The 288,358-nt window shown below is 43.3% G+C and overlaps 6 protein-coding genes across 13 annotated transcripts in view; 3 read left to right on the top strand and 3 right to left on the bottom strand.

The window, feature by feature from the left end:
• The window catches only part of E4F1 (E4F transcription factor 1), an 83,565-nt gene extending 71,876 nt beyond the window's left edge, over positions 1-11,689 (bottom strand). Inside the window, exons 1-2 of the mRNA XM_078779030.1 lie at positions 11,557-11,689; positions 4,945-5,057 (exon numbers count right to left, since the gene is read on the bottom strand). Of these exons, the coding sequence (XP_078635156.1) occupies positions 4,945-5,057; positions 11,557-11,602 (159 nt within the window). The 5' untranslated portion in view covers positions 11,603-11,689. The remainder of the gene's footprint in view (positions 1-4,944; positions 5,058-11,556) is intronic.
• A 751-nt stretch (positions 11,690-12,440) lies between these two features.
• Positions 12,441-38,875, top strand: SCYL1 (SCY1 like pseudokinase 1). Its single transcript, XM_068115627.2, has 18 exons — positions 12,441-12,648; positions 19,049-19,189; positions 20,386-20,532; positions 20,700-20,926; positions 25,488-25,578; positions 26,188-26,343; positions 32,619-32,777; positions 32,890-32,997; positions 33,296-33,409; positions 33,562-33,717; positions 33,836-34,024; positions 34,578-34,653; positions 34,888-35,097; positions 35,393-35,508; positions 36,632-36,712; positions 36,881-37,144; positions 37,286-37,352; positions 37,468-38,875. Exons 1-18 carry the CDS (start codon positions 12,538-12,540, stop codon positions 37,590-37,592), a joined length of 2,538 nt encoding a protein of 845 aa, XP_067971728.2. The 5' UTR covers positions 12,441-12,537; the 3' UTR covers positions 37,593-38,875.
• Positions 38,876-41,181: 2,306 nt separating this feature from the next.
• Positions 41,182-90,193, bottom strand: TEX2 (testis expressed 2). Of its 4 annotated transcripts, none has more exons than XM_068115628.2 (12): positions 90,077-90,193; positions 63,374-65,185; positions 62,983-63,180; positions 57,011-57,353; positions 56,680-56,918; positions 56,375-56,518; positions 47,663-47,762; positions 45,267-45,378; positions 44,277-44,426; positions 43,921-44,133; positions 43,696-43,816; positions 41,182-43,590 (listed from the first exon to the last, which is right to left on the bottom strand). In XM_068115628.2, the coding sequence occupies exons 2-12, from the start codon at positions 65,123-65,125 to the stop codon at positions 43,459-43,461; spliced, it is 3,504 nt and encodes a 1,167-aa protein (XP_067971729.2). In that variant the 5' UTR covers positions 65,126-65,185; positions 90,077-90,193; the 3' UTR covers positions 41,182-43,458. The 4 variants fall into 4 exon arrangements, with proteins under 4 accessions (XP_067971729.2, XP_067971730.2, XP_067971731.2 ...); XM_068115629.2 differs by having other exon boundaries at positions 89,852-90,087; XM_068115630.2 differs by having other exon boundaries at positions 89,949-90,087.
• Positions 90,194-94,053: 3,860 nt separating this feature from the next.
• Positions 94,054-197,021, top strand: LOC137426769 (serine/threonine-protein kinase/endoribonuclease IRE1). Of its 2 annotated transcripts, none has more exons than XM_068115634.2 (22): positions 94,054-94,253; positions 106,374-106,515; positions 111,925-111,958; positions 119,178-119,250; positions 121,671-121,743; positions 126,186-126,308; positions 126,987-127,088; positions 128,947-129,208; positions 129,438-129,516; positions 144,850-144,994; positions 146,572-146,687; positions 148,009-148,227; positions 148,447-148,690; positions 170,354-170,444; positions 171,657-171,846; positions 172,549-172,648; positions 174,081-174,274; positions 174,613-174,760; positions 174,997-175,124; positions 181,182-181,305; positions 181,817-181,884; positions 196,404-197,021. In XM_068115634.2, exons 1-22 carry the CDS (start codon positions 94,203-94,205, stop codon positions 196,875-196,877), a joined length of 3,180 nt encoding a protein of 1,059 aa, XP_067971735.2. In that variant the 5' UTR covers positions 94,054-94,202; the 3' UTR covers positions 196,878-197,021. The 2 variants fall into 2 exon arrangements, with proteins under 2 accessions (XP_067971735.2, XP_067971736.2); XM_068115635.2 differs by lacking the exon at positions 196,404-197,021 and adding an exon at positions 190,295-191,271.
• PLK1 (polo like kinase 1) lies at positions 191,257-225,198 on the bottom strand. Of its 3 annotated transcripts, none has more exons than XM_068115636.2 (11): positions 224,721-225,198; positions 211,510-211,678; positions 209,877-210,021; positions 206,360-206,453; positions 205,824-206,028; positions 205,570-205,630; positions 205,076-205,176; positions 193,068-193,145; positions 192,778-192,932; positions 192,242-192,424; positions 191,257-192,111 (listed from the first exon to the last, which is right to left on the bottom strand). In XM_068115636.2, the coding sequence occupies exons 1-11, from the start codon at positions 225,045-225,047 to the stop codon at positions 191,905-191,907; spliced, it is 1,725 nt and encodes a 574-aa protein (XP_067971737.2). In that variant the 5' UTR covers positions 225,048-225,198; the 3' UTR covers positions 191,257-191,904. The 3 variants fall into 3 exon arrangements, with proteins under 3 accessions (XP_067971737.2, XP_067971738.2, XP_078635155.1); XM_068115637.2 differs by lacking the exon at positions 224,721-225,198 and adding an exon at positions 222,106-222,168; XM_078779029.1 differs by lacking the exon at positions 224,721-225,198 and adding an exon at positions 212,929-213,048.
• Positions 225,199-228,717: 3,519 nt separating this feature from the next.
• On the top strand, positions 228,718-259,486 carry MIF4GD (MIF4G domain containing). Of its 2 annotated transcripts, XM_068115639.2 has the most exons (7): positions 228,718-228,896; positions 229,556-229,690; positions 229,780-229,869; positions 229,970-230,079; positions 230,376-230,528; positions 255,631-255,723; positions 255,850-259,480. In XM_068115639.2, the coding sequence occupies exons 3-7, from the start codon at positions 229,794-229,796 to the stop codon at positions 256,072-256,074; spliced, it is 657 nt and encodes a 218-aa protein (XP_067971740.2). In that variant the 5' UTR covers positions 228,718-228,896; positions 229,556-229,690; positions 229,780-229,793; the 3' UTR covers positions 256,075-259,480. The 2 variants fall into 2 exon arrangements, with proteins under 2 accessions (XP_067971740.2, XP_067971739.2); XM_068115638.2 differs by lacking the exon at positions 229,556-229,690 and having other exon boundaries at positions 255,850-259,486.
• Positions 259,487-288,358: the final 28,872 nt, after the last annotated feature.

Below are 288,358 nucleotides of genomic sequence, written 5' to 3'. Positions count from 1 at the left end.
CCGAATCAGCCATCTTCATGTAGCCCCATTCATACTATTACGGTTGTGGGGGTAAACAAAGAAATACCTTAGGAAAGTTAGAAATGTGTAGATTATAATGCTCCGTATGCCGCGAAGATGCCATCTCGATGTACGTAAGTAGGCCGTCTGTCCGGGTAAGAGCATTTGCCTGTCACCATAAGGGGCGTGGCTTTGTGATAATTAATTCTTGGGCTTAAAGATGAATTCCCCAGTGTGTAATTTGCCTCCTGTGGTCTTCCCTTCGGTTTTATTACATTCGGCCAGCCAGGAAATTGAGGGCTCAGTAACACCACGGTAGTGTTGTAATGGGGCTCATGCGCTCACAATGCTATCAGGGCCGACAGAAACAGAATTTGCCGATTGGCAAGGAAACCCCGACGTCATCCATACATTCCCGAACAGAGATTAGATTCCACCCCCCGACGACTCGTAACGAGATGGCCACGCCCGGGCCTCCATGATTGGTGGAGGCAGAATGGGATGATTGAGTAGGGCTCGGTGATTGGACAGAGTGTGATGTCAGCGGTCGAACATTCGAGAGCTGAAAGGAAAAAGACGCCGTCTCGCCATTTTAGTCTCTTTTTGTCCTGGTGTTTGTTGGAGGCGGTCACATTCTCTCTTTGTTCTGGCGTTCATTTAAGGCGGTCGCATTCTGTCCTGGTCATGGCTTCGGGTGAGGGAACGGCTGCAGTTTCATGCCCGTGTGCACTAGTGGGGTGATTTCGGAGCCTTTGTAAGCTGTTGGAACTATCCAGGAGGAGATTGGCACGGCCGTCGAAGAGGAATAATAAAGCAACGGTTCGGGGAGTTCGTGGCGTCGAGGGCGGAGTGAAAAGTGAAAGGAGACCGTCTGCACGGATTGCTCCATGTTCATTCCACAGCGAAGGAGCGACATGGCGCCCTCTTGATCCCGTCGACGCTCGGGACATTTTCCGACCTACGGGACCCGCTCAACAACCACCAGGCACTCAAACGTCCTCGTATGAACTCAAAGCTGAGTGCCGGCCGATTATAAGTGGATTTTATTTACTATCATTCCCTTGTCTGTATATGAGTCGGATGGAGGTTCCTCAACCTAGGAATTTTAGTATACCTCACCTTTCATTGTCTTTTACATTACTGTAAATAAATTTATATTTGTTGAATTTTACTTTTCTTGTCTTGTTTCGTTTCGTTTCTTTGTTTGTGGGTTCGGATTAACCCAGTGTCGGTCGTCCGATCAGGTAAGCCTTCGGGCTTTCCGACAATCCCGCCAAGGTTCGAAGTATGCCCTGGAGTTAAAGCTCATTTCGGCTATTCGTCCGAGGCCGGTCTTAATCGGCCGCAGACAGGACAATACGTTTTCTGGGTAAATGGAACCCAAATCCATCGTCAGCAGGAAAGAAATACGTCGAGTATGTCACTTTTTGCGGCCCATTCGGCATCAGTGGGCCAAACGACATATAGTAAAGCTACTTATTTTGTTAAATTTCAGTGTTTTGTGATTACGTAACATATTCGACCAATAGCAAGCTTTCGCACCCTTTAGAGCAAAAGCTTCAAACTCACACATCAATACCGCCTTGGGGTGCATAAGCTGTCTGCCAAATCTCATTGCAATCGGTTTAGTAGTTATGGAGAAGAAAATTGTTTTATGTTTGGGTAAAAATCTATGATAGCCACCAATAGAGGGTAAAATTTAAAGGTTTTGAGTAGTGTTTTAAAGGCCAATATTTTAACACTTTGCACCTCTATATGTTGGAAAAAAAATTGCACCTCTATATCTCGGAAAGCGCTGAACAGAAAAAAAAATGAGACATGGTTCATTGTAAACAACTCTCCATGGTGAATAAAATATGTTAATGATGATGTCATAGGTGCCTCCATTATGACGTCATAATTCGACAAGTACAAAACTTCATCCGATCAAGATTAAATTTCTTGAGCGTCATCTAGGGATAAATTGGTGGAGGAAAAAAATAATGATGATGACGTCATCGGTCACATGGTTTGGCTGCCATATTTGTTTTAAACACAAAAGCCTTAAAAACCACTGAAAACACATCCTGGCAAGGATCTGCAATCTCAGATTGCTCTTTCTTGTTACCCTCGCATTTGAGTCCGTTTGTCTGTTTGTTTGTCTGTTTATGTGTCCTGTTACGGATTCGTCACTTCCGGTGTTGTGGTTTTCATCCACTTGAAACATTTCTGGTTCTATGTATTATTATTATTATTGTTTGAGGGAAATAGCCATTATTATTGTCAAAAGGTAAAAAGGTTAATGTTAAATGAAACAGGAAACCGGATCGGGAACCGGAAGACGGAGAAGAAGAGGAGGTGAGAGAAAAGAAGGCGGGGAAAAAGTCGGACAAGAAGCTGGTCGCTTCAAGCTCCGGAGCGAGCGTTGTCGAACGAAAGTCACGAGTGAACTTTGAGTTTCCTTGAAAGGAATTCCTGCGATAGGTGTTATCGCTGGGATTGATAAACCTGCGTGGTCAGGTTTGGCGTTGGGATTCTGAAGAATCATCGCCGGGTCTTTGCGACTCAAGTACGAGCCGTCAGCCATTTTGACACTCGCGCTTTGCTCATCGCAAAAGGTCTTTGCTTCACGTCAGTTTTTTTCCCCCATTCAGACGTCTATCTGGGATGTGTGTGTGCAACACGGAGTTTGAAGATTAATTTGCGGTTCGCCGACGGTGAACCGTGAACGTTCATACCTGGAGGGCGCCTTTGGATTTCCCATTCCTCCGTGCGTTTGCCTTATGCGGTTTTGGACCACGTGACTCTTTACGCCGCTTCGGCCGCCTACGCCTTTGTGCTGTTTTGGCGGAGTGACTGGGCCCGTCATCTGAACAGGGTTCGGGTTTCGATTCGATATCGCTCTGACGCTCGCTGGAGGGGATCACCTTTGAGCCATAGAGACATTGGGGAATGTTATTTTTTCACTCAATTGGAGCACAGTGAGATATCTTATCCTAGCTGATGGTACCATCATAAGATGTGTTGATTGTACTTTTGATTAAAATGAATGAATGATCGTTTTAAGGCCATTTTCCCCGCTAGAGCAGGGGTTAGCCTTGCGGGCCCCATGACAATCATGGTTCCCTGTTTGAGGCAATGTTTTTATGGCCGGATGCCCTTCCTGGCGCCAACCCTTAGTCGCCTCTTACGATGCGCAGAGATTTGCTATTATTATTGTACCGTTATTCTTGCGTGATTTTTAATATAATATTTGTTTGTTGATAACCAGTGGTGTGGTTTCCCTATTGATTTCTGACACAGAATAACATATTTTTCTGCCGTGGCTCCTCTCGGGGCTCGGAGGTACACCATGACCAGGGGGTCGGGGAGGAGCAAGTAACAGTCCGCACAGAATAAATATGATTTTCTCTGCAACCGTTGGTCCGATTGACAGGAAATTTTCACCATAGGTGCAACTCCACCTGTCGAATTTTTAATAATAATGACGTCATAGGTCACGTGGTTCGGCCGCCATCTTGGAAAAACCAAAAAACTTTGCACCTCTATATCTCCGAAAGCGCTGAATAGAAAACATCGAGACATGGCTCATTGTAAAGAACTCTCAATGGGGAATAAAATATGTTAATAATGATGTCATAGCTGCCTGCATTATGACGTCATAATTCAACAAGTACAAAACTTCATCCGATCAAGATGAAATTTCTTGAGCATAATCTAGGAATAAATTAGGTTAGAAAAAAATAATGACGTCATCGGTCACGTGGTTCGGCCGCCATATTTGTTTCAACACAAAAGCCTTAAAAACCACAGAAAATACATCCTGGCGAGGGTTTGCAATCTCTGATTGCTCTTTCTTGTTGGTACTGTATTTGTTTTTGGCTTTTGCTATTTGATAAACTGCCATGTTGGTGTGGGTATTAGCAGTCAATGGTGAAGAATCACTTAAAAAAAATTATTGGATCCAGATTCTGATCTTTACCAAAATCAAATCAATTCTTCCTTGTGGTTCTTCTTCAATTCTTCACCTTCACCTTCACCATTCTTCACCTTCACCATTCTTCACCTTCAATTGTCCTCACATCAATTCTTCACCCAGCCTATCATCCAAGTTTGGTCTGATTCCGTCCACAACGTTTTGATATATCGTGCCACATATAGTTTTTGGCCCAATCTCTCAATTATGAAGAATCACTTAAATTCTAGTATCCGGATCTGCATTTTCCCCAAAATACATAATATATTTCATAACATTTTGTCCAAGTACTGCTAAACTGAGGGTTTTGGGAAGTGCCAACAAGGCGGTTTGTGTTATACAGTGTTCAAGTATATAATAAAATTGAAATAAAATCGAGGTTTTAAAGGTTGTAGGGAAAAAGAAAACTCCCCCCACCCCCCAAGTTTACCGCCGTTGATACACCGTATTTTACACCACTCTTTTTAACACCTTGCATTAATTATTCATGTTTGTTGTTTGTGTCTTTCATGACGTCCATAAAAAACGTTTTGTTTGGAATGATTTTCTACTTTGTTTGACTACCAGACAGACAAAAATAATGACCTTACTCCTCTCTACGCATGCGCACTCGGGACGAGATTCTGTACATTTTGGCAAACGTACAGAGCCAATGTTACTGGTAAATTGCTGGTTCGTGCTCTGATGTGTTCTACTGTGTTCAAAATATATTAATTAATTTGACACCGAGTAGTTTCTCGTTTATAGACTGACATCTATACTCTGTAGACAGACAGACAGACAGAGAGTCAACCACCTGCTTAACTCCACTCTATGCTTCGCACACGTGGGGTAATTATTGTAGACGAGGTTTCCATAAGCTCATTGTAATCCCATCGTCAATTTACAGGAAGAGGAATGTGAAGGCCTTGTCGAAGGAAAATTGTCATGACCAACTTTTCGACGTTCGGCCTTACCTCACAATGTCAGATTCTTCCACGAAAACTCACCTGAGACACTTCATCACTCTCACGCTGGCAAAGATTATGCACGCGATGCTGGATGAAGGCTTCAAGGCTGGACAATTCTGTTTGGCACCGGCCACATTTGTGAATGTCATTATCTGCACGCGAGTTGACACAAAATTCCAATTACAAATACTGGATGACAGTCCATACATAAACCACGAAGAGTTCATAGAACACGTTACCCCACACAGTGTTTAAGTCTACACTTCAATCTAAATAAAATAATAATTTTAAAGATCTTTTTTTTAAATCCGGAAGTTTAGCGCTCTTGAAGTAGTCTTAAACAACACCCGTGTACACCACATTGTTAACATGTTCATGTTAACATGTTACCGCTAAAGCCTAAATGGAAGGGTTTTGAAAGTGCAAAGAAGGCAACTTGCGTTCTACAGGGTTCAATTATATAATTGAATTATTAGAGCTCGAGGAAGAACTTGAAGGAGTAGGACTTAGTGAAGTGAGAAGGCAGGGAGAGATGAGCTGAATAATTTAGCTGAGCTAAAGAGTGGACATCATGTTTACCACATAGGTATGGAAAACAGAAGCTTGGTGGGAGTAGGATTTGTCATCCACAAGAAATAGACAAGCGTTACGCCTAGGTCCCCCGTTGGTGAAGTGATGTGAGTTGACAAAGTGGAAGATGCAAGGCGGCCATCTTGGATTTGGACGTGGCGACCCAATTTTCAATAGCGTTCTTCCTTATGTGTAGATACACCCACACACCAGATTAGAAGTTAGTAGTTCGTTTATTTTTCAAGATATTTCGCTCACAAGTTTCAGACATATCTATGATAGCGGCCATCTTGGATTTTGACGTGGCGACCCGATTTTCAATAGCGTTCTTCCTTATGCCTAGATACACCCACACACCAGATTAGAAGTTGGTACTTCGCTTATTTTTCAAGATATTCCACTCACAAGGTTCAGACATACATGGCGGTGGCCATCTTGGATTTTGACGTGGGTTGCACCCACACACCATATTTGAATTTGGTCCTTCGCTTATGCACACACGCACGCATGTACGCACGCACGCACGGACGGAGGGGAAAACCATAGTCCCCCTTTCGCTCCGCGATGCGACAGGGGACAATAAAGTACATTCTTGGGTAAAATGCCAGAGGCATAGAAAAGGCCCCTTTATATAAGGGTATGTGCCATGTGGAAAAGTAGAGAAAAGAAGGGACATTCCATAATTTATAGAAAATGTCGAACAACAGAAAGGAAGGGACATTCAAAAAATCTCGTATGCATGCTGTACTACCCTTGTGTTCTTAGGAGGAACCAAGTAATGCTCCAGAAAAGTTCATATAAAGGGGTGCCACTTTTATTCACACACCTGCATGAATAAGTAAATGTATTTTATTTGCCAGATGTGGGGCACCTCTTTATATGAACTTTTCTAGAGCATTACGTGGTTCCTCCTAAGAACACAAGGGTGGTACAGCATGCACACAATTTTTTTTGAATGTCCCTTCTTTTCGATTGCTCGACATTTTCTATAAGTGATGGAATGTCCCTTCTTTTCTATACTTTGCTACATGGCACACACCCTTATATAAAGGGGCCTTTTCTATGCCCATGGCATTTTTCATGAGATACATTTTAAATACGAACAAAATGCATTTGTTCATCATACAAGACTTTATTCAAGACGATATAAAATACTTCAAAAAGTAAGAAGAAAACAAATTATTCAACCCAGGTGGGACTCGAACCTACAATCCCCAGCTCGGGAGTCTGATGCCTTATCCATTAGGCGATTAAGCAAGCACATTAGATTTGGGTAATAACATTTTGAAGAGTTATAAAGTATTTATTTATGTATATATATATTTATATATTTAAATTTTATTTTTATATATTTGTTTATGTATATATGTTTATATATATTTAATTTTAAAGCAAAAACTATAGTACTTAGGTGGAATTTGTTTCATAAGCCATTAACTAGACCGATTAGCCGATGTATATTCCAAGTTTCAGCTAGTTTCAATGTATAGCCCTTGAGATATGAGCGCCAACACATTTTGGGCGGAGGGACGGACACTAACGTGATTTTGAGGGCTTTATAAATATAACTCAAGAATGCGGAAACCGATGTTGCTGAAATTCGGAACATATTACCTCAACGTACAAAGCATTTACTTCTGAAAATTGCAGCCGATTTCGTCCAGTAGAATCCGAGAAACGTATTTTCAGTCCCCATGTTAAAGCTGCATACAGAGAAACGATCCCTTATATGAAGGGAGGGGTACTTTGCACCTCCCTTTGATAACTGAAGTCGAAGGTATGAATGAGAGACTGGCACAGATTACACTGAAACTAAATAAGAAATAGTACAGCAGCATCAAAATTATCCAGGTGTACGCTGCTACATTAGCACATGAAGACGAAGAGGTAGACAATGTATGAACGGATAATAGGAATGTTGAAAACATCAAAAGCACATTACAACTTGATAATAGGTAATTTCGACACGAAATTGGGACTTTAGAAAGGTGAAGAAGGCATAATGGGAAACCTTGGATCAGAAATGATAGAAAAGCCATCACATCGAGTTTGCAATCAGAAACAAACTAGAAACCATCGCATAAGCTCCCCTGAACTTCGTTCCAGGTGAGCTAATCATGAATAGATTTTAATGAAATAAACTGTAAATGAAAGAGTGTGTGTGTGTGTGTGTGTGTGTGTGTGTGTGTGTGTGTGTGTGTGTATGAATGTGTGTGTATGTGTGTGTATGTGTGTGTATGTGTGTGTGGGTGTGTGTATGAATGTGTGTGTATGTGTGTATGTATGTGTGTGTGTGTGTGTGTGTGTGTGTGTGTGTGTATCCACAACTCCAAAACCATGAAATCTATCAGCCCCAAACTTTGCCTGCATAGTTATCAAATCCCAAGAAATGCATGAATGAAAACAGGGTGGTTGGGTGTGTTTGAAGACCCCTTTTGAAGATGATTAACGGGGTGCTCATAACAAAAAAAGAAAAAAAAGAAGCCTGACCAAAATGGCGGTGCACAATCTTGGTCAGCCCTCTGTCACATCGCTGGGTTCTTAAGCCGCCGTTTTGTTTCAACCTATTAAAATGTGCTTTGCCTTGCAACCACGATGACGTCTCATGGACTAATAAAAGCATATAATCAAAATCTGGATTCGGATTTTAGGATTGGATCTTGTAGACTAAATAAGTGCCAAAATCTGGAGGGGTCTGAAAAATGTAAGAATTTTTTTTTAAACTGTTCTTAAAACTAAGTGTATTTCTTTAAGCAAGGCTGTTATCCCTCCTTCTGCTCTGTTAGGGTTAGTTTTTTTTTAAATATAACTTAATCTCTCCATGGGATAGTGTGTCACTACTGTACTGGGACCTGCGGTACTTGTGGGAAACCCCAAGACTTGAACCATCTGTTTTAAAAATTCCCTCTATATGACTGACCCAGATTGCGTCTACTTCAAAGTATTAAAGAATTAGGGATTGGTGGGTCAGATCTGCCAAAACAATTTTTGAGCCAGGAAGGGGTGTAATTGACTTTTTTTTGTCGTTTTTGAAAATAAAATTACAAATCAACATTCAAGACAATGTTAAGGTGATAAATTAAACGTGCATTCCATTGTCTTAGTTAAATCTGACAAAAGTCTAAAATGTAACCTTCACCTCGAGAGGCCGATTTTCACAACAGGTACACGTTGTGGTGGAAGCTGCATGCCGAGTCGCATCCCTCAAGGGAAGCCTATGTTATATAATCCTTACTATAATACACGGACCGGTGTTTATGTGTTTGTCGTGCTACTCCTCCTACAATCATGGCCCAATTAAATCCAGACTTGCATAGGATCAGCATGACGCCACTTAGTGTATAGTGGTGTTTTTTATCTTTGCCGGTGGTCTTTTGGTGGGTGTACATTCTCTATGTAAATGTGTACCATGTAGCGCTGCCTCCAGGTGGGAGAGGGTATTTCAAGTCCCAACCTTTACAGTATAGTATTTTTAGTTCACCTGGAACGAAGTTCCGGGGAGTTTATGCGATGGCGCATTGTCCGTCCGTCAGTCAGTCCGTAAACACTTGCAACTTCTTCTCCGAAACAGCTGAAGGGATTGTGACCAAACTTGGCACAAATTATAGAGAGCTTCATAAGCAAACCTCTATGGCAATTGCATGTATATGTAAATCCATTCAAAATTTCACAAAAAAAAAAATTTCAAATTTTTCCCCATTCCCTTGGGAACAAAATTTCACGTTGTCATTTCAAATGTCCCTTCCATGATTCGCCATCTTGTCCCTTCCATGATCCGCCATCTTGCTCACGTGATCTTGCTTTGGTCTGGCACAACCGATAAATTATTTTCACCTGGTGATTAAAATCAATAAATTACAATACAGTACTGTACAGAATGGATTTTGAATTCGAAACCGCTCATCATCTACGCCAGCTACACCAACTTCATTTAAGCCAGGTACACCAATTTCAGTACGTACCTGCCAGTCGGACCTACGTACCTGGTCCAGTCGACTAGAAGTCTAGACTGTATAGCCTACAGTAGGTAAGTCCTGCATTCTATCCCAATCTATCCATTCAATAAAATTAATTTGAATTTTAATTCTAAGCCCAAGATCAAACAACCTAGCCTAGCTATGCCTAGGCCTACAGATGTTTGCGAGGGCTGCGTACTCGATCGACTGACCATTGTCGACGAAGCTCTCACGCTACGCAATGCGTATTCATATTATTTGTTGTGTTGGGACAAAAGTTTGCTCACGGCATTAAAAAAACAAAAATCGGGGTCTAAGGGTTTTTACCGGGGGTCAAAGTGGATCCAGGTTTGACCCCCCCCCCCCCACCCCCAAATAGGATTTTGCTTTTTTATCAGAAACTACACACAATTTCGATGAAACTTGACCACAACCTTCATCACCCGTGATTTACCAAAGTTTGTTCACGTCATTAAAAAAAAAATCTACCCCTTTGGAGGTCTACGGGGGGGGGGGGGGGGTGTGCCCCCCCCAAAATAGGTATTTTTTTGTGTGTTTAAAGTGTTATGATTATGTTAGTATGATTCTACATGCTGTGCTGTCTTCTAGCAATCATTGAAATTGGTGTAAAATACCTGGAGTCAGCGTAGTATACCGTTTATTCTACCAGGTGAGCGCCAGGGGTATTGCCCCTATAAAAAAAAAAAAACCCACCTTTAGAGGCCATTTTTCCCCGCAAGCGGGGGTTGGCCTTTTTCGGGAACTGTGGTTGTTGTTGTTTTTCGGTCCCCTTTTTGAAGCAATGTTTTACGGCCGGATGCCCTTCCTCACGCCAACCCTTTTTGCCGCCTTTAACGACAAGCAGGGAATTACCAGTGAACTGGTACTCAAATTGTATTGCCCCTATGTTAATTGGTATTCTTAATAGTTTGTAATACTGTGTCACGTCACAAATTTCTGTTTTTAGCTCACCTGGAACGAAGTTTAGGGGAGCTTATGTGATGGCACGTCGTCCATCCGTTCATCCGCAAACACTTGAAACTTCTTCTCTGAAACCGCTGATGAGATTGTTACCAAATTTGGCACAAATGATATTTGTTGTGTTGTGACTAAAATTGTTCACAGCATTAAAAAAAAAAATCGGGCCGTGAGGGATCTACTGGGGGGTTGCCCCCCAAAATAGGTATTTGCTCTTTTCTGTGAAACTACATACACGATTTCAATGAAACTTCACCACAACCTTCATCACCCTTTATGTTCCAATGTTTGTTCAAGGCATTAGAAAAATTGGGTTCTGAGGATGTATATGGGGTGGGAGAGTGGAGTAGGGTAGGGGTTGCCCCACAAAATAGGTATTTTTGTTTGGTTGCCCCCCAAAATAGGTATTTTTGTTTGAAGTCTCATGATTATGTTAGTATGATTGTACATGCTGCCCTGTCTACTAGCAACCATTGAAATTGGTTTAAAATACCTTTAGCCAGTGCAGTATACTATTTAATCTACCAGGTGAGCTCCAGGGGGGTATTGCCCCTATGTTTGTATAAGCAGTCAGCATGAGCATGTTTTTGCTTTATGCACGTAACCCGGGAGCGATTGCGGGAGCTGTCTACATAAAGGTCTGTGTCAGAAGAACGTGTTGCATGCTTCGAACAAGGTCGCCCATATGTCGAGTACTCTGCTAGTAATAGTATATGGTAAAATGGTACATGGTGTTTGAAAAAGACGGGTAGTTTGCTTTCCTGTTTGAACGGGATGTCCGGAGATTCTTCACAATTGAGAGATCTTCACTGAAAAAGTTGTGGACGGGTTATGACAAAACCAAGTAGATGAGTTGTGGTCTTTCACGAACAGGGTGGCCAGGCGCGACGTTTGCCAGTGTAGTTTGGGCTGGGATTAAGAATTTGTTCAGAGTGCCGACAAACCGGCGATAACTCGCCTACTCTTCATCAAGAACACCGTGGGATGTTTGACGTCCACCAATCGATAATACCGGCAGACGGGACGCACAGTTTAACGTCCACCAGAGGAACGGCACAAACATCGATGAAACACCGGGATGACGGTTTATAGCTGGGTCGGGATTCGAACTATGGTCGGTGTGGGATGAAGTGCAGGACGAGCTCACCTTCTTCGATCAGTGCAGTGCGGTCCGACCCAAAACAAAAATTCATGACCACTTTACGACCTGCCGCCGAGCGGCCTCACCATGGTCCACGACAAAAAAGCGGTGTTCTTCTTCTTCAACGCAAGTTCCTTCCTTCAGGGCAAAGCAACATAAAATAAGGATCATTATATTTTTGAACCACAAGCCTCATTAATGTGATTCTTATTTTGCTTTTATATACATGTTTATGTTATAGCTGTAGAACGTGAAAAAGTGATTTTAAGACAGGCTCACTAACTTTAATGACAATACACCGCACAACTTATTTTTCGAAAACGCACTGTTTTTCTATCATTAGAAACTAGTACACACATAAATAATAGTTTCCCTCTTGGAGACAGAGAATCCGTATCCAACATTGTACAATTTTTGGTTTTTTTTGCAGCAAATTAATTTTTACGACAACGTCGTAAAGGCGCCCTTGGTTTTGAGTTAGTGCCGTAAATGCCTTTCCGGTTTTGCGACCGTGCGGTATATGGCCTTTTGAAGTTGCAATGTCGTAAAAATACCGTTTTGTTTTGCGCCAGCCCCATAAATATGGCTTTTCATTGTGTGAGAATGACAATACAGTACGTAGCATCCTTTTGGATCACAGATCTCTATAATAACTGTGAAGTGAAGCCGAGCGACGGCCATCTTGCTACTCCCTTGAAACAAGCGCCCTGAAAGCCGTTATTAAGTTACACGAAAGCTACTACTTTTTATCTGTAGTTTACTCTCTCAATCTTGTAATTTTTTGCGGGATCTTAAATATAACTGTGATAAGTCAAATGCTTTCTTGCGTAGCATACAGTTGCTTATTAAAGCGCGATGAGTGATCGACGTACGTCGTAAACGGCATTTGGATTTGCGACGTTGGCGTAAAGTACGGCGATGATGCTGTGAATCCGTCCCGGTTTTACGTTACCGTCGTAAGTGTGACCGTGTGTACGCGTGAGAGTGATGTGGTTTTTCTCACGGGATCCGTGTCGAGATCTTGCTTGGGAGCTCGGGACTCGGACTTGTGGCCTGGACGGCTACTCGATATGGAGCCTTCATCACGGGCGGCGCAAGGTGCTCATTTTACGACTGTTGGACACCTTAATGACGTGGAAATTGCTCGCTTATGATTTGTTTACCTTTGCAATATATATACAATGTAAAGCACGTCTAGTGACGTGGTGCGTTCTCCTTTTTTGTAGACTCGTTTATGAGAGAGACTTACAATTTGGGGTTAATTTAAAAGTAAAAGGGCTGACAGGATGCTCAAGAATCTAGATCTAAGCTGTCTAGCCTGGGTTCGAATCCCGACCCAGATATAAACTATCAACCTGGTGTTTCACAGGCAGGGTAATTCATCATTCATCAAGGTGTGTGACGTCACTCAGACTGACGTTAAAACGAGCGTCCCGTCTGTCGGTATTAGCAGGTGGACGTTAAAGATCCCACGGTGTCCTTCACCAAGAGTAGGCGAGCTATCGCCGGCACCCTGAACAAATTACAAATTTCTGCCTTAACCTCAGCCGAACGTCAGGCCTGGTCAGCCGGTTCGTGAAAGACTTGGGGGGGGGGGGCAAGCTTACCCCGGCCAACCCCACAAAAACGTGGAATAAGTGTGACCGTTAAAACAATAAGTTGATTCAAACGTAAAGTTTAAAAAAAATGAATGGGCCACAACATTGATGGACAAAGAAGAGATGTCAAAGCAAATGCCTCTGCAGAGATCTAACATGGACAAATACTGTACTACAGTCTGTCTTTCAAACCATTCCAGTCTTCTATGCTCTCCAAATTCTTAACAATGAAGGGCGGTGCTACGCGCGCGACTTGCTACCAAGGAGGAAGCGGACAACGCGGTTAAAACAAAAGTGTCGTTATTGACAAGAGGTCACTGTAGCACTGGCGCGCTCCGGGCTATATCCTGAGGCCACGCCTACCCCTCGGGCGTGGCCGCCGCCCACTTGGTGCGCGGAATGATGTCACCACGCCAGTGGGCTTTGGTGTCCGCCACACGAGCCCCCCCAGAATTCCCGCGCACCTGGAGGGCCAGTTTGCGGGGCAAATGGATGACCCGGCCGAAGCGCCCTCTGGCGTCCGGGGTGCAGGGATACCAGCTGGTATGCCCCCGGCTGTACCCGGGATGGGTGCCGGACCGGGGGGTGGCGTGCCGGCGGTGCTGGGCGGTGCCGGGGGTCCGCCCGCCGGGGGGCGGCCCCGACGCGGGGGCCGAGCCACCGGCGGTGGGTGGTCCACGTCGAGGTGGGCCGGCTTGAGTCGATCCACCGAGACGCGGTCGGGAGTACCGCCGATGTCCAAGGTGAAGTATTTCACCCCGGTCTCCAGCACGCGGAAACGCCCGTCGTACGGGGGCCGCAGTGGTGTCCGGTGGGCGTCGTGCCGGACGAAGACATACTCCGCGGTGCGAAGCTCCGGGGCGACGTGCGTGGGTGGGTGCCCGTGGTGCGCCGTCGGCACCGGGGCGAACCTCCGGGCGGTCTCCTGCAGCGCGGAGCACTCCTGCGCCGCGGACCAAGGTGCCGTGGGGTCGGGGAGGAACTCGCCCGGCACCCGCAGCGGTTGTCCAAAGACCAACTCCGCCACGGATGCGCGCAGGTCGTCCTTGGGCACCGTCCGGAGGCCCAGCAGGACCCAGGGGAGCCTGTCGACCCAGCCGCCGTCGCGGAGGGTGGCCCGGAGCGTGGCCTTCAACGAGCGGTGGAACCGCTCGCACAGGCCGTTAGCCTGGGGGTGGTAGGCCGTGGTGCGGTGCAGCTGGACCCCGAGCCCCCGCACGACCGCCCCCCAGAGCTCCGAGGTGAACTGGGGGCCGCAGTCGGACGAGATGTCCGAGGGGGCGCCGAGCAGGGCGACCCAGGTGGCGATGAACGCCTGCGCGACGTCCGCCGCCATCGTTGACGCCAAAGGCACGGCCTCCGCCCACCGGGTGGTGCGGTCCATCATGGTCAGGACGTGGGTGAAACCCCGCGAGGGGGGCAGAGGTCCCACCAGGTCCACGTGAACGTGGTCAAACCGACGTTCCGGCACCGCAAACGGGGCCAATGGGGCCTGGGTGTGTCTGTGCACCTTCGCGCGCTGGCATGTGAGGCACGTCCTGGCCCAGCCGCGGACGGCCTTCCGGAGGCCATGCCAGACAAACTTGTCGGCGATCAACCTCTGGGAGGCCCTCGTGCCCGGGTGGGACAGGCCGTGGATGGAGTCGAAAATCTGGCGCTGCCAGCCCGCGGGCACGATGGGGCGAGGCCGCCCGAGGGAGACGTCGCACCAGAGGGCCGTGCCCGCGCCGTTGAACGGCACCTCGGTGACGCGGAGGCCCGTAACGGCGGTCCGCAAGGCCTGGACGTCGGGGTCGGGGGCCTGGTCCGCCGCCATCCGGGCATAGTCGATGCCGAGGTGGACCGCATGGGCAACGGACCGGGAAAGGCAATCCGCCACCGGGTTGTCCTTCCCCGCGACGTGCCGGATGTCCGTCGTGTATTCGGACACGGCCAAGAGGTGACGCTGCTGCCGGGCCGACCACGGCTCGGCGACCTTGCCCATCGCGAACACCAGTGGCTTGTGGTCGACGAAGGCCGTGAACGCACGGCCCTCGAGCAGATGGCGGAAGTGCCTGACCGCCAGGTGGAGCCCGAGCAACTCGCGGTCGAAGGTACTGTACCGGCGTTCGGGCGGGCGAAGCTGCCGGCTGAAGAACGCCAGCGGTTGCCAAGCTCCACGCACCCATTGCTCGTGCACCGCGCCCACCACGTAGTCCGAGGCGTCGGTGGTGAGGGCGATCGGTGCATCGGGCGCCGGGTGCGCAAACATGGTGGCGTTAGCCAAGGCGAGCTTCGCGCCCACGAACGCCGCGTCCATCTGCTCGGTCCAGGTGACGTCACCTTTGCCCGGCTTCCCTCGGAGGGCCTCGTGCAAGGGGCGCAGGAGCTGGGCGATGCGGGGCAGGAAACGGTGGTAAAAGTTTACCATGCCCAGGAACTCCTGGAGCCCCCTGATCGTGCGGGGCCGCGGAAACCCCTTCACCGCCTCCACCTTGGCCGGTAGGGGGACGGCCCCGTGCCTGGTGACGCGGTGCCCCAAAAAGTCGATTTCGGCGACACCGAACCGGCACTTGGCGGGGTTCACGATCAGGCCGTGCTGGCCCAGACGTTCGAAGAGCGTGCGGAGATGGTGTAGGTGCTCTTCGCGGGACGCGCGAGGACGAGGATGTCATCCAGATAGATGTAGACGAAATCCAAGTCGCGCAAGATGCTGTCCATGAGGCGCTGGAACGCCTGAGCCGCATTCTTCAAACCCAAGGGCATCCGAAGAAATTCGAAAAGACCGAACGGCGTGATGACAGCCATCTTCGGGATGTCCTCCGGCCGACCTGGTGGTAACCGCGTATGAGGTCCACCTTCGAGAAGAAGGACATATTCGCCAAGCGGGCGGAAAAGTCCTGAATATGGGGGACGGGGTAGCGGTCGGGGGTGGTAGCGTCGTTGAGACGGCGGTAGTCCCCGCACGGTCGCCATCCCCCGCCGGGCTTGGGCACGATGTGGAGCGGCGACGCCCAAGCGCTCTCGGAGCGCCGCACGATGCCGAGCCGCTCCAGCGTAGTGAACTCCGCTTTAGCTACGGCGAGCTTCGTCGGCTCGAGGCGGCGTGTCCGGGCGTAGACCGGTGGCCCGGTGGTGGGGATGTGATGTTCCACCCCATGCTTGATGGTCCCCGCCGAGAAGGTGGGCCTCGTGAGGGCCGGGAAACGGGCGAGGAGGCGGGTGAATTCGTCCGCTGCCGGAAGCGTGCAGATGAACCTGGCCGGAACCGAACCGCTCAGCAAGCCGCTCGATGAGCCGCTCCGTGAGCTGCTCAACGAGGCGGGCAGCGCACAAGCGAGCGAGCTGAACGTCTCAGCCTGGACAAGCCTGCTGTGCTTGACGTCGACCAACAGGCCATTGGCACAAAGGAAGTCCGCGCCGAGCAGTGCCATAGGCACGTCGGCAGTGACGAACGACCATCGGAAAACCTGCCCTCCGAACCGCAGAGAAAGGCAGCGTTTTCCGTACGTGCGAATGGGCGTACCGTTGGCAGCAAGCAGCGCGGGGCCCCGGCCCGCGGTCTGCTTGTCGGACGTACTGGCGGGAACGACACTCACCTGCGCTCCCGTGTCGCACAGGTAACGGCGCCCGGATAAGGTGTCCGTTATGTACAGGAGGCTGTTTAATTGTCCGGCGCTCAGTGCCACGACCGAGGGCCGGCCCGGGCGTTTCCCGACCTGCCGAATGAGCACGGCGGGCGACATTGCCGAGCCTCGTGGCCGAACCTAGCGTGGAAATGGCACCAGATTTGCGGCGAAGCCGGAGGCCGTGGTTTCCGCGGTGGTGGTGGGCGGGGCGTGGCGGCCGCCACGAGGCGCCCCTTGGAGCAGGGGTGGGCACCCGCAGGAGGTTCAGCGGCTAGGCGGTGCGTCGCGTAGTAGGGGTGGGCACCCGCAGCAGTTTCGGGCTCGGGAGCCGCTACGGTCGCACCGAAACTCGCCCGCGTGTCCAAAGCTGCTTAGAACTTGTCGGCCTCGGCCGCGAGCGCGCGGGGTTCCGTTGTCGCGGAACCGGCCAACGCGAGGCGGACTCGTGCCGGCAGCTGGCGTCAAAACAACGCCCAGAATAGAGCGTTCGGGGTTTCGTCGCCCATGAGCGACATCATATGGTCCATTCGGACCGACGGTCACGTGTCACCGAGCTCGGGGAGGTCCAAGAGGCGATCGGCCCGTGCGTCCACCGTGAGGCCGAACGTGGCGAGGAGGAGACGCTTGATCGCCTCGTACCTGTCGTCGGCCGGTGGGTTCCTCAGGACCGACACGACGTGGGCGGCCGCGCCAGCCCCGAGGGAGGCGACCACGTGGCAGTAGCGTGTCTCGTCCGCCGTGATGCGGCGAAGCCTGAACTGGGCTTCGGCCTGCAGGAACCAGATCTCCGCCTGAGCTTCCCAGAACTCGGGGAGCTTTATCGCTACCGCGTTGGTTGCCATGGCTGTGGCGGGTTCGGGTGGTCAGTGACATCCTGAGGCCACGCCTACCCCTCGGGCATGGCCGCCGCCCACTTCGTGCGCGGAATGATGACACCACGCCAGTGGGCTTTCGTGTCCGCCACAACAAACTCTTTTCAAGTCAAATACTTGGACTCCGTTGAACGGTTACGAAGGTAAGGATAATAAACCTTTGGTTCCAGGTAAGGATAAATGAGTCTTCTCCAGCAATGTCTAAAGCTGGTAAAGTAATCTTTTTATGCCTCCGCCCCTGAAGGTGACCGGAGACATCATGTTTTCGGGTTGTCCGTCCGTCCGTCCCTCCGTCCGTACAGGTTAAACCTCGTTTTTCTCAGCAACCATATGTTCGATTGAGACAAAACTTGCAGTGTAGGATTGACACCCATGCAGAATTTTTTATGTTAATTGTGACGTTATCGGTCACGTGGTATGGCAGCCATCTTGGATTTAACCTAAAACCTTAAAAAAAGACTATCCCCCGAATCGATCGACTCAAAACCTTACGTGTGTCATTGACTAGGCTTTGCAATTAAAAGTTGATCACAAAAACGTCACACACACACACACACACACACACACACACACACACACACACACACACACACACACACACACACACACACACACACTCACACACCTGGGAGGGCTCTGTTCCACCTTATTAGACCCCGTAAATGGAGACAACAACCAACAAGATGTATTAACCGATTTTGTTCATACTTGCCAGAAAGACAACACCTGATGGTATACATATGTACATCGTTTTGTTTCTCGATGTTATCAAAGATGGCTGACTGGCGGTCATTTTAGTTGTAAAAAAAACCCAATGTTGAACACGTCCTCAACCATTTCTTGGACATGCATTTACCGATCTTGTTCAAACTTCGCACACGGATAATGAATGATGGCTTACATATGCACGTCATTTAATTTCAAGATCAGATCCAAGATGGCCGACTTGCGGCCATTTTTTTACTTAAACATGTCCCCACTCATTTCTCGACATGCATGGACCGATTTTGTTCAAACTTGGCACAAAGACAATACATGAGAGTAAACATATGCAGAAGATTTTGTTTTGTAATTTGACCAAATATGGCCGACTGATGGCCTTTAATTCCGTTCAGCAAAATTACTAAAACCACGGCGCTATGACATTTTATGGCTTTTTTCTTCTCATTAGATTTTCATTTGCTGAATGGGATTATAATAGGGTTTATTTGTTAGTTTCTGGCTTAACACTGAAATAAGAAACTGAAATGGTGATAGTTTGGTAAAATTATTTGCAAAAAGATGATCGGAAAATGCATTTTGTTCATGAATGTCAATCATTTACCTTTCAAGTAAGGCTGTAGATTTGGTACTGTTAAATAGACAAAAACAGGAAAAGGAAAAAGAAATTCACAAATCTATTTGACTTTTCACACCCCAGGCCACTGGAGACCCAGTCTCTGTGTTTGTCTTCGAGGCAAAGGACACTGCGGACACACGGTTAGACTCGGCCCGAGCAGCTTTCAAAAGGCTCAAGGGACTGCGGCACCCCAGCGTGCTCACTTTCATAGATGGACTTGAGGTGGGTTTCGTTGCATTTTCTTTTCCTTTACTATTCCCCATATCTACCAGTTAGTTGGTTGAAATAGGACTTGGGTGGGAACTATGAGCGATACTAATTTGCATTGGCCTGTTTGGCATTCCCATTGAGTGCCGTAAGCATGCCCTAAAAAGTGATTCAACGAGCAGCTCTGTGCGGCGTTTGTGAGAATAAGAAAATTGATCAATCTCAGACTTTTTACAAATCTACAACCCCGATGGCCTGTTTGTGCTACCATCTGAGCACAGCGCTCCGAATGCTAGGTTCCCAGGTTCAAATTCTACACATTGCATTAATTTGACAGTTGCCCACTCATCTTGTAATTTGTGTAAAAGTACAGTGAAGTCTCTTGATCTCCTTGTCCTGTATGTAGCATATGCATGAGCTCTCCCAAGAACCTCTCTTTCTCTTTGATGTACCATACTCTTCACTGAGAGTCGGTGCTGCCGAAGCAGCTTCCTGAGCAACAGTTATCCTGGGTGGTTTGCCATTGCCTTTGCAGCAGTAGTTCGGGCAGGAATTAGTACTTTGTTCAGGGTGCTGGCGATAACCCGCCTACTCTTCACGAAGGACACCGTGAGGTCTCTAACACCCACCAACTAATACCGGCAGACAGGACGCCCATTTAACGTCCATCTGAGGGGTGGCGCACACATTCATGAATCGTCATGCTTGTGAAACACAAGGATGACAGTTTATAGTTGGGTCGACATTCAAACCAATTAACCACTTTTGTGGATGACCTATATTGATCAGCGACACATCAGCTACAGATGAGCTGTGAATGCTGAATGGTTGGTGGAGGGTTTGTGGGGGGGATGGAGGGGCGTTGAGCATTTTCTCCTTCCCTCCTCCCCCCCTCCCAGCCCAGATAGGGTTAATGGTGAGTGTACCTACCTTTAGGCCATCCTTCCACTCCCCAAGAACCCCAGATCACTGAAAATGTATTTTTAATAATCCTGAACTACTTTGCTCTACTGCCATTGTATTTAAAATGATTTGTTAAACTCCTGTCGCTTCAATCTTCCTCGAGCCTTGATCGCCTCACTACTGGCAACAGGATATGGTCCACAATTATTTTCTGTTGTTGAATAATGAATGACATATAGAGGTTCATAAAGTTTGTCAGCTTTGAATCTATGCTGTGCAGTTGAAGTCCAGGAGTATTTTGTTTGCAGACGGACAGGATGGTGCATGTGGTTACTGAACCTGTGGTACCCCTTGGAGTTGCTCTTTTGGGTTCAAGAGGGACAGAAGGGGAGGTTGTGACAGCAGGAGAGCCACCTGGCGAGCTTGCCATCTCATGGGGCATTCACCAGATCTTGGTAAGTATCCTGCTCACTGATAGTCCACATTGGAAACTCGAATCATGAAGTAGCTGGAGAAAGTGGAAGAACAGAGAAAATGCCAATTATCGTGTCGCCTTGATTTCATTAATGCTGTGCCTTAGCATATCTTTTACCCGCTTTCTTGGTTCAACTCCTCCCGACAGAAGGCACTGTGCTTCCTTATTGAGGACTGTGGCCTGGTTCATCATAACATGAGCATGGGTTCTGTGTTTGTGGACCATGCGGGGGACTGGAAGCTGAGCGGCCTGGAATATGCCTTTCCTTTAGTGGGCAATGAACTCCCACCGTCACGTGGTTTGCCTGCGCTCGACAAATACAATCCTCCCGAGGAATTGGATATCTCCCGTGGACGCTTCCTCGGAGAGAAATGGTAAGGGGACAAAGAAATGGTAAGGGGTGTGTAATATGGTTCAATTTTTATTTTGAGACGTCAGCGGGAAAGTGAAGCAATAGTGTGAGATGGTGCTTTAGGTTTATTATACCTCATCGATTGAGATGTGAGAAGCTAAGCAGAGGTGAACCCAGACAGCACTTGGATGGACAACCTCCCTTTAAGGCCAGATGGAAGCATAGCTCATTTGGGCGAGCCCTCACCTTTGAGCTCTCTGCACCTCGATTTGTTTTCCTGTGGAGTTTAATTAAACTGAAATTGAAGGATTGAATCTTTCTTAACGACATGTAATATGAGCGGTGTTCAAAATTTTATAGGAATGACACACTCACAATAAATCAAGACACACCTATGCGTTTTGAAATTTTCAATGCAGTTATCTCATTGTAGAGCTTGCAAGATGGCCTAGAAGTATGCACACATGCCTCTAAGCTGTCGAGCCTGGATTTGCATCTCGGCCAAGCTATAAACTGTCATCCCGGTGTTTCTCAGGCAGGGTGATTCATCAATGTGTGTGCCATAACTGTCCATAACTGTCCGTCCCTCGGATGGATGTTAAACTGGGTGCCCTATCTGTCGCCGTTAGTTGGTGGATGTTAAAGGACCCACGTTGCCCTTCACGAAGAGTAGGCGAGCTAATGTCGTCACCCTGAACAAATTCCAAATTCCTGCCATTACGACATAATCAAGCGTCAGGCATTTCCAGCCGGTTCGTGAAAGACTTGGACCAAAACCCTCCCCCTTGCTAACCCCACAATAATGTGGGAATAATTTTGGCCATTAAACAACAAGAAGAGGTTATCTAGTTCAGTCAAGTCGTGGCCGATTTGTGGTAACATTCATGATCAGATTTCTCCAAACATTCCTATCCTGCACTGCTTCCCAAAGCTCTGGCAGAGACAGTTTGGTTGCATCCTTTACCCCATCCATCCAGCACTTACAAGGTTTGCCTCTTCCTCTTCTTCACTCAACCCCAACCGAGCGGTTGACTTCACCAGACTTTAGTTGTCTCCATGCATGATGTGTCCAAAGTATGAGTTTCTGTTTTATCATCAGCGCGCCTAATTTATTCAAGCACCAATTTGTTTGTTCTTGTTCCAGGCCGTGGAAATTTTAACATTCTTCTTTTAACATTCTTCTCCGACACCACATTTCAAAACTGTTAATCTACTTCCTCTCTTTCTTTTTCACTGTCCATAACTCACATCCATACATTGCAACTGGAAATACCAGAACATTCACGAACCACCTCTTGGTTGCATTGTCACACTTAAAAGACGTACTCACATTCTAGTTGTACATATCTTATAGATGTACTCACATTCTAATTGTAATACTTTATAGACGTACTCACATTCAAATTGTACATACTTTATAGACGTACTTGCATTCTAATTGTACACACTTTATAGACGTACTCGCATTCTGATTGTACATATTTTATAGACATACTCACATTCTAATAGTACATATTTTATAGACGTACTTGCATTCTAATTGTACATACTTTATAGACGTACTCACATTCTAATTGTACATACTTTATAGACGTACTCACATTCCAATTGTACATATTTTATAGACGTACTCACATTCTAATTGTAATACTTTATAGACGTACTCACATTCTAATTGTAATACTTTATAGACGTACTCACATTCTAATTGTACATTATTTGTAGATGTACTCTCATTCTAATTGTAATACTTTGTAGATGTACTCGCATTCTAATTGTAATACTTTATATACGTACTCACATTCTAATTGTAATACTTTATAGATGTACTCACATTCAAATTGTACATACTTTGAAGATGGACTCGCATTCTAATTGTAATACTTTATAGACGTACTCGCATTCTAATTGTAATACTTTATAGACGTACTCACATTCTAATTGTACATTATTTGTAGATGTACTCTCATTCTAATTGTAATACTTTGTAGATGTACTCGCATTCTAATTGTAATACTTTATATACGTACTCACATTCTAATTGTAATACTTTATAGATGTACTCACATTCAAATTGTACATATTTTATCGATGTACTCACATTCTAATTGTAATACTTTAAAGACGTACTCACATTCTAATTGTACATACTTTATAGATGTACTCACATTCTAATTGTAATACTTTATAGACGTACTCACATTCTAATTGTAATACTTTATAGATGTACTCACATTCTAATTGTACATACTTTATAGACGTACTCACATTCTAATCGTAATACTTTATAGATGTACTCACATTCTAATTGTACATACTTTATAGACGTACTCACATTCTAATTGTAATACTTTATAGACGTACTCACATTCTAATTGTAATACTTTATAGATGTACTCACATTCTAATTGTACATACTTTATAGATGTATTCACATTCTAATTGTAATACTTTATAGACGTACTCACATTCTAATTGTAATACTTTATAGACGTACTCACATTCTAATTGTACATACTTTATAGACGTACTCACATTCTAATTGTACATACTTTATAGACATACTCACATTCTAATTGTAATACTTTATAGATGTACTCACATTCTAATTGTACATACTTTATAGATGTATTCACATTCTAATTGTAATACTTTATAGACGTACTCACATTCTAATTGTACATACTTTATAGATGTACTCACATTCTAATTGCACATACTTTATAGATGTACTCACATTCTAATTGTACATACTTTATAGATGTATTCACATTCTAATTGTAATACTTTATAGACGTACTCACATTCTAATTGTAATACTTTATAGATGTACTCGCATTCTAATTGTACATACTTTATAGACGTACTCGCATTCTAATTATAGATATACTAGAACGGCACTCAGTAGAGAGTATACCTCCACCAGGTGAACAGTTTACGTTTTGTATCTTGGAGTAGACCAGAAAATCACAATACAGAATCACTTTTCATCAAAATCATCAGTCCATAACTTTTTGAGATATCCTGCTATGTATCCTGCTATGATATGAGATATCCTGCTATGTTGTTGGTGTTGTTGTTGTTGTTGTTGTATCGTTTTTAGCCCTATCTCCCAATGGTGAAGAATCACTTTAAAAATTATATGAGCCGGATCCGGATCTTCATCAAAATTGAATCGTTTCTTCCTTGTCGCACACACAACCTGTCCACCAGGTTTCGTCCAAATCCTTCCATAACTTTTTGAGATATCCTGCTATATGTTGGTTTTAGCCCTACCTCTCAATGGTGAAGAATCACTTAAAAATTAAATAATTATCATATCCGAATCTATATTCAGATCTTCACCAAAATCGAATCGATTCTTCCTTGTCCACAAATACACACAACCTGTCCACTAAGTTTCTTCCAAATCCACCATAATTTTTTGAGATATCATGCTATGTATCGTCTTTGGCCCATACTTTGTAGATATACTCACATTCTAATAGTACATACTTTATAGAGGTACTCGGTTGAAAAACAAAACAAAAAAGACACTCTTAGACGTGACTACGTCGACTGATATGCCTCCGCCCACATTGTTGCATCATTACAATACTTGTACCAAGTTTGATTTAATTTCATTCAGCTGTTCTCAGGTTATCACATTTGTACCTGACATGACCGTTGGCCTTTGACCTCGGGGCTCCAAAATCTAATCAGTTAATCTTTACATCATTATACATACCTGTACCAAGTTTGAATTAGATCACTTCAGCCGTTCTCAAGTTATAGACCATAACAGACTTTGACCTTTGACCTTTGCCCCCAAAATCGAATCAGTTAATCTTTGCCCCCAAAGGTCAAGAGACTTTGACCTTTGACCTTTGCCCCCAAAATCGAATCAGTTAATCTTTACGTCATTATACATAATTGTACCAAATTTGGTCAGAATCCTATCATTGGTTCACAAGTTATCGCGGTAACAGGATTTTTACCTAACATGACCTCTGACCGTTGGCCTTTGACCTCGTGACACCAAAATCGAATCAGTTCATCTTTACCTCAATATACATAGCTGCACTATGTTTGACTAAGATCACTAAGATTGACTAAGATTGCAACTGGAAATACCAGAGCATTCACGAACCACCTCTTGGTTGCATTGTCACACTTTATAGCCATTTTCAAGTTATCGCGGTAACAAAAACCTATCATGGACGGACGGACAGCCGGATGGACAACCTGTAAACATAATGCCTCCAGCGACTTCGTCAACGGAGGCATAAAAAAAGAACGTGTACAACTGGCTACCACTAGGTGGCATTTGTGGCCTACATTAGCACATTCTGTGGACAAACAGACAAACAAATGGGCCCAAATGCAATAACCTCTCCTTTGGCGAGGGTAATAACATAGTTGTATGCAGCTCTACTTACATTGCTTGACTCATTGTGGAACAGCATTCAACAAAAGGTCATATCCTAGCTGTCTGTCAAGCATAATATTTAAAATGATGTAATTCTTGATCCTTGATCCCATATCTATCCCTTTCATCATGCCATCAATTCACAATTTGCGGGACATGTGTTGTGTATATGTAGGGCAGGTGATATGTGGAGTCTTGGCTGCCTAATTTGGGAGGTGTTCAATGGACCACTTTCTCGTTCTTCGTCTCTCAAAACCACCGGAAAGGTAAGGGTATGTTCAGGTTGAGAGATACCCACTGCATTTCCTCACGACAAGCTTTCATCAAATGTATTGGATCTGTTGGACGTACAACGGAAATGTAACAAGGAGCCGATACGCTAGGTCCTTTGTCTCTTGGATGGTATGAGGAATAGTTGTGTGAAAGACGAAGGCTAAATCTTGACCAGTTTTTGAAATATCACATGCACAAGCCCAGTTACCAAGATGGTTGCCATGGCAACATAATTCAGCTAATCACAGCCGTGATGTAATCATGTTGAGATAATGTCATGAGAAATAGATATCTGCAATATGAAAGCTAAATGATCGGTCGGACAGAGCTCATTTTAATGTCCCCTGTCTCCGACCTTTTCAGAGGGTTGGGGAACAAAAATACCGAATTCTTCAGCCGCTAGAGAACACGGGTATTGCTGTATCCAAATTTTGTATCCATGTTGCTGCTCTTTACATTTTGGCTAAAAGTTTTGTTTTCATCCTTGTAATGTCCAAATATACTTGGATTCTTTTTTCTGTACCACTTTTGTTCAATGATGCCTTTATCCCGCAATGCGCTGCCACCATTTCCCTTCTGTTGTAATGCTTTTCTAATTTTAGATCCCAGTGAAATTAGTTACACATTACCGTGAGTTGGTTGGTGCGAATCCACGAGCACGCCATAGCCCAGCGCACCTCCTTCAGATTCTGCGCCTTCCAGGTGGATTCTTGGATAACAGCTTTGTGTCTACAAACCTTTTTCTGGAGGAGATTCAGGTGTGGAGTTTGTGGGAAGGGAGAGGGGGAGTGGGCAAGCAGGATTGATATTATTAAAATATGAGTGTAAACCCAGGTGATCCTTGTAGCAATAAGTTCATCAACACATCTGGGGTATAAAATGGGAACTGCTTGAGCTTGAACTGCTACCAACTGACTGACTAGTGTAGCGTTGCCCGTTAGGGTGCCTTCACATACACGGATTATTCTTACGAGTCCTTACGGATCGCCAACTCGTAGTCAATCGCAAGCATCCGTAAATAACGGAAGATGATTTTTGACATGTCAAAAGTTGTTACGAGTTGTGACGAGTTATCTACGGATACCAGCGAGTTATTTACGGATGCTTGTGATTGACTACGAGTTGGCGATCCGTAAGGACTCGTAAGAATAATCCGTGTATGTGAAGGTTGCATTAATCAAGTTCAACAGCGACGGATAGCCGAACCAGCTTTAACTCCGAGACGACTCCCAAAAATGGCGGTTATTTTTGGCGCGCGCGGAAATGAAGGGATGCGAGAGATTAACTGAATGGAACACACGGGTTTATGCCGAAACCATGAACAAACAAGTGAATCCTCTTGGATTGCGCTGAGGTTCGGGCATGGAATTTCGAGCCTCGATCATGGTTCGAGCCTCGATCTTGTATACAAAAATAATAATAATAATAATAATAATAAGAACCTTGGGCCGAATCTCGCGCTTCACCAGTGCGCGTGCGCGAATTTACGTCACGTCGGCAGCGAGAAGGGGTTCCCCAACACGAACCAATCAGGAACTGCCACGTCACACTTATATGATCTCAGAATTCCTGTGACAGGAATTCGCGTTACACTGGCTGGAAGTCATTCGCTAGAGGCGCTTCCTCAGCGCTAATAAACACGACAATAAAATGTACACAATGGAGTAATGAAAATAAATCGCGGACAGAAATAAAGGGTGATTAAAACCAATTCCTACTTCGCGGTACCTCACGCACTGACTCGAACACGCACACAGGGAAGAGATAATACAAATCAAATGTCTCTTTAGCCGGCACTTACCTTGTCCCAATGGGTTTTTTGAGAGAGAGTGGTGGTAATGGCCAAGTCCAGGCCTCCCGCGTCGGAGCGCAAAAGATGGCTACGGCCGATGAAAAACCCGGGGGGCGAAGGCAAGTGGTGAAGACGGCCTCCTCCGCCTTGCTTGTGGCCTCCTCCACCTACGAAGAGCACCACAGCCAAAACCTCCCTCAAAATACTGCCAACACAGCAAAGGCTCCACCAACCCTCCAAAAGCATGCACCTTTTTCCAGTACCAAAATGGCTAGCATCTTGTCCAAGCCACGGCAAAAAAAGCGCACTCTCCTTCTTCTCTCCGCGAGAGCCAATCGCATACCTCCGGGCATGGCCTGCCAGCCTTTTCTCTCTGTCCTCTGATTCTCCACCTCTCATGGGCGGGGCCTTTTCCTTCTTAGGTCCATTGGGGCGGGGTTTAGTCCGACCGGCTCGTTCTTGGCTTTTGTCAGTGGTTATTGTAATTTAAAGGTGTTACACAAAAACGCCAGAGAAAAAAAACAGAGGGAAGGCATGCCCTGGGGAAAACTAGCCTTAAACCCTATAGCTAATAAGCACTGGACCATCCCTCGCATGATGCACAATTAAACAACCTTAAGCTACAGACTCCCTACTTAATACATCAAAATGCTCATGTTACATGGTCCATGCTACTTCCTATACAGTTCTACCTCTCCTATGGTACTCTTTTATCTACCCCCCATAAACTAACAATATTTTAGGTAGCATTTGTATGGTTTGTATGCCATGAAGAAAAGGAGGGAAGTTAAGAGCAGGGGTTGGAAGATGACAAGGTGGGGGAAGTGCAGGAACAACGTTGCCGTGCAGTACAAGGAGAGGATGAGGGCCAGGTATGAGGAACTTGGTGACGAAGCCGAACGTTTGGAGTGGAAGAAGTACAGAGAGGTGTTTCGGGGAATTGCAGAAGTTTTGTGTGGAAAGCATCAGGCAAGGGTGCATAATGTGGGAATATAAACCAGTATGGTGATTGAGGAAGTGGCGAAGGTAGGTGGTGAAAAGGAAGAGGTTGGAGAGGATCAAGCATGCTGCGGGACATCCGGACGCAGTGTTGCTCCACCTATATGGGCAAAATAAGAGAAGCAGCAAGGAGAGCTGTGGACAAGGCGAAGAATGATATGGAAGCAGATGTGTACATCAAGTTGAAATGGAATGGTGAGAAGAAGATGATGTATAAATTGGCTTGTGACAGGGACATGAAGGTGGTGATGGTGATTAAGGATGGTAATAGGAGGGGAGCCATAGTGAAGGTATGGGAAGGCTTTTTCAAGTAGCTGTTGAACTTGTGAGGAAGTAATGGCGATCTGGACCTTCCATGTTATGTAGCGAGGAAAGTGGAATTAGCGGATATTACAGAGGAGGAGGTGCATTAATGTGGATGAAGAAGGGAAGCACCAGGCATTGACGAGTTGTGTACAGAGATGCTAATTGCAACGGGAGTCAGTTGGATGAAGAGGCTCATGTATGTATGTATGAGAGAGGGTGCAATTCCGGAGGATTGGAGGACAGGGCTAATTGTGCCAATATGGAAGAGGAAGGGTGATGTTCAAGATCTGGGGAAGTACAGAGCCATTGTATTCCAAAGTCGTATCATAAAGGTACTGGAGTGGATTATGAATGGGAGGATAAGGAAGCCTGTGGACTGTGGAGATGGAGATCAGTGAAGAGCAACAGGGGTTTATAAAGGGTAGGGCGACGACGGATGGGATGTTCATGCTGAGATAGATGGTGGAGAAGTGGTTGGAGGTGCAAGGTAAAATGGCATTAGGATTTATGGATCTAGAGAATGCCTACCTACGACACTGTCCCGAGAGATATGGTGATGGTGACACAGATGGATGGAACTGCCAGAAGCAGATATGTTAGGTTGTTGGAAGTGATGTACAAAGCAATGAAAGGAAGAGCTTAGGTTGGTCCTGGGATGTCAGAGGAGTTCAGCGTGAACATCTGTTTGATACAGGGAAGCTCTCTCTGCCCACTCATGTTTATCATGGTGTTGTAGCTGTTAAGCGAGAGGGTAAACATGAAAGGTATTCTGGGGAGGATGTCTGCGGGCAATCTGGATGTTGTGGAGGAGAGTAGGAGGGAGATCAGAAGGTACGGGGGGGAGGCATTCTAGAAACATGGATTGAAGATGAGTATGGAGAAGACTGAGGTGAGGTGGGTCTTGCAGCCATGCAGCCTACCTTTATGGTCTGGAGACGGTAGGACTGACATAGACAACAGAGAAGACTGAGGTGATGTGGGCCAATCAGCAGACAGTAAATGAATATCTGGTTAGAGGGGAAAGAGATCAGACAGCCAAAGTTGGCTGAGGACAGAGGGAAGTGGAGGGGTATTGTGGTCAAGGCAGGGCAGAAGTCTCGAGGTTTGCAATGTGGTTTTATTTGGGTACAAAACCATGTTACAGGAATCCTTCCATCTTCCTTTAAAGTCAAATTTTTTTAACAATTGTTGCACATGTGGAGATGATTGCCAAATTTATTGTGACGGACATGTTTGCAAGCCACATGCAGAGAGAACTAGAAAGGCACTCGGTAGAGCGCATACCTCCACCAGGCTAAACTTTTTTTTTTCTATGCCAACTTATAGGCCGGGTCTGTATCAGGACCTGAACCAAAATACCTGAAGCCTATCAGATGGGATGTTCAGCTGGGGACCTGTCTGTGAGCATTTTCTGGTGGACATTCTCACTGGCATCTTGATAAAATTCCAAATTCCTCCTCCAACCAGGCTCCAGTCGAACGTCAGATCTGGCCATTCGGTTTGTGAAAGATTCGGGCGGAGGATGCATGCTATATGAGCAGCCAACCACATTAAAATGGAACATGCTATATAATGATAATCATGATGGTAAAAGATGGAAAAATAATTTTCTTGCTGAGTGATGTAGTATACATCAAACAAGTGAATCCTCTTGGATTGCGCTGAGGTTCGGGCATGGAATTTCGAGCCTCGATCATGGTTCGAGCCTCGATCTTGTATACAATAATAATAATAATAATAATAATAAGAACCTTGGGCCGAATCTCGCGCTTCACCAGTGCGCGTGCGCGAATTTACGTCACGTCGGCAGCGAGAAGGGGTTCCCCAACACGAACCAATCAGGAACTGCCACGTCACACTTATATGATCTCAGAATTCCTGTGACAGGAATTCGCGTTACACTGGCTGGAAGTCATTCGCTAGAGGCGCTTCCTCAGCGCTAATAATACTTCTTCAGTGGAATGCTGACTGTGAACTCGTGTTACACCAGGACTTGCTGTATGAATCCTGACCAATAGGGGGCGACTGCCACACAACGACCCTCATCAATCATCCATTACACAGTTTAAGAGGATTTTGAATTGTAGCTAAGAAATAAGAGATTACAGTTAAAATGGAACGCCTGGCTTTGGTTGCAGTCTGTGAAAGAACTGCCCCTGCTACCCGCAGTATTAGTCAGCTTATATCGACTTTGTGAGTCGCATCGGTTCAGGGTCACCATTCCAGTGGAGAGGTGCTATTTGATATATACTGTGCCTTCAGAAAGTATTCACACCCCTTGACTTTTTCACATTTTCTTGTTACAGCCTGAATTTAAAATGGTCTAAATTGAGATTTATTTTTGTCACTTATCTACACATAATACATCATGATGTTAGTGGAATTTTTAAAGAGAAATTTTAACAAAATAATAAAAATGAAAAGTTGAAATATCTTTAGTCAATAAATATTCAATCCCCTTGCTTTTAACACTCCAAATTGAGTTCAGGTGCATACAATTTCCTTTGATCGTCCTCGAGATGACTCTACAACTTGATTGGAGTCCACGAGTGGCCAATTCAATTGATTGGACATGATTTAGAAAGAAACTCACCTTTCTATATAAGGTCCCACAGTGGACAGTGCATGTCAGAGCAGAAACTCTACCATGACGTCCAAGGAACCGTCCTTAGAACTCCGAGATAGAATTGTGAGGAGGCATAGATCTGGGGAATAGTATAAAACAATTTCTAGAGTGTTGAAAGTTCCCAAGAGCACAATGAGCTCCATCACTAAGAAATTGAAAGAATCTGGAACTACCTAGACTCTTCCTAGAGCTGGCTGTCTGAAGAAACTGAGCAACCGGACAGGAAGGACCTTGGTCAGGGAGGTGACCAAGAGCCCAATGACCACTCAGACAGAACTATGGAACTTCCTTGGCTGAGATGGGAGAACCTGCCGGAAGGACAACAGTCTTTGTATCCCTTCACAAATTTAGGCTTTATGGGAAAGTAGCCAGATGGAAGCCACTCTTGAGAAAAAGGCACGCGACAGCATGCCTGGAGTTTGCCAAAAGGCACGAAAAAGACAGAGCATGAGGCAAAATATTCTGTGGTCTAATTGAGACGAAAGTTGAACTCTTTGGCCTCAATTCAAAGTGCTACGTTTGGTGGAAACTGAGCATAGCTCATCACCCATCTAAACAACATCCCTACTATGAAGCATGGTGGTGGCAGAATCATGCTATGGGGATGCTTTTCAGTGGCAGGGACTGGGGCACTTGTAAGGATAGAGGGAACAATGAATGGAGTGAAATACAGGCAAATCTTTGATAAGAATCTGCTTCAGAGTGCCAAAAGACCTTGGACTGCAGCAAGTATTTACATTCCAACAGGACAATGACCTCAATCATACAGCCAAAGCAACACTGGAATGGCTTCAGAACAAGAACATGAAAGTCCTTGAGTGGCCCAACCAAAGCCCAGGCTTGAATCCCATTTGTGAATCTGTGGAAAGACTTGAAGATTTCTGTTCACTGACCCTCCCCATCCAACTTCACAGAGCTTGAGCAAATCTGCAAGAAAGAATGGGAGAAACTTTCGAAATCCAGTTGTTCAAAGCTGATGCAGACATACTCAAGAAGACTCGAAGCAGTAATCGCTGCCAAAGGCGCTTCTACGAAGTATTGACTCGGAGGGTTGAATACTCATGTAAATTAGATTTATTTATTTATTTTCTTTTTTTTTTAAGTTACACTTTGATAATGTGTAGATCAGTGACAAAAAATTAAAATGAATCCATTTATGTGAAGGCTGTAACACAATAAAAGGTGAAGGGGTGTGAATACTTTCTGAATCTGAAAGCACTGTGCATGTTTTTCCTTTTAATGAAATTGTTCCAATATGATTGTGTACCCATTATGCTTTGCCATAATGCTGTATATACATCTTCCTGCAGATCAAGGACCCGGGTGAAAAGCAAATATTCTTTAAGCAGCTGAGTCAGAATCTCGACTCTTTCCCTGAGCAGCACTGCCGCAGCAAAGTCTTACCTTTACTGTTGCATGCATTCGAGTTTGGCAGTGCGGGCGCCGTTGTCCTCGCTCCGCTTTTTAAGGTCAGCCTGAGTGCCTCACGTGCAGTGAACCTTCCTGTGGCCTCTGATCATTTATTTCGTTTGTGGTTTTGTGTACATTTCTAACTTCTCGTTTCCCCCACGTCATGCACAGCTTGGGAAGCTGCTTTCTGCAGAAGAATACCAGAAGAAAATAATTCCAGTTATTGTCAAGATGTTTTCTTCGACTGACCGAGCGACACGAATCAGCCTCCTACAGCAGGTTTGGAATGAGGAGGAGACCAGGGCTTTGAAGGAGGAGAAGATAATTGTTGGGGAGCTAGGGGGGTGAGGGGTTGGGTGGGTGGTGGTGGATACATGAGGGTATGGAAAGTATGCCATCCTTTGTCCTATTGGACTCCACCAGGAGTGGAATTCAGGGCCAGGTATCTCTACATTGAGCGTCCTACCAAGTGACCTCTTTTCCTCAACTCCTGCAATTTACAGCATTTTTGTCATAATATTGTGTTTCGCCTTTGCTACTTTTACATGGTGTTCATGAAGTCTGCCCAATTCTCCAGATGGAGTTGTTTGTGCCATACCTTACTGAGCAGACGGTCAACAGCCAGATTTTCCCACACGTTGCAGTCGGTTTCTTGGACAGCAATCCCGCAGTTCGTGAACAGACGATTAAGGTGGTTTAGACCGTTTGTCTTTAAACGCAATAATTATATTCTCCCTTTCTTCTTCCCCTTCTGCGTTGCTGCCTGCCTTGATATCTACTGTATCTAGCATGGCAACATTGTTTTCGTGGAAAATGCAATGACAATACATTCCCTGTTGGCAGTCTATGCTGCTTCTAGCTCCTAAACTGAGCGAGACCAACCTGAATATTGAGCTTATGAAGCACTTTGCACGCCTTCAATCGCGTGACGATCAAGGTCCCATTCGCTGCAACACAACCGTTTGCCTTGGAAAGATTGCGTCTTTCCTTTCACCAGCGGTGAGTGCCCTCTGCCTGATTACACAGCAGTCTGTTTTGAATCGCCGCCCCCCCCCCCCCCATATCCGGTGAAATGATGGACGCCGCCGGTTGACCGATCCTCATTTCTGCAATGCAGACCCGACAGAAGGTGCTGATTTCTGCGTTCTCTCGAGCGATCAAGGACCCGTTCCCACCTTCCCGAGCCGCAGGCGTGCTGGGTTTGGCTTCCACTCATTCATTCTACACGATGCAGGACTGTGCACACAGGGTGCTGCCCGTACTATGTGGACTTGCGCTCGACCCTGAACGCTCTGTCAGGGACCAGGTAATGTGTGATGTTCTCTGTACTCTTCCTTCTTCCTGCCCATCCAATCCCTCCCCTTTCCCCATTCATTCAACTTTTGTCCTTATTTATTCCCTCTGCCCTATCTCTTCCCACACACGATCTTTGATGAAACCTACTCTACAATACAGATCTCGGAGCTACCCGGATGTGACGTCCATTACACTGGTGTATTTTGGGAGCCAGAACAGTCACAATATGTTTTCAGATATAAATAAAGACATTTTAATAATCATTTACATGTTTGGCGAAGTCTTCTTGTTAATAATAGTATTTTTGTTTAAAACATTTTTATTTGATGGAGATTTTTATGAATCAAACTTTATATTTAATTAGGACCTTTAATATGAAATCAAACTTGTCTTAAAGTTTTTTGTTTTTGTACTTCAATTCTAATTGGTCTCAGTAGTTTGAGCAATCGCATTTTGTTTTTCGGGGTTCTACGCTCTCGATCAGCTTTCCACCAGAACAACTGATGGTCGAAATGCAACTTTGGTAATACCCACAATCTCGGTCACTTCCCGTTCTTCCCTAGGTATTCAAGTCTATCAAGTGCTTTCTCGGAAAGTTGGAGACGCTTTCTGAAGATCCAAGCAAAGCGAGTGAATTGGGTGAGTTTGAAGATCAATGGTGAATTTTGTGGTCGTGTTTGGTGATGCAGGCTGATTGGATAGCTCTATCTACCCTCATCACTCACTCAATGTAGTCCAATCATTGCAAGTTACCTATTGGTCCTTTATTAACATTGCATAAGCAATAATTGGAAGTTGAGGAAGATGTAGTTTAAGCTTCAACTTGAGCTGTGGTCTGCAAGATTATTCCGTTTTCTCTTCTTTTCTGTGCAGAGAAAGACGTGCTCGAGACCTCCCGTCACACAGGAGTGGCTGGTGGATGGGCGGGATGGGCAGTGACGGGCGTTGCGTCCATCACATCGAAGTTCATTCGACCTGGGGCGACCACAGCACCAACAGCACCAAAGGCCTCGTGCTCGGAACCCTCTCCCAAAGAAGGACCAGCAGATGACAACTCTACTACAACAGCTCACGATGTTCTGGGTCAGAGCGTTTGCTTCATCTGTCGAGCCGTAATTACACTGTCAGCACGGAAGGTGTAAGATCAAAAATGTTAGCATGAAAGATGGCCCTTTGCCTTCTTGGCTTCAATCTTCCTGTACATGGCCATGATGGTTCTTGTATAACTGCATCTCTTTTTGGAAGAGACATTGAAATATGATGTAAATGTATTTGATTTCTGTACATGACCAACTCTTTGTTTATACATTTATTCCGAAAATACCAGTCATGTCATGTTTGGTTAATAACATGTGCCTTGGCCTTTTGTTTTCCCCAGCACCACAGTCATCAAAACCTTCGGCTGATGTTTGTGAGACCGAAACCTTACAGGAGACTGCAGACACTGAGGGAGATGGAGAGGGCTGGGATGATGGCGATTGGGGAAGTCTCGAGGTAGGTTTTGTTGACTTAGGGACTTTGTACCCAGCTTGTGGACCCCAAGAGAGCCTGGCGACTCGGTGTAGTTATTGTAGCTACATTTTCAGATTATTCTAATTTATTCTCTGGTTCTATGTTCTGTATACTTGGTGGTGGTTTAACGTTTAAGGCGGTCATGCTGTGTCTTGTTAATTGCAAAATCTAAGATTTTTCAAGTATATTGGTTCGTCTTATGTGTTAGTCTGTCTGTCAATCACTTACAGGTCACAATTTTAAACCGATCTTCACAAAACCGGATGGTAGAGTTGATCATAAGGAAGAAGCCTATTGATTTTGAGGTCGGAGGTCATCTTGAGTTCATAATTTCTAAAAGTCATTTTTTCATCTGATTGACTTGAAAATCGAACAGCTCTTGCATATTGAGCAACTAAATTGGGAAACCAACTATTTGAGGTCAAAGGTCAAACTTCCAAAATCAATTTTTATCTGATTGACTTGAAAATTAAACAGCAATTGCATCGTGCCTCACTAAATTGGGAAACCAACTATTTTGAGGTTTAAAGGTCAAAGGTCAACTCGAGGTCAAACGTCTCATATCAATTTTCATCTGAAAAATTATCAATTTTATTCCAATTGACCAGAGCTTTGATTAAGATAGTCACTTTTAATCATAATGAAATAGATAATTTGATGTATCCAATGCAACCTTTTTTGGGAGTGGTGGATCGGTGGATCTTCAAGTATCGTGCTCTGCATGGCACGTTCGTTTGTCGTTGTGGGATTGTAACCCTTAATTTTTGATGTCACAATAAAGAGATTGCCATGATTTTATTTATTTATTCTATGAAGACACAAATTAAAAGCCTCGGTCCAAATCTTTTCGACCCTGATTTTCGACCTAGCTCATAAATCCTTTTTTGTCCACTCTGCATCCTAAGATATATGTGGGATTGCCTGTACACCCATACTCACTCACCTCTGCCCCATGCAGAGCTAATGTAAATGCCACTCATCCTATCAAATAAGCCCATGTTGAGGTGTATGCCTCTCACCCCATTCTCCTCCCCCTCCCTTGAGAGTTGGTTTAGGTTAGAGAATTGGATCGGAAGTGGAAACTCACTTGTTATTCTCCAAACAGGAAACGTCGGCGTTGACAAACATCACTGGGGGATCGCAATGGCAGCAACAGTCGAGTCACATGACTTCTGGCTTTGGTCAGGTTAGTGATCACACAAGCATTTGAATTATGGCTTTGTGTTAACCAGCAGATTAACCTTGGCCCCATTTGTGTGGCGTTCCTTATTGTCTGCAAAGCAGTTTGAACATACTTGCTTTACCGTCGATATAATGATGCACGATCCATCAATCGGATGTGCTGTGTCATCAGGTGAGGGAGAACAAGGTGGGGTTGAGTGCAAGTTTTGATGTTGATGATGATGACTGGAACAAAAGCTGGGCAGATGCAGGATGGGGAGAGGAGAAGGAAGAGGTCGCCGGAAACACATGGGGGTGGGGAGAGAAAATCGTGCAGAAAGAAGATAAATCGTTGGAAAGGTCACCAAAAGTGACGGGAGATGGTGGCAAAGCACAAGTGGGGATGAAACTTGCCAGCGAGTACAACTGGGACACCATGTGCACAACCACAAAAAAGGTAAGTCTAACCTGCCGGTTGTCTCAATCGGAGACCATTTGGTTGCTTTGACCTTTTGAAGTAGTGAGTTCAATTGCTTTATTTATATATTTATTTTTGAAAATTTGGAGTGGAGAAGCCTGATTGTGTAAACGCCAGCAGGGCAAGGATGCACTGAACCTATGCAGTGGATGGGATGCAGAGAATTGGGAGCCGATAGAAGATGCGGGTGAGTTGGGGCTTTTTTTGCCTTGCCGGACGGTCCGAGAATCTTTCACATTGGGCATCACACACCCGTACAGTAGCAATGTGGTGTAATGGGGATTTGCCTGTGATGAAAACAGGTGTGAACCGTGCAGAGGAAGCACGCAAGAGACGCGAGGAGCGGAATCGGCAGCGTCAGCACGAAAGGGATGCACGACGTGGAAACAAGGGACCATCACATCTGGGCGCTCAAAAGCTACGGTAGTTGTATGTGCCGTGACTAGAAAATGGTCACAATGCTGCGCGACATTGGAATCGACATTGGCAGTTTGGAACGGTACCTTTGCGTACTGGGACTCAGATCTTTCGACTCGCTTTGAAATTGTCCTCCTTCCTGTTCTTTCCGGAAGATATGCTTCCCGTCTGGTTCAGTTGCCGCACTGCCCGCCTCGACCAGCTCTGCATCGAGCCAACCCCCATAAGGCCGGAGTCCATGCCCAGGTGCAATTATTTACAAATGCTGTTCAGAAGCCTCAAGTAACATTAATGGACAGAAAATTTCGGCTAAAACTATGGAAACAATTTCTCCTGCCGAAACTTACTGAAGCTATTTGTGGCTTCGTTGCCTTTTCTTCTTCTTCGTTGCTCTTCGCCATCTTGTACCATCAACACACATTCTGAATTTTACTTCCAGATTTTTAAGAGTTGATCTATTCGCTAAATTATTGAAATGCACCCACCTTTATCTCAATGCTCACAGGTGTTTCTTGCCCCCCTTGTGCTTTAAAATATTTTGTTTCCTGATTAGTGTGTGACAATTCCCTTACATCTCCCCCTCCCCCTCACCACCCAATAGCTGTCCTGCAAAGGGTTGCTTATAACGAGTTCCCAAAACAATCTTGCAAAGTGTATTAATATTTGACTCCAATTTAAAGGAAGTGACCGTAAAGCATAATCAATCACTTCAGATTCAGGAAACGTAGTTCTTGATAACAAAAATTAACTTTCACCTCAGTTTAATGAAAGGAACGCTGTATTGCCACTTTTGCAAACCCAATTGGGTTTCCGTTATTGGTCCCAGTTGTTGGTGTGCTCAAAAACCATGCGATGCTTTCCCACCGTCCCTTGGTTGCTAATTGAATTGCCATGGGGTAGGTTGTGGTCCCTTTTCAAATGTGATGTTGCTGCAATCCATCAGCAGTGGAAGGGGATCAGTACCAGGCCATGTATTTTTCCCTGTCCACTGCCAGTCTTTTATTGCTTCACAGCTCGAGACCGACAGACTTGACAGCACAAGAGCCTAACATGCGATCTCCAAAAAATTCAATTAAAAAAAATAGCATTTATTTTAACCCGTAATACAATCCCAGTAATACAAGAAAGTTCCTGCTGTAGGAATAGTTAATTTTTTTGCATTTCCTCCATTACCTTTTTGTTCATCTGTTGGAGTATGGGTAATGTGCATTTGCTTTTCATAATCGTTAAGTGACCATGAAACAGCTCCATTATGTAGGGTTGATGTTGTGCAAATACACCATGACCATTGTATATCTCCTGGAAGTGTTGGAAGGCTGAGGTGCAATTAGCCTTTTGTTTTATCACTTATTTGCATAAATAATTGTATAAGGCATTATTTTAACATTTGTTTCAGCCCCTCATTTAATGCACTGTAGATAAATAATCCAGGAGTGGCAGGATTTATTTTTTTTGAGGCTTGTACAAGAGCTAACACATAGAACAATTCAAAGGGCACGCGAGACAAGAGGGGGTAGTACAACAACAATAGAGACCAGGGACATCAGGATATCTGTGGAAGGGAGAGAGCTGGGTGGAGTACAAGGGATAAACAAGATGGACACTAGGAGGACTTTCAGAAAAGAAAACGGAATTTGAAAGAGGTGGATTGGAAGAGATCAAGGTTTTGGATGGGGAAAGACAAGAGATGGTGGTGAACAGCTGTTTTAAAGACCTGGAAGGAGGAGTGGGATTGAAGAGAGTAAGGGAGTTTGTTCCAGAGGCAGGAGAAAAGAGGAGTGAAGGTGAGCAGAGTCTTGATTTTGGCAGTTTTTTTTTGTATACAAGATCGAGGCTCATGTAAGAGCTAACATTAATGACAACAAAAAAAAACGGACACATAAAACATATAATAAAGGGAGCGGGGGACAAGATGGGGAGAGATGGAAGCACACAAGTTCAACAGAAAAGAACAGGGACATCGGGAGATCTGTGGAAGGGAGAGGGTTTGGGGGGAGGGAGTGGGGGGGGGGGGGAGGGGGGGGGAAGAGGGGGGGAGGTTAAAAAAAACAAAAAAACAAGGACACTGCAAGGACTTCCAGGAAAGAAGTCGGTATTTCAGAAAAGTGGATCTGGGGTGAAATTAACAGGGTTAGAAAAGATTAAGGTTTTGAATGGTGGAAGATAAGAGATGGTGGTGAACAGCTGCTTTAAAGGCCTGGAGGGAGGAGTGGGATTGAAGAGAGTGAGGGAGTTTGTTCCTGAGGCGGGAGTAAAGAGGAGTGAAGGTGAGCAGAGAGTCTTGATTTTGTCAGTTTAACCAGAAGAGGATTGCTGGCAGATCTTGTGTGACCTGTAGAAGTATTTGGCAGACAGAGCACAGACAGGGCTGAGGGGTGGGGGGGAGGCAGAGAGGAGTCGGTGGAAGACAGAGACCACCTACCTGCCTGCGTCGAGAGTGAAAGACCCTCAGAATCGGCTTCATCGTGGGAGATTTCAATGATTCTGAAAGCTTTGGTTTCCACAGCGTGAAGCCGAGCTGGGTGTGAGACAGGAGCATCAGCCCAGAGGGGAGAGCAGTATTCCATTGAGCTGCGGATGAAAGCTTTTTATGTGCCGAGAAGCTCAGGTGTGCCAAGGAAGGACTTACCACGACAGATGATGCTCAGTCGGTGACTGGCTTTGGAGGCCAGCTTAGAAATGTGGTTTTCCCGAGAAAGATCATGGCAGATAGCGAGACCCAAAAGCTTGAGTGACAGAACTTCAAGAGGATTGTTGAGAAAGTAGATGGGAGGGTTTTCCAGTCGGTCTTTTCAGAGAGACAGAGTAAAAGTGTGAGATTTCTCAGGATTGAAAGACATGTTCCACTTGTTTTACCAGTCTGATTTTGTCCAGGTCTGCAGAGCGAGGAGGCTGCAGACTGCCGATAAGGGATGAGGAATGGAGCAGCAAAGAGTGGAGTCATCAACAGAGATAGAGGATTTTCCAGAGGGTTGGAGAGATCATTAATAAAGACCAGAAAAAACACAACAGGGCCCAGAACACCACCGTGGGGAACTCCAGCCTGGACAGGAAGAGGAGATGAGAGAATTCCATGAGAGCCTCCTGCTAACTATGACATGAGAGGAAGTCCATGAGACATGAATGGAAATTGCCATGGATACCATTATGATACAGGATGGCCTGAAAGTACACACACTTGCCCTTAAGCTGTCTAGCCTGGCTTTGAATGCTGACGCAGCTATAAATGATCATCCCGGTGTTTGAAGCAGGGTGAATCAATGTGTGCCATCCCTCAGGTGGACGTTAAACTGGGCGTCCCCTCTATCAGAATTAGCTGAACTTTAAAAAGTTGTATGATGCCTTTCGTGAAGAGTAGGTGAGCTATCGCCAGCGTCATGAACAAATTACAAATTGCTGCCCCAAAGACACAACAGGCATTTTAAGGGCATTTTCCCTGCAAGAGCAGGGGTTAGCCTTAGTCGAAAGTCCTGCCCCAACTACTTAGTCGAAAGTCTGGTCGAACAAAATGGGGGTTTGTTTTCCGAACAAAACAGCTCGAGCTTGGACAAGAGAACCAATAATCAAATTATCAGCACAAAATTCCTTGTACGCACATCGAGATGAGGGTTAAAACCCAATAACTAAACATACTTTATTTTTGTATTCAGATTACAAGATGTCCAGGACAAAATCAACACTGACACAAAGCAACATGGCCTTTAATTTAGAATTGAGCCAACGAAAAACGATTGCACCGAAGTACGCAGCAGCAGCATGGCCTCGAATACACATTTTACATTAAACAAAAGAAACAAAATGTTTTAACCCATACAAATTTGTGCAATATAGCTTCACTGATGACTATTGAAGTTTAAAATACCATTTTAGAGAAATCAACATTTCCTCTCGAGATTTGAAAAAAAGAAAAGAAGCATCTTCTTTCTATTCAAGGTGTAAACGATTTACAAAAGGGTACCGACACGTTATGCCATACAGGTGACCTCAAGATCAGAATTACCTACAGCCAGTCTCTGATTAATCTGGGGGACGTCTTCCCTGAAACAGTATTGGAGTTAGCAGAGGGAAGAATGTTATTTTTTTTTTTTAATTTGTTCACTTGGTGATGTGAAAATGTTACAGCTCGGCTACACCTTGCAGTATTACACCTCAATTGTGGATTTATATTTAGATAAGGTATACATGGATAGGATAAGCAGCAATTTGTCAAAGCTTAACCTTGAATCCACTAAGAAATCCAGGCTTAATGACCGGGCTGGTTTTCGACACATTCACGGCGCAACGCCCTGTATACAGCTAAACTATCAGTCCCTTGTGAAGAACAACTCCTGAGCTCTAAACAGGGAAGTCATTTGAGAGGACTTCCCGCCGTCTCGCTTACACGTCAAAATGTCAAACGCAATTCTGAATGACGGGAGAGGCGTGGAAAACTGATAACTTTTTAAAGGTTAAACAAAGCATGAGCACGAACACAAATCATAAGGTGGCTCAAAAAAGAAAACGCACCCCCAATCATTAGGATGATCCGATCGTAACCGTGAGGTGCTGGCACACAGGAGAATGAGGCCTTTCCAAAATCAAATCATAAATACCAAGCTTACAAACACTGCAGAGGACAAACATGTCAGAAACCCTGTTACAGCAAGTCCTTGTTCCAACAACAAAACGTCCAGCTTGGTTGGCAAAAGTTTAGCATTGTGAACTTGGCTTATCACTAAACACAATACTTCAGTGAAAAAGTTTTACCTTCATTACAACATATTACCATCGATTTTCACAAAAAAGGCAACTGGCACAATTTCCAGCTTTTCAGGACTATACAAGAAACTATTTACAGCAACAAACCTTCCATTTGGCGGAGTTTAAATCGATGCAAAAAAAGCTCTGCAACAAAAGTAAGGAACAAGACGTGTCACTTGTGCCTATGGCTACTTATCCTGAAGGTGAACTTGCATTTAAAGTGGAATGCCGAACAGCATTGGGCACATTTAATGGAAGTTCATCTGGATTAACAGTTCAGTATGCGCACACGAAAGCCTCAAGATGCACGTTGGCAGACTCAGCCTGCACAGCTAAAGCAGTTAACTTCTTATTTGGTCCACTGTGGCTTCACTTAAAGGATGGTGGATAAGTGCGTGAGCAACAAAATGAGAGGAATAGGAAGTGAGAGGGAGGAGCAAGAAAAAGGAGAGAGAGTAACAGAGGAAGAGTGGGGATGAAGAGCAACTACAGGAAGAGAGAGGGGAAGGAGAGCTCACCTCTCCCTCCCAAAGGACATTATCATTGCAGATTATTAATGTATGACACTTAAGAGATTTTGCCACAATGACTCCCAAAAAAAAAAAAATCTAAAACAAAACTTCCAAAAAATTATGGAAAAAGCAAAGTCGAATAAAAAGCACCAACAGCCAAAGGCTTCATCCTTTGACAATAACGAAACTACAAAGCAGATGCGAGGAGTCAAAAGCCTCATTTCTGCAGCCATTAAACCCCAAGTGCAGAAAAGTCATCGACTCTGTCCATCCTTTAACCTGCAGGTATTCATCTGGACAACACCGTGCAAACCTGACAATGAAGAGGATTATCATGGAATCACATTGGCTGGTCAAGGAGTGTCAAAAAGAATGCTGACTTTCAAATCCTTAGTGTCAGAATGGGGCAGATTGCTCATTCAAAAGGGCAGGATATTAAATAAATAAAACGATTCGTCTGGGAGCGAGATCGTCACAGATCAGAAATGCTGCAGAAAGGGGGGGGGGGTGGGGGGAAGAGGGGGGGGGGTTAAATTTAGTTTTTAAAGTCACCACAGCAGTTCCCAAAGCACTTCAAACACTCGACCTCCTCGTAACATGAACTTCATTCGATTTTCTTCCTCGTCACTGGTCCGTAGCCGGCTCAGACAGCGGCTTCTGAGTCTTTTTGCAGTTTGCAGGTTGCAGTTGGGTCTCAGGGGCCGGATGCATGATGGGAAGGTACAGGTCATCCATGTTTGGCATCACAAGGATTTTCTGCGAGAATAAAACGAACGTTCGCCCGATTGATGAAAATTCTGTTGGTCATGTGCACATAAATATTCAACCATCAACCACCACACTTCAAACAAATCTGCGTACCTGAAACTCTTGCTCAAGTTTGCTTTCGATCCACTCCTGTACGTGAGTGAAGGTAACCTGCCGCTCGCCGAGCTTTGGACGAGCCTTAAGCTCCAGGTGTGGGGGTCTCCGGAAGCCATACCTGTTGAAACACGCATCGAGAGGAGGGGGAGGGAGGGCGGGGACCGATGAACAGGGTGGAAAAACAAAATGGGAAGATGCACAAAAACCCAAGTCGAGTCGTACCATATACGGTCTGTGGGTGGAGAAGGGATGTTGATCGCCAAGTCTCCCCTGCATTCTTGTACGGCAACGGTCAGCAGGAGTGGTGTGTTGGAGACTTCCTCCATCTTTTTCTTGATGTACTCATTCTCTGTGGCTTTTTGAAAGTAGCGAGATTTGGCGATTTTGTCCATGAAGCGGAGTATTTTGCGACTTGTCCGGCCTCCGCCTCCAAATCTAAGTGGGAGGTAATTGTTAATCAAGTAAAGATTTTTCAAAAGAACCCAAAGCGTTTCAAGATCAATTCAATTTCTTATAAGATTAATTAATAAGATCAATTCAGTTTTAAGATGAATAAGATAGTTGACAGTGTTCCATACCCTTCAGTTCCAAGTGCAACAGGTTTGTCACAAATCGGACCTGTTGCCACATCTGCTAGAGGGAGGGGGCGATCTTCCTCCTCGTCTGAAGAACCTGCGCTGGACGATTCTTCATCGCTGTCGGCCAAGGACGAAGACTTGAGCCTGAGCCTAGTAAGGACAGTTTGGTTGGAAGGCCTGGTGGTCAAGTTAAACACCCACAAAACGGCCACATACAAATAATTTGACAAAGTAACTCCATCAATCGATTTAAAGTACTTTGCAAAAGGGGACCTGCAGGTAAAATGCAAGAAAATTTCAATACCAAATACTGACACGGCACACGCTTCCTCTTCGCACAACAATGGAATTTACTTTTTTTTTTAAATCACATCTGCATCGAACACAAGTAAACACCATGAAAATGCACTTCAAAACTCACCAGAAAACGAGACGGCAAATCCACAGCAAGAGTCGGCAGAGACAAATAAATAAATAAAATCAGCAGCACTTTGGTGGACTTGGTTTTAAAAAATCCACAAGAATCCACAAGAAGCACATTATCAACAACAACAACAGACATTTTAAGGCCATTTTCCCTGCCAGAGTGGGGGTTATTAGCCTTGTGGGCCCCACAACAATCTTCTCCATTTTGCCCTATTTTCTGCATCTCTCCTTGTTAACCCCCTTGCCCGCATTTCTTCTTCGACCATCTTTAGCCAAGTCTTTCTCGGTCTTCCCCATCCTCTACTTCCTTCTACATTCATTTCCTCTTAACCAGTAAATCCAAGCACATCCACAAGAAGACAAATAAATAAAATCAGCAGCACATCGGTGGACTTTGTTTAAAAAATAAAAAAAAAGTATTTTACTAGGACTGGAGACTGTCGCATCAAGATAGCAAATGTTTTACCTTTTCAAAACGCATCCCAAACACAGCACATTCAACTCAAACCGAAGCAGGTACAGAACACGCAGCACGTCGTGCTGTTATTGTTCACAATTGCGTACCCTTCCTCTTTGGTAGAATCGGACTCCTTTCCAAGGCGAGTCAAATTCATCTTGGTCTCTAGTGTCATTTGGAAAGAGCCTTTATAAGACACTTCCAAATCTATCCAAAGACCTTGGGAGGATTTCCAACAAAGGAGAGAGAAAAATAAAACAGGAGGACTCCAGAATGTTCACGTGTGCATTTACACAAGTAATTGATACAGCAAACTAATGGTAATTTGTCCGAGATATAGCTGACAATTTATAAAAGAAAAATGTAGGCCGTGTGAGCACAAAAGTTTTACAGCATTTACCACAACTAGCACCAATAATTAATACGCCGTCGTTTGTTGTTTGAAGTTTGACGCTGCTACTACAATTCCAGACTGGGCAGTCTATGAGAAGTCTGTCATTGGCAAATGATGCAACAACCTGTGTTCCAATTCCATGTATTGCAATTTGTGCATCTCGTATCGTTCTCGTCAGAAATGCAACATTGTACGCATGTCATGCAATTTTAGTGTTGCATGCAAATCTAGACACGGTCTTCCACGAGCACGATTAAACATTGAGGTTCGTCGTGCAAGCACCAGGTTTCTCAAAGGCCCTTGTCCTTCATAATGTACGAATCGACAGTAATGTGGGGATTTAAACATTGGACCTCCCAGCATTGAACAAATCCTTTGAAGGAAATATCAATAATTGTAGATCAATGGAAGCTGCGTGAAGCTGAGTCTATGGGCCTATCATTTTCCTATTGCAGACAGATCAGTGGTCACTGTGTGTTGTGTTTTCTCTTCCTTCTGCCTCCTTCCTCCTTCTCGCAAGGCTCACACGGTCCAATGGTCCAATGGTCCAATCAACCACCTTCTGGTGAAACTCTCAAAATTCAGGATCGTGGCGCACCTCCACTTATTTGTTCCCTTTTTCACACCTTGTCCTTCCAACCTGTGGAATCAACTTCCAGTCTCTTCAATCTTATTCTCCCCTCCAGGTCAAGACAGCTGTTCACTACCATCTCTGATCCCCATCCAAAACCATGATCTTTTCTGCCCTCGTTAACCCTCTTCCTCTCCCCAATCAAGCCTTCCAAATTTCCAGTATCGATTGTCCACCCCTTTCCTGTTCCCCATTCCTCCCCACATCCATTGTTTGACCATGTCTCCCTCAATCTTGTCCTCCACTGTTGGTGTCCCACCTCTGTTTCTTTTGTCCTGATCCGTTTAGTGCGCCAACTCTTCCATGAACCTAGACTCTGTATACAAAAAAACAAACAAATGATGAAGCAGAAAAAAAAGGCCAGTCACAAATTACTCGCCCCAAACAAATACAAGGCGAGTATAAGGTGCAAGCAAGCGATCACTCGCTATTCATGACAAGCTTTGCTGTTCCTTTTATCCTGATCTGTTCAGCGTTGTAGCTCTTCTACAAACCAAGAGTCTGTATACCAAAGAAAAAAGGGTACGAGTACTGTCCTTCGCTATGGGCTGCTGCTCCAGCACAAAATCTGTCTCCTGAATTCTGTGGAATCTAAATCTCTCAAAATTAATGGAATCTTCCATGATGTCGAAGCACAAGGTTTTGTCCTCACACAGCAGGAAGGTCGGTGGTCTCTTTTCTACTGAACCTTCACCTACATTGCTCGCACCACTCTCCAAGTCTGCCGACCCTCCCCAGCAACTCCACAATGCACATGCTCTTCCAGTAACCCCCTCCTCATTAAACTTCCAAAATGGATACCTCAACTCCTTTGTTCCATGCTTCTCCCATCTATGGAACCACCTTCCAGAAGCTGTTCTATCCCACTCTTCCCTCCAGGGATTCAAAAGCAGGCAGTGCACCACGGATTACACCATTTAGTCAACGTATGATACGATGCACAAATCCAGTTTGTGCTCATTATTGACATAGATGCCATTATCAATGTTTCAGATAAGAGATAGCACAGGACCAAGAGGGCAAACGAGTCTCAAAATAGGTGACAGTGCTTGGATAGATAATGACATCACAAAAATTGTTCAGTTTCCATGGAACACCATTTTGGCAAATTGTGAGCAGGCTCAACAACCGAAAGCATCTTAAAGTTCAACATATCCACCAAATACGCACAATGACACCGATCCAGGAAAACGGTGCAAACCACCTGAATTCTCAACTATCAATGGCCAAGACAGCTGTAATATTCTTCCATAAAATCAAACCCCCAATTGGAACACATCAGATCACGTTCACTTGCACAGATATTTCGATCTCTCAATCCTTTGGAAATGTCACTGCACGATCCAATGGAATATCCGATGGTCTACCCATTTGCGACAAAATATGAGCAACAGTTCAACAAATCGAGGCAAACTTCATTTACCATCAACACTCTACTTCTACCAAGGCTTCCATTTGCGACTCGAAGTTCGTGTTACCTTGATAATCCATGGAGAGTTTGTTGGCGTGGACGATGTGTGGTAGCGAAGTTCCCATGTCCAACTCGGTCAATCTCAGCTCATTCATGAAGTATGGTAACTGATGCAAACGGGAACAATACCACCAGCACCATCCATGAAATGATGGGTTCAGAGGTTTGCCCCAATACAAGTCGTGGATTTACAAAAATAAAAATCAATAGATCCCAAAAGCAGGTGTTTATTGGCAAATCAGCTAACGATTTACAACCCTCAACGTCATTTTGAATATAGCACACAATTGCTGGATCCGTGGCTGTGCCAATGATGCAATGTCCCCTGTAGGTTAGAGCAGGAATTTTTAATTTGGCACAGTGGTGTCTAATCCTAGGAAATGGGTCGCCCAGTTTAACATCCATCTGAGGGACAGCACACACATCGACGAATCACTGGGATGACCATTTATAGCTGAGCTTTCAAACCCAGGCTAGACATCTTTTAGAGAAGAGTGCGTGTCCTTATAGAATATAGGCGATTATTTATGACCTAAAAACATTGCCTCAAACAGGGAACCATGAGCTCATGGGGCCCGCAAGGCTAACCCCCGCTCTAGCGGGGAAAAATGGCCTTAAAACGATCATTCATTCATTCATTCATTCATTATATTTATGACCTAAAACTACAACACGAATTTGCCTACGGAAAACATATCGGCAAGTTTCCAGAGGCAGAATGATCGTAGACAAAAAAAGAAAAATTTACCCAACATGAGATCCATCCTTCATGTAGCTTCTCAATTTCCATTTTCATTACATTTTGGTGGCCAAAGAAAGACAAGATCACGTGGCTTGATTATGCAATTACGAAATTGAAAAACCTCTCCAATTAATCAAACTTGCTTAGATTCAAAGTTATCGCGGTAGATCGAATAACACGTCTGATGCACAAGTCTATGCAGGGCTTACAAAGCGTTTCAATGTTTAGCACCAACATGCAGCCATTTTGGATCCACAAACACTCCTTTCTCAGCCTTGAAAATGCAAATGCATTTACTTGCGAAAATCGAAGATTTTTCATGTACGGTATATTGGTTGGTCTTATGCGTTATTCTGTCTGTCTGTATGTCAATCACCTATAGGTCACAATTTTCAACCGATCTTCACGAACCTTCACCAAATGGTAGTTGGTCATAAGCAAAGAAGCCTATTGTTTTTGGGGTCAATAGGGCAACATAGGCTAAAGGTCACCAACTTTGTCAAATTTCTAAAATCCTCAATTTTCATCTGATTGACTAGAAATTAAGAGGATGTGCATATATAGTCACTAAATTCAACCACCAAGTATTTTTGAGGTCAACACAGGCCAAAAGGTCACTATAGGTCGGATTTCTAAAAACCTCAATTTTCATCTGATTAACTTGAATTTTAAGAGGATTTGCATATCTGGTCACTGAATTCAACCACCAATTATTATTTTTGAGGTCATCATAGGCCAACAACTTATTTTAGGGATTTCACAAGTATCGTGCTGTGCACGACATATTTCTTGTTTATTTATTGATAGTTTTTCTTTGACACCGCAGAACTGATGTATTAACACTGTGGGGGAAAATTAATTAATTGCGTACTTAAGCTTCATAAATAAATATATTGGTCAGCGATTTGTCTGAGCTTTGGACAAATGTGAAATCAGTGCAAATGACAATTCTTGCATGGCAGGCCAGTGTGAAAATGGTAGCTAGGGACAACCAAGCTGCACGTCTCCACTCCCTCTTAAAATCAAATCAACACGTCTGAATGAAAAGGAATAAGCTTCTTCCAATTATAACAAACTAGGGCATGCCCGTACTATATATATGCCCGTACTATATATCTATCTAAAATTATATCCCCCCCCTCTATTTACATGAAATGGTTTGGTCCATTCGCAACGCCAAAGCGAACGGCGAACGGCTTGCGAGTACAGTGACAATCCCCCCCCCCCCCCCTCTATTTACATGAAATGGTTTCGTCCATTCGCAACGACCACAGAACCCCCCCCTCTATTTACATGGAATGGTTTGGTCCATTCGCAACGCCGGCACACGCGATCGTTCGCTGCTCTCTGATTGGTTGAATCGTTTTTTGGACATAGCTCGGTAAGTAATTGTCCGATTAATATGAAACCTTGAAAAGGCACATCCTCGGGTCCCCAGCAATATACCTGGCAAGTTAAAAGTATATCGGACCCGTGGTTGTCGAGAAACAGCGGTCACAGACAGACAAACGTACAAACGTACAGACAGAGATTACTGGAATTATAGATAGATAAATGTACTCTATATAAAAATACATATATATATTTAATCTTTGTATTCAACAAATAAGCTGTGTATTCAGATTTCAACACATGTATAAGTTTGGGAAAAGTTGCCCGCAGTTGTAACTGTTGTAAAACTATTTTTTAATTAGTGTTGAGCTCCCTGCAAGGTCACCCAAAGCACATCCCACGAAAAGATTAGATTGTGACTTAGCAACTTGGCTGGAGAAATACCGTTCTCTAGGGAATCCATGAAATCACACACTTTCTTGTAGGCATGCTCTATTAATTCGACGCAAGTTACAAAATGGGAAATGTATTATATTATAACTGTATGCTTCACAATAACTGAATTGTATTTTCTGTAACCCAAAACCTCTCCCAAGATGAAACGAATGGAAAAACCAGTTTGCCTTCAACTTTTCTTATCTCATTCCCCCCTTCCTCTCTCTCTTCCCCTCAGCCCAGCCCCATTCTCTTTTCCTTCACAAGTACAAGAAAGGATGTACTGCAGAAAGGATTCAGGATTTTGCTTAGAAATTATTGTGTGTGTGCGTGTGTGTGTGTTGATTTCCATCTGAGTGATGGAAATGAAGGTAAAAGGAAGTAGAGGACGGGGAAGACCGAGAAAGACTTGGCTAAAGATGGTGGAAGAAGAAATGCGGGCAAGGGGGTTAACAAGGAGAGATGCAGAAAATAGGGCAAAATGGAGAAGATCGTCATGGGGACCGCAAGGCTAAACCCCGCTCTAGCAGGGAAAATGGCCTTAAAATGCATGTTGTTGTGTGTGTTCTTTTTTGGACTTGGATTCTTACCAAGTGGTTTTTGAAGTCCTTTGATGTATATAATTTTGTAACCGAAGCAAAGTCCTCCATGTTTCATTAAAAATCAGCAATTGTCTTAAACAGTTTGTGGACATTAATCATTGAGTCTTCTGTCTATCAATCAAGGCTAGATTAATTAGTTCCACAACACCAATTTGAGAATACCGTGCAGACTAGTGTTCTTCTCTAATGCAATCGACTATATAAGAGAGCCGTTGGTCTGTTTGTGTGTCTGTGTGTGTGTGTCTGTGTGTCACCGTTTTTCTCAGAGATGGCTGAACGGATCTTCATCAAACTTTCAGAGGTTCATCAGCGAGTGCCCAGGAATGCTTTAGGCAAAAAAGGTTTGTTTTTTTTAGGATAAAAAAGAAAAAAGAAAAGCTCTATGGTGCCGAAGCCTTTTTACCCATCGGGCAGAGCCGTCTGGAGCTGTGTTTGTCCGTCCGTATGTATGTATGTATGTATGTATGTATGTATGTATGTCCCCTCAAAAGTGTATTAATCAGAGCTAAGAATCTGGTCACATGACAGGGTGATGCGATTACGTCTGATGTCATTACGATGGTGCTGCGGCTGATTCTCACCATCCGCCATTTTGATTTATATGCCGTTCAGGTCAAACATGTCGTCGAACCTGTCATATATCACAATCGCCATGCTCAACAACAACAACAACAACAACAACAACAACCAGGCATTTTAAGGCCATTTTCCCTGCTAGAGCAGGGGTTAGCCTTGCGGTCCCCATGACAATCTTCTCCATTTTGCCCTATTTTCTGCATCTCTCCTTGTTAACCCCCTTGCCCGCATTTCTTCTTCCACCATCTTTAGCCAAGTCTTTAGCCATGTCTCCGCTTCAGACAAATTAAGCCCAGATTTATTAATACAGTAGTATATTGTTTCAGTAGTATAATTTTCGTAATAATAATAATATTATAGTAAATATAACCATAACACTTTAATCCCAATGTCGTGAATGGAAAGTTGATGGATTGAAGCGGTGTATGGTTCATGATCAGTGATAAGTGGTGTTCGGCATTAATATTAATAATCACGGAAGTAGGGAATGAGCCTCGGTTTAAAAAAAAAATTTTTTTTTCCTAATAATAACGTAACGTAATCATTATAGTAAATCTAATAGTAACACTAATCCCTTTGCAGTGACTGCAACATTGCTGGAGGTTAAATATCTATCTTGTATACATTAAAGCAGCGGCAGTTTTGTGTCCAGCCGTCATACTAAGTCATTACGTATATGATGTTATTACGGCGTAAACACCCGCTCACTTCGAGAGCAGCAGGAAAGGTAATTCCTCTTTGGGGTATATAGATTACAGTCGATATATGGTGGGGTCTCAAGAACTTTGGGTGTGGATGCGATTGCTTTTCCATTATATTTGCCCTCATTTCAAATACAGACTTGGCATTTAATATGGAATATTATTTTTTTCTTGACTTGGGTTTACTTTCTGAACTCGGTATATCAATCTGGTGAGTTTCTTTTACGCTTCGGTGATTTCTTTGTTAAAAGAACCATGTCACTGATTGTCTGTCGCAGCAAGAAGTCAATAACAGGATTATATCACAGGTGGCGTGACAAAATGTACGGACAGGTACATTTGACGATTGGCTTCACAATTGGGTATATAAGGGTTCTTGCGTTCTGTATTAGTGGAAAACAACTGCTGCACGTCTTCAAAAGTTATTGCCGCTTCCCCTGGAGATGGTCCGTCAACTCGACAATGCTGTTTGCCATTTAGTGGTGGCTTTACGAAATTCCGGCATGAAACAGCGTGCTATTGCTCAGCAGTATGGCATCACTCAAGGTCAGGTGTCAAAGATCCTGTAACGAAATGCTCAGAGGGGTGTCCCTACTCCAATACCGAGGTCAGGACGTCCCCGCAGAACCACAAGGAAGGATGATCGCCAGCTGCACCGGTTAGTCCGCAATGGCCGTACCAAGTCAGCTAATCGGCTTAGGGCTGAGTGGCAGCAACTGACAAATGTGCCTGTATCCAGAAGGCGAGTCAACCAACGACTGGTTCAAGCAGGCTATCGTGCCAGGGGTCCCCTGAGAAAGCCACGTCTGACCAGACAACACCGCCAGCACCGATTGCAGTGGGCCAGAGAGCACCGTCAATGGCAGCCAGGACACTGGAATCACGTGATCTTCAGTGACAAGTCTAGATTTCTGGTCTATCGTCAATATGGCCGCGTCCGAGTGCGCAGACAAGTGCATGAAGCCTACAACGAAGATTGTATAGTGCCAAGAGTCCAAGCTGGAGGTAGTGGGGTGACCGTTTGGGCTGCTTTTCATGCAGGGGGCAAAACTGACTTGGTTGTTCTGAATGGAAACCTGAACCAGTTCAAGCACAGGGCCATTCTGGAAGAAACATTGCTTCCATTTGTTCGTGCAGCCTTTCGAGGAAACTTCGTCTTCCAAGATGACGATGCACGGCCTCATCGTGCTTGCATGATCCAACACTATCTTGCTGACCGTGGTGTAGAGCATATGGAGTGGCCTGCCATGTCCCCGGATATGAATCCGATAGAGAACTTGTGGGCAGAATTAACGCGTCAAATCGACAACTTGGACCAGTAGCCTGCCTCTGTGCGTGAATTGCAGCAGGCTATTGTAACTGCATGGCAAGCGATTCCTGTCCAAACCTTGGCAAATCTCGTGTACAGCATGCCTCAACGTGTACGTGCTCTCGGGGGTTACACGAAGTATTGAACTGTAATTGTACTGTCCGTAATCCCAGTCGTAATTTAACTTTTGTTTTTGTTAAAAAAAATTTTTGGCTAATGTGCAAAATAAAGAGATACTTCTGGAAAACGCACAGAAGTTTAACACAGTACTGTCCGTGAATTGAGTTCGATATCAGTTTCCATCACTTTCAAGGATCAATGTATTTGCTTCGAAATGTCAAATGTGGTTTTTGTTTCTTTTAAATGTCACATTAACAAAATCTAGAATAATTTCAACATAATTCCAATGAACTTTTGGTTCTAAGTCATCTTGAAAAGTAAGTTCACCCCCACAAAAAAAATATTCCATATTAAATGCCAAGTCTGTATATTAATGTTTCTTTTTCGCTTGAGCAACACCGGTTACTCCAGCTATAAACGCTTCTACATTACAATACTCAGGGAACAAATACAAACCCAACTTTGTGTGGGGGTAACATAGTCCATGTGGCCGCGGCCTCATTCAGGAGTGTGGGGGGCCGGGGGAGGGGCGTAAATTCTCTATGTAAATGTGTACTGTGTAACGCCACCTGGTGATTGTGGCAGAGGGGAGAGGGTATTACAATTCCCCTCCCCACCCCCCCCCCCCCCCACAACCGAGGGGCCTGTCAAGGCCACCCCACCGCCCAAAATATGTAAATCTAGTACATCTTTCCCCTCCCCCTCCCCCTTCCCCTTCCATTCTCCTCCCCTCCCTCCCTCCCTCCCTCCCATTTTTTTGTCTCGAGGGTCTCAGTGGACTTACAGGGTCTTCAAAGGTCTAAGGGGTCTCAGCAGTCTAAACTCTAAAGGGTTGAAATGTTGCCTTGTCCCCTTAATGACATCCATTGTTGAATTGTCCCCTTAACGACTGCATCCATTGTGGCCTTGTCCCCTTGATGACTACATCCATTGTTGCCTTGTCCCCTTAAGGACTACATCCATTGTTGAGTTGTCCCCTTAATAACTACATCCATTGTTGAGTTGTCCCCTTAACGACTACCTCCATTGAACAGTACGTTATTAATAGATATATAGGCACACAGCTTCACGGACCACGTTTTTCGGTTTATATGTTTGAAGAAGAAGACGTTTTGGTCACAAATATAAATACATACATTTGCTCCATTATAATAATACAAGATATATACACACACACCGTGTGTGTGTGTGTGTATGTGTGTGTGCGTGTGTGCGTGTGTGCGTGTGTGCGTGTGTGCGTGTGTGTGTGTGTGTGTGTGTGTGTGTGTGTGTGTGTGTGTGTATATATGTGTATAAGATGTAAGGGTAAGATGTGAATGTTGGAATAATGCGAGTAAAGTTGGAATAAGTGATGTTGCATTGATGGGTTGACTGACTGCCTGGACGCAACTGAGGTTGTGGATCTACTGATGTACCATCTATTGATGTGGATCCATGATCGAGGTTGTGGATCCGCCGTTTGGAGAGGTCCTGGGCTGAAAGGATCGAAACCTCGAGGAAGAACGGTGCCCAGCTGATGATCCATGCAGTCGGGAAACGAGTCAATTGCTTATGGGTTAACGTTCTTGCTTTAGGTGGAGAAACTGTTTGAGGTTTGCAATTTAAATAAAGTTGAATATGGGATGTTGTGAAATTAACATCATTTACAACAATCCTTTAAATTATTTATATTTAAGTTTAGGAACAACTGATACTGTACAATTAATTGTGTGTGTGTGTGTGTGTGTGTTGTCAAAAGGTGAAGGTGCTGTCGATGTTTGTTCAATCCTCAATATACCACCCTCATTTTGGCTGAACCAAAAGACAAATAAATAAAAAGAAGCTTAAAATTTTTTAAATGAGAAACTTCATGTCACCCTGGTGGCGTCTTTGTGCCGACTGCACTGTTATCCTCCTCTTCTCCCCCTCCAAGAGTCGATAAGCTCGTACATTGGATCAAGGATTGATCTAGCATCGGCATGAAAGGCCAAATGGAGATGAGCCAAAGGTTCCCACTATTGTCAAGTGCATTCACGCATGCCAAGAGCCATGATCAGCCTACGCTGGGGCACGCCTCTCGACTTTTCACACACTTGTGCTCCAGCTGGATATACACTACTAATCTAGTGCAGTGGAATGCACACGTGCTGGTACCCTTCTTGGGGCCCGAGAATTAACACAAACTCATGAGCAAAGCATCCTCATGGGCCTCTGGTTCAGGCCGAGGTACACTGCGAGAACTGCCTGTCCACGAAAGGGTTGGCATCCAATGCGACTGAGCAGCATTAAAGCCCATTGGTAGAGTGCTCTTCTGCCAAGCCCAGCCATGGTGGTGGCCAGTCCGAAAGGCTGGCCACGGCGCCTCCCACACAGGAGAATGGCCAGGCAGTAGAGCACTCCTCTCAGAAGCTGGCCAAGGCAAAGTGCATCCCAGACCCATACCTCAAAACTCGCATTAAAGTTCCTTGTATACAAACGACAACCAACACCAGATCTTTTCTCCTCCAATTAAGCACCCCCCATTCAAGTCCCCCTCTTTCTAAATTTCCAATCTTTCCTTCCTGAGAGTTTACTTCTGGCTCCATGTTGTCCAGCACGTGTCTTCCACTACCCCTCATTCCTCCCCGCATCTCTTATTTGTCTAAGTTTCCCTCTATTTTGTCCCTCAACCCTTCTGTTAGTGTGCCAGTGTGCCCCTCTCACTCACTCTCTCTCACTCTCACCCATTACTGTACATGTTCTAACTCCTCCACGAGCCTCAACTTCATATACAAAATATAAAATCACAGAAATGCATGGACAAAGACCCCTAATCTAACAGAAGTGTGTACCATCACCTGAAAAGAAAATGCATAGTGGAAAGTGTTTGAAACAAGGTGTCAAACGAAAAAGAAAGCAAATAAATACACAATGGTTGACGCACTTTTATCTTGCCGAGTTTCTTCTGTATCTTGAATGACACCCAGTCTATCCAGTCCTTCTCATTGAGAAAATCCCAAAAGATTCTGCTGAGTAAGGCATTCAGCCAGGCATACTGCATGTCCTTAGTCCCAAAATGGTCAGCATCCTGTTAATGTCAACAAGGGCAACACATGGGGTCATGAAGAGGAAGAGGAGAAAGCAAGCTGCAAGGTTTACACAAGGGCCTTGAGGCATTCAATAATTAATTATGGAATGTACATAGATATTCTTTATGACAGCAATATTGTCTATCGCTATTGATCCAACCTTATAGATATGAGTTGGGCTGCTGTCGGCATGTCGAGCCAAGGTACCATGATGGTGAACCGCATTTGGGAAGAACTTTGAAAGGAAAAATACATAGTCTCTTTGTGAGCGAACCATCGGCTCACAGGGAGGTCCCAGCAGCGAGACAGAAGACTCTTCAGCATCAGTTTGGCTGCAGTCATGACTGTGTGCTGGTCTCCTGCACTCGCTATCGTTTCGGGTTGGTGCAAAAGCAGAACCTGAGAGAAATGTCAAAATCAGGGCATCAAGGTTTGTTTAGCAACCCATTAAATTTGTAATATCGAAGAAGGCCTAAAAAGCAACAACTCACCTACTGTGCTTTTCTCATGAGACATGCACGACACTCTCAGAAATCTCCTAAACCACTCTTCTTTTTCACGTCCTGTACGACCAAACAAGTAGAGAACAATATCTCCCGGCAGATCTCGCTTTGCTTCATGCTCTACCACCTCGGAGTACTGTTTGATCTCGTCATCCTCTTCATCCTTCTCCTCCTCCTCTGCTTGCTCAAGATCCTTTATTAATTCTTCCTTTTCTACTTCTTGTTGATCCTTCACTCTGCTTTCCGGTGACTGGCTGGCTAAGACGATACAAATGGGATACTTTTGGTTCCATATCCTCTTGTTGGCAAGTCCCGAGGGTACCAGGAAGACCTTTGAAAGAAAGGCACAATAAAAGATCAAGCAATTGCCAAATATATATACATATGTGTGTATATACAGTCACGTGAAAAAGTAAGTACACCCCATGTAAAGTTTTGACTTTTGCAACATATTTCAACATACAGCTATTTGATCTTCATTTCAACAATATTGATAAACAAAGGTGATATAATACAACAAATATCATGAAACATTTACATTTTGTACTCCATTGTATAATTTAAATAAACATAAATGCAAATTTCGCATGTGGAAAAAGAAAGTACACCCCTACATTTATCACTACTTCAAATACCTAAAATTAGAATCAGGTGCACCAGCTCAGGTGCAAATGATGAGGATCTTGGAGGAACCTGTCTTATTTAAACCTCAGACATTTAGTTTGGTTTGTTCTTTGTTGTTGAAGTGTGCGGCGTCACCATGCCGAGATCAAAAGAGCTCTCTGAGACCTTCAGAAAGAAGGTTATAGATGCTTACGAGTCTGGGAAGGGATTTAAAATCACTTAAATTAAAATTTTTAATCCCACTCCACCCTCCAGGTCTTTAAAACAGCTGTTCACCACCATCTCTTATCTTCCCCCATCCAAAACCTTGATCTTTTCTACCCCCGCTAATTTCACCCCAATTCCACTTTTTTGAAATACCAACTTCTGTCCTGGAAGTCCTTGGTGTCCTTGTGTTTTATACTTCTCCCTCCCCCCTTCCCACGCCTCCTCCCCCCAAGCCCTCTCCCTTCCACACATCTCCCTGCTCTCAAATGTTGTGTTTGTGTGCTTCCCCTTCTCTCCCCATCTTGTCTTCCGCTCCCTCTTTTTATATATTTTGTTTGTCTGGTTGATTTGTTTGTGAAGTAAATGTTAGCTCTTTCACAAGCCTCGATTCAGTATACAAAAAAAGAAAAAAAGAAGAAGATCTCCAAACAATTTGAAATCAATCATTTGACTGTCTGGAAGATCATCTACAAGTGGAGAAGATTCCAAACAACTGCCAACTTGTTCAGGCCAGGCCGCCCCAGCAAGTTCAGCCTGAGAGCAGACCGCAAGATGCTGAAAGAAGTCTCAAAGAACCCCAGAATGTCATCACGGGACCTACAGGTAGCTCTTGCCACTGTTGATGTCAAAGTGCACGAGTCTACCATAAGAAAGAGGCTGCACAAATTTGATCTACATGGGAGATGTGCCAGGAGGAAACCTTTGCTGTCCAGAATGAACATCAGGGCAAGACTAAAGTTTGCCAATGAACACCTAGGCAAAGACCAGCACTTCTGGAAAAATGTGCTCTGGACAGATGAGTCAAAGGTAGAGCTATTTGGCGACAGTACCAGAAGACATGTTTGGTGAAAACCAAAGACAGCATTTGACCACAAGAACCTGATACCAACTGTAAAGCATGGCGGTGGAAATATTATGGTTTGGGGCAGCTTTGCTGCATCAGGGCCTGGGCAGCTCACCATGATAGTATCCACTATGAATTCTTCATTGTACCAGAGGGTGCTTGAGGATAATGTGAGGCCCTCTGTCGGAAAGTTGAAGCTCAACCGAAGGTGGACCTTGCAACATGACAATGACCCTAAACATACCAGTAAATCCACCAAGAAATGGCTGAAAAGAAAGAAATGGAGGGTTCTGGAATGGCTAAGTCAAAGCCCGGATCTAAATCCCATCGAGATGTTGTGGGGGGATTTGAAACGAGCTTTGCATGCAAGAAACCCCTCAAACATCGCACAGCTGAAATAATTCTGCATGGAGGAGTGGGCAAAAAATTCTCCCAGTCGATGTCAGAGACTGGTAGAGTTATAAGAAACGTCTACTTGAAGTTGTTTCTGCCAAAGGGGGCAATACCACCTATTAGAGCTGAGGGTGTACTTCTTCCACAGAAGGAAATGGCATCTGTTAATTTTTTTGTTGAATAAATTATTGCAGTCAATTTTTCATTGTTTTTTGTTCAATTAGATCACCTTTATCTATAGATACTGTTTAAATGAAGATCAAATATTCATATGTCCACATGTGTTAAAAAGATTTTAAAAAACATTTCATGGGGTGTACTTACTTTTTCCACATGCGAAATTTGCATTTATGTTTATTTAAATTATACAATGGACTACAAAATGTAAATGTTTCATGATATTTGTTATATTATATCACCTTTATCTATCAATATTGTTGAAATGAAGATCAAATAGCTGTATGTTGAAATATGTTGAAAAAGTCAAAACTTTACATGGGGTGTACTTACTTTTCACGTGACTGTATATTGTCAAGTCCGTGGCCGATGAAAACCAGCCTTGGACGGATAGCTGGTCAGTCTTACTCCGAGGCGATCGAGCCGAAACTTGGCGGTATTTTTTATGGCACGCGCGGGACTAAAGGAACCAAAGTGCTTACCTGCACTAAGCTCATGGGGTTTTATCCAAAACCCACGAAACACAGAAATACAACAAATGAAATGCCACAATCATAAATTTAATGAAATTATGGCACGGAATGAAAACGAACGGTGAGATAAATCTGTAATCCTAATCGAGGTACCTCCACATGCAGACTCAAAAACAGACAGGGGAATGATAAAAGAAAATAAATTGTTCAAAGCCGGCCGGCACTCAGCTTTGCGCCGAGATCACCGAATGCAGTTGACAGCTCAAGGTAGCCCTAGCCGCTCACGTGGGAAACACACAGCTGGCGCGAAGTTCCTATCCTCGTTGCCATGAACGTAAGGTGGTTCAGGCGGCCGGTCCTCTTTTGCTCATGTCTCACTCCGAAACGGGACACGGCTCCAGCTCCCCCGAAAAACAACCGTCAAACAACACCCCTGGCTCCAACATTGCAAAACGTTCTCTGAGCTCCCAACAATTCTCTGCACGAGAAAAAGTGACCGCCCGCCATGAAGCCAGCACGACAGAGCGATTCTTCCTCTTCCTAGATCAAACATTCTCGCTCGGACGTCACCCTGACAAATCGCCGAGTTCCACTGAATCGCCCCATGGTCAGGCTCGACCAATGACGAACTTCGGGGCGTGGCCTTTTTCCTTGCTCGATTGGTGGGCGGGGTTAATTTATATCGAGAACATTCGGCTCTGCTCAGGAATGTTCGGGTTTCTGACGGCAGTTATGTCAGTTGTTGTAGTTGTTGTTGTTGTTGTTGTTGGTGGTTAAAGACGGGTTTTTATGGCCGGCTTGATATAATTGTAAAAAACACAAAGGGAAAAATCACAGGAGGCAATCACATACCGGGGAAACTAATCTTACCCTTATCTATATAACACAAGCTCCACCTCCCATGTGAAGACATAGAAACAATCTTAAGCTCACCGTTTCCCAACTTAAATACATCGATATTGGCTTCCTACTCACATGCGGTCCATGCTACCCTACACCATTCTATCTTCACGATGGTATTTCATGACCTACCCCCACAAATGTAAATATATACAGTGCATTCAGAAAGTATTCAGACCTTCACTTTTTTCACATTTTGTTATGTTGCAGCCTTATGCTGAAATCGTTTAAATTCATTTTTCCCCTCATCAATCTACACTCAATACCCCACAATGACAAAGAGAAAACAGGATTTTAGAAAGTTTTGCAAATTTATTAAAAAGAAAAAACTGAAATATCACATTGACATCAATATTCTTTCCCTTTGCTATGACACTTGAAATTTAGCTCAGGTGCCTCCTATTTCTCTTGATCTTAGATGTTTCTACACCTTGATGGGAGTCCACCTGTGGTAAATTCAATTGATTGGACATGATTTGGAAGGCACACACCTGTCTATATAAGGTCTCACAGCTGACAATGCATATCAGAGCAAAAACCAAGCTATGAGGTCGAAGGAACTGCCTGCAGAGCTCAGAGACAGGATTGTGTCAAGGCACAGATCTGGGGAAGCCTATAAAAAAATTTCTGCTGCATTGAAGGTTCCCAAGAGTGCAGTGGCCTCCATAATTCTTAAATGGAAGAAGTTTGAAACAACCAGGACTCTTCCTGGAGCTGGCCGCCCGGCCAAACTGAGCAATCGAGGGAGAAGGGCCTTGGTAACAGAGGTGAACAAAAAGAACCCGATGGTCACTCTGGCAGAGCTCAAGAGATCCTGTGTGCAGATGGGAGAAACTTCCAGGACAACCATCACTGCAACACTCCACCGATCTAGGCTTTATGGCAGAGTGGCCAGACGGAAGCCAAACAGTTCAATCTTTGTTTCATCAGACCACAGAATCTTGTTTCTCACAGTCCGAGTCCTTTAGGTGCTTTTTTGCAAACTCCAAGCGGGCTTTCATGTGTCTTTCACTGAGAGGCTTCCGTTGTTGATCTGTTGATGTATATATATATATATATATATATATATATATATATATATATATATATATATATATATATATATATATATATATATATATATATAGAGTTTCATATCAATCTGTTAAGCAGTTTCGGGGAAGATTTTTATAAAACGATGTTTTTTCAGTGTAATATGGCTGCCCGACCACATCATCCATGTGGTTATAAATTTAAAAACCAGACTCAAGCTGAGTAGTCGATCACATGTATAAAAATTTCCCATTGATTGGATAAGGTTTGTTTTTCTATCCAAAATGGCTGCCACACCACATAACCGATGATTTTGTTAGCATACCATATGTGGCAGGTTTAGTCGATGGGATCTAAAGTTTCGCATCATCAATTGGTTAACCGGTTTTAGAGGGAGTTTTTAAAAGATTTTCTCTCATTCCACTATTGTTGCCAGACCACGTGACCGACGACGTTTTAGTGATCAATCTTATATCCCCAAAGGTAATCGATGATACCTGTAAAGTTTCTCCCCGATATGTTCAGCCATTTTAAAGATTTTATGAGGGGGTTTTTCCCAAAAAAATATGGCTGCCAAACCATGTCACCAATGATGTCATCAATTAAATTCATTGGTCACATTTCCTTGTAAATCACTGACAAAGTTTCATATTGATCGGATAAAGCATTCGAAACATCCAATTATGACATCATCGTTATCAAATGTTATTCCCCAAAGAGCGTTACTGACCTGTGCTGTTTCAATTTTTTTTTCCACTAGCTGTTCCAGAAATGTCCAAAGTTTTACATTTTGTCCAAAATAGCCACCATACCACATGACCTATGATGTCATAATTAAAAATCTCCATGGATAGGTGCTCCTATGTTGAAAGTTTTGCATCGCTCGCTCTATCAGTTGCAAAGAAAACAAATTTAAAAGTGAATAAATCTCAAAAATGTGGCAGAAGGAAAAATAATAATAAACAGAAAAAAAGCAATAGGGCTCCTTCGGTACTAAAAATCAAAAGCACAAACAAATTTGCCCAAATGACCAAAATTGAATAATGCCAATGAGTCTGCACACGTCACCAGTGCAAAGACGATGGCAGCCTAAACTGCAGCAAAGGATGCAATATGAAACAGCACAACAAACATGAGCACTTAGAATCTTAGATTAAGGCGAAGGTGCAGGAGGAAAATAAATAAATATAACCACCCAAAGAAAGACAAGGATATCAATGTATTCCCAAATATCCATTCCAACTGTTATAAATACACAGTCAAGTGATGCAGCAATAAATTGCATCTAGCCGAAAAAAAAAAATTAATACCTGGCAGTCAGCCAAATCGTAGTGATTCTGGCTGACAAAATTTTCTTTCCGGCGTTCACCGTACACAGCCCGGCGTGGAATGCTGCACTGTGGCCTCGACAGGCGCAACATTGTGCCTTCCAAGCGCACAAAGACAGAGCGTGAGAGTGCCATGTGATGAGTCTCCGGATCGTAACTGCTTACATCGTTCATCCATCCCTGCACGCGCCACACGTGTAGCAGAACTTGTTCCGTTACCGAATCAGTCGACTTCACAAAATAAAACGCAGTCATTTACTTACTGTATAAAAGCTTACTGAACATGCAGAAAAACTCGCATTACTTCCCATCACCAAAAGTTAATAGAAAGAAAAAAACAAACCAAAAACCAATAAAGGTGCATTCGGCTTACCCGATAAATTTTAGGTTCTCCAATCTCAAGGACCTTTGCTATGAAAGGAGGACCAAGTCGCACTTTTTGTCTTGCAGTTTTTCCACGTGCAGAATCTTGAACAGCAAAACCAGAGGTCCACCACATGGAGAAAACAGCTAGGATAAACCCCAGCAAAAGACCAACACAAAGTCCATCGACATACTCTGGGAGGGGTAACACCAGGTAGGTGTAGACTGCAAACACAATTAGCAGTATAGTTTTAATAGGTACTGGACTTGCAGCTGCATGCTCTTCAAAATCATCCTCCTCTTCAGTTTCATTTTCATCTTCTCTTCGAGTCATTTGGTCATCCTCTTTCTCGCTGATGTCATCAGACAAAACAGCAGGCTCTGGGCTTGTTCGCGAGAGATCGACATCGGGAAGGAAGTTGTCAAAATCTTCCACGAAGAGATGCTCAAATTCATCGTCATTCCGACTGACCAATTCCGAAAGAGAGACATTATCGGACACTGCTGCCATATGCCGTGGCTGTGGAAAAGGAGGACTGTCAACTCCTACCAAAGTGGCACAAACATCAGCCTCTTTGTCCAAAGTGTTAGGATCGACTCTGCCTTTTGGATCGCAGCCATCACCAAGCGTCAAACCACAACTTGCCGGCGCACCAGAGGAACCATTCAATGAAACCAGGTCTGTGGTAGCAACTGGAAGACCTACTTCAATAGCCTTGAACCGACCTGTCATATCCTCACCCATTAACTTGCTCAATAACTGCCGGGGGTCTTGAATGACCTCAGACAAGCGTCGCTTTGTGTCCTCGATGCGTGCCTCGACCTCGGTCACGCGGAAGAATGAAGAACGACCATCTGATGGAGAGGTAAGCGGCGATGTTGGAGCAGTTTTTGAGTCACTCCCAATTGAATTCTTGCCACCACTATTGCTTCCTGTTGTACCTTTTGCCAGCACAGCTCCAGGAAGCCGTGGTTGAGCGAATTGACGCCAGAGTTGCATGTTGAGGAGCGATTCGCTACCAATTTTAGTGTTACTGTTAGTTTGTTGATTTGTTGACAAAGGAGCAGTACCCAAATCGGGACCACAAATGGTGTTGTCGGTCCTGCTGCTGCTGCCTCCCTGACCATCTCCAGCAAAAGCTTTAACCTCCTGCTCCAAAGAACCAGAATCAGATGAAAGAGACTTCACAATATTAATAAGACTTTTTGGCTTCAAAGTGGTTTCTTTCAATTCTGGTGTTTCCATTGCCAGAGATCTAACAAAACTCAATGGTTTTGTGGCAGTGATAGAAGTAGCTGCCACAGAAGCAGCACTACATACTTTAGTAAACAATTTCCCACACTCTCCTTCAGTACCTTTAAATGAAGTCGGCTTTGTTTCTTGATAATGCCGAATTGAAACTCTTGAAACTAATGGCAAAGACCTTGAACATTGAGATCCTGGCCCGTCAAGTGCCACAGGCGATTCGGTCACCAAAACAGGTGGCTCTCCAGAAACTACAGGGAGTCTTGAATCTGCCAAAGTTGAGAGCACCCTGGCATTTGGGGCTCCTGAAGTATTTCCTGCAGGTTCATGCCAACTAACATTTGTAAGCACAAGATTTTCATCGTCGTCGTCACTGCAGTCCTCCTCACGAATGGCTGCTGCAGCGAAATGGACCGCAAGATGCTGACGCGAGTCTGACCGTTGGACCAGCAACTTGGCCTTGGATGGTGAGCGGTCGGGAGTAAAAGCAGCAGGGCTGTGTCCCGTGCTGCTCATGGCAGGGCAGGATCGAATGAGCCACACGAATAGGGCTCCTACTTCTCACCCAGGTAAACTCTACACACACAATGCACAAAATATGCACAGCAATATGTTGGATAAAATCAAAATTCTAGGCCACAAGTCAAAATGGCAGCATCCTTGGCAGCCACAACTACTCGATCAGTTCCCTTTCCCTCGCCAGCATCTCCTTACTCTTCAATTGTGCTTAGCCTAATACAATACCTATTATTAAACAGATAAAGTTTGAGATAGATGAGGTTAAAGTACCTTAAGCATGTACATTAATTGGAATGGTGATACAATACAGGCATGAGAGGCACGATGACCTCTTGCTATGTGTATGTATTGCCACAGACACTGGAGAGAACAAAATTACAGTGGCAGGCAGGTGAATGAAAGCTGCAGAAGGAAATCCTACAACACAGCCATATTCAAGAAGATGATTAGATTCATTTTTTAATGCCTCCGTTGATGAAGTCGCCGGGGGCATTACGTCTTCAGGTTGTCCGTCCGTCCGTCCATCCGTCCATCCATCCATCCATGATAGCTTTTTGTTACAGAGATAACTTGAGAACGGCTGAAGGGACCTTAGTCAAACTTGGTGCAGGTATGTATAATGAGGTAAAGATGAAATGATTAGATTTCTGGGTCACGAGGTCAAAGGCCAAACGTGAGAGGTCATGTTAGATAAAAATCCTGTTACCACGATAACTTGTGAACCAGTGATGGGATTCTGACCAAATTTGATTCAGCTATGTAGAATAATGTAGAGATCAACTGATTAGATTTTGGGGTCAAGATGTCAAAGATCAAAGTCTGTAATTAGTCTACAACTTGAGAAAGGCTGAAGTAATCCAATTCAAACTTGGTAGAGGTATGTATAATGATGTATAGATTAACAGATTACATTTTGGGGGCAAAGGTCAAAGTCCTAATAGGTCTATAACTTGAGTGGCTGAAGTGATTCAATTCAAACTTGGTACAGATATGTATAATAATGTAAATATTAACAGATTCGATTTTGGGGTCCCGAGGTCAAAGGTCAGAGGTCAGAGGTCATGTCAGGTAAAAATGTGATACCTTGAGAACAGCTGAATGGATTTAAAGCAAACTTGGTACAAGTATTATAATGATGTAATAATGTGGGCGGAAGCATATCGGTCGAAGAGTGTCGTTCTAGTTGGCTTTGAAGCAATCGACACCTTATAGTTGAAACGAGTTGCAATGCAGTTTCTTACTTTGCTGCAAAGATCACAATATTGGCAACATAAGTTGTACATTTATTTCACACTCTCAACCAAGCACAAAGCTCTATGTAAAAAAAATTAATTTTTAAACAACAAATTATATTTTGAGCTTAAGGTTCAGATAGCAATACCAAGCAGGCCAACTGCAAATACTTTGTCAAGTGGTATCTTTAGTATGAAAGACAAAATTATCAAAATACAAAATAAATTAAAATTGCAGATGTTTGAAACAGAATGCAATGCCACCTCTTCCCCACCATCCATGCATCCATGCATCCATCCATCCATGCATCCATCCATCCATCCATCCATCCATCCACTCCTGTAAAATCTAAAAGACAACAGACCCATGTCTACCTGCTTCGGTAGGTGTCGTGTTTAGGCATTTTGCTAAATTAAAGGAGCACAAAAGGAAAGACCTTAACTTTGCAACCAATTTTGACCTTTGACACTGAAATATCCAGAAAACAACTTTAATCAGATGTTTTTACACATCCCGATCATGGTCTAATTAGAAGAATCACCTTTGTGTCAAAGGTCTTCTCTGCAAAGAAAAAAAAAAAAGAAAAGAAAAAGAAAAAGCGTTTCACCTTTGCCCCTTTAAATTAGGACAAGCCCAAATTGAAGGGAAAAAAAATCTGGGTCTTGTGGACCAAGGCAAATACATTCCAAAATTTGAAGATTATCGATTCTGAAATGAAGTAATGGTGAAAGATTGCAATTTTTGGAAGAAAGGAACGAAGAACAACAAGCCTCCCATTTGTGTCAGAGGTGTAGGATGGGAGATCATGAAATTTCTTGAAGGTTCCAATTCCTTATACAAATGGTCTTTTTTTTTTGTGCTTCTCCAGAACTTTGGTCTTGGGCCAGTGTCATGGTTACATTTGAACTGCACATAGTTTTGAACCACACACACACACACACACACACACACACACACACACACACACACACACACACACACACACACACACACACACACGAAATCTAGAGTGAAATTGGAAAATAATTCGGAAAAAAACAATTTTTTAAAACCTGGTATATAATTAAATAATACGCTCCACGGTACGTGAGGTAAAATTGGTAAAGTATGGGAGGTGTGTATTTGTGTGGGTATGTCCACCGTCTCCGCAGTTAGACCACCCTGTCAGCTCTTCACATGCCATGCTTCCAGTATCAATGTGTTGTTTGTTGGATGTCACGTCTCAGACATGGGTCATTAATCAAAGTCCAATTTGTGGCCAGATTGCAGGCAATGACGTGCTATGGCTGACTGTCAGAGCAGTTAGGCTGGGAAACAAAAATTGCTTGATGTTCAACATTTAAAAAGGATAGAGCATGTGTAAACAACCAAAGGTTGGTAACAGCACGGCCATTGATGGGCCAAAGGACCTCCACTTGCAATGAAGTTCCTCGAAAGGGACCTCATTATTACCTCCACCACTGAAGGTGGATGGAGGTTATGTTTTCAACCTTGTCTTTTTGTCTGGCTGTCTATGAACAGGATATATCAAAAAAAGTTGTGGGCAGATTCAGATGAAGTTTGGTGGAGAGGTTGGGTATGTGGACAAAATGATTAGATTTTGGTGAAAATCCAGATCTGGAACTGAGGATTTTAAAAGTGATTCTTCACCATTGAGAGATACAACAAAAAACGATATACACGTGTATATATATATATATATATATATATACTGTATAGCATGATATCTCAAAGGTGTGGACAGATTCATACGAAAATTGGTCGACAGGTTGGGCGTGTGACAAGGATGAATAGATTCGATTTTGGTGAAGATCCGAATCCAGATTCCAGATTCAGATCAAGAGAATTTTTTTAAGTGATTCTTCACCATAGAATGATCGGGCCAAAAACGATAAATAACATATTTCAAACCGTTGTGGACAACTTAGGACAAAACTTTGTGGATGAGTTGGGTAGGTGACAAGAACAAGCCAATTAGATGTTGGTTCAGGTCAGAATCCAGATCCGGCCCATCAGTGGAATACAAAACAAACTTCAGCATGGCAGAGGTGTATCCTCTACCGAATGCCGTTCTAATTTATTATTATTATTTTTTACTATGGTCTCGCAATCTAGATACTTTTATATTGCAAGAGAGACCAAAGCAGTTACTTAGACAAAGAATGACAAAATATGACAGTGACCCTTGCATTTAAGCAATGAGCGACACAGGTGATCACTTGAATCAGTATCCATATATCTGTTTGAGTTTGTTGAATATAAAAAGTACTACCATTTGGGATCACAAAAGACAAGTTAAGATGTCACTATAGGGTAAGGCCTAGACACCAATTTGTCAAACAGAATCCAATGACTCAGAGACAAAGCTATTCCCAGAGACATCCAGCAGATACACAGGTCTTTCAAGCTTCCCAAGTGTCCATGACTTGTTCACATACATAATTCAAAATGGCTCAAGTTTGCACCTTGGGCCTCAATAGGGGAGGGGGAGGAAGGAAAAATAAAATACGAGAACTGCCACTTTAAAACTGCTGGCAGTGATGACTGGTTTACTCACACCCCACTTTTGATACAACCCCACTTTCATTGGACATGCTTTGACACAACCCCCTTGAATACAACCCCGATACAAACACACACAAAACTAGAACGGGCACTCGGTAGAGCGCATACCTTCGCCGCAGCTACTTTTGTTGCCAAAATAAAAGACTACAAGATCTGTGTAGCAAAGCATTTTGGCATTAGTTTCATACAAATTGGACACAAATTGACCGCGCTATGGTAAAAAGACGATTTTGACCTTTTCATGACCTTGACCTTGACCTTTGACCCGATCGATTCCAAAATCTAATCAAATGGTTCCCGGATAATAACCTATCATCCCACCAAATTTCATGCGAATCGGTTGAATACTTTTTGAGTTATGCGAATAACATACACACACACATACAAATAAATACACAGCGATCAAAACATAACCTTCCGCTTTTGCGAAGGTAAAACACACACACACACACACACACACACACACACACACACACACACACACACACACACACACACACACACACACACACACACACACACACACACACACACACACACACACACACACACACACACACACACACACACACACACAACCCCCCACCCCCTCCTCCACACGCACACCCCAACCCCACACACACAGACATCCACACACACGCACATCCACAAACACATCCTATGGCACACCTGTGGTGAAAATTTCACGTCAATCCATGCAATGCTTGCAGAAAAAGCGATTTTAAAAATAAAATAAACGTGAAATTGCAGAGCCAGAATTATTTATTTTATCTGAGAAGCCAAATGAGGTTTCTTCTTCTTGAGCATCTCACAACTCTGTCAAATGCGATCGAGTTTTAAAAAGTCAGAATTTGACCAAATCTGTTTGATTCGTTTGTTAATATACCTCAGCTGTTGACAAATCTTCAATTATAATTTTATTTGAGGTTAAAATGACCGCGAGAGGTCGTGTGATCGTGATCACGTCCTGGAGGGACAAAATGGTGCGTTTCTTCTTCTTTCAACAAGAAAGACATAGCTTCGAGACCGTACATCCAATCATTTTGCACACTTGTTCCGCTTGATGAGAGCTACATTGCATTAAAAATTCAAGTCGATCAATGCAGTGGTTCGAGTTTTTTTTTTTTTTTTTTTTTTTTTTTTTTTTGTATACAAGATCGAGGCTCGTGAAAGAGCGAACATTAATCACACAGAAAGACAAACAGACACATAAAACAAATAACATCGGGAGTGGTAGACAAGATGGGGAGAGAGGGGGAAGGACACAAACACAACATTTGAGAGCAGGGACCGAGAGACATGGAGACATCGAGAGATCTGTGGGAGGGAGAGGGCTTTGGGGGGGGAGGCATGTGAAGGGGGAGAGGCATGTGAAGGGGGGGGGGGGGTGGGAGAGGTATAAACATATGGACACTGCCAGGATTTCCAGGAAATAAGTTGGAATTTCAAACAAGGTGGATCTGGGGTGAATTAGTGGGGGTAGAAAAGATCAAGGTTATGGATGGGGGAAGATAAGAGATGGTGGTGAACAGCTGTTTTAAAGACCTGGAGGGAGGAGAGGGATTGAAGGGAGTGTGGGAGTTTGTTCCACAGGCGGGAGAAAAGAGGAATGAAAGAGTGAAGGTGAGCAGAGATCCGAGATTTCGGCAGTTTAACCATCAGAGGGTTGCTGGCAGATCTTGTGCGACCTGTAGGAATATTTGGGGGACAGAGCACAGAGAGAGCTGGGGGAGCAAGGCCGGAGAGGAGTCGGTAGAAGACAGAAAGACCACCTACCTGCCTGCGGTGAGTGAGTGAAAGGCCCTCAGAGATAGCTTCATCGCGGGAGATTCCAATGATTTTGAAAGCTTTGGATTCAACAGCGTGAAGCCGAGCCAGGTGTGAGGCAGGAGCACCAGCCCATAGGGGAGAACAGTATTCCATTGAGCTGCGGATGAAAGCCTTGTAAGTGGTGAGGAGCTCAGGTGTGCCGAGGAAGGACTTCGCACGACGGAGGATGCCCAGTCGGCGACTGGCTTTGGAGGCCAGCTTGGAAATGTGGTTTTCCCAAGAAAGATCATGGCAGATAGTGAGACCCAAAAGCTTGAGTGACAGAACTTCTTGGAGAGGATTGTTGAGAAAGTAGATGGGAGGGTTGTCCAGTCGATCTTTTCGGAGAGACATAGTAAGAGAGTGAGATTTGGCAGGATTGAAAGACATGTTCCACTTGTTTGACCAGTCTGTGATTTTGTCCAGGTCTTCAGAGAGTGAGGAGGCTGCAGACTGCCGATCTGAGGGAAGAGGAATGGAGCGGCAGAGAGTGGAGTCATCAGCAAAGAGATAGAGGATTTTCCAGAGAGTCAGAGAGATCATTGATAAAGACCAGAAAAAGCACAGGGCCCAGCACACTTCCTTGGGGAACTCCAGCCTGAACAGGAAGGGGAGATGAGAGAAATCCATTCAGGGCCACACGTTGACTACGACCAGAGAGGAAGTCCGCAAGCCATGCATGGAGATTTCCATGGATACCATAGGAGGAGAGTTTGGTGAGCAGAGCTGGGTGCCAGACCGTATCAAAGGCCCTTGATATGTCAAGGGAGACAGCTCTGATTTCCTGTTTGGCATTGAGGACCTCCATCCATTGTTGAGACAGCAGAAGCAGCATGTCCAGAGTAGAGTGACCTGGTCTGAAACCAAATTGATGATCAGAGATCAAGCCATTGGAGAAGAGGAAAGATTTCATATCCGAAGCAATGATGGATTCCATGACTTTGCTGATAATTGGGAGCAGGCTGATTTGTCTGTAGTTGCAAGGATCTGTTTTTGCACCTTTTTTGTGTAAAGCGGTAATGTTAGCTGATTTCCAGGATGCTGGCAGATGACCTTGAGCAAAAGATAGGGTGAAAAGAACAGAGAGAGGGTGAGATAGAGCGGCAGAGCAGGATTTTAAGACCCATGGGCTGATGCCGTCTGGTCCAGTTGCAGAATCAGAGTCGAGGTTTGACAAAAACTCCTCCACCTTGTCAGGAGAGAAGGACACAGAGTCCAGGAGCAGTTGGGTTCGACTGGGAAAGGTGGGAACAGAGAGAGATGGGTTTGGGACTAAGGATTTCGAGGCGAACACAGAGTTGAGGCATTCGGCTTTGTCACGTGCGATGTCAACTGTGTGGCCATTTGAGGTAAGGGAGGGGATGGAGGGGGAACAAACACCAGAAACGGATTTGACCAGACGCCACCAGGATTTGGAGGAAGGAGACAGGTTTGAGAGTTCATTCTTGAGTGAGGCGAGATAGTGCTTCCTGGCACTCCTGAGGGTAGACACACACTTGTTCCGAGCTTGGTGGAAGGAACTGAGATTTCCTTCAGTTGGATTAGCCTTCCAAGAGGCAAAGGCAAGTTGTTTCAGGGCAACTGCCTCACCACAAGATTCAGTGTACCATGGATGGGAGGAAGGGTAAGACAATTGAAGGCGAGATGGGATAAATCTGTGCATGAGAGAGATCAGTTTGCTTTGGAAGAATTCCCAGGAAGAATTGATGTCAGAGGCAGTGGAGATGGGAGACCAATCCAGACGATTGATGGCTGCTTGAAGACCGTCCCAGTCGGCCTGAGTGAAATGCCAGACTCGCCGACGCTGAGGAGGCTCTCTGAGAATGGCCAGAGAGATGTCCACTTTGACAAGCACATGATCAGAAGAACCGATTGGAGCAGAAGAAGAGCAGCAGACATTAGCAGGGAAGTTTGTCATAACCAAGTCTAGAAGAGAAGATACTCCATTGGCTGAGATCCGGGTCGGGAAATTGACAGATTGTGTCAATCCCAGTGAGTCACAGAAGTCCTTTGCTGAGGTGCCATGACTAGTGAGAGAGGAACCCACACCCAACCAGGTGGCATGATGACAGTTGAAGTCACCACATATGAGGAAGAGAGAGTTGGGATGAGTGGATAGAAGTTGGTCCATGTTGTCAGACATTGAAATGTAGATGGAGTCATCACTGTTTGGGGGACGGTACAGAACACATATGAACAAAAGGTGGGAGCGGAGAGGAAGCCGTAACCAGAGGTACTCCTGCGGGTGAGGAGGAAAGAGAGCAGTGCAGGGAGAGTGAGGAAGAGAGTTTTTGACAAAGATAGCCACCCCACCACCAGGCCGAGGCTCAGGTCTATCATACCGGAGGAGGGAGTAACCAGGAAGAGATATTAAGGAATCAGAGACATCTTGAAGGAGGAAAGTCTCTGTTAAGCAGATCAAGTCTGGATTGTCAGAAGCAACCTGTATGGAGAGATCAGTCAGGTTTGAGCGAAGGCCCCGGATGTTTGAGGTCCATACCGTTAATGAAGAGAGAGGGGGAGCATCGGGTACAGGACAGGGGAGGGGAGGAGTAGGGTAAGATGAAGGATGAGAGGGGGAGGTAGGGAGAGCAGTTGATAGTGTTTCAGATGTTGCAGAAGAGTTCCAAGAAAGGGAAGGATGAGGAGGATGAAAGGTTTGCTGGTGAAGGGATGCGGCACAGTGAGGGGTTGTTTGAGGGGGGGCAGAGGAAAGTAGAAGGTTTGGGGGGGTGGAGGTATGAGATAGAAGGGAGACGAAGTGGGGAGGAGGCAGCTTGGAGGAGGAGGGGGGAGGAGAGAGAATTGGAGAGGAATGGTATGGGGGGAGAATTGAATGGGAGGGATTGGGGGGGAGTTTTGAAGGGGAGGAGTGAGGGGGGAGTTTAGGAGGGGAGGGGCAAGGGGGGAGTTTTGGAGGGAAGGGGAAAGGGGGGGAGATCAGGAGTGGAGGGGCAAGGGGGGGGATTAGGAGGGGAGGGGCAAAGGGGAAGTTTAGGAGGGGAAGGGCAAGGGGGGAGTTCAGGAGTGGAGGGGCAAGGGGGGAGTTTAAGAGTGGAGGGGCAAGGGGGAAGTTTCAGAGTGTAGGTGCAAGGGGGGGGATTTGGATGGGAGGGGCAAGAGGGGAGTTAAACTTTTTTTTAAAATTCCTTCCATTATTTATTGCGGCCAAACCATGTGACTTATCAAAACGTCTCAAGTAACGTTGAAACATCCCCCCATGAGGAACATTTGTGTAAAGTTTCCACTCGATATCTTCACAAATTATGGAGGCGATACCATTTCTAGTTTGTGCTTAAAAACGTCATAACTCTGAAACCATGTGTCGGATGACGTCGTGCTCGGAGGCTTTTTTGTTCGTCATGGGTATGTGAATATGCATGCCAAGTTTGGGCTCGATCCGTTCAGCCGTTGGAGAAAAAGGGGTTTTCGTGGTTTTTCACGAAAAAGAAGATGGCGGCCGAACCATGTGACGTATGACTTCGAAAAAAAAATTCATTCTGAGTTTTTTTTTTTAACTCAGCATCTGGGGGAAAAAAAATCTCATTTTCAGGGGAGAAAAATTGTGTTTGACGAAATCTAACCTCAACGTTAGCATTTTTAATATACTCAATAAACGTTTTTGTTGCCATTGCAGAGTTCTTTAAAATGAGCCATTCCTCTAATTTTTCCATTGAGCCATTTGAGATAGAGGGGCAAAGTTGAAGGTGTTTTACAAGATGGCGCCCATACCACGTGACCTATGACGTCATAATTAGCATTAATAAATTTTCCATTAAAAAATGGAAAATCCATTTCATGGAGAGTAAACCTAATAAAAAATAAAAGTGAGATCATGATGCAAATGCTGCTCGCTATTTACTGTGGGTGGAGGTGGGGGGGGGGGGGGGGGTGGAAAGGGGTGGAAGATTCAAATGAAAGATTTAGCAGCAGTGGAGGGTGGCCCAAGAAAGAGGCCCAGTTGCATAAAGCATCCTTAAGGAAATAGTTGACGATTTCCTAAACTTTTCCTTCTTTTTTTTTTTTTTTTGTATCAAGATCGAGGCTCGTGTAAGAGCTAACATTGATCACAAAAAGACAAACAGACACATAAAACATATGATAAAGGGAGGGGGGGAGATAAGATTGAGAGCAGGGACATCGGGAGATCTGTGGGAGGGAGAGGGCTTGGGGGGAGGAGGCATGGGAAGGGGGGAGGAGGCATGGGAAGGGGGGAGGAGGCATGGGAAGGGGGGGAGGAGGCATGGGAAGGGGGGAGGAGGCATGGGAAGGGGGGGGGGGGAGGTATAAAACACGTGGACACTGCTAGGACTTCCAGGAAAGAAGTCGGTATTTAAAAAAAAAAGTGGATCTGGGGTGAATTAACGGGAGTAGAAAAGATCAAGGTTTTGGATGAGGGAAGATATGAGATGGTGGTGAACAGCTGTTTTAAAGACCTGGAGGGAGGAGTGGGATTGAAGAGAGTGAGGGAGTTTGTTCCAGAGGCGGGAGTAAAGAGGAATGAAGGAGTGAAGGTGAGCAGTGTCTTGATTTTGGCAGTTTAACCATAAGAGGGTTGCTGGCAGATCTTGTGCGACCTGTAGGAATATTTGGGGGACAGAGCCCAGACAGAGCTGGGGGAGCAAGGCCAAAGAGGGGTCGGTAGAACACAGAAAGACCACCAACCTGCCTGCGGTGAGTGAGTGAGTGAGTGAGTGAGTGAGTGAGTGAAAGGCCCTCGGAGTTAGCTTCATCGCAGGAGATTAACGATTCTGAAAGCTTTGGTTTCAACAGCGTGAAGCCGAGCTAGGTGTGAGGCAGGAGCACCGGCCCAGAGGGGAGAGCTGCGGATGAAAGCCTTGTATGTGGTGAGGAGCTCAGGTGTGCCAAGGAAGGACTTCGCACAGCGGAGGATGCCCAGTCGGCGACTGGCATTGAAGGCCAGCTTGGAAATGTGGTTTTCCCAGGAAAGATCATGATGGATAGTGAGACCCAAAAGCTTGAGTGACAGAACTTCTTGGAGAAGATTGTTCAGAAAGTAGATGGGAGGGTTGGCCAGTCGGTCTTTTCGGAGAGACATAGTGAGAGTGTGAGATTTGTCAGGATTGAAACACGTTCCACTTGTTTGACCAGTCTGATTTTGAAGGACAGTTTTTGAAGGACAGTCCCTAAATGACATCCTCAAGTTGAAGATGTTTGCTTCTATGAATATCTATGTTTTTCCTTAAATCTTCTGTTAAAGTTAAGGGAGCCTCCCCCCACTTGTCATCCGCTTTTCTCCACCAATTAGAAGCAAGCTTTTCACAAGTTATCCCCGGGTATTATACATTGCAAATAAGGTCATGATTCGTTCTTTTGGTTGACTTCTTTAAAATCATTTGCATACACTCAGCACGATTGTGATTCCACGCGTTTTATGAGTCAAGGAAAGATTTCCTCAAATGCTGTTGCATAAACATCCATTAGGGGAATCCTTAGCTAAGGATTTCCTTAAGAGTCGTTGCTATGCCAGGCAAGCAATCGAATTAGAGATAGGAAGCTCGTCCAAAAGCAAGAATACGTAATTTTAAATAACGATTGTTATATTACTGTATGGGGAACACATGCTTATGGATGAACGAGGAATAAAATTATTCTTGCATAAAATTCATTAGATTCAGTTCTCATTGTGCATTTTATGATAAACTAGGGCATTGCCCGTACTATATCTATATCTAAAATTATATCCCCCCCCTCTATTTACATGAAATGGTTTGGTCCAAAGCGAACGGCTTGCGAGTACGGTGACACTGACAATCCCCCCCCTCTATTTACATGCAATGGTTTGGTCCAAAGCGAACGGCTTCCGGAGTTTGGTAAAGAAATCGCCATCGCGTGCACAAACGCGCAGGAAAGCGAATGAATCGCAAATTCGGTTTTATTAGTTTTAAAACATAGTTTAACGCCAACATAGTTTGCAAACGTGAAATAAATGAATACGCTCTCAAATGTGCCATCCGAGGCAGAGTGTGTCCTCCACGTTCGGCACACGCGATCGTTCGCTGCTCTCTGATTGGTTGAATCGTTTTTTGGACATAGCTCGGTAAGTAATTGTCCGATTAATATGAAACCTTGAAAAGGCACATCCTCGGGTCCCCAGCAATATACCTGGCAAGTTAAAAGTATATCGGACCCGTGGTTGTCGAGAAACAGCGGTCACAGACAAACAGACGTACAGACGTACAAACGTACAGACAGAGATTACTGGAATTATAGATAGATGTGTTCATGTGCATAGTAAATGTTTGGAAACTTTCCGAGAATGGTGAAAGTGTGAAAATACAAAAGTGAAATACGAGTGCGAAACTACAAGCAGAATACTGTGGATGTCATAAAAGAGTGAAAATATTATCCAAGTCACTGTACCAGCGCTGAAAGCGTGTTTCACAAAGCACAACATAACTCAATTGTGGAAGTATTGTTCTATCAGCCTCTGGCGTCACGCTGCGACAACTGTCCTCTTCTTGACCAATTTCCATGAAGAGTGCCGTTTGGAAACTTAAAGGTTTGTGTTAAAGGATGGGGGATAGTGAGTTAAGGCTCCCTTAACTTTAAGGAAATATTTAAGGGGAAAAAACAAAAACAAAAAAAAAAGCGGGGGGGGGGAACAACAACAAAAAAATGTAATGATGTTTTCTGCAACAGCGCCATCAACTCCACCCACCTTTGGTGCAGGATAATACAATGGTGAATGAGAATCGAATAATTTTACACAAGAATAATTTTATTCCTCCTTCATCCAGAAGCACATGTTCCCCATGCAACATATAACAGGTGTCATTTGAAATAACGTGTTCATTGCATGTTCTTGCTTTCAGACATCTCTTCCAATCTCCAATCTGAATGGTTGCTTCGCATCGCAACCGCTCTTTAGGAAATCCTTATCCTCAAGGGTTTTTTTTTTTTATGCAACAGCACTTGAGGAAATACAATGCACTTTAAGGGAAATCTTTCCTTATGATTAAGGGAGTTTTATGCAACCGGACCAGATTCCTTCAGGAAAAAAGTTGACCTAGAAAGAGAAATCAGACATTGCAAACGCTTGCCAGGACATGTTTAGCGTGATGTGTGGCGTAATGCATTCCAATACATAATTAGTACGTAATTAATAGATGTACTCATGTTCCAATTGCACATAATTAATAGGACTCCCATTTCAATAGTATGCAATTAAAAGACAATCACATTCTGTGCAGACAGGCAGACAGACCAAAATGCAATAGACTTCTATGCTGGCAAGGCAGTGAAAGGCAAATCCACAACACAACGTCATTCATAGATTTCCCATCTTGGAAATCAAAGTAAAAGCAGACTTATTTGTGTTCTTGTGAAACGTGGCAGTTTTATTGTTTTGTTATGTTTTCAGCAACAATTATAAACAATACAGCACCAATTAAACAACAACAACAACAACAACATGCATTTTAAGGCCATTTTCCCTGCTAGAGCAGGGGTTAGCCTTGCGGTCCCCATGACAATCTTCTCCATTTTGCCATATTTTCTGCATCTCTCCTTGTTAACCCCCTTGCCCGCATTTCTTCTTCCACCATCTTCAGCCAAGTCTTTATCTGTCTTCCCCATCCTCTACTTCCTTCAACATTCATTTCCATCACTCTTCTCAACCAGTCACTTTCATCCTTCCTCAACACATGACCAGACCATCTCAACCTGTTCCTCGTCACAGCATCAATCACAGGCTCGATTCCCATCATCTTTCGCAATTCATCATGTCTTCCTCTCTCAACGATATTCCACACATCCACCGAACCATTCGCATTTCCACCCTTTCCAGCCTTTCCAGCCTTCATTGCTGCTCTACGTTCATTACCCATGTCTCGCTCCCATAAATCATAACACTTCTCACACATGCAGCATACACCTTTCCCTTCAGCTTCTACGACACTCCCATCCTCATCAGCATGCCACTCAGTTTTTTTTTTGTTTTTTTTTGTATACAAGATCGAGGCTCGTGAAAGAGCGAAAATTAATCACACAGAAAGACAAACAGACACATAAAACAAATAACATCGGGAGCAGTAGACAAGATGGGGAGAGAGGGGGAAGGACACAAACACAACATTTGAGAGCAGGGACCGAGAGACATGGAGACATCGAGAGATCTGTGGGAGGGAGAGGGCTTTGGGGGGGAGGCATGTGAAGGGGGGAGGCATGTGAAGGGGGGGAGGCATGTGAAGGGGGGGGGGGTGGGAGAGGTATAAACATATGGACACTGCCAGGATTTCCAGGAAATAAGTTGGAATTTCAAACAAGGTGGATCTGGGGTGAATTAGTGGGGGTAGAAAAGATCAAGGTTATGGATGGGGGAAGATAAGAGATGGTGGTGAACAGCTGTTTTAAAGACCTGGATGGAGGAGAGGGATTGAAGGGAGTGTGGGAGTTTGTTCCACAGGCGGGAGAAAAGAGGAATGAAAGAGTGAAGGTGAGCAGAGAGCCGAGATTTCGGCAGTTTAACCATCAGAGGGTTGCTGGCAGATCTTGTGCGACCTGTAGGAATATTTGGGGGACAGAGCACGGAGAGAGCTGGGGGAGCAAGGCCGGAGAGGAGTCGGTAGAAGACAGAAAGACCACCTACCTGCCTGCGGTGAGTGAGTGAAAGGCCCTCAGAGATAGCTTCATCGCGGGAGATTCCAATGATTTTGAAAGCTTTGGATTCAACAGCGTGAAGCCGAGCCAGGTGTGAGGCAGGAGCACCAGCCCATAGGGGAGAACAGTATTCCATTGAGCTGCGGATGAAAGCCTTGTATGTGGTGAGGAGCTCAGGTGTGCCGAGGAAGGACTTCGCACGACGGAGGATGCCCAGTCGGCGACTGGCTTTGGAGGCCAGCTTGGAAATGTGGTTTTCCCAAGAAAGATCATGGCAGATAGTGAGACCCAAAAGCTTGAGTGACAGAACTTCTTGGAGAGGATTGTTGAGAAAGTAGATGGGAGGGTTGTCCAGTCGATCTTTTCGGAGAGAAGTTCGGAGTTTCGGAGAAGTTTCGGAGAGTTCCGGAGAGTTCCGGAGAGTTTCGGAGAGTTTCGGAGAGTTTCGGAGAAGTTTCGGAGAGAGTTCCTGAAACTTCTTCCATGCACATCTCACTCTAGCAACCGTTGCCGAGTCTGATCCACCTTCTCCATTCAGCATGTCTCCGAGGCAGCAAAATGTTTTCACACCTTCCAGGTTCACGCCGTCTCCAAGATCCAACTCAACATTTCCTCCATCTGCAGCTCCCTCTGTGCACACCTTACATTTGAATGTAGCTGCCACACTGGTTAATGACCCTCTCAGACCACTGCATTTTTGATGAACCCACTCGGAGCACATTGTACATTGAATGGAGTTCACTCTTGCCACCCTTCCTGCACACAGCACATGGCCACTTCCCAGTTCTTTCCACCTCACCACATGCTTTACCACTTGCCATCACCTTCGTCTTTCCGATATTCACCTTCAGACCTTTTGTCTCCATACATTCCTTCCACTTGTTCATCTTTTCCTTCAGTCCATCCATACTTTCCGCAATCAACACCAGATCATCTGCATACAACAACTCCCACGGTAAACCCTCCTTTACGTTCTGAGCCAGCACCTCCATCACAGCTACAAATAGTAGCAGACTAAGTACCGACCCCTGATGCACTCCCACCTTCACCTCAAACTCACCACTGTTCCCGTCCTTCGTCCTTACAGCTGTGCGTGCTCTTTTGTACATTGCCATCACTACTCTGATCAACCATTCCTCCACTCCTAACTTCCTCAATGCCCATGTCAATACTTCGCGTGGAACCCTATCGAATGCTTTCTCCAGATCAACAAACCCAAGAAACAACTTCTTCCTCTTCTCCATGTACTTCTCCTGCAACTGCCTCATAACAAAGAGCATGTCTGTCGTTCCTCTTCCTGGCATAAATCCAAACTGCATTTCGTCGATCTTCACCTTCTTCCTTATCCTCCTCTCCAACACCCTTTCCAATACCTTCATTCCATGCTCCAATAACTTTATCGCTCGTTACAAGCCACACTCCAGAGGGTCACCTTTCCCCTTGTATAGAGGGACGAGGGTACTCAGTTCCCAATCCACTGGAATGCGGCCTTCTTTCACCACCAGATTACAGATCTCTGTCATTCTCTTCACACCCCAACTTCCTGCTGGCTTCAACATATCTCCCACAACTCCCGTCGGCCCTCCCACTTTTCCACTCTTCATTGCTTTTATCGCTTCCTCAACTTCCTTCTCAGTTATCTTCTCTGCCGGTCCTAAAACTGGTTTACTCTCTATGTTGCCATCCCATTCATTCTCTGTATTCAACAGCATTTCCATCTATCTTTTCCATCTTCCTTTAATTCCATCTGGGTCCACAACGATTTGTCCCACTTCATCCTTCAAGCAACTCACCCGCATCACATCACACCTCTTTCACTATCTGCGTTGCAATCCTGAATACCGCTCTCTGACCCTCTTCCGAATCAAAGCGTTCTCCCAACATTTTCCTACATGCCTCCTGCGCCTGTGCTACCTCTTTCTTTGCAGCCTTATAACTTTCATGCTCTGCTTTTTCTGCTCCCATACCCTTCGCCTTCTGCCACTCCAAGAACGTCTTCCTCTTCTCGCCAATCCTCTTTCCAACTTCATCATCCCACCACCGAGTTTCCGAGTGCCTCGGTGGTCCTTTTGTCCATCCACATACCTCACCAACGGCTCCCAACAGACTATCTTTCATTGACATCCAACCACTTTCAATTCAAGCACAACCACATCATCCTCTACCCTACTCGGCCTCTTTTTTAATGCCTCCCTTACTGTCACCTCTTTCAACCTCCACACCTTCATTCTCGGTTGGTACTTCACCCGCCGAGCTCTCCTCGCACCTTTCACCCTTATGTCGCAGACAACCAAGTGGTGCTGTGAAACAGCCTCCTCCCCCGGGATCACCTTTGTGTCCCGGAGGTGCCCCCTATCTCGCCTACGCACCATCAGGTAGTCAACGGTTGTCGTCGACACACATGACGTGTATGTAACAAGCTTATTATCCTCTTTCTGGAACTGAGTATTACAAATCAACAAATCAGCTCCATCAGCTCCATCGTCCATACTCCTTCCCACATGTCCATTTAGGTCTCCTCCTAACACAACAACTTCCTAATCTTTCACGTTTTCCATCAGCTTCTCTATCGCACACCAGAACTTGTCCTTCTCTTCATCGCTCCGACCAACCTGCGGAGCATATCCCGAGATGACGTTCACCAAGAGCTTTCCAATCATTTTCAACATCATCAACCTATCACTCACTCTAGTCACACTCAACACTGTCTAGAAACTCCTCAGAAAACAGGACACCAACACCATTCACGCCCTCCGGGCACCCTTGCCACACAAACTTGTATTTCTGTCCCTGCCTACTCTTCACCATTCTCACACCACTTCCCTTCCATCTCGTCTCTTGCACACAACATATGCCCACTCTTCTTCTGATCAATACTTCCACCACTTCTCCTGATCTCCCTGTCATTGTCCCTACATTCCATGTCCCAAACCTCAGAAACCGATCTCCACTTTGGGCTGTACCCTGCCCATATGTAGTTGTAATTGTCATGGTTCTCTTTTTGAGGCAATGTTTTTATGGCCGGATGCCCTTCCTGACGCCAACCCTCTTAGTCACCTCTGACGACACGCAGGGTTACGGTGTACCTATTCTAAACCAGGGTACACACCGGGAAACTAACTCAACAACGATGGCACTTATTTTTATGGAGCCCTTGTCGAATTATGACGTCAAAATGGAGGCACCTATGACATCTGAATTAACATATTTTAATTCCCCATGGAGAGTTCTTTTCAATGAGCCATGTCTCAATTTTTTCTATTCAGCACTTTCGGAGATAGAGGTGCAAAGTTTTTCGGTTTTTCCAAGATGGCGGACAAACAACGTGACCCACGACGTCATAATTATCATTAAAAATGGTGCAATTGATAATTAATTATCAAAAAAAATGGTGGAGGTGCACCGATGGTGAAAATTTCCTGTCAATCGGACCAACGGTTGCAGAGAAAATCATATTTATTTTGTGCGGACAAACAAACAGACACACAAACAAATGAAAAATCACTCATAGTGACACTTGGCAAAACAGAACAAAGTAGCATGGCACTCAGTAAAGCATCCTTTTGACCTCAAAAATAATTTGTGGTTGAATTCAGTGACCTGATATGCAGATCGTCTTCAAAGTTTAAGTTATGCTAATGAAAATTGACAATTTTAGAAATTTGGCTGATGTTGATCTTTTGGCCTATATTGACCTCAAACAGTTGGATGGTTTCAATAAGCTGATATGGAAATCCTATTCAGATTTCATGTCAATCGGATGGAAATTGAGGATTTTAGTTATTTTTAAAGATTGGTTGACCTTTGGCCTATGTTGACCTTTTGGCCTATGCTGAGATCAAAAATAGATGGTGGTTGAATTCAGTTAGCCAATATGAAAATCACATTCAATTTTCAAGTCAATCAGATGAAAATTGAGAATTTTAGAAATTCAAAATTGTTGTTGAGCTTTGGCCTATGTTGACTTTTGGCCTATACTTATCTCAAAAATAGTTGGTGGTTGAATTCAGGTAGCGGAAATGAAAATCCGATTCAAATTTCAAGTCAATTGGATTAAAATTGAGGATTTTAGAATTTTTTTTAAAAAGTGATTGACCTTTGGGCTTATGTTGACCTTTTGGCCTATGCTGATCTCAAAACGAGATGGTGGTTGAATTCAGTTAGCCGATATGAAAATCACATTCAAATTCCGAGTCAACTGGATGAAAATTGAGGATTTTTAAAATTCGAAATTGTTGACCTTTGGCCTATGCTGATCTCAAAAATAGTTGGTGATTGAAAAATAGTTGGTGAGCCGATATGTAAATCTTTTCAAATTTCAAGTCAATTGGATGAAAATTGAGGATTTTGGTTATTTAAAAAAAAGTGGTTGACCCTTTGGCCTATGTTGACCTTATGACCTATGTTGATCTCAAAAATAGTTGGTGGTTGAATTCAGTTCGCTGATATAATTCAACTAAATTCAGTTAGCTTTTTCAAATTTCAAGTCAATTGGATGAAAATTGAGGATTTTAGAAATTTGAAATTGTTGTTGACCTTTGGCCTATGTTGACCTCAAAAATAGTTGGTGGTTGAATTCAGTTAGCTGAAATGAAAATCCGATTAAAATTTCAAGTCAATCGGATTAAAATTGAGGACTTTAGAAATTTGAAAAAAAAGTGGTCGACTTTTGGCCTATGCTGATCTCAAAAATTGTTGGTGGTTGAATTCAGTTAGCCGATATGAAAAATCACATTTAAATTCCAAGTCAATTGGATGAAAATTGAGGATTTAAAAATTTTGAAATTGTTGTTGACCTCTGGCCTATGCTGATCTCAAAAATAGTTGGTGGTTGAAAAATAGTTGGTGAGCCGATATGTAAACCTTTTCAAATTTCAAGCCAATCAGATGAAAATTGAGGATTTTAGGAATTTTAAAAAAGTGGTCGACCTTTGGCGTGTGTTGACCTTTTCGCCTATGCTGATCTCAAAATAGTTGGTGGTTGAATTCAGTTAGCTGATGTGTAAATCCTCTTCAAATTTCAAGTCTATTGGATGAAAATTGAGGATTTTAGAAATTCTTTAAAAAGTTGTTGACCTTTGGCCTATGTTGACCTTTTGGCCTATGCTGATCTCAAAAATAGTTTGTGGTTGAATTCAGTGAGCTATGTAAATCCTATTCAAATTTCAAGTCAATTGGATCAAAATCAAGGATTTTAGAAATTCAAAAAAATGGTTGACCTTTGGCCTAAGCCGATCTCAAAAATAGTTGGTGGTTGAATTCAGTGAGCTATGTAAATCCTATTCAAATTTCAAGTCAATTGGATCAAAATCAAGGATTTTAGAAATTCAAAAAAATGGTTGACCTTTGGCCTAAGCCGATCTCAAAAATAGTTGGTGGTTGAATTCAGTAAGCTGATTATGTAAACCCTATTCAAATTTTAAGTCAATTGGAATTAAAATTGAGGATTTTAGAAATTTGAAAAAAGTGGTTGACCTTTGACCTCAAAAATATGTAGGATTTTGTCGGACCATGAACCCTACCATTTGGTGGTTTCGTGAAGATCGGTTAAAAATTGTGACCTGTAGGCAAGTACAAGTGAGCGGACAGACAAACAAACACACAAACAGTGATCAACATACTTGCAAAAAAAAAAAATTTGCCAAGTAACAAACGGACTCAAATGCAATACCCTCTCCTCTGGCGAGGGTTCAAAATGGGGAATCCACTCACAAATAATGGTCATGCATGACCCACATCAGATAAATCGTAGCACCAACATGACCGCAATAGCAAAACAAGATAGCGTTTAAACAAGGCAAAGCCATGTCAGGGTATACAGATTACAGTGGATTGAGAACTAGTGCACACTCACTCAATAGCTTATAGTGTTCCTTCGGGAACAAACAAGGCAAACAAGTCACCCAATAAATTCCCACATCCACATACACCTCTAAAAATATGTCAGGACGAAATACGTTTGTAGTAAAGGTTCATCTGTCTATCATTGAACTAGCAGCATACTCCTAAAGGAGACTTGTCTGTGCATGACGGGGCATAGAGATAAGAAAAGTACGACCGTTGATAACACGTAGACATGCAGGGTCAAGGGACAGGCACAAACCAGTCTCAAAATCCCAATATTCAAATCCCTCGAGCTAGCGTTCCCTTGGCTCAAAATGGTCGGATTGCAAATTTCATTTTAAATATTAGCCTAATCAAAGATGAAAACTGAATTAATCAGTCTGCCATTTTTGTAAACATTTTGGAGCTACAAACTTGCCAACACGTAACCCACGAAGAGAAAAAAGCTATTGTTCAGTACTAAAAGTGGGCAGAAAGGATGGCCTACAAGTATGCACACCCACATTCAAGCGATCCAGCCTGGGTTTGAATCCCGTGTGCCGGGCATTGGTTGGTGGATGTTAAGGATTTTTCTATTTTTTTTGTATACAAGGTCGAGGCTCGTGTAAGAGCTAACATTGATCACAAAAAGACAAACTGACACATAAAACACAGGAAAGAAGTCGGTATTTCAAAAAGTGGATCTGGGGTGAATTAGCGGGGGTAGAAAAGATCAAGTTTGTGGATGGGAGAAGATAAGAGATGGTGGTGAACAGCTGTTTTAAAGACCTGGAGGGAAGAGTGGGATTGAAGAGAGCGAGGGAGTTTGTTCCAGAGGCGGGAGAAAAGAGGAATGAAAGAGTGAAGGTGAAGGATTCCTCAGTGTCCTTCGCGTGGAGTAGGTCAGCTATCGCCAGCACCATAAACAAATTACAAATCTTAGACCTAACCTACAGCAGGCATTGCATCAGCGGCACAGCCGCACCCTCGGCCGATGATGCAACCCCACAGCCTTGTGCTGCATACGAACAAAGTAGTAATAAAAGTACATTTATGAAACACCGAACATCTCTGAGCGATGCTTTTTCCAAACCAAAGGACGACAAACATGACTAAGTGGAAATGGAACCAATTAATACAGACGGCTGAATAAGGATGCGAAAAGTGACGTTCAACTCATTCTGCGATGTCTGATACATCTACCTGCTCAAAACAAACATTACCTGCTGGGATTGAGCAAGCCATTGATGGTGCTAATGAAAGCCTTCTATTTAAATAATAATAAGTTCTCATGGAGATTCAAACATTGCAAAGTAACCAAACAAAACAAAAGCAATCACCAACTCCAACGGCACTCGGAAGAGGAAATACCTCCGCCAGGCTGAACAGTTTACCTTTTGCATCCCACCGTTTGGCCGGATCTGCATCTGCACCGGAATAAAAATGCAATAATTTCATCCTCGTCACCCACCCAACCGATACACCTAATTTTGGCTGAATCCATCCATAACTTTGAGATATCTTACTCAGACATACAGCGGTAAAAAACAACCTCCGTCCACCTTTGGTGGCAAAGGGAGAAATGTTGAATGCATCCTTGGTGGTAAGAGGAAAGGTGACACGAATGCCAGTCGGATGTACGGACGGACAGCTAAGCACATATGGAGAAACTATTCGTCATGAGAAAAATGTAAAAACGTAAAAATCCATTCCATTTGTAAGAATGGAACGATGTAAGCTATTTCTCCTCATGAAGAAACCAGACGACAATGGGCAGCAGGTTGCACAGAACAGAAGGTGTGGACATACACAAGCAGGAAAAGGAAGTAACAATGGAACAGAATGGTAAATAATCAGCAAGTGGAGAAGAGATCATGGATGTAAACGGATGAAAGCAAGAGGTAGTGAAGGACTGGAGTGAGGAGGATGAGACAACGGACACAGGTAGACTATGGAGATGAATGAATGCAGGTGGGCAACAGTCTGGACTTTGGAAGGGAGAGCGATTGAGGGTTTGAGTAATGCATGAGACTTGGGGAGGACAGAGGTAGGAGAGGGACAGGAATAGAGAGCTCACCAACTTGGTCAGTTGGAGAGAGATAGACCATGGGAATCTGCCTATTGGCTTGACATTTCAACAAAAGTATGGAAGGGCTTGTTATCGATTGCCTCAAAAGTAGCAAGGTGAGAAGTAGGAGCACCAGCTCATAGTGGGGAGTCATACTCCATACAAAACCGTATACAGTGTGATAAGCACAGTCAGGCTCAAGAACGCCTTAGCTATATGGCGAACACCCAGACGGCGACTGGCTTTTGATGCCAGTTTAGTATATGATTTTTCTAACGAAAAGCGATGGCAGATAATGAGGCCAATGAGTTTCAGGGACTGCACCTATTCCAGTGGCTGTCCATTGGATACATGGATCATCAATCCATATGGAGAGACCAGGTGTGACTTGATGGTGTTGAACATCATGTTCAAAGTAGCTAACCAATGGCTTATCTTGTCCAGGTCTGACAAAAGATATTCAGGAGCGGCTGGCCTAGGTGGAGTCATTGACAAAATGGTAAAGTTGGTCTTGAGGAGCATCACATATAGATCAAGAATAATGTAGGTCCTAAAACATTGCCTTATAGAACCCCCCAAAATAAAGGAAAGGGCTCTATCAAGGGCCACCAGATGTTTGCTCTCAGAGGATAGAATAGAAATTAAACAGGGGGCTCGAAATACCAAAGAAAGACAACATGGACCTTAAGTGCAGATGCCAGACAATGTCAAAGGCTTGAGACAAAACTCTTGCTCATGGTTCTGGGCATCCATCCACTGCTGTGTCAAAAGGACAAATATCCAAGGTGGAATGGGCCAGGTTGGAAACCAAACTGGTCGTCAAAGATTATGGAGTTGGCGAAGAGACAGTTACCCAAGGTTGGCAGCAGAGGTAGACTCCATTATTTTGAATGGGGATAGAATTACACATGATGAATATTCAGTAATGAGGGGGTGTGAGGATACAAGGAGGTACAAATTTGGGACCTTGGTCCTTTTGGATAAAGACAGTTAACGTGTTTAAAAAATAAATAAATAAAAAGACAACCACAAACAATATATTGTGGTGAAGCACACACAAAGCCAAATATCCACTACACAAGAGAGACGTTGGTCTGTCACAATTTTTCTCATAGAGATGGCCGAACAGATCTTCGTCAAACTTTCAGAGGTTCATCAGTGAATGCCTGGGAGTGTTTTAGGCAAAAAAAAAAAAAAAGCATTGCTCTAAATTGTGCCGAAGCCTTTTTGATTCATGACAGTTATATACTAGTATACATTCGCATAAATAAATACAAAACAATCACCAGACATTTGAACACAAATAACAAAACAATTCCATGGCAAATGGCGAACAATGAGTGGTCAAAGTTGGTGGTAAGGCTTCTTCTTCTGGCTGAACGTAATCACACTTAACTCAAACGTGATGAACGGCACATTCACCAGCATATATTCTACAAAAAGGTAAAATTATGATTTGACATTTGTGATCCGAGTCCGATTTGGATGCAATTGCTTTTCCAATGTACATATTTGCGCTCATTTCAAATGTTAATGTTTCTTTTTCACTTGAGCAATGCCCGGTACTCCAGCTATAAACACATATACTTTACTCGGGGTACAAATACAAATACAACTTTGTCTGGGGGTAACATAGGCTATGTGGCTGCAGCCTCATTCGGGGGGAGGCCGGGAGAGGGGCGTAAATTCTCTTTGTAAATGTGTACCGTGTAGCACCACCTGGTGATGGTGGCAGAGGGTATTACAATTTATTTTTTTTACCTGTGCAACACTAAGGTTATGAAGCACTCTTTGCACAGGTACATTTTCTTCCTTCCTTCCCCTCCTCCCCCAAAACGGAGGGGCCTGTCAAAGTTCGAACTCTGGCCGAAACATACCAAGGACTATAAAAATGAATAGTCCTTCCTACTTCCTTGCTTTACACTCAACATTTTAGGAACATAAAGCACAGAAAACCACCACAAGTTGATAATAGGCTTTAGATCTACTGCTGCGGGGTCACGACCCATTCAAGATGTGACCCCCGAGCCGAAGGAAAGTTGCCTCGGCATCCCTACCCATCTGAAGATTCGAAAGGTGTGCTTATTCTTCTTTTGATGGGCCGAATGACCTCCTGCATTGAAGTTCCTCGTAAGGGAGATTAGTATCATCATTGACATGCAACAAGTATACCGAGGTCACAGCACATAATTGTCCTGCACTCAAACAACGTACAAAACCTTCATCAAGCTATTCCAACTCCTAAAGATATGAGCCACCTGCACAAACTTTTAACATCACAGATTAAAACTTTCAAAACAAATTAAAACTCACACTTGCTTCAACTGAAAGCAAAGAAAACAAACAACAACATTTACTATTTAGCCAAGCTCCACTGCTTTCATCCAAATAGAACATCCATAGGTTTTATATATATTATATATTACTATATATATATAAATATATATATATAGAAAAAAAGAAAGAAAGAAAGAAAGAAATAATTAATAATAATAATAATAATAATAATAAAAATCAAAATCACAAATACCTCCCCCCTCACCTAAACCATCATAATAAACGTTCCTCAAGTCCAGCAATGAACAAACTACCACCACATGCACCTCAATCACCACCCATCCCGCCTCCCAAGACGAATCTCTACTACCAGCACCAACACGGAGAAGCTCAAGTTCATAATCATCGGAAACACCGTCACACCAAGAGGAAGAGCTTTGAGATCATCGCATGTCCATCCCGTGGCGAGGCAGTCGCCAGGAACCGCCACTCAGGAGCGAGCTAACCACAAAAACACCGCACCAGCACGAGCGCCAATCCTAACCACTTACGTCACACATCTGAAGCTGAAGGACAGCCTGAAGTGAAGACGCCAAACACCAAAACCGCGTTCCACACGCCCCCTTATCACTTCATCTCATCATATCCATCGTTTAATGGACACTCCAAAACCGGATAAGCAATAATTACACACGCGAAATTCTTATATCTTCGCGGTGTCAAAATGTAATTCGTCTTCGCGATTTATATGAAAGGAAAAAACAAATTTCGTACCGAACAGCTCCTCGAACATCATTCACCGCATTATACATGAAATAAAATACTTAACCCAGTAGCTCTTTATTATCTATAGTAAATATCATAACATTGAAAATACATTTGAAAGCAAATTAAATATAATGAAATAAGAAAAAGAAAATCAGTTCTGCTTTAATTATATTACGGGCGGTGTATATTAATGTTATTTCCACCAGAGCTTGGCATTTGGCAACCTTCACTACCGTGTCAACTTAAATTTTGTAACCAGAATAATAATTAAAATCAGCTACGATTTGGATGTATATACCAAAGATAGTAAAGTGCCGCTGAGCGGCGCAAGATAACCCACTCAGGGGTGAACGGTATGTATCCAAATAATCAAATGTGAGTGCTCGCCCGCCATTTTAGTAAGCAACGTTGACATTTTGAAGAAATCATTGGGTTTTTTTTGTATTTTTTGTGGGTGTCTAAAACACTTCCCTACACCCACTAAAAATCATTTTATTTTGCCTAAAACACTCCCCAGCACCCACTGATGAACCTCTGACACTGACGGAGATCCATTCAGCCATCCCTGAGAAAAATGGCGACACGCAGACAGACAGACAGACAGACAGACAGACAAACGGCTCTCTTATTGTTATAGTACAGTTATAGACAATAGAAGTCAATGCTACTTTATGGAGAAACAAAAATATGAGAACTATGACGTCATAATTATCATTAAAATATTCCATGGTGGCAATTAATGAGTTTTCAACACTGAAACAGTAGCATGTATCCTATTGGTCCCCGACACGGTCCGTCCGTCCGTCTCAGCAACCGTTGGTCCGATTGACACGAAATTTTACCACAGGAGCGCCTCCCCCTGTATAATTTTTTTATTCATAATATGACGTCGTAGGTCACGTGGTACGGACGCCATATTGGAAAAACGTTACACCTCTATATCTCCCAAACTGCTCAATGGAAAAAGTTGAAACAGGCTCATTTTCAAGTACTCCCCATGTGGAATAAGAAATGATGATGATGACTCAAGCACCCTTCATTATGACGTCATAATTCGACAAGTATAACACTTGATCTGATCAGTATGAAAAATAAAAATTCCTCTGCAACTGTTAGTCCGATGGGCACGAAATTTGTACCATAGGAGCGCCTCCTCCTGCGGAATATTTTAATGATAATTATGACGTCATAGTTCACGTGGTACAGGCTCAATCTTGGGGAAAAAAAACAAAAAACGTTGCACCTCTATATCTCTGAAACCACTCCATGGAAAACATTGAAACATGGCTCATTGTAAATAACTCCCCATGGGAAATAAGATATGTTAATTATGATGTCATAATTACCTTATTATGACATCATAATAAAAACGTTGCACCTCTATATCTCTGAAACCACTCCATGGAAAACATTGAAACATAGCTCATTGTAAAGAACTCCCCAGGGGGAATAAGATATGTTAATTATGATGTCATAATTACCTTATTTATGACGTCATACTTCGACAAGTACAATACTTGATTCGATCAGTGTGAATTGTTGTTTCTCTGCAATTCTTGGTCTGATTGACACAACATTTTCACCATAGGAGCACCTCCTCCTGTAGAATATTTTAATGATAATAATGACGTCATTGGTCACGTGGTACAGGCGCCATCTTGGAAAAACTTCATACCTCTATATCTCTGAAACCGCTCAATGGAAAAAATTGAAACATGGCTCATTGTCAAATATTCCCCATGGGGAATAAGATTTGTTAGTGTTGATGTCATCAGTGCCTTCGTTATGGCGTCATAATTCGACAAGTATAACGCTTCATCTGATCAGTATAATTTTTTTTCCCTACAGCTGTTGGTCTGATGTACACGAAATTGTTACCAAAGAAGCGTCTCCTGTAGAATATTTTAATGATAATTATTATGTAATAAGTTACTGGTACAGGCGTCATCTTGGAAAACTGAAAAACGTTACACCTCTATATCTCCAAAACCACTCCATGGAAAAAATTGAAACGTGGCTCATTGTAAAGAACTCCACATTGGGAATAGGTGTTGTTAATGACGTCATTGGTGTCGTAATTATGACGTCATAATTTGACATGGACCGCTTAGTCTGATCAGTTTGAAATTTATTGAGTGTGATTTATGCAACAATTATATTAGAGAATATAAATTTATCATGTAATCGCTCACGTGGTCTGGTAGCCATATTGGATTAAAGAAAAAAAACGTTCAAAAACAGAAGAGTTGGCTCGCACCAAGTTGACTGGGCAGGGTAAATATTCTATGAATACCATCTCGTCATGATAGTATTTTAAAATGACAATAGATGTAGTAAGTCAACATTTAAAGTGAATGATGGTGATGTGCATTGTGGCATCTTTGACATGTAAGACTGAAGAAATAAAACCATGCTAAGATTGTGTGAGTAAGGAATGAGAGAGAAGATTGATGTGGATGTAACCTCAATTATGTGAATGAACTGTAGAGACTGGAAGTTTTGATGGTATTGTGCACATATTCCTTGGTAGTAATGTGTGTGTGTTTTTTTGGGGGTGTGTGTGTGTTTTTTTTTTGGGGTGGGGGGGTGGGGGGGGGGGGGAGATGGTGGACGGTAATAGGAAGACGGCAACTCTGAATACGAATACTCATGAAAGGGGATTATGGACCGGTGCCATATATTTTAACTTCCTATCCATCCCTCCCCCTCTAAAAGGATTATTAGAAGAAAAAATAATAATTAAGTAAATATAAAAAATAAACATCACCAAGGTGACAATTTAACACTATTCCACTGGAATGGCTTCAAAACAAGAACATGAAGGTCCTTGAGTGGCCCAGCCAAAGGCGAGACTTGAATCCCATTGATAATTATCTGTGGAAAGACTTGAAGATTGCTGTTCACCGACGCTCCACATCCAACTTGACAGAGCTTGAGCAAATCTGCAAGAAAGAATGGAAGAAACTCCCCAAATCTAGATGTGCAAAACTGATGCAGACATACCCAAGAAGACTCGAAACTGTAATTTCTGCTAAAGGCGCTTCTACAAAGTGTTGACCCAGGGGTTGAATACTTATGTAATTTAGATATTTCTATTTCATTTTTGTAATGTTTTGCAAAAAAAAATGAAAAAATTTCCACTTTGACATGTGTGGATCAGTGATTTAAAAAAAAAAAAATCTCAATTGAATCCATTTTAAATTCAGGCTGTAACTCAACAAAATGTGAAAATTGAAGGGGTGTGAATACTTTCTGAAGGCACTATATATACGTCCGCCAGGTTGACCAGTTTACGTTTTGTATCCCACTGATTGGGCGGATCTGAACCAAAATCTAATCGGTTTGCCTTGTTGTCTAACCAACTCATCCACCTAGTTTTATCATAATCTGTCCACAACTTTTTGAAACATCATGCTACATATCGTTTTTGGCCCTATCACTCAATGGTGAAGAATCACTTAGAAATTTAAAAAATTCTCATATCCGGAGCCGGATTCGGATCTTCACTAAAATTGAATCAACTCTTCGTTGTCAAACACCCAATGTCTCCATCAAATTTCGTCCGATCCGTTTGCAACTTTTTGAGATATCCTCTTAACAAACAGACAGACAAACAGAGACGGGGTGAAAACATATAACCTCCATGCATGTTCGGCGTCAGAGGTAATACACAATTTCAGGCATTTGTGTACGTAATATATAGATGACGTGCCAGAAAGGATCCACCAGGCGGAGTTTTCCCGAATTGCGTAACACGCGTGACGTCAGATCACTGACAGCCAATGAGAGTGAGCAACGCGGAGTTTCCTGTTGTTACCATGTACATTTAATCAAACCGAAGCAGCTGCCAGAGATTCAATTGTGTTCGGACGTTTTGAGAAAGCGGAAGAGAAAACTGGTGTGACCGGCATGCGCGTATGGACAGCGTTCGTGCTGTTGGTGGCCATGGCTGTGATGGTGGTGAGGTTCTTTCTCGTTCCCTACATAGTACATTACGTGTGAGGCCTCCATCCTCGTGCCAGGGTCGCACGACGAGATGAGCAAGGCTCGGTCTGACGTCAGACCTTCCTCGTGTGACGTCAATCTGGCTGCACGTGCGATCTGTAGAGCACGTTTTACGTATATTGTATACGTTGCACTTTTGCTAAGGATGTGGACCACGTGTGTTCAAATCAGGAGTAAAAGTCACGAATGGACTGATCAGGACTCGGGGGTCGTAGGTCGTTCAGACTCGGTGGCTCATACATGGTTAGAGCGTCTGCTTTGAGTCGGCGGGGTCTCTGTCTCGAACCCTGGCTGGCTCATGCCACAGACTTTGAAAAATGGTATGTGCTCATCCTTGGTTGAGACTCGACATTTCTAAAGAATAGAGCACTGACAAACAACCATATGTTGGCAACCATTACACAATGCACATGCTTCATGGCCTCCTCCTGTGTTGGATTTCAGGAAACTAGTGTTTTTGTGAAGTGCAAAGATCGGTGTGACTGTGTGTGTGAAGAAGTTGAACGATGAGGGATGGGTGGATGGGAGATAGGCCTTTCATTCCTCACATGACTATACAATGTTGAATTGGCGTTTCACATGTAGGGCATCATTTAATGGCAGAATGTTCATCGAGGTATGGTAACTGATGTGGGAAGCAAGGGGAACTAATGCTTCAGCGTTAACCCTTCTTCATCGCAAAAGAGGACTATGTTAGCCTTCAAAGAGAAGCAAGACTAGTTCTTCATTGTCCTTCCTAAAAGTTTTTGGAGTGCCTTCTCAACTCCGTCTCTGCTGTATCTTCACTCTCCGTCATCATCTCAGACAGCCTCACCTCAGACTCCGCTCGAGACAGGGAAAAATGTTTTGGCTCATATTTGCTCTCAAATGTTGCGTACTCAACCCAACCCACTTTGTCGCCACCTTACCTCCTTGTACCCACAGCTTTCTCAATTGTTTTTCGCATCTGAGTAGGTGGAGTAAGTTCTGTCCGTCTTCGACTCCTCATCAGCAACAGGCCTGGATGGCATCGGTTCCCATGTCCTCAACTCCTGCTCTGTTGTTCTTGCTTTTCCTGCTCTCTTCAACTTGTCCTTCTTTACCACCTTTACCCACAACTCTGGAATTGCTGCTCCTCCTCCCTTAGCAATCTCAAAGAAGAGGTCAGGACCATCTTCCTGGACATATATTGGGCATGAGGTAGAGTTTGGCATCCTGCACTGCTTGTCAGGTTCTTTTGCCTGCGGCATACAAGGCCACCTTCATATCTGGCTTTCTGAGTTCCTCCACTCCTACAGTCAACCGTGGTTGTTCCTCATCTGCAGAAGTGACCTCTCTGATGCTTTGAAAAGCATTCCCTTCCTTTTTTGCAGATGATTCCACATTGCGTTGTAGAGTACCCCCATCCCACTCCCAGGAAGATACCAGCTGCATCACCCTCTGCTGTTGTGGAATTAATTGGATGCTGATCTGATAAATGGAAAACATTTTTCAATCCTGACAAATCTCACAATCTCACTCTGTCACTCCAGAAGGATCGTCAAATGAATCAACTTAGCTATTTCCGTGGTTGGCCACTGGAAGAGTTTGAGTCTCTTGAACTTCTCGGACTCACCACCCCCTTTGCTGGGCCAACCACATTGCAAAGCTGGGCTCCAAAGCCAGCTGCAGACCGGACATCCTCCATCATTCCAAGCCATTCCTTGGGAAATCAGAAATTATAAGGCCTTTGTCTGTCTATAGCTTGTATTTTCAAAAATAACATGGAAATAAATTGGTGTATTAAAGCAAAATTATGAATTAAAATTCCCTTTAAGTATGGTAACTTGAGACTTTGCTTTATGGTAACTTTTATGGTAACTAAAACATTGCTTCAAAAAGGGGACCAACAAAAACAACAACAACCACGGTGCCCGAAAAAGGCCAACCCCCGCTTTGCGGGAAAAAATGGCCTCTAAAGGTGTTTTTTTTGTTTGTTTTTGTTTTTTTTGTTATGGTAACTTGAGACTGTTTTCACCTGTGCATTTATTACAACTACTAGTATAAAAGCCCATCAAAATGACGGGTTGGAGCTGTTTATTTGACGGTACAGCCTCGTGAGCGTGCCAAAGTCTGAAGCCTCAGAGTTGTGTCAGGTGTGCTTATATCTTCTTTATTTATTAGACATCATGCAAGCATAAATTAACACTCGTTTTACTCTGCGCGTGCTGTACATCACGTGCAGTGAATTTTACCTCCCTGCGCCCTGTATTTGTTGTTATTTAATAAAAACGCTGTTGTACACCGCCCTTGAGGTTCGGTTTGCAAGCCACCGTCTACAATTCCAATGTAAGAGACGTAATTACTCTTTTATGGGAAATGTTTTTCGAATTTGTTTTATCCTCAAAAATAGACTGTGGTGAACACACATTCATGTTAAAAGATGGGCCTTTAAAACCTACACTTATGAAGGGGGACAGACATCTGTACAAACACACAACCTGACTGTGTTTTATATGGTAGATAATAGGTTTGTTGAAGACTAGTGGAACAGGTTTTTTTAAACCTTCACCATGCAGGTGTCTCTCTCTTGACATGAGAGTTTGTTGTTTGGCTTAGCTGCTGTTCTGACAGAAAATCTTTGCATCAGATTGTGTTTTATTATCCCCACGTTTTTTGAAAAGAAACGGTAGGGGGAGGGGATGGGGGAGGGAGGAAGGGGGATAGTGTATTTCACTCCATCTGTCTGTCCGTCACGCTATCTTCTCCCAAATGGTCGTGCAGAAATTCACCAAACTTGATATTTATGATCACCACATAGCAAGTAGGTACAAAAGCAGTCCGTTTGACACCACCCCTTGGGGCAGGGTCAAAAGGTCAAAAGGTCAAAAAATGCAATTTTGTATATGGAATCAACATTGGGGGATGCACGAAATATGCAACGATATTTTTGGATTTGACCCAGGCGGTGGGGACTTAGGGTGACGGGGATCAAAACAAGAATTATTAACCTAAAATTCGACATTGGGTCAATCCCGGTGGAACCTTATGCCATCTTTCAACTTTGCTTTTGGTGGGAAGTGTCGGGATTTCTGATGGCGTGCCATCTACTGCGCTCTAGTTTGAATTGCTGTCGGTTTCAAGCAGGTGGGAAAATTGAAGCACCTGCATTCTACTTTAGACAATGGGTGGTCGTGTGTGTGTATAGTGTGTGTGTGTGTGTGTGTGTGTGTGTGTGTGTGTGTGTGTGTGTGTGTGTGTGTGTGTGTGTGTGTGTGTGTGTGATTGCAATATTCCTGCAGAGGATGGAGATAAGGATGCTCGGTGGACTGATTGGGATCTCCTTTGAGAGAAAGGAAAAGGTATAAAAAGTGAGCAGGAGCAACTGACATTAGCAAAATGACATAGGAGGCACATTGTCGTTAGTTGTGGCAGATGCTGAGGATATAGGAGGGGAATGTGTTCAGACAGGTTTCTGTTACCCCACGTGCATTGTGCAAAGCGGGATTAAGCAATTGGTTCACTCTGTCTGTCAGTCTATTTTCATTATTGAGGAACTACTTGATTGCAATTTAATTTTATATTTTGAACACTATAGAACATGAATCAGAACACGAAACTGCAGTTTAACAGTACTTTGGCTCTGAATTCGTCCTGATGACGCATGCGCATAGAGGATTGAGATAATTATTTTACTATGTGTGCCTTTCTGGTCGTCAAACAAAATTTAAAGTCATTACAAACAGGAAACGTACTGTTTTTAACGACGTCATAAAGGACATAAACACCAAACACGAATAACTAATGTAACATGTTAAACAAGCATTCTGAGTATTGCGCTGCAATACATGTCCCCTACCGGCAGTCTGTCGTCCGGAAAACTGTTGGGGAAATTACCAAGGGTTATTTACCCACAGGTTCTGAATCGTTCCCAATCGCTAATTACCTCAGGACGGGCTCACCTGTGATTCGCACTCGGGACTTCGATTTATACACCTTGCAGACAGGTCAGCAGAAGCACGAGAAAAGAAGTTGTTGATAAAGAACCTTTCGAGTTGCTTAATATCAGTAATTTATTATATTTTCCGGTTCACGATCAATGATCGATGTATATATATATATATGTTGCTCGGCTTGGCTCCGCCCCTCACGAAAGCGCGCACTGTGTCACGCTTTTGACGTTCGCGAGACGAGGCTGAGGGCGCGCGGTGCGGCTTGAGGGGAACTCTGGAATAAACAAGAGATATCCTTTTTTTTTTAAATTTCGTTTAATTAACGATACCTGCCAAACCACGTGCCCTATCGCAAATTCCAAAAGGACATTTTAGTAGACTGACATGCTGAACAGATCTGTGAAGTTTCCCCTCGATTGGATCAAAAATGACGGAGGAGCTCGGTTTTAAAGGTTCATGCTTAAAAACGTCATAACTCTGAAACCATGTGATGCATGACATCATGCTCGCTGACTTTAGAGGTTCGTCATGGGTATGTGATTCTGCCTGCAAAGTTTGTGCTCGATCTGTTCAGCCGTTGCAGAGAAAAAGGGGTTTTCGTGTTTTCATGAAAAACAATATGGCGGCCGAAACACGTGACCTGTGACATCATAATTACCATAAAAATATTCTACAGACCGAGTCCCCCCTACGGTGAAAATTTGATCTCAATCGGTCCAATTTATTGCAGAGAAAATCTTTTTTGAAGGAAATTAAAACTTAAAATGGCACTGAGTTAAGGAGCATCAGAATTATCAGATTTCCCAAAGTTCAAAGTGCCATAACTTTGTCAAAAATGATCGAAACGTCGTGAAGTTCGAACTCAATCTGTAACTTATCATGAGGAAACCATGTGCCAAGGTTGAAATCATTAGCGTTAAGCGTTTAGAAAAAAAGTCCGGAAAACTGTTCTTTGCGTGACGGACTGACGGACTGACTGACTGACTGACAGACGGAGAGACTGACAGACTGACGGACGGAGGGACGGCGTGCAAACCTATAGTCCCCTCCAGGGGTACACCGGTAGGGGACTAATAAGCCCGCAAGGTCGCTCCGTGGAGCAGCCTACACGTATTGCACTGTGTGAATTATATAATTACCAACCCACGGTCTGAGGTAACTCGGCTAAAAATTATCCTATATGCACCAAACAAAGTTCATGAATGGTTGCACAGGCCCCTACTTCTCACTAAAAGTGGAAACAGAATGTAAATCGGAGTTAAAATAAGCCCGCAAGGTCGCTCCCTGGAGCAGCCTGCACGTATTGCACTGTGTGAATTATATAATTATTACCAATGTTCAAAGTGCCATAACTTTGTCAAAAATGATCGAAACGTCATGAAGTTCGAACGTGATCTGTAACTTATCATGAGGAAACCATGTACCAAGTTTGAAATCATGAGCATTAAGCGTTTAGAAAAAAAGTCCGGAAAGCTGTTCTTTGCGTGACGGACTGACGGACTGATGGATTGACAGACGGACAGACTGACAGACTGACAGATGGAGGGACGGCCTGCAAACCCATAGTCCCCTCCGGTGTACACTGGTAGGGGACGAATAAGGTGGTATAAAAGACACTGCATCAACGGCGGTAAACTTCTGAATGTTTATTTTCTACGACCTTTAAAATCTTTATTTTATTTCAATTGAATTATATACTTGAACACTGCAGAACACTGCAGAACACAAATGTCCTTTTGGCACTTTCAAACCCCTTCTGTTTAGCAGTACTTGGACAATATATTTCGGCATTTTACATCATCTCGCCCAATCAAATTGGCCACTCGCAGACCGCACCAATGCCCTTGTTTTTCAAGACTGTGTTGGGTAATTGTGTATGTCATTATGTAATTTTGTGCAAACTATTTGTTAAAAGTAAACTTACACTTGATTTCATTTCTTTAGGTTGTAAAGGTTTTAAAATAATCTGGGATGGGTTTTTTTTTTTCAAACAGGGTAAGGGTACCAAATCCAAGATGGCCACCAGCATTGAAAATGGACACTCGTTGTGGAATAGTTGTCATTAAACACAAGTTGTAGTTGCTGTTGTGAATCCAGTGATTATTTTGATACTATATTTATAACGACATGCCTAACGCTAAACAAACAATGGTACTAAACAAAAGAACGATATTATAGGTGTAAGGATTACAGCCATTTTGAATTTCATGGATGCCAAAACAAATACATGCATCATCATACATTTCGAGAGGAAAAAGCAAACTCTTCACAATATTGACACTGCACATCTTACATCACACATTCACCAAATGTCCGTTCGTCCGTTCGAAGGTACCGCAAAAACGGCTCAACCAATCGCAACGATATTTTGGGTGGGTATTCCTGGGACCCCTCGAGTAAAATAGGCTATATTGTTTTTCCAAGTTTTCCAATTTTCCAGTTTTTCCAAACACGATGGAATGATATTTACCGATATGAACAGTGATGTGGCTTTTGTTGAAATTCTACAAATACTGTTTATTCTACGTACCAGGAGAGAGTAGATCGACTCCTGACGAACTCTTCCTATATAAACGTGCGGCTCTGAAGTAACATGGCAGCGTGTGCAAAGCGACTGAGAAACAGGTGTAGCGGCCGCTTCCGTGTTACAGATTCGGCGCGCTCTCTTCACACATAAATGTGCGACTGAGAAAGATGTGCAGCGGCCGCTTCCGTTTTGCAGAATTCAATCTTTTTTCAAAATGGGTGCCATGTACTGTTTAGATTTTGATGATTTGCGTGTGATATGATTCAACGGATGTTTATATGAATCGTTTCAAGTAAAAAAAAAAAAAGCATTCAATTTCTGATATTTTGCCTTTTCATTTGGGCTTCCCAATTGAAGCCCCGCCCATAGCGTGGGCACTGTTGCTAGTTTATTCTAAATGAACAAGCACCGTGTAGATTATCAGCAAACAAACATCTATTTTGTGTATTTTACTGTTCATTATCATTGTATAAACTGACACTTGAACCTCAATCATCATCATCCCCATCTCTCACTCATTGTTCACCCGTGTTAACTGTGTTTCTGCAGCTATAACACACACATCCACATGCATAACCATGCACGCTCTACATGGAATATTGTTATTCCCACAACTACATATTCCCTTGCATCCACACTTTACTAAATGAATTATTTCTTCATGGGCTGGTGGGTTCAAACATGGACCTGTAGTAAAATTTGGAAAAGACTTTGGGCCTACATAGCATGCAGACAAGTCGATGATGGGAGCATATTTCTGGAGATGGATTGTTGTTCCCTGGTGATGCCCATACTTCCAGCATTCCATCATCACAAGACGGGAACCCCTTGATACAACAGTCCTTGGTTCTGCCGGCAAATCAGCCAAATGTATCAGACCATGTAAAAGCATGGAGGTGTAATATCGCTGATGCATGTTTTTGTCACAACTTGTCATAAATAGGTTGCACTGCAATGTTTCTCTTCAGTTTGCCCTTCCCTGTGAGAAAGCTTGTAGCAACTGGTAGGCTCGCATACATTTGAATAATCAGTCGGAAGAGAATTAATCTGGAGTGTCTGGAGAATTAATCACATCCTCTGCATGTCTGTCAATTGTAAGGGATGTAGGATGTGGCAAATGGTATCACAGAGGATGTGGCAAAGGGTATCAAATGCAGCAAGAGTAAAGTATCTGCCTCTTTTTGACTGTGGGCGAGTAACATGTTTGGCACATGAATATTGCCCTTCCTTTCTGTTCCAGAGGTCACGATGAATCTCATCAATCTGTTGCTAGGGCTCTTGCTGTGATCTAGAGTCTAGACTCTAGACTCTTGGCAGCGAAATACTCTAAGTTCTGCTTTGGTCTTGATATTTGAGAGGAAATCTTTCAACAAATATTCTAGATTAACATAGTATCCTTGACGTGGTAATATGTTTAATTCCCTTTTGTAGTCCTCTTTTTCCTCATTTGTTCCTTGAGGGACGTGTTGAGATATCTATCAAATACCAATCTAACTTCGTCATAATCTGCTGTCAAGTTGCTGAGCTTCTCAGAAAATGATTGTGCAAAGTCATGGCATGTTTTCATTTGATCAGTTTTGAACACATAATTCCCAAGAGCCATGCCATCAATAATGATTACTCTACAATTCCAAATGTTGAAGTTGTGGTTTCGTTTCCAGCCATTACTGCCGTATCTTCTGATGCTGCATCTGAGATATGTGCTATCTGCGAAGGTACATCCATTGCTTGGTTGTCAGATACATCAGTCGTGGCTGGTTCACTGGTTTGATGTTGTACCACATGTTCATTGCTAGCCAGCAGTTCAAGATGGTGAAGTCGTAGGCTAACAAGAATGATCCGTCCGATACAAGTAGCAATTGTGGAAGTATGCCAAATTCACAACTTACAGTGCATTCCTTCAGATCAAGCTCTGGCCGACTTCTTGAAATGACGACGAACCTCTGCAATAATCCTCGTTCTTCTTTGTGTAACCAACAGCAAAGGGTGTCAAATGACACATAACCCGTCAGGTAGTGAACAGGTGTGTATATGACTATAATTCACCAAATGTCCGGCCGTTTGTCTGTTCCCAGGTACCGCAAAAACGGCTGAACCGATCGCAACGATATTTTGGCTGGGTATTTCTGGGACGCCCTGGAGTAAAATAGGCTATATTGTTTTCCAAGTTTTCCAAGTTTTCCAATTTTCCAGTTTTTCCAAACACGATGGAATAATATTTACCGATATGAACAGTGATGCGGCTTTTATTGAAATTCTACAAATACTGTTTAGATTTTGATGACAATTATGAACCTGCAGCGAATCCGGAAGTGGACAGATGACGGCAATGTGCGGGTTTGATAATATCCCACTACAACCGTCATTCATTCGTAATGTTAAATCGTTCAACGTTAATCGTGTTAATCGTTTTGTTAAAGTATCAATTGATGATTGGAATTGAGTGAATACAATTACGATTTTGAATTCGTAATTTTGTTCACCCAACCGTACGGAACTTCACATCAGGATTTAAATATTTGTTTATGTCACGAATGTTGTTAATTTTATTTTTTATATTAATGTTATTTAATTTGTGATTGGAGTTATACTGTTTGGAATGTAAAAAGAGATATCGAGTTCAAGTGAATGACGGAATGCCGTGATGGTTTCTACTTTCTAAACGTGAATTCCCGGATCGCCATATGCAGATTTGCCATTGACTGGGTATGGAACAAACGTACCCGTTTGTTTGCGAATGGGTACGTTTTTCATGGAAGTCCTTCACGAACTTGCTATCCATGTCTGACGTGCGACTGAAGGTGCTACAGTAATGTGGAATTTATTGGTTTCATGCTTTAGCATTCACCGTTTCTGCATTGTCTGTTTGCTTCTGGCTTCCCACCCATGCCTAGCACGGGTACCTCACTAGTTATAAATAATGCATCTGTACATCTCCCCATCAAAACCCTGCTCAAATCATCATTATGAAGGGGACAGACAAATGTACAAACACACACTGTTTTATCTAGGTAGATATACTCATAGTTATTATACTGAAGTTTTCTTTTCAAGAAGAATCTTTCCTGGGAATACCACATTTCAAATCTGGCCTCCAAAGCCAGTTGCCGACTGGGCATCCTCTGTCGTGCGAAGTCCTTCCTTGGCACACCTGAGCTCCTCACCACATACAAGGCTTTCATCCGCAGCTCAATGGAATACTGTTCTCCCCTCTGGGCTGGTGCTCCTGCCTCACACCTAGCTCGTCTTCACGCTGTTGAAACCAAAGCGTTCAGAATCATTGGAATCTCCCGCGATGAAGCTAACTCCAAGGGCCTTTCACTCACTCACCGCAGGCAGGTTGGTGGTCTTTCCGTCTTCTACCGACTCCTCTCTGGCCTTGCCCCCCCCCCCCCAGCTCTCTCTGGGCTCTGTCCCCCAAATATTCCTACAGGTCGCACAAGATCTGCCTGCAACCCTCTTATGGTTAAACTGCCAAAATCAAGACTCTCTGCTCACCTTCACTCCTTCATTCCTCTTTTCTCCCACCTCTGGAACAAACTCCCTCACTCTCTTCAATCCCACTCCACCCTCCAGGTCTTTAAAACAGCTGTTCACCACCATCTCTTATCTTCCCCCATCCAAAACCTTGATCTTTTCTACCCCTGCTAATTTCACCCCAAATCCACCTTTTTGAAATACCAACTTCTGTCCTGGAAGTCCTTGGTGTCCTTGTGTTTTATACTTCTCCCCCCCCCCCCCCCTTCCCACGCCTCCTCCCCCCAAGCCCTCTCCCTCCCACACATCTCCCTGCTCTCAAATGTTGTGTTTGTGTGCTTCCCCTTCTCTCCCCATCTTGTCTTCCGCTCCCTGTTTTGATATATTTTGTTTGTCTGTTTGATTTGTTTGTGAAATAAATGTTAGCTCTTTCACGAGCCTTGATTCTGTATAAAAAAAAAGAAAAAAGAAAAGAAAAAAAAAAGACACGGAGGAAAGGGTATTGCATTTGGATCCATTTGTTTGTCTGTCTTTCTGCACATAATGTCTTAACCCTTTGAGTACGGATGACGTCCAGTGCCGCAACCCGCGAAAAAGTTTTGTGTACGGATGACGTTACTACACATCATCGACTATACCTATAAATAGATCGTCAGTACGTGGTTGCATTTCCGTAATACCAAATTAATCCCGTACCGGGGGTATTTTTATCCAAAAAAAATCCCGTACTCAAAGGGTTAATGTAGGCCACAAATGCCACCTGATTCGTTGCCTGTATTACACGTTGTCCTTTTTTCAACCGAGTACCTCTATAAAGTATGTACTAGTACAATGTAAGCACGTTTATAAAGTACATACTATTAGAATGTGAGTACATCTATAAAGGACGTACTATTAAAAATGTACGTATTGAAGGAGCTGTGCTCCAACTCGAATCGAAAGAATGGACGCAACAAAAAGCTGGAATTCGTCCGAGTTTCTTTATTCCATCAAATCAACTCGGGTAAACTGAAAAGCCCGTTTATCGGGCAGCATTATATACAAGCACTCGAATATCTCATGCCGGAGCGTTTGCCCTTAAAAGGTGCGACTGGGCGTGTCCGGGAGACCTGGGCGAGTCTGGACATGCCCGGGAACGGTGAGACTGGGTGTCGCCGGACGGGCCGGGCGTGCCTGGACATGCCCAGGAACGGCGAGACTGGGTGTCGCCGGACGGGCCGGGCGTGCCTGGACATGCCCAGGAAAGGCGAGACTGAGCGTCTCCGGGCGGTCTGGGCGAGCCCGGCACAGCGATCGCTCCGTGGTTGCGTCCTCGGCAGGTGTAAGGCGATTGTGTATGTTCAGCGGCAACCGCTACAGTATGTGTATTAAGGTGAGTGCATCTATAAAGTATGTACTATAAAAATATGCCAACTTCAGTATAATATGTGTATCGATAAAATATGTACCTATGTACGTCTATAAAATACATATATGATTTGAACTTTAATCTATTCAATGAAACCTAAAAGTTTGTCCGCTGTATGAACATAAACCTACATCATCAACGCATCGTCTACACACCACATAAGTACAAACACACCACCACACAGACACCACACAAAACAGGTGGTGGCGAGGGTCTACCACCTCTGACTGTTATTTCTAGTTGTGATATTGGTTGTTTAAACCCCAGTACATGTCAATATATGGGAATTTTTGTTGAAATCCATTTTTGTTGAAATAGTGAAATTACCTACAGATAGGGACTTCGAATAAACCCCTTTTTCTCTTTCCAAAGGTTAATAGGAACACTGATATTTGAAGAGCTAAAATAATTGGATCCAACTGTGAAGTCTGCTGCAAAAGTAAAGCCGAGGATAATACTGTACATCGATTGTCATTATGATAAATAAAAAAAATTATGCTGTTTCGGATTGTGGTTAGGGCAGTGAACTGCCTTTCGATGCCATCTACATATTATGTATGCAGTTTGGTGTACTCAATAATTGGACCCAATGTATTGGCTCACTCGAGTTTGGTTACCATGCAGGTAAATATAGTATTGCGGCTTTCTTAGCACTTAGCTGAATCTTATCTATCTGTTTATCTATATTTCTTAATATTGGGAGTCATAAGTTAAGTTGTGAATTAATTTATTGTTCCTGTTTTTTTTTCCAGTGTCTTGCTTGCTCCATGCAGCATGTGGCTGACTCGAGCACCGTCGCCATGCCCGAATCATTGCTGTTCGTCTCGACGCTCGATGGCAGGATGCATGCTGTGAACAAGCGAACTGGCGACATAAAATGGACTCTTAAAGAAGGTGCTTTATTCAATCATCATATATTGTTCAGGGTCATATTCCAGCATATCCTAGGTTTGTGAGAGCATATAGTTAATGGTTTATGCCTGGTCCTTTCTGTTGTTAAGTCATTGTTACCTAATAATGTCTTTTAATTGCCAAAGTATGGGGTAAGTTACCTGTGAAAATTATGTCACGATTTTGTTCACCATTCTAAAGTTATGCCCAGAAAGTTGTGTACTTTATCCTGGATACTTGGTGTTGCTCGTATGACATCACCATCTTATTTTGTTTTAATTTCTTACTTGAATGAAAAAATAAAGGAGAAGATTCATAATCACTGAAAAATTATCCATCTGTTCTACCATTCCTCAGGTATAGTTGGGTAGCTAGAGTGGTCATACAATTGAGGAGCCATCTAAAAAAAAAATCTTTTTTCCATGTACCATGTTCTTTACAAAGTGTCGGTTCAGCCGAAGCAGTTTCTTTGTCATTGGTTACAATCCCGTATGGATCGCCACCCCGATGCAGGATACTCAATTGAGGGGTGCAGGAATTTGTAATTTATTCAGGGAGCCAGCAATAACTCAGCTACTCTGTTTGAAGGACACTGTGGGACCTTCAAGGTTCTTAAACTAATGCTAGCAGACTGGGCACCCAGTTTGACGTCCATCCAAGGGACAGCGCACACATTGATGAATCACCCTGCCTGGGAAGCACCAGGGTGACAGTTTATAGCTAGCTCGGGATTTGAACTCAGGCTAGACTACTCAGAGGTGAGTGGAAATATTTTGTCTAAGCTATCGAGCCAGCCTAGCCATTTAATGTAGACCTTAGAAATTTGCAGCAACCATAAAGGAGTGCCTGTTTGACATTCTCCTATGAGAACATAGCTCATGATGCTGGGATCGCAGGTTAAAATCCAGTATACTTTGTTTCCTAATTAAAGATACACTAATGGCATCAAACATCACCCACAGGTAATTATGTGTATAAGCTCCCCTATGACCCTGAGAGCTTTATCATAAAAAATTAAAGAAAACTAGTATAGATACATTCAAAGTACACCGCCCCCATGCCAAATTAATATATAACATATCCTCCAGCGCGTGGCATTACCGGGGTGCCGCAGCCAGTGATGCCACCGTGCAGCACATACAAACGGTATTGGGAGGGAGAGGTATACAATAATTGATTGATAAATTGCGTAATTAAAATAAATAAATAATAATCGTACATAATTCATTTCTTAATTAATTGGATAATAGCATACCGAAACCACCAGTGTTTCAACCGAAGCTGTAACTTTTTGAAAGTTAATTAAATGATTGATTAATCAATAAATCAAAAATATCCTTTATAGCCAAATCACTTGGTCACTATCATGTCCAAATATCAGCTTCCTAGCTCAAAAGGTGCCAAAGATAGTTCCAGAGGAGAAAGAAAATGAATAAGTATTTAATAAATCGATAATCTATCTATCTATAATTCCAGTAATCTCTGTACGTTTGTACGTTTGTACGTCTGTACGTCTGTACGTCTGTTTGTCTGTGACCGCTGTTTCTCGACAACCACGGGTCCGATATACTTTTAACTTGCCAGGTATATTGCTGGGGACCCGAGGATGTGCCTTTTCAAGGTTTCATATTAATCGGACAATTACTTACCGAGCTATGTCCAAAAAACGATTCAACCAATCAGAGAGCAGCGAACTATCGCGTGTGCCGAACGTGGCGGACACACTCTGCCTCGGATGGCACATTTGAGAGCGTATTCATTTATTTCACGTTTGCAAACTATGTTGGCGTTAAACTATGTTTTAAAACTAATAAAAACGAATTTGCGATTCATTCGCTTTCCTGCGCGTTTGTGCACGCGATGGCGATTTCTTTACCAAACTCCGGAAGCCGTTCGCTTTGGACCAAACCATTTCATGTAAATAGAGGGGGGGGATTGTCACCACTCGCAAGCCGTTCGCTTTGGACCAAACCATTTCATGTAAATAGAGGGGGGGGATATAATTTTAGATATATATATAGTACGGGCATGCCCTAGTATCTATCTATAATTCCAGTAATCTCTGTACGTTTGTACGTTTGTACGTCTGTACGTCTGTACGTCTGTACGTCTGTTTGTCTGTGACCGCTGTTTCTCGACAACCACGGGTCCGATATACTTTTAACTTGCCAGGTATATTGCTGGGGACCCGAGGATGTGCCTTTTCAAGGTTTCATATTAATCGGACAATTACTTACCGAGCTATGTCCAAAAAACGATTCAACCAATCAGAGAGCAGCGAACTATCGCGTGTGCCGAACGTGGCGGACACACTCTGCCTCGGATGGCACATTTGAGAGCGTATTCATTTATTTCACGTTTGCAAACTATGTTGGCGTTAAACTATGTTTTAAAACTAATAAAAACGAATTTGCGATTCATTCGCTTTCCTGCGCGTTTGTGCACGCGATGGCGATTTCTTTACCAAACTCCGGAAGCCGTTCGCTTTGGACCAAACCATTTCATGTAAATAGAGGGGGGGGGGGGATTGTCACCACTCGCAAGCCGTTCGCTTTGGACCAAACCATTTCATGTAAATAGAGGGGGGGGATATAATTTTAGATATATATATAGTACGGGCATGCCCTAGTATATATAAAACACAGTTTGTGTGTGTGTGTGTGTGTATGTGTGTGTGTAATGTTACCGATAGACTCCTAAATGGAGAGGCTCACGTGCTTGATATTTGGCATAGACATGGCCATTGAGCCCGGGAAGAACATGGCCGACCTAAAAAAAATTATTTCATAATATTTTTTTACCATATTTTTACCTCAGCACATTTCAGCGAGGAATATTATGCACGGAATCTGACCGGTGGCAGAGCAGCGCGCTGATTCGCTCAGAGCGATCACGTGATGTTCCTTGCCGCCATTAACTCAGTTACGCGTTCGCACGTATTTCAGAGCGAAAAGCGATTGCGCTTTTTCACATTTCAGCGAGGAACATTGCCATTCACACCACATAGGTTTTTTTTTTCTTTCATCTTTACGAGATCCATATTTTTTATTCATATTTACCTCAGCGCATTTCAGTGAGGAATATTATACACGGAATCTGATCAGGTGGCAGAGCAGCGCGCTGATTTGCTCAGAGCGATCACGTGATACTCCTTGCCGCCATAAACTCACAGTTACGCGTTCGCACGTAATTCACATGTTCAAAACAAACGAGATCCGTGAAGCGAGTTGGTCGAGTCGTGCTAACCAAGATGGCGACACGGCGGCTTCACTTTTCACGGAGTATGAGCGTTCTATATATTTTCAATTCAGTGCGCCCGACTCGCTCACGTACTTGATTTGTGGCATAGACATGGCCATTGGGCCTTCACGGTGTAATTTGTGCGAGGGAGGAGGGGGAGGGGGAGGGATTAGCAGTAGAAGCAGAAGCCCCTGTCCTCCGAGCGTCAGAGCTTCCGTCCTCCCCCTTCCTTCCCCCTCCACCCTACCCCCCTCCCCTTCCCCCCCTCCCCCTCCCTTTTTCCCCCTCCCCCTCCATTTTCCCCCTCCCCCTCCCTTTTCCCCCTCCCCCCTGCTCCTTCCCCTTCCCCACCTCCCGCCTCCCCCTTCCCCCCTCCCCCTCACCCCTCCCCTCCCCCTACCCCCTCCCCTCCCCCTCCCCCTCCCCCTCCCCCTCCCCCTCCCCCTCCCCCTCCCCCTCCCCCCTCTCCTCACCCTCCCCCTCCCCCTCCCCCTCCCTCTCCCCCCTCTCCTCCCCCTCCCCCCTCTCCTCCCCCTCCCCTCCCCCTCCCCTCCCCCCCTCTTCTCCCCTCCCCCTCCCCCTCCCCCTCCCTCTTCCCCCTCCCCCACCCCCTCCCACTGCCCCCCATCCCCCTCATCCCTCCCCCTACCCCTCCCCCCTCCCCCTCCCACCCTCCCCCTCCCACTCCAACCTCCCCCTCCTCCCTCCCCCTCCCCCTCCCCCCTCTCCTCACCCTCCCCCTCCCCCTCCCACTCCCCCCTCCCCCTCCCCCTCCCCCCTCTCCTCCCCCTCCCCCCTCCCCTCCCCCTCCCCTCCCCCTCCCCTCCCCCCTCTTCTCCCCTCCCCCCTCTCCTCCCCCTCCCCTCCCCCTCCCCTCCCCCCTCTTCTCCCCTCCCCCCTCCTCCCCTCCCCCCGTTCCCCTCCACCCCCCTCCTCCCCTCCCCCCCGTTCCCCTCCCCTCCCCCGCCCGGCAATGCCGGGTACTTCTGCTAGTAATTAAATAATTAATCAATCAATTAATTAATCAAAAAAATACCGTTTTGCCAAAGCATGTGCTCACTCTTGGGCCAAAATGTCAGCTTCCTTGCTCAAAGGATGGCTGGGATATTGCCTGGACAAACAAACAAACATGAAAGAAAACAAACAAATGGAGTGAAAACTGAGTACTCCCTTTCAGCGAGCGTCATCGCCGGGCCCCCTTCGGTACCCCTGCGATAACGTCATGCAGCGCCTGGAGATGGAATAGGAAAGGAGTGATGTACAAAAGATTCCATAATTTCCAAAGTTAAATTGAAACAAACAAACAAACACTGGAAGGGAATTGTGATGGCGATGCTTCTCGATAACATAAAATAGAGGAAATAACGCATGTACCAAACAATGAAAAGTCATTTTGTGTGAATTTGGATGGCCTTACGAGATAAATTTCCAGCATCACTTCAATAGGAAAATTGCTAACGGGGATTGATGGCATTATTACTACGAAGGACCCAAATTATTGCCACCTTCTTGTGGTGTTTGATAGCGAAAGTTTTTGACCCAAATCTTTCGCGAACCGACTGAGCAGGCCTGACTTATGACTGAAGATGGTTTTTCTCAAGAGTTAGTAGTTTGATCTTGTTTCTTGCAAAAAAATTGCCTGCTCATTGAGAAAGGCACTGTGGAATATTTGATGCCCATTAACTAATGCTAGCAGATGGCCCATCCGATTGGTGACGCACTTTGTGACACAAAGCCCTGCATACGAAGCACCAATCCGATGGTTTATAGTCTAGTTGGAAATGTAACCCAGACTAGACGATTCAAAAGTAAATGGTGCAACCACTGCATCATACTGTCGGACTCAGAAGTTGATGAAGATGTGACCACAACTGGTTTTCATTACAATGCTTTACTTTCACCTGTTACAACAATACAAACTAACAATGACGTGTTTAATTTATTATGCCGTTGTTGAAAAGTTTTCAGTGTCATCCTTTCTAATTATTATGAAATTGTGGTGTACGAGTGTAAGTATTTGGCTGATATGTGCAATAGGATAGGTACTCCACCAATTACATGCAGACCTAATGAATGGCCAAATATGACGTCATTTCATTTGTAAATGTGTACTCTACAGTATATTTTGATTGTATTCCCAGCATGAGATAGAAATGCCATTTGTGTTTGCAGATGCTGTGTTGCAAGTTCCCATGCATTTGTCGGAGTAAGTATTTAATGACTTTTTATGTCTTATTAGTCCTCTACCGGTGTACACCGGAGGGGACTATAGGTTTGCACTCCGTCCCTCCGTCTGTCAGTCTGTCCGTCCGTCACGCAAAGAACAGTTTTCCGGACTTTTTTTCTAAACTCTTAATGCTAATGATTTCAAACTTGGCACATGGTTTCCTCATGATAAGTTACAGATCGAGTTCGAACTTCACGACGTTTCGATCATTTTTGACAAAGTTATGGCACTTTGAACTTTGGTAATTTCCCCAACAGTTTTCCGGACGACAGACTGCCGGTAGGGGACATGTATTGCAGCGCAATACTCAGAATGCTTGTTCTTATAAGTCTTAATCTTATAAGCGAATGTAACAAATTTGAATACTATTACTACAACTACTTCTAGTACTACTACATTTTAACGGATCTGACATGATACTTGCCCTCGATCACGTGTGTAAATAGGAAAGACTGTGAGCTACTGCAGATTGCTTTTTATGATTATCACATGTGGGAGAAGGTCATATGAACAGAAATACACACACAATCTATTGGTCTCTCAATGTCAGATAAAATGGCCTTCTTACCAAGGTCTGAGCCCCGCAAAGCAGGAAGTTGATTCCATGGCCAAATGCTTGTTTTTTTTCCACTTCTGCCTTCCAGTGGGACGGGGGATTCTTTTGAAACAAGATTGTGCCTCCATCGACTTGTGTGTTGGTGTTAACACGAGTTTCGAGAATTGTTCTAATCCTCGTGCCATGCAATGCAAAAACGTTTCGAAAATCTAATTTTAACTGTTTTTTTTGTAGTTTTTGTATGTAATCCATTGCTGTTGCAGTTTTGCATTCCGACACCATTTGGGAAGAGGAAAGTTATTAGATGGTGGTTTGCAATCACCTCACAGTGAAATTTAGATCTTTGAAAATTCACTGTAAAGATGATTATTGTAATGGAGGTGGAAAATATAGTCTGTTCTGATATGGAAAATGTTGATGGATTAATGGAATAATTTCAAGATAAATTTATTCTAGTTTTAGGCAGAGTGGACTGGCAGGATGGACTAGAGGTATGCAGACTCATCTGAGTTGTCTAGTCTTGATTTGAATCTTGGCCTAGCTATAAACTGCTATCCCAGTGTTTCACATTCAGGGCCAGGCACCAATGTTTGTCCCGTCCCTCGGATGGATGCTAAACTGGACGTCCCATCTGCTAAAATTAGTTGGTGGACTTTAAAGATCTCATGGTGTCCTTTGCAAGAGTGGGTGAGCTATTGCTGGCACCATGGCCAAAGTACTAATTCCTGCACACTCGGTCGAGTTGATCCTGCCTCAGAGTGGTAACATGTCCAGGATTGTAACCCGAGCCAAGAAACTGCTTCAGCAGCACCGACGCTCTCATATCCCACAGAGAAAGACGCATGACACATTATGACGATGGTTTAAATGGAGATGTACATTTGAGGCAGGTACACATTAAATCATTAAACGGTGTACGAAACCATGCATTACAAATGAACTTTTAGAATTAATTTTTAAAATAAACAAGTTTTCAAGGGTTTTAAAGACCGTGGGAATACAGATGAACGCAGTGAGTATTGTAAGCTTCAGATAAATGCCAATTCCGAGGAAAGTGAAAGAGTTGGAAAAAAACAAGATTTTTTAAATGTAAAAAAACAGGAATGTCAATGTGATATAAAGGAATTGTGGATGTATTAAAATCCATGTTTATTTTTCCTTTACAGGAACGAGGCTCATGGAAGAGTGAGGTAGAACTGACAGTGGGACAAACATCAAGGGAATGAACGAATGGGAAAAGAGAACAAGGAGGAAGGGAGAAAACATTGAAACTAACAAGTTGGTTGGGTTAGAAAGGTTAATGGGGGCAATAAAGATAATGGGTTTAGAATTGGGGATGACAATATGGTGGTGCACAGTTTTTTTTTTTGAAGCCCTGGAGGCTGGAGGGAAGATTGAGACTGAATAGCCTCTGGAAGGTGGTTATGTAAATGGGATAAGGCAGGAATAAAAGAGTTATATAGTCAGCCTGGATTGTGTAAGTTTAAGCAAGAGGAGGTTGCCAGAAGAATGCGTGCGTCCTGCAGTAGATTATGGGGGGTCGGGGGGGGGGTGAGGGGTCTTAGGACAGACAACAGAGGGAGCAATGTTGGAGAAGAGGCGGTTAAAAAGAAACAGATCCTGAAATATTATTTTGGAAGAGATTAAAAGAAAGGTAGAGTATTAAATTTGACGGTTAATTACATGTAAGTTTTTAATATTGCTAATACGTTCAACGATCACTTTGCAAATGTCAATTCCAATTTGGAATCAGACTTGCCACATCTTCACAATAATCGTACATACAATGAACAGTAACTACCGTAATGGTGAGGAATTACAAAGTTTCTCATTAACTCTGCCACCAAAGGTAGATAGATGGAGGTTATGTTTTCACCCCTGTCTGTCTGTCTGTTCGTTTGTCTGTCTGTCTGTCCGTTTGTGAACAAAATATCTCAAAAAGTTGTGGACGGATTCGGGCGAAATTTGGCAGAGATGTAGCGTATGTGACAAAGACGAAATGACTAGAGTTTGGTGAAGATCCGGATTCGGATCCGGCTACTAGAATTTTTAAAGTGATTCTTCACCATTGGGAGATCGGGCCAAAAACGATACATAGCAGGGTATCTCAAAAAGTTGTGGACGGATTTGGACGAAACTTGGTGGACAGGTTGGGTGTCTGACATGGACAATTCGATTCGACTTTGGTGAAGATCTGAATATGGATTCAGATATGAGAATTATTTAATTGTTTAAGTGATTTTTCACCATCGGGAGATAGAGCCAAAAATGATACATAGCAGGATATCTCAAAAAGTTATGGACGGATTTGGACGAAACTTGTTGGACAGGTTGTGTGTGTGCGACAAGGAAGAATCGATTCAATTTTGGTGAAGATCTGAATCCGGATCCAGCTAGTATAATTTTTTAAGTGATCTTCACCATTGAGTGATATGACCAACCAGGTGGAGGTGTGCTCGCTACTGAGTGCCGTTCTAGTTCCAACCTTTATCAGTCATTTCTACGAAAAAGTTGTTACTTGATCTAAAATGTTGTAATTCTACATCAGACAACATAACATAATTCTAGATCACATCAGACAACATACATAATTCTAGATCAATGTGTCCTGGTTCCTTTTTGAAGGATAATATGATGCCATTGCTAAAACTCTTCATTATATAATTATTGCTTCAATTACTTCTGGTTGTATTATACACGATTTTAAGAACGCAAAGGCCTGTACATAAGAAAAATTGTTTTCTTTCTGTTAATGATTATCGACCTACTTATGTTCTTAGTTCCTGTTCAAAGATCCTAGAAAGAGACCGGTTATTCAGGTATTTGGTGTCAAACTATTTATTAGTTTACTTTCTCAACAGGTACCAAGCTATCTTATGTTAAACAGAATATGGCCATGGATTACGGTTTTATTATATCTCAAAAAAAGCTTTTGACTCCATACATCATGTTGTATTATGTGAAAATGTATCAATCAATTGGCTTAAGGATTTTGTCTTTGAAGTGGTTTTGTCACACAAACATCAGAGTCAAGATCAATGGTGTTTTTCACATGAAATAAATATTTTAAGAGGAATCCCTCAGGGATTAACTTTAGGCCCACTTTTGTTTTTGCTTTTTATAAATGCTGTTGAAAATGTGACCCGCATGGCCAGGTATGCCATGGCGTGGCATTGACGATAAGCTCTCAATGTATGCAAAAATACTCCAAGGCTCAGCGTCTCAAACAGCCTCTGACAGTGTAGCCTCGCACCAGCCTTCTCGTGGTGGGGTTGTTCTCATTAACGGGTGTAGAGGTGAAAGGCGAATAACTGGCACCTTAAACCCATTTGCTTTGGACAGATGGCACTCGTTTGCCTTGGTAGGCAGCTCATCTAGGAGAAGGAAACTCTGAATCTATATCTTGCAGTTCAGGTTTTGAAACAAAAGGCCTCTTAACCAAAGTTTTTGAAACCAAAGGTTTTAATGGGGTTAAGGCAGCAATTCAAGGAGGTGGAGGTGGGGAAAACTAAATTCTGGAGAAGTCAACCATGCTCGGTATGGTTGAGGGAAGAAGAGGAAGAGGCAGACGTAGTATGTGCTGGATGGATGCGGTAAAGGCTACTGAGCTGTCGCTGCCAGAGCTTAGAGAAGCAGCGCAGGTTCGGGATGTTTGGAGAAATCTGATCATGTATGTCACCAGAGTTGGACACATCTTTACGGAACGAGATAACTAGATAAGATTTTCAACATAGTTTGTACTAAGTTGTTATTGGACCCTGACCTACTCTACTGGTTCCCTGAAAGAATGTTGGTGAAATTGAGCACAAGCTTTCCAGTGATGTTGACTCTTTGAGCGCTTGGTTTGAAGACAGCATTTTATTGAATATTTCTTTGAAACTGAGGATACTTTATCTATATGTACTTTTTTTTCCTTTTTTTTTTTGTATATATTTTTACTTTTGCATATATTTTTGTATATATATATATTGTATATATTGTTACAATTGTTTTTGTATATATATATATATTGTATATATTGTACTGTATATATTGTTACATTTGTGGGGGGTAGGCAATACCATAGTCCAGGTAGAATTGCATAGGTAGTCTGCTCCGACTGTCGTAAAGAAGAAACCCTCATGTATCATAAGTAGGGATCCGGTAGACCGTATGTCGCAGAAGAGCGTATCTTCATTCCCATCATGAGGGGTGGGGTTATTTTAATTAGTTAGGGATTAATGGTAAACCCCCTGTATGTAATGGCCTCTGTTAATTTTCCTCTGTTCCTTATGACACACGCAGCACACACACCTAGCCAGGAAATCGCGCATTTATAACACTAAATAAAAACCAACCGGAAGCAGGACATTGAGCACTACCGCTGATAACACTGACCTGGTGAGCACACAGGCACCAGCAGGGCCATGAGGCCACGCCCTGAAAAGCAGTGATTGGTCTGGAATTTGGTTCAAGTAAGGACTGCTAAGATGGCACTCGCTGATAGGAGTCAACACGGAGACGTAGTGAGATGACATCAGAGGCTTGAGTATAAAAGAACACTCTGCCTGACATTTTCTTGCTCTTCTTCGTCCTCTTGAGTCCTGGCCTCAATAACGAACGGTCATGGCCAGACATTTTCCTCTTCTCTCTCCTCTCTTCTTTGTCCTCTTAAGTCCTGGCCTCAATAACAAATGGTCGTGTCCGGACATTTTCCTCTTCTTCTTGGCTCGTGGTTTCTCTCTCGGCTTGCTCTGATTTTCGGGATTTGACGGCGAACGGACAAAGTTCACGAGTTTTCGTCCTCTTGTCTTCTTGGCCCTCTTGACCTCATCGCATCTTCTGGCTTTGGCGGTGAACAGTCACGATTTGATATCTCGCTCTGCTTCGGGAGTTCACGGCGAGTGGTCGGAGTTCATAGTGCTCTTGCGCTGGGAGACGTGGGTGCTGGTGTGGAGCAGACGGCGAGTGGACGGGCGCGGCCTGCTCACTTTGGGCTCGGCGGCTGGAAGAGCGAGCTGTGCACCAAGGTCGTTCCCGCGCACAGACTTCGGTGCCAACGAGCGTATTTTCACGCGCAAGGACGCGGGGCCCGGGACGATTCCTGACGAGGTTCAAGAGCCAATTAGAGCGAAGTGCCACACAAACACATATTTATTTTCACAGTTATTTTTCCCATTGTTTGTATTTGAGTCTGTGTGGGGGCGCTCCAGTTCGGACTTTATTTTAACGTGCATCACTTGGTTACCGACATTTCTTTAATAAAGCCGGTATTTTTGTACAGTAAATCCTGTGTCGTTTGAGTTAATTTATCCAGGTGCGAAGACGTCGGGTGGAAACCGCCCAGGTACGTTTGTCATCCTCCTTTCCCTCGTGTGTAAATAATACCGTCATTTTTGGATTGAACGCCTTGGAGTAAAGCTGATTTGGTCGTCCGTGTCGCCCTGCGGTGTTCACTACAGGGTAGTCACACGACAATATTAAAGCAGAGTTGGGGAACCTTTCCTAGTCCAAGGGCTGTAATAGCTATTGCTAAACTTGGTGCGGGCTAGATATATGCTGTGTGATGTGTTAGTAATTTAAATATCACATATGCAGATAAGTAATGTAACTAATCATTCTTACTTTCTGACTTCTGACTAAAAAGGACAACACTCTGAGGCAACTTTCTATTTCATAATGCTCGCCATTATATCAACTTCGGCCAATGATGTAAAACTAATTCCTTTTTCTTTTTTACCGCTTTTTATCTCAAACTGTTCAGACTTTTTTTTAAGGCAATGGTAATACGAAATAATTCACATTCGTACTCGTTTTTATTTTGACCTATAATGTTGTACGCTGGCAACAATATGTATGAAGTAAGATACAGAGCACTTGTGCAGTTGTGAAGCCAGTCCTACCTGTCTTCTTCTTCACTTCCTGCCAATATGGATGCTATCGTATGTCGTGGTCAATATGTTTTTTGTACAACTTATGAGGATTAAAGAAGCTGTAACATTTCTTGGGAAGTAAATTTTGTGTGACTTTTAATAATCCAACATAATTCTTCTTCTTGTTGGTTTCATCTGTGCCATTAGGCGCACAGGGCTGCAAAGGAAGTTTCATTGGTTAGGCTGCTGGGGGTTACAACCTGGATGGGCCACCACTCCAACACAGGATACTCAAGTACAAGTGCAGGAATTTGGAATTTGTTCATGGTGCCGGCGATAGCTCACATTCTCTTTGCAAAGGACACCCTGAGGTCTTTAATGTCCACCAACGAATACTAGCAAACGAGACGCTCATTTTAACGTCCAGCCGAGGGACGAAGCACATATTTATGAACGACCCTGCATGTAAAACAACAGGATGGCAGTTTATAGCTGCTTCGAGATAAAATCTCAGGCTAGACAACTCTGAGGCAGGTCTCCGAGGCAAAGCAAGGTTTAAATATCTATACAGAGATTGTTTCTATTTAGATACACAAACTAAAAAATACTATTGTGCCATACGCTTATTTTCCCACATTTTCATTATGCTGCCACTTCTTGGTTTCATTTGCTGAGAAAGATTAATTGTCAATGATGATTTGGCCTTTCTTTAACACAATATAAGAGCAATTACATCGAATATTTCTGTGTATTTTGTGATCCTCTTCTGTTTTTTTCATGCTCTGTTCAGGCCTGCCTTTCTTCCAGACCCAAGCGATGGCTCCTTGTACACTTTGAGTGGGAAGTTGGGAAAAGGCTTAACAGTAAGGCCCATTGTCAATTTAGCCCAATAAACAGTTGTGCCAAACACTTGCCAATTCATGGATTTCCATTTTTTTTAATTTTTTACCTAACAATTCCTCTACTTAAATTTGATTGGTCAAGTTTTTTTTTATTCCTTCTGATCTTCCTTCCCCCAACACCAATATACAGACTGCAGCCAAGGTTACCTGGGTGGGTGCTTCATATAAATTAATTGATTTAAAGCTTTTGTTAATCCATTTTGTTTGCACACATTCTGAATTCACACTTTGTACATAAACAAGAGCCGCATGACGGAGGAAGGTTGACAAACTGATAAGAGTGGAGGAGAATGGGAATACTAGAAACATGCAAGCAAACCTCATTCGAGTGAGTAGATAAGGTTGCGGAGGGGGGCAGGTTTAGAAAGAGTATAAAAGTGTATGGAGAGAACATGACATACCAATGGTGCACCTGTGTCGAAAGGGCTGAAGGGAAGAGTTTGAAAGCACAGACTCAGGGAGACAATTCAACAGACTAGAAGAAAGGGGGACAAAGAATTTCAATAATATGGGCAACAAATAAGTTGATGAATGAATAAGCACAAATTACAGGGGCTTAAAAACTATAAAATACCTGGAGAAGGAGCTATACCAGATAAAGTTGACACAGAGAACTACAAGGCCAACAATATCTTTTGCGATGAAAGAGGGGAAGGTCTTGAGAGTTTTGGACACCATCAGCCTCTATGGGAGCAGGATATGATTAGGTGACATCATCTTGCAGAGGGAAGTCATACTGTATATCACAACAGATTAATACCTTATTCACCATTCCAAGCCGAGATCGGTCAAGAAAGAACTTACGACACAGTAAGCCAAGTCTAGCCCTGGAGGCCACATTGGACATGTGATCAGCTTACGACAAGTTCTGGCTAATTCTATGGCCAAGGAACTCAAATTGTACCTCAAAGGTGGGAATGGGAAATATCATGAGGTGCTTCCTCCAGTGAATCTGCAAGAAGTAAATGGTAAGATGTGCCAGGTGTCAATGTTGGAGGAAGGACAGAGTGAGAATGTTTGCTTGAATTCTCAACATTGAACACCCAAGCTCAATGTGGTTGACTAGTTTCTTATTTTTTACTTTGGCCTGCACAAAGCACCTCATGATCTCTCCCTTTCCTACCTCTGAGCTTTAATACACCTGCTGAGACCCTCTTTCCACCCTTCACCTGCATTTCCTCCCTCGTTCTGTGGTACATCTGTGCATTCTTATCCTATTGTTTTCCCTTTCGCCCCCATTTTGTCTGTTGACCCTTTGCCCTCTGTTAATGTACTCCTCCATATACACAACCTACCTGCTATGGGATGAGGAACCATTTGGCATAAGGTTATTTACATAGCAGCAGATTTTTCAAGAAAGCAGGGAAGTTGTTTATATTGACAATAAGACAATTCCCATGGCATGGCCTAAGAGATGCTGCCTTGCGATGCCTTCCAGAGTTCCAGAACAAGGAAGGGAGAAAATCTGCCAGATATTTGACAAGAGGGCCCTGAATAACTTTACTTTTCATTTTAAAACAAGATGTAGGTTCCGGAAGAGCGAGGTGACAGGATTAAAAGGCAATATATTAACAGCGGTGTAATGGGGTCACAGTTGGACAGAACAAACAAGGAAATGTACGAATAGGACAAGACAAGGGGGGAGAGGAAATGAAACCTGGTAACCTGCATGAGAGGGTTGATGGGGTTAATGAGGGTAAAACAATCGTGGGTAGGGATGGGGGGATGACACGAGACGGTGGTGCAATGCTAATGCTTGAAGCCCTGAAGTGAACAGTGCGATTGAACCGTCTTTGGAGGGCAGTTCCACAAACGGGAAAAAGAGGAACGAAAGAGTGGAGATGTGGTGTAAGCCTGGATTTTGGGAGTTTAAGCAGTAGGGGCTTACTGGAGGAATGTGTACATCTTGGAGTTGCTGAGGAGAGTCAGAGGACTGAGAGAATGTTGTTGTTAGAGAGTTTTGTGAGCAAGACTGGGTGGCTAGCCAGAATCTTAATCTTGGGAGATCCATATTGAGATTCTCCTGAGCTTTTCTTCGGGGTTCATTGTATCCATCTACTGCTAGGAAGGCAAAAAGAACAAACATGTCCATAGGATGATCTGCAGTGATCATCGACTCCTTACCTCACTTAATGAAGGCTGACCTATCTTCAGTTAAAGGGACATTATTATGAATAGTCGTTTGAGTTTGAGGAGGGCATTTGGAGTGTGGAACGGGGGAGGGGAGCACACAGGGGCGTGGGGGGCACCATCGTAATGAAGAGATATCCCTCCTAATGCACCATTTACTTACTTATTAATCTCTTTTGCTTTGGCACCATCAGACTGCTGCTTTGGGAACAACCGATTAATAGCTAATCCGATGTTTCCAAACTCTGCAGAAACTACCCTTCAGCATCCCAGAGCTTGTGCAAGCATCTCCGTGCAGGAGTTCTGATGGAATTTTGTACACAGGTAAAACCACATCCAACATATCATGGCTGCCTGAACAAGCCAAGTACAATAGTAACAGGCAATGCCATGTTTTATTGTTTTTGAGGATACTTTATAGCATTGGACTTGGAAATTCTGAAAAAAATGTATTGTTGGTTTTCTCAATATCGTTTCATACATATACCAGCGAGGTACCAGTGCTACGCACAGGTGGGGGTTCGAAAGCAAACAAACAATGAGGAAACGGTGAATGCTAAACCATGGAACCAATAAATTCCACATTCCTGTGCCAACTGTAGTCGAACCTCAAATATGGACAGCAGGTTCGTGAAGGACTTGCACGAAAAACGTGTCCAGTCTGAATGGTTCTTTACCCGGTCAATGGCGAATCTGCATATGGCGATCCGCGAATGTCACGGTTAGAAAGTAGAAACCATCACGTCATTTCCTCATTCATTTGAACTCAATATCTCTATTTTAATTCCAAACAGCATAACTCCAATCACAAATTAAATAGCATTAATATAAAAAATAAACGTTTACCAACATTCGTGACATAAACAATATTTAAATCCGTGCTGGCGTTCATCCGGATATAGAGCAGTTCTGTACGGTTGGAAATTCAAAATCATAATTGTATTCACTCAATTCCAAATAGCATCATTCCAATCATAAATTAATACCATAATGAAATACTGTGTTAAATGACGATTGTTTTGAGATATTATAAAACCAGCTCATAATCGTCATGTGTTCACTTCCGGATTCGGAGCAGCTCGGTATCGAGTCAATTTCAAAATCATAATTTTATTGAGGAACTTATGAAACCTTCTACCTACCTTACAACATCCGCTGGGACCCCAAACAAAACGTTCCACAGGAGGTTTGGTGGGGCTGGCCCCAAAACTGAGGAAGTAGTTTGGGGACGAACAGACAGACAGACAGGCACTCCTGTTTTATAATATAGATTTATATTATAGGCCATTATATAAAAAATATTTATTGATTGCTGTAAATAAATGACATCTTAAACACACATGGAATAGATAGAACTACATAAGTATGTAATGCTGCAAATTAACCTAATTTGTATCCTTGTATGATTTGTATAATTTGTTTTTATTTATGAAATAGTCATTGAGTAAGATGATGGGGGCAAGATCCCGACCTCCCTTTATATATACAATACTAGTAATACCCATTCACTCTGGGTACCCCCAGCATGTACAATTGTACATGCAACATGTGGTGGAGATTGGCTCAGCCTTGTTTTTTCTATGATTTTCAGATGTGAAAATCAATGATACACAAACACACACACAACAGGAGAAAACAAAACCACATGTTTGAGAGTAACCCAAAGAGATTGTGCCATGAATTAGAGAAACAAAAGGAGAATGTGTCAAATCCCCCTGAAAAAGAAAAGCTGGAAAAATTCTGGAAAGGAATTTTTGAAGATCAGAAAGAACATAACATATAAGCGGAATTGGATCCTAAACCTGGAAAAGAAGAAACAATATCTCAAGGGAATTCCCCCATGGTTATTGATGAAGAAAAAAAAAATAGAAAACAACTTTAAAATCCCAGGCCCAGATGGATTTACAAATTTCTGGCTAAAATAACTTGATACTTTCCATAATCACCTAATACAACAAGGAGGTTTAGAGGCAGAACAAAAGGGATGTAAGAGAGGTTGTTTTGGAACAATTGGCCACCTACTACTGAACAAGGCCACACTTGAAAATTGCAAAATGCAAAGAACCAAACTGTCCACCGCCTCTATAGACTATAAGGAAGCTTTCGACAGGGTCCCACATTCGTGGATGATAAAATCCATGCAAATATACAAAATCAATCCCCAAATAATCAGACAGATTGAAAAAGCAATGAAGCTCTGGAATAAATACCACATTGATATTACAACACTTAGAAGGAAATATCGAAATACCAGATGTAAAGATACAGCGTGGAATCTTCCAGGGAGACAGTCTTTCCCCCTTTCTGTTTTGTCTGGCTCTGGACCCACTAAGTAACCTCATCAATGAACAAGGACACGGATACACCCTAACAACCAATAGAAAAACATCCAAATAAATAGGAAAGGTAACAAATCTACTGTGCATGGATGATTTAAAGCTCTTCTCGCCAAATGACAAAAAATTGACAGAACAACTAAAACTAGTAAAACGGTTCTCCAATGCATATTCAAATGGAATTTGGACTAGACAAGTGTGCCAAATGCACATTTGTACATTGTAAACCAACAAAACAGACAACATAAAAATTTACCTTGAAACAACAATACAGCAGTTAGAAAACAAAGCATCATACAAACACCTCAGAGTAGAAGAGGGCCACCAAATATGTCACAAACAATCGCCAAAGAATACCTACATAGAACGAAGCTGATCCTGAAAACGTACCTCTCCTCAAGAAACAAAATCAAAGACATAAACCAGCTCGCAGTACCAGTGTTCCAATATAGCTGCGGAATAATAAACGGGCCCCAATGAGAAATCACCAAGTTAAACATCAAAACAAGAAAACTCCTTACCATCCACAAAATGTTTTACAAAAACCAATGCATCCTGAGAATGTACCTGCCAGGACGAGAGGGAGGGAGCGGCCTGATGGAACTCAACCAGGTGCACAGAGTGTTGGGTGGAGGACTAACTTAGTATGTCAAATGCTCAACAGACTATCGAATGCAATTTGAAGACAAACATGAACATAACAAACCTGAAAAAGTATACCTAACTCACCTTGCAAAGAGTTTCGAAAAACAGGTGTGAATAGAAGATGCCGCACCGGAAAATGAAACGGAAACAAATACAGCCCCAACAATTGCAAAAAAGACAAAATAAATATATTTTAAAAATATCAAGAATCATACACCAACAACTGGGAGAATGACAAAAGAGCAGGAAAATATAAAAAAGAACTGGACAGAGTGGGGATAGACAAAGAAGGCTCATTGGAATGGCGAAGAAGAGGTCAGCTCAAATGGGACGGCAAACAAATCATAATAAATGCCCAAGATGAAGGACACACCAATGGATTTAAAAAGATGGCGGGACTGAGCCAGACAGACAAGTGTAGATTCTAAATCAAGAAAATGACCAAATACCAAGACCACAAAAATTAAGTGAAAAGATCCTGGAAGCTGAGCAGCACCGAAATTGTACCAGTAATTATTGGAGCAACGGGAATGATAAAGAAGAACCTCACAGAGATCTTAAAAACCATTCCTGGGAATATTACAACAAAGAAACTGCAGTTGGTAGCTGTCCAAGGTTCGGTGACGATTATCAAAAGAACCCTTGGAACAAAATTTTGACAATAAGAAAACTTCATAAACTGGTCCATGAATCATGATCCCTTTCTGAAACGGAGGTGGAAACTTCGAGACCTGGGAGGACTCCGTTCTACCTTCTGAAACCTGCATATGGAGATAACAACCAATGACACACACACACAAACATACATCCTATTTGATATACAGGGTGTCCCATAAGTCTGGAACAATAGGGCAAATAAGAAATTGATGATTTTTTCATTTAAGAATGATTTTTTTCGTTTCTTCTATGGGTCCATGATGTCGCTGATTAAGGAAGAACACATCCAGGTAATCCTGCTCATAGGAAATCAGTCATAAGGAGGTTGCTGAGGAATTCAACAGATCCAGACTTATGGGATGATTCCAGACTTATGGGACACCCTGTACAGTAGTATAATTTCCTCCTCTGCCCTTGTTGTATAATTTACTCAACATTTTATATTTCAAAATTCCCACTATAACATCAGTCAGGAAGCCGTTTGGTATGGATGTCAGATTGTATGCAGGGGAAAGGGGTTCTTGCCACTCCTTACTCTAATATATTATGAAACTGGCATTATAAACAAACCTCATCTGTTGAATGTCAGAGCAAAAAGTCTCACAAACATGGACTGGGCCTCAAGGCCACACTGCCAAAGTTTGAGAGTTTGGGTTTGACCATGTTGCATATTTACAGAATTTCTGGTCTATAAACCCTATGGCAGCCTCCATGAAACTCTGTAAATTTAATTTTATTTATTTATTTTATTTTTTGCCTGTTTGAAGCTGCAACTGTTTGAATGTTTACTTTTTGAATGTTTGAATGTTTTGTTTTGAATGTTTTTTTGAATTTGAATTTGAATATTTGAAATTTGAATTCAATTTGTTTTGAAATTGTTTGAATGTTTGAAAATGCTGCAACTGTTTGAAGATCGCGTCAGGTTTTCTCTTATAGCTCCTCTGGCCAAGAATTATTAGTGACGTGGATCATCATATGGGGTCTACCTTTGTTTTATAGTCCCTAGTCCTCATCTTCTACAAATAAGACTATTGTGTGTTTTACTTCTTAAACTCAGTTTTCTGTGCCAAAGCTCGATTTGTATTTTTATTCTTTGCGAGAAACCTGCTCCCGCGTGTGATGCAACAGGGCGCAAGGTTGATGTGTGGTTTGTGGTTGATCCAGCAACTGGCGAGAAGCTGCAAACGTTAACCACAACCTTTACAGCCGACGTCTGCCCATCATCTCCTCTCCTGTACATTGGCCGTACCGGTAAGACTGAGCGGGTCAAGCCGACGCTGTTTCCCCTACAATTTCATCCTCGGGATGTTGGTGGCCGCGATGGGTGTGGGGAACGTTTTGTGTAAGAAACCGTCTGGGTTTGTTGTTTTATGCAGTACAAGAATTTAACAAACTGGCCAAAGCCAGATAAATGTTGCCGTCCCGAGAAGATATATCTCTCTCTCCCTATCCCATTGCTTGGGATATCAATCGGCGCAGGCCAAAGGGCGGCCATCGCCGAACGTAGAGGGTGTTAAGTACGTGGAGGTGAATGCAGCCGCTCGTGGTTCATAAAACATTCCTGGGTTTCTGCAATCGGCCTTTCTAACCACTTCCCTACCTAACTAGTGGCTGATCATGCAAACACAGATTGAGGAATTTCAAAACTGCATTCCAGTGGTGAAGTGATAAACTATTTGTGTTGTTACCAAACATTACAATGTGCAAAGTTATCATGGAGTGAGGCCATTGTGGGGGATTTATGAGAGCAAGTGGGTAAAGGGAACGACGCCTGCCGCCCATAGATACAGGATGCCAAAATCTTCCTTAAATGTTCATCCGAGAGTCTGGGATGAAAAGCTTTTGCCATTTGTAAATGTGTATTTACTTTAGGGGCCTTTTTGAGCACTTCTTGATTGATTTTCAAAGGATTCTGACCTTCCGTTACAGAATACACCATCACAATGTTCGACACCAAGACGAGAGAGCTCCGCTGGAATGCGACGTATTACGACTACTCGGCCTCTATTCAGGATGTGCAGGCGGAAAATAGTACGTCATCAAAAATTTGGGACTATACGGATGATGTCCGATGATTCGCCGTGTATTTATTTTCTGCCATTTGAATGGCCATTAGCGGGATGGCAATAACATCCACTCTGATAGATGGTGAACTCCACGATGCACCATCCACTGTGCTTTGTGAACTTAGGGAGTGGTGCATCGTGAAGCACGTCATTATCCAGAGCGGACACCAAGTTGGATTTTCCACTTGCAGTCTGGATGCTATATTTTTTTTACAAATAATTCGATGAAATGGTATATTTTGAAAGAGTAGTTTTTTGGGCCTGTCCCTATGTTGTAAGTCCAATAATCCATGGGTGAGTATAAGGATATCTATGACAATTGCCATGCATGTTTCTGTGTCCGAGATTCAATCCTAGATGGGTTTCCACTCCACCGCAGGTTGCTGGCTTATACTGGGCAGGAATTTTGTGTTTTCCCCAGGCTGCTGACACACAATGGCTGACTCTGGAAAATGACCCAAAGCTATATGTACCATTCGTACAGTGAATATTAGCAAACAAGCCATAGCAAGGGAATTTTTTGGAATTCATTTGAAAAGAGTAGACCATTGCATGCCTGATTGCATTTGGTGGCCCTCAAGGTCATCAACTTTTGTTAGAGCCTTTGCTGCACTGTGGTACAGTTACGCTACGCCAATGAAGGCGGATGAAGGTTGTGCTTTAACCTATGTTTGTCTGTGAACAGGATATCTCATAAAGCTATGAATGGATTTGAACGAAACGTTTGTGGACTGGTTGGGTGTTTGACAAGAACGAATTGATTCGATTTTGGTGAAGATCCGAATCCGGATCCGATGATTTTTGTAAATTTAATAATTGATTCTTCACCATTGAGTGTGAGGGCCAAAAACGATATACAGCATGATATTTCAAAATCCTGGTGTTGGCTTAGCGGTTAGGGTGCCGGCTTGGGATCCTAGGATCATGGGTTCTAAATCCCGGTCGATCGCTGAATTAACACCAGGGGGGTTGACTCAGCCTGTCATCCTTCCGAGATCGGCAAATTGAGTACCAGCTTGCTGGGATGAATGATCACGGTGTGTACCCAGATTTAGAATAGGTACACCGTATCCCTGCGCATCGTAAGAGCGTGACCAAGGGTTGGCGTCAGGAAGGGCATCCGGCCATAAAAACATTGCCTCAAACATGGAACCATGATTGTCATGGGGCCCGCAAGGCTAACCCCCGCTCGAGCGGGGAAAATGGCCTTAAAACGATCATTCATTCATTCATTCATTTCAAAAGGTTGTGAACAACTTATGACAAAACCTCGTGGATGAGTTGGCTAGGCGACGAGAACACGAAAAGTAGATTTTGGTTCAGGTCCGAATCCAGATCCAGTCTATCAGTGGGATACAAAACGTTAACTGTTAAGTCTGGTGGAGGTTTGCGCTCTACCGAGTGATGGCCTAGTTACCTTCGCAAAAGCGGAAGGTTATGTTTTGATCGCTGTGTATTTATTTGTATGTCTGTGTGTGTGTGTGTATGTTATTCACATAACTCAAAAAGTATTCAACCGAATTGCATGAAATTTGGTGGGATGATTGGTTATTATACGGGACACATTTGATTAGATTTTGGGAGCAATCGGGTCAAAGGTCAAGGTCAAGGTCACGAAAAGGTCAAAATCGTATTTTTGTTGTTCTGTTCCCTACACTCCCATGCCAAGTACAGAACAGTAGCTGCGGCGAAGGTATGCGCTCTACCGAGTGCCCGTTCTAGTTGTATCTGTATTGGTCATTCAATTCATGCTTTGACTTCAAATGGCAACATTATTGATGCATTGATGTGGTAAATAAACGGGGTGCCTTGTGGTTGTGCAGGGTTGGGCCACTTTGTATCAAGTGGTGATGGACTTGTCGTGACCATCGAAACAGAAAGCGGGGATGTGCTGTGGGCCCGGGACTACGGCTCCCCGGCTGTGGGCCTATATATCTGGCAGCGGCAGGGCCTACACAAAGTGCCTCGCACGGCCGTCGCTACGGAGACGCTCCGCTACTTGGCCTTCGTGTCTGGTGGGGCAGGCCGCATCACACACTGGAAGTATCCATTTCCACAGCAGGGAGCATCAAACACCAAACTAATGTGTGTGGATATTATTTCTTTATCATTACCTCATCTTGTACAAATTGATTTCCTCTTTACTCCACTTCAGACTTTCTTCTGCCGTTCATTTCTTTCTGTCTTCTGGGGTTTTTAAAAAATTAAAATTTTTTTTTTTTTTAAGATTATGACATCACATCCTGATCGTATGTGATGTCATCCGATGTCTTCCGATTTCAAATTTCATGCATTTTCACCCTGCGTTTCACAGGCCAACACTGTACGTAGGAAAGCATTCCACAAGTCTGTACGCTTTGCCTTCGCTGGTGCATGAGGGAGTACCAGTTGCGGTAAGCTGACAAGTTGATTGATTAACGGCAAAATTATTATTATTATTATTATTATTATTATTATTATTATTATCAGGGAATCATCGGTTCTCGAGCAGAGCCACATCCGCTGCCATTGAATCATCAATATCAAATCAAACCAGACTCGGTGGGAGTTCTGCTCTGAGTCAGGGAGTTCGGCGGTTCTTACCCCGACATAATTGAACCCTGACAGGGTTGTAGCATAGTTGTGCTGCTAATACGGTATGTTAGCGCAGTAACATTTTTACCCTCGCCAGAGGAGACGGTATTGCATGTGAGTCCGTTTGTTACTTGGCAAAAAAATAAAATATTTTTGGACAAGTATGTTGCTCACTCCGGTTTGTGTGTTTGTTTGTTTGTCTGTCCGCTCACTTATACTTGCCTACAGGTCACAATTTTAAACCGATCTTCACGAAACGTCACTAAATGGTAGAGTTCGTGGTCCGACAAAATCCTATATATTTTTGGGGTCAAAAGATCAACATAGGCCAAAGGTCAACCACTTTTTCCAAATTTCTAAAATTTTTAATTTTCATCCGATTGACCCGAAATTTGAATAAGATATACATATAGACTAACTGAATTCAACCACCAGCTATTTTTGAGATCAGCAAAAGCCAAAAGGTCAACATAGGCCAAAGGTCAACAACCATTTCAAATTTCTAAAATCCTCAATTTTCATCGATTGACTTGAAATTTGAAAAGGATTTACATATCGGCTAACTGAATTCAACCACCAATTATTTTTGAGATCAGCATAGGCCAAAAGGTCAACATAGGCCAAAGGTCAACCCCTTTTTTTCAAATGTCTAAAATCCTCAATTTTCATCCGATTGACTTGAAATTTGAATGGGATTTACATATCAGCAAACTGAATTCAACCACCAACTATTTTTGAGATCGACATCGGCCAAAAGAACAACATAGGCCAAAAGTTAACAACAATTTCAAATTTCTAAAATCCTCAATTTTCATACGATTCACTTGAAATTTGAATGGGATATGCACATCAGTTAACTGAATTCAACGATCAGCTATTTTTGAGATCAGCATAGGCCAAAAGGTCAACATAGGCAAAAGGTCAACCAATTTTTTCAGATTTCTAAAATCCTCAATTTTCATCCGATTGACTTGAAATTTGATTAGGATTTACATATCGGCTTACTCAATTCAACCACCAACTATTTTCGAGATCAGCGTAGGCCAAAAGGTCAACGCAGGCCAAAGGTCAACCACTTTTTTTTAATTTCTAAAATCCTCAATTTTCATCCGATTGACTTGAAATCTGAATAGGATATGCATATCAGCTTACTTAACCCAACCACCATCTATTTTTGAGGTCAACATTGGCCAAAAGGTCAACATAGGCCAAATTTCAAAAATTGTCAATTTTCTCAGATTAACTTTAGCTTTGAAGACGATTTGCATATCAGGTCATTGAATTCAACGACAAATTATTTTTGAGGTCAAAAGGATGCTCTACTGAGCGGCATTCCACTTTGTACTGTTTTGCCAAGTCTCGCTCTATGAGTGATTTTTCATATTGTTACTTGTCAAAAAAAAAAAAAAATTTTTGCAAGTATGTTCGTCACTTCGGTTTGTGTGTTTGTGCGTTTGTGTTTGTTTGTTTGTCTGTCCGCTCACTTATACTTGCCTACAGGTCACAATTTTAAACCGATCTTCACGAAACATCAAATGGTAGAGTTCGTGGTCCGACAAAATCCTATATATTTTTGGGGTCAAAAGGTCAACATAGGCCAAAGGTCAACCACTTTTTCCAAATTTCTAAAAATTTTCATTTTCATCCGATTGACCCGAAATTTGAATAAGATATACATATCGACGAACTGAATTCAACCACCAGCTATTTTTGAGATCAGCAAAAGCCAAAAGGTCAACATAGGCCAAAGGTCAACAACCATTTCAAATTTCTAAAATCCTCAATTTTCATCGATTGACTTGAAATTTGAAAAGGATTTACATATCGGCTAACTGAATTCAACCACCAACTATTTTTGAGATCAGCATAGGCCAAATGGTCAACATAGGCCAAAGGTCAACAACCATTTCAAATTTCTAAAATCCTCAATTTTCATCCGATTGACTTGAAATTTGAAAAGGATTTACATATCGGCTAACTGAATTCAACCACCAACTATTTTTGAGATCAGCATAGGCCAAAATGTCAACATAGGCCAAAGGTCAACCACTTTTTTTCAAATGTCTAAAATCCTCAATTTTCATCCGATTGACTTGAAATTTGAATGGGATTTACATATCAGCAAACTGAATTCAATCACCAACTATTTTTGAGATCGACATCGGCCAAAAGAACAACATAGGCCAAAAGTTAACAACAATTTCAAATTTCTAAAATCCTCAATTTTCATACGATTCACTTGAAATTTGAATGGGATATGCACATCAGTTAACTGAATTCAACGATCAGCTATTTTTGAGATCAGCATAGGCCAAAAGGTCAACATAGGCAAAAGGTCAACCAATTTTTTCAGATTTCTAAAATCCTCAATTTTCATCCGATTGACTTGAAATTTGAAAAGGATTTTCATATCACCTTACTGAAAGCAACAACCAATAATGTTTGAGGTCAACATAGGCCAAAAGGTCAACATAGGCAGAATTTCTAAAATTGTCAATTTTCATCCGATTAACTTAAACTTTGAAGACGGTTTGCATATCGGGTCACTGAAATCAACCACTAATTATTTTTGAGGTCAAAAGGATGCTCCACTGAGTGCCATGCTACTTTGTTCAGTTTTGCCAAGTGTCCCTCTATGAGTGATTTTTCATTTGTGTGATGGTTTGTCTGTCTGTCCGCTCACTTATACTTGCCTACAGGTCACAATTTTAAACCGATCTTCACGAAACTTCACCAAATAGTAGAGTTCTTGGTCTAACAAAATCCTATATATTTTTCAGGTCAAAAGGTCAACATAGGCTAAAGGTCAACAACAATTTCAAATTTCTAAAATCCTCAATTTTCATCCAATTGACTTGAAATTTGAAAAAGCTAACTGAATTTAGTTTAATTATGTCAGCTAACTGAATTCAACCACCAACTATTTTTGAGATTAGCTTAGGCCAAAAGGTCAACATAGGCCAAAGGTCAACAACGATTTCAAATTTCTAAAATCCTCATTTTTCATGCGATACACTTGAAATTTGAATGGGATTTACATATCAGTTAACTGAATTCAACCGACAACTATTTTGAGATCAACATAGGCCAAAAGGTCAACATAGGCCAAAGGTCAACCACTTTTTTTCCAATTTCCAAGCCAGGGTGAGTCTTGTGTGCCATGCTACCTTGTTCTGTTTTGCCAAGTGTCACTCTATGAGTGATTTTTCATTTGTCTGTTTGTTTGTCTCTCTGTCTGTTTGTCTGTCCGCACAGATTAAATATGATTTTCTCTGCAACTGTTGGTCCGATTGACAGGAAATTTTCACCATAGGTGCATCTCCTCCTGTATAATTTTTTTAAATGATAATTATGACGCCATAGGTCACGTGATATTGGTGCCCTCTTGGAAAACCCGAAAATTTGCACCTCTATATATCCAAAAGCGCAGCTTAGAAAAAAAAAATGAGACATGGCTCATTGTAAAGAACTCTCCATGGGAAATAACATATGTTAACGGTGATGTCAAAGGTTCCTCCATTATGACGTCATAATTCGACAAGTACCAAACTTCATCTAATCAAGATGAAATTTCTTGAGCATCATCTATTGATAAATTGGTGGAGAAAAATAAATAATGACGTCATTGGTCACATGGTTCGGCCGCCATATTTGTTTAAACACAAAAGCCTTAAAAACCACTAAAAACACGTCCTGGCGACGGTCTGCAATCTCTGATTGCTCTTTCTTGTTGAATTTGTTGAGGGTACAAGCCTTTAACTCACCTACCCTTCCTCAAAATACGCAGCAGGATTTTTAACATCCACTAGATGGATAAAAGTGAAGTCACGAAAAATGGAACACTTTCATTTTTCTCAATACAGGGCTTGATATTTTCTTATTACAAATAAAATATCCACTATTTTACACTTGTATGATGTGTAATGGGGTCTCCTCTACCTGCAGAGACAACTTCAGTGCAATATAACAATTTTTGGTTTTTGCGTGACAGGTTAAAGGCCAAAAAAGGGGGGTATTTTTGGCATTAAAATGTAAAGTAGTTAGACTATGACATTTCTTTGATCAACTATTATTAGCAGGAAGGTTTTGAGGTGTCTCCTTATTTTTTATGTAAAATTTAAATGCTAAGGTTTATTTCAGTGAAAAAATTATCGTTCTACCCCTCTTCATTGCGGAGTAATTGAGATGGGAAGATGGCGCTATTTTCAAAGTGACCTCAATTTGAGTGGTACTAATTATCACTCTACTCCTTTACAAATGGCAAGTAACAGAATAACTATATCTTTTGCATTTTTCTGTTGTAGATACCATTCTCTGTTGAAGTCTATAAGTAAAATTCAATCAACATATCACATCATAAAAATTTTTGTATGAGAAAATCATCAAAAAATTTCCGTCCCTTATGTCACGTCCGTCACACCCTAATTTATTCAAAAAGTAAGAGTTACAAAAATATGAAAAAATATGCCTGAGACAGCTTCAACCATTAGCTGTTCTCAAACATCAAACTTCAACACCACGTCAGCTGGATCAGCACCACACCACGTCGGCCCGGTCAGCACCACACCACGTCGGCCCGGTCAGCACCACACCACGTCGGCCCGGTCAGCACCACACAATGGCGGCCCAGTCAGCACCATACCACGGCGGCCCGGTCAGCACCATACCACGTCGGCCCGGTCAGCACCACACCACATCGGCCCGGTCAGCACCACACCACATCGGCCCGGTCAGCACTACACCACATCGGCCCGGTCGGCCCGGAGCCTGGCACGAAGTCCAAGGACATCAGCATGTCATCCGAAAACAGCTCCGGTTGGTGTGAACCACTCGGTCAATGACGCGTTATGACATGGCGAGTTGCCATGTAATTGGCTTGTCATTGGCTTGACATGGTGGTGCATAATGCAAGTAATGTGGAAAATAGCCATTTATTGTTGATAAACTATCCTTGTTGAGTGTCAAAATTAGATTTTCACTTACCTTGATGTAATTTCATGTTGTCAGGTTGTCACAGTTTACAACTGACATGTTTGATGTGTTTCTGTTATTTGTTCTCAGCTTTCATAGATTTTAGAAAGACTGGTATCATGTAAAGAATTTCTGTCATGCAAACTATCATTTATTATGGAAAAGTAACAAGTATCTTATGATTTCCATACATTGTCGCTTATGTCACGTCCGTCACACTGAGGTGATATTGCCTTTAATGTTAAAATACACTGTACTTGGTGAACTAAGAGGGGTATATCGTATAAAGACATGAGGCATACAATAGATTTTGAGAGTATTTTGTACTCATGACCCCTAAAATTTGCCAGAGGAAAACTTTTCATGGTAGATTGTGGTAGAGGGACACAATATGGCAACACCAGCAAACCAATGTTACATTTTTCCATCACAGACTTACACTTAGTATTTTTTTCTGATAGTTTTCACCCCTCTGCATCTTCAAATTCCAAGAAAATAATATTAATTAGAGTTAAACATTGCTCGGCACATGATCTTATCAGTGTGATGGACGTGACATAAGATATTGAATTGTCTAATTCACAAGCCTCCATTTTAAAAGCAAGGCAAGCCGTTATCTTCTAATCATTATTTTTGTACACGTGGACCCTCATACTCTAAAATAAAGCAACAGACAAACTGTTTAAAGGTAGAAAATTTTCCACTGCTGATTTTTACATAAGTGTTCCATTTTTCGTGACTTCACTCATAAGACTAGTTGATGGGACACCTGGTTTAACTTCATCTTTTTTTCTTTTTTTTTGTATACTGAATCGAGGCTCGTGAAAGAGCTAACATTTACTTCACAAACAAATCAACCAGACAAACAAAATATATAAAAAGAGGGAGCGGAAAACAAGATTGGGAGAGAAGGGGAAGCACACAAACACAACATTTGAGAGCAGGGAGATGTGTGGAAGGGAGAGGGCTTGGGGGGAGGAGGCGTGGGAAGGGGGGGGGGGGGGGGGAGGGAATAGTATAAAACACAAGGACACCAAGGACTTCCAGGACAGAAGTTGGTATTTCAAAAAAGTGGAATTGGGGTGAAATTAGCGGGGGTAGAAAAGATCAAGGTTTTGGATGGGGGAAGATAAGAGATGGTGGTGAACAGCTGTTTTAAAGACCTGGAGGGTGGAGTGGGATTGAAGAGAGTGAGGGAGTTTGTTCCAGAGGCAGGAGAAAAGAGGAATGAAGGAGTGAAGGTGAGCAGAGAGTCTTGATTTTGGCAGTTTGACCATAAGAGGGTTGCAGGCAGATCTTGTGCGACCTGTAGGAATATTTGCGGGACAGAGCCCAGAGAGAGCTGGGGGGGCAAGGCCAGAGAGGAGTCGGTAGAAGACGGAAAGACCACCAACCTGCATGCGGTGAGTGAGTGAGAGGCCCTTGGAGTTAGCTTCATCGCGGGAGATTCCAATGATTCTGAATGCTTTGGTTTCAACAGCGTTAAGACGAGCTAGGTGTGAGGCAGGAGCACCAGCCCAGAGGGGAGAGCAGTATTCCATTGAGCTGCGGATGAAAGCCTTGTATGTGGTGAGGAGCTCAGGTGTGCCAAGGAAGGACTTCGCACGACGGAGGATGCCCAGTCGGCGACTGGCTTTGGAGGCCAGATTTGAAATGTGGTTTTCCCAGGAAAGATCATGGCAGATAGTGAGACCCAAAAGCTTGAGTGACAGAACTTCTTGGAGAGGATTATTCAGAAAGTGGATGGGAGGGTTGTCCAGTCGGTCTTTTCGGAGAGACATCGTAAGAGTGTGAGATTTGTCAGGATTGAAAGACATGTTCCCCTTGTTTGCCCAGTCTGTGATTTTGTCCAGGTCTGCAGAGAGTGAGGAGGCTGCAGACTGCCGATCTGAGGCATGAGGAATGGAGCGGCAGAGAGTAGAGTCATCAGCAAAGAGATACAGAGGATTTTCAAGAGAGTCAGAGAGATCATTGATGAAGACCAGAAAAAGCACAGGGCCCAGAACACTGCCTTGTGGAACTCCAGCCTGAACAGGCAGAGGAGATGAGAGAAACCCATTCAGGGCCACACGTTGACTACGACTCGAGAGGAAGTCCGCCAGCCATGCGTGGAGATTTCCATGGATACCAAAAGAGGAGAGTTTGGTGAGCAGAGCGGGGTGCCAGACCGTATCGAAGGCACGTGATATGTCAAGGGAGACTGCTCTAATTTCTTGTTTGGCATTGAGGACCTCCATCCATTGTTGAGAAAGCAGAAGCAGCATGTCCAGAGTAGAGTGTCCAGGTCTGAAACCAAATTGATGATCAGAGATCAAGCCATTGGAGAAGAGGAAAGATTTCATATCTGAAGCAATGATGGATTCCATGACTTTGCTGATAATTGGGAGAAGGCTGATTGGTCTGTAGTTGCTGGGATCTGTTTTTGCACCTTTTTTGTGCAAAGCGGTGATGTTGGCAGATTTCCAAGCAGATGGAAGATGACCTTGAGCAAAAGAGAGGGTGAAGAGAACAGAGAGAGGGAGTGAAAGAGCGGAAGATCAGGATTTTAGGACCCGTGGGCTGATGCCGTCAGGTCCAGTTGCAGAATCCGAGTCGAGGGTTGACAGAAACTTTTCCACCTTGTCAGGAGGAAAGGACACAGAGTCCAGGAGCAGCTGGGTACGACTGGGTACGGTGGGTACAGAGAGGGATGGGTTTGGGACACAAGATTTAGAGGCAAACACAGAGTTGAGGCATTCAACTTTTTCACGTGCGGAGTCAGCCGTGTGGCCATTTGAGGTGAGGGAGGGGATGGAGGGGGAACAAACACCAGAAACAGATTTGACCAGACGCCACCAGGATTTGGAAGAGGGAGACAGATAAGAGAGTTCGGTCCTGAGAACGGAGAGATATTGTTTCCTGGCTCTCCTGAGGGTGGACACACACTTGTTTCGGGCTTTGTGAAAGGAAATGAGATTTCCTTGCATTGGATTTGCTTTCCAGGAGACGAAAGCAAGTTGTTTCTGGGCAATAGCCTCACCACAAGATTCCGTGTACCATGGACGGGAGGAAGGGTATGACAACAGAAGACGAGATGGGATAAATCTGTGCATGAGAGAGAGCAGTTTGCTTTGGAAGAATTCCCAGGAAGAATTTATGTCAGACGCAGTAGAGATGGGAGACCAGTCCAGATGATTGATGGCTGCTTGAAGACCATGCCAGTTGGCCTGAGTGAAATGCCAGACTCGTCGACGCTGAGGAGGCTCTCTGAGAATGGTCAGAGAGATGTCCACTGCAACAAGCACATGATCAGAAGAGCCGATTGGAGCAGAAGAAGAGCAGCAGACATTTTCAGGGAAGTTAGTCATACCCAAGTCCAGAAGAGAAGATGCTCCGTTTTTTTTTTTTTTTTTTTTTTTTGTATACAAGATCGAGGCTCGTGAAAGAGCAAACATTAATCACACAAAAAGACAAACCGACACACAAAACACAAAAAACAAGGGGAGCGGCAGACAAGATGGGGAGAGAGGGGGGAGGACACAAAAGAGAGGGGGAAGAAGGGGAAGGACACAAACACAACATTTGAGAGCAGGGACATCGGGAGGACTTGGGGGGAGGTGGGAGAGGATTAAAACATATGAACACTGCAAGGACTCTGGGGTGAATTACCGGGGATAGAAAATATCAAGGTTTTCGATGGGGGAAGATAAGAGATGGTGGTGAACAGCTGTTTTAAAGACCTGGAGGGAGGAGTGGGATTGAAGGGAGTGGGGGAGTTTGTTCCAGAGGCGGGAGAAAAGGGGAATGAAAGAGTGAAGGTGAGCAGAGAGCCTAGACTTTGGCAGTTTAACCATAAGAGGGTTGCAGGCAGATCTTGTGCGACCTGAAGGAATATTGGGGGGACAGAGCACAGAGAGAGCTGGGGGAGCAAGGCCGGAGAGGAGTCGGTAGAAGACAGAAAGACCACCAACCTGCCTGCGGTGAGTGAGTGAAAGGCCCTCGGCGTTGACTACATCGCAGGAGATTCCAATGATTCTGAAAGCTTTGGCCTCAACAGCGTGAAGCCGAGCAAGGTGTGAGGCAGGAGCACCAGCCCAGAGGGGGGAACAGTATTCCATTGAGCTGCGGATGAAAGCCTTGTATGTGGTGAGGAGCTCAGGTGTGCCAAGGAAGGACTTCGCACGACGGAGGATGCCCAGTCGGCGACTGGCTTTGGAGGCCAGCTTGGAAATGTGGTTTTCCCAAGAAAGATCATGGCAGATAGTGAGACCCAAAAGCTTGAGCGACACAACTTCTTGGAGAGGATTGTTGAGAAAGTAGATGGGAGGGTTGTCCAGTCGGTCCTTTCGGAGAGACATTGTAAGAGTGTGAGATTTGTCAGGATTGAAAGACATGTTCCACTTGTTTGACCAGTCTGTGATTTTGTCCAGGTCTGCAGAGAGTGAGGAGGCTGCAGACTGCCGATCTGAGGGATGAGGAATGGAGCGACAGAGAGTAGAGTCGTCAGCAAAGAGATAGAGAGGATTTTCAAGAGAGTCAGAGAGATCATTGATGAAGACCAGAAAAAGCACAGGGCCCAGAACACTACCTTGGGGAACTCCAGCCTGAACAGGAAGAGGAGATGAGAGAAACCCATTCAGGGCCACACGTTGACTACGACCAGAGAGGAAGTCCGCCAGCCATGCGTGGAGATTTCCATGGATACCAAAGGAGGAGAGTTTGGAGAGCAGAGCAGGGTGCCAGACCGTATCGAAGGCACGTGAAATGTCAAGGGAGACAGCTCTAATTTCCTGTTTGGCGTTGAGGACCTCCATCCATTTTTGAGAAAGCAGAAGCAGCATGTCCAGAGTAGAGTGACCAGGTCTGAAACCAAATTGATGATCAGAGATCAAGCCATTGGAGAAGAGGAAAGATTTAATATCTGAAGCAATGATGGATTCCATGACTTTGCTGATAATTGGGAGAAGGCTGATTGGTCTGTAGTTGCTGGGATCTGTTTTTGCACCTTTTTTGTGCAAAGCGGTGATGTTGGCTGATTTCCAAGCAGATGGCAGATGACCTTGAGCAAAAGAGAGGGTGAAGAGAACAGAAAGAGGGAGTGCAAGAGCAGAAGAACATGATTTTAGGACCCGTGGGCTGATGCCGTCAGGACAAAGTCCTGACAAGTCCAAGATGGCATCCCAAGGTGACATCCTGATCCACTAAAATGACTCTGTCGAATCGTAGTCAACCTAGAGAGATTTTTTCAGTGTGTATACCTAGGTTTAAGGCACCCAGGAAATCATCAAAATTACTTAAATAAGCACAAAGTAATCAGGTAATCCAGTAAGCCAGGTTTACCAGCCCATTAGGCATTTGTTGTCTTATACAGTTAGTCGCTATTCATCGTCTTCCTCCGACTCCGTTGACTGAAATCCGGGTCGGGAAATTGACAGATTGTGTCAGTCCCAGTGAGTCACAGAAGTCCTTTGCTGAAGAGCCATGGCTGGTGAGAGAGGTACCCACACCCAGCCAACTGGCATGGTGACAGTTGAAATCACCACATATGAGGAAGAGAGAGGTTTTTTTTTTTTTTTTTTTTTTTTTTTTGTATACAAGATCGAGGCTCGTGAAAGAGCTAACATTTATCACACAAAAAGACAAACCGACACACAAAACACAAAAAACAAGGGGAGCGGCAGACAAGATGGGGAGAGAGGGGGAAGGACACAAAAGAGAGGGGGAAGAGGGGGAAGGACACAAACACAACATTTGAGAGCAGGGGCATCGGGAGGACTTGGGGGGAGGTGGGAGAGGAATAAAACATATGAACACTGCAAGGACTCTGGGGTGAATTACCGGGGGTAGAAAAGATCAAGGTTTTCGTTGGGGGAAGATAAGAGATGGTGGTGAACAGCTGTTTTAAAGACCTGGAGGGAGGAGTGGGATTGAAGGGAGTGGGGGAGTTTGTTCCAGAGGCGGGAGAAAAGGGGAATGAAAGAGTGAAGGTGAGCAGAGAGCCTAGACTTTGGCAGTTTAACCATAAGAGGGTTGCAGGCAGATCTTGTGCGACCTGAAGGAATATTGGGGGGACAGAGCACAGAGAGAGCTGGGGGAGCAAGGCCGGAGAGGAGTCGGTAGAAGACAGAAAGACCACCAACCTGCCTGCGGTGAGTGAGTGAAAGGCCCTCGGTGTTGACTACATCGCAGGAGATTCCAATGATTCTGAAAGCTTTGGCCTCAACAGCGTGAGGCCAAAGGGTAGATAGAAGTTGGTCCATATTCTCAGACAGCGAGATGTAGATGGAGTCATCACTGTTTGGTGGACGGTACAACACACATATGAACAAAAGGTGGGAGCGAAGGGGAAGCCGTAGCCAAAGGTATTCCTGGGGGTGAGGTGGAGAGAGGGCAGTGCAGGGCGAGTGAGGAAGAGAGTTTTTTATAAAGATAGCAACCCCACCTCCAGGACGAGGCTCAGGTCTATCATACCGGAGGAGGGAGTAACCTGGGAGAGATACCAAGGAATCAGAGACATCATGAAGGAGGAAAGTTTCTGTTAAGCAGATCACGTCTGGTTTGTCAGAAGCAACCTGTATGGAGAGATCAGACAAGTTTGAGCGAAGGCCCTGGATGTTTGAGGTCCATACTGTTAAGGAAGAGGAAGGGGGAGCATCGGATACAGAACAGGGGGGGGAGCGGTAGGGTAAGATGTGGAAGAGGAGGAAGAGGTAGGGAGAGCTGTTGAAGGTGTGTCGGAGATTAAAGAATAGCTTGGAGAAAGGGAAGAATGGGGCAGACAAAAGGTTTGATGGTGATTGGGAGAGGCGCAGTGAGGTGTTATTTGACGAGGGGGAAGAGCGAGGCAGAAGGTTGAGGGAGATGAAGGTGAAAGTTGGAAGGGGGAAGAAGCGGGGAGGATGCTTTGAGGAGGAGGGGTGAGAGGGGAGTCTAGGAGGGGAGGAGCGAGGGAGAGTCTCGGAGGGGAGGGGTGTGGGGGGAGATTTGAAAGGAATGGGTGATTGGGAAGATTTGGAGGGGAGGGGCAAGGGGGAAGATTTGAAAGAGATGGGTGATGGGGATGATTTGGAGGGGAGGGGCAAGGGGGTAGATTTAGAAGGGAGGGGTGATGGGAAATGGGATTTTGGGGTGATGGGATTTTGAAAAGTGTACGATTAATGGGAAACGAACATTTATTGCAAAATGAGTTTCTTGAGACATTCGAGTCAAAAATACGTTTGAGGACGCTGGAGGGAGGATGGAGTGCTGGAGAGTTTAGGGAATGAATGAAAGATGCACTATAAGAGATGGAATTTTTTTTTGGAATGAATAGATTTGGTGAGCAAGTCGAAAGCATCCTTTTATAGAAGAAGAAGAAAAAGGTGTTATAGAATATGACAGAATACAGGTCTTCAGGGGACAGATTAGACATTTTTTAACAACGTGATCACGTGATCACAAACAACGTGGTCGAAGAACGAACGAACAAATAAGAACGAATAAACGAATAAGAACAGAAGGAATTTTTTTTTTGAGATTTTTAAAACAAGGAAGTATGGGATGAAAAGACCGTGAAAAACAGAGACCGGAAAGTAATTGCAGTGCGATCGGAGAACCGCTGAGACAAAAACAAAGCCTCAAGCCAAGGTCGGACATGGTAGCCTAGTACTACACTTAGGCCTCAGAATACGCGATAAGAAAGACCGACGATTCTGTACACAGGTATGAAAAACCAACCCCAAGAATACTATAAAAGACACCCCAATAAGTACATACTGTTATTTGTTATTTCCAAGAGAAAGATACAGTTTCGACAAAAACACAATTTTGAAAAGTTACTTAACTTCGAAAGCGAGCGCGCATGGACAGCTTTGAAGAGACGAGACCTCCAATCTTGCGCATGCGCAGCAATCTAAGGGCCGGCGCACTTTGCAATTCAATACCCTATTTACGAAGCACCAATCGGACAGTTTATAGTTGCCTTTGAAACCAAACCAAGATAGCCCGCTGGTAAATGTGCTCCACCTGCACCATCCTGTCAGGTCAAATGGACAGTTGAGATGTCTGAACAGATTTAATCCTCTGGCAACAGTTATGGGCTGAATGAGGTATGCTAACCACCATGAGGTATGCTAATCACTGTAAGGTATGCGCTGGCATGCTAAGCACCGTGAGGTATACTCACCTCCATTATGTATGCTTACTACTACTGTGAGGTGTCCTAAGTTGGACTAAACTCCGTGAGGTATGCTAAGGTATACTATAACCACTGTGAAGTATGCTAAAGTATGCTGACTTTTTCAAGAGATCTAGTTTAGGAGGTAGAACAATGGATCTAATCAATAAGATGATGATTGAGGTACAGTCACGTGAAAAAGTAAGTACACCCCATGTAAAGTTTTGACTTTTTCAACATATTTCAACATACAGCTATTTGATCTTCATTTCAACAATATTGATAGATAAAGGTGATATAATATAACAAATATCATGAAACATTTACATTTTGTCATCCATTGTATAACTTAAATAAACATAAATGCAAATTTTGCATGTGGAAAAAGTAAGTACACCCTTGGCTCTAATAGGTGGTATTGCCCCCCTTTGGCAGAAACAACCTCAAGTAGGCATTTCTTATAACTGTCTACCAGTCTCTTACATCGACTGGGAGAAATTTTTGCCCACTCCTCCATGCAGAATTCTTTCAGCTGTGCGATGTTTGAGGGGTTTCTTGCATGCACAGCTCGTTTCAAATCCCCCCACAACATCTCGATGGGATTTAGATCCGGGCTTTGGCTTGGCCATTCCAGAACCCTCCATTTCTTTCTTTTCAGCCATTCCTTGGTGGATTTACTGGTATGTTTAGGGTCATTGTCATGTTGCAAGGTCCACCTTCAGTTGAGCTTCAACTTTCCGACAGATGACCTCACATTATCCTCAAGCACCCTCTGGTACAATGAAGAATTCATAGTGGATTATATGATGGTGAGCTGCCCAGGCCCTGATGCAGCAAAGCTGCCCCAAACCATAATATTTCCACCACCATGCTTTACAGTTGGTATCAGGTTCTTGTGGTCAAAAGCTGTCTTTGGTTTTCGCCAAACATGTCTTCTGGTACTGTGGCCAAATAGCTCTACCTTTGACTCATCTGTCCAGAACACATTGTTCCAGAAGTGCTGGTCTTTGCCTAGGTGTTCATTGGCAAACTTTGGTCTTGCCCTGATGTTCTTTCTGGACAGCAAAGGTTTCCTCCTGGCACACCTCCCATGTAGATCAAATCTGTGCAGCCTCCTTCTAATGGTAGACTCATGCACTTTGACATCAACAGTGGCAAGAGCTACCTGTAGGTCCCGTGATGACATTCTGGGGTTCTCAGAGACTTCTTTCAGCATCTTGAGGTCTGCTCTTGAGCTGAACTTGCTGGGGCAGCCTGGCCTGAACAAGTTGGCAGTTGTTTGGAATCTTCTCCACTTGTAGATGATCTTCCAGACAGTCGAATGATTGATTTCAAATTGTTTGGAGATCTTTTAAAATCCCTTCCCAGACTCATAGGCATCTGTAACCTTCTTTCTGAAGGGCTCAGAGAGCTCTTTTGATCTAGGCATGGTGAGGCTGCACACTTCAACAACAAAGAGCAAACCAAACTAAATGTCTGAGGTTTAAATAAGACCGGTTCCTCCAAGATCCTCTCCAACGACGTTCTAATCATTTGCACCTGAGCTGGTGCACCTGATTCTAATTTTAGGTATTTGAAGTAGTGATAAATGTAGGGGTGTACTTACTTTTTCCACATGCAAAATTTGCATTTATGTTTATTTAAATTATACAATGGATGACAAAATGTAAATGTTTCATGATATTTGTTATATTATATCACCTTTATCTTTCAATATTGTTGAAATGAAGATCAAATATCTGTATGTGGAAAAAGTCAAAACTTTACATGGGGTGTACTTACTTTTTCACGTGACTGTATGTTGGTGGAGGTAAGCTAACCACCGCCTCAATCAACATCCTGTTGGTTTCATCCATCGTTCCACCTCTCCATCTGTCCATCTACACAGATTGACACTAGCTTTGACCACCTCGACTAGTCATTCATTCTATCTCAGAAATGTAGCCAACATATGTAAACTGTTGAGAAGATCAAAAAGATTCTGCATCAGTCCTTGTACAAATTCATTGTAAACCTCACTTTACCCCCCCCCCTGCCCCCCCCCCAGCCTCGTGGTCACCACCTTCCTTTGCTCGAGGGCCCCAAGACAAAAGACGTGACGGACACCGGAGGCGCGTGTCAAACCACGCCTAGCCTGCACGTTCCTCACCGCCCGCCCACTCACCTCCTGTCCAACCACTGGTTGCTTATTGGTAAGGCACAGATGCCTATTGTTCCGGATTTTTATGCAGAGTCGAGGCTCGTGGAAGAGCTAGAACACAGAGCAGATCAGGAGGCTGTTGCCAGAACAAAAGCAACAGCAGAAAGAGAAGGGGGAAATGCCAACAGTAGGGCTGAGGGAGAAAATAAATGGAGATGGACAACAACGGATGCACAGGTAAAGGTTGAGGGGTAGGGGAGAATGCAGGGGGTGGATATGACGAGTATATAAATATTTTTTGGGGGAAAGGGGGGTTAACGGTTGTAGAAAAGATCATGGTTTTGGATTGGGGATGATTCGAGATGGTGGTGAACATCTGTCTTGAAGATCTGGAGAGAAAAATGAGATTGAATAGAATGTGGAAGTTGGTTCCACAGGGAAAAAAGGGGAACAAATGAGTGGAGGTGAACAGTGATTCTGGATTTTGGGAATTTCGCCAGAAGGTGGGTGATGGTGGACCGTGTTTGCCCTGCAGAAACATGGGGTAAGTGAGGGGAGAGTTAGGGGGAGGGGAGAGGGACAAATCATGGAAAGGACAGAGGGTGCAAGACCAGAAAGGAGACAGAAGAAGATCCTGTCGGCGATGGTAAAGTGTTAGACCCATAGACTCAGCTTCCTCGTGGGAAGTTCCAATGATCTTGAAGGCCTTGGTTTCCATGGCGTCAAGCTGAGCAAGGTGTGAGGCAGGGTCACCGGCCTAGAGAGGAGAGCAGTACTCCATCAAGCTGTGGATGAATGCCTTTATCTGTATCTCTTCTTGTTTTACTTATATGCACTTCTGAACCGCTGGACGGAATGAGTTGAAAACCAGTGGTCATACCCGTGGGATTCCAATGAAGCTTTTAGGCCGTTTAAAAAAATCATAGCCTCGGGGATTCAGTATGGGGGGAAGACGCCAATTCTCTCAATGTAAATATTGTCACGGCCGTGGGTCTTCAACAACCGATGCGCACTCCGGGAGGTGAAGGGATGAGAGATCTCCGTGGACATCCATTAATTTGAGCAACCAATCAGCGCCTCAGACACATGACTGGAGAATCAGCCTATCAGAAGAAGCCGAGCAAACCGTTACAGGCGATTCACTGCTTATAACGATTTAATTGCGTGGATTCCAAACATTACAATCCTTAACGGGTTTGTTTCGATGATCTCCGTGCTTTGGAGTTCTGTTCTCCGATTACCACACAATTGTTTTTTGCCATCCCTTGAATGGACATTAAAAGGGGTATCCCGTCTGCCGGCATTAGTTGGTGGAGGTTAAAGATCCCATGGTGTCCTTCGTGAAGAGTAAGCAAAATATCACCGGCACCCTGAACAAATGACAACTCCTGCTGTAACCTACTCGGTAGAACTTCAGGCCGGGCCAGCCGCTTGTGAAGGATTTGGGCGAAAAACTTTCTCCAGCGTACCCCACGATAAGGTAGGGATAATGGTGGCTGTTTAAGAACATCTTGGGTGATAGGTTCACATCTTGTGAAGTGCAGGTCTGCATTATCCCATTTTTTGATGAGACTTTCTTCTTGTTTATCAGTTTGCCCTGTGTTTTTTTGTTTTTGTTTTTAACATCAGGCCACCATGAGATGCCTTTGCCTTCCCAAGCTGCACTTCTCGATGTTCTTCCTGAGCCAGTGGCAAAGCCAGAAGAGAGCTTCATTCCTGGCGAAGGACACAGCCAATCAGAACAGGTGTCTGACCTTGTCTCATTGAATTATAACATTTTACCATCTTTTTTATTTTTCATCCAGTGACCCCTCTTGGATTTGCTCTTGACCCTTCCCCCGTGGTGGAAAAGACAATTAATAAAATCTTGCCTCACCTAACACAACCATCTTACTTACAGGTTCGTGTTTCTTCCCATTCTCTCTCATTCTCTCATTCTCTCTCTCTCCCTCTCTCTCTCTCTCTCTCTCTCTCTCTCTCTCTCTCTCTCTCTCTCTCTCTCTCTCTCTCTCTCTCTCCTTTTTTTTCATTCCATTCCTTGTATCAAACTGTGACGTCACTGTAAGTTTGTTGCCTTTTTCATCCGCACCTAAGGTGGGCGGAGGATTTGTCTGTCTCTCTGTTTGTCTGTGAGCAGAATATCTCAAAAAGTTATGGATGGATTCGGACAAAACTTGGTGGACAGGTTGGATGCATGACAAAGACAAATTGATTCGATTTAGGTGAAGATCAGGATACGAGAATTTTCTTTAATCCTCCAACTGATTCTTCACCATTGAGAGATGTGGCCAAAAACGATATATAGCATGATATTTCAAAAAGTTGTGGACGACTTATGACGAGCAAGAGTTGGGTAGAGAACAAGAAGCCGATTAGATTTTGGTTAAGGTCCAGATGCAGATCCGGCCTATGATTAGAATAGAAAATATAAACTTTTCAGCCTGGCATAGGCATGCGCTCTATCGAGTGCCGTTATAGACTCCCTCTTTTTTCTTTTTTTCAAACATTGCTCTGCCATAAGCCTTGATTTTTATCGAAATAAATTACCAACCTAGAAAAAACCTTTAACATTTCCAGATTCTATTTACGTCTTATGGACCTCTGTTAATGTGGTGACACTTTGCAAATTATTCTTTGAGACACATTTCCACTATTGACAACCTAAAAACCCAATGAAGCATTTAACTCACTCATGACTTCAGTTTTGATGGAACTTATGCACCAGTGATTTGATTAAAGAAGAGCAAAGTTCATGTATCCGCACATGACACCATGTTATGCAGTTGAGTGGCGAAGTGGCGAAGACTAAGTGTAACTCTTCCCTCAGTGTGGCACCTTCCCTCATCGCTCCCCCACCCCACCTACTCCCCACCTTCCTTCACACTCAACCTCCATAGGATCCACCTGTACATCTTTCTTCTGTTTATGTGTGTTTACACAGAACAATCCTTCTGGATAATTTGACATGGACCAGTGGCTGTAATTCTGAGTTTTTGAGATCCTCCTCTTAGCCCTTAAAATGCCAAAAATGTCAACAATGTCATTGTCTTTGGTCCTTTTTTGCAGGAAGCAAAAAGGCAGAATCATGCCCAGAGGCAGAATGATGCTCATGGTGAGGAAGCATCACGGAAGGTGAACGATAGACCAAAAGAGCTTGCTCAGGCGGATGAGCCACAAAACCCTTTAAGTACCCTATTTGACCTGCTCGGGATGGCTCACTTCTGGACCATTGTGGGAATGTTTCTTGTCGCTGGATGGTTCACTTTCATTGTCACGTATCCAAAGGTAATCAAAAATATGTTGGACTCCGGTTTATATAAACCGTCCACGTGTTTCATTTACAAAGTTCGGCACAAATGCATGTGTTTTAAAAGGAATAGCTAAAATTACCAAAATTATTTTCTCATTGTGAGAGAACTGTGGGAAGGGTGAAGATATGGGTCAATTAGGAGGTGAATAAAATGAGGTGAACTGTTTACTTCCATCTCAAATCTATTCCCCCAGACCATTCAGCAGCAGCAAAATGCTCAGCAGCAGATTTTACAGAAACAGCTTGAAGAGCAGCTTCAGCGGCTTGCTCTTGGTGGGAATCGCTTGTCCGAAAGTGACTCTTCATCTCACACTCTTGACAGCACTCCCGCAAACACTCCACAGTCGTCTTCACCTTGCACTTCCTGCAACTTGGATTGCACGGCTTCATCGCATTCGGATGGCAACTGCTCTGGAACGTTGCAACTCCAGAGCCAGGGTGAGTCTTGTGAGACACTGTTCATTACACTTTGAAGACCAGTGTGAGCTTACGAAACAACATATTGTTTGACAGGTTTAGGCTGAGAAAGAAAGATTTTGCATCGACTGACAAAGGTAAAAATGGGGATTACAGTATACAGTGCCCTCCATAAGTATTGGAAGAGTGAAGTCAAATTTGTTATTATTGCTATATACTGTCGGACGTCACTATTTGCGGTTCTGCTATTCGCGGGTGATAAAATACGACCTGTTTCTCTATTCGCGAAAAAGTGTCCAACAAATTCGCGGGTTTGTTTCTATTCACGGCCGTGTTCCGCGAAATCGAAGGTTTTTTTTCTATTCGAAGCAGTGTTCCGTGAAGTCGATTTTTTTTTTTCCCTATTCACGGCCATATTCCGCGAATTCGCGGTTTTTCAGGGTCGCAAAAAAAAAAAATCACAAGCTGTTTCGGTATTTACCTTCATATACGGTATTTATCAAACCTTCGTGGATTATCGTCGACATTCTCTGGATTTGCCTCACCTTTCGTGGATTTTGCCTCTCTATTCATCGATTTTCGTGACTCGGGAACCTATCCCCCCTTTTTCCATTGAAATAATGCCCCGCTATTCACTGGTTTCGCTATTCACGGATTTTCCAGGATTGTATCCCCCGCGAATAGCGGGGTCCAAGGGTACTCAATACATTTGGGTTTGAGATCAAAATATGAATGAGATAATAGTAGAGAAGGTCAGCTTTTATTTCTTGGTATTTCTATGGATTTATATTTATCCATTGTAGAACAATAGCACTTTTTATGTTCAGTTCCCCCATTTTGGGTAAGCACAAGTATTGGAACAAATGACTGACAGGTGTTTGTTGTTGCTCAGGTGTTTCTTGTTGTATTGATTGTTCACACATAAAAGAGCTGTGAATGTCGAGTCGAGTCTTTGTTTTAGCCCCTGCTTTGTCCTTTGAAGTTAGTAGGCATAAAGCAATATGAAGAACAGAGAACTGTCTATGAAAGAAAAGCAAACAATTTGGAAGATGAAAGAACAGAATAATTCAATTAGAACTATATAGCACAATACTGAGCATAGCAAATACAACAATTTGGAATATCTTGGAAAAGAAAGAAACCACTAGTGTACTTAACAATAGACAATGGCCAGATCAGCCAAGGAAAACAACTGCAGTTGATGACAGTAAAATCATCAGCGCTGTTAAGAAAAACCCTAAAACGACTGTCAGTGACATCACCAACAACCTCCAGAATGCAGGGGTGAATCTACCATTCATGGAAGACTTCGACAGCAGAATTACAAAGGCTACACCACAAAATGTAAACCTCTCATCAGCACCAAAAATTGAAAGGCCAGATTAAAATTTGCCAACAAGTACAGAGGTGAGCCAGTTTAGTTCTGGAACAGAGTTTTATGGACAGATGAGACCAAGATAAACATTTATCAAAGCGATGGAAAGGGGAAAGTGTGGAGAACGGAAGGAACTGCATGTGATCCAAAACATACAACCTCATCTGAAACACCCCAAAACAAACATCAACTGAAAATGGCTGCAGTAAAGGCTTGGCAAACCATCTCAAAGAAAGACACCAAGAGTTTGGTGATGTCACTGGGTCACAGGCTTGATGCAGTTATTACATGCAAGGGATTATGCAACCAAATACTATCTATTATACTACTTTGATTCACTTTGATTCATATTCATCTTTTGATCTCACTTCATTATACAGTGATAAATTTTACTTCACTGTTCCAATACTTAACGAGGGTACTGTATATCACAGGAAACGTACTCACTTTTGAGCTGTCTAATCTGTGGTTGATTCCTGATGAACTGTTTTCCTCGTTCTTTCGCATATGACCATGCTTTAGAGAGACAACAGAGAAGCTGTGCAGTGTGCTAGCAATTGCTTGTGAGTAGTGTAATAATGTTGCTTCTGGGACACCTCCGTTTAACATGGGAAATCCCTATCTAATGTCATTTACCCCCTTGTCTTTTTCAAAAATCATAAACACCTCTATTTCTCCCACCCTCATCTTTATGAACCTTTTGTCTGTAGTACCTATCCTTAATGTTGTTCATTAGACCACTCAAACACTACAAATATTTGTTTTCTCTTTTAGACCTATCATCCTTCTTCTACATATCATCTGGCAGATTAATCTTTGACCCACTCAAACATTGACCCATTCATTTCCATATTAATTCTTTCCCTCCCTCATTGCCCCTAAACACCTATATTTCTCTCACCCTGTTCTTTACGAACCTTCTAACCTTTTGACATGTTATCCTTATTCATTAGACCACTTAAACACCTGTGATCCTTCTGACCTCATGGACCTTTTAACCTTTTACTCTTAATATCATCTGGTGAATATAACCCACTCAAACAACGACCCTACAAATATTTGTTTATGCGTGGGAAATAATTTAATTCTCCTACAACTCTCTTCACCATCTAATATATTAACAAAAAATATGTTTGAGTTTGGTTCTTTATTAAGATATTTTAACTGAGCTAAGATAAAATGGTAAACCTCCCTCAATGTTCTTGCTTGAGCGCCTCCAGTGCCACATACCATTTTTAAATTAAAGTATATATTTTCCTGACAACCATCAAAGTTTTCCGTCCACTCAAAAATATTTCCATCTTTTTTACCCAATTCACCGGTATTTAAATTAATTCTCTTATTTGTTTTGTGAACTTTTTTACCAGTTGCCTTTTCAATTATACCTATTTGATATTTTTCACATTCATTATGTTTTCCATTTATATACCAAGGTTGATTACACCTCCACTCTTTAGTCTGGTTGATACTTGGTTCTATCATTTATATAATAGTAAAAAAGGCGGCGGTAGCCCGTTAAAATCCCCAACCCCCCCCCCCTTTTTAACTTATCACTTATATATATCTTATCACTTATATATATCTTATCACTTATGTATATCTTATCACTTATATATATCTTATCACTTATATATATATCTTATCACTTATATACTTATATAACCATAAGGGAGACTATCAATTCCATTTTCTAAAATAAACCTCTTATCATCAAAAGCCCCCAATGCTTTCTTATTTATCTCTTCTGAATATAATTGATGTTTATAACTTCTTATTCCATTAATCTTTCTAAACTCTTCTTTCTTTGTTGTTAAACAGTTATAATAATCCTTAAAGTTTATTGTTTCTTTAATAACATTTTTCTTTACACCTTTTAACTTCTTATCAGTCTTTTCAACGTTATTCACAATGTATTTATAAGCATAAGCCTTTGACCTCAATCCCACAAATTCACTCATAACATTTCCTCCTAATTCATCCTTGAACTTTCCAATCACCTTTTTATTTTTAGAAGAGAACAACTCACTCTCTGGACTGTAATTACTCGTGTCATAGATATTAATGTCTCTTTTCATGTCTGAATAAACATCGTTGGTATTAATTTTCAAAATAAAACTATCTGTATCCATATAAAGTAGATTAACATCATTTTGATATTTCTTCCTCAAGTTATTATAAAAGTAATCATACATTAATGACTTTGATAAATCAAGAATTGTTGTTCCAATATAAATAGGTTTGTTCATTTCAATACTCTCTTTAATCAAATGGATCGCACAAAAGTTCTCAGTAAAGACCTCAGCTCGAGTAAAACTCGGTCTATTAATTAATTTTGATGCTTGTTCCCAAGATGTTGATAGTCTGATATTTTGTCTTTTCCTCACATTCTCCATAGTCTTACCAAAGACCGCATTTATTCATCAATTTATAAAAGTCTTTCTCAAAATCTGTTTTTGACTCTGTTCTTCTTTGTGTATTAAAATCAATGTACCCCTTTAACCAATGACTTTGATTGAACTTTAGAACCCTATGGATCTTCTCTACTCTTAGACCTTTTGATAAATATTGTCGCAAATTTCTTTGGTGTAGAACATAATTTTTCTTGTTATATAATGTAGTAAGTAATTTTTCTGTTGATTCACCTATATCAAACGATCGTTGATAATCACTCAACCATTCTTTCTTTGGACTTGCTTTCTCACAAGCAAATGGGAGATCTTTGTGTAGGTTATGGAGTTCCTCTGGATATTTTAAATCAATTTCAAAATAATAACCAACTTTTTCTTCATCCAATTCTTTTTGTGTAGAGATACATACATCTTGTAAAACGTTTTTGTAGTCTTTTTCCTTTACCCATCTAAGTTTTCCATAAGGAAGAGCCTGAGACATTGCCCAGCCATACAGGTTGTTCGCGTCATAGTACATCAAGTAAGAACTCTCTTTCGTTGGATCATAATTTGGAAGATATTTGTTATTTGCTTTTGCGTATCTACTCGAGCAGACTTGTGAAATTCCACCTCTTTTTGCCTTTTCAATCATCAAAAGCATATCAACATCGGTTATCAAATCCAAATCTTGTTTTGTCATTTTCAACATCGCACTCCAGGCCAATCCAGGTGCTGTGTAGTAGTGAGCAGGATCCAATCCATATCCAGTGCGACAAACAGATCTAAAGGCTTCAAATACATCGGCCAATAAAAGCACATCAGTTTTGAGATACAAATCGTGATACTCGCCAAGATTCTTGATGTTATATTTTTCCCAAACATTTTGTGCGTGTACATAATCTTTATCAGATATATGACTATTATTTAATTTGTTATAGAAATTTTCTTTTGAAGGAAGTTGTGTTTCATTGAATCTCTCAAATGAGTCCATATAGTCATAGGGGTAAATTCCCTTTTGTGTTAGAAAATCTTTATCTAAAAAATACTCTGAAAGACATGGAAACTCTTTTAGATTTTGAACCAAGTTAACCAATGGACTTGCCATGAATTTAAATGTATCAAGAAATCTGATATGAGTAATAGGAGATGTGTGAATTGTTTTTGTGAATGAAATGTATTTCTGATCCGTGTTTGGAATTGCTGAGATACTTCCAGAAGTCTTTGAGAGTTCCTTGATAAATAGATGTGTATCATAATGAGCGTTGTTATGAAGAAAGACAGGAATGAAAGAGGGGAGTTGATAATTAATATTACAACTTTGATGAGCCGGACCTCTATATTTACCAGTGAGATGACAATGGTCTCTAACCTTTAGACCTTTACCAATTTTCTCCTCACAAATATGACAGACATTGTTTTTTATAAATTCCCTTTTTTCTTTACTTGTTAAGGACATTGGTTTATTGGTTTCTCTCATTATCTTGGTTAATCGAACACAGTCTTTTTCTAGTCGTTTCACAAACTCCTCTGGGGTATTTGAGCCTCTATACATCTCTAACTTGTTATATTTATCACCAACGGATGATTTGATATAATAACAAAAACCACAAGGAGTATGTTTTTGATATTTATTTGTGTATGATTCTTTTGGATCTTGAGAAGCAGTATCAATTTTTTCTAAAATACTTTCAAAATCAGCATATATAACAAATGGATGTTTGATCTTTTTATTTTCATCTTTGAATGTGATCTTTGAGCCTTCTTTAGGCATATTGATTACCGTTGATTTATGTTCGCCACAATAATTTGAATGTTTATCTAATCTTTCTTGTGAATTGAAGAAGTTAAGACAACGCAAACAAATATATATTTTATTTGTTCTCTTACAGACTTGTGGTTTTATTAATTTAGCAATATCTTTGATGTATGTATAATGTGAATTTTCGTCTGAATTAAAATATAGAAGATTAATATGAGTTTGTTTACAATTGTCAGAAAGCTTTAAAACCTGAATGTTGTTTGTTTCTGTTAGACCATAAACATTAACTGATAAATTATTCATCTTTTCAAATTTAGGAATATCATTTAAAATCATCGGAAACTTTAGATCTTTCGTATTTAATGTATTCTCATATTTTTTATAATGAGATACTCTTTCATCATGAAAATGTGGAGGATGTAAGTGTGCTAAAATAGACCAGAGAAAACATTTATTGTCTTTATTTTTGATATTGATAACTGCTTTTCTATTTTTGATAACACTGGGTAAATCAATGTAAGAAGAAGCTTTTAGAGGATCTGATTTAAGAATATGAATGTCTATGTAAATAATTTTTCCTATATTGAATCCACTTCCTACGATTGAATTATCCACATCTTGCTCTTGTTTAATAAGTTCATCATAGACTCCTGATGTTTTAAAATCTTGATATGAAGATATAAAGTGTGGCTCAGTTCTCATGTATGGTGCATCTATAACTCCTTCATCCTTTGTCATTTCTAATTTTACTCCCATATAAAATTTAAGTGGTTTCATTTCCTTTAGTGTTTTTTCAATCAACGTTTGAACAGCAGGTTTAACTATTTCTACAGCATCAACTATAGACTCTGGTTCAGGAGGTTTGAAGTTAAAGACTCTTATTTTAATATGTCCTTTGAATGCTCCATCAGAGTTTTTAGTTGTGATAAAATTTGATAAATGTAGATTTGTTTTAAGATGTATTTTGAAGCCTTTCTTGAGGATATTTTTATTACATGTAGAACAGTGTTTTGTTTCAGGTGGAAGAGGGGAAAGTTTGTTTAAAATGTTGTATGTATGTTTTGCGGTGAGAATATGTCAGAGGTGGGCGGTCCGCTTCGAAAGTCCGCTTATCCGCTTATCCGCTGCAGCGGACTAACGTTTTCGAAGCGGATAAGCGAATCTGGACAACCCCCGGAAACCGAAGCGGATAAGCGTAAGCGGACTACCGAAAAATTAAAGCGCATCGCGATTCGCCAAATCAGCTGTTAGCCTGAGCCATTACTCTAGAATTGTGAATATTTATTTAAGTGAATAATAAGTGAAACCCTAACAACTCGGCTCTCGCCCAATCTCTTCCCGCTCGAGTTCCGTGATGCTTGGGTAACTCTGTTTCTCAGGCATAACACGCCGCTCCCGAGCTCTGCCTCGGTCGAGCGCGTTGCGACATAACGCATTATATCATAATGTTATGTTCACGTCATGGTTTACGGCATGTTCACGACACCATGACGAATAAACGGCAGTCCGTTGGCCCGCCATCTTGTTGACTTGTTTGTGTCTGAATAACCAAACGTTACACGCGTGTTCAGCTACGGGTCGGACATCCTCAGGCCTAAGAGGTCGGCCCTGGCTGCACCGAATTTCGAGGCCCTCGTCTTCATGAAGGGCAACCTCCAAATCCTCAAGAAGGCCCACGAGGTGGAGGAGGAAGACGAGGACTAGTCAACAGACTGCTAGTCTGTTGACTAGTAGACTCTCTTGTCAAAGAAAGGACGGGCAAATTGATTTTTCTTTAATGTAACTTGCATATATTAAAATTATATTTAAATTAACTGTAGAGTAGAGTAGAGTCGAGTGGAAAACTTTATTTCAATAAATTTTGAATAAATTTTATTTAAATAAAAATGTATATTTTTGATCTTAAAAGCTTTGTTTGTCTTTGTAGTAGTTAGAAATGGCTATTTAGGCTTAAAAAGCATTAAATTCCCTTTAGAAACGTCAAAAATCGCTTTAAAAACGTCGAAGCGCTTTAAAAGAAATCGAATCGAAGCGGATAAGCGGATAAGCGGTAAGCGGACTAAGATTTTCGGCCGCTGAAGCGGATAAGCGAATCGGACTACACGGGCTGGCGGAGCGGATAAGCGGTAAGCGGACTTAAAATTTTCCGAATCGCGCCCACCTATGGAATATGTTGTTTATAATATTTTACTTCCTTCTCGCAAGTATCACAATAAACCATATTTATAGCGTGAGAAAACGTGGTGTTTTATATATATCACTGTGCTTAAAATAAAACACTTTTGAGCTTTACAGCTCCGTTTTATATATATCGCTGTGCTTAAACTAAAACACTTTTTCACTCAGAATCATCTAAGTCATAACTATCACATGAATACTCAGAATCATACTCAGAGTCATCAATAAAGCTACTCTCATAACTATCATTTGAGCACAAACTATTAGTATCATAACTATCATCTGTGTTCAATGAAATACTATCATCACCATCGTCCAAGTTCAATGAAATACTATCATCACTATCGTCTGAGTTCAATGAAATAGTAAAATCTTCACTGCTGTATTGACTCATATTTAATTAGCAAGAAAAATATTCCCATCAATATCTATATACTTTCTTTCATTAACAGATTCAATCTCTACAATTTTTATATCAAAAGTTATCTTTAAATAATCTCTAACTATCATAGAACGAAATGACATTTCACCAGAAATATTAACATCATTCATTTTACTTAGATCTACACCCTTTGGATTATTAAAGAAAATACAAATGTCTCCTCTAGAATTATTAATGGTCTTATCATTCTTTTTCAAAGTATCGTGGTCAATCACTTTTTCAAGCTTTGAATAAATTGCCAGGAGTAGAGGAGAAACTTTTGTTAGATTTACTTTAATGGATGTCTTTCCAGGTATAGTTAGAGCTCTTCCTTTAAATGAAATAGAGGGGCTCATGTTATTTTCCATAACTGGTTTTACCCAAAAATTTCCATATTTATCTTTGTTCAATTTAACATCTTTGACATATTTTTCTATATCTTCCACCGAAGTAGAGATTGATTGAAATTTGTCTTTTGTGCTTTGAAACATTGTATTTATTAATGAATAAACTTGCGTTTAGTTTAAGTAAAAATTTACCACATAAATATGATAAGTTCTGAAGGATATTTAGAATTTCCAGACTCTCCATATGATAAATTAGAGAATTGTCCGGCTTGTGATAGAGTGGGGCTTAATGATGAGGATTCATATAAACAATGTATTTTCTGTGATTTAATTTTAATTAATGATAATAAGAAATATAAAAAAATATATAACTCTTTTAAATTAGAACCAAAAATGAATTACTTTACAAGATTAATAAGAGAGATGAATGTTAAGTATTGTGATGATAATACACCATTTCTTTCAAGGGAAGAGACTAATTGTATTGAGGAAATGTATAAGGGTTTAATGATATTTATTATTCAAAATAATTTTAATGGAAATGTTAATACAAGATACTATATAAATAAAATAATGGATTATTTTGAAATTAAACCCGAACTCAGGATAAAATATAGAGTTTCTCAAATAGCTCAAAAAAAGTTGGATAACTTGTTTTCCAAATATATAAATGAATGATTTTTTACCCGTTTGGGAAAATAAGATAAAATTTAATAACCATAAAAACATTCCAAATTCATTGAGATGTCTAATAGTTGGTTCAAGCGGATGTGGAAAAACCTGTTTACTTTTAAAGATGCTCCTTGGTTCTAATTTTTTAGATTATGATAATTTAATAATTTTTACAAAGTCAAGTTTTCAACCCGAGTATCAACTACTCTCACAGGGTTTTAATGCGGGTCTTAAAAAGGAAGACATTATCGGTTTATTTAAACTTCAAAACAAACTAAATGATTATAATATTGATGATATAATACAATTATTTTGTGATACACAGAAATCAAAATCGAAACCCATAACTTGTATTCTCAGTGATAATACGGATGATATACCTTCACCTCAAGATTTAGATAAATCAAAAAAGAACCTTGTCATCTTTGATGATTGTGTTAATGAGAGAAACCAAACAGTAATGGATAGCTACTATACAAGAGGGAGACATTCTTCTTGTAATTGTATATATCTTAGTCAATCATATTTTCAACTCCCTCGACGCTCAATAAGAAACAATGCCAATACTTTTATTTTATTTAAGTTAAATTCAATAGATGTAAATAATTTTTGGAGAGATAATTGCTCTACGTTATGTAGTAAAAAAGAATTTGAAAATTATATGAAACACACGATTGGAAAATATAAATATATTGTTGTGAAACAAGATGAGATACTAAATGATATTTTTCAATAAATAAATACAGAAAATGAATACTGAAGAAAGAGAAAGAAAGTTTAAGGAACATCAACAATTAGTTTCAAAAGTTGTTAAACAACAGGAAGAGATAAAGAAGAAACGGAGACAGAAACTAACTGGTGAAGAAGCCTTTGAAAGAAAACAAGAGAAATTCTTTAAACCACTTTTGAAAACTCAACACCCTACAGTTCCCACGGTAGAATTTACTCCGAAAAAACTTCAAATGCTCAAAGATTTTAGTCAGATAACAAAACAAGAACTTGGTGAATTAGAATATGATGACGAGGGATTATTTCGGAAACTTGAGGAGGTAAATCAACCCCCTAATTATGTTGTGGAAGCTCTTCAAAACAATGAATATTCGGCGGGTTCAAAAACCAGAGCAGGTCTCATTCCAACAGAAGAACCAGCAGTGTTTCATCTTGTGGAAGAAAAGGTATTGATATTTAATGATGAATTGATGTTCTTGAGTTCTACTCAACCAAATGTTAAATTAACTCCAAGATTAATGTTTCTTCTAACAAACCCCGGATTCAGCGGTTCAAAATATTTTGAGGAACCACTTGATATGGAAAGAGAGGAAGATAGGGTATATATTGAGTTGCTAAATGCACTTGATTATGGAGTTTCTGTTGCTGGTAAAAGTAAGAAGAATGAGAAGGAGAAACATATTATTGATGCTTTAAGTAAGCTTGGTTCGGGTGTTAGTTTTCTTCCAAATGACCCATCACAATTAGTTAATAGGCTATTATTGTTGTTAGGTAGTAAGAAGGCTGGAAACAACAATTGTTTTAATGAATCCTCAGCCATTTTAGATCAGTTGATGAACATGAAAATAATTAATAAATGTCAATACAAAGATATTTTATTAGATATTAAATAAGATGAGAAGCACAATTCTTAGTTTTAATTTCACAACGAGCGATTACACAGCTTCATTCCCTTACCCACTACAACTTGACCCCCTTACCTCATATGAGGCATCTTTGTTGTCAATGGAAACTTACAATACCCTTTTTAATATCACAGAGAAAAACAACAAGTTTAGTTATAATCCAGGAAGTGGATATAAAACTATAACCGTTTCACCTGGAGCTTACGAGATTTCTCAAATATCTTCAGAAGTCTCTCGCCTTATGAAAGAAAAAGGTGATGAACCAAAAAATATTGTAATAGATATTCAAAAACACACTTCAAAATCAACTATTAAACTTAAAAATAATTATAAAGTTGATTTCACGATTGAAAATTCGTTTAGAGAGCTATTGGGTTTCTCTTCAAAAAAGATTGAAAATAACGGGACGTTTTACAGTGATAATGTTATCCAAATATCCTCCGGTATAAATTCAGTATTAATTCATTGTGATTTGATTGATGGTGCTTATAACGATGGAATAAGAACAAATACAATATTTTCATTCAGTGCATACTCAACCCCGATTGGTTATAAATTTAATATGGAACCAAAAAATCTTGTCTATTTACCTGTGTCAGGAAAAACCATATACAGAGTAAATTTTAGGATAACCGACCAAGATAATCGTATGATATCCTTTAATGATGAAATTATATCCATCAGAATTCACCTACGTGAAGTTTTTCAATAAATAAATAATGGTTATTGTGAGAAAACACGAGTTGGGAAAATATAAAATAATTACAGGGGAGGGCATGTTCCTTTCACCAGACTATACAAGGTATGTGGGTAGAGGATACTATAAACCTAAGAGACAACGAGGTGTAGGTCATCAATTTCGAAATAAAGGAGATGGGATAATTGATACTCTAATGGGTATTGGTTCAACCATCCTTAAACATAAAGACCTAATTGGTTCAACTGCTTCTGCCGTGGGCTCCGTTGCGGGTGCTATAAAGAGTATAAAAGATGCTCAAAAGGAGTCTCATAAATTACAAGCAATCAAAGAAATAAAAAAAGGTAAAACTCAACTATCTTCACAAGAACGACAAAAAATCATTAAAATACTTGGGTCAGGGTTTCAACAATTTTAATGCTATATAAATACAAGTATGGAAGCGATTGATAGTATCTATGATTTGGATGATACGATTATCATTTCAAACTCCACTAAAAAGGAAGACTATTTTAAGGTAAATGCTATAACAGGAACAGACTGGAATTCAAACGGAACAAAAAGTTTTGAAATAAATAATCAACAAACTTACTTGAATATAGCTGATAGTTTCTTGCTGTGTAAATTTAAATTCACTAAGGCTGCGAATAATACTAATGCTACACTCGTAAATGATTTCTTCTGGAAAATGTTTGACAGTGTCCGCCTGTATATTGGAACACAAGAGGTTGAAGCGGTTGATTATGTCTCTGCTACATCTGAAATGATGAAATTTACACTATATTCGTTTAGTGATAGAATGGGTAAGGGAGCTGTTGAGGGTTTTATTCCTGATATGTCAACGGGTACAAACGCAGACCCTGGTTATAGTCAAAGGAAGTCAATGTATAATGATGACGCAAAAGCTGAGAATAGTTTTACCGTAGCAGTACCTCTGAAAGGTATATTTGGATTTTGTGATTATGATAAAGTTTTGTATGGGCTTAAAATTAGATTTCAACTACAAAGGAATGATAATGTAAATAGATTGCTTTTTGGGGATGAAAATGCTTTTGGAGAAAATAATAAATTTGTTATTAATGATTTGTGTTGGTATATCAGTGAATATACTCCTAATCTTAAAACGGAAGAGATGTTAAATAGAAGACTTAACTCAAAGAAACCGCTAAATGTATCATACCTTAAAAGAAGATGTCAACACGTTAAACTGGAACACACTACCTACACTTGGAATTTAGGTGTTCTTCAAGGAAAGCCACGATACCTCTGGCTCATTTTTAAAAAACCAGATGGAGAGGACGGTACTAATAAGAATAATGCCCTGAGTGATAATGCAAAGGTGAAACAACTTCGGGTTTCTCTTGATGGCACATTTTATCCGCGAGATAGATTGGAAATTGATTGGGAAAAAAATGATTATGCGGAAGCCTACAAGTCCTACCAAAAGGTGTGTGAAAGTAATGGTAATAATGATCCTATTTTGGATATGGTTGCGTTTCAAAAACTTTATACAATCTACGCAATTGACCTGAGTTCTCAAAAGGAAACTATAAAGTCTAATCGAGTGGATACTTCTCTATACATTGAAAGAGGGGAGAGTGAAGAGGTTAATGCATATTGTTTGCTTTTGGAGGAAACAGAATTACAGATTAATACAGATAATGGTGTTATGATTAATATCACATAGGTTTTTTCTCATAAATAAATGGTTGGGGTATATGTTAATCAAATCAATCTTAATAAATTAACATCTTGTATTCAAAATCAAAAGCCTTGTATTATTAATGTTAATACAATTCAAAGAAAAGGAGCTGTAAGAATTGATGTTTTACTCACACACACACAAGTAAAAACACTAAATGATGTTGGATCACTTAAAATTAAAATGACGAAACCTATGTTAAAGAAATATTCAATAGACGAGTCAAGAGGAGGATTTCTCCCGTTTCTAATTCCTTTATTTGCTGGTTTAAGTGCGGCGGGAGCATTGACTGGTGGTATTTCAGCAGCGGTAAAAACTGCTAACGAAAGGAAGGCACAACTAAAAGCTCAAAAAGAATTGGAAAGACATAACAAGGAGTTGGAGAAACAAATTAGTGGAAGTGGTGTAATTGTAGATTTTGCTCAAAAACTTGAAAGTCTACCTGATAAAGCTAGATTGTTGGTTGGAGATATGCTTTCCTCTATCGCTCAAGCGGGTGTTAAACTAACTAAACGGGGTAATGGATTGTATCTTTCTCATAAATAAATGGATAAATGGTTTAAACAATTTGGAAAGAATACAACGTCAAATATAGAACTAGCTAAGTATTGTAAAACACTAAAAATTGATAATGTGGTTATTTGTATGAGAGATGAATTAACACATATAAATAAGAATACAAAGAATATTATTATGAATTTAGACACACAGAATGGTTCTCATTGGGTTTGTATTCATAATAGTCAGGATAAATATTATTTTGATAGTTATGGTATGCCACCACCTGTTGAAGTAATACAATTCTTACAGAATGGTGTTTATCAAACATTCCAAGTTCAAGAAATTAATTCTAAATGTTGTGGCCAATTATGTTTATATGTATTATTTCAACTCAACAATAATGAAAATTTTTATGATATCATTTTTTATCTAATATAAATGACCTATGTTGGAAAAGATGGTTCTATCTTTGGAAAATCCTCTCAGGATATTGATTTATCAAATTATTATACAAAGGCACAGGCTGAAAGACAAAAATATAGTGTAAGTAAAAATATTAATATGAAGAATACTTATAAATTAATCAATTATCCAAACCCTACAGATGCGAATGACTTGATTAGATTCAGTGATTTATCACAATATATATCTTTAAAGAAAACAGCACGTTTTGTGAAACAAGTAAAATTTACAACCACAACACCTGGTTATACTGACCATACACCTTTCCTCATTGAATTTAACTACCTGCTTACAATTAAATTTTATAAAGAAGGACATTTAGTTAATATGCGAATTAATAAATGGGGGTATGATATGCCTGATTTAGGGTATAATTGGTCTTTTTCAATAAACATAGAAGACCTACATGATTTAAATCAGTCTCGTAAAGAAGAATATTATCCACTTGGTGAAGATAAGGATTTATGTGGAAGTACAATTAGTAAACAACAAATACGTGATTTTAAGAAAATAAAAATATATGATAGTATAGCGATGGTTCGCATGACAAAGAAGGAAGGTAATGAGATAAGGATAGAAAGCCGAGGAATACAAACCGATTTGGTAGTGGGAAGATGGGGTGGTATTACCTGTCATAATATTAATCTCACATATATTTCTGATACATAAATGGCAGGAAGAAGACTACAAGAGAATTATAATTTTTGTATTCAAGGATACCTACAAGAAAAGGGTGCTCGGTATTACATACCTTATGATTTGGAGCATATACATGGGAATTTTGTCATAAAAAACTGGCCTTATACTGATATTGTTAAACCCACAAATAGAGACTTGTTTAAAATATTAAATAAAAATGAACTTCTCAAAGTTATGAAATATAAAACTCTTTTAGAAATCGTCAACAAATCTTATTGGTATCCTATTATGAGAAAAATAATTATAGATACAAGAATATCTCAAAATCCAGATGAGTATATGTATAATATTCTTTGGGGTTCAAACTCAAGGGTAGCAAGGGATGAGGAAGGAGTTGAAGAAGAGAAGGAGGAAAGAGAGAAAAAGGAGAAGGAGGAAAGGGAGAGGGAGGAGAAGGAGGAGAGGGAGAAAAAGGAGGAGAAGGAGGAGAGGGAGAAAAAGGAGAAGGAGGAAAGGGAGAAAAGGGAGAAGGAGGAAAGGGAGAAAAGGGAGAAAAAGGAGAAGGAGGAGAGGGAGAAAATGGAGGAGGAGAGGGAGCAAAGAGAGAGGGAGGAAAAATATAAAAAGATGGAAATCACTGAGATTCATAAAAGATTGAGTGTATTAAAGCAAATAAATCAATCTCAACGCACCGAAGAGGAAATTAAAGAATTAACAACTCTTATGAAGATAATGGTTTCAAAAATAAGAACGTCAATGTCTTCAATTTCAGGGAGGAGATTTAAACGAGAAAGTGGTGAAGAAGAAGAAGAAGAAGAAGAAGAAGGAAAAGATTATGTGATTGATGATGTTGGTGTCATTGACTTTAGTTAGTTTTTATTTGTAAATAAATGGAGGAGAGAGTGAAGGCATTCCTTAGGATTCTTTATGTTTTAAAAATAAAGATTGAAATGTATATGTTGAAAACCAAAAAGGTTTTGATACTCTGTCGGAATTTTTCTGATAAATAAATATGAGTTATTGTCTCAAATGTAAAAAGAAAACTAAATCTAAAAATATCTCTTATGTTAAAGCTAAAAATAATAGAGTTTATCAAAAAGGAATATGTCAAGTATGTGGCTCTAAAAAGTGCCAATTCATCTCTCCTAAAAGAGGAGGAGACATACAAAAGTTTCTGTCAGGAAGTAAATTTACAACAACTGGAATTCCAGGGGAATTACACCTTCCAGGGTATTCTTTCTGTGGTCCAGGAACAAACTTGGATAAAAGATTAGATGAGGCTGACAATCCTAAACCTTGGTCTAAACCTACAAATAGGGTTGACGAAGTGTGTATGAAGCATGATATTGCTTATGGGAAAACCACTACGTTGACTGAAAAACATAAAGCCGACAGCGAAATGTTGTATAATTTGTCTTTGATACAAAATCCAACGTTGAGAGAGAAAGTTGATAGGTTTATTGTGAGAAATTTGATAAATGCTAAATTGAAACTTGGTCTTGGTTATTCCTCAAAAAACTATTAGGCTCTAATGATGCCATCAAGACTGAGGAGCTTTTGGCTGAAGAATTACACAAACCTATAATCACAAAGTTTAAAAGAAGGAAGGTTTATTCTAAATACACTGACCACATATGGTCCGCTGATTTAATTGAATTGAATAATGACAGGGGATACAGGTATGCTTTAACCGTTATTGATTTGAGGAGTAGATTTGCCTGGGTTGTCCCTTTAAAAAATAAAAGGGGTGATACTTTAATGTTAGCCTTTAAGCTAATATTTGATCGGGATAAAAGGAAACCAAAGAAGTTATGGACTGATGAGGGAACAGAGTTCTATAACAAAATATTCATGAAATTTCTTAAGGGGAAGGGTATTAAATTATACAGCACCTTTAATGAAGGAAAGGCAGTTGTTATTGAGCGTTTTAATCGTACTTTAAAAGAGAAATTATATAAAAAATTCACACAACTCGGTTCTCAAAAATGGGTGTATTTAATTCAGGATATTGTAGATAATTACAATAATACAGTTCATTCATCAACACAATCAAAACCATCAGAAACATTTACAAAATTAGAATATGAAAAGGAGATTAATTTGAGAAAGCCCAAGTTTAAAGTTGGTGATATTGTAAGAATATACAAATGGAAAAGTCATTTTGAGAAAGGTTATACACAAAAATGGACTCGTGAATTATTTAAAATCATTGATGTAATGGATACAGTCCCTTGGACCTACAAATTATATGATTTAAATGGAGAAGAAATCTTGGGTTCATTTTACTCACAAGAATTACAAAAAACACAAGTAAGCAGATAATACCCTTGAAAATAATAAATAAATAAATAAAATGTAATGGGGATACGTTTTTAAATCTGTGAACCCCAAACACAGAATCCCACAACTTTTTAGTTGGGGCTTAACTTTTGTGTGTGTATAATGGGGATACGTTTTTAAATCTGTGAACCCCAAACACAGAATCCCACAACTTTTTAGTTGGGGCTTAACTTTTGTGTGTGTATAATGGGGATACGTTTTTAAATCTGTGAACCCCAAACACAGAATCCCACAACTTTTTAGTTGGGGCTTAACTTTTGTGTGTGTATAATGGGGATACGTTTTTAAATCTGTGAACCCCAAACACAGAATCCCACAACTTTTTAGTTGGGGCTTAACTTTTGTGTGTGTATAATGGGGATACGTTTTTAAATCTGTGAACCCCAAACACAGAATCCCACAACTTTTTAGTTGGGGCTTAACTTTTGTGTGTGTATAATGGGGATACGTTTTTAAATCTGTGAACCCCAAACACAGAATCCCACAACTTTTTAGTTGGGGCTTAACTTTTGTGTGTGTGTGTATGTGCGAGTGAGTCATAATAATATACAAACCCTAACCCAACCCAAGCCCTAACCCAACCCCATCCCTAACCCAAACCCATCCCTAACCCAACCCATCCCTAACCCAACCCCATCCCTAACCCAACCCCATCCCTAACCCAACCCCATCCCTAACCCAACCCCATCCCTAACCCAACCCCATCCCTAACCCAACCCCAACCCTAACCCAACCCCATCCCTAACCCAACCCCATCCCTAACCCTCACATTCAAAATCCCAACCCTAACCCAATCCCATCCCTAACCCAACCCCAACCCTAACCCTCACATTCAAAATCCCAACCCTAACCCAACCCATCCCTAACCCAACCCCATCCCTAACCCAACCCCATCCCTAACCCAACCCCATCCCTAACCCAACCCCAACCCTAACCCAACCCCATCCCTAACCCAACCCCATCCCTAACCCAACCCATCCCTAACCCTCACATTCAAAATCCCAACCCTAACCCAATCCCATCCCTAACCCAACCCCAACCCTAACCCTCACATTCAAAATCCCAACCCTAACCCAACCCATCCCTAACCCAACCCCATCCCTAACCCAACCCCATCCCTAACCCAACCCCAACCCTAACCCTCACATTCAAAATCCCAACCCTAACCCAACCCCATCCCTAACCCTCACATTCAAAATCCCACCCAAACCCTAACATAATCTTTCTTTTCTTCTTTTTTAAATACGTATTTCTTTTTTTTTTTTTCCTCTTCCTCCAATTCTGTCTTTCAAGGCTTTTAAGTTTGAAGAAGTAGAAATGGGAAGAAAGAATTTTCCAGCATTTTCTTCCTCGAACTTTCTTGATATTGCTTAAATCAAGCGTCATTAAATAAAGAACATTGTTCATTGCTTTAGAATCCAAAGAGTCTCCAAGAGGAACCCCACAGGTAGAGTCTCCAAAATAAAACCAACTTTCCAAGTTCCCAAGGTATAACCACATTCCTGTTGAGCCTCCAAGATAGGTATCACATTCCGAGTCATCAAAACAAAACCCCCATTCCGAGTCTCCAAAAATGTAACCATCTTTCCAAGTCCCCAAGGTAAAACCACAATTTTCAGAAATATTGGGGGTTTCCGTGATAAGTCTCACATAGTATAACTGCGGACCATCAGGGAAAACTTCCCTTTCCCAATTTTTTAGGGTTTCTATGATGTGTCTCACATAGTATAACTGCGGACCATCAGGGAGAATTCCCATTTCACAATTTTTTAGGGTTTCTATGATGTGTCTCACATAGTATAACTGCGGACCATCAGGGAGAACTCTCCTTGCCCAATTTTTTAGGGTTTCTATGATGTGTCTCACATAGTATAACTGCGGACCATCAGGGAGAACTCTCCTTTCCCAATTTTCAGAAATTTGTGGGTCTCCAATGTATGACTTGTATTCTGGCTCATCAAGGTAGAACTTGTTCAGTGGGTTTTGTTTTGATAACTCACAACAAGTATCATCATGGTAAAACTCTTTTTCAGGATTTTGTGGATCTCCAAGGTATAACTCTTTGGCTGGGTCATCAAGGTAGAACTCGTTCTGGGGGTCTTGGTTGTTCAAAATGTCTTCAAACAAAAAAATAACTTCATCCCAAGTTGTGTTAAAAGCAGAATTTTCATTTCGTATCTCAGATACAATTTCCTGTGAAAGAAAATAACAATGTATTAATTTAATACAATATTTTTTATTTGTATAAATCAAGCTCTATGAATATTAAAATAAACTTTGTTAACTCTTACACGAGTCTCATCTTAAAAAAAAAAAATTAAATAAATAAATAAATAAATAAACAAACTTACCTCCATTGATAAGAGGTTCGAGTCCAGTTCATCAATCTGAAGGTTGAGTTCTACACAGGTAGTAGGACTCCATGGAATAGCAAAGTTATCCCATTCCATTTCGGCATAGTAGTCCATTCTCAAGTGAAGCAGAAAGCGTGTTTGAAAAAGCCTGTGTGGTCGGTGCCTTTTATAAGGACTGGGTGTGTCTTCCTGTGGAAATTCCCTGGGCGTGTCTTAACTGGAAATGATGTGATGGAAATTCCCTGAAAATGATGTAATGTATTACCTGGAAATGATACAATGCTGAAGAGTTTATAAAGTGGGTGGAACTTAGCAAAAGTGGGAGGAGCTTAGCAAAAGTGGGCGGGGCTTAGTAAAAAGTGGGCGTGGCTTAACAAAAAGTGGGCGGGGCTTAGTAAAAAAATGGGCGTGGTTTACCAAAAAGTGGGCGGATCTTACCAAAAAAATGGTATGTGGCACTGGAGGCGCTCAAACAAGAACATTGAGGGAGGTTTACCATTTTATCTTAGCTCAGTTAAAATATCTTAATAAAGAACCAAACTCAAACATATTTTTTGTTAATATATTAGATGGTGAAGAGAGTTGTAGGAGAATTAAATTATTTCCCACGCATAAACAAATATTTGTAGGGTCGTTGTTTGAGTGGGTTATATTCACCAGATGATATTAAGAGTAAAAGGTTAAAAGGTCCATGAGGTCAGAAGGATCACAGGTGTTTAAGTGGTCTAATGAATAAGGATAACATGTCAAAAGGTTAGAAGGTTCGTAAAGAACAGGGTGAGAGAAATATAGGTGTTTAGGGGCAATGAGGGAGGGAAAGAATTAATATGGAAGTGAATGGGTCAATGTTTGAGTGGGTCAAAGATTAATCTGCCAGATGATATGTAGAAGAAGGATGATAGGTCTAAAAGAGAAAACAAATATTTGTAGTGTTTGAGTGGTCTAATGAACAACATTAAGGATAGGTACTACAGACAAAAGGTTCATAAAGATGAGGGTGGGAGAAATAGAGGTGTTTATGATTTTTGAAAAAGACAAGGGGGTAAATGACATTAGATAGGGATTTCCCATGTTAAACGGAGGTGTCCCAGAAGCAACATTATTACACTACTCTTGTGAATGTAAATAATACCACAGCTACCATTTAAAAAGAGTAGACTGTTGTGTGCCAGCACCATGGCCATGTTATATTGTTATAACTATCTGCTTTGGAGTTAGGTCGCATTCACAGAACCATGTGATGGAGTAGTGACCAATCCAGCATTAATTCCCATGAATTGAAACCTTCCTGACATGTTCAGGGCTGCCCTGATGACACTTCTAGCAGAGTATGAACAAGGACAACAGCAATAACATGGGCACAATTGGGAAATTTTTTGACTGTCCTTTCCTTAAATGTACTTTAAATGTACATTAATGCCATAAATTCAGGCCTTAATGTACATTTATCCCCCCCTCCCCCATCCACACCCCCTTTTACTCCCAAACATGAATATTAAATATCATCATTATAAACTTACCTTGTGCATTCACAAGCCCCAGATATGACCTTATCATCAGTGTTAATTAAAATGCCATATTCCACCCTTTCCAACCGTCTTCCACTCTTACTTTTCTCAAATTACATGTTCTAAATTCAGGGGCTGACAGAATGGCCTAAAGAGGTACACACCCTTGCCCCTAAGCCGTCTAGGCTGGGGTTGAATCTCGGCTGAGCTATAAACTGTCATCCCGGTTTTTCAAGGGTGATTCGTCAAAGTGCTTGTTTTCCCTCGGATGGACGTTAAACTGGACATCCCATCTGCGGACATTACTAGGTGGATGTTAAAGATCCCATGGTGTTCTTCGTGACAAGAAGGCGAGTTATTGCCCACACAATGGCTAAATTCCGAAATTCTTGCCATAACTTTAGTCGAATATCAGGCATGGCCAGCCAGTTCGTGAAAGACTTGGCCAAACTTCCCTTGGCCAACCCCACAGGAACATGGGAATAATTGTGGCCCAAAAGAAGAAGACATTTCATGAATTCAACTCTGCCGCATGCATACATAATATGTATATTGGCCCAGATATCTTTATTAAATCTTCATTTTGACAGTTGTCTTACAAAATGAAGAATTGCAGACTGAAAAATGTCAAACCAAAAGAAGTCTGTGTGGGCTTGTTACTGCATAGGCCTCATGATTAATAGATAAACATATTTGTCCCTTTTTCAGATAAAAATGCAGATGTGGTGGTTGTTGGAAAGATTTCCTTATTCCCACAAGGTGTCCTTGGCCATGGTGCCGAGGGTACAATTGTATACAGGTATGTGCACACATTCTGTGCCGGAATCCTTTAATTGTGTCTGCCAAGGCTCAAAGGAAGGTGACTGCGAGTAGAATATATTTCCATTAACATTGGGGTCACAAACAGCTGCAGAACCTGGCAGCCATCTTGAAAAGTAATTAAGCAGCCATGATGAAATTCATGAGTGAAATAAAAATTTGGCCAGAATTTGACAATTGAGGATCTGGAGTTTCATGCCCGCATACACAAATATACATGTATACACTCACTCACTCTCTCTCTCTCTCTCTCTCACTCTCTCAGTCTCTCACTCTCACACACACACACACACACTCTCACACACACACACACACACACACACACACACACACACACACACAAGTGGATACTTTGAGACCTGGGAGTGCTCTGTGTTCCACCTTCTGAAACCCACATATGGAGATAATCAATGACACAGACGCTTCTCCTTTTCCCAACATATATATATATAGATATAAAATCTAGTGTAATTCATCTTGTGGCCCCGGAACCAAACAAAAATAGAAATTTATAACTCACAGCCCATACAGCTCCAATATCTCTCCCCCCCCCCCCCCCCCCACCCCGTTTTACTCCCAAACATGAATAATATTAAATATCATCATTATAAACTTACCCTGTGCATTCACAAGCCCCAGATATGACCTTATCATCAGTGTTAAGAAGCACCCAAACCTAATACGGTGTCTCCCCCTGGGAAGTCTGCCTGAATGTTGGGAATGGCGGCATCGTCTTTACAATTGCAGACATCCATTAAATAAATCACCAAGCCTGCCATGTTCACACAAGATAATCTCAGTTTCAAAGTCCACTCTGGCAGCGATGGTTGAAGGTTTGGGTAGAACGCTCCCGTTTACGAACCTCCGGGCCTTGTACCGATCCACGTGGCCTCAGGAGTTTGCAATACATGGGGCTGCAGGCTATCAACTTTTCTGGCTAGTTTGGAAAGTTCCCCAACTCTTTTTGTGCAGACAGACACCCCTTTCTCACAGGTACATTTTCAAGTATTTTAGGTATCCATCCATATGTCGCAGATACGATATACTTTATGTTGCCCCGAACACCGCCATTTCCTAGGGTTTCTGCACATGCACCACCGAGCATTCTGCGGCGGATTACGTCATTTCAAAAGTTGCATTTTGTTTATTTGGTTTAAAATTATTAAAATGTCACATGTCACTGGGGATGCAGAGGCTGCTTTGATGGAAGGCCTGTGGCCGTGAAACGCATTCTTCCAGAGTGCTTCAGTGTGGCAGAGCGTGAGGTTCAGCTTCTCCGCGAATCAGACGAGCACCCAAATGTGGTGCGCTACTTTTGTGCCGAGCGTGACCGGCAGTTTCAGTACATTGCTACTGAGTTGTGTGCTGCTACACTGCACCAGGTGCCTTTCCTTCCTTGCACAACTGCATTCTTCATGTTCCTCTCAAAGCTCTTACACGAGCATCGATCTTGTATACAAAAATAAGAAAAATTCACATAAGGCTTGCACTGCTCACATCATACATGTCCTATTGCTTCCCATGGCAGCAAGATGTGCTCTGACATGGTCGCGCTCCCACTTAGTTGTCTGCAGAGGTCCATGTGGCCACTTAAAGGTCTCGGCTGTTTTTGACATTGAGCATAAATATGTCACCCTGATTTGCTGTGCATTCTCAGTGCATGGAAGATCTGGTGAATTGTGTAGGCCATTGTATTCTCACAATTACCTGCACTTGAAGGATTATGTTACTTGTCCTCAAAGAGGTCTAGTTGTCATCCAGCCAGAATTTATTGACAACTTGAGCTCTGCTTGGATACCATTATTCATATTTTATATATATATATATATATATATATATATCATGTGGGACTCGAACCAAGGACCTCCTTTGATTTTGCGTCAACAGCCCACTGCGCTATTGAGCCAGCCGAAATATACTCAGAATTTTTCACATATATATATATATATTTTAATAAACAGCAATTGCTTTAAAAAAGATGGAAGATGGCATGTTTACTAAACAAGGTAAAACCCTCAGAGGAGTCAGTCACTCAGTATTGTAATGAAAAGCTGAAATGTTTCTCTTCTTTTCATTCCGTGCAGTATGTGCTGGATCCAAGCTTTGACAGAAGGTGCCTGGAGCCGATAGAACTTCTGGAGCAAACTTTACAGGGCCTCACCCACCTGCATTCCCTCAAAATCGGTAAATTATCTCCTACTTCACACATTTAGTTTGCAAAGCTTCTGGTTTTCTTGCTCAGAAATTGGTCCCCTTCTTCTTTCGTATGCAGCCCTTGGCAGCGGGTAGCATCATTGGCTGAGAGGGGTACGGCTGTGTCACTGATGTAATGCCCTCTGTAGGTTAGGGCAGGTATTTGGAACTTGGCCAGGGTGCCTACTCCGTAAAGGACACCATGGGATCTTTAACATCAACCAACACCGGCAAACGGGAATTTGATTAGCTATGAAGTCGATCTGTTAGGAACGTACCATTTTAAAAACGCAGCAAGTACCATTTTAAAACCATTGGTATAACTCCGCTGGGGTTCTAACCCCTGACATCCCAGACTCAGAGCAAATACGCTCTAACCATTTTGCCACCGAGTCTTTTTTGTTGTCCTATCTGCAATAATTTGAATACAAAAACATAGGGGCAATACCCCTGGCGCTCACCTGTTAGAATAAACAGTATACTGCACTGACTAAAGGTATTTTAAACCAATTTCAATGGTTGCTAGAAGAAAGAGCAGCATGTACAATCATACTAACATAATCATAAGACTTTAAACAAACAAGCAACAAAATACCTATTTTGGGGGGCAACCTCCACCCCCCCCCCTCCCACCCCGTGTACTTCCTCAGACCCCAATTTTTCCAATGCCTTGAACAAACATTGGTATATCATGGGTGATGAAGGTTGTGGCGACGTTTCATGAAAATTGTGTGTGTAGGTTCTGAGAAAAAAGCAAATTCCTATTTTGGGGGGCAATCTCCACCCCCCCCCCCCCACCTTCCAACTCGTGTACCTCCTCAGACCCCAATTTTTCCAATGCCTTGAACAAGCATTGGTACATCACGGGTGATTACGGTTGTGGTGGAGTTTCATCGAAATCGTGTGTGTAGGTTCTGAGAAAAAAGCAATATCTATTTTGGGGGGTCAAACCTGGATCCACTTTGACCCCCAGTAAACCCCCTGGAACCCCGATTTTTTTTTTTATGACGTGAACAAACTTTAGTCACAACACAACAAATATCATTTGTGCCAAATTTGGTCGCAATCCCATCAGCGATTGGAGAAGAAGTTTCAAATGTTTACGGACGGACTGACGACGTGCCATCGCATAAGCTCCCCTGAACTTCGATCCAGGTGAGCTAATAATAGTAATAATAATTATCATGGTATAAATTCACAAGTGTAGGCTTTGGGCCAAATGTCCTCTACCTGCTTCCACATTTCCTTGTAAATCCTCTCTGAGAAAAAGAGTCACCTGGGTAAATTTAATGTGCCTTCCTCTATCTATTTCTGCTTCACCTTGTGCTGTCACATGACGTCACATCCTTTGAATGTCCAATCTGTTTGGTTTTGAATCCAGCACTGTGTTTTAACAAACCCCCATCTCTCCACCACTCCGTAGCACATCGAGACTTAAAGCCTCACAACATCCTGCTCTCGCTGCCAAATGCACACGGGAAGATCAAGGCTCTCATCTCAGATTTTGGGCTGTGCAAGAAGTTGGCAGCTGGGCGACATAGCTTCAGCCTTCGGTCGGGCATTCCTGGCACCGAGGGCTGGATAGCTCCTGAGTTGTTATCTCGTGAAGGCAATCCGGTTAGTCAACTGCACCACCCGGCCATGTGCCTTACACTATATACGAACTACCAATTTAGTTGGCATTGGAATTATATCCTTCAGGTTTTGCTAAACAATCCCTAATTTGATGAGGCACATGTACTATTCACTGGTGGGAAACCCTATTGTTTTTGTGAGGTTTCTTTGCAAGAAATGGTTAGTAAGATCAATCCTTTTGTGGTTATGTTCCCAAATTTAACGTCTACCATGAGTACAGATTATTGAATTATCCAATACAGATTATTGATTATTGAAAGCAGATTATTGAATAAAAATCCAACAAAGGCCACGGCTGATTCCGTTCCTGTCGATCGCAGACATGTGCTGTGGACATATTTTCTGCTGGCTGCATCTTTTACTTTGTCATCTCTGGTGGAAAACATCCCTTTGGCGACTCCTTACACCGGCAGGCAAACATCCTGGCGGGGGTCTACACCATAGATTTCCTGAAACCGGATGTACATGGTACCGATTCTGGAGGCATTCCAAACCTGGAAATATTTGCCGTAGTTTCAACAGGGTAGACTACTGTGGTTTATGACTTTGTTTGTCTTGTCTGGTGCTTTTGTGTGTGCTTGTTATATACACCATGTGGTGAAAGTTCCACGATCAAGCGAGAGCAGTTTAAGGTCTAATCTTAAGGAGGGGCAGCGTTGAAAAGATGTTTTTGTGCCATTTCTCTGTTGACATATTCCTGACAGAGGACCTCATAGCCAGAGACATAATCATGAACATGCTCAGTCCGGAGCCCCGGGACCGACCGTCTGCAGCCAAAGTCCTTAAACACTCTTTCTTCTGGAATCTGGAGAAGCAGTTGCAGTTCTTCCAGGTATCTTACTATAATTCACCAAATGTCCGTCTGTCTGTCTGTCCGTCCGTCCGTCCGTCCGTTCCCAGGTACCGCAAAAACGGCTCAACCGATCGCAACGATATTTTGGGTGGGTAATCCTGGGACCCCTGGGAGTAAAATAGGCTATTGAAGGAACTGCGCTCCAACGCGAGTCGAAAGAATTGACGCGACCAAAGACGGAATTCGTCCGAGTTGCTTTATTGAAACAAAACAGCTCAGGTATTCTGACAAGCCCGTTTTTCGGGCAACAATATATATACACATTTATGTCGGGAAGTTTGCCCGGCAAAAGCTATACCGGGCATGCCCGGGTATCAAGGGCGAGCCTTGGAAAGGCGAGTCTGGACCTGCCCGGGCGTGTTTGGCTGCGGCCTGGCAAGTCGAGGCTGGGCGTGCCCGGGTGCTCTGGGCGAGCACTGGAAAGGCGATAGCGGGCATGCCCGGACGCTCTGGGCGAGCCCTGGAAAGGCGATAGCGGGCATGCCCGGACGCTCTGGGCGTGCCCTGGAAAGGCGATAGCGGGCATGCCCGGACGCTCTGGGCGAGCCCTGGAAAGGCGATAGCGGGCATGCCCGGACGCTCTGGGCGAGCCCTGGAAAGGCGAGAGCGGGCATGCCCGGGAAAGACGAGACCGGGCGTGCCCGGGAGGTTCGGGCGTGCCCGGGAACAGTGAGTCCGGGCATGCCCGGGAGAGGCGCGTCTGGCCGTGTTCTGGCCGGTGCAAGGCGATTATGTACATCCAGCGGTAACCGCTACACACGCCCCTCCAGAATCGACCTGCACCGGCAGGGTCAATTTAAGGGGGGTCCGGATGACCCGGCCGAAGCGACCCCTGGAGGGTCGTGGGGAGGGGTCTGACGTGGTGGTGGGTGGTCGAGCGGGGGGAACTGTGGATGGGGGGCGGCCTCGCCGCGGAGGAAGGGCCAACCGTGGTGGTCGGTCGACGTCCATGTGCGCCGGTTTGAGGCGGTCCACAGAAATCCGGTCCGGCCGGCCGCCGAAGTCGACGATGAAAGACTTGTCGCCCCGTCGCAGGACCCGGAAGGGCCCGTCGTACGGCGGCCGGAGTGGCCCCCGGTGCGCGTCATGACGCACAAAGACGTACTCCGCTGTGCGAAGCGCCGGGGGGACGTAGGACTGGGGGCCACCGTGGCGGGACGTCGGCACGGGGGCAAATCGTCGGGCGGCCTCCTGGAGGTCCGAGCGCTGGCGAGCGGTGGACCAGGGACTGGTAGCGTCAGGCACGAATTCGCCCGGGACGCGGAGTGGCTGGCCGTAGACGAGCTCGGCGGCGGACGCCTGGAGGTCTTCCTTGGGGGCCGTGCGAAGGCCCAAAAGGACCCACGGCAGCCGGTCGGCCCAACCGTCGTCCTGAAGGCCGGCCATGAGTGCGGCCTTCATGGAGCGGTGAAACCGCTCGCACAACCCATTGGCTTGGGGGTGGTAGGCCGTGGTGCGGTGCAGCGTGACCCCCAACGAACGGGCGACTGCGCCCCAAAGCTCAGACGTGAACTGTGGGCCGCGGTCGGACGAGATGTCCGCTGGTGCGCCGAAGCGCGCGACCCAGGTGGCGATGAACGCCTGCGCCACGTCGGCGGTGGTGGTGGAGGTGAGGGGCACGGCCTCCGGCCACCTGGTGGTCCTGTCCACCATGGTGAGCAGGTGGGTGAACCCCCGCGAGGGGGGCAGGGGACCCACCAGGTCCACGTGGACGTGGTCGAAACGCCGTTCAGGCACGGCGAAAGGTGCCAGCGGGGCCTGGGTGTGGCGGTGGACCTTGGCTCGCTGGCAGGCCGTGCAGGCGTTGGCCCAGTCGCGGATGTTTCGTCGAAGGCCGTGCCAGACGAAACGCGCCGACACCAGCTTCTGAGAAGCTTTCCGGCCCGGGTGAGAAAGGCCGTGGATGGAGGCGAAGATGCGGCGCTGCCAGGAAACGGGCACGATGGGGCGAGGCTGGCCCTGGGAGACGTCGCAGAGCAGGACGGTGCCCGCGACGGGGATGTCGGCCAGGCGGAGGCCCGTGTCCGCCACGCGGAGTGCCTGCACCGAGGCGTCGGTGGTCTGGTCGGCCGCCATGAGCGTGAAGTCCACGCCGAGGTGGACCGCGTTCGCGCTGGCCCGCGAAAGGCAGTCGGCCACGGCGTTGTCTTTGCCGGCGACGTGCTGGATGTCCGTGGTGAACTCCGACATGGCGGAGAGGTGGCGCTGCTGGCGGGCCGACCACGGCTCCGTGACCTTAGCCATTGCGTAGACCAACGGCTTGTGGTCGACGAAAGCCGTGAACGGGCGGCCCTCCAGGAGGTGTCGGAAATGGCGAACGGCCAGGAATAGCCCGAGCAGCTCGCGGTCGAACGTGCTGTAGTTTAACTCGTTCGGCCGGAGTTGCCGGCTGAAAAAAGCGAGTGGCTGCCAAACCCCGTCCACCCATTGCTCATGGACGGCGCCCACCGCGTAGTTGGAGGCGTCCGTAGTGAGGGCGATGGGCGCGTTGAGCACCGGGTGAGCCAGCAGCGTTGCGTCGGCGAGGGCCCGTTTGGCACTGGCGAAGGCCGCGTCCATGGCCGCGGACCAAACAATGTCATGCTTGGCCGGCTTGCCCCGGAGGGCCTCGTAAAGGGGCCGCATGAGCTGAGCAGCGCGGGGCACGAATCGGTGATAAAAATTCACCATGCCGAGGAACTCTTGGAGGGCCTTGATGGAACGGGGACGCGGGAACGTGGTGATGGCCTCGACCTTGGTCGGCAGCGGCACGGCCCCGGTCTTGGTGATGCGGTGGCCCAAAAAGTCAACGGTCGTCGCGCCGAAGTGGCATTTGACCGGGTTGACAATTAAGCCGTGCTCGCTGAGGCGACCGAACAGTGTTCGGAGGTGGAGGAGGTGCTCGGCGCGGGACGTGCTGGCGACGAGGATGTCGTCCAGATAGATGAAAAGAAACGGCAGGTCGCGCAGCACGCCGTCCATCAAGCGCTGGAACGCCTGGGCCGCGTTCTTGAGGCCAAACGGCATCCGCAAAAAATCGAACAGGCCGAACGGCGTGATGACGGCCGTCTTCGGGACGTCGGCCGCCCGGACAGGTACCTGGTGGTAGCCCCGTATCAGGTCAATTTTCGAAAAGATGACCCGTCCCGCCAAACGGGCGGAAAAGTCCTGAATATGCGGGATCGGGTACCTGTCGGGGGTGGTAGCGTCATTGAGACGGCGGTAGTCGCCACACGGGCGCCATCCACCCCCCGGCTTTGGCACGATGTGCAGTGGCGAGGCCCACGCGCTATCGGAGCGCCGCACGATGCCGAGGTGCTCCAACGCGTCGAATTCGGCCTTTGCCACGGCGAGCTTGGCTGGGTCGAGGCGGCGGGCCCTGGCGTAGACCGGCGGGCCCGTAGTGGGTATGTGGTGCTCGATCCCGTGCCGCACCGCGACAGCCGAAAACGTCGGCCGCGTGAGGGCCGGGAATTCCACGAGCAGGCGAGCGAACTCGTTCGTTGCCGGGAGGGCGCACGCCAGTTCGGTCGGCGCGGAGCTGCTCATTGTGCACGCCAGGGAGCTGAAGGTCTCGGCGTGGACAAGGCGACGTCGTTTGACGTCGACCAGCAGCCCGTGCGCGCAGAGGAAGTCGGCGCCCAGCAAAGCCACGGGGACGCTGGCGGTAACAAAAGTCCATTGAAAGCGCTGGCTGCCGAAGCAGAGGGTGACGACGCGTGGGCCGAAAGTGCGTATGGCCGAGCCATTAGCAGCGACCAAAGAGGGGCCGCAAACTGCGTCCAGCCTGTCCTGCTCGGAGGCAGGTATGACGCTCAGTTGGGCGCCGGTGTCGCACAGGAAACGCCGTCCAGACGCTTTGTCCCGAATAAACAGCAAGTTGCCCGAGTGGCCGGCGCTCATGGCTGGGAATGAACGCCGGCTCGGCCGTTTCCCGACCTGCCGAAAGTGCACGGGGGCCGGCATGTCCGAGCCTTGTGTCCGAACCTGGCGTGGTAATAACACCACGCCCGGTCAGGTGGAGGCCCCGGCCGTCGTGTCGGAAGCGGGCGGTGCGGCGTGGCGGCCGCCAGTTGCACCGGCAGTTCGGCCTCCAACCGCACAGGGCGCTCGGGCGTCGTGGGCGTCGCCTCGGACGGCGGCGGGCTCCAGGTAACCGCGCCGATGTGCTGGCCCGCCGAGGAGATCTTATCGGCTTCCCTGGCGAGGGCGCGGGAATCCGTGATCAACGTGCCAGCCAGGGCGAGGCGTACCGGGTTAGGCAGCTGACGGAGGAACAGCTCCCGGAACAGGAATGCCGGAGAGTGCTCGCCGAGCAACGAGAGCATATCGTCCATGCGCTCGGACGGGCGCGTGTCGCCGAGCTCGGGCAGGTCAAGCAGGCGCCGTGCGCGTGCTGCCGGTGAGAGGGCGAAAGCGCCGAGGAGGAGCGTCTTCAGCGCGTCGTATTTGTCAGCAGCCGGCGGGTGCTGGAGGAGGCTCAAGGCGCGGGCCGCGGTGGCGGAACCGAGCGCCGCCACAACATGGTGGAAGCGGGTGTCGTCCGCGGTGATGCCTCGCAGGGCGAACTGGGAGTCCGCCTGGGCGAACCAAACAGCCGCGTGAGTCTCCCAGAAGGTAGGCAGTTTAAGCGTCACTGCCGTATCCATGTCGGTAGGTCACCAATGAAGGAACTGCGCTCCAACGCGAGTCGAAAGAATTGCCGCGACCAAAGACGGAATTCGTCCGAGTTGCTTTATTGAAACAAAACAGCTCAGGTATTCTGACAAGCCCGTTTTTCGGGCAACAATATATATACACATTTATGTCGGGAAGTTTGCCCGGCAAAAGCTATACCGGGCATGCCCGGGTATCAAGGGCGAGCCTTGGAAAGGCGAGTCTGGACCTGCCCGGGCGTGTTTGGCTGCGGCCTGGCAAGTCGAGGCTGGGCGTGCCCGGGCGCTCTGGGCGAGCACTGGAAAGGCGATAGCGGGCATGCCCGGACGCTCTGGGCGTGCCCTGGAAAGGCGATAGCGGGCATGCCCGGACGCTCTGGGCGAGCCCTGGAAAGGCGATAGCGGGCATGCCCGGACGCTCTGGGCGAGCCCTGGAAAGGCGAGAGCGGGCATGCCCGGGAAAGACGAGACCGGGCGTGCCCGGGAGGTTCGGGCGTGCCCGGGAAGTGAGTCCGGGCATGCCCGGGAGAGGCGCGTCTGGCCGTGTTCTGGCCGGTGCAAGGCGATTATGTACATCCAGCGGTAACCGCTACACTATATTGTTTTTCCAATTTTCCAGTTTTTCGAAACGCGATGGAATAATATTTACCGATATGAACAGTGATGTGGCTTTTGTTGAAATTCTACAAATACTGTTTAGATTTTGATGAGAATTATGAACCTGCCGCGAATGCGGAAGCGGACAGATTACGGAAATGCGTGGGTTTGATCATATCCCAATACAACCGTCATTCAATCGTAAAGTTAAATCGTTAAACGTGTTAATCATTTTGTTAAAGTATCAATTGATGATTGGAATTGAGTGAATACAATTACGATTTTGAATGTGTCGTTTGCCTTCACGAACTTGCTGTCCATGTCTGACGTGCGACTGAAGGTGCTACAGTAATGTGGAATTTATTGGTTTCATTCTTTAGCATTCGCCGTTGCTGCATTGTCTGTTTGCTTCTGGCCTCCCACCCGTACATAGCACGGGTACCTCACTAGTATATTATAATATAATGTCCATGTTTTTAACTCGGCCCACAATTGTACATCATGCCGATGGCAACCTTTATTGCAGTCGGTTGTTGTTATATAGCTGGAATATATAACAAAACTGTTTCCCTCCATTGGTTTAGTGTACAAATCTGCGCTGGCCTTTTACCTTTCTTCATCTGACACCCTACAAATCTTCAAGAGTTTCTATTGATGCAATCACGTTTGCCGAACTAGGCCGTTACCCTGGGAAGATGCCACCCTTGATCCCCGGACCGCATCGAGGACCCCGGGGGCAAGTGGGATAATGTTGTCATGCTACAATCCCATGTACTGACATGTCCGCATCTTATGCTTGCTACAGGACGTAAGCGACCGCATTGAGCGAGAACCACTGGATGGGCCAATTGTGCGGCAGCTGGAGAAGGGGGGCCGCAGCGTCGTAAGGGACGACTGGAGAGCGCGCATCACTGTTCCACTGCAAACAGGTGTGCATTGCTTTTTGTGAAGGAGGAAACGATGGAAAAACACAAAACAGAACACAGAAAGCACAGTGGAAGTTTTCTATACTACTTCAACAGGTAAACACACAATGGCTTAACCTGTAAGAAGTTACCATGGGATCTTAACAGCACACAAATGGCAAATATCCCTTAATGAAAGACTGTGTACTCCATGATGCAGCAACTCACTTGTGAAGCACCAGGATGACAGTTTGTAGTTGGGTAAACGAGCTTTGTTCCAGACTTTCATGCTGGATCATTGTAATCCATGAAAAGTCACAAAAGCACGAACAATCGCAGATGATTGGTGTGTAAGGAGGTCAAAAACGTTCCCCAAAAGCACAAGGTATTGTGGGTAATAACCAGTTTGGAAACCTATTAAATAGTCATTTAAACCTGCTTTTTGTATTTTTGCAAAGAACACCTTTGACGATGATGAAGATGCACACCCTTTTAGAATATCGAACCAAATACCTTTCATTCTCGATCCCCGCAGATCTACGCAAGTTCAGGTCGTACCGAGGAAGCTCTGTCCGAGATCTGCTGAGGGCATTGAGGAACAAGGTGAGGACAACCCTGCATGTAGTGCTGTTTTTCCATCTCAACAACTGTTTCGAAACTTTGTGCGATATCATGTCCTTATGTGTCACGGAGGACTTGTTACCTCCGTCACCAAAGGTGGATGGAGGTTATGTTTTCACCCCTGTCTGTCAGTGTGTCCGTTTGTTTGTGAACAAGATATCTCAAAAATTTGTGGACGGATTTGGATGAATCCTGGTGGAGAGGTTGGGTGTCTGACAAGGACTAAATGATTAGATTTTGGTGACGATCCGGATTCGGATCCGGCTAGTATAAAATTTTAAGTCATTCTTCACCATTGAGAGACAGGACCAAAAACGATAAATAGCGGGATATCTCAAAAAGTTGTGAACGAATTTGGACGAAACTTGGTGGACCGGTTGGGTGTCTGATAAGGAGTAATCGATTCGATTTTGGTGAAGATCTGAATATGGATTCGGATATGAGAATTATTTAATTGTTTAAGTGATTCTTCCCCATTGGGAGATTGGGCCAAAAATACATAGCAGGATATCTCAAAAAGTTATGGATGGTTTTGGAGGAAACTTGTTGGACAGGTTGTGTGTGTGACAAAGAAGAATCGATTCAATTTTGGTGAAGATTCGGATCCAGCTAGTAGAATTTTTGAAGTGATTCTTCACCATTGAATGATATGGCCAACCAGGCAGAGGTATGCTTTCTACTGAGTGCCGTTCTCATTGTAATTGTCCGTTTCCTGCCCGTTTCAAAATCACAAACTCTGGGAAGAGAGGTCAAATGGCATAACGATTTCCTTCTGTGCACAAGGAGAGACTGTTTGGCCCAGTTTTCTTTACCTTGCAAATTGGTCATACGATACCCCCAAACTATTGTTGCGGATCTCCAAACGTCGGCCTCCGCCTTATCAAGGGGGGATTATTCCCCTTGTCTTCTTACTAGCCGACGCAATCCCGGGGCTATCACGTTCCTTCCGGTCGGTATTAAATAGGGTTGTAAGCCGAATTAGTCTTATTACCTAAGTACTAACACCGGCCGTGAAGCAAGGAAATAACCCCAACCGAACCACGGCGTTAGTGGACACGCCGAGCGATTAGCGAGCCGCGATTCGGGCCGTTAACAGGTACTAAACCCGATTGGAGCGGTTCTTAATCGTGCCACGCTTACCCAATGGAGAAATCACTAAGACAGTCGAATCAGGAAAACAGGAAGAACAAGGAATTTATTTACACTTGTACAAAGAAGAGGAAGAAAAAGAAGCAATGTACAGGGAAGAGGAAGAAGCAGATACACAGGGCAGCCTTATACAGTCTTATACTTATCCCTGGACACGGGCCCGTTCGCACTCAGACTCAGGCTCAGACTCACACGGGGTTGTAGATGGTCGGGTTGAGGGTCCACCGATGGCGTCCACAGCTCGCTCCGGTCCCCGACTCGTACCACAAAGCAGCTGGTGATGGTAGACGGTAGACGGCAGGCGAGATCGCCGCGTGTCGGTGGCGCGGATCGGACAATTATACTGGGGGGAAGGTAGGCTGGCGATTATACTGCGTATGTAATAGTTGTACCGGCGCCTTATACGCGCTCCCGGTCTAACTTGGTACAATGCGCCACTTCCCCAAGTCCTCCGCAATGCCACGTAAATCCTTCAATACTGGCGCCTTCCACAAAAGTCCTTCTGCACGAATGCCAACCGCGACAATCCTTTCACAAGTCCTTCTGCACGAATGCCAATGCTTGGCTTCCCTCACGAGTCCTTTACAACGCTGCAGTCCTTTGACACTCCTCTCCTCATAACTCAGCTCACAAACTTGACAAGCGCCTCTCCCTTCTCATCACTCGTTCAACAGAGGACCCCGGCTCATAACTCATTCACAACCCAAGCGCCTCTCCCATCATAACTCAATGAACGCCTCTCCCTTCTCGTAACTGAGGTGGGGGCTTCGTGCAACGGGTTTTATTGCTACGCCCAGCGAACCCTCTGGAATCTCTAGCCACACCCTGTCAGGCGATGTCGCCTCAGCCCTGATTGGTTGATGAGGTCTTACCAGCTCCGCCCTTGATGGCTGCCTGACGTGGCCACACCCCCACCCTTGCGCTCCGCCCCCCTTTTCGTGCCTTACCTCGTGGCATTTGGGCTGGTTTGAGCGAAAGCCCAAGGGCAGCGAACGCCACCGGCCCAACGCGTAACAAACCGCGAGGGGCAATGGGGTGCAGACTGGATAGTGCTCAATGGAGTCGATTGGAGGGAGGGTGCAAACTGAACGGGGCCTACTCTTATTTGTTTTACACAACGCAGATGCAACTATTGGAAATGGCCTTATCCTAAACACATACTATGAAATAACTAACGTTCTAAGGTGGCCTACGTGTTGCATATGGCCTAACTATGGAGTGCAACCTTTAACCTTTAATGATGTTACCTGTGTGGGTTCTCAAAACCGCAACACTATCATTCAAGTAGTGTGGGGTATCATACCTACCCAGTTTATCCATTATCAATGGGCAAGTATTGCATTTCCAGTGGTGGTTCCACAAGTTGTAAGATTCTCTGTGTCCAGTTCAAGATGCTTTTGGCAGCCTATCCAATCTGTTCGAAGAAGAAGCACTCCTTTCGTGTCTCCAGGGCTGCCAAGGTGGTTTTACCTCGGCGAGGGGGGTACAATCATCGATGAGTCGCCACTGCGAGGCAAGATACTCCAATGGCTTTTGCTTTCCAGTAAGCTGGTAGTCATTTCAACTTGGAAAGATGAAAGACTGAATCAACCCATCCGGTGCTATTTTAATGGCATGACAGGGGCTCAAACTCAGGACCATAATAAGATCTAAAGCCAGCCCCCTTAAGTGTTAAGCCAACACCAGGCTTGACAACTGCTCGGCCTCACATGCAATAATCTATTGAATTTCCACAAGGAGAATGAAGTTTTGTTGAGCCTGTTGGGCCAACACATCTGAGCACTTGATGCTGTGACCGCAGGTTCAAATACTTAATGACAATGGATTCCCTCAACCAAGTGTTGAGGTGTGCTAACTGCCGTGCAAAGAAGGCGAACGGGCGTAAGTATAAACTTATCTATATAATATTTTCTCCGTAGGTGATTCTGTCTGTCTGTGAAACGTCTATCCGGGGGTGTGGCTACACCCGGTCTGGGAGGGGCTTCAAAAATAAATCACCACCATTTTGTTTCCTCGCATAGCTTTGAGGCCTCTTTTGTTAGGCCCGCGGTGTCTTGCTCTCTCTCAAAGTTTTATTTAAACTCTAATCCGATATCTCATTTCATTTTTTAGTCGTTAACATGGTTTTAGGGTCGGTTGAAAAAAACGGGAAGGAAATTGAATTAAAGTTACTGTTTATAGCTGGCGAAGCTGGTGTTGTGAATGAACGCGTACGTATTATGTTGAAAAGCCAGATTTTGCTGGATCTTTTGAGAATTTCGAAGCTTTGACGCACCAAATCGCTCCATGGAGGCCGCCATCTTGCGGATGCAGAAGCTTGCATAAAAAATTGCGAAAAAGTTCAATAGGAGTTTGTTTCACCCGTCTTTTTTGATTCACAATCTTATGCACCTCTAATTTGTAATTAAAATACTTTGAGACATGATGGAGTGACGTTGTTGAGTGACTTTGTAAAATATTTTATTGCCGGCGACGCCAGTGTTGTGAATGAACGCGTACGTATTATGTTGAAAAGCCAGATTTTGCTGGATCCTTTGGCTTTGGCTTCGCCGGCTCATTGTGGCTTTGCAGTAGGGTACTAGTAGAACGAAATGCATTTTCGAAGGCCTGTAACTTAAAGTCCATTGAGACACTCTCACGGCTTTATCTCGACTCAAATACACCATCTGATTTCATTTTTCACAGTCGCTAACATGGTTTTAGACTCGGTTGCAAAAAACGGGAAGGAGATTTGTTGAAAGTCAACGCACAGGCAGGAAATAGCCGAGATCGGCACGGTATATCATACACCGCCCAAATAATACAGACGAGAAATATTCGATGAAAGTTAACGTTTATAGAACAAAATGCATTTTTCATGAGAAGGCCTGTGTAATGTAAATTAACTATGGAATACAATATTTATTCATAACGTTTGGTTTTAATCTATTTTTACTTTGTAAAATGAAAAGTTTTTGATACATTCAAGTTTAAAAATGAAGTCACCTGTGACTGATGTGCATTTTAAGACTGAATCAACACGTCTTCGATCATAAATTACTTTTTGAAGAAACAAAGGTACATTTTGATTACAATTCAAGCAAAGCAAACCAAGAAATGCCTGTTTCGTTCGGAGTGATTATACACCACCCAAAGAAGATGCGTTTCATTTCTCGAGAAAATAAAATCGTGACATCTTTATTAAAAATGTTGTTGGTTTTCACACGAGTTTTCAAGGCTGAATCTATCGTGTTCACATCCAGGATTAATAAACTTGATTTCACGTGTGCATGGACATGCAATTCACGTGTAAAATAAATAAATAAACACAAACGGGAAATTGTCGAGATACTTTTTGGTTCTTATTTTATAAGCTATGTGCACGTACACTTTAAATAAGTTTACATGAAATCTTTAATTTAAAAAAGTGATTTTGTACGCTGTAATGAAAAAAGTAACTTTGGTTTTCCCGGGAAAGAAAGTTGCAATGTAATGTTCTTAGGCACCGCCTATAAGACTTTTTTCTCAGGGACTTTTCCATTGGAGCTGTATTCTTTATACAATCGGACTGTATCATTCTTTCGACGTAGTCATAATACAAAGTTGCAATTAGGTACTCTGCACGTGGGGAGAGGGGCGGAGCATAGTTTACGTGTCACCACTCGCGTTTGTAAATGCTCTCTCCAAAATGAATAAAATAATGAGGGAACAGAACGAGACCGCCAATGAACGTTAACACAGACTTGCACGGCATGCTGAGCAACAAAGACATTGGAAGGTAATGTGTGCTCAGTAAACATATACAAGAGCAGCTGTAATGAATCCGGATGAAGTATTGGATAATATTGTTGAAGATCATCATTGCGGTGTGCGTCTGATGACATCACCATGCATGTACTGTTCTGCGAAACATTTCACTAATTGATGAACAGGACAATGGGGCGGTTTACACTGTGTTGCTGCAAGAGAAAAGTTCAATTACCTCTAATATTTGCCGTACCTGCTCGATTGAAACTGCCGCAGTGAGGAGGGAGAGGAGACTGGGGGAGGGGAGGGGAGGGGAGAGGAGACTGGGGGAGGGGAGAAGAGACTGGGGGAGGGGAGGGGGGGAGGGAGAGGAGACTGGAGGAGGGGGGGATTGGGGGAGGTGGGGGTGGGAGAGAGGAGACTGGGGGAGGGTGATGGAGAGGGGGAGAGGAGAATGGGGGAGGGGGAGAGGAGACTGGGGTAGGGGGAGAGAAGGAGAGAAGGGGTGGAGAATGGGGGAGAGGAGACTGGGGGAGAGGAATGAGGGGATAGGAGTAAAGCGACCCCACCCCCCCGTGCTGCATAGCTTAGGTGAGCGTGCATACTTCTCCGCGATCCGGCCAGTGACCTGCCCCCCCCCCCCATCTTGCTCTTTTCATGGGAATAAAAGAAAAAAACGATTTTGTGTCAATGTATACTGTAGGATATGATTGAAATCTGTTTGCTCAACCTTGATTAAATAAATCTGCACAAGCATCTTATTTTTAAAATAAATAAATTGTTGTATCATTCATCTTTTTTGTAACTTGGTTAATGCTGAAAAACAAGGTCGGTTTTGTTGAACTGGCAAACATGCTTGCTGGGTGTTATGGAGTTTATTAATTGTGGCTTTGGGGTATCTTGAATACCTCAACTGATATTCAAGCTGAATTGAACTGAATCAAACTGAAACTCAAGCTGAATGCCTCAACTCTGTGTTTGCCTCTAAATCTTGTGTCCAAAACCCATCCCTCTCTGTACCCACCGGACCCAGCTGCTCCTGGACTCTGTGTCCTTTCCTACTGACAAGGTGGAAAAGTTTCTGTCAACCATCGACTCTGATTCTGCAACTGGTCCTGACGGCACCAGCCCACGGGTCCTAAAATCATGTTCTTCTGCTCTTTCACTCCCTCTCTCTGTTCTCTTCACCCTCTCTTTTGCTCAAGGTCATCTGCCATCTGCTTGGAAATCAGCCAACATCACCGCTTTGCACAAAAAAGGTGCAAAAACAGATCCTAGCAACTACAGACCAATCAGCCTTCTCCCAATTATCAGCAAAGTCATGGAATCCATCATTGCTTCGGATCTTTCCTTTTCTCCAATGTCATGGACATGAAATCTTTCCTTTTCTCCAATGGCTTGATCTCTGACCATCAATTTGGTTTCAGACCTGGTCACTCTACTCTGGACATGCTGCCTCTGCTTTCTCAACAATGGATGGAGGTCCTCAACGCCAAACAGGAAATTAGAGCCGTCTCCCTTGACATTTCACGTGCCTTCGATACGGTCTGGCACCCCGCTCTGCTCACCAAACTCTCCTCCTTTGGTATTCATTGGAAATCTCCACGCATGGCTGGCGGACTTCCTCTCTAGTCGTAGTCAACGTGTGGCCCTGAATGGGTTTCTCTCATCTCCTCTTCCTGTTCAGGCTGGAGTTCCCCAAGGCAGTGTTCTGCGCCGTGCTTTTTCTGGTCTTCATCAATGATCTCTCTGACTCTTGAAAATCCTCTCTATCTCTTTGCTGACGACTTTACTCTGCCGCTCCATTCCTCATCCCTCAGATCAGCAGTCTGCAGCCTCCTCACTCTCTGCAGACCTGGACAAAATCACAGACTCGGCAAACAAGTGGAACATGTCTTTCAATCCTGACAAATCTCACTCTTCCGATGTCTCTCCGAAAAGACCGACTGGACAACCCTCCCATCCACTTTCTGAATAATCCTCTCCAAGAAGTTCTGTCACTCAAGCTTTTGGGTCTCACTATCTGCCATGATCTTTCCTGGGAAAACCACATTTCAAATCTGGCCTCCAAAGCCAGTCGCCGACTGGGCATCCTCCGTCGTGCGAAGTCCTTCCTTGGTACACCTGAGCTCCCTCACCACTTACAAGGCTTTCATCCGCAGCTCTATGGAATACTGCTCTCCCCTCTGGTCTGGTGCTCCTGCCTCACACCTAGCTCGTCTTCACGCTGTTGAAACCAAAGTGTTCAGAATCATTGGAATCTCCCACGATGAAGCTAACTACAAGGGCCTTTCACTCACTCACCGCAGGCAGGTTGGTGGTCTTTCCGTCTTCTACCGACTCCTCTCTGGCCTTGCCCCCCCCCCCCCCCCCAGCTCTTTCTGGGCTCTGTCCCCCAAATATTCCTACAGGTCGCACAAGCAAGATCTGCCTGCAACCCTCTTATGGTTAAACTGCCAAAATCAAGACTTTCTGCTCACCTTCACTCCTTCATGCCTCTTTTCTCCCGCCTCTGGAACAAACTCCCTCGCTCTCTTCAATCCCACTCCACCCTCCAGGTCTTTAAAACAGCTGTTCACCACCATCTCTTATCTTCCCCCATCCAAAACCTTGATCTTTTCTACCCCCGCTAATTTCACCCAAAATCCTACTTTTTTTTTTTTTGAAATACCAACTTCTGTCCTGAAAGTCCTTGGTGTCCTTGTGTTTTATACCTCTCCCCCCCCCCCCCCCCCCCCTTCCCACACCTCCTCCTCCCAAGCCCTCTCCCTGCTCTCAAATGTTGTGTTTGTGTGCTTCCCCTTCTCTCCCCAACTTGTCTTCCGTTCCCTCTTTTTATATATTTTGTTTGTCTGGTTGATTTGTTTGTGAAATAAATGTTAGCTCTTTCACGAGCCTCGATTCAGTATACAGAAAAAAAAAATCTTGGCAAAGCTACCTCTTCAATAGTCGTATTCGTGTCTTTCCAAAGTTTCCATTAATGGCATGGGAATTAACAAAGCATGAACTGGCATCACTTGAAGGCCAAAGCTGGAAGGGGGTGGCAGATTAACCCTTCTCCCCTCCTTGAAAGTCATTAGTGAACCATCTGGGGTTTCCCATAATTAGCTGCTTCTGAATTACTGCATGCTGCTGCCCTTGACCCCACAACCTTTGATACAAATTTATCCTCAGCCAACAAGGCCAAGATGGTTCTTATTTGCTGCAGATCCAGAAGCCTTGCATAGATGGTACATAATGCAGTCAAGTGCATTTTATTCTTACACCATTGTGAACCATGGTTCAAAAACCTAAGGTTGTAAAGAATGCAAAGACAGCGTTGTACTTTTACATGAATGACAAGAACATCAGTAGACAATGGACAAATCCAGTCTCGGGGATTTTAAGTCAGCATTGCGAGTCATGGGAACACCAAAACCAACATGGTTGCTGTGAACTTCGTCATAAGCGATACGATTGCCCTGGACAAAGGGTAGGACATAATCTATTAAAGTGCTGCCTGCTTTGACCTTTTCAGAAACACCATTACCGAGAGCTGCCGCCAGACGTGCAGGAGACATTGGGGGCAGTGCCCGAAGGATTCGTGCGGTACTTCACTTCACGCTTCCCCATGTTACTCCTGCATACATACACAGCAATGGCCTTGTGTCAGAGCGAGAGGGCCTTCCAGCCCTACTACATCACCGAAGAGGCTCCTTCGGTTTGGACTCCTGCACTTACGGCATCATGAAACACCAACTTGCTGCTTTGGCATTCACAGAAATATCTTTGTGCAAAGACTTGAAAAAAAAAGACACCACGTGGTGAATTGGCTTGGATTCTCCAAATCGAAAGCAAATGTGAACTGACAGCACAACTGATAATTAATCGACAGCAAACAATATATTTTTTATTAGAACTGATTGAAGAGATCTACACAATTTGCTTGACAAACGATGCAACTTGTGCTGAAAGATGAAGTGCAGGAAATCAGCATTTATTTATTTATATGTGGATCACACTCACCTTAGCTGTGGATCCTGGGGTTGAATACCAATCCAGCTGTTTCACAGCACAGCAATTGTGTGGAGTCTTGTGGATGGACGTTAAAGATCCCACGGTGTCCTTCGCAAAGAGTAGGCGAGTTATCGCCGGCACCCTGAATAAATTCCCACTCGAACCTACGGGGGGCACTGCATCAGCGATACAGCCAAATCCGGAGCACTTATGCGAATGAGCAACCACATGCTGCATATCAAATGATGAGAACTACTCCAAAGGTAATTTAACCATCTGAGCAGATGTGCATTTCAGGAGCAAAGGAATAGTCATGTTGAAATAATTAGTTCTTGTGCCAGACAGTGACTGTTTAAGGTAAATCATTCGAACGTGAAATGACCGACAGATCTCCACAATCTAAGTTCACCAATCAGAGCGAGGATTACCTTTCACGAAATGCTGCTCGTGTTTAAATGTCCGGTCGTCATAGCACTGTGCATAAACATTTAAAAGGCCTTTATTTTTATATTTTTTTATTCACACAAACGAAACCTTTCCCAGACAAAACATCCAAAGTAGTTATTTACAAAATGAAACGGGAGAATGAAATGCAAAATTGGAAGCAATTATTGAGACTCAAAGTTTGTTCCAACCCTAAAATTGGGGGGTGGGGGGAAGGGGAGAGGGATTGCAGCTGTAATTTAAATCCCTCCCTTACCCCATCCCTCCTGCCAAAAAAACAAAACAAAAGATTTACATGAAGGAACATTTTTTGCACAACTACCGACAAATGTTCTGGGAATTTATGCACTTTAAACAGCATCTACTGGGTATAAGCTTTCAGATACTTGGACAATCAATTTAATATGAACACTGACCTCCCAACATTGGTTTGAGATAAGCTGCATATGGACACTGGAAAGGAAGGGGAGGGGGGACAAGTAGAAAAGGGGAAACAGAAGGATCAAGAGAGATTAAAAAGTAAAGATTCGATTTTGGCTTTAAGATTGAGGCAAACGACCATTGCCAAGACCATCCCACCAAGCCATAATCCCTCGAATGAAAAGTCAGACTCCGTGGATGTCAGAATCCAACGAAACAGCAATATACCACGAGTGAGATTCGAAGATGCCTTGTAAATGTAGACCGTTAAGCAGGGGTCTTGACACGACCACATATGGGCTTTCCCATGATAATTTTTTCAACCATCGTCCGAGCGTAGCTCAACCGTCCTGCCAGTTCCTCGCTGCAGCCGTGCTCCTCGAGCAGGGAGAGGCGGAAGGTGCGGAACTTGCGCTGCTCGTCGATGTACGTCACCGCGCCCATAAGAGGACACAGGATGAGCTTGGTATGATCCTGAGTCGATGAGGGTAGATTGCACAATACGTACACGTTTTAGTTTTTTAAGCTCCAAAATATGAACTTTCGTACAAAAAATAAATAAATTCAAGCTCCAAAAACGAATGACACTGCGGCCACCCAATACCTTGAAGAAGTTAACTTGAAGTGTGCCGTTGTTGAGGTGGAGCACAATGGCGTTGCGTGTGCGGAACCAGTTCTTCAGGTAGGGCAGTCGCGCAAGCTCATCGCCTTCGCGCATGGGGATGTTCGCACCGGCTTTCAGAAGGTGTTCACTCATGTAGTTCCGGAAGTATTTAAGCAGTGTTACCTGGAGGTTTGGAGACGTAACGTCAGCACCTTGGGAAAGCTCTCCAACAACCGAGAGCTGACGTCACACGTGCACACGTTTGTTTTAATCGACAATGCCACATCACGACTTTATAACTACAAGATCCTGGCCAATGGAAGGGCGAAATTACGGAGGGGGTTGGGAAGGTACTGTATTATAAACTTGCAACACCTTGTACAAACATTTGCTTCACCCTCAAACTTGCTAGCTTTTACAGTCAAACTTTTGCTCTGGTGCCGAGCAGGCAGAGCATTGAGTAATACCGAGACCAAATAACCCCGTCCTGCCAATGAGCACCATCGGATGTGTCATCGCAAAACGATGAATGCTACCTTTTTGACGATGGTCTGAGGGAAGTTGCTGAGGGAATAATACACTTCAGAAAGGTCACGGTCAATGTATTGCAACTGCTCCCCATCTGGGTAGAGAATTAGGCGGCTGGAGTCGTTGAAAAGCACACCGACACTGTTGTCGCATAGCGAATAGCCTGCAGGCATGGGAGGTAGAGGAAACGAGTGATTTTTCTTGCACGCATGGAAACTGATCATTTGATGCATAGCAGCTTTTTCTTCCAAACACCCCATTTTTCATCCATGTGAATAAATTATTAGGAAAGACTCACCCAGGCCATACTTGTCAGAATAGTCCACCCATTTGCTGACCCAAAGGACTGGTATGGCTGCAGGATCCTCAGCTTCATCTGCAAAGAGTGGAGCGGAATCAAAGCGTCACACGTGAAATATATTGACAAACAGGTTATTTTTGCTGAAATACATTATTCACAATGCACTTCATTTTTGCATCAGATCACCTCGTGATCATGAAGCTGGAAGAATGACATGTCGGTACGTGTAGGGCGGTTATGACGTTTTGTTAATCCCCGGTGGTACATAACATTCTGCATTGCGGTTACATTCAGGCCATGACAGCCAAGTACACTGGAATAGCGCATGAGAAGTTACAAAAACAAGATGGCTGCAATTTTTTGCAACAAGATCACTGATTTTTGCTAAAGCCAACTTGTAATATTGGCCAATCAGTAGCACTTCAAATTCTGTCTCAATTCAAACAAAATTAAAATATTTGAAAATGAAATGAATAATTAAACAATCCAAAAATTGGGGGAAATTTTTGAAAAAAAAAATTAAATAGAAAAGGAAAATTAAATAATTTGACATTATAATATTGAGAATTTTTTATTTTTTTTAATTGGAAAAATTTGTCTTCGAAAACCAGGACACCCTATGCCAAGACTAGAACACTATGCCTCCTGCCAGGCTGAACAGTTTACATTTCGTATCCCAATGACAGGCCGGATCTGAACCAAAATCTAATCGGATTGTCACCCAACCATCTCGTCATGACTCGTTCAGAACTTTTTAAAATATCATGTTATTTTTAGTATTTCATTATAAAGTTTTTTTTTTTTTGTATTTTTTTGTATCGCTTTTCGCCCGATCTCAATGGTGAAGATTCACTTAAAAAATTAAATAACTCGCAAATCCGAATCCATATTCAGATCTTCAACAAAATCAAATAAATTCGTCCTCGTCACACAAACACTACCTCTCCGCCAAATTTCGTCTGAATTAGTCCACAACTCTGATATATTATTCAAGGGCAGACGGGTGAAAACAACTTCCAAAACAACCTTCAGTGGTGGAAGTAATAAGCACAATGCCTCCTTCCAGGAACCATAATACACCTCGGAGAAAATGTCAATCACGTTAAAAAATGAACGACTGCACTGTGGTCACAACCAGTGACAAAATATGTACGAGTACATACCGTATTTTCACCTCTCCACTCAACTTCCTCATCCTTGTGCATGCGTGACTTCGGTAATAAACCTTTTGTTCATAAAAACCTCACCGTAGTCAGAGGTATGGTCGTGGGGCGGCTTAGCCCAAATATTCAAAAGAATTGTGCATTTTGTGAAACAAGCACCAAATTTGGCACAAATGTACATTAATATGTTGCGAACATTTTCAGATATTGGGCCACTTGAAATTCCGTAATTTTTTTTTTCAAATTTTTTCAAATTTCGTAATTTCAAATTTTTCGGGTGACACCGTCACAATTTCGGTCTTCGAGGCCGGCCGATAGGCAAAGTGTGACCGGAAGGGACGAGGTTCTCCTGACCACGTGGCCCTCGATCTGGGAAGCGAGAGGCGTTCCATTAGTGGACGCGCCCCTCACGCCCGACTTTTGGGCGGCCCCGGCAGGCCGTTTGTTTTGACGTTCCGTGACAGGCCCCGCACCCCCACCTCCGGGCCGACCGGAAGCTTGTGCTGAGTACATCATACCTGAACAACTCAGTGAGGCAGAACACAGCAGTGCACACCAGGGTGACCCCTTCAGTGCATAAACCAATTAACCTGTCCACTGCAGGGCATATAGAAATGAAGTTATTTTCTGCATATAATAATAATATAAGTTCAGTTCTATATAACAATTTCTGTTATCACCACTACCACTACAACTACCACTACTACAAGCTTTGTCTGGAATTTTGTGGACTAACAGACAGACATACAGACAAGCTGGGATCAAAACATTACCTCCTTCCACCATTGAGTGTAGAGGTAAACATCATGGAAATTATATCATGCCCTAGATTTAATTCATGCCTACCCGTGTATTTGCTTCACTGGTTCACAAGGTCTTTTGCATACATGTAATTCAGACTCTCGTCTTCATTGCTGACCACACAATGTTCGCAACATATTAATGTACATTTGTGCCAAATTTGGTGCTTGTATCACAAAATGCACAATTCTTTTGAATATTTGGGCTAAGCCGCCCCACTATATCGGCCGGCCTCGAAGACCGAAATTGTGACGGTGTCACCCGAAAAATTTGAAATTACGAAATTTGAAAAAAAAAATAAGGAATTTCAAGTGGCCCAATATCTGAAAATGTTCGCAACATATTAATGTACATTTGTGCCAAATTTGGTGCTTGTATCACAAAATGCACAACAGGTTTGCTATGCTGCTACACTATGGGGCTTGGCCATTAAGTGTGAGTAAATAGACTATAAAAAAATCCAGTTGAGAAACATGTACTTAATGCGCATATGGGGCCCGTCAAAAATTACGTAATGTTACTACGGCGTGGCCCCATAGGGTAAAGCCATCGACAACAGTGTTTGTCTGTCCAGATGTCAGCTCAAACATGCACCAATCAGAGCTGAGGTTCCAGTCACATGGCAGTGGTGATGTGATGTAATTACGGAGGTATGACGGCTGACCACACACCGCCATTTTGATTCCAATTTCGTTCAGGCCGGACATATTGTTGAACCTGTCATGTATCACAATCGCCATGCTCTACCTTAACGTTTTTCATTCAATGTGAAACACAAACCGATTGGTAAAATGACCATCAAGTTTCAAAAGCATCAGCATTACGGCTCTTCCAAAGACAGCACGTATATGCATTGGGCTTCGTGCCTTCATGCCTCACCTTCAGGCCGCTTCGGATAAATTAAGCCCAGGTTTCTTAATACAGTAGTATCGTTTCAGTAATAATAATAAGTCAATATAACCACAACTCTTTAATCCCAATGTCGTGAATGCAAAGTAAATGGATTGAAGCGGTGTATGGTTCATGAATCTATGATAGGCAGTGTACAGTACTAATAACCCCGGAAGGAATTAGCCTCGGTTTTTTGATAGCAATGTCATTGTCGTAATAATGATAACGGAACGTTAATATTAAAGTAAATATAATCGTAACACGAATCCCTTCGTAGTGACTGCAAAATATATCTTCTTCTTGATCAAAAGACCAATTACTGCACTGCAGCTACAAGAAGGAAGCCAAACATCAACAATACATACATACTGTTACAGATCCCGGATTTAGGTGAATTACTATTCATGTCATTGCTTATTAATGTTTATTCTATTAAAGGTTGTTGTGGTTAAATGGTTAAAGAGGCTCCGGATAACAGGAGACCGGAAACGGGATAGTGAACCGGAAGAAGAAAAAACAAGACACGAGGTCCTGGAGAAGCGGCGATCTTCTTCTTCCTCGCCCAGCTCCGACGCGAGCGGTGTCGATATTGAGCAGCGTGGGGAACGCTGTGTTTGAAAGCCCGTCTGGCGAGAGGAGTTACCTGTGCGGGGTAATTACCGGTTACGCGTCAAGTTGCCGTGGGTTCGTGCACGGAACCAAGCCCGGCACCGTTCGCCTCAACGTCTACAAGGACGCGTACGGGTCGCACCTTGGGCCTCGTGCGCTTTGCGAGCTTTGCGAGCCCACTTTGCTTTGCCCGCTTTGCTTTGCAAGGAGGTGTGCGCTGCAGCAGCTGTTCCCGGTACGCGACGTGCACGTTTGGAGCACGTCAGCCAGGGGTTCGTTCAACCGCCCGTGTGCGGAGAAGTCGACCTTCACCTTGGTCTGGAGGGGCCCAGAGACATTGTGAGGGACAGTGGCCATTGAGGGGTCGTGAGTGGGGAAAGGGGGGAAATATATGAGATGGCCATCTGAGTAATATTGTTGATTGATTGTTGAGTGTGGTTGATTGATTGGGAATATATTATCCATTAATCCGGATCCTTGGTGTGGGGGTTTCTTATTGACTGGAATTGTTGTGTCTTTCATATTGATTGCGTTACGAAAGCGTATAAATCATATATCTTTCTGGCGGGGTCCCTCCCACGGTCCGGGGGTCACCAAGACCAGGTCGATACCGGGAGGACCACGTAACAATACATACACATAATACATACAAATACAGGCAGTCCCCGGGTTACAAACGAGTTCCGTTTAAGTCCGTATGCAAGTCGGAACAGTTACGTACGGTTCACATCTTGCATCAATTAGTCAAACGTTTGTCTTAGTATAATATAGTATATATTGTCGTGTGGCCGCCTTTGATGAAAATCAGGTTGTCACGGAAGCCGATCGCGAAGGCCTTAGCTCTCGAGGCGAAAACTCAATGGCGGACTCGGACAGAAAGCTATACAAAATTGCATGGGGTGGAGGGGCGGCGCAAGACCCCTGCAGTCTTACCTGTTCTCGGGGCGTCTCCAATGCCGCTGCAAATTAAATAAATCACACGGAAAACTGCGTTCAAGTATATACAGAAAATAATACAAGGGTTTATTTTACAATGAATAGCAGGACAGGAAAATAACGCGCCGGTAAATAAATGGCCGAATCGGGACATCCACACACAGATTTCGGATGCAGTACAAAGGAATTGAATTAATAAAAGAACCGTTCCTTATGTATTTGTGAAATGTGGTGCGTCCTTATCTGTCGGTAGTGGTGCGTTCATTGACCAACGCGGCTCCGTCTGTTCAGCGGCACTCCTCGCTCCAAACTACAAGCACCGCACCAAGCACCACGCACCGCACCAACGCAGAGCTAGCGATCTCCACCACGAGGCCGATCTCCAACACGAGGCCGATCTCCAACACGAGGCCGATCTCCAACACGAGGGGAGTGAGTACGAATCACGCCAGGAACGCACAGAAAAGGAAAATGGAAGAGAGTCCAGAGAGACAATGTCGTCCAGCGAGCCCTTTTGTCACCTCACATGACGTCAATTCTTGCTCGGCCCCAACCAGAGCCTCGTATCTCGTCCTCTCTGAGGTTCTGCTCCGCTGGTGCCCTCCCATTGGCCGAGTGCTTCCTGCCCTGTGGTGTTGCTCACCCCTCCCCCTGGCCAATCAACAGTCCTCCTGGGCGTGGCTCCCAGCCTTGCTCGATGCTTGGTGCCATGGTGGCGTTGTACGCAGCCGCTGCCTGTTGGTTGTTCCGGTCAGTCATTGTAAGGGGAGGGAACTAATTAATGTCCACAAAGGACCTATCCAAATGTTTATATGAGAATGCGTTGCCATAAGGGACAAAGGTTTGGCGACAGGGGGGAAACGACGAACGAGGGAACTTTATCCATAATCACTGCGCTATTTAGCACGGCCAACTCCCCCCTCGCGGCGGGGACACCAATACAGCTTATACCGACAAACCGGACTAAACATAGAAATTACAGGAAAATTCCCTATCACGTCAGTCAGATACCTACCAATACAGATCTATCTGGCTCTAGATACTCCTCTACCCAAATTCATAACAATATTTTACCTACAACATCTATAGGTATAAAAAAACATTAAAGAAACATTTCTTAAACTGTTTAGATAGAAAAGAAAAGATAATGATTAAAGGTTAACACTCTCGTTCCAATTGATGTCTTGCATTTCTTAAATGTGTAACTTTCTTGATACATCTCTCAGAGTGTAACTCTTGTATGTAACTCGATTTTTAAAATCATAGGCTTTACGGCGGTCGGTACGTAAGTACGGGCGTTCATAACCCGGGGACTGCCTGTAATATATACACATAATATATATATATACATATATATATATATATATATACACACACACACATACACGACAAGACCAAAAGTATGTGGACATCCAAACATCACATCTCATTCCAAAATCATGGGCAGCAACAGAGTTGATCCCCCCCTTTGCTGCTATAACAGACTACTCTTCTGGGAAGGCTTTCCACTAGATGTTGGAACATTGCTGGCGTGGCATTTGCTTCCATTCAGCCACAAGAGCATGAGTGAGGTCAGGCACTGATGTTGGGTGATTAGGCCTGGCTCGCAGTCGGCATTCCAATTCATCCCAAAGGTGTTCGATGGGGTTGAGGCCAGGGCTCTGTGCAGGCCAGTCAAGTTCTTCCACACCGATCTCAACAAACCATTTCTGTATGGACCTCGCTTTGTGCATGGGGGCATTGTCATGCTGAAACAGGAAAGGGCCTTCCCCAAACTGTTGCCACAAAATTGGAAGCACACAATCGTCTAGAATGTCATTGTATGCTGCAGCATTAAGATTTCCCTTCACTGGAACTAAGGGGCCGAGCCCAAACCATGAAAAACAGCCCCAGACCATTATTCCTCCTCTACCAAATTTACAATTGACATTACGCATTCGAGCAGGTAGCGTTCTCCTGGCATCCGCCAAACCCAGATTCGTCCGTCGGACTGCCAGGTGGTGAGGCATAATTCATCACTCCAGAGAACGAGTTTCCACTGTTCCAGCATCCAATTGTGGCGAGCTTTACACCACTCCAGCCGACACTTGGCATTGTGCATGGTGATCTTCGGCTCGTGTGCTGCTGCTCAGCCATGGAAACCCATTTCATGAAGCTCCCGGCGAACAGTTATTGTGCTGACGTTGCTTCCAGAGGCAGTTTCGAACTTGGTAGTGAGTGTTGCAACCGAGGACAGACGATTTTTACGCGCTTCAGCGCTCGGTGGTCCCGTTCTGTGAGCTTGTGTGGCCTACCACTTCGCGGCTGAGCTGTTGTTGCTCCGAGACGTTGCCACTTCACAATAACAGCACTTAGTTGACCGGGGCAGCTCTTGCCGAACTGACTTGTTGGAAAGGTGACATCCTACGACAGTGCCACTTTGAAAGTCACTGAACTCTTCAGTACGGCCCATTCTCCTGCCAATGTTTGTCGATGGAGATTGCATGGCTGTGTGCTTGATTGTATATACCCGTCAGCAATGGGTGTGGCTGACCGCATACCAGAAGGGGTGTCCGCATACTTTTGGTCATGTAGAGTATATATCAACACATACACATATAAACGCACCAATAGAGACATACATACATAAATTATTTATTTGTAAAAGCTATTTTATATTTTAAGTTATAACCTTGACTTACAAGCAATTGACTGGTTTTCCAACTGCCCGGATAATCAGCTGGGCACCGTTTTTCAGAGGTTTCGATTCTTTCAGCCCAGTTACCCTACATATTAGAGTAGCTGCAGTTTTGTGTCCGTCCGTCACACTACGTCATGATGTCTATGACGTCATTACAACGTACGATGGCTGACCACCGACCGACGTTTTAATTTATATGCCATACAGGCATACAGGCCTGGTGTTGGCTTAGCGGTCAGGGTGCCGGCTTGGGATCCTTGGATCCTGGTTTCGAATCCCGATCGATCGCTGAATTAACGCCAGGGGGGTTGACTCAGCCTATCATCCTTCCGAGGTCGGCAAATTGAGTACCAGCTTGCTGGGATGAATGATCACGGTGTGTACCCCGATTTAGAATAGGTACACCGTATCCCTGCGCATCGTAAGAGGCGACCAAGGGTTGGCGTCAGGAAGGGCATCCGGCCATAAAAAAAAATTGCCTCAAACAGGGAACCATGATCGTCATGGGGCCCGCAAGGCTAACCCCCGCTCCAGCGGGGAAAATGGCCTTAAAACGATCATTCATTTTCATTCATTCATCCATTCATTCACAGGCCGAATCTGTCGTCGAAGCAGTCGAACCAGTCACGTGTTTTTACACACGGACAGCTGTACGTTGCAGCGAGCAGAGTAGGAGACCCACTCGATCTGCGCATCTTTGCCAACCAGAGTGAATTCCAGATGAGGAGAGGAACTGCACATGCTGCAGGCCGACTAACCCACAACATTGGTTATGGTGAGATCACAAACTCAGGAACAGATCGAGAGTGAAACTTGGAGGGGTAATAGCTCCCCAAAAAATGTTGCTTTAAAATATAAATGTTGCAAAATGAGTACCAACTCACTGGGTCCTCTCTCAAGGAGGTTGGTGGCAGGATTTGTACTCCGGCCAGTGGTGTGTGTCGGGATGGTGCTGAGGTCACTTTGATAGTGTTGACTAACTGACCAACATATAGAAATAAACCAGTGTATCAATGCAATCTCTTCACTTCCATGGTGACAGACAGCTTAGAGACTTAGAGTACTTCAAAATAATTTAATACTTACATTATTTGCTAACTGGTATCTCCACCCAGGTCAATCTATCCTCTTCAACTAAAGTATCAAACAAGCCCGGCTACGCCACTGTTAAGACTTATGGTCTTGATTTTTCATAGATATGCGTACAGGCTTGATTAAACCTAATAATTTAACACTTGACCCAGAGCCAATGGAAATCAGGCCAGGCAGTGCATAATCAGCAGAGGCCTATACTAGGCCCACCAGGAAACAAGATGGTAGCCATGGTGGGCAGAATCAAGCAACAACTGCTGTTCGACATGTTGCTTCTGCTGTCTCAACAATAGATGGAGGTCCTCAATGCCAAACAGGAAATCAGAGGTCTCCCTCGACATATCACATGACTTCGATACGGTCTGGCACCCAGCTCTGCTCACCAAACTCCCCTCTATGGTATCCATGGAAATCTCCACGCTTGGCTTGCAGACTTCCTCTCTGGTCGTAGTCAACGTGTGGCCCTGAATGCATTTCTCATCGCTCCTTCCTGTTCTGGCTGGAGTTCCCCAAGGTAGTGTTCTGGGCCCTGTGCTTTTTCTGGTCTTCATCAATGATCTCTCCGACTCTCTGGAAAATCCTCTCTATCTCTTTGCTGATGACCACTATCTGCCGCTCCATTCCTCATCCCTCAGATCGGCAGCCTGCAGCCTCCTCACTCTCTGTAGACCTGGACAAAATCACAGACTGGTCAAACAAGTGGAACATGTCTATCAATCCTGACAAATCTCACACTCTTACTATGTCTCTCCGAAAAGACCGACTGGAAAACCCTCCCATCTACTTTCTCAACAATTCTCTCCAAGAAGTTCTGTCGCTCAAGATTTTGGGTCTCACTATCTGCCATGATCTTTCTTGCGAAAACCACATTTCCAAGCTGGCCTCCAAAGCCAGTCGCCAACTGGGCATCCTCCGTCGTGCGAAGTCCTTCCTTGGCACACCTGAGCTCTTCACCACATACAAGGCTTTCATCCGCAGCTCAATGGAATACTGTTCCCCCCTCTGGGCCAGTGCTCCTGCCTCACGCCTCGCTCGGCTTCACGCTGTTGAAGCCAAAGCTTTCAGAATCGTTGGAATCTCCTGCAATGAAGCTAACTCCGAGGGCCTTTCACTCACTCACCGCAGGCAGGTTGGTGGTCTTTCTGTCTTCTACCGACTCCTCTCCCGCCTTGCTCCCCCCCAGCTCTCTGTGCTCTGTCCCCCAAATATTCCGACAGGTCGCACAAGATCTGCCAGCAACTCTCTAAATGGTTAAACTGCCAAAATCTAGGCTCTCTGCTCACCTTCACTCTTTCATTCACCTTTTCTCCCACCTCTGGAGCAAACTCCACCACTCCCTTCAGTCCCACTCCTCCCTCCAGGTCTTTAAAACAGCTGTTCACCACCATCTCTCGTCTTCCCCCATCCAAAACCTTGATCTTTTCTACCCACGTTAATTCACCCCATACACTTTTTCGAAATTCCAACTTCTTTCCTGGAAGTCCTTGCAGTGTCCATATGTTTTATACCCCTCCCACCTCCCCCCAAGCCCTCTTCCTCCCACAGTTCTCTCGATGTCCCTGCTCTTAAATGTTGTGTTTGTGTCCTTCCCCCTCTCTCCCCATCTTGTCTACCGCTCCCCTTATTTTGTGTTTTATGTGTCGGTTTGTGTCAGTTTGACTTTGTGCGATTAATGTTAGCTCTTTCACGAGCCTCGATCTTGTGTATAAACAAACAAAACAAAAAATTTTTGGGTGGGGCCCAGCAGCTGTCCAACAGGGGCACATTTCAAAAATTGACCACCACCACCACACTGTTGTAAATCTATGACATCACAGGTTAAAAACAAAACAATACACAGGGTAATAACATGACCACATGAAAATAAGGGTATCTTATTGGAGATGCTGTGAAAATATTTGATGCAAAATCTAGTGGTGTGCAGGTGCACATGTCCTGGGGGTACAGATGGGTGGAAGAGAGATTTTGGGTCTCACTATCTGCCATGATCTTTCTTGCGAAAACCTTTTCGTTTTCGAAAAAAAAAAAAAAAATTATTTGTAAAATTTGTTCGTTTCGCTTTCATAAAGTTCGTTTCCCGCCGCTGCATTGTGTCTGCTGTACGCAAAAATGAACAAGTCAGTTGAAGCCAGACATTTCCATTTGCAAGTTGCACGGAGAAGCCTCTTGGGAGAGTATGGATTAACTGAGTGCTTATTTAATTGTGACAAATAATTGTGATAAATACCAAATAATTCTGTATCTTCAATTTTTAGTTGAAGCTAAACAATCTAAAAATTGTTTATTGTAGATAAACCACATCTGTCACTCTCCCATGAAAATATTTGATGCATTCGTTTAAAACAAATAAAAATGTTAAAAACCCAAAAAACAAAAAAAGAAGGCCTTTGGGCTCAATAAATGGCGAAAATAAGGCAAAGGGGTCAAAGTGGGACGACAATAAGAGGTGGGCAAAACAGAACATGAGAGGTGGGCACCATCTATATATATAAAGTAGAGTTGGCCTCTGTGTCTGTATCCTGATCTATCTATGATCTCTAAGATCTCGAGAACCCGTGGACGGATTTGCGAGCGGAAAGTACTGTTCGACTCGGGATGGTCCCAGGAATGTCACGGAGACATAAACATTTAAAAAATTTCGGGTTTTAAAATTAGCGTATTATTAGCACTAGCAGAAGAGAGAGGGATTCGAAGGGAGGGAGCGCAGCGCTTCTAGCGCTTCTGACTACAGCACACCTTAAAATTAAAAAAACTTCGGGTTTTAAAATTAGTGTGTTACGCGTAATTAGCGCTAGCAGAAGAGGGAGGGAATCTAAGGGAGGGAGCGCAGTGCTCCCTCCAGCGCTTCTGTTAGCGTAATTAGCGTATTTCGGAACGTTAATTTTTCAACTTCATTATTCGGAATCAGTACGTCCCAGAGAACCTTCGTAACGTTAATTTTTCAACTTCATCCGATTGACATGGGACCAACGGCATGTGACAAAGAGTGAAACATACAGGCTACATTTATTTGACGACAATGAGTTCCGACTTCCGACCTCGGTGGGATGACAGGCTGAGTCAACCCCCCTGGTGTGAAGGGGGAGGAGGAGGGGAGGGGGAAGAGAAGGGGAGGGGAACGAGGGGGAAGGGGATGGGAGGGGGGAGGGGGAGGGGGAAGGGGGAGGGGGAGGGGGAAGGGGGAGGGGAGGGGGGGGAGGGGAAAGTGGGGGGGAGGGGGAGGGGAGGGGCCCTTCTTCCCCTGGGCACCCCCGCACCCTTCCCTCCCCCCCTTCCCCTCCCCCCTCCCCCCCTTCCCCCTCCCCCCCCATTCCCCTCCCCTCCTCTTCCCCCTCCCCTCCTTCCCCCTCCCCCCCCGTTCCCCTCCCCTCCTCTTCCCCCTCCCCTCCTCCTCCCACTCCCGTGCAAAGCCGGGTACCTCTGCTAGTAGTATAATAGAGTTGAGTTGCTGGTTATTGGGAGACAGGGTCTTAGTGGGTGTAAGTCCAGTTTGGAGGTGGAAATGAGGGACCACAAAATGGTTGGGGGCAGCAGAGTCCTGAAGGGAATTGTGAGAAACTCAAGACCATGAGACATACGAGAGAAGAGTTGGATGAATGAATGAAGAGGGAAGTATCGCTCTTAGACCCAGGGAGCATAACAAGGTTAGGGCCTCTGATAAACAATTTCCTGGAATAAAAAAAAATAAAAAATAAAAAAATAAAAAACTTGGAAAGGTGAAACCAAGTGAGTGGTGAGAAGAAAGATTGAAGGGACGGGTAGACTCAAATATCAGATGCGAGTTTTCAGGTATTCCAGTGGGATTTCAGCTTCACCCTTAACCAGGTCCATACCTTCACAAATAACTGTGCGCCGAGATGGTTTGGAGGCAAGCAGGCTCTTGAGCTGATTGAATATCTCCGTGACGTCATTTTCAGAGCCATCTCCACATTGCCTAGAGATATTGCAATACATAATTGGGGGTTATATTTTGCATAAAGCATCTGGCAGGGGGGAGGGTATGAAGAGGTCGAGTGGAGAGCAGGTATTTGAGGTGAAGATGCGGAAGGTGGGTGGGGAGCGGGGGGAGGGAGCGTGTTTGCGTCCTGCAGCTACTCGTAAAACCTAATTGTTTTGCATGTCGCAGGTTGGAATAGATAACAAATAATTTGTCAACTCAAAATGTTTAGCATCCATTTCAAACATTTCTTAATAGAGTTTGGCTGAGGGTGACAAGTGAGATGCTTTCAGAAATTAATGTAAATAGATAACCTTCACCAACAGCAATTTATTTTTATTCTAAGGAGCACAAAACTCGTACTTTAACCCCATGCTGCTAAACACCCACCGGGTCTCCGGAGCAGGTTGTTCTTTGTCACTCTTTAGTTGTTCAGCGCCTTGGGCACAATCTAAAAGAACATGCAAAGAAAAGGGGAAATGAGAAGGGAGGGGGTTTGGTGGACATCGCATTAAAGGCAAACGCATGTTGGGTAATGACTGATGGCTTAGAAGAGCTTTACATCACATCAAGGAAGAGGGGAAGTGGGAAGGCCACCATTTTTGCTCATCGTGTATAAAGCTTACGAATACAAATACACTAACCCTTGTTGATATCCGAGAGAGGCCGCCGGGAGGGGGGGACAATCGAGAAGCGTGGGGCCATGGTGAGGCAGGTCGTGGGTAAACGAATCGGAAGGTAACCATCAGAAAAGAACTCGTCCTTCAAGAGGTCTTCTACAGAGGGCCGTGTGCCTGGGTCTCCTCGCAGCATGCACTTGATAAGTTTTCCCGCCGCTGCGTTGAGTGTCTGCCGTACACAAAAATGAACAAGTCAGTTGAAGCCAGACATTTCCATTTGCAAGTTGCATGGAGAAGCCTCTTGGGAGAGTATGGATTAACCGAGTGCTTATTTAATTGTGACAAAGCAATGCGAAAGGTTCGGCGAGAAAGGCACCCAATTATCGCATGAGGAATTGTAGCAATGGGGGCAACACTCGGACGAAATAACTAGTGGACTACTCACTCCGAAGAGAAAAAAAAAAGTTCTAACCATTTGGGGTACAAACTTCAGCAAACGAAGAAAAAAAAGGAATGGACAATTGGGCCTTAAACAAGATGCTCGCAGCATGTGAACTCACATGTGGCAAGGTGTACTCGTTCCTCTTGATGCGCGTGTAGGTTTCCTTGAGTGACACAGTCTCAAAAGGTGGTTTACCAACGAGCAATGTATACCTGCCAGGATGGATGAAAATTAAACACATTTACAACAATGCCAAGGCTAGCATTTTTTTTTTTATTCATACAAAAGTTATCCAAGGCTCACATACAGTCGTAGCCAAAAATATTGGCAACCTTGCATTTTTTTCAAATAACTCACAATTTTTTCTAAAAACAAGTTCAAATTGACAAAAGTATTTTGTCTCCACAATTCTTTATTTCACTGTTAATATTACAAACCTTTGTTTTTGATTCAGAACTTACTTAATATTTCCTTTTAAATCAGAAAATAAAAAGAAATGGCATCGACAAAATTATTGACACCCCAGACTTGATGTTTGGTAGCACAGCACAGGTAGGACAAAATAACTGCAGTCAAGCGCTTCCTATAGCCATGAAGGAGCTTCCTCCACCTCTCCTGGCAGTTTGGCCCACTCTTCTTGCACAAACTGCTCCAGTTCTCCCAGATTTGACGGGTGCCTTCTCTCAACTGCTGTTTTCAGATCTCGCCACAGGCGTTCAATGGGATTTAGATCTGGACTCATTGCTGGCCACTTCAGAACAGTCCAGCGTTTTGTCTTGAACCATACCTGGGTGCTTTTTCAAGTGTGTTGGGGGTCATTGTCCTGCTACAAGACCCATGACCTTCAATGGAGACCCAGCTGTGGCACTGGGTTGAACATTGCACTCAAAAATGCCTCGGTAATCACCTGATTTCAGGACATTATTCCAACAGAAAGCTGGATATTAAGACCGTTCACCACTGATCTGACCGAGATGAAGGATGACCCAGTGAAAGTGCCGATTGATCTTCAAAACTCTACAGGTCTGAAACACGAATTTGAAAGTGAATTTTTTGGACGAAATTGACAGTCACTCAGCGTGCCATCCAGGTGGTTGTTCCTTTCTTAATCATGTAACTCTGAGACCGGGTTCTCAGCCCTGGTGGCGATGAAGACAGGCCAGGAACCACCATAAAGCTGATGACATATGAGTTGCGTTGTCAACAACATCAATGTTCCCATTGATCCTCTTGTTGTTTGTGTATTAATTGTGTGTAATATTGATTGACATGTGTAATATGTTCTTCCCTCTTATCACAGTTTATTATCGTACAACACTGAGATAATACATCTTGTGCTTTTCTATTTTTTTTATGGCCAAAATTGCATCGGCAAATTGATGAGTTTAAATAGCTCATGTGGTGGGTTAGGGTTAGGCTGGTCATGTCAAGCTAAGGGTGCAAATGGCAGAACAAGTCAACGAAAAAAAACAACATGTTTTAGGGCTACACGCCTTTTGTTTTTAATTTGTATTTTTTTTATTATTATTAAATTTTGATAGATGAAAATGTACCAGAAAAGAGGACCATGGGCCAAATTTCAGCTGTCCAGGACGTATGGAACCTAGAAACGGCTCAAATATTTGAAACGGGACAAGCAAACAAAGTTCAGATGAAGTTAAATAAAAGTGTGTTAAAAAAAAACAAAACAAAAAAACAGTAAAGAATCCCTGGGTTGGAGCATCCTCAGTCTGGGAGGTCGGTTTTTCAAAATCCAGTCGCATCATACCAAATCCTAAAAAAAAAAAAATGGTTTGTGTTGCTTCCTTGCTCAACGCTCAGGATTGAAAGGATCGATCAGGACAAAACACTGGGGAAGGAACGAAGAAAGCCTTATTGTAAGTCAAAAACAAAGCAAACCACCCATTACAACCTTTGCCAAGAAACTGCTATGGCAGCAACATCGTTCTGCAAAGAGTACGGTACATCAATAACAACGTGAAGTTCTGCAGTCTGGTTGCAGTTCAAAAATGGTGGCAATAAATGGGACAACATGCCACTTCGGATCCAAAAACGATAACTAACTGACTGGTTCAGTTAAGGACGCAAGATAAGACACCACAGCGACATCACCGAAAATAATTTAACCGGGTACAAGTTATGTTCACAAAGAGCCAAGAGACGTCAATCAGACAAGCGGTGATGGAGTGTGGAATAAATGATTGTGTACTTTTGAAGGACTTAGGATGGAAGCCATACAAACCTCGTGTTAAGCAGGTGTTTCCAGATGATCACAACAATATAATTTATTTTTGTGAGCATTTCCTACAGTGAATTGATAACCAGGTGTGTTGCACATTATCTGTACCAACGAGGCTGTTTTTCATGGTGGTTTTGTTAACGGGCATAACTGCCATTACTGGTCAGAAGATGATCTTCAAACAATAGTCGAAGACAGCAAAGACTGCTGGTTTGGTGCGGAATGATTCAACGCATTCAACTTACATCGTCCACGATACAATAAACTGACAGATACTGTACTTGGAAATGCTTCAAAACTCTTCCAATAATTAAGCATTGGGACAAAAGAGATGAAAATTTTTATGCAAGACTAGCTGGAAACCAATGATAAAAATACGAGAATAAAAAAAAAATAGGGGCAATACCAATGGGCGCTCACCTGATAGAATAAATCAGTACACTACACTGACCAAAGGCCGTTTTCTAATGCCGTGATCAAACTTTAGTACATCACAGGTGATGAATGTTTTGATAAAGTTTCATCGAAATTGTGTGTAGTTTCAAAGAAGAAACTACCTATTTTTTTTTGGGGAGGCCTATTAAATATGCTGGTACATCATGGGTTGATGTATTGTATTATTGTGAAATTCCAAAATAATCATGTTTCTTAAAAGCAAATTTCTTAACAGGAAAAAAAATAAAAATTGGGAGTGATCAAAGCAGCTGTCTTGTTTTATACACCGTTCAGGTTAAATTTTTTGTCCGACTGAAAAAAAAAAAAAAATCCCCGTAGGTTTGGATTAATTTGTATCAACTTTTGCTGAATATTATTTTTCTCTCCAAGGACCGTTTGTTTCAGGGTGGGACAGACTGTGGTGACAGAGTGCATGAATAATATATTATAACATATACATATACATAGTGTCCCTCCGCACTTTGATTAAAGTTCCAAATTGGTCGGATACCCACTTTCCACAGGTGGATCGGGCGACGGACTGAGTGGCCATCCATTAGTCCTGATTAAACCCTCTTTAAATTTGTGGGATAGGTTAAAGTGTATGCCAGCAAACCACTAATTTGGACGAATTAGAAAAATCTATCCACAACGCTTTTGCCGATTTGCCAGAGGAGTTTCTGACGTCAAGTAGAAAATGTTGCGAAACGATTGAAAGACAAGAAAATGTGCCGAGATTGCTCGAGCTCATGTTGAAATTTGCTCGTCAATTAAAACGGCAATAAATATTTGTGCTTTATTTACATCAACATCGCGTTTCAACATTTAAAATAGGGACTTAATTATGGATCACCCCATATACATACATATTTTTGTTATAAGGATGCTTCACATTTCTGAGAATAAAACCGACATTGGTAATCCGGCCCAATAATTTTAATCCTACCAGCGGGATGCTTACATGATGCATCCCATCGCCCAGATGTCCACCTCGTAGCTGTGTCCCTTCTTGCCGAGTACTTCAGGAGCTATGTAGTTTGGCGTGCCACATAGTGTCTTCTTACGCTGCCCATCAAACTCTATTTTGGTCGCCAGCCCAAAATCCCCTGCAGGAAAAATCAATGCAATTGGTGGGGGCAAAATAAATAAATAAAACATAATCATTAATAATAAACATAGGGGCACTACCCCTGGTAGAATAAACTGTATACTGCACTGACTAAGGGTATTTTAAACCAATTTCAATGGTTGCTAGAAGACAGGGCAGCATGTAGAATCATACCAACACAATCATAAGCCTGGAAACAAAGAAGAAGAAGAAAAAAAAAATTTTTTGAGGGGCAACCCCCTCCCCTCCCCCAACCCTATATACCTGCTAAGACCCCAATTTTTCTAATGCCTTGAACAAACAATGCCACATCATGGGTGATCAAGGTTGTGGTGAAGTTTCATCGAAATTGCGTGTGTAGTTTCTGAGAAGAAAGCAAATACCTACTTTGGGGGGCAACCCCCCGTAGACCTCCAAGGGGCAGATTTTTTTTAACACCGTGAACAAACTTTGGTACAGCATGGGTGGTGAAGGTTGTGGTCAAGTTTCAAAAGTGTGTGTGTAATTTCAGAAAAGAAAGCAAATACCTATTTTGGGGGGGTGGGGGGGGTTCCAATCTGGACCCACTTTGACCCCCTCCATAGACCACCTTAGACCGATTTTCTTAGTGCCATGAGCAAACATTGGTGCATCATAGATGAAGGTTGTGGTCACGTTTCATCGAAAGTGTGTGTAGTTTCAGAGGAAAAGGCAAATTCCTTTTTTTTTGGGGGGGGGGGGTGTTAAACCTGGATCCACTGACCCCGGTATCCACTGACCCCGGTAAACCCCCTTAAAACCCAATTTTTTTTTAATGCCGTGAACAATCTTTAGTCACAAAACAACAAATATCATTTGTGCCAAATTTGGTCGCAATCCCATCAGCGGTTTTGGAGACGTTTCAAGTGTTTACAGACTGATGGACGAACAGACTGACAACGCACCATTGCATAAGCTCCCCTGAACTTCGCTCCAGGTGAGCTAATAATAAACAAAACAAAGATTCGATGGTGTACTTGTTAGAATGTCCGCTCCGAGTCTGCGAGGTCAGCAACCACACAAAACTCTGGGCAAGTCATATGAAAGGCAAAAATACTTGGTCACCTCAGAGTAGAGAGAGAAAAAGACGTCACAAAAATGAGGCTGCCGAGGGCACTTTGGGAAGTGGTCCACCACAATGTGTCACTACCCCCAAGCTCCAACTGTATTCGCCTGAAGTCTGGTGTCACATTTATGATTTTTGTCTGCATGTGCAATTTTTGTTCCAGCATTTCCATCAACATTAAACCCGGTTTAATGAATAAATCAATGAATATAAATTCATGCATACATACATTACATACATACATACTCCGAGCAGGTAAAATTGGGCAACTCGGAACAAAGCAAGCAGAAACAGACAATTTGGACATGTTATACTTCAGTCAATACATACCAAAAACTTCCATTACCAAAAACAATATACATCTAAAGATTCAAAAAACTGCAAGACACGAAGCACACCCACCAATTTTAACTTCCATGTTGTCATTGAGGAAGAGGTTTCCCAGCTTGAGATCTCTGTGCACAATGTTGCTCTTATGAAGGTACTCGCAACCAAGGATTATTTGCCTCAAGAAGTAGCGGGCCTCAGGCTCGGAGATGTCTCGTCGACGCTTGTGCAGCTCCATCATGGACTACAAGTGGTGAAAAGAAGGAAGGAGAAAGATTGCAGGACCAGAGGGCAAAGGGGGATTTAGGGGGGGGGACTTGCAAGGACAAATTATACGACTAGCAGAAGACTTTAGAGATGGGGGGGGGGTGGGGAGTGAGAGTGCAGGCATCGACATTCAAGAGTGGTTTGCACCATGCAATGACATCCCATGTCCAATGTATTATTATATAGATAGGATTATTTTACAGCAAGAAAATAGAAGAAGAATACAGAAGAAGAATACACAAAGGAGGGCATCCTCCGCCCTCCCTCCCGCGGAAAAGAAAAGTCCGCCACATTTTTCACTGTTGCTCAGCACACTGAATGGGTGTGAAGACCCTGAGAAGCAAAGTTAATTGAGAAAAATCAAGTGGTTTGCACCATGGGACGACATCCCGCGTCCACCCGTGGGGTCAAATGGGGTTGTGTAGGAAAAAGCCTTTAGCTGTACAAGGATCGACCACCCCCCCTCGCGCCTTCGAGTATTACATAGATTAGAATAAATACAATTACTTTAGCTGTCAACATCCAAATAGCCAATAGCTTGGCAGAACAAATCCTGCTTCTTTTACTGAAAATTAAAACACAGTTTTATTTATTTATTTTTAACCACAATCAGTTTGATGTGCATTGCCGCAAAGATGTCGATTAAACCAGGCGCACGGCTCTTGTGCACTCCCCGATGTAGAAACAGACGGGATGGTCAACACTGAATGCCAGGGTGATGGTGGTGCCCAAGTGTCAAATATGGATAGTCCAAAATACAACCAGTTCTACAAAATACATCGCTCAGCTTCATGGAAAAAAAATTCCGAGAAAACCTCTCAACCCAAAGTAGTCTTCTAGGAGCCACCATTTTGGGGGGGAAAAAAACATAAAAACATATATATATATATATAAAAACATATATATATATATATATATATAGTTACAGACGCGGCTTAGATGTTATTTACCGAGCGGTTTGGTATGACCACGTCTGCACAAGTTACCCGATTATACCCGAACGTTGACTAATCGCGCTACGCTAGATCAATGAAGGAAAAGACACACGGCTGGGATTAAAATGACACGACACCAGGGATACGGTTCTCAAGACCTCCGGAGGAGATTATATTAAGGCGGAAGGTTAGATTACAACTACAAGAGGGACATCATAGAAAGAAAGGCACTTAGACACACTTATATTAACCCCAACAGACGACAGATAAACGGGACAAAAGGCTGACTCACACGGGGATTGATGGCAAGGAAAGCGGGTATTCGATGGCCAGCACAAGGTGCACCTTGTGCTCAGGGACAGGATAGCGTGGCCCAAAAGATGCAGGGAGGTCTCTCAGCGCTCGGAGGTGGCTCTCTTGTCTTCTCAAGGCTCAAGCTCGGGGCGCATCTGACCTCACATCCGGTAAGTCGCTGCGTATATCCGGCGGGGAGTGACACGCCCTCGGCTCGTTAGCTCCGCCCCAGATGGAATCGGCTCGTTGCTTCTCATTGGGTGCATGCGGGGGGGTTACCGGCTCCGCCCTTGACGAGGGGCTGACAGGGAGCCCCTTCGTGGTAACCCCGTGGAGCGCATGGTCATGGCGGCTAACCGAGCTGGTGGGAGGACGCACACTCCCCCCGCGCGCCGTGGTTGTAGTTGTTGTTGTAGCTGTAGTTGTTGTTGTTGTTGTTGTTTGGGGAAGAAGATGGAAGGAGGTATGGGAAGGTCCTAAACTCACTACTGGTGCCATATAATCACATTCTGGTGCAACGAAGAGTCAGAATTAATGGAAAGGAGTCCTTAACTGACATAGACTAAGAATAACTAGCAAGATGTCCGAAAGTTGTCTACGTGAGATGCGGTGGACCTGGGCACGACATTTAATGGGGGAAAAAGGGGAAGGTCGGTTCTACAGAGTGTTGTTTACAGACAATGGGACTAGGGAATGGGGGATTGGGGATAGTTGGGGAGTATTTGGGAAATAGGGGAATATTTACAAGCGGATATGGAGGCCAAATTCCATATTCGCAACATTGCACCCTTCTCTACCCTCGGGGCGTCCCGACCCGATAAATTTTTACCTACTTTAGTGTGGCACGCAATGTAGTTCCCTCTACTATTAACTCTACCCTGAGTGCGACAGTTTTACAGATATTCACAAACGAGTAAATATGTCCCCCTGCGACGTTGCACCCTTCTCCTCACAGAAACACACCCACAGGATAACCGAATCCGGAAAGAATCCTCAAACTAAACATACAGCCGGTAGGGAGCATTATTTACAAGACTACGCTGCTATTTACACTACGATCCAGGACCTGTTTTTGGAGGAACACATGCAGATGTTATGCATAGAGAGCGCACGCATGCCAGCATCGATACACCAACCCACGAGTGCTCTGTGGCCTACGGCCTTTAATAACGTGCAGAGCACCCTTTCCCAGCACGAAAAGCACCACCCCATCATGTACAGTCAGCACCATCCGGTGCACCAATAAAGTGTCTATAAATCACCGGTGGTGTCGCAGCCGGCCGATGTTCTGCCGCTGGTCTTGCCTTCATGTGGTGCACTTGGCCTTCTTACTTCTTTAAAAAATCAAGAAAGGCGCCAACCGCGTCCATTTCTGTATTGTGGCCGTCAGGGGGCCAACTATAAGTGGTTCACCTTGTATGGCATAGGTGCCACGTTGACCCATAGGTCCATCCACGGGTGGTGCTTGGCCGCATAAGAACTGCGGTCCATGGTGGGTGGCCACAAACATTGCGGTCCATATGGTGTATCGATCCAGGCAGCAAACAGCGAAAGTGCAGGCCCACAACTGCGAAGCCAGCACCTCTCTCTCCTCTCTCTCTCTACCCCAAAGCCAGATCCTCGGAGGTGGGAGACAAAAGAAGCAGACAAGTGAGTAAGGTGGTAAGGGCGCAAAAGTGCACGCAATGTAAGGTAATGCACACTGGGGGCACATGGGAACCAGGTGAGACAGGTACGTTCCTACCGTACGCCCCCCCCACCAGGTAACCTACATGGCCCCTCCCTTACCCCTTACTGTATCCACAAAACACAACACTACCCATAAACATCTACTTTACAAATCAACAAACATCCCTACTGTCTTCCCCGTTCCTCCCATAAACCAAATTCGTCTTCTCTCCCTCCTAACCAATCAAATTTGCCATTTTCAACTCTCATCAAAATTTGCCATCTCCAACTCAACATCAAAATTTGCCATTACCAATTCATCATCAGTCCCTCCTTGGGAGGGAGAGATGGAATCACCCCAATGTCTCATCCACGTCGTGATGCGTCTCACAAATCCAACAGCAGTCCTTACTTCCTGCAACAAAACAAAGAAAACACAGGTGTGGAGTCATCATCATCACCACAGGTAAGTGGCTGCGTATGGTGCGACAGGTTCATCAATCCTAACTATTTCCTAAATGACTTTAACAACTTTACACTACCCGGGGTCTTTCTCCGGCCAAACCATTGGCCCTCTTACACTATGGGTTCTAAAAACCAATTCCCATTGGCCAAACTGTGGTGCTCTTCAATTTGGGGTCTCACTCCCCCGATTCATCTCCCGGTGCCCTCGCACAATTTCTGGGCTGTGGCGTGTCCCTCTCCCAGTGGGTCTACCCACCTGCACACCTCCACCACTGCAGTTGTCTCCGAGCTTACCTGCTCCTCACCCTAACCTAACTACCTGGGGAAGGCCCTCTGGCGCTCTCCCCACTCGGTGCCCTCTCTGGCACTGGGCTGCCCGATCCACACCCGGGATCCTCAGGCACCCACTCACAACTACCGGCTCCCAGAGCCCACCTGCGGCCTCACCTGGCCGACATCCTCACAGTGGTGGAGTGCCCAACCAACTACACACACTAACAGGCTACACGCCCAGCCATTTCCACGACACTAATGCACCCATCCACAACACCATTCTGCAACCGCACCACAAATGCCAATATCCAACCACAATTTACCTGTACCCTCTACCTAACACTTACACTACCCGCCCTGGGTACTCGTGAAAGGGGTCCACTCTTCCCCCATCCACACCTTCGCACCATGCACACCACTCCGTACCACTTACTCCAACTTTCTCCACACACCTGTACCTGCACACCTGTGCTCTCACACCTGGTGCCACCTGCACCCTTCTCTCCCCAAGCGCATTCGCGCTGATCCACAACACTCACTACTCACACACTGCTCCACACACCTGTCCAGTTGCACACCTGTGCAACCACACCTGTTCAATTCTCACACACACGGCATCATCTCAGCTAACTACTCCCTTCTGAAACTTGCGCTTCCCAGTCGTCCCTTTAAACTATTGCGCTCCCACGTCATTATCATCCACACTAAACTACCTGCGTCCCCACTACAGGTATCAGTCACTAACTAAACTTAACGTTACCTAATGTCAATCTCTTCTAGATCCCTACAATATAACCTAACCCACCCGGGCTAGTTTTCACTGCCATACACCCCATAATCTAGTGCTCCTTTGCCCCCACTATGGGAAGGGTGGCAGGGATGCCACCCTTACCCACTGGGCCCATCGCTCACTACCAATTTTGCACATCAAATTTCAACAAATCAAAAATTTGCCAATCACTACCCATCATCTGCCAATCACTACTGCCAATCCCTTGCCAATCATCAAATTTTGTTTTTCTCTAATTTTGGGGCCAAAACACTAACCTCATCACCCAGTCTACTCACTAATACCTCTCGGTGCGCCAATCCCTGTCCAAAGCCCGGCTTCGTAAAGCCAAGCCATGAATGCGGGTTGTTCTGTGCCAGCGGCTGGACACGTCCGGCACTCGGTGCAGGGACGGGGGTTTACCCGGGCCGAGATCCCACGCACCATCTCGGCACGGAGCCATCCAATGTCCCGATCTCGACCTGCCGGAATGCCTCAACAAAAAGTGGTCGCCATGACGACTCTTTCTATCGGGCCGCCCGCTCCGCCTAGTGGAGCACGGACGCGGCCGTTCAAAGCGAGGCCCGGCACGCACCGAGGGCCCGCTTCGGCTATAAGTCGTTCTAAACTCTACCCCGTCTAACGTCGATGCTTCACCTGGACGCTTACACCCCGCAGCCCGTTCCTTGCTCACACATCCAGCCGTCTCCATGCTCCTCGTACCTTTCCTTACACACCTCGGTACACTCATTCCACTTACAGCCTTGGTCACACACCTGACCACCGAACACTTTGGCACACATTCGTCACTCGCACACCTCACCAATACACCTCTTCGCACCCCCTCCTCGGTCACCTCCTCTGTGACAATCACAGGTGTGCTCTCATTCGCACACCCAACCACGTGCCTCACCACCAACTCCAGCGTGCATTCCCACTCACGCTCTCCCATTCCAGGTGTGCATCCTTCCATCCCAGGTGTACATCCTCGCTCACCTGTCACAACCAACTCACGCTCCGTGCCACTCATACTACTCTCACCTCCACTCTTGACAGCGCACTCTTTCCCCATGCACCTGTCCGTCACACACCTTTCTCGCACAACCTCTCCCGTTACACCCTCTGTAACACTCACCACAGGCGTGCATTCTTCCTTGCCTTTGACAGCGCACTCTTTCCCCATGCACCTGTCCGTCACACACCTTTCTCACGCACACTCTCCCGTCACACCCTCTGTAACACTTACCACACCGCGCTTCCATGTGCTCCCTCGCACACGCGCTACGACCGACTCACTCTCGCCAGCACCCTCACTACTCCTTGGCACGCACTTTTTCCTCACACACCCCAGAGTCGGACTTTCTTGCACACCTCCTTTTTCGCACACCAGACCTGTCGCACACTTCACCAGCGGCCTCTCACGAACACCCGGGTCCATCTCGACCCCCAAGCTTCTTAAATCACCTGGCGCATCATACGCACGACCATATTGGTCCCCACTTACACCGGGTCCTCTTCCTCTTCGCTTCTCCTCCATCACCTGCGAATCCCTCATCCGGTTAATGAGCACATCATCACGATCCAAACACAGACTTCGGACCAATTCTTTTATCTCCTCTTTTATCTCTTTCTTATCCCCTCTCCGTCGCTTCTTAATTTCGCTCATCCCTTCTTCCACTTCTTCTAATTTGTGCTTCACCTCTTTTATTCCCCGGTACGTCTCCTCAAGCTCGTCCTCTAAGGCTACCTTGACCGTTTCCAGGTGCGTCCTCACCTGCCGGTCCTTCGTCTCCATTACCTCTACCACCTCGTCCAACCTCACTGTCAGTCCCTCACGTACCATCTGACATTCCCTCTTCGTCGCTATCAAGTCGTCTTTTAGTTCTTTCTGTGTCACTTTTAACCCTCCTAATACCGCAGTGTTCCTTTGAACCTGCTCCACTAACTCCGTCTGTCCCACTGTCAGTTGTTCTACTCCCAGCGTCAACTCCTCTATACCACTTTGCAATTTTACAGTCCCCTCTCTCACCTCTTTCTCCATGCGCTCCTTACAGTGCCTCACCTCCTCGCGCACTCCTCCGACCTCCTCACTCACTCCTCTCCTGATCTCCTCTCCCATCACTTGCATCTCCTGCCCAGATGCCACCCTCATCTGCTCCATTTCCTCCCTGTGAGCATCCAGTTTGGCTTCTACCCCCATTCTGACCCCCTCTATCTGCTGCCCCATTTGGTTAACTTCCCTTTCCGCTTGGTCCCTCATGTCCCTCAATTTGCCTTCCATGGTGTTTTCCAACCCCTCTAACCCTTTTTGCATCCCTTCCATTTGATTCTCTTGAGCGGCCATTCTGTTTTCTACCCCCGTTAACCCCTCCTGTATTTCCCCTAATCTATCGTCTAATTTCCCTAATTTCTCGTCTAATCCCTTAAAATTATTGTCTAATCCCCTAAAATTATTGTCTAATCCCCTAAAATTATTGTCTAATCCCTCACCAGTACCCCTCGCTTCGTCCCTCATTACCCCCATTTGGTTTCCCATTACCCCCAATTGCTCACTCTGAGCATCCATCCGGTTCCCCATTACCCCCATTTGGTTTCCCAACCGCTCACTATCAGCCCTCATTCCCATCATTATTCTGCTTTCCATTTCTTCATTATTCTTGTCCATAAGGGCCTTCATTTGCATAAAAAACAAGTTCAAATCCACCGGGGGCGCTGCCACGGTCGCGGGCGCGGTGACCAGCGAGGCGCCATTTTGTGCGTTTGCTACCCTCGCTGCTTCGCTCTCCTCGCGTCCCTCAATTTGGTCCTGGACCGACCCTGCCTCACTCTCCACTACCGGACCCCAGCTGTCTTGGTCTGCCATAGCGCGACTTTCAAAATTCGGGTTTTTATTTCCGTATAACAAAATCAAATTTCGCCGTTATAATTTCGCGCGGGAAACGCGCTCCGAATTGATTCTACTACAAATTTGGGCCTAATAAATTTAGTCCCGGGTCCGAATTCCACTCCTCGACACCAATTGTTACAGACGCGGCTTAGATGTTATTTACCGAGCGGTTTGGTATGACCACGTCTGCACAAGTTACCCGATTATACCCGAACGTTGACTAATCGCGCTACGCTAGATCAATGAAGGAAAAGACACACGGCTGGGATTAAAATGACACGACACCAGGGATACGGTTCTCAAGACCTCCGGAGGAGATTATATTAAGGCGGAAGGTTAGATTACAACTACAAGAGGGACATCATAGAAAGACAGGCACTTAGACACACTTATATTAACCCCAACAGACGACAGATAAACGGGACAAAAGGCTGACTCACACGGGGATTGATGGCAAGGAAAGCGGGTATTCGATGGCCAGCACAAGGTGCACCTTGTGCTCAGGGACAGGATAGCGCGGCCCAAAAGATGCAGGGAGGTCTCTCAGCGCTCGGAGGTGGCTCTCTTGTCTTCTCAAGGCTCAAGCTCGGGGCACATCTGACCTCACATCCGGTAAGTCGCTGCGTATATCCGGCGGGGAGTGACACGCCCTCGGCTCGTTAGCTCCGCCCCAGATGGAATCGGCTCGTTGCCTCTCATTGGGTGCATGCGGGGGGGTTACCGGCTCCGCCCTTGACGAGGGGCTGACAGGGAGCCCCTTCGTGGTAACCCCGTGGAGCGCATGGTCATGGCGGCTATCCGAGCTGGTGGGAGGACGCACACTCCCCCCGCGCGCCGTGGTTGTAGTTGTTGTTGTAGCTGTAGTTGTTGTTGTTGTTGTTGTTTGGGGAAGAAGATGGAAGGAGGTATGGGAAGGTCCTAAACTCACTACTGGTGCCATATAATCACATTCTGGTGCAACGAAGAGTCAGAATTAATGGAAAGGAGTCCTTAACTGACATAGACTAAGAATAACTAGCAAGATGTCCGAAAGTTGTCTACGTGAGATGCGGTGGACCTGGGCACGACATTTAATGGGGGAAAAAGGGGAAGGTCGGTTCTACAGAGTGTTGTTTACAGACAATGGGACTAGGGAATGGGGGATTGGGGATAGTTGGGGAGTATTGGGGAAATAGGGGAATATTTACAAGCGGATATGGAGGCCAAATTCCATATTCGCAACAATATATATATATATATATATATATATATTTAGGAAAATTATATACTTTGTGCTTTGCTACAACCTTGACAAAATAAAAAACAAGCATACATCATCCCTTTTGTAACAACATTGACACTTTTGTATACATAGTTGAGGCCCATGGAAGAGAGAATGCTGACCGTATCAGGAAGCAACAGTCAAAAACAAACATGCATGCATGGAGAAGAAAACTCCAAGAAGGAAAAACTGGACGACATTGAAGAGGATGTGGAAGTCGATTCCACAGGTGGGGAAGGGGGAGGTGGGGGGGGGGAACAAGTGAGTGGAGATGAGCAGTGTTCCTGGATTTAGGAAGTCGATGGTGGACCATGGTTGCCCTGCAGAAACCTAGGGGAAGTGAGGGGAGAGGAGAGGAGAGGAGAGGAGAGGGCCAAATCACGGAAAGAACAGAGGGGTACAAGACCAGAAAGGAGGTAGCAGAAGAGATATCACCGGCATATCTGTGATGGCAAAGTGATAGACCAATACTCAGCTTCATCACGTGAGGTTCCTATAATATTGAAGGCCTTGGATCCCATTGCGCCAAGCTGAGCAAGATGAGGCAGGGGAGCCAGCCTGACTATACAATCAAAATGGTGGAATATTCCCCCTGCCCCCTGCCCCTTGCTCTTATGTGGAGCCATCCTCCAGTTTCCTATCCATTGGCTTCTCATGCGAGTTTTACTATACCCAACGAGACCTCCAATCCACCCACACTTCCACCAGCAATACCTCATCTCAGGCTTTGTTGCATCCATGTGGTATTTGTCGGTTTTGAGAGTCGAGTCTTGTGGAGGAACACGAACAGAATGGATCAGGGACAAAATAGAGGGAGACATGGAGAAATAAGGGATACGAGGAAGAATGAGTGGGAGGGGAAGTTAAAGGGTGAACAATATGGATACGGCCACAAACTCAATCACAGAAGTGGAAGGAAAACAAATCATGGTTGTGCATGGGGGATGACCAAGGATGGTGGTAAACAGCTGTCTTGATTGAACCCTGGAGGGAAGAATGAGAATGAAAAGATTACAGGTGGGGGAAAAAAAGGAGGAATGAGAGGTGGTGAGCAGTGATTGTGGAATTTCACCAGAATGGGGGTGATGGTGGGGGCAGTTACTGGTATCTGAAAAAGTTGGACAAATTCAGACAACGGTGGACAGGTTGGGTGTGCGACAAGGACAAATCGATTGGATTTTGGTGAAGATCTGGATCCCGATCAAAACGTTATGGACAGATTATGCCAAAACATAGTCAGGAATGTTGGAAGGAGAAAAAAAATTGAATAAAATGGGCATCGAGTCGGACAAAAGGAGACTATCGAATGTGATCACAGGGTCGGTCCTACAGTGCCAGCCTGGTAACTAAGCCTCGCTGCCATTCCCATGCGAGTCTATAACTTCAGGGAATGGCACAACAATCATGCACTGCACTACAATGATCAGCACTCTCTCACACACAGACAAATGCTGCACAGAACTCAACGCAGCACTCCATCTCGACTAGCTCCCCACCGAACTCCTCAGCTGGGAACAGACGATGTCACTGCACCCAAAACAGCCAGGTGGAGAGGGGTGGGGGCAGCACATCACAGCTATAATCAGCATCAAATGCTTTGTGGTGCTCGGCGGAAATGGGTTAGAAATAAGGGATTGGCTATACCAGGGTAGTATTAAAGCCCAGGGAGACAACAATTATAGGGGAGGGGATAGTCTTAAGAGGGGAGACTAGGGGTGAAAGGAATAGCACATCTGTGGGTCAATGTGACGTCAGAGTATAGACAGACTCCCAGGGAGATTACTTTGAAGGTGACCACTAAGCATAATCGATAGGTTTACAATAACATTTTCTGTTGCTTTAATCCTGGAACCTTAATCGGCAGACTTCGTAAACCTGCCATTCAGGCTTTAACAACGTTGCAGGAGCCTCCTAAGGGGGTCGCAGTGAGGTCATGACGGTGACATCCTCTTCCGTATACAGCACAAGGCTGGGGGGCAGCATCATTGGCTGAAGGCACGGCCGCGTCGCTGATGCAATGCCCCATGTAGAATATATTTGTAACAAGTTTGGAGAAGTGCATTTAAAAATAATAATAATAATTCTTTATTCCCAACCACGAAGGTTCCTCTCTCTCTCGCCGTGGTATAGCAATGTAGAGGACAGCATGCCTGTGGCAGGTGACATTTATTCACAAATCACGCAGTAAAGAGATTCAATCTGTCATGTTACAAAATAGCTACTTCCAGCTTTTAGTTGGTCAACAAAAGCCACAGAACTACCCACTGGCTACAATAAGAGGTAAAGCCTGAAGTAGCTATTTTAACTGTAACATCTTATTCCTCGCAGCAAAAATCCTCAACCTGTGTCACGGAATCCTAACTAGAGTGCGTGCATGGCAGGCACCCCTATTGGTCTGTACCCTTGCAACAAATGCTGGTGTGCCACATGGGTTCAATCACCATTTCGGGGAAGAGGTACTATTTGGCATTGTAAGACAAGCTTGCCAGTCCACTTCATGCTGATGGAGGCCAGTGAGACGAATGCATCCATGGATGGATTATTTTCAAGCGGTGGCATTGCCCGCAGGACATTGTGAGCAGCAGCTAACTAACCGCTTGTTTGAAGTGAGCGGGTCTGCGTCTTTCCAAGAAGGCATCTAAAAGCCGAAAGCAGCTATTACACACGACCCAACCACAAAATTTGGATAACTTGCAATCTATTTATTATGTATGCATCGGAGCGTAACAAAATTAAGAATGGGAATAGAAGGGGAAGGGTAGGAAAGAGGAAGGCATGTGGATAATAGGGGAGGGGTTGGGGGAGTTGTAATCACCCTATTGACATACGCAGATTTTGAACTCCAATAAGTGACTTTCAAAGTGACGCATGAATGTTGACGAGGCCTTTCGCGCATGAGCTGTGTTTACATCGACTCGCTGGGGCACTTTTATCCTGCCATTGCTGACACAAAATGGGTAATTCAAAGAGTCTTTTAAACATAACTTTCATCATTTAAATGAAAGTGGCAATTTCAAAGTGGTTAACCATAGCTATTGTGTTCCTGGATGCAAATTGGATTCATGGGAATACAGCATTATAAAAATACAAGAAATGTCTGTGGATGTGTGGTGTCCAGTTCCTACAATTTCCTCTCGATTCATGTGCCCAAGCGTGCGCACACACACCTTTTACCAATAGATGCAAAAATTTAATATAATTTATCTTGTGGCAACAGAACCAACCTATTTATAACAGCCCTCCAAACTCCTCACCCTTACCCCCCCCCCCCCACCTCCACGATACTGAAAATCTTCTACATATTAAAGTAGCCACAGTTTTCCGTCCGTCTATCTCTTTTTCCGCCCATTAATTGGACAGCTGGCCTGACTCCACCAACAACGTCTTCGTAGGAAGGCCGACTGAACCCACATTTTGATTTTCATGCAATTCAGGCTGAACACACCGTCGAATAACAAATGAATGAAAAATCGTTTTAAGGCCATTTTCCCCGCTAGAGCAACACCGTCGAACCTGTCATATTCACAATTGCCATGCCCTACTTTACATTGCTAAACATAAACTTTCGGGAGCATGCAAGGCAGTGCTTCATTGCCAATACACCACCCAGAAAAATACACCAGCCTTGCAGGCCCCATGACAATCATGATTCCCTGTTTGAGGCAATGTTTTTTTATGGCCGGATGCCCTTCCTGACGCCAACCCTTGGGCTTGGTCGCCTCTTACGATGCGCAGGGATACGGTGTACCTATTCTAACCGGGGTACACACCGGGATCATTCATCCCAGCAAGCTGGTACTCAATTTGCCGACCTCGGAAGGATGACAGGCTGAGTCAACCCCCCTGGTGTTAATTCAGCGATCGACCGGGATTCGAACCCAGGATCCTAGGATCCCAAGCTGGCACCCTAACCGCTAAGCCAACACCAACACCAACACTAGCCAACACCGTCGAACCTGTCATATTCACAATCGCCGTGCCCTACTTTACATTGCTAAACATAAACTTTCGGGAGCATGCAAGGCAGTGCTTCATTGCCAATACACCACCCAGAAAAATACACCAATATTTTGCCACAAACGTTGTCATGCACGCATGTCACAAATTCACTTGCCCCAAAGATCGCCGTTCTATGGGGTTCTGCGCATGCGCACCATGCATGAAAGGCCGTATCGATCGGACGGGATCAAGCTTGGTCCAAAACAGCCAAATTGAGGCGTTTGCAAATTCAAAGTTAACAGCTTCCAGCCTATCGACGTATGCCGTACAGTCACTCCAATGGAAATAAACATTTATACTGCACGTGGTTTGCGGTTATACTTCGGACGGTCGCACATGAAGCTAGATCGATTTTAAACCACCGAAACCGAAGATTCCATTTTCCAGAGTACTTGTAATTATAAAACTCAACAGGTAGTGGGGATAAGTGCACGGACCCTAAACTACGTCTACAGTCACACGACTCACCCTGCGCCGGCACAGCTCCAGGACGACGAACACGAAATCCTTATCTTCGAAGAAACTGTGAAAACCAACGATATTGCCATGACGTAGGGAACGATGTATGGCGATCTCCATGGTCATCTTTTCCTTTTGGTGAGGTTTAAGCAGCATCGTCTTGGGCACGACCTTGCAGGCAAACACCTCTTGGGACTCCACATCGGTGATCTCGTAGCATCGGGCAAAGCCGCCCTTACCGAGGAAACGACCCCGGGTATATTTTCTGCGAGTGTTCGGATCCACCAAGGTGTTCGGTATCTCTTTAGCCGGAGCCGTCGTCTCTGCAGCGGCCATTTCGGCAGAAAAGCAAGAACGGCACGGCACTGATTACAAGAAACCGTTTAGAGGTATATGGATTGATATTCCAAAGCCACCAACCAGCCGGGTGCCCGCTGTAAGCAAATAATTTAAACAAAAACGCGCCGTTACAATGCTTCTCTCCTATTGGCTCATTTAACATCGTTTCTTAAAGCTGATTGGCTTAGATTGGAGGTTCTTTGTTCTCATTGGTTGACGATCGTGATGATCGGCGGAAGGGCTCGTTTGAAATGCGGTCCTTTTAATGGATGAATGACGTATGCACTCTGGATTTATGTTTATTTTATTTAACGGCATTTTCTTCGGGGCACCAGTCTAGTAGGAATTCTTATTTCTTCACACAAATACAGTTTAAAAACTGCAGCTTAATTTTGATTTGCAGGCTAGGCAACATAGATTTTCTGTGGCGCACATACACCGCTCAACTATTAATCTTGCTTGGATGATCCGCAACGGGGCACACCAGCCGTTAGAAACGTTGAACGGATTACCTCGTCTACCTGCATTTCTAAATAGGTAAAATTGCACCCAATACATCTACTTTCTGCAGGGGCGCAATGTAAATGTTTGTTTTGATGCACCTGCAAAATAATAAGTTAAACGAAATGAAACTATAGCTGGAAGACCGTGGTAAAAATACCATGATATAAATATAAAACACTTTTGAGTAATTTGTCACCGATGAGTGTACTGCACTTTCCCTGTTTTAGGCAAAAAATTCATTGGAACTTGTACTGCACTTTTTGCTATTGTAATTGTACTTGTGCTGCACTATTGGAACTTGAAAATTTTATGCAAAAAACGTGTACTGCACTTTTATGTTTTCCCTGCAAAAATGTACTGCATTTTCCCTGTTTTAGGGAGATAAACAGGCAGCATTAGCCTATTACTATTAGTATTATTATTAAATATACTGTGTCGAGTACGGTATTGTGAAATTCCAAAATCATCTCATCATGTTTCTTAACAGCAAATATATCGCGGCATATTTCTTAATTGAAAATAAATAAAAAGTAAAAGAAATGTAGGAGGTGATCGAAGCAGCGGTGTGTTTCCTCATACACCGCCCAGCTACAATTTTTGATCCGATTGAAACAAAATATAATTTTCCTGGAGGTTTGGATTAATTTGAAGCAACTTTTGCTGAATTTTCTTTTCTCTTCAAGGAGTGTTTCTGTGTTTCAGGGTGGTACAGACAGACCGTATCTTCTATACATATAAAATAGGCTAATGCCGGCTCAGACGGCATATATATTTATATTCGTAATTCCCTTCCCTTACAAAGAGGCCATTCAGGCCTTCAAAGCCTAGGCTATGATTGTCAACCTATGCTTATGAGTGCATGCTGCTGTCCACAGTGTAACTGCTGTGCATACCTACAGTACAGGAGATATTTATCATTAACAAGGAAACTTTCAGTTTCATCCACAGGTTACAGCATATTCCAAACTGGTTACATCACAATGTCAGATTTACCCATTTGTAACAGAACCTGACAAAAAAATAGATGAATTTACCGATTTACAATGGAATCAATGACCGCTGTATACAAGTTTGAGCTTATGAAGGAAAGCAATGGAGTGGCCGCTAGTTGGTTAGATAGGTGATTGTTCTGTAGGCCTACAGGTTATTTAACACAGGTTTTTTCTGCGGGGGGAATTTAAGTGGCCGCTATGAACAGGTGGTCGCTCTGTAAAGGTGGTCGATAAGGCAGGTTTGACTGTACCAACAGTTTACATCAGAAGACAGGAGAGACAACATGTAAACCAAGAGAAGGAACAACTGTGTAGTGCATTTCTTGTGGCAGAATTCACTTTTCAAACCCAATCAGCCAGTAAAGAGGGATTAGGAAGTCTTCTGTGTGCAAATCAGGACTAGTTCAGCAATTCCAACCCCTGACTTAAAATCACCAACTTCGCCCCGCTACGTGTTGGATGTTCTTACCTTCTAGTCGTTCTACTCATTGAATCTGCTGGCCTGCGGTTGTCTCGGAGACGACTTCAAAGCAGGCATCTCCTCGCTGGCTACATCGAGACAACGTGTCGTCTGTTCCTTCATTCTCTCCTCACCTGTTGCCAATAAGCATTGTCCTACACAGCAGTCCCGGATTGAACGTCTCACGCAACCTGAGCTGCGGACTCGGGTTCATCTGCGTACCTTGGTGATTCAAGGCTTCACCCTTTGAGAACTTTTTGCAACACAACTAGCCGGTCAGATTCATCCTGTGTGCACCCACTGGACAAGATCTTTTTGAACGTGTTCACAGTTTACCCATTTGTAACCTGTTGGGGTTGATTTTCCAAACTAGTTACCTGAGATAAGTTACGACTCAAAACTCTGCAGTTCGATTCCTGACCCGACTATAAACTGTTATAATGGTGCTTTTTGGGCAGGGTGTACTGCATCACAGATTGCGGTGACCCATGGATGGAAGTTAAGCTTGGTGTCCCATCTGCCAACATGATTTGTTTCGTTGGTGCCTTTCACATTAGTTGGCAAAACTACAGACCTACAGACCTACAGTTTGTGCCTTGCAACTACAGACCAATCAGCCTGCTCCCAATTATCAGCAAAGTCATGGGATCCATCATTGCTTCGGATATCAAATCCTTCCTCTTCTCCAATGGCTTGATCTCCGATCATCAATTTGGATTCAGACCATGTCATTCTACTCTGGACATGCTGCTTCTGCTGTCTCAACAATGGATGGAGGTCCTCAATGCCAAACAGGAAATCAGAGCTGTCTCCCTTGACATATCACGTGCCTTCGATACGGTCTGGCACCCAGCTCTGTTCACCAAACTCTCCTCCATGTTTGTTATCATTCCCATCTCAATCCCTCTTTCCAAATTTCCAGTTCTCCCTCCTGAGAGTTTCCTTCTGTATCCATATTGTCCACGCCATGCATGATTCCCTTGCATAATCTCCTGCCCCCCCCCCCCCCATCCCGACCCACGCCCATTGTTTGCCCAAGTCTGCCTCTATCTTGGCCTTCAACTCTGCTGTTGGTGTTTCCCTCCTCTCTATATACTGTTCCTTTTTTCTTGTTGCGTTCTCATCCGTTCAGTGTACTACTCTCCTCGCTCTTTCACCAGCCTCGACTCTGTATACAGAAATATATTAATATGGGTCTGTGTTACCTGTAACCTGTATTTTGTTATAATATCGCTCCCTTGCCAAAGTCTCAAACATATCGCCATACCCAAGGTCGGCACAAGCTTTAACCTCGATGTTTGACCTTTGAAAAAGTACAATAACACCAATTTTCTACTGCACCAATCAGGAATGAATGTTCATTTGTTCTCTGTTTGTACTCCAATATGGCCGCTGGATCGTGCATGCGCACAAACTGCTGACGTCACTAAACAACCCCTATATCTGAAGATAATGCCCTGGCCGAAGGCGGGAGTACAGTTCGTTTTGGCATTAGCCTTCTCGTGCCCCACAAGGATTTTATTAAAATAAGTTCCTGGTAAAAGGACTGATTATAACATTAAATAAGATAAGAAAGCTTTGAACCAACGTTGTTGACTTTAACATTGCGAATTTGACATGCGCTTAGCGGTGCGAATCTGCAGCATTGAATTGGCGGCTGATTGCAACCGTGATTGAGTTATACGTTATGAGAAGAATATATATTTTTGTAACTGCCGTGTGTAATGTTTAGTGAAATTAGTTTTTAAATAATCATACAGACACTCAATGTTTTAATCTCCATCTAAGTGGGAAAGCGTGTTTTTTTTTGTTGTTTTTCGTACAGAAGAGAAGTGTATCGTGAAGCGTCGCTTTGCATGCTGCGTCCTGATTTTAGGAATCCCGTACAAGGTTTGTGTTGTTTTATCCTGATAACTATCGTTGCTGTACAAGTGTATAATGCAATGGACAATACGCATTTATACTAGAGATGTGTCAATAGCCGTTCAGCGAATGCGAAGAGAATGTAATTATTATTGGATGTGTAACTTTGCGGGATAAAATTAGCATTTAATTAATTTTAATGATACTAGTCGTAGTTGTAAATCAAGACGCTTACTTTTCGGTAAATCGAATAGAATTTGTAACGGTTTCAAACCGAGCGAAACAGCGTTCATGCTTATACACCACCTCATGCATCGCCGCGAAGAACCCCGGTTGGAGTGAGCATTAACGGTTCGCGACTTGAACGAGAACACATATCACGTATCTATTTATTACGTATTCACGGGAAAGGTTGTTGGGGGCGGGTACTGTGTACAGACGTGTGTGTGTGTGTGTGTGTGTGTGTGTGTGTGTGTGTGTCAAAAGGGGTGGGGTGGGTGTCAAAAGGGGTGGGGTGGATGTCAAAATGCTGCCATGTTTGTTTACGTAATAAATAGATGGGCTCAATTTTTTCAACACGAATGAGAATGTCGAGGAAGCCTGGTGTTGGCTTAACAGTTGAGGTGGCTGGCTTGAGATCTTAGGGTCCTGCGTTTGAGCCCCTGTCATGCTTGAATTAACACCAGGTGGGTTGACTCGGCCTGTCAGTGTCATCCTTCTGAGGTCGACCAAATGAGTACCATCTGACTGGTAATGGGGGCACAGCCGTGCCACAAGAAAATGAAGCAGCCACTGGCTGCATACAAACCAACACCAGGATGGCGAGTTCTGAAAAATCACTCTTCTATCCCGTTAATTGTTGATGATGATGATTGAATATCCTTTAAAATTACATTTCTTAATTCCCCAGAAAGGCTGGGAGCGATGCAAGATAAAGAAGATGTTCACCTGCAAGCGTTTGATAAGGAGACCCAGAACATGCTGAAGGATGCCCTTAAAGGTAAGCTCGTTGTACTTTGCGACCATCATCAGTACTCCATCATTTGAGGTTAGAAATTGAGATGGATGGGGAAGTGTGTACTTGCACATTGTTATTGTAGATCCCGACACTGTGGATCTGCGGAAGGTGGCGGCAGTCATCATAAACCAGTCGCTGCAAGATCCGGTCTTTTGTAAGGAGGCATGGCGTGTGTGCAGAGTAATTATACAGGTATGTCTCGGGCAAATCGTGTGTGCCTCACAAATCACACCTGGGGTATGTTCAGTTACCAAGTTTCTTGTAGAGAGCTCGCCAAGTGGCTTAGGCAATCAAGCAAGCACTCCAATGAAGCAGTTGATAAGGAACGGCTGGCTTGGCAAGTGCTAGCAAGGTGCTTGGTACCTGCACACACACACCTGGATAAATTCGAAATGTTTTTTTTTCTCCACATACCCATTGCACCGACCAATGATGGCTCTACAGACTACTGCATCAAGGTTGGTTTGTGCGATTATTTAATATTCCAGGCTGAAGCAAAAGGGGACAACAACACATTTCGTGGCCATCTCCTGAACCTGCTTCAGGAAGAATATGCGAAACGCGAAGCGACCCGGGAAAACGACCAGAGTCGTTGGATCGGCTTTGTTTTTTTAATTTGCAGCATTTTTCACAAAATAAAGGTGAGTAGATCGTTTGTACTTCAGGGTGATAAACCTTGATGAAAAAGATATCTGTTCAGCATTGCAAAACTTTTATTCTCCTCTTTTTATGTTTCCTTTTACGAACACCCATGGATTGGTCTCTGTAGGCAACAGTAATCTTTTGGTTTACCTGTTAAGTTTGCCTTTGAGTTGTCAAGTGTGGGTTTGATTCCCGGTGGAATGAGTTCTAATTACTAACGCGTTCTCGTTCTCTGTCGAGTACAGCATCCTTATACAGATGATCTCAAACCGGTTGTCCCATCTGTTCATACCTGTTTGTTGATGCTAAATAATAATCCATGGTGTCTTTTGAAAAGAGTAGGCTACTGTATACTGCTAACTTGTCCAAGTTTTATACTTCCTGTCTGAATCCTGCATCGATAGACAAGTGTGTTGTTAACAACATACCAAATTCCTATTCCAATCCAAGTCGTATATTTAAGGGGAACCCAAACATTCAGACCACCTCGACGCTAATCTTTCCCTTGATACCCTAAAAAATAGATGTCTTTTTCCTATTTGCGATTTATAAAGTGGGTAATTTTGCGATTAAAAGTCGAAATCTTCCTCTTCACAATGATCTGTGACGTCACACCAGGAAGGTGACCGCCACTTCCGTATTGTCTACAGGTAGCATGAAGGAACGATTTGACTCAAATCCCCCCACAACCCCCCATCAACGGCCACCCTAGTTACAATACCCACGACCACCCCACATCCCCCACCCAACCTCACCATCCCACACGAACATCCGGACAAACTTGATCTCTAAATGGATTTGAATTCTGAATGAGGGGAGATGTAATGCTGTTCCTGTTCCATGTATTGTGAAATAATATATACGAGCAGGGCCCCGTGGAAATTCCACAGAATACAAAATGTGACCTAAAGCCCTCAACTCCTCCCCCCTACCCCCACTCCATCCCCCCGCCCCCTACTCCATCCCCCATCCCCTTCACAAATCGCAAGTCCTCAACCTCCACCTTCCACAACCAAGTCCTCACCTTCCCCCTCTCAAACCTATGTCGATCCTCTCCCCACTCCAAGCCATTAAAGCCCTCCCCACCCATCACGGTCGCCTGATCAACTCACAATCCCATGAGATATGAAGAAAAGACGTGTGTCCATGTGCAGGTCATGGCCCGTCATGGTCACCTGTCCAACTCGCAATCCCACGAGATATGCAGAAAGGATGTGTGTCCATGAGCAGGTCATGGCCCGTCACGGCTGCCTGTCCAACTCACAATCCCACGAGATATGCAGAAAATGTGTGTCCATGTGCAGCTCATGGCCCGTCACGGTCGCCTGTCCAACTCACAATCCCACGAGATATGCGGAAAGGATATCTGACAATAAACAACCCAAAACCAATTATCTTCTTCCTGATTCGTACATACTCAACAACAACAACAACAACATGCATTTTAAGGCCATTATCCCTGTGAGAGCAGGGGTTAGCCTTGCGGTTCCCATGACAATCTTCTCCATTTTGCCCTATTTTCTGCATCTCTCCTTGTTAACCCCCTTGCCCGCATTTCTTCTTCCACCATCTTTCGCCAAGTCTTTCTCGGTCTTTCGTTGTCCTCTACTTCCATCTACATTCATTTCCATCACTCTTCTCAACCAGTCACTTTCATCCTTCCTCAACACATGACCAAACCATCTCAACCTGTTCCTCTTCACAGCATCAATCACAGGCTCTATTCCCATCATCTTTCACAATTCATCATTTGTCTTCCTCTCTCTCAACGACACTCTGCACATCCACCGAACCATTCGCATTTCCACCCTTTCCATCCTTCGTTGCTGCTCTACATTCATGACCCATGTCTCGCTCCCATAAATCATAACACTTCTCACACATGCAGCATACACCTTTCCCTTCAGCTTCAACGACACTCCCCTCCTCATCAGCACGCCACTCAGTTCCCGAAACTTCTTCCATGCACATCTCACTCGAGCAACCGTTGCCGAGTCTGATCCACCTTCTCCATTCAGCACGTCTCCGAGGTAGCAAAATGTTTTCACACCTTCCAGTTTCACGCCGTCTCCAAGATCCAACTCAACATTTCCTCCATCTGCAGCTCCCTCTGTGCACACCTTATATTTGAATGTAGCTGCCACACTGGTTAATGACCCTCTCAGACCACATTTTTGATGAACCCACTCAGCGCACATTGTACATTGAATGGAGTTCACTCCGACACCCTTCCTGCACACAGCACATGGCCACTTCCCAGTTCTTTCCACCTCACCACATGCTTTACCACTTGCCATCACCTTCGTCTTTCCTATATTCACCTTCAGACCTTTTGTCTCCATACATTCCTTCCACTTGTTCATCTTTTCCTTCAGTCCATCCATACTTTCCACAAGCAACACCAGATCATCTGCATACAACAACTCCCATGGTAAACCCTCCTTCAGGGTCTGAGCCAGCACCTCCATCACAGCTACAAATAGTAGTGGACTTAGTACCGACCCCTGATGCACTCCCACCTTCACCTCAAACTCACCACTGTTCCCGTCCTTCGTCCTTACAGCTGTGCGCGCTCTTTTGTACATTGCCATCACAACTCTGATCAACCATTCCTCCACTTCTAACTTCCTCAATGCCCACGTCAATACTTCGCGTGGAACCCTATCGAATGCTTTCTCCAGATCAACAAGCCCAAGAAACAACTTCTTCCTCTTCTCCATGTACTTCTCCTGCAACTGCCTCACAATAAAGAGCGCATTTGTCGTTCCTCTTCCTGGCATAAATCCAAACTGCATTTCGTCGATCTTCACCTTCTTCCTTATCCTCCTCTCCAACACCCTTTCCAATACCTTCATTCCATGCTCCAATAACTTTATCGCTCGGTACGAGCCACACTCCAGAGGGTCACCTTTCCCCTTGTATAGAGGGACGAGGGTACTCAGTTCCCAATCCACTGGAATGCGACCTTCTTTCACCACCAGATTACAGATCTCTGCCATTCTCTTCACACCCCAACTTCCTGCTGCCTTCAACATATCTCCCACAACTCCCGTCGGCCCTCCCGCTTTTCTACTCTTCATTGCTTTTATCGCTTCCTCAACTTGCTTCTCAGTTATCTTCTCTGCCGGTCCTAAAACTGGGTTACTCTCTATGTTGCCATCCCATTCATTCTCTGCATTCAACAGCATTTCCATATATCTTTTCCATCTTCCTTTAATTCCATCTGTGTACACAACGATTTGTCCCACTTCATCCTTCAAGCAACTCACCCCCATCAAATCACACCTCTCTTTTGCTATCTGCTTTGCAATCCTGAATACTGCTCTCTGACCCTCTTCCGAATCCAAGCGTTCTCCGAACATTTTCCGACATGTCTCCTGCGCCTTTGCTACCTCTTTCTTTGCAGCCTTCCTGGCTGCCTTATAACTTTCATGCTCTGCTTTTTCTGCTCCCGTACCCTTCGCCTTCTGCCACTCCTTGAAAATCTTCCTCTTCTCATCAATCCTCTTTCCAACTTCATCATCCCACCACCATGTTTCCGAGTGCCTCGGTGGTCCTTTTGTCCATCCACATACCTCACCAACGGCTCCCAACAAACTATCTTTCATTGACATCCAACCACGTTCAAGCTCAACCACGTCATCCTCTTTTTTAATGCCTCCCTTACTGTCACCTCTTTCAACCTCCACACCTTCATTCTCGGTTGGTACTTCACCCACCGAGCTCTCCTCGCACCTTTCACCCTTATGTCGCAGACAACCAAGTGGTGCTGTGAAACAGCCTCCTCCCCCGGGATCACCTTTGTGTCCCGGAGGTGCCCTCTATCTCGCCTACGCACCATCAGGTAGTCAACAGTTGTCGTCGACCCACCTGACGTGTATGTAACAAGCTTATTATCCCCTTTCTGGAACTGAGTATTACAAATCAACAAATCAGCTCCATCAGCAAACTCCAAAATCCTTTCACCTTCTCCATTTCTCACACCATATCCGTAACCCCCATGAACTCCCTCAAAACCGTCCATACTCCTTCCCACATGTCCATTTAGGTCTCCTCCTACCACAACAACGTTTTCCATCAGCTTCTCTATCGCACACCAGAACTTGTCCTTCTCTTCATCCCTCCGACCAACCTGCAGAGCATATCCCGAGATGACGTTCACCAAGAGCTTTCCAATCATCATTTTCACCATCATCAACCTATCACTCACTCTCGTTACACTCACCACACTGTCTACAAACTCCTCAGAAAACAGGACACCAACACCATTCACGCCCTCCGGGCACCCTTGCCACACAAACTTGTATTTCTGTCCCTGCCTACCCTTCACCATTCTCACACCACTTCCCTTCCATCTCATCTCTTGCACACAACATATGTCCACTCTTCTTCTGATCAATACTTCCACCACTTCTCCTGATCTCCCTGCCATTGTCCCTACATTCCATGTCCCAAACCTCAGAAACCGATCTCCACTTCGGGCTGTACCCTGCCCATATGTAGTTGTAATTGTCATGGTTCTCTTTTTGAGGCAATGTTTTAATGGCCGGATGCCCTTCCTGACGCCAACCCTCTTAGTCACCTCTTACGACACGCAGGGATACGGTGTACCTATTCTAACCAAGGTACACACCGCACACATACTCATCGTTAAAAGTAAATAATGACCTCGGACAAATTTCAAGCGACATGGGTTTAATGCCACATAGCTATTTTGGCAGTGCATAAGTTAACAGACCACTGTCTCTACCACTGAGGCCAATCTTCACAAGGCCGTAACACCGATCAGCTCAAAATCCTTTTAACTGTTGCTTTGGTAGTTTTTACAATGAAGGAAACACGTATCTGGAGTTCAAAGCAATTGTGAATATGACAGCTCTGAGGCATGCTTTCCGTATGACAGCTTTGGCTTCACATAGCAGTGACCACCAACATGGCAGCTGTAACATTGAAGTCTATCTTCAAACCCCCTCGTCATGCAAAGTCCTCAACCAGACATAACACCCTCCCCATTTATTCCCGTTCTTCAAAGCAAAAGGATAAATTGTTATATCGCGATTACATATTTATTCATTACCTCATGCCATTGGTGACATCACGGAAAGCTCGATGGAAACAGGAAGTGGATGTCTGGAGGTCATGGCTTATTACAGTCAGTAGTTTGTCCTGTGTAATATTTTAATATGTGATTATGAGTTGCCTAGTTATGGTAATAAATGATCGTAAATTAATTATATTCTTCGTGAAGAATCTTAAATACGCATCAAAGCTATATTTGTGGGTGGAGTCAGGTCAGCTGTCCAACCAATCAATCGGTGCGAAGGATTCAAGGATTGCTACAGACAGACAGACACACACGAACAAGCATATTATTATAGAGATGCTCTTGCGACTCGAGCGGGATCACGTAAGAACTGGCGAGAGTACGCCACAGCGTAGGCCTGACAGATAAGGCAGTTATCGTACACCAACCACCCCACATCTCCCCACCATCCCCCATCAACCATCACCCACACAATACCCACCACTATCACACACTCTTCCCTACCCGCCACCCTCCACAATCCCCCATCAACCGTGTGCTTGGGCGGCGGAGGTTTTGAGCCAGTTCCGTGTCATGTCCATGGTGTATTTCTTCTGGAATCAAATCTAACTTATTTCGTTAAGGTTATCAATTAATACAAAATCCCTGATAAACCGTCAATTGGATGGAAAAACAAACCTACCAATCTGTAGTGAACATTCGACCAGCGTTTTCATCTGCACTACCGACACCGCGGTATTCACGAACACCATCTTTGTCTGATTCGCTCGCACAAGGCTCAACTATTTGGATCTACAATACCCGCAAAAGCGTTTCCATCACGAATTTTGTCTTCATTCGTTTCTTCACAATCCCACTGATCAGTTTCAACATGCTGAGAACCTTCAGAGGTGCTAATGACGGAGGAACCAGTATCGGAATCTGAGCTCGGAAGGCACTGTTTCTCTATGTAAATCTGCCATTTGGATCAAGGTGAGTTCATAATGTGACGTCACTGGCAAAATCGAAAATCGACACTCTTGGGCTTTTTGCACCACTTTCTGATTGACAAAAAAAAATCCAAAGAAAAAACGACCCTTCAAATTAAACCGTGATTAATGATTTTCAATGGTTTTCAGAAAAAAAAAATTGCGTTTGGGTTCCTTCCCCTTTAACCAGACTCGGTGTAATGGTTTGAGCGTCTGCTCGGAATCTGGGAGGTCGATGGTTGAAACCCCGGCGGAGTTGTACTAAATATTTAAACAATGGTACGTGCTGCTTCCTTGCTTGACACTCAGCATTTAAAAAGGTTAGTGCACGGGTAAACAACCATAGGTTGGCAACTGTTACTCAGGCATGATTGGCCCAATGGTCGTTTCCTGTGTTGGAGTTCCCTTATAAGGCAACTCCTATCATCTTAGCAATAGCAGTGGCCTTCATAATTGTCCTTAAAGAATTGATATTAATAGCTAAGGTGGTTGGCTTCGGATCTTAAGTGGAAGCCTCAGCCATGCCAGAACAACACCATGTTGGTCGACTCAGTCTGTCATCCTTCCGAGGTTGACCAAATGAGTACCAGCTTACTGGGAAAGGTGATTCAGTCGAGTATTCTGTGTAGGAGAGGTGACCCATCCAGGATTGTGCCCCTCTAGCCAATGGAAGAAACTGCTTCGGCAGCCTTATGCGCTAATGGTGGGAGAAAGATCCTCATTGTCATCATTCCCAATTGAAGCTTCATAATTGCTCACATGCTTCGATTCGGTTTGAACAGAGATATTTCCTTATCATGTCCCATCCGTATTGTCTACGAGTAGCATGTATCTTAGTCTTCTACCGCCTCCTACGTGGTCTTGCACCCTCTGCTCTTTTCATGCTTTGTCTGAATCGGGTAGCTAACTAACAATAATAAAGTTAATTACCTCCGCCACTGAAATTGGACGGAAGTTATGTTTTCACCGCTGTCTGTTTGTCTGTGAGCATGATATCTAAAAGGTTATGGACTCATTTGGACGAAATTTGGTGGACAGGTTGGGTATGTGTCAAGGACAAATTGATGAGATTTTGGTGAAGATCCGAATCCGATAATTTTTAAAGCGATTCTTCACCATTTAGAGAGAGAGCCAAAAATGATATTATTATGGCTTGGAGTGGGGGGCGGGGGGAGGAAGGTGTTCCAAATCCCACGCCTCATTACTGTGATAGTTGTGGGTCAAATAACTCCAGCGTGTCTATAAAAAGACCATGGACCACTACAGTAGTGTAATAATGTTGATCCTGGGACACCTCCAAATTCCCATTGACTTACATGTTAATTTTCCTCTCTCCTCATTAACCCAAAACACCTCTATTTCTCTCACCTTGTTCTTTACGAACCTTCTCACCTTTTGACATGCTAGCCTTATTCATTAGACCACTTAAACACCTGTGATCCTTCTGACCTTATGGACCTTTTACTCTTAATATCATCTGGTGAATATAACCCACTCAAACATCGACCCGACAAATATTTGTTTATGTGTGGGAAATAATTTAATTCTCCTACAACTCTCTTCACCGTCTAATATATTGACAAAGTATATGTTTGAGTTTGGTTCTTTTTCAAGATATTTTAACTGAGTTAAAATAAAATGATAAACCTCCCTCAATGTTCTTGTTTGGGTGCCTCCAGTGCCACATACCATTTTTAAATTAAAGTATATATTTTCCTGACAACCATTAAAGTTTTCCGTCCACTCAAAAATATTTCCATCTTTTTTTACCCAACTCACCAGTATTTAAATTAATTCTCTTATTTGTTTTGTGAACTTTTTTACCAGTTGCCTTTTCAATTATACCTATTTGATATTTTTCACATTCATTATGTTTTCCATTTATATACCAAGGTTGATTACACCTCCACTCTTTAGTCTGGTTGATACTTGGTTCTATCATTTATATATTAATAAAAAAGGCGGCGGTAGCCCTTAAAATCCCTAACCCCATTATCTTATCACTAATATATGGATGGTTGTTGTTTAATGGCTTATCAGTTTTGTTTTTTGTAATTCTTGTGAGTAAAATGAACCCAAGATTTCTTCCCCATTCATATCATTTAATTTGTAAGTCCAAGGAACTGTATCCATTACATCAATGATTTTAAATAATTCACGAGTCCATTTTTGTGTATAACCTTTTTCAAAATGGCTTTTCCATTTGTATATTCTTACCATATCACCAACTTTGAACTTGGGTTTTTTCAAATTAATCTCCATTTCATATTTTAATTTTGTAAATGTTTCTGATGGTTTTGATTTTGTTGATGAATGAACTGTATTATTGTAATTATCAACAATATCCTGAATTAAATACACCCATTTTTGAGAACCGAGTTGTGTGAATTTTTTATATAATTTTTCTTTTAAAGTACGATTAAAACGCTCAATAACAACTGCCTTTCCTTCATTAAAGGTACTGTATAATTTAATACCCTCCCCCTTAAGAAATTTCATGAATATTTTGTTGTAGAACTCTGTTCCCTCGTCAGTCCATAACTTCTTTGGTTTTCTTTTACTTTTATTAAATATCTGTTGGAAGGCTAACATCAGAGTATAACCTCTCTTGTTTTTCAAAGGAACAACCCAAGCAAATCTACTCCTCAAATCAATTACGGCTAAAGCATACCTGTATCCCTTATCATTATTCAATTCAATTAAATCAGCGGACCAGATGTGGTCTGTGTCTTTTGAATAAACTTTCCTTCTTTTAAACTTTGTGATTATAGGTTTGTGTAATTCATTAACCAAAAGCTCCTCAGTCTTGATGACATCATTAGAGCTTAATAGTTTTTTGAGGAATAACCAAGACCAAGTTTCAATTTGACACTTATCATTTTTTTTACAATAAACCGATCAACTTTCTCTCTCAATGTAGGATTTCGTATCAAGGACAAATTATACAACATTTCTCTGTCTTCTTCACGTTTTTCATCCAATGTAGTGGTATTCCCATAAGCAATATCATGCTTCATACACACTTCATCAACCCTATTTATCGGTTTGGACCAAGGTTTAGGATTGTCAGCCTCATCTAATCTTTTATCCAAGTTTGTTCCAGGACCACAGAAAGAATATCCAGGTAGATGTAGTTCCCCTGGAATTCCAGTTGTTGTAAATTTACTTCCTGACAGAAACTTTTGTATGTCTCCTCCACTTTTAGGAGAGATGAATTGACACTTTTTAGAGCCACACACTTGACATATTCCTTTTTGATAAACTCTATTATTTTTAGCTTTAACATAAGAGATATTTTTAGATTTAGTTTTCTTTTTACACTTGAGACAATAACTCATATTTATTTATCAGAAAAATCCCGACAGAGTATCAAAACCTTTTTGGTTTTCAACATATACATTTCAATCTTTATTTTTAAAACATAAAGAATCCTTAGAAATGTCTTCACTTTCTCCTCCATTTATTTACAAATAAAACTAACTAAAGTCAATACCACTTAATCTTTTTCTTCTTCTTCTTCACCACTTTCTCGTTTAGATCTCCTCCCTGAAATTGAACTCATCTCATCCGTTTTTAAAACCAATTTCTTCACAAGAGTCATTCTTTCTTTATTTTCCTCTTGACACTTATCATGCGTTGAGATTGATTTATTTGTTGTAATACATTTAATCTTTTACGAATCTCACTGATTTCCCTCTCTCTTTCCTCCCTCTCCTCCTTCTCCTCCTTATCCTTTTTCTCCTTCTCCTCCTTCTCCTTTTTCTCCTTCTCCTCCTTCTTCCTTTCCTCCCTCTCCTTTTTCTCCCTTTCCTCCCTTTTCACCCTCTCCTTTTTCTCCCTCTCCTCCTCCTCCTTTTTCTCTCTTTCCTCCTTCTCTTCTTCAACTCCTTCCTCCTTCTCTTCTTCAATTCCTTCGTCAGCCCTTGCAACCCTTGAGTTTGAGCCCCAAAGAATATTATACATATACTCATCTGGATTTTGAGATATTCTTGTATCTATAATTATTTTTCTCATAATAGGGTACCAATAAGATTTGTTGATAATTTCTAAAAGAGTTTTATATTTCATAACTTTGAGAAGTTCATTTTTATTTAATATTTTTAACAAGTCTCTATTTGTGGGTTTAGCAATATCAGTATAAGGCCAGTTTTTAATGGCAAAATTTCCATGTGTATGTTCCAATTCGTACGGTATGTAAAACCGAGCACCCTTTTCTTGAAGGTATCCCTGAATACAAAAATTATAATTCTCTTGTAGGCTTCTTCCTGCCATTTATGTATCAGAAATATATGTGAGATTAATATTATGACAGGTAATACCACCCCATCTTCCCACTACCAAATCGGTTTGTATTCCTCGGCTTTCTATCCTTATCTCATTACCTTCCTTCTTTGTCATGTTAACCATCGCTATACTACCATATATTTTTCTTTTCTTAAAATCATGTATTTGTTGTTTGATAATTGTACTTCCACATAGATCCTTATCCTCACCAAGTGGATAATATTCTTCTTTACGGGACTGATTAAAATCATGTAGGTCTTCTAAGTTTATTGAAAAAAACCAATTATACCCTAAATCAGGCATTTCATATCCCCATTTATTAATTCGCATGTTAACCATATGTCCTTCTTTATAAAATTCAATTGTAAGCAGGTAGTTAAATTCAATGAGGAAAGGTGTATGGTCAGTATAACCAGGTGTTGTGGTTGTAAATTTTACTTGTTTCACAAAACGTGCTGTTTTCTTTAAAGATATATATTGTGATAAATCACTGAATCTAATCAAGTCATTCGCATCTGTAGGGTTTGGATAATTGATTAATTTATAAGTATTCTTCATATTAATATTTTTACTTATACTATATTTTTGTCGTTCAGCCTGTGCCTTTGTATAATAATTTGATAAATCAATATCCTGAGAGGATTTTCCAAAGATAGAACCATCTTTTCCAACATAGGTCATTTATATTAGATAAAAAATGATATCATAAAAATTTCCATTATTGTTGAGTTGAAATAATACATATAAACATAATTGACCACAACATTTAGAATTAATTTCTTGAACTTGGAATGTTTGATAAACACCATTCTGTAAGAATTGTATTACTTCAACAGGTGGTGGAATACCATAACTATCAAAATAATATTTATCCTGACCATTATGAATACAAACCCAATGAGTACCATTCTGTGTGTCTAAATTCATAATAATATTCTTTGTATTCTTATTTATATGTATTAATTCATCTCTCATACAAATAACCACATTATCAATTTTTAGTGTTTTACAATACTTAGCTAGTTCTATATTTGACGTTGTATTCTTTCCAAATTGTTTAAACCATTCATCCATTTATTTATGAGAAAGATACAATCCATTACCCCGTTTAGTTAGTTTAACACCCGCTTGAGCGATAGAGGAAAGCATTTCTCCAACCAACAATCTAACTTTATCAGGCAGTGGGTGAGTAAAATCCACAATTACACCACTTCCACTAATTTGTTTCTCCAACTCCTTGTTATGTCTTTCCAATTCTTTTTGAGCTTTTAGTTGTGCCTTCCTTTCGTTAGCAGTTTTTACCGCTGTTGAAATACCACCAGTCAATGCTCCCGCCGCACTTAAACCAGCAAGTAAAGGAATTAGAAACGGGAGAAATCCTCCACTCGTTTCCCGTGTTGAATATTTCTTCAACATGGGTTTTGTCATTTTAATTTTAAGTGAACCAGCATCATTTAGTGTTTTCACCTGCTCTCTTGTGAGTAAAACATCAATTCTTACTGCTCCTTTTCTTTGAATTGTATTAACATTAATAATACAAGGCTTTTGATTTTGAATACAAGATGTTAATTTATTAAGATTGATTTGATTAACATATACCCCTACCATTTATTTATGAGAAAAAACCTATGTGATATTAATCATAACACCATTATCTGTATTAATCTGTAATTCTGTTTCCTCCAAAAGTAAACAATAAGCGTCAACTTCTTCATTCTCTCCTCTTTCAATGTATTGAGAAGTATCCACTCTATTAGACTTTATAGTTTCTTTTTGAGAACTCAGGTCAATTGTATAGATTGTATAAAGTTTTTTAAATGCAACCATATCCAAAATAGGATCATTATTACCGTTGCTTTCACACACCTTTTGGTAAGACTTGTAGGCTTCCCCAAAATCATTTTTTTCCCAATCAATTTCCAATCTATCTCGTGGATAAAATGTACCATCAAGTGAAACCCGAAGTTGTTTCACCTTAGCATTATCACTCAACGCATTATTCTTATTAGTACCGTCCTCTCCATCTGGTTTTTAAAAAATGAGCCAGAGGTATCGTGGCTTTCCTTGAAGAACACCCAAATTCCAAGTGTAGGTAGTGTGTTCCAGTTTAACGTGTTGACATCTTCTTTTAAGGTATGATACATTTAGCGGTTTCTTTGAGTTAAGTCTTCTATTTAACATCTCTTCCGTTTTAAGATTAGGAGTATATTCACTGATATACCAACACAAATCATTAATAACAAATTTATTGTTGTCTCCAAAAGCATTTTCATCCCCAAAAAGCAACCTATTTACATTATCATTCCTTTGTAGTTGAAATCTAATTTTAAGACCATACAAAACTTTGTCATCATCACAAAATCCAAATATACCTTTCAGAGGTACTGCTACGGTAAAACTATTCTCTGGTTTTGTGTCATCATTATACATTGCCTTCCTTTGACTATAACCAGGGTCTGCGTTTGTACCCGTTGACATATCAGGAATAAAACCTTCAACAGCTCCCTTACCCATTCTATCACTAAACGAATATAGTGTGAATTTCATCATTTCAGATGTAGCAGCGACATAATCAACCGCTTCAACCTCTTGTGTTCCAATATACAGTCGGACACTATCAAACATTTTCCAGAAGAAATCATTTACGAGTGTAGCATTAGTGTTATTCGCAGCCTTTGTGAATTTAAATTTACACAGCAAGAAACTATCAGCTATATTCAAGTAAGTTTGTTGATTATTTATTTCAAAACTTTTTGTTCCATTTGAATTCCAGTCGGTTCCTGTAATAGCATTTACCTTAAAATAGTCTTCCTTTTTAGTGGAGTTTGAAATGATAATTGTATCATCCAAATCATAGATACTATCAATCGCTTCCATACTTGTATTTATATAGCATTAAAATTGTTGAAACCCTGATCCAAGTATTTTAATGATTTTTTGTCGTTCTTGTGAAGATAGTTGAGTTTTACCTTTTTTAATTTCTTTGATTGCTTGTAATTTATGGGACTCCTTTTGAGCATCTTTTATACTCTTTACAGCACCCGCTACATTTCCCATGAGAGAAGCAGTTGAACCAATTAGGTCTTTATGTTTAAGAATGGTTGAACCAATACCCATTAGAGTATCAATTATCCCATCTCCTTTATTTCTAAATTGATGTCCCACACCCCGTTGTCTCTTTGGTTTATAGTATCCTCTACCCACATACCTTGTATAGTATGGTGAAAGGAACATCCCATCCCCTGTAATTATTTTATATTTTCCCAACTCGTGTTTCCTCACAATAACCATTATTTATTTATTGAAAAACTTCACGTAGGTGAATTCTGATGGATATAATTTCATCATTAAAGGATATCATACGATTATCTTGGTCGGTTATCCTAAAATTTACTCTGTATATGGTTTTTCCTGACACAGGTAAATAGACAAGATTTTTTGGTTCCATATTAAATTTATAACCAATCGGGGTTGAGTATGCACTGAATGAAAATATTGTATTTGTTCTTATTCCATCGTTAAAAGCACCATCAATCAAATCACAATGAATTAATACTGAATTTATACCGGAGGATATTTGAATGACATTATCACTGTAAAACGTCCCGTTAGTTTCAATCTTTTTTGAAGAGAAACCCAATAGCTCTTTGAACGAATTTTCAATCGTGAAATCAACTTTATAATTATTTTTTAGTTTAATAGTTGATTTTGAAGTGTGTTTTTGAATAGTTATTACCATATTCTTTGGTTCATCACCTTTTTCTTTCATAAGGCGGGAGACTTCTGAAGATATTTGAGAAATCTCGTAAGCTCCGGGTGAAACGGTTATAGTTTTATATCCACTTCCTGGATTATAACTAAACTTGTTGTTTTTCTCTGTGATATTAAACAAGGTATTATAAGTTTCCATCGACAATAAAGATGCCTCATATTCTTTTGTGTGGTCAAGTTGTAGTGGGTAAGGGAATGATGCTGTGTAATCACTCGTTGTAAAATCAAAACTAAGAATTGTGCTTCTCATCTTATTTAATGTCTAATAAAATATCTTTGTATTGACATTTATTAATTATTTTCATATTCATCAACTGATCTAAAATGGCTGAGGTTTCATTAAAACAATTGTTGTTTCCAGCCTTCTTACTACCTAACAACAATAATAGTCTATTAACTAATTGTGATGGGTCATTTGGAAGAAAACTAACACCTGAACCAAGCTTTCTTAAAGCATCAATAATATGTTTCTCCTTCTCATTCTTCTTACTTTTACCAGCAACAGAAACTCTATAATCAAGTGAGTTTAGTAAATCAATATATACCCTATCTTCCTCTCTTTCCATATCAAGTGGTTCCTCAAAATATTTTGAACCATTTAATCCAGAGTTTGTTAGAAGAAACATTAATCTTGGAGTTAATTCAACATTTGGTTGAGTAGAACTTAAGAATACCAATTTATCATTAAATATCAATACCTTTTCTTTCACAAGATAAAACTGTGCTGGTTCTTCTGTTGGAATGAGACCTGCTCTGGTTTTTGAATTCACCGAATATTCATTGTTTTGAAGAGCTTCCACAACATAATTAGGGGGTTGATTTACCTCCTCAAGTTTCCGAAATAATCCTTCATCATCATATTCTAATTCTCCAAGTTCTTGCTCTGTCATTTGACTAAAATCTTTGATCATTTGAAGTTTTTTTGGAGTAAATTCTACTGTGGGAACTGTAGGTGAGTGTTGAGTTTTCAAAAGTGGTTTAAAGAATTTCTCTTGTTTTCTTTCAAAGGCTTCTTCACCAGTTAGTTTCTGTCTCCGTTTCTTCTTTATCTCTTCCTGTTGTTTAACAACTTTTGAAACCAACTCTTGATGTTCTTTAAACTTTCTTGCTCTTTCGTCGGTATTCATTTTCTGTATTTATTTATTGAAAAATATCATTTAGTATCTCATCTTGTTTCACAACAATATATTTATATTTTCCAATCGTGTGTTTCATAGAATTTTCAAATTCCTTCTTACTACATAATGTAGAACAATTATCTCTCCAAAAATTATTTATATCTATTGAATTTAACTTAAATAAAATAAAAGTATTAGCATTGTTTCTTATTGAGCGTCGAGGGAGTTGAAAATATGACTGACTAAGATAAATACAATTACAAGAAGAATGTCTCCCTCTTGTATAGTAGCTATCCATTACTGTTTGGTTTCTCTCATTAACACAATCATCAAAGATAACGAGGTTCTTTTTTGATTTATCTAAATCTTGAGGTGAAGGTATATCATCCGTATTATCACTAAGAATACAAGTAATGGGTTTTGGTTTCGATTTTGATTTCTGTGTATCACAAAATAATTGTATTATATCTTCAATATTATAATCATTTAGTTTGTTTTGAAGTTTAAATAAACCGATAATGTCTTCCTTTTTAAGACCTGCATTAAAACCATGTGAGAGTAGTTGATACTCGGGTTGAAAACTTGACTTTGTAAAAATTATTAAATTATCATAATCTAAAAAATTAGGACGAAGGAGCATCTTTAAAAGTAAACAGGTTTTTCCACATCCACTTGAACCAACTATTAGACATCTCAATGAATTTGGAATATTCTTATGATTATTAAATTTTATCTTATTTTCCCAAACAGGTAAAAAATCATTCATTTATATATTTGAAAAACAAGTCATCTAACTTTTTTTGAGCTATTTTAGAAACTCTATATTTTATCCTGAGTTCAGGTTTAATTTTAAAATAATCCATTATTTTATTTATATAGTATCTTGTATTAACATTTCCATTAAAATTATTTTGAATAATAAATATCATTAAACCCTTATACATTTCCTCAATACAAATAGTCTCTTCCCTTGAAAGAAATGGTGTATTATCATCACAATACTTAACATTCATCTCTCTTATTAATCTTGTAAAGTAATTCATTTTTGGTTCTAATTTAAAAGAGTTATATATTTTTCTATATATTTTTTTATCATCAATTAAAATTAAATCACAGAAAATACATTGTTTATATGAATCCTCATTATTAAGCCCTCTTCTATCACAAGCCGGACAATTCTCTAATTTATCGTATGGTGAGTCTGGAAATTCTAAATATCCTTCTATCATATTTATATAGTAAATTTTTACTTAAACTAAACGCAAGTTTATTATCTAATAAATACAATGTTTCAAAACACAAAAGACAAATTTCAATCAATCTCTACTTCGGTGGAAGATATAGAAAAATATGTCAAAGATGTAAAATTGAACAAAGATAAATATGGAAATTTTTGGATTAAACCCATAATGGAGAATAACATGTGTCCTTTTATTAAATTTACAGGACAAGCTATGTTAATTAATAACTCTATTAAAGTAAATTTGACAAAAGTTTCTCCACTACTACTGGCAATTTACTCAAAGCTTGAAAAGATCATTGATAAAGAAGTTTTGAAAATGAATGATAAGACCATCAACGATTCTAGAGGAAACATTTGTATATTCTTTAATAAACCCAAAGATGTGGGTGAAATTAATAATATGAATATTAGTGGTGAACTATCATTCCGTACCCTGATTATTAGAGATTATTTGAAAATAACATTTAATGTAAAAAATATTGTGGTTATTAGTTCTAATGAAAGAAAATATATAGATATTGATGGGAATATTTTTTTCTGATAATTAAATATGAGTCATTACAGCAGTGAAGATTTTACTATTTCCTTGGAAGATTTTATCATGACAAAGATAAAGGTCAATAAATTGTCAGAATGTGTTTGTACTCCTTGTAATGAAAAAATGATCACAACAAGTGTTGTAAACCAGATTAACAATATATCGGATGAAGACCTTCTTCCTTTGTTTAATCCAACGACAACATATAGCGTTAAGAAAGCTGTGGTTAAAGAAATAAAAAAGGGCCTTTCAAGTTCAATTGGACATAGTGTTGTATGGCTTTTGTATCTTCAAAAAATTGTTAATAATGTCGAATCATCAGTGAGTTTGAATCACATAGTCAAGACTGAAGTTCTTAAAACAATTGAAAAAGAGACGTTCAAGCTTAAAGATGACAAACTAATTTGTTATCCACAGCCACAACCGCCACCTAAAAGTACTTCATTGAACTCAGATGATAGTTATGAGAGTAGCTTTATTGATGACTCTGAGTATGATTCTGAGTATTCATGTGATAGTTATGGCTCAGATGATTCTGAGTGAAAAAGTGTTTTAGTTTAAGTACAGCGATATATAAAAAGGAGCTGTAAAGCTCAAAAGTGTTTTACTTTAAGTACAGTGATATATATAAAACACCACATTTTCTCACGCTATAAATATGGTTTATTGTGATACTTGCGAGAAGGAAGTAAAATATTATAAACAACATATTCTCACCGCAAAACATACATACAACATTTTTAACAAACTTTCCCCTCTTCCACCTGAAACAAAACACTGTTCTACATGTAATAAAAATATCCTCAAGAAAGGCTTCAAAATACATCTTAAAACAAATCTACATTTATCAAATTTTATCACAACTAAAAACTCTGATGGAGCATTCAAAGGACATATTAAAATAAGAGTCTTTAACTTCAAACCTCCTGAACCAGAGTCTATAGTTGATGCTGTAGAAATAGTTAAACCTGCTGTTCAAACGTTGATTGAAAAAACACTAAAGGAAATGAAACCACTTAAATTTTATATGGGAGTAAAATTAGAAATGACAAAGGATGAAGGAGTTATAGATGCACCATACATGAGAACTGAACCGCACTTTATATCTTCATATCAAGATTTTAAATCATCAGGAGTCTATGATGAACTTATTAAACAAGAGCAAGATGTGGATAATTCAATCGTAGGAAGTGGATTCAATATAGGAAAAATTATTTACATCGATATTCATATTCTTAAATCAGATCCTCTAAAAGCTTCTTCTTACATTGATTTACCCAGTGTTATCAAAAATAGAAAAGCAGTTATCAATATCAAAAATAAAGACAATAAATGTTTTCTCTGGTCTATTCTAGCACACTTACATCCTCCACATTTTCATGGTGAAAGAGTATCTCATTATAAAAAATATGAGAATACATTAAATACGAAAGATCTAAAGTTTCCTATGGCTTTAAATGATATTCCTAAATTTGAAAAGATGAATAATTTATCAGTTAATGTTTATGGTCTAACAGAAACAAACAACATTCAGGTTTTAAAGCTTTCTGACAATTGTAAACAAACTCATATTAATCTTCTATATTTTAATTCAGAGGAAAATTCACATTATACATACATCAAAGATCTTTCTAAATTGGTTCGTACACAAGTATGTGAAAGAACAAATAAAATATATATTTGTACACGTTGTCTTAACTTCTTCAATACACAAGAAAGATTGGATAAACACTCAAATTATTGTGGTGAACATAAATCAACGGTAATTAAAATGCCGAAAGAAGGCTCAAAGATTTCATTCAAAGATGAAAAGAAAACAATAAAACATCCATTTGTTATATATGCTGATTTTGAAAGTATTCTAGAAAAAATTGATACTGCTTCTCCAGATCCAAAAAAATCATACACAAATAAATATCAAAAACATACTCCTTGCGGTTTTTGTTATTATATCAAATCATCCGTTGGTGATGAATATAACAAGTTAGAGGAGTATAGAGGCTCAAATACCCCAGAGGAGTTTGTGAAACGACTAGAAAAAGACTGTTCGATTAACCAAGATAATGAGAGAAACCAATAAACCAATGTCCTTAACAAGTAAAGAAAAAAGAGAATTTAGACATCCAAAGGCTGCCTGTCATATTTGTGAGAAGAAAATTGGTAAAGGTCGAAAGGTTAGAGACCATTGTCATCTCACTGGTAAATATAGAGGTCCGGCTCATCAAAGTTGTTATATTAATTATCAACTCCCCTCTTTCATTCCTGTCTTTCTTCATAACAACGCTCATTGTGATACACATCTATTTATTAATGAACTTTCAAAGACATCTGGACACATTTCAGTAATTCCTAACACGGATCAGAAATACATTTCATTCACAAAAACAATTCACACATCTCCTATTACTCATATCAGATTTCTTGATACATTTAAATTCATGGCAAGTCCATTGGTTAACTTGGTTCAAAATCTAAAAGAGTTTCCATGTCTTTCAGAGTATTTTTCAGACAAAGATTTACTAACACAAAAGGGAATTTATCCCTATGACTATATGGACTCATTTGAGAGATTCAATGAAACACAAATTCCTTCAAAAGAAAATTTCTATAATAAATTAAATAATAGTCATATACCTGATAAAGATTATGTACACGCACAAAATGTTTGGAAAAAATATAACATCAAGAATCTTGGTGAGTATCATGATTTGTATCTCAAAACTGATGTTCTTCTTCTAGCTGATGTCTTTGAGGCTTTCAGAACAATCTGTCATTCTGGATATGGATTGGATCCTGCTCACTATTACACTGCTCCTGGTCTTGCTTGGAGCGCGATGTTGAAAATGACAAAACAAGATTTGGATTTAATAACAGATGTTGACATGCTCTTGATGATTGAAAAGTCAAAAAGAGGTGGAATTTCACAAGTCTGTTCAAAGAGATATACAAAAGTAAATAACAAATATCTTCCAAATTATGATTCAACAAAAGAGAGTTCTTACTTAATGTACTATGACTCAAATAACTTGTATGGTTGGGCAATGTCTCAGGCTCTTCCTTATGGAAAACTTAGATGGGTAACGGAAAAAGACTACAAAAAGGTTTTACAAGATGTATGTATCTCTACACAAAAAGAATTGGATGATTCAAAGGTTGGTTATTATTTTGAAGTTGATTTGAAATATCCAGAGGAACTCCATAACCTACACAAAGATCTCCCATTTGCTTGTGAAAAGGAAATTCCAAAGAATGAGTGGTTAAGTGATTATCAACAATCATTTAATGTAAAGGGTAAAGCGTCAGAGAAGCTTCTAACAACACTATACAACAAGAAAAATTATGTTCTTCATCAAAGAAATTTGAGACAATGTCTTTCAAAGGGTCTCCGTGTTGAAAAGATACATAGGATTCTAAAGTTCAATCAAAGTTATTGGTTAAAGGGGTACATTGATTTTAATACACAAATAAGAACAGAGTCAAAAACAGATTTTGAGAAAGACTTTTATAAATTGATGAATAATGCGGTCTTTGGTAAGACCATGGAAAATGTGAGGAAAAGACAAAATATCAGACTATCAACATCTTGGAAACAAGCATCAAAATTAATTAATAGACCGAGTTTTACGAGAGTTGAGGTCTTTACTGAGAACTTTTGTGCGATCCATTTGATTAAAGAGAGTATTGAAATGGACAAACCTATTTATATTGGAACATCAATTCTTGATTTGTCAAAGTCATTAATGTATGATTACTTTTATAATAACTTGAGGAAGAAATATCAAAATGATGTTAATCTACTTTACATGGATACAGATAGTTTTATTTTGAAAATTAATACTGATGATGTTTATTCAGACATGAAAAAGGACATTAATATTTATGATACAAGTAATTATAGTCCAGAGAGTGAGTTGTTCTCTTCTAAAAATAAAAAGGTGATTGGAAAGTTCAAGGATGAATTAGGAGGAAATGTTATGAGTGAATTTGTGGGATTGAGGTCCAAGGCTTATGCTTATAAATATATTGTGAATAACGTTGAAAAGACTGATAAGAAGTTAAAAGGTGTAAAGAAAAATGTTATCAAAGAAATAATAAACTTTAAGGATTATTATAACTGTTTAACAACAAAGAAAGAAGAGTTTAGAAAGATTAATGGAATAAGAAGTTATAAACATCAATTATATACAGAAGAGATAAATAAGAAAGCATTAGGAGCTTTTGATGATAAGAGGTTTATTTTAGAAAATGGGATTGATAGTCTCCCTTATGGTTATATAAGTATATAAGTGATAAGATATATATAAGTGATAAGATCTATATAAGTGATATATATATTAGTGATAAGATATATATAAGTGATAAGATATATATAAGTGATAAGATATATATTAGTGATAAGATAATGGGGTTAGGGATTTTAAGGGCTACCGCCGCCTTTTTTATTAATATATAAATGATAGAACCAAGTATCAACCAGACTAAAGAGTGGAGGTGTAATCAACCTTGGTATATAAATGGAAAACATAATGAATGTGAAAAATATCAAATAGGTATAATTGAAAAGGCAACTGGTAAAAAAGTTCACAAAACAAATAAGAGAATTAATTTAAATACTGGTGAGTTGGGTAAAAAAAGATGGAAATATTTTTGAGTGGACGGAAAACTTTAATGGTTGTCAGGAAAATATATACTTTAATTTAAAAATGGTATGTGGCACTGGAGGCACCCAAACAAGAACATTGAGGGAGGTTTATCATTTTATTTTAACTCAGTTAAAATATCTTGAAAAAGAACCAAACTCAAACATATACTTTGTCAATATATTAGACGGTGAAGAGAGTTGTAGGAGAATTAAATTATTTCCCACACATAAACAAATATTTGTCGGGTCGATGTTTGAGTGGGTTATATTCACCAGATGATATTAAGAGTAAAAGGTCCATAAGGTCAGAAGGATCACAGGTGTTTAAGTGGTCTAATGAATAAGGCTAGCATGTCAAAAGGTGAGAAGGTTCGTAAAGAACAGGGTGAGAGAAATAGAGGTGCTTTGGGTTAATGAGGAGAGAGGAAAATTAACATGTAAGTCAATGGGAATTTGGAGGTGTCCCAGGATCAACATTATTACACTACTCACTACAACCCTTACCTCTGGCCAGATCTTCACGTCCAGGGTCAGTTTATCATACCTGTGAGTTGAACGAGAAAAATGGGGAACCGTGCCTGCAACTTTGTAACAGCTACTAATTGATCGAACGAACCAACGCTACGTGTCGTACCATTATTAACTAACGAGCCGATTGGTACTTGAGCTACTACTCTCAGAAATGCTATCTCAAACCCTCGTAACATGCATCTCGTAACACACATCAATCCCCATGTACACAATATAACTTAAATGTTAAATATAATACTTCATGATAACTGAAACTAATCCTATGTGTATGTGCCCATAATCTCCCAGGAGGTGCACGAAGTCCTCACCAGGCTCGCAACCACTTTTATAGACAGGAAATTTGATGGACAGGTTGGGTGTGTAGCAAGGATGAATTGATTCGATTTTGGTGAAGATCCGGATCCAATAATGTTTTTTGTGACTCCACCATTGAGGGATGGAGCCAAAAACGATATGCAGTATGGCATGATATTTCAAAAAGATGTGGATGGATTATGACAAAACTTGATGGATGATTTGGATAGGTGACAAGAACCAAGTCGATTAGATTTTGGTCCAGGTCCGGATGCAGATCCGACATATCGGTGGGATACAAAATGGAAACTGTTCAGCTTGGCGGACGTATGCGGCTATGCGCTCTACTGAGTGCAATTCTAGTTTGTCTAAATAATACGAGGGGCGATCAAAACGTTTGCGGGACAATCATTTTTGCCTTGGTTGTCGTCTTCTTATTGTATGCATAATGGGCTGGAAGTCACTGTTGCAGTGCTTCCTCCCCTGTAGGTTAATGAGACTCAGATTATGGCCTACAACTCGCCTACTCTTTGTTGAAAGACACCGTAGGATTTTCAGAGTCCGCCAACTAATAAAAGTACAGACCTCTGCAACTAAATGTGTATGCAAAGGAAGACACCCTGCCTTGCGAAGCACGGATCGATGGAACACCCAGTTTAACTTCCCATCCCGCGGACGGTACAATCAACGACGCAACACCCTGCCGATGAAGCACCAACACCTTGCTTTTTAATTAGGTCGGGAATATAAATCAGGCTAGGTAGCTGAAAGGTGAGATCGCTACCTTTGAGCTTTCCTGTCAGCCTTTTAGCTCCAAAACGAATTTCTGTGAGCTGATGGGACAACTGCATTTCACATACAAAAACATTGTAGAACTTTTGTCCACACTAGCTCAGCATAGCATACTTTCTTAACACTCAACACTCAACCCCATCCAGCACATATACCTTAACTCATTTTTTAAATAGTTGCTATGGTCATGGAGGAGCTGTCACACACAAAACACATTCACATGCAGATACAGACAACACAGGATTTGACATCAGACAAATGAGGCCGTTTAACTTGTATGAAGCAACTTCGCGGAACACTACGTGTAGCAGCAGAACCGTGGAGTGGTGGAGTTTTTCTTTGCCCATTCAGCAGAGCACATTTAGGGAGAAATCTCTCTTCCCAATGGATTCCAAACTCATGGGGTTTATCCATGGTCTCTACTCCAAATCCTGGCCATCAAGCGAGGAAGCGACATGTTTTTAATGTCTGATGACTTGGCCAGGGTTGGAATTGAACCGTTGACCTCCTAGACTTGGAGCGGATGCTCTTACCACAATGCCATTGATTTTTTGCGAATGTTGATCTCCCCCCGAATGTTGATCCCCTTTCTTTTTGTCCCCCGTCGCACCGCGGAGCAAAAGGGGGACTATGGTTTTCCCCTCCGTCCGTGTGTCCGTCCGTCCGTCCGTCCGTCCGTGCATGCATACGTGCGTGCGTAAGCCAAGGACCGCATTCGAATTTGGTGTGTGGGTGCAACCCACGTCAAAATCCAAGATGGCCACCGCCATGTATGTCTGATGCCATGTATGTCTGAACCTTGTGAGCGGAATATCTTGAAAAATAAGCGAAGTACCAACTTCTAATCTGGTGTGTGGGTGTATCTAGGCAAAAGGAAGAACCCTATTGAAAATTGGGTCACCACGTCAAAATCCAAGATGGCCGCCGCCATGTATGTCTGAACTTTGTGAGCGGAATATCTTGAAAAATAAGCGAAGTACCAACTTCTAATCTGGTGTGTGGGTGTATCTAGGCACAAGGAAGAAAGCTATTGAAAATTGGGTCGCCACGTCAAAATCCAAGATGGCCGCCGCCATGTATGTCTGAACCTTGTGAGCGGAATATCTTGAAACATAAGCGAAGTACCAACTTCTAATCTGGTGTGTGGGTGTATCTAGGCATAAGGAAGAACGCTATTGAAAATTGGGTCGCCACGTCAAAATCCAAGATGGCCGCCTTCATGTATGTCTGAACCTTGTGAGCGAAATATCATATCGTAGCATGTTTTCTGCGTCTTCCACTTTGTCAACTCACATCATTTTCCCAACGGGTGACCTAGGCGTAACGCTTGTAAATTTTATCAACCATTCATAGTGTGATTGTTGGTTCAATGAAGGTACATTTTGATTGCCATAACTTTGTGTATGTTTGCTATAATCGTCAATAGATGTATTAAAGATGAGAACCAAGGGTAGGTGTGCAAATATGTATTTAATGTACCAGTCTTTGCCACGTTTTCTGCCTTAAACTTTGTGAGCAAGATCAAATACGCTTAAAATACAGAATTTGCAACCTTGTTTATATCGTGTGATACCAAATAACATGTACAGATTAATTTGAGCAAAAGTCTCATTCACATAAGTGATCACTCATGATGTCAGATTGATCAACCAATAGAAAGATGAACCTGACTTATGCCTCAAGTTTTAATTTTTTATTATTTTTGTTACGGAAGTGTGGTCGCCAGGAGGGGGGATTGGGATGGGTCCAGTCCGATGTTGTTTTGTTTATCATGGAGGTGAATGTGACAGTTAAGCCAAAACAACATTTTGAATGTTAAAGACATATAAGCCATCTTGTGTAAGCATTGTTACACACTTGGTGCCATGTCCTCCAGGTAGGCAACGGTCCGATGGTTGCACTAGTGGAGCCCATTTATGAATGCCTGAACAGAATGACGAAATCTGATGCTGTGACCCATGAGGAGGAGGTGGGGTTTATTTGCTTCTGTGCTTTATTTGTTGTTGTTGTTGTTGCTTATTACAACTTTCTATTTCTTGTACATCTCATTTCACTCAAAATTTAACTCCTTAACACGTCACACTTTTCCTTTAAGGTGTGTTGTTTGGTAGAGCAGCTGCATCACATCGGCAAACAATTGGAGAACCGAAACGAGACTCGAATGGCTGAGTTGTTCTGCACGCTGCGTGACTGCTTCTTCCTCGACAGACTCACATCTCTCTCTCGCCTCCTTTTGCTCAACATCATTGAATTCAGAGCTGGTGGGTGGGAGTTTGGCGAGTCAGCAAGGAAGTATTACTACAGCGAGCTTCCCAATTAACCCACACCTGCCGATAACTTTTTCTTGTGACTACCAGAAAGTGCCGTCTACATATTTCATACAAAGAAAATGGCGAAGTTTGGACTCCTTCCCTACTCCCCAAATCATCAAAACCCCCAACATCCCTTTCTTCATGCCCCATAATCCCCTTTTCCCCCTTATTTCCAGTCTCCTAAGTAACTATTCTTTTTACCAGTTTCATTCTCCTAACTAACCTAACCTCCATTTTCAACTTCCACCTGCATATGTATTATGTAGATAGCCACTCGCTTCTGAACTACATATCAGTAGAATTACAAATGCCTTGTTTTCAACGATCTTAAAACTGTTGGGTTTATTTTTTATTTATTTTTCATTTTATAACTTTGGCCAAGCATTTGCCAAAGTGTATTAATTTAATTTAACAGTTTAGCGTGTCCTTCCTGTCTTAGTCGTCTGTTGATGTTACCGATGTTTTCAATATCTACAACATTGCACAGTTCATAAGTTCGTGCCTTATTAAGTTTTTATTTAAAAAAAGAAGACATTTTAAACATGTTAACATGTTGATACCATGTAATTTGGAAGTTTTAGATGTGCCTAACTAACATGGCTTTTTAAGCTTAGTAACCTTTATTAGTTTTAAATTTGTTTCTTAAGTGATTATTTTTTCAAGCGTTTCATTCACTTTTACTGGATGTGTAAGAAGTCATTTGAAAGTTGTCCGAGATAAATTTTACACGCTAAAGATTTTGTTTTGTTGTTGACGATGTGTGTTCAAAACTTTAAAAGAGGTAAACTTCTTCATCTTTCGTATGATCTTGTAGACAAGTTCAATTGAATATCAATGCAAGTTATTTGCAAGTTGCAAGTTATTTGCAAAGTTACAAGTACATCAGTAATGCAAGTTATTTGATCTCGGCATCAGTTCTGCAAAGTTCTGTATAGTTCTGCAAAGGACATGCTGAATCTCCTCTACATGCGGTCTTGTACAACATGTAGGACTTTCTGTTCTTGATTGTCACAGGTACACAGTGGGCTCTCTCTCGGTTTGCTTCCACTTATACATATGATGAGCGGTCCTTGCATGTCGAGTTTGTAGTCGGTTAAGACCACTCCATTGGCGTCTGTAGGTCAAAGCCTGGGGGCTCCTTTGTGGGATCTTGAATTAGCTGGCCATCTCAGACTGATGCCTTTTCCCATTGCTGCCGCCACAACTCCTTATCATTTGTATTGGCCACTGCAGATCCCCTAATCCAGAAAGGCTTCCGTGACTTCAATCAAAGTCTGGGAGGATTCAGTAGCTCTTCATAGATTGGCAGGTCAGCATCTAACTTTATCTCAGGAAGGTACACTAAGGATGTTTGTGCTTGCCAATTGAATGTCTGAGGATGCGATGTTAGTCAGCACAGGGAGCCACGGTAGAGGGATTGACTTCAGTGTGCCAGATACAATTCTCATTGCAGAGTTCAGGATAGTGTCAAGGTGTTTAGTGCAACTGCTCTCAGCCCAGACAGGTGTACATTACTCTGCAGTGGGATACACTAGACTACTAGAGTGACAGTAGAAGTGTGAAGGCTGTGTGTGCTAGCTCCCTAGCTTGTGCCGGCAAGCTTATGGATGAGGTTTACTATGGTCTTCGTTTTCTCACAAACCCTTTTCAGATGTTACCTGAATGTCAGGCTGCGATCCAGAGTGATTCCAAGATATTTTGGGTGTGGTTCATTCTGGACTGACTTTTCACAGAAGGAAACATCTAGTTTGGCATGAGCCACGTGATTGATCAGATGGAAGGCAGTGACAGTATTTTTTGATCGATTGGGACGGAGTCTCCATTTGGTGAAACATTCCTCCAAAGCCTTGAGGTCGTTCATGAGAACTCTGCTCACATCATCAAGATTGCACGCTTTGTAGGCAAGAGAAAGATCATTAGCATAAGCAGACTTTGTTGATTTGAGTGCCTCTTCTACTTTATGAAGGGTGTATGGGGATGCCAAGCTAGAGGTAGTAGGTAGTGTGGCCATGGTAGCAGAAACTTCCTTCTGCATCTTGGTCCTATGTTGCTTTTGGAATTCTGGAGGGGCTTTGATGCTACAGCATTCGCAGTGACTGGCGGTGGACGATGTTTGAGTGGGCTAGAGGCACCAAGGGGCGGAGAAGGTTTCAACTTTTCTGATAGAATGGGTGAAATCTATTCTCTTTACAGTTTCAATCCATCTTTGATTGTGTGCAGAGTCAAGAGATGAGAGAAGTTGTGTAGCTGTGTCTGGATTTCCTGTTGTCTCGTACTCCTTCAAAAGGGCTTCAGTTTCTGGAAGCCAGCAAGGGGTGAAAGTTGTTCTGTATCTGCGAAGGATGTTCATGGCAGCAGATTTGAGGAATTGAAAAAAGGACTTATCAGGCTTATGATTAATGCAAGTGATCTTCTCATCTAGTTCTGTGGCAAAACCTGACCAATTGGCTTTATGACGTTCGATCGAGGGGAAGGTTTTCATGCGATTAGCGGTGGCAACATGGATGATGGCATGGTGGTGTTGGCAGTGAGGGAAATATGGGAGCATCTTGCGCTACCCCATTAAGGTCTGAGATAGCTCGTCAGTTGCTACAAAGCAGAGATCAGGGTGGTAATCCCTATATCCCTGCATGAGTGGAAGGAGCTTAGTTGTTTGGCATCATACAGGAGGAAACGGTCATTAGCCGAAGCTCAATCTGACAATTATTGTTCACCAGCAACATTGTTGTCGCTGTATCCCCAGAAATGGTGGCGACTATTGAAATCTCCAAGGTGAATTTCAGGATGCTGTTACACTGGGAGGGCAGGGAGTGGCCAAACACTAACAGGCGGTTTGTAGTTAAGCAACAAATCTTCAAAGTTAAGAAGATATCGGAAGAGTTAGACTCACATATTACAGTTCAATCACATAGTGAACAATACGCTCTTCTTGCCGTGGTTTAACGATTTGACAAGGACTCGTAAACTCCTGAAAGACTATCGCTTTTCAGGCTGAATTACATCATGTTTCTTATTGACAATGGTACTGCTGTTATTTTGTCCTTTTCTGTTGTTTTTTAAAAATTATTTATTTACAGTGATCTCAAGGCTTGCAGTGGAGCTTATACATACTTCATGTGGAAGAAAAAGACATGAGTAGACATGAATTTACTTTTTACTTGAACTATAAGGAGATTAGTAGGACGCAATGGACAAACGCATATTGTATATGGGATTTGAACCTGGGTTATCTGTATCATGTGCCATCGGTTCACATCGGGACACTGACAGACTGACCTGAGGTCAACCAGATGGTGCAGATGTCACGCACTTTCCTCTGAGATGATTGGTGTGGGTTCGATTATCGAAGGACTTGTGTGTGGGGGGAAAGGGGTGGGGATGAGTGAGGAAATGAACAAAATAAAACGAATTTTAATTCACAAAAGCCTTAATTTTTTTTTAGTGACATTAATTGCAAAGATCGGTTTCGGTTTCATTCCTTCCCCAAGTATATCTATCTCCATCTGTCTATTTGCGTCTTTCCTTTCCTGACTATGGAAACCCTTCCTAACCACACACAGATGTGTAGTGAGGTGGCATGGCCTAACGATTAAATGCATTTTTTCATAATTAAGCACTAAACTTCCCACATGTGTTCAGGAATATATTGTTACGTTTGTGGGGTAAGAGGGATGAAATTATGGTGAAAATATCGCTATGTCGTATGTACTCCCATGTGCGTGTTTGCTTCATTGTAAAAACTACCAAATCAACAGTTAAAAGGATTTTGAGCCGATAGGTGTTACGGCCTTGGCAAGATCGATGGAGACAGCGATCTGTTAGCGTATACACCGCCCAAATAGCTATGTGCAATTCTCTCATGTAGAGATTAAACGTCGTTTGAACTTTGGCCGAGGTCATTATCTACTTTTAATGATGTTTATATACGAATGATGTTTAATGATGTTTATATTGGTTTTGGGTCGTCCTTTCCGCATATCTCGTGGGATTGTGAGTTGGAGAGACGGCCGTGATGGCGGGGAGGGGGTTGGAATTCTCCTAAGCAGGGATTCAACCCGTGTCCTTATAAAAGGTCTTAGTCCGAGGTCACCGAGTCCGATCGGTGCAGCCGTGCAGCGATCGGTGCAGCCGTTTGTGCGGCACCCGGGAAAACAACATCGTCCAAATGAAAACATCGTCACAATGAATGTTATGCGAATGCGAATGTTATGCGGGAGTCCAAACCAGAGAATGCTGGAGACCAAAGCTGAAATTGGAAAAACTAAATAGCCTATTTTACTCCTGGAGATCCCAGGATTACCCACCCAAAATATCGTTGCGATCGGTTCAGCAGTTTTTGCGGTACCTTCGAATGGACAGACAGACAGACAGACAGACAGATGGACAGACGGACAGACAGACGGATGGACATTTGGTGAATTATAGTAAGATTGTACCAAATTTCACTTTGACATTATGGGGTATTATGTATAGATCAGTGACAAAAAAATCTCTATTTACTCCATTTTAAATTCAGGCTGTAACAACAAAATGTGAAAAACTCAAGGGGTGTGAGTACTTTCTGAAGGCGCTGTATATATCTGTATATAGTTGTATTTTGTTCCTCGTCTTGTCCTTGCAGTATTTCTTCTGGAGTAATGTAACTGATTGATCAATTAATACAAAATCTGTCATAAACCATCTGTTGAACGGAAGAACATATTGTTACGGTTTTCGCCGCCCTTCCTGCCCTTACCAAGGGGAGATTAAGCCCCTTGTTATTTTTGGGCCGGCGCAACCGAGAGACTTGAATCGTCCCTTCCAGGCAAACGCAAGGTAGGGTTTCGGGACAATTCTCGCATGTACCTAAATACCTGCGCCGCCGCGGAAGCGGGGAATCGTGCCTCGCACGAGCCACGTGTAATTTGAGTACACCGAGCGGATTGCGTACCACGTGGTCCGTGCAGTTTTCTAGTATTGGAACCCGATTAGAGTGGTTCTATTCGTACCACGCTTGGTCAATGATGGAAAAGACGAGACGGTCGAATAAAGGAAGAACACAGGTTTAATTATTATTATGTGCAATGATCGGTAGAAGCACAGAGACACAGAGCAGTCTTAATCAGTCTTATGTTAACCCTAGACACGGGCCCGATCACACTCACAGAGGGGAAATGAAGGTGGGATGATGTTCACTCGCTGCCTTGGTCGTCCAGGAACGGCTTCGCCCGGCGTGGCTCTCCACGGTCACAGCACGTCCCGCGATGAAGGCAAGCAGGTGGTGGGAGGGATCCTTGTAGCGCGTCTCTCGAACAAAGGGCACAGCAGGCAGGTGGGAAATGTACGCGTCTCTCACCAGGCTTGGCGGTTTTCCACAGCGCGTTTAGTTGCCGGCGCGCTATCACTCGCGTAACCCAATAGAGGCTCTGCCTCAAGCTCAACCGAGCGTTTAATTGGTAAGAGCACTTATAGCTTGGTTCATGCGCGTCTTCTCTCAGAACTCGTAACTTGCTCAACACTCACAGAACTTCGAACTTGTTCAAGCGCCTCCCTCCACAGAACTGCGGTGGGGGCTTCGCGCAATGGGTTATATTGCCAACCCCCTTTGCCCTCTCGAATGTTCTAACCACGCCTTGTGACGCAGTGCCGCAGCCACTCCCTTCGAGCCCTGATTGGCGGCTCGCTCTTACCATCAGCTTCTCCTCCGCCCTCCTTCGGTCTTGCCACGATTTGCCAGGCCTGCCTCGTGTTAATTTGCGCCAAAGGTCAAAAGCGGCATAAGGCAATGGAATGACCTACTCTCATTATTCTACTCAACGCAAGACTAACACAGGAAAAGGACTATGCTTACATTTACTATTAAATAACTGAACTATCGCGAGGCTACATGTTGTTGTGTGACTAAACTATGAGGGGGAAAATTAACCTTTATTGTACAAACTCAAAACCGCAACAATATCTACCAATCTGTAATGAATGTTCAACCAACACGGCCATCTTCATGAACATCATCTTTGTCTGAATCGCTCGCACAGGCTCAAAACAATACGGATCTACAATTCCCCAGAAAGTGTTTCGATCACTAATTTTGTCTTCAATAGTTTCTTCAAACCCCACTGATCTGTTTCAACATACTGAGAACTTTCCGAGTTTCTAATGAGGAGGAATAAATATCGGAATCCGAGCTCGAAATATACTTTCTCTATGCGAGATGCCATTTAGATCAAGGTGAGTTCATAATGTGACGTCACTGGTAAAATCGAAAATTGACACTAAAGGGCTATTTTCGGCACTTTTTGATTGAAAAAGACCCTTCAAATTAGACCGTGATTAATGTTTTTTTAGAAAAAAATTTTTTTGCATTTCGGTACCCCTTTAATCATTTGATAGTAATCTTGTCATGACAGTAATCTTGAGGAGCGGGAAGACAAAACCCACACATGAATGGCAGAAGGAAAGGGCTACTAAGGGGTAAAGGAAGTAGGGGTGGAGGATGGGGACTGTGAGAGTAGAAGAGAGCAGGGGTGAGTATCGGAGAAAGCATGAGATGACTATGGGCAGCACTCTTGCAAGGCTGGAATGAAAGGAGACAACAGATATAGGGAGGTTTTTTTCCGTAGAGGAGGGAATAGAGGGATCAATGGATGTCGGTAAGCATTTAGCTTGGACATAGCCAGAATGGTGACCATTTGTGCAAGCACTCGGCCCAATTTTTTTTTCTTCATGATTCAGTCATTAACTAAATAACATATCTTTCCCAATGTTTCTCTGTGGAAGATTTGCATATTACGTCCATTTGATGGAAGGATATTGTGTTAACAGGCAGGAAGGGAAGCACGTGACGTGTTTATGCCATCTTCTATATATATAAAACACAGTTTGTGTGTGTGTGTGTGTGTGTGTGTGTGTGTGTGTGTGTGTGTGTGTGTGTGTGTGTGTGTGTGTGTGTGTGTGTAATGTTACCGATAGACTCCTAAACGGAGAGGCTTACATGCTTGATATTTGGCATAGACATGGCCATTGAGCCTGGGATGAACATGGCTGAACTCAAAATATTTGACGATCCATATTTTTTATTCATATTTACCTCAGCGCACGGAATCAACGGAATCAGAGCAGGTGGGCGCTGATTCGCTCAGAGTGATCACGTGATGACGCTATGACGCTATGAACGCTATGACGCTATGAACGATATGACGCTATGAACGCTATGAACGCTATGAAAAAAGAAATCGCTATGACGCTATGAAACGCTATGACACTATGAACGCTATGGACGCTATGATGCTATGAAAAAAAAAATCGCTATAAACACTATGAAACGCTATGAACGCTATGACACTATGAACGCTATGGACGCTATGACGCTATGAAAAAAAAAAAATCGCTATGACGCTATGAACGCTATGAACGCTATGACGCTATGAAAAAAAAAATCGCTCGCTTTACCAAGGGGCTCGCTCTCCCCCCGTTCCCCTCCCCTTCCCCCTTCCCTGCCCGGCAATGCCGGGTACTTCTGCTAGTTTCACCATAAGTGTTGTCCAAATGCCTTTGAAATGTTTCATTCTGTTGCTTTTCGCAATTCATTTTCAAAAATCTACTCGGACATGTCTCGGGGACATGTTTCAGGTGTTTAATTTCTCCACATTTTTTTAAAATTTGATTTGCTTTGCTTAATTTTAACAGGTCACCTGTTCATTACCTCTTAATATTTCCTGCATATAATGTTCCTGAGGAATTGTTGCTCAATGACCTCTTAGGGTAAGTTAATTAAAATTGGAATTAATATCGCTGAGCCTATGAGTGGTATCACGTATAGCTCATTTGGTTGTGTGCTTGTGACAGCTGTCACCTTTACTATCAAAATCTACATTGTTTTAAAGTTAATTACAATTCCCAATGATAAAATCTATTTTCTTGGTGCATTGGATTTATTCAGCATTGATTCAGCATTCATGCATTGGATTTATTCAGCAATCCCTGGTGTTGGGCTAGCGGCTAGGGTGCCAGCTTAGGATCCAAGGATCCTGGGTTCGAATCCCGGTCGATCGCTGAATTAACGCCAGGGGGGTTGACTCAGCCTGTCATCCTTCCGAGGTCGGCAAATTTGAGTACCAGTACACTGGTAATTCCCTGTTTATCGTAAAAAGGCGACAAACAGGGTTGGCGGCAGGAAGGGCATCTGGCCGTAAAACATTGCTTCAAAAAGGGGACCAAAAAAACAACAACCACGGTCCCCGAAAAGGCCAACCCCCGCTTTGCGGGGAAAAATGGCCTCTAAACGGTGGTTTATTGGATTTATTCAGCAGAAGGATACTGCATCGATTACCGCAGAATTTTTTTTTTTTTTTTTAAATGGCAAGTTCGATTCCAGTACCTGTGCAGTTAATTACAATAGCTAGCTGACTTGGCTTTTTAAGGGTTGAAGCTGCTTCAATATTTGGCTATGTCCTCTCCTACAGATGCCCTCTCCTGAGACGGACAGAAACTACAAAGATGCCCTCTCCCGCGCCCGCTCCGCCTACTACTCTCAAATTATCCACTCTGGCTCCGGAAACCCAAAAGCACTCTTCTCGACAATAAACAAACTCCTCCGCCCCCTGAACACCACCACCCAGTCATTCACAGTAGACAACTGCATCTCCTTTCTCTCTTTCTTCCAACGCAAAATTGACAACATCTACAACAGCTTGCCCACCGCCGCACCCGCTCCTCCTCCAACCACCTGCCCCCCCTTGTCCTGCCATCCCCTGTCTCGGTTCTCCCCAATCTCCCCTACTGACCTCTCTGAACTCCTCATAGGAATGAAAACTGCCACCTGCACTCTTGACCCCATCCCCTCCAGCTTTGTCAAGGCCTCCCTCCCTGCTCTCTCTCCACTTATCTGTCAAGGCCTGCCACAGTCTCCCTGTCTACAGGCATCGTCCCACCTTCCCTCAAAATTGCTGCTGTTACCCCCATTCTAAAAAAACCTGGTCTAAACCCTGACACCCTAAACAACTTCAGACCCATCTCCAACCTACCCTTTCTGTCAAAAGTTTTGGAACGCGCTGTAGCCACTCAACTCAAACATCATCTCTCTGCCAATAACCTGTATGAAACGTTCCAATCCGGATTCCGCTCCAACCACAGTACTGAAACTGCTCTCCTCAAAATCACCAACGACCTACTCCTCTCCTCTGACGCTGGCAACCTCAACATTCTCGTCCTCCTCGACCTCAGCGCTGCCTTTGACACCATCGATCACACCATCCTCCTCACCCGACTTGAATCCACCTTTAACGTTACCGGCACTGCCCTCTCTTGGATTAAATCATACCTCTCTGACAGACGCCAGTTCATCTCCATCAATAACTGCAAATCCCCCACTGCTCCCCTCCCCCTAGGTGTCCCCCAAGGTTCAGTTCTTGGCCCCCTCCTCTTCATCCTCTACCTGTCCAGTTGCCCAGTCATCCTCTACCTGATATTAAATGTCGTGAAAATCAAGCTCAGACACGACTTGTCCCTTGGGTAGGTTTAATATCATTTAGATCTGAAGTAACATCCTGTAAAAATACATTCATGCAACAGGCATTAAAATCAGAGTATTTCATGGGCAATGGTCGATTCCAATAGAGAGAACAATCAGCGCAGCATATAGGGGCGTACATACCATTCAAACTACAGGACTATGTCACAGTGAGTGCCGCTGGAGTGTACGCGCGCCCCAGTTGTCCCGGGTCTTATAGACGCCCCTTTTGAAGCGAGCACACCCTGGGTTCACCTTGGTATAATTTCACTACATTCTCCCTGCCGTTAGAACTATACTGCCGCTCGGCAGGTTGCAAGCAAGCATCAGCAATAATCGAATGTGTCACGTCAATCCACGTCAGTCGGTCCACCCGTAGCGGTCGGGGCGGCGAACTTCCCTGCCAGTTCGTGTTCGGAATCTACCGGGTACGGTGTCTCCAAGCCCGGAGTCCCCCGCGTCGGAATAGCCGCCGGAGGTGGGTGTTGGAGGGGGCGCCCCAGTGCCTTCGGGCACGGGAGTGGGGGACGACGGAAGTATCGGTGGTAGTTCCATAGGGGAAGCTTCGGTAGAGTCCATAGACTCGTAGATGGGTTCGTCGATATCCCTGTCGTCGTCCCCACATGGGGCGAGATGGCGTACGGAGACAGTAGACTCGCGGCCGTCCGCCGTTATCACGCGAGCATGCTCGGGATTTAGCCTGGAGGACCTGCACCTTGTCAACAAGGGGGTCGTACTTGCTAGCGCGAACCGCTCGTTTGAGATAGGCGGGCCCCGGTTCAGCGAGCCAGCTGGGTAAAGACTGGATACTGCCGGAGCTTCTAGGGTGGTGGAACAGTCGCTCGTGAGGAGTCTGGTTGGTGGCAGTACATAGGAGAGCCCGGATCGAGTTTAGAGCGGCAGGTAGCGACCACGCCCATTTATCGAGGCCTCGGCCGAGGGTCCGAAGGCTTAGCATAACGGCCCTCCATATAATCCCATTAAAGCATTCGATCTGCCCATTCGCTTGGGGCCGGTATGGGGTGGTGTAGCTCGAAGTGACATTATGCTGGAGCAAGTAGCCCCTCACCTCCTGTGACAGGAACACCGCACCCCGATCGGTATGCACGTAGGCCGGATACCCGAACATAGAAAACAAATTCTGCAGACACCGAATAACCGTGGCAGCCGACATATCCCCGCATGTGTAAGCAAAGGGGAATCGTGAATACTCATCGACGATAGTGAGCAGATAGCGAGAGTTGCTCGACATTGGCAGCGGCCCTTTGAAGTCCATCGCCAAGCGCTCCCACGGTCTAGTAGCCCTAACGAGTGTCCCCATAGGAGGGTTGTAAAAACGCGGTTTGAGTTCCGCACAGATCGCGCAATCACGGCAGATGCGGCGGATGGCCTCAATCGAGTACGGCAGATTTCCCTCGCGCACAAAATGCGCGAAACGCGTTACCCCGGGATGACACATAGTGCCGTGCAAAGTGCGCAGCCCCTCCAAAGTGACAACCCCCGCGCAAGTGGCCGGCCTCGATAAGGCGTCGGCGACCAGGTTATCCTTCCCCGGGCGGTATTTGATGGTGTAGCAGAAGTCGGCGAGTTCGATACGCCAACGGGTGATTTTCTCATTCTTAATGCGCTGAGCATGTAAGGTGTCGTACATAAACGCAACGCTTTGTTGGTCCGTGACGATTTGGAAACACCGCCCTAGCAGATACGGCCGCCATCGCCGAATTGATTCGACGATCGCGTACGCTTCCTTTTCGACAGACGAATGCCTCCGCTCGGCGGAGGTGAGAGTCCGCGAGAAGAAAGCCACAGGGCGTCCCCCTTGGGAGAGAGTCGCCGCTATCGCATGATCTGAGGCATCACTCTCCAAAACGAAAGAGGCACTCTCGTCAATCGTCGCGACAGCGGCGCCAGCGATGTCGGCTTTAAGGCCCTCGAAGGCCGCCATGGCGGCCGGGCCCATGGGGAATGTGTCGCAGGCCACGAGGGGGCGGAGCTTCGCAGAGAAATTTTGCACCCACTTTGAATAGTGGGCGAACAGCCCAAGAGCGCGTTTCAGCGAAGCCCGATCGCTAGGCGGAGCCATATCGAGCAAAGGGCGCAGACGCTTCTTATCCGGAGAGACAGAGCCATGGGTCACGGTGTACCCCAAAAGGTCTACCGTGCGTAGAGAGTAACGACACTTAGCCGCATTCATGGTTAGGCGATATTTCCGCGCGACCTCGAGGAAGCGCTTCAGATTGGCGTCGTGATGCTCCTGGTCATACCCACAAACCGTAAGATTGTCCAGATAGACAAAGACATCGGTCAAGTTCTCCTTCGCAACGAGGTCATCCATAGCCCTCTGAAAGCAAGAGATTCCGTTAGTTACCCCAAAGGGGAGTCGAGTGAACTGGTACAACCGCTGACCCGATTCAAAGGCTGTAAAGACGCGATCAGCCCTAGAGATGGGGACCTGATGATACGCACTACGCAGATCGAGAGTGCTATAAACGGAATACAGGGCCACCTGGCGTACCAGGGCGTCCATCCCCGGTAAGGGGTAGGCATCCAGCTGTGTAAAACGATTAATCGTCTGCGAATAGTCGATTACCATGCGCCGGCGGTGGGCCTCACTTCGCACCACTAAGACTTGGGCCCGCCACGGTGATCTACTGGGTTCTATAATACCGTCCTTTAAGAGCTGGGCCGTTTCTTCCGCAATGAATTGCGCGTCTGCGCGAGAGTAGTGCCGCGATTTGACGGCTACAGGGGTACAATCAGTGGTCAGGTTGGGGAACAATGAGAGAGGCTCCACGTCCATTTGAGCGAGGGCGCACACAGCAAGCGTGTCCGGCCCACCGAAGTCTATTTCCAAACGTCCATGCCGCTTAAGGAAATCAAGTCCTAACAGAACGTCGGCACATAAAGCAGGTAATACCATGAGATACACGTCCGGGAACGTGCGTCCCTCTATCACAAGTTTCAATCGACACGCCCCTTTTGTGCTCAACTGAAGTCCCTGAGAGGCCATGAAGATCCGGCGGGTTGTCCCGAGAACCGGCCACCCATGTTGATGCACTAGTCGCTGATCGATAAAACTATCTGTAGACCCCGTGTCAATCAAAGCTTGCGCAAAAACGCCCGCGACCTTGAGCGGAATGATGGCCTGCGCAAGGCCGGTAGACCCGGCAGGTATTGTACCGGCCGGGCGAGAAGATCGCGCCTCGCGGGTGGATCTCACGCCGGCTGCAATCCTTCGGGCAGCGTCGGCAGGTTGGGCCTCAGCAGGAGCATAGAAGTCGTAATGCCCACTGTCAGAGGACGTTCCCACGCCGGCAGCAGTTTGCCGGTCATTCGGGCAGCCCGGGGAGAAACCCCATGTCAAGCGCATAGTTGGCTCATCAGCAGTTTCATTTGCCAGAGTGAGTGCGTGTCGGTCGTAAGAGCCGCCGCCAGATGGCGCTCGAGTCACGTGAGAAGGATCTCTGCCGTCTGCAGATTCATATGCCAAAGTGGGTGCATGTAATTCGTAAGAGCCGCCGTCAGATGGGGCTCAAGTCACGTGCTGCGTTTGCCGCACATCGAGAGGAGTTTCCAAAGCAGGAGCATGTCGCTTGTTTGAAGTAGGCGTTCGAACGCCAGTCAAGGTCGGTCGCGCTGCGGCCGGTCGCGTTCGCGCCATTTGTTTCGGCGGCCCGGTGTATCTCACCAAGGTCGGGCGTGCAGCCAGAGGCCCGCGAGAAGGAGGGCGGCTCATCAAAGCCGAGTGAGGCGCCCCGTCCGGCGCTCGGTCCGTTGGCTCAGCGATGAGCCCATTCAAGGTCGCGCGGGGACGCGTGCCCCGAGCGGCCTTCCTGCAGACCTTTGCAAAGTGGCCCTTGGTGGAGCACAGGTGGCATATGGCCTCCCGAGCCGGGCATTCAGATCGAGGGTGCTGCCGATTCCCACAAAAATAACATTTTGCGTACCGGTCAGGCCGTGGCCGGGCAGCGGCGGCAGCAGTTAGGCCGGAAGCGGAGTCCGCTTCAGGAGCACCCGGAGACTCGGCCGTGGTGGTCGGGTCCTCTTCCATATCCTCGGCGGTACCCGGCTCCGGTCGTGCGAGTTGCGAGGTCCCCGCCACGACCCGTGGGTGATCATAAGCGGTGGATTGTTCTCGGGCATCTGCCGTATAGACGCGTGCCAGCCGTAGTGCCTCCGTAAATGTCAGATCCAGGGTCTCCAAAAGTCGGAGCCTCAAGACTCCAGAATTAATTCCGGAGACGAAGGAATCTCGGAGCAAGTCGTCCTGCACTTGCTCGTGGGTCCGTACTTCCTGCACGCAGTCCGCCAACAGGTAGCGCAACTCCTGCGCGTAGCGATCGATCGATTCGGATGGTTGTTGTCGCCGCTAGGAGAGTTGATGCCGGCCGTGCACAGCGCTCCGTGTTTTTACGTATAGTCGCTTCAGCTCGGCCAGTGCCGTAGCGTACGTCACAAATCGAGCAATGCTCTGGAAAACGGAGTGATGGACCTTCGACTGTAACACGGACAGCTTCATCGCAGCGGTGGGCTCTGTTTCGTGAGCAGCAAAGTAATTCTCCAGCGTTTTGAGCCAGTGGGTGAACTCCGATCCCGATCCCTCAGCTTGAGAGTCGGCTCCGAGAATCGGTACCATGATCATCTTGTGGTCAGCCATTCCGGCGATCTAAATGATATTAAATGTCGTGAAAATCAAGCTCAGACACGACTTGTCCCTTGGGTAGGTTTAATATCATTTAGATCTGAAGTAACATCCTGTAAAAATACATTCATGCAACGGGCATTAAAATCAGAGTATTTCATGGGCAATGGTCGATTCCAATAGAGAGAACAATCAGCGCAGCATATAGGGGCGTACATACCATTCAAACTACAGGACTATGTCACAGTGAGTGCCGCTGGAGTGTACGCGCGCCCCGGTTGTCCCGGGTCTTATAGACGCCCCTTTTGAAGCGAGCACACCCTGGGTTCACCTTGGTATAATTTCACTACAGATGTTATGTACTTATTCTTGCTTACTGAAGACGAGTAGATCTGCTGTAAGGCAGGTTGAAGTTCGCTGGCTTTCCAGAGGACAAATCGTGAAGCGCTTGATGGAACTTAGGGCAGAAGTTTCACTTTTTTGAGTGAAAAGGAAAGTCCACTCTCGGAACAGTTTGACAGGGAGGCTTGGCTTATTTGGCGGATATTTTTGGCCATATAAATGTGGTAAGTCTCTCGATTCAAGGCCCTGCAGTCACCATTATGGATGCTGCTGAAAACCTACAAGCACTTTTGGCCAAGCTGCCACTGTGGAAGAGGAGATTGGAGGCAGACAACTATGCAAACTTTCCAATGCTGGAGGAAGTGCTTCTGCAGGATGTGGTTGAGAGAGACAAAGCCCTGTCAATCTCTCTGCAGGCAGAAATGTGCAGACACCTGGAAACACTGCAGAATTCTTTCGAAGGGTACTTCTGCTCAGATGACCTTAAAGTTGAAACGTGGATTCGTAATCCTTTCCTTGCTGATATAAACTGTATTAATGATGCAGACCTTGCCAAAGATGACCTCATTGACCTGAGGACAAAGGAAATGATACGACATGAGTTCAACTCGAAGAGTCTTGGAGAATGTTGGTGTTCCTTGACACAAGCCTACCCTCGTCTGGCAAAGCGAGCGGTGGGAGCTCCGATTCCGTTTGCAATCACATATCTTTGCGAGTCCGGATTTTCAGCACCTGTTACCATCAAAACGAAAAGTAGAAATCGATTGGATGTCAAACATGACATGCGTGTTGCCTTGTCAAAGACCACTCCCCAATTTCATCTTCTTATTGAAGCCAAACAACAACAACCTTCTCACTGAAATGTACTTTTGAGCAGAATTGAAGTTTATTTTTTGTTTAATTTGCACAATTTGGATATATTTCATTTTATTCAGGGAATGGTCATTGATGTTTGCATGAAAAAAGTGAGACATATTCTTTGTAAAGATTGTTTTTTTATTCTGATTATGACGGCATGTGAAGGAAATAATTTTCCTTTGCAATAAAATTTATTCATTGTCTGCAAAATTTTGTGTTTATGTGCTTATGAGCATTTTTCTGGGGAGGGGTCCGTAGCTTTCACCAGGTTCTCAAAGGGGTCCATGACTCAAAAAACGGTAAAGAACCCCTGACCTAAAGGGTTCCAAATGGTAATTCTAATGGGTTCTAAAGGGTAATTCTAACGGGTTTCATTCGTTTCTATAGGCTGTGCATATTTCATATTAAAAATGCCAAACTGAACGCTTCCTTCGGACACGGGTGTGATTGTTTAACTCGTTGTTGCTGCACGGTGTGTTGTGTACTTAATATGTAGATGGCTTCTAATGTGGGATGTGGCCCTTGAATGACCATAAGGAAGATCATAAGAAGCATTACTTGTCAATGTGCTGGTAGTAGTATCCATGTAAGGAAAAGAACGACAGGAAGGTTATTTATTTATGAAGGCCTTGAGGCAAACTCGTGCTCAATGGTGTGCACACCTTTTCTGTTCACCTGGGGCAGATTTAAACCATGTAACCCAATCATTTTACACCAAACCGCACATTCCAACAGCTGCCCTCCTCGTACCGATTTTCCATTTAAAATCACTTCAGGGCATTTTGTTCCAAGCTTCTCCTGCCATCAGATGCAGTGCCCGGAAATGAACGTTCAGAATAATGACTATTCAAGCTGCCCTGGAAAGATACAAGAACAGCCCTTTGATGACTTGAAAACAACAACAACAATGTTTTTACAACCAATTTCCCTTTTTTTTAGGGGGTTTGTCGAATGATGGCATTTTTCCATGCAGATCTATCCATTACATCAGTGTATTTCTTCACAAACACAAACATTCCTTATCTTTCTTGACGCATTCAATCCATGTCTTTTTTAGGACGTCATCTCTGCTTTCTTCCTTCGACCACGAGCTTTATTTCTTTCTTTGCAGCTTCATACCCTGACCTTGGTTGCACGTGACCATACCGACCAAGTCTTCTCTCCCTCTTCTTCCTCATTAGTATTGATTTTTAATCTCTTCCTGATTGATGACTTCACAGCAGTCATCAAAAGAAAAAAGTACAGAAATATGCTTACCACTGCTTCACTAATATATAGGCCCTAGTATAGTGGGCTGATGGGCATCTCTTGAGGTTGTAGTTCAGACCTCTACTGATTTGGGGGAACCCCTCTGGGAACTCCCCTGAAACAAAATCAAAAAAAATCTAAGACCAAGTGATCTTTTGGACCATCGAGTAGAAGGGCTATATCAGGTTTCAGAGCAATAAGTTGGTAAATAAGGGATGAGTATAGGGATCCGAAGTTTCAGGTGGTAACCCCCTCTGGGTGCCCTCATGATCCAAAATCGGAAAATACGAAATCGAAAAATCTAACACTAAGGGATCCTTCGGACCATCAAGTGGAAGGGCTGTATCGGGTTTCAGAACAATTGCTTGCTAAATAAGGGATGAGGATGGATTTGAAGTTTCGGAGGGGAGCCATCATTATCCGAAATCAGAAAATCAAAGCATGATCGATTGTGCGGGCCACTGTCTTTTATCAGTGTGTCAAGTTTCAGAACAATCAGTCAAGTGATAAGGGGGGAGAAGCAAAAATAGGAAAAAGTTAACGGACGGACAGACATCCATACATGACGACCACCATTTATAAGTTCAACTCTTCCAGAACCGAGATGGGATGACCTAAATAGGAATACGAAATACTGTCACGGGATAAAAAAAAACATATTTTTACATTGACCTTAAGCTCATGGAGGAGCTTGTGCATTCATCATGCTGTTTGGTGGAAGTAATCATGTTTTCTGTTTGGTGGAAGTAATCTGCAGTCTCAGTTATATCATAAATATTCGCTTAAATATATAAAATAAATAAAATCTATTGTTTTTAATTCACTCACCCGATGCAAACCGACACGAACCTTCTCATAATAAGATGTTTCGTGGCAATAATTTTCCCTTCCCCTCATGTTGAATGGGGTTGCCGGATATGGCAAAGTATGACGGTGATGATTTTTCTTTGTACATATTGAGCTGTCGGCAGAGAATGAAAATGAGAATTCAGCTTCTATCTCTGTTTACTTTTCTGACGTTTGATGCACAAGTCCCGTGCCACACGATGAAGCTGAGTGTATGGGCCTATCACTTTCCCATCGTAGACAGGTTGGTGGTCTCTCTGTTTTCTACCACCTCATTTCTGGTCTTGCGCCCTCTGCTCTTTCCGTGCTTTGCCCCCTCTTCCCGGCCCCCAGGTTTCTTCACGCTGCACGAGGCCCACCATCAACCCCTTTGTGGTGAAACCCCAAACAGTCCAGATTTCCAGCTTTTCTTTCCTGAGAGTTAACTTTTGTATCCATCTTGTCCACTCTGTACATAGTGTATCCACCCCACCCACAGTCTCCCTCTATTTTGACCTTCGCCCTGCTCTTGGTGTTTCCTCTCCTCTCCACTGTTGCTTTTGTTATATCAATATGCGTCCTGACCCAGTCAAGGTGTTCTAGCTAGTCAGGGTGCATGTGTGCAGTTCCGTGGGAAATTTGTGGTAAAAGCAAACCACTGGCTTAGACAGCCAAAGAGGACCCCAATGAACAATAAAAAGCTTGTTGGCAGTCAGGAAACATGTTCATAATTATTTGAAATTTTCAAAATATTTGAAAAAACAACGTTGAATCGACGTTGCTTGTATTTGACTGAAAAGACACCGTACATTCTCAAAATCCTCTCGATTTCAAACTCAAAAGTAATAACATGCTGTTTGTCATCAATTTAACTACAAACGATTACAACTTTAAAATTCGAAAAAACTATCACTGGCTGGTAATGTGCATTGATATCGTCCTGTGATGCAAAATCATCCTGTCCCTGTTAGCTTCACAACTGAATATTTTTGCCAATACAGAAAAACAAATAAAATATACATACAGAAAAACAAGGAGAACTAGAAAGAGCAATCAGAGATTGCAAACCCTTGCCAGGATGTGTTTACAGTGGTTTTTAAGGCTTTTATGTAAAAAAAAAATGGCCGCCGAAGCACGTGATCGATGACGTCATCATTATTTTTATTTTTTTTCTCAACCAATTTATCCCTAGATTATGCTCAAGAAATTTCATCTTGATCGGATGAAGTTTTGTACTTGTCGAATTATGACCATAATGGAGGCAGCTATGACATCATCATTAAAAGATGTTATTCCACATGGAGAGTTCTTTACAATGAAACCAAGTCTCAATTTTTTCTATTCAACGCTTCCAGAGATATAGAGGTGCAAAGTTTTTCGGTTTTTCCAAGATGGCGGCCGAACCATGTGACCTATGACGTTTTAATTAACTTAAAAAAATTATACAGGTGGAGTTGCACCTTTGGTGAAAATTTCCTCTCAATTGGACCAACGGTTGCAGAGAAAATCATTTATTATGTGCGGACAAACAAACAGACAAATGAAAAATCACTCGTAGAGCGACACTTGGCAAAACAGAACAAAGTAGAATGGCACTCAGAGCATCCTTTTGACCTCAAAAATAATTTGTGGTAGAATTCAGTGACCTGACATGCAAATCGTCTTCAAAGTTTAAGTTAATCGGATGAAAATTGACAATTTTAGAAAGTTGGCCTCTGTTGACCTTTTGGCCCATGTTGACCTCAAAAATAGTTGGTGGTTGGTTTCAGTAAGCTGATATGCAAATCCTATTCAGATTTCAAGTCAATCGGATGAAAATTAAGGATTTTAGAAATTCGGAAAAAGTGGCTGACCTTTGGCCTATGTTGACCTTTTGGCCTATGCTGATTTAAAAAATAGTTGGTGATTGAATTCAGTTAGCCGATATGTAAATCCTATTCAAATTTCAAGTCAATCAGATGAAAATTGAGGATTTTAGAAATGTGAAATTGTTGTTGACCTTTGGCCTATGTTGACCTTTTGGCCTATGCTGATCTCAAAAATAGTTGGTTGAATTCAGTTAGCCGATATGTAAATCCATTTGAAATTTCAAGTCAATCGGATGAAAATTGAGCATTTTAGAATTTTCAAAAAAAGTGGTTGACCTTTGGCCTATGTTGATGTTTTGGCCCAAGCTGATCTTAAAAATAGTTGGTAGTTGAATTCAGTTAGCCAATATGTAAATCCTATTGAAATTTCAAGTCAATTGGATGAAAATTGAGGATTTTAGAAATTGTGAAAAAAGTGATTTACCTTTGGCCTATGTTGACCTTTTGAGCTATGCTGATCTCAAAAATAGTTAGTGGTTGAATTCAGTTAGCCAATATGTAAATCCTATTCAAATTTCAAGTCAATCGGATTAAAATTGATGATTTTAGAAATTTGAAAAAAGTGGTTGACATTTGGCCTATGTTGACCTTTTGACCTTTTGACCTCAAATATATAGGATTTTGTCGGACCACGAACTCTACCATTTGGTGAAGTTTCGTGAAGATCGGTTTCAAATTGTGACCTGTAGGCAAGTATAAGTGGGCGGACAGACAAACACACAAACACAAACCGGAGTGATCAACATACTTGCAAATTTTTTTTTTTTTTGCCAAGTAACAAACGGACTCAAATGCAATACCCTCTCCTCTGGCGAGGGTAACTAGAACAGCACTTGGTAGAGCGCATACCTCCGCCAGGCTGAACAATTTATGTTTTGTATCCCATTGATAGGATGAATCTGGATTCAGACCTGAACCAAAATCTAATCAGCTTGTTCTTGTCACCTCAGCGACTCGTCCACCAAGTTTAGTCATAACATGTCCAAAACTTTTAAAAATATGTTATATATCGCTTTTCATCCGATCTCTCAATGGTGAAGAATCACTTGAAAATTGAATAATTCTCGTATCCAAATCCATATTCACATCTTCACCAACATCGAATCCATTCGTCCTTCTCACATACACAACCTCTCCACCAAGTTTTGTCCAAATCCGTCCACAACTTTTTGAGATATCCTGCTATGTATCGGTTTTGGCCCTATCTCTCAATGGTGAAGAATCACTTTTAAAATTCTGGTAGCCAGATCCGAATCCGGATCTTCCCCAAAATCTAATAATTCTGTCGTTGTCACATACGCTACCTCTCTGCCAAATTTCGTCCGAATCCGTCCACAACCTTTTGAGATATCTTGTTCACAGACAAACAAACAGACGTACAGGGGTGAAAACATAACCTCCATCCACCTTCAGTCGTGGAGCTAAAAAGACATAAAATGCCATAGCCCCCGTGGTTTTAGTAATTTTGCTGTACGGAGATAAAGTCCACCAGTTGGCCATCTTTGCTTGGATTACAAAAAAAAATCTCCATATGTATGTATACTCATACATTGTCTTTGTTCGATCGTGCCAAGTCCAATCAAAATCGGTCCATGCATGTCCTGTTTATGGTTGGGGACACGTTTAAGTAACAAAATGGCGACCAGTCGGTCATCTTGGATCAGATCACAAAATAAAGTGAGGCGCACGTGTGTGCCATCATGTACTGTGTTTTTGCCAAGTTTGAACAAAATCGGACCATGCATGTCCGAGAAATTGTGGGGGCCACCAGTAACGTTTAAGTAACAAAATGGCCACCAGTCGGCCATCTTGGATCCAATATCGAAAAAGAATGACATGCTTTTGTAAGCCATCATTCTTTATCTACGTGCCAAGTTTGAACAAGATCGGTAAATGCATGTCCGAGAAATGGTTGAGGATGTGTTCTACATCGGGGTTTTTTTACAACTAAAATGGCCACCAGTCGGCCATATTTAATTTCATCGTAAAACAAAATGATGTACATATGTTTATCTGCATGCATTGTCTTTTTGCCAAGTATGAACAAAATCGGTTTATACATCTCCGAGATATGGTTGTGGATGGACGGATGAGATCCAATCCATAAGCCCCTGGTTTCGGACCAAGTCCAACGGGGGCTAATAATGCACTCCTAATGTCACAAACAGCGCAACTGTACTTTGTTGCTCCCTGTAGAACTAAATTTATGCCAACACATATTGATTAGTAGATTGAGGGACTCTACTCAACGTCACTCTGGTCACTCTCATTACTCTGGAAATGCTTGTCCACCATTCTCGAATACATCATCACCATCAAAACAACCACAGATATCTGTGCAGTTGAGCCCTGCCTTCCTACAGGAACATGTAGCAGAATGGTATTTCAACTTGCACATACACTTGACCAGATGGAGAACAGATGATGGTGTCAGCAACTGTGTGGTCATGATGCGAGTCCACCCATCCCCATCTTGTTTTCACCCCCATATTGTCTGCAGGAGATGGGAGTATAAGCCACGCTGTGGTATCATGATTCCACTCTTATGGTCTGATAGTGGGCATGCAGGATACATTGTCGGACGACATCTGGAGTTGGTGATTTGAGCTCTCTGATTGAATGCTCTGATTGAAGAATCGGTGGAGTTGGAGCCTCTCTGATTCTGCTTGCTTCTTAAACAACCAGCATCACAATTTTTTCATCGAAGTAATCAGAGTCTGTAGTTGGTATACCTTACAGATAAACTCTTCAATTGCAGCAGCTGTCTCATCACTTGACATCACAGTGGTGCCAAGGTCTTGTGGAACAGAAATATTACAATATTACAATGCTGTCACTTGCATCTTGGAATACCTTCCAGAAGTCATGCTTCCCCTTGCCAGCAAAACTACCAGTGTTATTGCTTCCATTCAATGCATAGAGACTAGGTAGTGCTCCGGCTTTTGTAAGATTCAAGGCATCATAGATAGGACCGAGTGGAATGGCCCTACTCCTTCTTCCCGTTCCAATGACAAATGCCCTTGCATAGTCGTGGATAGTGTCGCACAGCCACAACGAATAGATCCATATCAGGAGAGCCGATTCTGATGCTTGTAGCTCACAGGTGGCATCAGCAGCATGCAGGAACAGCTTGGTATCGGCCTCTTCATAATCACTGTCTATGTAGCTCTTATTGTATGTGCCTTCTCCAGGAGCTTTTCGGCAAAGTAGCCCGTCAGTTCCCTCTAGGTGTCGCCATGAGAGAGCAGCCTCCTCATGGGAATCTTGGCTATGTTCGTTGAATCTGTGATGTGATAGGCAACTGCTGTCTGTGTCCCCTGTCTTCTGTTTCTGGTAGCTTGCTTCAGTGAATGCTTGACATCATATCTGTCGAAAATCACTCACACTTTGTCCATTTGGCTGTACTTATCAAGGGTACAGGAGGTAAAGTGGATGGCTGATGGCAATTCAGGACCCAGGACGGCTTCCGCATTGACTGGGCTTCGGACATTCCATCTACTGGAGCAATGCTACAAGCAGTGGCTGCCTCATGGCCAGTCTGCATGCCGTCACCGTCTGGGCCTGGGATATTGCTTTCTGCTTCTGGTAGACTCTCCAGGATGGCCATCAAATTGCTCTTCGTGTGACAGTGCAGCAGTTCTCCATCAGCAGCAAACAGGAACCGAGACACAACAGAGACCTCATAGCTGCCAACAGCTTCCTCGAGGTTGATGTCTGGCCGGGACTTGGACAATACCACCATTCGGGCGGAGAGGCTTCGGTCTTTTTTTGAGCTTGACCAGTTTCTGTCCCAGACTGAGCTTCACCTGCTTCCCTGTGATTTTCCAAGTATTTAGCTGACGTCTCTTCATAGGAGCCCACAAGTTGATTGCATTTGTATTTATTCGGCTGCGGACAAAGTCATCAGACAATTGTTGGTCAACAGTGCTCTGACCGCAAAGGTGCTCGGTGACTGCGTGAGGCAATACTGCCTTGGTGGCCAAGTTGAAGAGCTCAGTAAAAGGGTTGGTGCGACTTAGTTTTGGTGTACTGAAAATATGTGAAATTATGCCCTATTTTGTCCAGCTCATAAATCAGGACAAAACAATATATCAGACTGCCAACAAGTTATTTTTTAACATAAGTTGGGTGACTCACAAGACATTTGGATGGGTGGGTTGCTTTCACCACAAAAGTCCCACGAAGGTCTATTTTGTTGAACATGCTCCCCGACTAAGCTGTTCCACAAGATCTGACATTGTATACAAATTCGATGCATTTCGGTCTCTTTTGTGGAGCTCAACCATGCACTCGCATCGAAGCCTGTTTCAAATTGCAGCAGGCCCGGTGTGCGTCCAATTTCTGCCGCTTGAGAAAACTGCTCGGTAAAAATATTAACCCTTCTGTTGCTTTCGATCTAATTTACACACAAATGTAATGCCGGAGTCGCACCTTCGCACCATCTTTAGAATGAGGACTGTGCGTCCACTTGGAGGAATACCAGCACAGGCCCTCCTTCTCAAGTTATGAATACATCTTGCATAATTTCAAAACCATAACTATATAAATCAGATTGATAAAGCAGAATCACACCATCGCTCTCAGCAGTGGCTGATGTTAGGGGCTGCGAGGCACCAAGGACCCTCATACAGCACAATCTTTTGAGATGGGATGCCCAAGGGTGATTGATGGTGGTGGGGGCTTCACTTTGCTGACAAAACACATCAACTTGTGAATGGTGTTAAACACAATGCAAAAGTAACGCTCCAACTCAAGGAAAACTAGAACAGAAATTGTAAAGCGCATACTTCCACCAGGCTGAACAGCTTACCAGCTGCTTACAAAATCCAGCTGTTTTGCACTAATTAATTATGTCGGACGAGGCGCATTTCCACCTCTCCGATTTCGACAACAAACAGAACTGCCGTTATTGGAGTGACAAACAACCTGCGCAGATGTTTCAAAGACCGTTCATTGCACAGTGCGAAGGTCACCGTTTGTTGTGGCGTTTCTGCCTTTGGGATTATCGGACCGTACTTTTTTGAAGAAGGCAACCGCACAATGACCGTAAATTCGGAGCGACATCAACAAATGTTGGCAATGTTAGAGTTTCTTGGTGATAAAGACATCGATGGTGAGATCTGGTTCCAGCAGGATGGCACCGGGGCGCACACATCGCGGGCATCGATGGAAGTTTTGCGATCCATGTTTCCCGGGCACGTCGTCTCCCGATTTGGAGATATCCACTGGCCGACTAGGTCCCCTGATCTGACAGCTCCCGACTACTTCCGATGCGGATACTTAAAGTCAAAAGTTTATGCCACCAAAACTCGCACCATCCTGGCATTGAAACAACGCATGGCTGAAGACATTCGAGCAATTGACACAGGTTTATTGCGACGGGTTATGGACGATTACATGAATGTATATGTTTTGGTGGAGGCTACTGAAAAAAGATGTTATTTTTTAAAATAAGTACAGATTAATAAATTGTATGATACTGCTGTTTTTTCAACTGAAAGTGTTTTGCTTTTTATTCAACCCAGTTCTCCATAATAACGCTTTAAAAACCGAAACATTCCATTGACTCACCCTGTATATATATTGATACGGTTTTGAGATTTGTATATATGACATCATTAAAGGTTAAAGGTTTGCCCCCCATAGTTAGTCCACAAGCAACACATAGGCCCACTTAGAGTATTAGTTATGTCATAGTATGTGTAAGAGTAGGCCATTTCCCTAGTAACATCTGCATTGTGTAAAGAAATGAGCTTAGGTCCTTTCATTTTGCGGTCACCCTCCAATTCCACCGATGGGCAAACTCGATCCCGTGCCCCATTTTGGCTGACCCCTCCGTGTGTTTCGCTGCCCTTTGTTTGCTCGAAACTAGCCCAGTAACACGAGGTAGGCCTAAGAAGAGGGAGGAGCGCGGGGGTCGAGGAGGGGCGGCGTCAAGCAGCACGTCAGAGGCGATGACGGTAAGGGCCACCAGCCAACCAGGGCTCGAAGGGCATGGCGTGATAGGGTGTGGTGAAGAACGTCTGGTGAGTTCCAGAGGGTTCCAAGGGCGTGGCAATAAAACCCTTTGCGCGAGGCCCCCACCTCAGTTATGAGAAGGGAGAGGCAGGCGCTCGAGTCGTGGAGTTGAGTAAGGAGAAGGGAGAGGACTCGCGTGAACAAGACTGTATCCAGAGGACTGGAAGGAGTTGCATTGTATTGAACTATTACGTATAAAACCACGCGAGTGATTAACCGCCAGAGCCGAGCCCTACCGTTCACCCCGTAATTATCCCGTGCGCACCAACGACACGCGGAGAGCTCCTGCCATCTACTATTCATCTACTTCGCGGTGCGAGCTGGGGACCGGAGTGAGAGCTGCCCGGACGCCATCCCTGGACGTGCTGACCTGTTCGTCTGCAAACCCCGTGTGAGTGTGTCTGAGTGTGAATGGGCCCGTTTGTCCAGGGAATAAGTTAAGACTGTAATTAAGGACTGCACTGTGTCGTCTTCTTCTAATCATTGTACATCGTGTAAATAAATCTTGTTATTCCTTTTCTTCTGAATTCGACCGCTTTTGTGATTTCCATCATTGGGTAAGCGTGGCACGATTAAGAACCGCTTGGATCGGGGTCTAGTCATTGATAACGGCTCGGGTCACGGGTTCGCTACCGCTCGGCGTATCCACCAACACCCGTGATTCATGCTGGGCTTATTTCCGCATTTCTGGGCAGCACGAGTAATTAGGTATTCGTGATTAGTCCTACGACCCTATTTCGTGCTGTCCGGGAAGGATGTCATAGGTCCCGGGTCCCGTCGGCTAGTCAAAGACAAGGGGACTAATCCCCCCTTGGTAAGGGGAAAAGGCCGGCGCTGAGATCCGCAACAATATATATATATGTATATGTATATATATATCTGTGCAGTGTCTGCGTTGTGTTGTCTTGTGACTGAACTACTCCCTCAAACTTGTAAAGTCGTACCAAACTTCTGGTATGCACCACCTGTCTCTCCGGTGTGTATGTCCTAAGGGTATTTTTTTGAAAAAAAATTTTGAAAACAATTTTTTTTTTCAACTTAAATTTTCAACTTCATTTGTTTATAAAATGTAATATCACGTATATTACAAATACATTTGTGCAAAATAATTGTATTATGATTGGTGTAAACCATGACAAAACAGCAACTCAGGTACAGTCATCCATCTATATATCTACATATCTGGGCAGTGTCTGTGTTGTCACTGAACTACTCCCTGAAACTTTTGTTTCCATGGTTGTGAAGTGTTTTGAATTACGTGGTGGTGAGGTGTTTTGAATTACGTGGTGGTGAGGTATTTTGAATTACATGGTGGTGAGGTGTTTTGAATTACATGGTGGTGAGGTGTTTTTAATTACGTGGTGGTGAGGTTTTTTTAATTGTGTGGTGGTGAGGTGTTTTGAATTGTGTGGTGGTGAGGTGTTTTGAATTATGTGGTGGTGAGGTGCTTTGAATTACATGGTGGTGAGGTGTTTTGAATTATGTGGTGGTGAGGTGTTTTGAATTATGTGGTGGTGAGGTGTTTTGAATTATGTGGTGGTGAGGTGTTTTGAATTACGTGGTGGTGAGGTGTTTTGAATTACGTGGTATTGAGGTGTTTTTAATTACGTGTGATGAGGTGTTTTGAATTATGTGGCTGTGAGGTGTTTTGAATTACGTGGTGGTGAGGTGTTTTGAATTACGTGGTATTGAGGTGTTTTTAATTTCGTGTGATGAGGTGTTTTGAATTATATGGCTGTGAGGTGTTTTGAATTACGTGGTGGTGAGGTGTTTTGAATTACATGGTATTGAGGTGTTTTTAATTACGTGTGATGAGGTGTTTTGAATTATATGGCTGTGAGGTGTTTTGAATTACTTGGTGGTGAGGTGTTTTGAATTTCGTGGTGGTGAGGTGTTTTTAATTTTGTGGTGGTGAGGTGTAATCATCCCAAACTTCCAGTCTGCACCTACCCCTCCCGTATGTATGTGCTGAGATTTTTTTTAATTGTTTTTTTTTTTCAACCTAAATTGCTTATAAAAATGTAATAACACAAACACGACAAATAAATTGGTGCAAAATAATTGTTTGTATTATGATTTGTGTAAATCATGACAACACAGCAACTCAGGTATAGTTATTATCCTCAACTTATTTAGGTTCAGGTATCAACCTTACGTACCTATCTTTATCAAAAAAACTCTCTTCCTCACTCTCCCTGCACTGCCCTCTCTCCAGCTCGCCCCCAGGAGTACCTCTGGCTACGGCTTCCTCTCCACTCCCACCTTTTGTTCATATGTGTGTTGTACCATCCTCCAAACAGTGATGACTCCATTTACGTCTCGCTGTCTGACATGGACCAACTTCTATCCACTCAGCCCAACTCTCTCTTCCTCATATGTGGCGACTTCAACTGCCATCATGCCAGCTGGCTGGGTGTGGGCACCTCTCTCAACAAGCCACGGCACCTCAGCAAAGGACTTCTGCGACTCATTGGGACTGACACAATCTGTCAATTTCCCGACCCGGATCTCAATCAACGGAACATCTTCTCTTCTGGACTTGGTTATGACTAACTTCCCTGAAAATGTCTGCTGCTCTTCTTCTACTCCAATCGGCTCATCTGATCATGTGCTTGTTAAAGTGGACATCTCTCTGACCATTCTCAGAGAGCCTCCTCAGCGTCGACGAGTCTGGCATTTCACTCAAGCCGACTGGCATGGGCTGCAAGCAGCCATCAATCATCTGGACTGGTCTCCCATCTCTACTGCCTCTGACATCAATTCATCCTGGGAATTCTTCCAAAGCAAACTGCTCTCTCTCATGCACAGATTTATCCCATCTCGTCTTCAGTTGTCATACCCTTCCTCCCGTCCATGGTTCACGGAATCTTGTGGTGAGGCAGTTGCCCTGAAACAACTTGCCTTCACCTCCTGGAAAGCAATCTCAGTTCCTTCCACAAGGCATGGAACAAGTGTGTGTCTACCCTCAGGAGAGCCAGGAAATAATATCTCTCTAATCTCAAGACAACTCTCAAACCTGTCTCCCTCCTCCAAATCCTGGTGGCGTCTGGTCAAATCTGTTTCTGGTGTTTGTTCCCCCTCCATCCTCTCCCTTTCCTCAAACAGCTACAAAACTGACTCCGCACGTGAAAAAGCAGAATGCCTCAACTCTGAGTTTGCCTCAAAATCTTGTGTCCCAAACCCATCGCTCTCTGTACCCACCTTATCCAGTCAAACCCAGCTGCTCCTGGACTCCGAGTTTCTGTCAAGCCTCGACTCTGCTTCTGCAACTGGAAGGTATCAGCCCATGGGTCCTAAAATCTTCCTCTGCTGGTCTATCTCACCCTCTCTCTGTTCTCTTCACCCTCTCTTTTGCTCAAGGTCATCTGCCATCTGCTTGGACATCAGCCAACATTACCGCTTTACACAAAAAGGTGCAAAAACAGATCCTTGCAGCTCCAGACCAATCAGCCTGCTCCCAATTAATCAGCAAGGTCGTGGAATCCATCATCGCTTCTGATATTAAATCCTTCCTCTTTTCGAATGGCTTGATCTCAGATCATCAATTTGGATTCAGACCAGGTCACTATACTCTGGACATGCTTCTTCTGCTGTCTCACCAATGGATGGAGGTCCTCAATGCCAAACAGGAAATCAGAGCTGTCTCCCTTGACATATCTCATGCCTTCGATACGGTCTGGCGCCCCGTTCTGCCCACCAAACTCCCCTCCTATAGTATTAATGGAAACCTCCACGCATGGCTTGCGAACTTCCTCTCTGGTCGTAGTCAACATGTGGCCTTGAATGGATTTCTCTCAACCCCCCTTCCTGTTCAGGCTGGAGTTCCCCAAAACAGTGTTCTGGGCCCTTTGCTTTTTCTGGTCTTCCTTAATGATCTCTCCAACTCTGGAAAATCCTTTATCTCTTTGCTGATGACTCCACTCTCTGCTACTCCATATCTCAACCCTCAGATCGGCAGGCAGCAGCCTCCTCAGTCTCGGCAGACCTGGACAAAATTACAAACTGGTCAAATAAGTGGAACATGTCTTTCAATCCTGACAAATCTCACACTCTCACTTTGTCTCTCTGCAAAGATGGTTTGGACAACCCTTCCATCTACTTTCTCAACAATCCTCTCAAATAAGTTCTGTCACTCAAGCTTTTGGGTCTCACTATCTGCCATGATCTTTCCTGGGAAAACCATATTTCCAAGCTGGCCTCCAAAGCCAGTCACCATCTGGGCATCCTCCGTCGTGCGAAGTCCTTCCTTGGCACACCTGAGCTCCTCAGCACATACAAAGCATTCATCCGCAGCTTGATAGAGTAATGCTCTCGCCCCTCTGGGCTGGTGCTCCTGCCTCACACCTAGCTCGGCTTCACGCTGTAGAAACCAAAGCATTCAGAATCATTGGAATCTCCCGTGATGAAGCCGATTCTGAGGGCCTTTCTCTCTCTCACCACAGGCGGGTTGATAGGCTTTCTGTCTTCCACCAACTCCTCTCTGGCCTAGCTCCCCCTGCTCTGTCTGTGCTCTGTTTCCCAAATATTCCTGCAGGACGCACAAGATCTGCCAGCAACCCTCTTCTGGTGAAAGTACCAAAATCAAGATTCCCTGCTCACCTTCACTCTTTCATTCCTCTTTTTCCCGCCTCTGGAACAAACTTCCACATTCTCTTCAATCCAACTCCTCCCTCCAGGTCTTCAAAACAGCTGTTCACCACCATCTCTTATCTTCCCCCATCCAAAACCTTTATCTATTCTACCCCCGCTAAAACACCCCAAATCCACCTCTTTCAATCTCCAACTTCTTTCCTGAAATTCCTTGTAGTGTTCATTTGCTTTATACCATGTACTCCTCCCCCTCCCCCCTCCCACTCCCCCACATCCCGACGTCCCTGTTCTCTATTGTTGTGCTTGTATGTTTTCCTCTCACTCCCCTCTTGTCTGCCGCTCCCTTTATTTATTTATGGGTCCTTGCACGTTTTCGTATGCAATGTGTTAGCTCTTACACAAGTCTTGACTCGGTATAAAAAAGATAAAAAAAATTTTTTTTTTATTGTGAAGAATCACTTAAAACATTCTTGGATCCGGATTCGGATATTCCCCAAAATCTAATTATTTCATCCCTGTCACACACCCAACCAGTCCATCAAATTTCGTCCAAATCCGTCCATAACTTTTTGAGATATTCTGCTCACAGACAGACAGACAGGGGTGAAAATATAACTCTGTCCGTCCACCTTTGGTGATGGAGGTAATGACAGGAAAATGTAGAGAATGCGAAATGTGAATAAAAATCGATAATGTTGAGCAAAACCACACAACGATTTATTGTACGATCTATAAAACAACCTTCATTAGTAAAGGGACTAACCCACGGCGGAACGTTGCGGGTTTTTTTTTATCAGAAGTATGTTGGAGCAGGAAAAGACGCAATAAAATTATCCCAACGTCACTGAAAAGTGAAAGATAGTTCAACAGAAGGCGACAATGATTGCAAATCACCCAAAATGAACTTCGTCTTCGTTACACGAGCGGCAGACAATTTGCATCGGCACCATCTTCCAAACCCCGGGAGGGTAAGTGGAAGGCCGAGGTGCAAAGAAAGTAGCTCCAACCTTTGTCATATGGCACAATTATTCCCACTTGCAAGTTGGGGTAAGATTGGATAATTAACTATTGAATGCATCGACCACAGACATGCAGAGACAGAGAGCCACTAAATTGCATATTTTAGTATGACTGCAGGGGCCCCCACTGGACCACCATTGTGTGCTTGCAAGGGGCCTCCAAATGACTAACGCCACCGCTCGCCTGGTGCCCGTCCATCACTCGGAGGGAATTAACCGGTTTGTCAGGATGGATTATTCGCGAGTGGATTCCGAAATAATTATAAAAGTTCCAATTCTACAATTAACTCCAAAATCCTTTCACCTTCTCCATTTCTCACACCATACCCGTAACGCCCATGGACTCCCTCAAAACCGTCTATACTCCTTCCCACATGTCCATTTAGGTCTCCTCCTACCACAACAACTGTTAATCCACCCAAGATCCACTTTTCTGAAATATCGACTTCTTTTCTGGAAGTCCTAGCAGTGTCCATGTGTTTTTTTTACCTCTCCCACCCCCAACCCCCTTCCCACGCCTCCTCCCCCCAAGCCCTCTCCCTCCCACAGATCTCCCGATGTCCCTGTTCTCTACTGTTGTACTTGTGTGCATCTCCCTCTCTCCCCATCTTGTCTCCCACTCCCTTTATGATATGTTTTATGTGTCAGTTTGTTTTTATGTGATTAATGTTAGCTCTTACACGAGCCTCGATCTTGTATACAAAATAAAAAGTCATGCAAGGTCAATAAAGGTCCAAGAAACAACTTTTATGATCATTTTTAATATTTTTATTGGCACAATAATGTCGACGGCTTGCAAATCACAGCAAACCGATTATCGCGTGTTGTATTAATCTCCGAACACCAATGCGCACAAACAGGCCAAAGCGAGATTATGTGTATAAATATGAATCAACATTGTGATGTTTCTTTTGTGCCAGCGATACCGAAAGCTGGATGGCTACGTTGGTGTTGTAATGAAAGGTCAAGCCCCTTCACCATTCCATCTTTCTGTTCGTTTTGCTTTCACAAAAATATAAATTACACGAGCTTCTTCGTAAGGCGACAGTACAGCACGAAAGGGCTAGCAAAAACCACTCAGAAGTTACAATGTCAAAGCACAAAACCAAAACCACTAGTAAAGTTATTACATGAGACGTTGTCCCGAACCACGTGGTAACCACAAAAACTTGTACTTCGACGACCTTTGCCATTTAACTTGTTGAATGAATCATTCAGAAATACTACCTCCTTGAACCCAATTTCTGGGTGTTATTGTAATATTATTTCAAAAATGTGCTTTTTTATTTATTTATGAAGTAGTCGATGCTCATGCTGTGTGTTAATCGAATTAACGCGATGTTGCGACGGATCTGTGCTGTGGAGGATCACCGGTGACGAGCCGAACCTATTATG

This window comes from Myxine glutinosa, chromosome 5, assembly GCF_964187855.1.
Source record: "Myxine glutinosa chromosome 5, kmMyxGlut1.1, whole genome shotgun sequence".
Taxonomy (NCBI): Eukaryota; Metazoa; Chordata; class Myxini; order Myxiniformes; family Myxinidae; genus Myxine; species Myxine glutinosa.
Note: the sequence above shows the minus strand (reverse complement) of the source record. Positions and strands in the feature narration are given on the sequence as shown.

Excerpts from the sequence above, each read along its gene's own strand:
- SCYL1 (XM_068115627.2), top strand. The coding sequence starts at position 12,538 with ATGTGGTTTTTCTCACGGGATCCGTGTCGAGATCTTGCTTGGGAGCTC. Across the intron at positions 32,778-32,889 it reads TCCTCGCTCCGCTTTTTAAG|CTTGGGAAGCTGCTTTCTGC; the intron begins GTCAGCCTGAGT and ends CGTCATGCACAG. Across the intron at positions 35,098-35,392 it reads AACAGCTCACGATGTTCTGG|CACCACAGTCATCAAAACCT; the intron begins GTCAGAGCGTTT and ends TGTTTTCCCCAG.
- TEX2 (XM_068115628.2), bottom strand. The coding sequence starts at position 65,125 with ATGAGCAGCACGGGACACAGCCCTGCTGCTTTTACTCCCGACCGCTCA. Across the intron at positions 63,181-63,373 it reads GAGAACCTAAAATTTATCGG|GGATGGATGAACGATGTAAG; the intron begins GTAAGCCGAATG and ends TGGCGCGTGCAG. Across the intron at positions 57,354-62,982 it reads ACGATTTGGCTGACTGCCAG|GTCTTCCTGGTACCCTCGGG; the intron begins GTATTAATTTTT and ends TTTCTTTCAAAG.
- LOC137426769 (XM_068115634.2), top strand. The coding sequence starts at position 94,203 with ATGCGCGTATGGACAGCGTTCGTGCTGTTGGTGGCCATGGCTGTGATG. Across the intron at positions 111,959-119,177 it reads GTTCCCATGCATTTGTCGGA|GCCTGCCTTTCTTCCAGACC; the intron begins GTAAGTATTTAA and ends TGCTCTGTTCAG. Across the intron at positions 129,209-129,437 it reads GCATCAAACACCAAACTAAT|GCCAACACTGTACGTAGGAA; the intron begins GTGTGTGGATAT and ends TGCGTTTCACAG.
- PLK1 (XM_068115636.2), bottom strand. The coding sequence starts at position 225,047 with ATGGCCGCTGCAGAGACGACGGCTCCGGCTAAAGAGATACCGAACACC. Across the intron at positions 210,022-211,509 it reads CAACATGGAAGTTAAAATTG|GGGATTTTGGGCTGGCGACC; the intron begins GTGGGTGTGCTT and ends TTTTTCCTGCAG. Across the intron at positions 192,933-193,067 it reads TTCTGACAAGTATGGCCTGG|GCTATTCGCTATGCGACAAC; the intron begins GTGAGTCTTTCC and ends CCATGCCTGCAG.
- MIF4GD (XM_068115638.2), top strand. The coding sequence starts at position 228,863 with ATGCTGCGTCCTGATTTTAGGAATCCCGTACAAG. Across the intron at positions 229,870-229,969 it reads GCTGAAGGATGCCCTTAAAG|ATCCCGACACTGTGGATCTG; the intron begins GTAAGCTCGTTG and ends TTGTTATTGTAG. Across the intron at positions 230,529-255,630 it reads GCATTTTTCACAAAATAAAG|GTAGGCAACGGTCCGATGGT; the intron begins GTGAGTAGATCG and ends CATGTCCTCCAG.